The sequence below is a fragment of the Kwoniella shandongensis genome, chromosome 8 (assembly GCF_008629635.2).
Source record: "Kwoniella shandongensis chromosome 8, complete sequence".
Lineage (NCBI taxonomy): Eukaryota > Fungi > Basidiomycota > Tremellomycetes > Tremellales > Cryptococcaceae > Kwoniella > Kwoniella shandongensis.
This window is the reverse complement of record NC_089294.1, coordinates 1,054,785-1,291,412: the sequence shown is the minus strand read 5'-3', so window position 1 is coordinate 1,291,412 and position 236,628 is coordinate 1,054,785. Positions and strand designations below refer to the sequence as shown.

Sequence of the window (236,628 nt, the reverse complement as noted above, 5' to 3'; positions counted from 1 at the left end):
TTGTGAGTAAGTCATGCAGGATGAGTAGCATAAAATAGGTGTCAGGTTTTGTGTCGGCTGCATGTACATTGGACTTGATACCTTCGTGTGGCTCTTGGCAGCTGTGGCTCCTCCAACAATGATCACAACTCATTTGCTAGATAACTTGGTGAACAATCATCGTTCTTCACAGTAGATGTTGTTGCATTTGGCTAATAGATTTCACACTTGTATAGCATTGCAAGTTCCTGGCTAAGCGTTGAAGCACTAAAGCGGTAAAACTCAGATTTGCCACCGATTCTTGACCTTGTTATCTTGCTTCTTGTTCAGCATTTCTTGACCTCGTGATGTTTCTTGTAGGCAGTGATTACTATTGTATTACGTCCACCCTTCCCATGGCATAATCGGAATCTGACCATCTTGGTTAGTAATCAGCTTAGATCATCACTTGGCATTTTGATAACAAAGTTGTCGCCCACAGTTCTGCGAAACGGCTACTCATCCTGCTCAAGACTCCCCTTTCACAACCAATTGAGGTGCAATCTAGGTCCTACTACTAAAATATTGAATTCTAAGGGTACGTGTTGGCCTCAAACCTGATAATGTCTTGCTCTAGCTCTAATTTACTGTTTAAGTCTCACTCAATTTACATTTATGTGTCATCACACCCACCAGAGACTTATACTTGCTATAGATGACCCCTCAGATGTGATCTGCATCACTTAAGCCCCTTTGGTGATCATGTAATGCTACCCTGACATGTGGCAAGTCTGTAAAAATGAGACAACACAGAATGTGGGTTGGTGACATCTGGGCTAATACTGTAAAGGTTTGTAGACCTCCATGTACCATTCCAGTGTCATTACCATCCCATACCCTATCCACAGGAGGTAAAAGCTACAAGTAGCTACAATCCACTTTGGTATTGATGCTGGAAGACAAATCTAGGCAGTTGCCCCCTAAGTCTGGCAGATTGTACACTGCTGACTATTGGCTCCCTGCAGCCCATACATGACCTTCAACATCTGTTTGAATGTGCTTCCCTTGAGACATTTTCAGGGATACTGTGTCAGATTGAGACATCCTTTGTATGGGGCAAAAGTAGCAAGGTGCTTCTCATGCACTTATATACCAAGTAATGTCCCCCAGGATCAGATTTCTTTCTTTCCCCCTAACATATCTTCCAATCAATTCCACATATCCACATACATCAAAACCTTTTTGCCACATTCAACCCCCTCCTTTTTTGACACTACTCTTAACAATGTCATCTCACCACCCAAAGAAACCATCCTCCCATCATTACACCTCGGGAACAAGTGTGGAAGCAGGATCATCTGCTTCACAAGAGGATGGTAACTCCCGGAAGCATCTCCCTCAGCCTTCCAAGGACAACAATTGGAAATGGGATAGTGAGTCTCTGATGTATATGCTGTGTCATGTGTACTGATTTGTTACCCAATCTGTTCTTTGAAAGGATCTGATCCTGCATTGTACAAGTACAACGCAAACAAGGCCCTATCACAGTCCTCTGTTACTGAAACTGCTAGGAATGAATCTGATCTCAAACTTGTTCCAATGGGTGGGCAAGCAAGCAACTCCCATTTACAACCTACCTACCAGGACACTGCTTTGCCCTCTGTTACTCATTTGTTAGGGACACCCACAAATTGGCCGCAGCCATACCCAGATTCCCAGCCAACCTCTATGTGCACCATTCCAGCTTGGAACAGTTCCACACTGCCATCAACAGAAGCTAGAGAAGGCATACATCTTAGGCGTGAAGGTGAAGAAGTAGCTAAACTGTGGGCAAAGGCAATCAACGGTGCCAAACAAGGGGATATACCTTTTGATGTTACGACTGTTCAAAAATCCTTCCTCATTCCCCTTCGTCGTCAGCATGGCAAAGTGACCATAGGAGATCAGGAGGGACAGTTTTCCTGGATAGAAAGTGGCAAAGAATATAACAGAGATGCTCTTTGGACAACACACTTTGAGATGGACTTTACTAAAGCCATAGTCTCGACCAAGTCCCGATCAAACGTTGACTTAACACTGAGTGATCAAAGTCAATTCAAAATCATCAGGATAACTACATCATTGACATCAACAGCTTCGGACAAAAAAAGAGAGAAAGCCAAAAAGGTGTTCACCACCAGCTTGATCCGTCAGTTCAAGAATGATCATTACATCCCTATTCATAGTCGCACAGTGCTGAAGCCCAGAAACGATGATGTGTACTCACTTGGACCCATCCCGTGTAGCATAGTTGGCTCAGTCCAAGGTCGAGCACTGAATGTGGATGGGACTGTGAAAATTACCCTTTCACTCAATCCTACTGCTGCACAGCAGAATCCCGGCAATGTCAGCAGAATTTGAAAGCAGGCATTCTACTTGTCTTCTTGTATACCATGCTATGAATGGAAGTTTTTGTAGTCTCAAATAGCAAAAAGGGTGTGCGACGACAACCAGTATATATGTGAGAAAGAATGGGTAAAGCTGAATATGTGGTGGGCGTGATCACAGGCTGCAATTTCGGACTCTCTTCGAGTTGTGACACACTCAAATAGGCATTTGTGGGGATGATAATGATCCTCTTTTAGTTGGTTTCATAGGTGGTCGCCCACTGGAGCGTCTATTGCTAGATATGGCCTTAGGTCCCTTCAGACCGGTAGATTCTCTGTGGTGTAGATCACATCAGCATTTCCTTTTGCATTTGAGACAAATGTGACTCTTCTGTCTAGTTCCTTCACAATACTACACAGGAGCATACCTCAACAGAAATCTTACTCTTCCACACAGGTATTCCATCTGGTCCCACCAACAAGTCCACACACATCTATTGCATAAGACAATGTGCAAGCTAGAAACCTCCTACCGTCAGACCAACTATGATAGACACAGATTTGGCGGGAATAGTGCATCAGCTCTTGCAAGTGGAAACATGGTTTGGCTTGTGATTGAACCCTTTCCAGGTCTGAGTTATTGTGGGTCTTTTTTGATATAGGGTGTTGAGGTGATATGATAAGACAGTATCAGTCAGCCTGTTTGACGTGCAGAGGCTGCTGGAGGGCAACACATCAGCCAATTTCTTTGAGAGCTAGCTATTTGACGTTGTATGAACTTGCCAGTTTTCTGGATACAACACAATTCTGCAAACCATTCAAAACAGCTCACAAGCCTTCTGGCCGATTTCAGCAGATCAATCTGATGTCCATCATCCGGAGATATAGCTTCACAGATGTAGAGTGATACTTCAGACGGAGGGAAACAAACTGAGAATATGGTCAGCACATTTCTGTACCATTTTGTTCCCCTGTATTAGTACCACAACATCACTATGTCCAGGCCTTGCACAATAACTGTTCCCATCACAGACTAATGCTCTTCAGCGATATATTTGAGAAGAACAACTCAGCATTCCGAGTACAATACTGCAAAGTTACATGACATTGGTTGATAGACATTTGGAATCATATCATCGAGAAATATGGCTACTCACGTATTTGGTGTAACTCAATGTCACAGTTTGTCACATGACATCATTTGGGTCCCTTCATGTCAATCAGTATTACTTTGTGTTGTCCGATGAAGCCTGATGTCATCTGATGTAAGAGTGATGTCATCCAAGGCTGCTTGATGTCTGTGATGGTATCTGAAGTCATCTGCAGATTGGTTGATGTCATCTTGGCATCATTCTAAGCTGCTGCAATATTGTCGCATCCCGTTGTGATGTCATCCAAGGTCAACTGCAGGTTGTTCAGTGTCATTTGAGATCATTTGATAAACGCTATGTTGTCATGTGATGTCATTTGATGTCATCTGGTATCTGTTTGGCTGTTATCAGGGGCGAGGGCTGGAGAATGGTTTTCAAGGGGAAGGCAAGGGTCTTAAGTGCAATCGATATCTGAAGACAGCACTTCAAATGGTGAATGGTGCTCCTTCCAGAAAATACCCCTATCAATAACAAAGGGTAACACTACAATGGGCTTGGCACAAAGCTTTCCTTCCAAGGGGCTGCTGGCTAGATTGACTGGTTTTGTGCAGTCTCACTCTCCCCAGACCTATAAAAGCATGCTCTTGGACTGACCAATGCAATCAACTATTCATATAACAAGAGCTACTCCTCCCCTTTAAGCTTTCTTCCTCCCATTAACACAATATGCCGTCTAATTGGTACACCAAGGATAATGAGATTGATGCAGCATTCTGGGAGACTGGGATGATGGCCCCTTCTGGGGAGACCAGCAATGGTGCTTCTGGCCTGGATTCTGGAAATGGTGTTCGCCATCCACTGACCCGCTTTGATTCTACCCATATTCCACTCCAACAGATTGAGAATGCATTGATGCTCTCAGGTGAGCATCCAAATGATAGTCAAAGTGCTTCACTAACAAGGCCTCTCCAGGCAACAAAACAAGTGGCCAAAGTGTCAAAGATCAGAGGCCTCATGCTGCATTGTACATGCCTAGCAGAGCCCAACATGCCCCACACTTTGATAACAGCTACCTTTCCAGTCCTTCATCCTTGCAATATGGTACTCTTGTGTCTCCAATTTCACACAATGCCCCAATGGATCCACCCCAAAGCCACACTCATCATCAATATGTGGCTCAACAAAGTCAACATCGGATGCTGTTTGGAACCCCTCGGGTACCAGCAGCACGGATGCCAATGTCAGACTTTGCAAATACCACAGACACTTGGCCATCGAGTCGCAGAATGGATGGTTCCTTGAATGTCAACCACAACCAGGTGTATCCAGCCTCAAATCCTGCAGTCAGCATGCAGGGTATTCCACCAGGACGGCTTGCACAGATGTCAGCACCAGTTGCTCCCTTTGAGCAGTCTTACGGGAACTAGCTGCTGTTTCCTGGAGCAGGATCTGCCACTCTAAGTGCGCCATTTGGTCCTGCACCTAGATACAACTCCAATCATGGCATGAAATCTCCAAACTCAGCAGTGTCCAACTCTCAGCACACGGAGATTGGGTATCAGACCTGGGCAGCCAATCCAGTTGCCCAGTCTTTCAATACATCCCACTCTGATCAAATCACAGGTGATGGGGTGAGTGGGATGTCAAATGAGAAACGTATGTGCCAGAGTCCTACGAAGCTACCACAAGCACATCACATGGGTGGTGGCTCCAGCTCACATGCATATCTCAGGGAGACATGCTGGTTTCTGAAAGGCAATGCCTGGGATAGATTTGGGGAACATGTTGCAAAAGCACGAAACAGGCCTATCTGCAATTGGGAGGGCAAATACCTCTCTGAAGTGCCAAATGACTTCCAAGTTGAGATACAGGACTGTGAGGTAGTTGGCAGAGAAGGACACTACCATGTAAAGTCCATTGGAGAAACCAAACACTCCCTTGTTACTCTGACAGTAACATTCAAACTCAAAGCTGGACAATACTCTACAAAGAGTGGTTATACTCCCAAAGCTGGACATGATGTTGTCATGGAGACTGTAAGCATCCAGAAATCAGAAGACAAGCAAACAGGCAAACGCAATCTCAGAAAGGACCTGATGTCTGAGTTGCGCAAGAGCAGGAACATCCTCCAAACGGACCGAGGTCCAGCGTTCAGATATACCAGTACTGAAACCTCCACTGATGAGCTTGAGTGTATTGTATCTGCATCAATCCCATCAACAGGAGAGAGTTTGAAGTCAGCAGGAACGGTGAAAGCTACACTCTCTCTCAAGAAGTTCGAGGCTAGCTCGCTTGTTCCAGACATCAGTCAGGCTTCATCATCCATTCTGTCTGATCTATCTACAGGTTCTGATGGTGATGCAGATCCAGGTGAAGGTGAAAAGCAGAGAGTCAATGCTGCCTCCACTTTAGGGGAGACCGCCTGTGACAACACTGGCTCAAGGTTTGGAAGTGGTGCATTGATGTCTTCAGGTGAGACTCCGGATGTCAACCACATGTGCTTGACTAACAAAACCTGTGTAGGAACTAGCAAGTCAGCTAGGTCACTCACAGATAGCCAGACAACACCGGCTGCTTTGTACATGCCCAGGAAGCACCAGTCTACCTCTCATTGGGCCAAGACCGATTAAGATCCCTCCTTCCCTCCTTCTGACATGATGGGAACCCAAACCCATCATGAATGTTGTTGTTTGTATGCCATCTTGTGACAACTTAGTGACAGATCATTGCATTTGAGATGACATGTGTGGTACTTCTGGACAAGTTTGACAAAGACCTAACTGCATAACTCTTACAGTCTTGGAAGTATTGTGTGCTGGGTAATCTATGACTACAAAGCACTTTCATCTGGGGCTCAGTCACCAATATTTATCCCTCTGATCAGCCCACTGTTATTGTACAGTGAAGTGTACACAGTCTATTTGCCTTAAGCCTGAATCAATCTTTGGGACATGTTGTACATTTACAGGCTAACTGTTCCCATCCCATCTGTCTGAGATATGGGAGTCAAGGAACGGTGCTAGTACAAGGGTGTCATATAATAGGGACAAGCCTCTGGTGTCATGTCCGTACCGATAATCATGAAGACATTGCGAACATGCCACAAAACTTGTCGTAATTCACAAAACCTCAACGTGTTTTGACGAACTTAGAACTATCACATCGTCGTACCATGAACCTTGGATCTTTACCAATACATGTGAGTCCAGAATGTGGCCTTTTAGTGATTGGCAACCGGGAACATGAACACAACCGAGAACAATCAAGAATTGTGAAGGGATATATGAAGGAATAACCATAGTCAAGAGAACAAATCCGCAGCGATTGTCGATTGTAGTCTTCACCGCAGTATGTGAACTTAGCCACCTAAACCACGACCTTAGCAGTCACCCGATCAGTCTCAGCTTAGCTGTATAATGTTATAACCTTGAGTCCTTAATATACGTGAACTTCATATCTACGCTTCTGTTTTGGGTCGAACTACGATCATTGGCTGGTCGGTGTGACGCCCCTGACATCTGGCTTTCAATAAGTCTAGTGGAATTGTAGCCCCCTGAGGGTATCGAAACTGACATCGGGCTATATGTCATTAGGATTTGTAGATCATCCCACTGTCATTATCATAACATGCCCTATCCGCAGGAGTAAAACCTGCCAGTGACTACATTCTGATCAGATTTTGATGCAGGATGATTGTATTAAGGCCATTATGCCTGACTCTAGCAGAATGTATACCACTGACTTATCAGCTCCATCCCGGCTCCCTCCTCCATATAAAACTCTCACTGACTGTTTGAAAGAGCTTCCCTTGAGACACTTTCAGGTATATTGTGTCAGATTCAGACATCCTTTGTATGGGGCAAAAGGCGCAAGGTGCTTCTCATGCACTTATATACCAAGTGATGTCCCCCAGGATCAGATTTCTTTCTTCCCCCCAACATATCTTCCAATCAGTTCCACATATCCACATACATCAAAACATTTTTTGCAACATTCATCGCTTGTTCTTTCCAACTCTTTACAATGCCATCTCACCACTCAAAGAAACCATCCTCCCATCATTACACCTCTGGAACAAGTCTGCAAGCAGGATCATCTGCTTCACAAGAGGGAGATAAATCCATGAAGCGACTTCCTCCACCCAGCAAGAACACCTATCCCAAATGGGAGGGTAAGCGCTTTGTATCAATGTCATACCACATGTACTGATTTGTCACCCAATTTCTTCTCTTTTGAGGGTCTGAACCTGCCTTGTATCAGAAGAAAAAGGCAGGCAATGCAGCATCACAGCCTTACTTCCCTGGATATGCTCAAATTGGGGAATCTCAGTTTACCCCTCCTCAGGTGGATCGACCAGCAAGCAGTTCCCAGCCCTACCCATCCTACCAGAACACCTCTTTGCCATCTGTTGCGGAAATGCTAGGCTCGCTTTATCATGAGCAGTATTCACTTCAATCTGCTCAGCCATCCTCTGGGCAGGGGGGATTCTCTGCACCATCAACAACAGGAGATGTCAAAGGAATATGTCTCAAATGTAAATCTGAAGAGGTAGCCAAACTGTGGGCCAAAGCAATCAATGGTGCTAAAGACAAGAATTTACCTATTGGTACACCAATCATTGAGACATCCTTCCGTGTTCCTTTGCTCAGCCAGCATGGCATAGTGACAAAAGGAGGCAAAACGGGCAGCACTGTAGTTTGGAAGGGCAGTAGGAAGGACAGTGAAATAGATGCTGTCTGGAAAACTAGCTTTAACTTGAATTTCTCCACTGTCTCAGTGTATCAACACACTGGGCCAACAACCATGTTCAATGGTGACTTTCCGTCGCAAAGCCATTTCCAAATCATCAGGGGTGCTATATTACAATTCTCAACAACATCAGATCAAACAGTTACACAGTCTGACAAGGCGTTCACTCCTGATTTGATCCGTCGATTCAGGCAAGACCATTACATGTCTGTTCACGGTCGCACAGTGCTTCGACAAAGCAGCACTGGTCTGTACTCAACAGGCCCCATTCCTTGTAGGATGACTGGTACTTTGTTACCAAGGGGTGTATCAGGAGTGAAAGTGGATGGGAGTGTCTACCTCACCCTTTCACTCAAACCTACTCCTGCAGAGCTACAAGCCACTGAAGGGACAGTTCCTTGAAAGTTGGAAGTCCGCTTGCCTTTTGGTACATTGCAGTGTGAGCAGACAGGTTGATGACTCTGGCAGATTAGCCAGGATGCAGTGTAGTGTTAGGCAGTGTCTGTGGATATGTTAGAAAGAATGTGTGATCATGCATATGTGTAGACATTTTGACAGACAGCAACGAAAGACTTCATCTATGTTGTGGCACACCAAGATGAACTTTTGCACCATTTGATGAGGATCTTTACTTTTCCGCTCCCAGGTGGCTTCAGTGGTTGTTATCAATCATGGCAGGTTTTGTTGGGCCTGGCCTTCAGCTCCTTCAACTTGGAGAGTTTAAATGATCTAAGTAGCAAGTGTTTCTTTTCTTGAGACAGACGTAACACTTCCGTCTGATCTCTTCATACCAGCATTGACCTCTTCAGAAATTCAAGTCTCACACGCAGGTGTTCCCATTGGTCCCATTGAGAGATTCTCACAAGCATTTGCTGCATAACAATTTGTGCTGGCAAATCCCAAATTAATCCCTAGAAATGCATATGGAGGGAATGGTAAAGAAAGCACTCTCTGATGTGACAACTATCAAGATCAACACCTGTGGGTATACATAGTCAGAATCAGGAGTTCTAGCAAGGTGTCAATTATCATAACCTTTTAGTGTAATGTGGAGCTTGGACAGCGTAGTTGGTCACTGGCTGGACAATGTGTTGCTACAAAGATCATGATCACATTGGTAGAATAAGTACTGGCCGCCCAGGCTGTTGTATGCCAATTTTGACCTGATACCTCACAGAAGATGGACGTCAACACAAAATATCACATCAAAGTCACCTGACTACAGACACAAAACTAGGCACTTCAGTGTACTTTAGCCCAGTCAAGTGGCAATGTTTGACACCCCATTCAAATCAGACGTTCAAGAAACAAAGTCTGTCTTATGAAACAATGTGTTGTCATCTCATATACTGGGTCCTTTGATGTTTGTGAGTGTTACTACATAGTGTGTCATTTTGTGTGATGTCACTATGGTGCCATTCATGGCCATTGATTGCTAGTGATGTCATCTGAAGTCATCTGCTACTTGTTTTTCCGTTTCACCTCATCTGCTCTACTGTCATTTGTTGTTGGTTTCCTGTCATGGATGACGACTACCAAGACCAACATTCTTGGGTATATATAACCAGAATCAAGAGGTTCAGCAGAATCCTGATTATTGTGACCTTTTACAGAGTGATGCAATGCTTGGATAGCATAGCTGGCCACTGGCTAGGCACTGCGTCATTACCTTTTCCTGGTGACATTTGTAGGGACATTGGTGGTCATAGTGAGTATGCATGGGGCATGACATCACCATCGGGATGGTGTCATTAGTATGGTCATTCCTTGCAGTTTAGACCCCTCTCTTGTACAAAGGTCTATCATGTTTTGTGGTCAGCACAAGGGTGCCCATTCTAGGAGCTGCCAGCTAGAAAAATTCAATTTGGTGGTAATACTTTCCACCATATCTAGAAGACCAACACTCTTAACCTGAGTCTTCTTGATCAATACAACCAACATCCTATACAGCAACAGATACTCTTACCTTCCAAGCTTCTTGCTTTCAACCACCATCTACTGGATCTCAATTGGCCCTCATCCACTATGTCACATGATTCATACACTCCAGAAGAAATCAATGCAGCTATCCTTGAGCTTGAGATAGGGACAATCAACTTTGAAGCAAAGTCTGGGCAGACCGCTAGTGGCATCATTGGCTCAGATTTTGGAAGTGAAGCTTCCCAACCACAACCCCAAGCAGATCCATTCTCTGACATTCCCTTCCAGCAGACTGAGAACGCATCGGTTCTTTCAGGTGAGCTTTCAATTGTCCAACAATTGTGCTCTTCTGACATGGCCTCCTCAGGAACCAGCAACAGAACAGCTTGGCCAAATCACAGGCATAAACAGGTCAATGCAGCCTTGTACATGCCCAGGAAGGCCCAGCCTGCACTGTACTTTGCCAACAGCAATCCTTCCGATCTCTCATCCTTGCAACAGGAGGATCTTGTGTATCGAAATTTCAACAATGCCCAAGTTGGGTCCTACCAAGGCCACAACCAGTCTCAGTATCTCAGTACACAGCTTGCCAAGGTTATGATCGGAAGCCAAATGACACTCTTGGTGCTACTTTGCCTTCAAAGGTGGTTTCTAGCCTTACACATTCCAGCCACGTGCAACCTCTGAGGCATGACAAATTTGATCTCACCGGTGCCTTCTGTGATCAAGCATCAACTGCCCCGGATCTTGCATATGATATGCAGAATACTGAATCAGAACAACTTGCACATATGCCAGGATCAAGTGTTCCCTTTGAGCAAATCGATGCCAATCAGAAGCCCCTTCTGGGAGGTAACTCTACCACTCCAACCCCACTGTCCAGCTTCCCACACAGGCAGGCTACCAGGCATCATGCGGGCAATTCCAAGTCAGTAGTGTCTCAGACCCTTCACAACACAGGTATCAGGAAGCATACACAGAAGACTAGTCATGTTCCAAAGTCCTGGGACTCCACTCAAGTTCATCATAGCGTGAATGAAAGATTGACTGGTACACCAAACAAAAAGCCATCACTTCAGCATTCTAAAAAGCCACAAGAAGCATGTCATGTCAGCGATCATTCCAGCTCACATGCCAATGTCAGTGGGTCATGTTGGTTTTTCAAGGGCGGTGTCTGGGATGAGTTTAAAACCCAGGTCTGCGAAGCACGGGAAGAGCCTCTCCATTCTGACGCTTTGGGAAATTACATCTCCAGAGTGTCAAGAGTTTTTGAACCTGAAATACAGGCTTGTGATGTTATTGGAACAGACAGACACTACCAATTGAAACTAGTTGGGAATCCAAGGAAGTCTTCTGTAACTTTAACAGCAGAATTTCGACTCGATGGTGACAATTGGCCAGGGGAAGCGGGAGCTGAGATTTTCATGAAAAGTGTGCATTTACAGATCCCCAAAAGCAAAAGTGACATCCGACATGATTTGATACATGAGCTGCGTTACAGCAAGAACTCCATCAAAACTAAAGATGGGACTGTCTTCAGATACACCACCACTGAATACTCCACTGGTTGGGTTGATACGCAGGTGGTTGTTGAATCTCTGTCAACAGATCCTGTGTACTCTAAAGGAAAGGTGAAAGCCACCCTTAAACTGAAAGGTGTGACTGGCGATTATGATTTGTGAAGGTGACATTGTCCTTCTGTGTTTGACCTTCAACATTGGTGATGGCATTAACATTGGGAAGACTATTCCAAAGTCAGTGTATATAATTTGATGTAATGATATTTACAAAGAGATCTAAAATGATAAAGAGCACTGCACCTTGCATTACAGACAGCAAAGTTTGTCTTATCACCGCACATCATCCTGTGCTTCAATCTACTTATTTGCTCTTTAGTTTAGGGCTGTGGTATTTCACAGGTGATGGTCATTTGGCTAGACAAGTGTTTTTTTCATACATGAGGCAAACACATGATAATTTGCCACCTGCAGATCTACTAGTCTTTGTGCATGTCCTGTTTATAGCACCCCCTTCACTCTGTGTCCATGTAAGCATATCTGGCTTGAAGGCATGCCACCTTCTAATCTTCCTCTGGGGTTGTTGTCACCAACACCACACTGTACATTTGGAGTGTTCAGTGTCATTCTTTGGTGTTTTTCAAGTGTCATACTTTGGCTTAGCAGACTGCCCTTCGTGAAGCTTGATTCTTACATATCTGTAACCCTGAATCCCCTACATTGGCTTAGGGGTGCGAGCATGCTTTGTTAGTAGTGCCAGTACTCATATGGTGGAGAAAGACACAATTGTCACACTGTTGGCCGTTGCTGCATTCTCACTCCACAAATCTCCATTGCTGGGTGTCCACTCTCCTCAAAAAGTCTTCAGGAGAAGCATCCCTCCCCACAAGAGGAGGCTTGCCCTAACCTATGATATACAATTTTGAGTCAAGCAAAAGGACTGCAATCACTTATGGCGCAATTGTGCCTACATTGTATATTGGGCCAGTCAAAGATGGTCACATTGCACATTTAGCTAGTCAAAGATGATCAATAACCACTCAGTAATGGCTCCCCTGCCACACTGCATTTATTCACTAACTCCCAGACTATCACTACTCCTGAACACTCAAAACCCCACTTGTATACCCGTGAACCATACACTAAATATGCCTCAGTACCAGCTATGCCGACATAGTAAAGACGTCTTCAGACCGGACACTGATACGGACCGTCTTCAATGCATAACACACACTGAGTCCATACACTGCAGTAATCAAGTACTGCACTTGGACGGGGTGCAAATGAAACTATAGGTGAGATACAGATCTGTTTCCAGATCAAGTACACAACGAACTATCTGTACTCTGTCCATGTCACCTTTGCTCAAAGAACACATCCTTCTTGTACTTCTTCCATGTCCTGCTGTTTTGTTTTACACTCCTATCACTTCCATGCTTATCTCTCCCTTTGCATGTCTAATAAGAGGAGCAGACAGAACAAGCAAGAGTTCTTTTCTTCATCCTCTTTCACTCACTTTCATCCTCTTTCATCTCAGTTCACTCCTATACTTTTTGCTCATACCTCTTTCACTAAAACCTCATTCACACCTTGTACATCTTCCACCTCCACTTTTCACTTGCTCCTCTTTCTCTAGCTTGCTGTGCTCTGCTCTATTTACTACTTGACGTAACTTACTCTACCAATCTCTGCATTCACTCTCAAAGACTCCACTGGACCGTGTGAAGAGCCAGGATGAAAGTCGGCAAACCCTCCTGGATCTCTTGTTGAGGGATAAGGTCAGTCATGCTTGAGTCAAAAAAGTGTCTGATTCAGTTACCAACTCGGCGGTATCTGTTTCCTGCCTCAGCGGTCTTCTGACAGACACTCTATTGACCTTTGGTCTACTCTTTTGGCAGTATTAGTAGCGCTCACAGAGGTTCTCCATCAACCCAACCAAAGCTAATCCTTCCAGTAGTTTAGTAGTTAGTATGGACCTAGATAGAGAGTAATATAGTACCTCAACACAGTCATAAGACAAGTATGCATACACTAACTCTATTCTACCTTGACTCAGATACATATAAACCTCGAACGAAGTGACAACAAGAGTACGTTTGAACAGGAAGCAGATAATTATCCCCCTTATCTGAGCCTTGTCTGCTGAATCCCTGTCAGAAGTGGGTTCAATGACAAGCCTATCTGAGGCAATGGGAGACGTGAATTGGTCTGAGTCCTATAATAAGCAGCACCAGTTGAGTACCAAATGTACAAGATTGGGGTTGACTAGGAGAATGCTTCACTTGTATGATAATAATGAACTTGATAGAGCAATATGCCTGCATGACAGGACTAACTATGTATGGGTCCTGTGCATGTATAAAAGCACTAGCAACTGTCACGACCCAGTACAACTGAGCGAACGACTCATGTCGTGACATCTCGACTCGGCCGCCGAATAGTTCGACTCGCCAGCCAACGGGAACCAGTTCGACATCGGCCCGGCGAATGCCGTCGTAGGAGATGACCGATTCGACTGACTAATCGTTCCCATGGTTCTTGTGGCATCATTGGTACTTATATACATGAGCACAGGACTCGTACATAGTTATTCCTGTGACGAATGTATATTCCTCTGTCTAGTTCACTACTGTGGAACCCGTACAACGATCTGTCAGTCAACCCCAAGTCTCGTACACTCGGTATTCGACTTGTACAATTCGGTACAAGACTTAGTGCTATTCGTAACCCGTATTCCTCGCTCAGGCCCGTCAACGGACCCGCCTCTGACAGTATATACATTCGTCCCATCCTTGCGGTTGACTTATCAACATGTCGCTATCAGAACTACCTCCTAGCGATGATGATGTACCAGTAGGTACCACTTCGGGTACCACGGGCAGACGGCCCACTCGATACAACCAGAACTACGAATCACGACTTACGGAAATCATGGCCCGTCTCGAACATTCCGAGGCGCGAGCAGAAGAATTCGATAGAGCTCGACGGGAATTCGCCGACCGAGAGGCTCGCCAACAGCGAGAACTTGACGACCTTCGACTCCAACTAGCATCGGTTGAGGAGGGGCGTCATCGACTGGATGCAGAACGATCCGAGCGAGCCGAATCAATGTTAGCGGACCCCAGGGGGGCCCGTAGAGATGATGTGGTTGCGAGAGACCTTCCCCCACATTTGTCAAGCCCTTCGCCTAACGAACGACGACAATCGGTCGACGTACAGTCCAACCCGGCGACCGAAAGGCGACCAACACCACCCGTATCGAGGGACGCGGCTTCCGGAGTGAAGTTTGAGAAGCCCGAAAAGTTCGACGGGACACGCGCAAAGCTCAGTGCGTTCAAGGTACAGATGGACAACTATCTGAGGTATAATTTCCCGTCAGCGGACGAGGAATTCAAGGTCGCGAATGTCGGACAACGTCTCACAGGAGACCCGTTGGAATGGTTCGGAGACGAAGGCGAAATCTCACCTAAGAGCTACTACATGTACTCTTACCACTCCTTGATGGAGGAATTGACCAAGCGATACGGGGACCCAGATCCAACGAACACCTCGCTTCTTGCAATTCGGTCGCTTCGACAGACCAAATCGGCTTCCGATTACTACTCGAAATTCCGCGCGCTGGCTCGACACCTGGCGTGGGGAGACAAAGCCTTAAGGGATCAGTTCGAATGGGGTCTAAAACGAGACCTCAGGAGGAATTTGGCCCATTATAGGACCAAAGACTATACCTTGAGACAATTCGCTGACCTGGCTATCGAACAGGATAACGCCTTGTTCCGACTTGACAAGGAGGAGAGACAACATGAACCGACCAGACCCCAAACTAGGTTGTATAGATCGGAGCCTTCGATGGCGAATTCGAACGTCCGAATTCGCAATTCGCCAAACTATACAAGCAAACCGCCAGGCGGATACCGCAATTCGATGCCCGTAAATCAACAAGATAGGAAACCGGCTAACTACAATCCTATCAGCAAGGACGAGTTCGAAAAGAGAAGAAAAGAAGGCTTATGCTTCCATTGTGGAAAAGCAGGCCACCAAGGAAAAGATTGTCGGCAGCGAAATGATAACGTGAACCCGGCAATGAAGAAGCCCAGGTTCAACATGTCGACAACCGAATCGACCGACCCGGAGACCGATCGCGTCAGTCCGGAGCACGAAGAACAAGAAACAGTTACCTTCAACTTTATGGTTACAGAAAACATCAAAAACATAAGCGAAGATCAGACAGCTTCCGCAGTTACGATACAGACAACAGAAAACCAGAAAAACATCAGAAACAAGGATCGATTATTCACTATACCTATTAGTATTCCGGATTACCCTGATCGGCACCCGCGTGCCTTCTTGGATTGCGGCGCTTCGTGCAACTTCGTAGACGAGGGGCTTATTGCCCAGCTCGGAATCAAGCCTCGCCCAAGATCAACTGTTGAAGTCATGCGGTTAGCGGACGGCTCCCTGTCTAGGACCGGGGTGCTGACGCTCGAAGTTACTTTGACTTTGTTGATAGGCGAAGGCTTTAACCCATATAAAGCTGTATTCGTCATAACGAAGACGCCAATAGCGCAACTCGTGTTGGGAATGCCCTTCTTCAACAGCGAGAACCCAGACGTCGATTGGACGACTCACACTATTCGGGCGACGAATAGATCAACTTCGTCCCCGAATATCTCTACAGTATCCGCAGAAACATACAACGCGGATGAAGAAACACCACTCACTGGAGGCGTTATATTTGCACGCTCGGTGATGGAAGAAGTGGAACCACACTCTTTGGAGAGTCTGATTCCAGAGGATTATCAAGATTTCCTCGATGTATTCTCAGAGAGGGAGGCAGAGCACTTGCCCCCGCACAGACCATTCGACCACCGAATTCCACTAATCGATGGCGGAACCCCGACATTCGGGCCGATTTACTCGCTATCCGCGGTGGAACAAGACGCACTACGAAGATACCTTGAGGAGATGCAGGCGAAAGGGTTCATAACACCTTCCCAATCACCTGCAGCATCCCCCATCCTCTTCGTAAAGAAGAAAGACGGATCGCTACGTCTCTGTGTCGATTATCGCAAGTTGAATTCGATTACTGTCAAGAATCGTTACCCCTTGCCACTAATCCCAGACCTACTTGATCAATTACGCTCCGCAATGATCTATTCGAAGATCGACTTGCGCGGCGCGTACAACTTACTACGCATTGCAAAAGGGGAAGAATGGAAGACAGCATTCCGGACCCGATTTGGGCTATTCGAGTACAAGGTAATGCCATTCGGCCTCACTAATGCTCCTGCTTCTTTTCAGCATCTGATGAATCACCTATTTCGAGATATCCTGGATATCTATGTGATCATCTACTTGGACGACATCCTGGTATACTCACGGAGTCTACAGGAACATCGTCAGCATGTCAGAGAAGTACTACGAAGACTGCGGGCGAATTTACTCTACGCGAAGCCCGAGAAGTGCATGTTCCACGTCGCATCGGTCGATTTCTTGGGATATATCATCAAACCAAACGGCGTATTGATGGATCCAAACAAAATAAAAGCGATAGTCGAATGGCCCCCACCAAAGAGCCTACGAGACGTTCAGTCATTCATAGGATTTGTCAATTTCTACCGCCGTTTCATCCAAGACTTCGCGAAGATTGCACTACCCTTACACAAACTTACTCGAAAGGATGTCCCGTTCGAATGGGACAAATCGGCGACCGATTCGTTCGAGTCGCTAAAGCGGGCAGTGGTGTCCGCACCAGTACTTCGTCACTTTGACCCAAAAGACCCTATTACCGTAGAAACAGATGCTTCGGACTACGCAATAGGTGCGATACTCTCGCAGACCGACGAACAGGGAGCGTTTCGACCAGTAGCCTTCCTCTCTAGGAAGATGACGGCTCCCGAATTGAACTATCTGGTACACGACAAGGAATTCTTAGCAATATATGATTGTTTTGTAGAATGGAGACAACATCTAGAGGGAGCTCAGGTAAAGATCTTGGTCTTATCAGACCATAAGAGCTTAGAATACCACTTGGAATCAAAGTTATTGAATAGGAGACAGGCAAGATGGTTGGAGTACATGTCGGAGTTCGATTTCACCATTTCGTACCGCGCAGGGAAGAAAGCGGGTAAACCGGATGCCCTATCCCGGCGCGCGGATCACTCACCTACCGACACGACCTCCACCAGTCTAAGTCAACAGCTTAACGATTTCAATTTCCGCCCATTATTGACAAGAGAACAATTACTTGCGACACTCACAATTGACCGACTAGAAGATAGGATCAGGAAAGGATTAACGGCAGAAGATAGGCAAATCATTTCGGACAACGAATTGAAGGACGACGGAACGGGATTGTATAAGAAGGACAACGGATTATATGTCCCCGAGAAACTACGAGGGGAAGTCCTGGCAGTACAACATGATTCAAAGGCTGCAGGACATCCTGGAAGGAAGAAGACTTTGGAAAATGTGAGAAGGTGGTATTGGTGGCCCGGAATGAGGAAACAGGTAGAGGACTACGTGGATTCCTGCATAGATTGTCAACGAACGAAGCCTAGCCGCCAAAAGCCGTACGGATTGCTCAAATCGCTACCCGCACCGGACAACGCGTGGGCCGAAATCACCATGGATCACATCGGAGAGCTACCGCCGTCCAACGAATTCAATGCAATCCTAGTCGTAGTAGACCGACTCACCAAAATGGCAGTGTTCGTACCCACCACGACCAAGGCGACAGCAGAAGATTTCGCACAACTGTTCTTCAATGCTGTGTACACTAGATACGGCCTACCAGATTCGATTGTGACGGATAGAGGCACTCTATTCACCTCCACATTCTGGAAATCGCTGGCATCCTTGTGCGACGTCGACCAGCGCTATTCGACAGCCTATCACCCTCAAACCGACGGTCAAACTGAAGTAGTCAACCAGTGGGTAGAACAGTACCTGCGACTCTACTCGAACTTCGAACAGGACAACTGGGCTACGTTGCTGCCGCAAGCTGAATTCTGCTACAATTCGTCTTATCATTCGACAATTGGCATGCCACCCATAGTAGCCTATACTGGACGCATACCTAGGAAGTCGTTCCTCGAACCAAGGAGAGCAGGGACCGGGCAGGCGCCAGCGGCTGCTGAATGGAGCAATACGATGACCGAATTGACGCAATATCTACAGAACTCAATAAAGTCAGCGCAACAGCGACACGCAGGACAGTACGACAAGCACAGAAGACCAATCAGTATGGATGTTGGAAACAAGGTCATGCTGAATGCCTCCAACATAAGAACGCTTAGACCAACGAAGAAGTTAGACTACAAGAATTTGGGACCGTACGAGATAACCCAGCGAATTAATGAAAACGCTTACCGACTGAATATCCCGACGTCTTTCCGAATTCACAACGTATTTCCCATTTCGCTTCTACGCGAGTACCGACCTGCGCAATTCGAGTTCCGCAATTGTGCAAGTCCATCTTCCGTCCCCACACACCTAGCAGACGACACTGAGTATGAGGTTGAAGACGTACTCGACAAGAGGACGATAAAAAGTGGAAAAGAAGTCAAGTTCGAATACTTGGTCAAATGGCGCGGATACCCCGACTCGTACAACACCTGGGAGCCCGAATCGAACGTCTCTCACCTCGAGAAGGTTCAATCCCACAAGGGGGGGAAAAAGACGCGCGCGAAACGCATCTAATCCTCCACCGAATTGATCCACTCTACTTACAAACGACCAACTCGTTAGACGTATTACACTCATTTAGGTACAAGTAATAACCCACTTGGGCGTTACATTAGTATTAACTACAGTCATTCATTCAAAGCATGGAATTCATTTCATTTCGCTGGCTCATTTTGTATATACTATTACAACTTTGGACTACGATTCCCCTGTTCCTTCGCCGTCCTGACCACTTCCTGGCTCATTACCTCCATTCCCTGCACCGGCTTGCGAACCTTCATCATTATCGGTATCAGAGCCGTCATCAGAACCACCAGGCTCATTACCAGTACCCTCGTCGCCCGAGCCGAGCTGAGAAGAGACGGCGGGGTCGGTAACTTGTTCCATCAGAGCTCGAATATCGTCGAGCTCGATGTCCGTAGGGGGTTGGGCGTCGGCGAAGAGCTTGTTGCGCGACTCGGGAGCCGTATTCCTATGGACGAAGTATCGAAATTCCGGGGAACCGTTGTGGAGTCGAAGGCGAAATTCCGGGGTGGAATCGGGCCTAAGCTCACGAGTGAGAGCAATAGCAGCGCCATCCTTGAGCTTGACTTGACGAGCTTTACCCCAATCCTATTCCGATACATCAGCAATTCACTCCACGAATTGGTCAAATCCTACGAGAACGAGACTCACGCGCCTGGCCGAGTGGACATACTCCCTGACCCTCCTGATGTTGGACTGCACCGCGGGAGTGGCGTTATCATAGTCAAGGGACTCCAACAACACTTCTATGTCTTGGCAGCCATGGAGATGTGAAGCGACAGTCTCGACGGGGGCGCAGACCGAGCCTCGGGAGCCATACTGGGAGTTCGCACAAAGAGAACAGGCCTCTTGGCTGATTTGGCAGCGCATACAACTATCCAAAGAGCTATCAGCACAATTCGGCAGACGAATCGATCAAGAAGGATTACTCACCGACCGATCACCGACGCGGAGTGGAAGTTACCGGTGTCAGATAACACCACCTCGACCTCAACCACACAGCTCCATCCTCTTTCAGTACAGAAACGACAACGGTCATTGATAGCGTCGAGCTGGTCAAGAGCGGGACCGAAAGGGAGAGATCCCGAGACGACCAAATAGTCACGCTCAGTATCAATCAATTGAAGAGAAGCTTCGATGATGTGGGATCGGGTATTCGCCTTAGTCGAGTCAAGACTGAGCAATTCGGCCAAGTAATTGAAGTGAGCCTATAGCGTGACTCTATCAGTACAGAACAACTCGGCAAGCGAATAGACCAAAACGGAGAACGGAACGCACCACTCGGTCACCGTACGACAAGAGAGTACCCATCAAGGGGTAGTACTGATAAGTCCTCGAATTCGATCTGACCACGCTGCCAGGCTCCATGGAGAGCATCGACGCGACTTCGAGCCCCTCGTGATCGACAACACAATTACGAATTCGTCGATATGTAAAGTTGCCGCTGTGGTTCGGGGTACCGACAACTACAAGGGAGCGATGGAGGGTAATCGCGGCGGGAGTTGCTGAAGTCGTAGCAGGAGCTGGTCTTTCCGGGGAAGGAGGTACAATAGGAGGGATATTCTGAAGACGGTTAGAGGACCTTGACGCCGGGGTAGGCGCAGTGGGAGGTGCTTTTCGCTTTCGAGGAGCCATGATGGTTACTACGGTGTACGAATTGAGAGGAATGGAAGTGAAGAGAGGAAAACGATTTATTCATCAATCAACGTGCGACAATATAACCACTACCATCCGCGACAACTCCTACTGCGAGTTGGATACAGGAGCGCACAGATCACCACAATCTGATGAAGGACTTCCTCTGCTCCAGCGCCGTTCTCGTCAACACCGACACATCGTACGACTGCTCACAAGCGAAATTCTACCTAATCGGGACGAATCAACTGCGATTGATGGCGAAAGGAGTCTCTTTTCTGGCCTCGACATACCTTTCGTCAGCGCTCGGACACATCAATTCGGAGGTCGTGTTCCCGAGTATTGCACAGCGATCAAACAACGGCCGGAACCACAATTCGTCACCGGAACTTGTCAACAGTACTATTTCGCATCGAGGACGCTGCGAACTACGAGGGGGACACTGTCACGACCCAGTACAACTGAGCGAACGACTCATGTCGTGACATCTCGACTCGGCCGCCGAATAGTTCGACTCGCCAGCCAACGGGAACCAGTTCGACATCGGCCCGGCGAATGCCGTCGTAGGAGATGACCGATTCGACTGACTAATCGTTCCCATGGTTCTTGTGGCATCATTGGTACTTATATACATGAGCACAGGACTCGTACATAGTTATTCCTGTGACGAATGTATATTCCTCTGTCTAGTTCACTACTGTGGAACCCGTACAACGATCTGTCAGTCAACCCCAAGTCTCGTACACTCGGTATTCGACTTGTACAATTCGGTACAAGACTTAGTGCTATTCGTAACCCGTATTCCTCGCTCAGGCCCGTCAACGGACCCGCCTCTGACAGCAACACTATCAGGACAATAGGGCCTATCCAGGAGTCCCGATGGTCACGTCCATAGGCGACTTCCTCTAGTCCAGACTTTGATTGGAAAGGTAAGAATGAATAACAAGACAACCTCTTTGGGTGCTGGGTTGATGTGTCCCAGCATGGATCAGATGTAGCATTTGTGTTAGGTTGGAACAGTCTTGGTGTTGACGTGCAGGACACTCTATAAAACCTACTGTGCAGTGCTACAACAGTCGATATTTGTTTGAACTGACAAACATCCTATGAAGTCGTTTCATGTCACCCAGCCTCTCTTTTGCAGCTGATAGGAGTGGCAACAATCAATATGATATTGGATGGGTATTGTGAGTGACATCATTGCACACAGACTGCGCTTATTGGAGTCTTCTTTTGCAAAACTAACCCCTGTCTAGTACAAAGGGCAACACTATTTGGCGTTACATTTCAATTTCCTATGGAGGAATAGTCTGCTAGACTTGCTGAGACTAATCATTAGGTTGTTGCAGCAGACCTTTAAGAATCAGACTGTTGCCACAACCTACTTGCCTCAGTCTTTTTCATTGTCCAAACGCAATAACACACCAAAACAGACCCCACCTTGATACTTTGAGCTTCCAGCAGCAATACCACCTTGTTTCATGATGGAGGTCCTGGGTGATTCCTCTGAGACTGATCAAGCATTTCAAAATTTCCTCCAAGAGCGCCCTGTGTCCACCTTTGGGACCACTGGTGGCAACAGTGGTGTAAGACCTGGAAGCGGTGCCTCCCAAAGACAGCCACACATTGATTCCGCCTGTGTCCCATTCCAGCAGATTGAGGGTACAAGCATTTCTTCTGGTAAGGTTTCAGCCGGATCAGACTTATCATGTACTGACCATGTATGTCCAGTCCCCGGCAACAAGACACTTGGGCTGAAGTCCAACAATCAACAAGCTCAGACTGCATTGTTTATGCCTAAAAAACGCCAACCTGGTTTATTCATGGCCAACAGTGGTTTTGCCACTTCCTCATCTAGACAACTTGGTGCTCAAGTGTCTCCAAATCCACCTGGTGCCAACCTTGGCTACAGTCTTGGCTACGCTCAACCTCCCTTGTTCTCTCATCAGACTGATGATTGGACACAACTTGGTTCTTTTGGTGCAGAAACACCTGGAATGGGTGTTGCAAATGCTGCTAACACTGAACATTTGCATTCTGATATGCCTGGTGGAAATCCATATCTGGACTCAAGCCAGCATCAGACATCTAGGGCTTTGAAGCCCTCATATGGTATGTCTCACAATACTCCACCACAGGGTTTGAACAAACTAGGACGAGGTACTCCTTTTCAGGGGCATTATGCAACTCAGATGTTCTCAAACAGGAATGGCAGTTTCCCACAGCCCCCATTCTCAAACCTTGCTGTTTCCTCTATGATCACTGCGCCTTTTGTGCCTGCAAATGCAGATATCCCATATCTGCCATTTGAAGAACCAGCAACTATCAATTCACAGCTGGCAGATCATGGTGCAGGGGGAATATCTCAACCCATGTTCAATGAAGCCAGCTTTCCTGGTCAAGATATGGCACAGCCATTGCACTATGAGGCATTCCTGCGACAAGCAACGAGATTCCCCGCGCCTCAGCCTTGTTCAGCTGATCCTGGAATGTTCAGTTCCTACACAAATGTGCTCCCCATTGTTCCAGATAAGGCAAAGCAATCCACTAATTCTGGTGACACACAAGATCTGCCGACTCAGAATCGAGATGGGGATGATGCACAGTCACAGCTTGTGATCAACCCAACCAAGGATCCAAGCTTTTATACACATTTGCACACAAAATTGTTGAATGCCAGTGTGTTCACAGTTTTTGATGACACAATGAGAGAGGTGTGGTGGGGTGAGCTCAGATGCATGAATCCAGAGGAAGCAAAGTTTACCATTTCCAAGAGTCGCACGAAATCCACAAACAGCGCCTGTGGGAAGTTTGTATACCAGTGTGGTCAAACCAAATGGGAACCCCGGAAGGAACGCCAGACTCTGCAAGCTAGATGGACAGCCAAATTTTCCATCACATTTGATCCAGAAGATGTGAAACATGATTTGGATCAAGTCCCGTTACACATCGTCTCTGTTAACGGTGAGCGCCTCACCGTTTTCACAGATCAGGTGCGCTCCTATTTCAAGACTCAACATTGCCTCGCCTACTATCGCGGGACAGTCTTTAGGGGGGCAGAGCCCTCCTATAGGTTGGGCCCTTTGGAATACGGCCAATCGACCTGTTCTTACGGCAACGTGGGAAACGAAACGTTCATCAGACCGCTTTCAGCCACCCTTGAGCTGGAATTAGACCTCACACCTGTCGGGTAATGTCAGAGAACGGCTGGCTAAAGCTGGTAAGGATTGTGAATAAGGCTTTCAACGGAGGTGTGAAGGATTGAGGGTTCGGTGGTTGTGTGGCAGTGGTCGTATTGGGCAGTGCACAAAATTTGGGACCAGTAGTGTAAATAGGAGTGGATGAATTGTTTGGATGGTGTGTGCAACGTGTCTCAGTCTTCCAGGTGTTCCGTGCAACGGTTCACGCGATAAGGAACTGAAGCATGGCAGTTCTGGTCTCTATATGACCTTCGCATACAACACAAATCGTAACTGTGACCATAGATGTTCTGCTCCCTGAACCGTCAGTCGCCACATAAAATCGACCGACCCGTCCTATCTACCGCCTCGACTGGGTCCCATCCCTCTATAACCCTGCGACTGACCCCCGCCTCCGCCATTATTTCTACTCTTCCTCGCCAGATCCTCCTTCATCAATCTCTCCGCCTCGCTAACAAATTGCTTTCCTCCATGACCATGAAGACTGGACGAATCTTCTCGATCTGTCTTTGCAGATTTCGCACTGGCTGTTTTGAAGACGTTGACGGGGGCTGGTCTTTTGAGTGGATTAACAAGGGGTTTGGGAGCCGATGATGATGGTGTAGAAAATGATCCAAATGAGAATGTAGGCTTGGCCGCTGCGGACGCTGGTGCGGTCGAAGTGTTTGAAGGTCCGGCCTCTGTCGCTAAATTGGCGCTGTCGTCCGCTGGAAGGTCGGGTTTCTTCTCCACTTCAGCGTCGGACGGTGTACCGAATAGATTCAGTGTGATTTTCTCCCCTTCTTTCTTCTGTAATCCGACGTTCTGGTCCTCTTGGTCGCCTAGTTGAGCTTTCGCTCGCGCAATTTGGTCCTCCAACATCCGTCGTTCGCGCTCTTCGCCGTCCATCTCTGCTCGATCTCGTTTTTGCAGTGCGGCCTGGTGGAAGTAGGAACAAAATCAGTGCTTGTCCTGATGGAACAGCTCTTGCATTCGCAAAGACCCAAAATGCAAGATCCCGTTCCGAAAGCGCCACTCACCTGCTTTGACAACGTCTCTGGCCGATTATCAATCCACTGTACCCAAATCCCCTTCTCGTCCTCATCCACTCTCACAATACCCGCTTTCCCAAGCGTCTGCACGAACCCACTCAACGTGACCCATTTCGTCGAATTCATATGAACATGATGTTTGTCCTGGATATACTCGTTGTACACTGCGTTTGCACGCACTCGGTTCGTCTGATGTCGCGTTCGGAGAAGGAGGACGAAATCGTATTGGAATTGACGGGAGAATTCAGAGATTGCATTGCCGGCTTTGGGTCCGACGAGCATGATTTTACGCATGTGTGGCTCGGATCGACAGTGGGCCTAGAGCAGGGTTGAATCAGCACGATTGCAGCATACCGCTGACAATGTAAAGGGAAACGCTAGAAAGCACGAGGCAGTCTTTGCTGAGGGATGCAGAAGGAGGACAGGTGTAGAGTCGAGCAGACCGCACTCACCTGGAAACCATTCTCATCACGACATTGCTTCTCACAGACCTGACAATACCATCGCAGTCTTCCCAAACCTACCAAGAACAAGTCAGCTTGTCTCTTTCACGTGGTCATAAGAAAACGGAAGCTCACCCTTCGCCTTGATAGCGTTCGCTATCGCCTTTGTACTTCCCGCTTCTGCTTTTCCCATCTTGCGAAGTTATGCGTGCGATGCGTGTTCTGAGATCTCGCGAGGTCGTGGACCGTTTCAGATTGACAGTGTAGGTGCAGCAAAGAATAGCGGAGTCGTCGAGAAAGTTGTAAGATCAATGATGAAATGATGTTTAAAGTCGGTGGCAACACTTGATTTCAACGACGAACGACGGAAGCAAATCCCGTTCTCGCTCACTCCGGTTGTTCGTCGCGTTTCTCGACTTCTTGACTTGTTCATGTTCATGTTCATGGTGACTTTGGCTGCACATTCAACAACGAGTCAAACACTGCAAAGGTTTCGATTTTGAAATAGTCAGCAAGATGTCCAACCTCTCAGACGATACGCTGCGGAAGGTGAGCTAAGTTGTCCGATTCACCCTGTTGTAGCTTTCGCTGACTTTGCCTTACTTTAGATCCTGGTTCAAATACAAAATCAGGTTAGTACACCTGTGCAATCTACTCGGCCAAAGCTGACCATGTCATGAACCTAAACACTTACCCGCTCACTCTGTCACTACAACACTCACTCCCACGAACCAATCTTGACCCGTCTCCAGGCCATTTCAGCTCAGAAGCAATTATCGCTCGTCCGAGCTCAGATCGCCTCGAAGGAGAAGGAGAAGAAGATCCTCACTTTGACAGTGAGAGAATTGGGCACTGTACCGGAAGCAAAGGAGAACAAGATGTACAAGGGCGTCGGCAAGATGTGAGTCTTGCTATTCTTCTCCCGCTTTCTTTTATGTCAGATTAGCAAGTCCAACGGCGATCGCGTATTCGTATGGCGCTCTGTGCTCTGTGTTTCCTTACCCGTTGTGCAGATATGCCACCATTTGCTAAAGCTGTCCCTGCACGGTAATTGAGCTTGCCAGCTGACATGGCTCCCTGCGTATAGGTTCATCGAGCAACCGCGAGAAGAGATCAACAGAGAACATTCAACATTAGACAAATCACTGACTGAGGAAATATCAAACTTGACCAAGAAGGTGGGTGTAACTCCTCGCTCAGAGCGTGCTTGAAATTCGCAAAGAAAGGTGCTGATGGACTGTGCTGTTGTATAGGCCAAATACCTCGAGAAGCAGTTCGATGAGGCGAATGGACAGTTGAAAGATATTGTGAGTCGCGTGTTTCTCCCTTCTCTTGCTCTGCTCCTCAGTTCGACAGTCCTTTACGGCTCGCCTTACTGGCGCGGACGAGACGAACGAGATATCTGTCTCTGCTACTAGGACTTGTCATGCTGATAGTGCTCTCGCTCCAGTTCCACAGCCAACAAAGACAAGAAGCAGCCGCATAGATCGCCTCGCCTGGCGGATGAACCCTATACCAAACACATCATTTATGTATCATCTTATACCCCGTCTGCAACCGGCTGTTATCGACAGCACAGTGAGTGACAGATATACTCGTCACTGTGACATCCGTAAATGGTCCAGATTCTCAAGCGTAGGGATGATCCTGGACTTGATCTTCCTACTGTTCACTTTCGATTGATCTTTGACAGCACCTTAACAGCCCCGACAACGGTTGGGACAATCGATGTTCTACAGATTGCGAAAGTGACAGTGACAACAGTGTGCCCCCCAGATCGCCTGCCTATCGAGAAAGCAAATTCATGCGTTTTAGCTCTTTCTACAAACATGCCTCATTTTCGTCCTCTTCCCTCCATGAGGTTACAGTTCTGCAATCGGACTAGAAGTCAGCTATTCACTCTATGAGGCGGACCATGAAGTCAAACAACTTACCCTCTTGTCGCTCAATCACTCTCGCTCTACTCTATCGAGTGATTTATCCGAGTCTCATGACTAACGATCGAACCCATATCAGTCAAGATCTGGAACGAGGTCAGATGGTAGGAGGTGGACTCACTAGCATTGATCAGATCACCGTTCTCAGCCTTGAGAGCCTCCCTAGCCTTGTCCTCGGAAACACCAGTCTGAGCAACGACGAGGTTGACGTCCTCTTCGGAGATCTTGACGTCGGAGCCGGATTCGGCGGTAGCGGGCTTCTCGGCACCGTCGGCGGACTCCTCGAGGGCGGGAGCGCTGCGCGGTAGGGATACGTGGTAAAGCGGTGGAGATGGTTAAGGTCGACCAGTGCGATCGAGCAGAGGACAAAGAGTGAGTGGAGGATGAAGAAAAGGTGTAAGTGGAGTCAAAGGAAGAAAGGGAAGCGATATCAGATTGTCAGCAAATCGTCTTCGTGTTTCCAACCTCCGACGCTCAAAGACTCGCTGTCGCTCGTCTCCTCGCGACTGCTAGTCTTCTCGCTCGTTTTTCACTCACTCATCACCACCCATCAAGTCCTCCAAAGACTTGGGAGCACCCTCCTTGAAACCGCCTTGCGCATGAGCCTTCTGGGCAGCCTGCGAGCTAGCAGCGAGCTGAGCCTGAGCCTGAAGTTGAGCGGCAGAGTTGGGGTCCTCGAGCTTTGCCTCTCCGAAAACGATGTAACAATCTGATCCGGGAGCCTTGTAAACCTCGGGGTTGGCGACGACGAGAAGGACGTTCTTGGGTCGTCGGAGGGTGACTCGTTGAATACCTTGGACACGCTTGAGACCGAGACCTTCGAGAGCCTTTCGGGCTTTTCGTTCAGGTCGAGATTGGATGTCGACGGTAGCGCCGGCAGGGATCTCCTCGTCGTTGATGGTGAGGTTTTCGATGGACATGTTGGGTGGGTAGGTGTGTGTGTGTGAGGTAGTAGAATGTGGATGTGAATCTGATATGTATATGAGGTGTGATGATGAGTGACCCCCTGAGGGTAGTGAGCGAGCAGGCGAGGTAGTGAGCGAGTGAGAAGCGGGGCACAGTGGAAAGTGATCTGTTCGTGACATTTGTGGCAGTTTGGGATGATGTGGCAATGTATCACAATGACAGTGTGTATATTGCTTATCAACGGGATCAAATCTCGGCCCACGGCTCCCCCTCGTCATAATTGCTTGTCATGCTTTTTCCACTGCACGCTGAGACCTGAGAACGATGACCGAGTGAGGAGGAGGAGTGGAGAGTGGGAATGCATGCCGAGATAACTTTGCTCGGTCAAGGAGGTCTATATCTGCTCTGATGGATGGTCAATTGATTGATAATAGACTTCGTCACTCATTGCGCTCTCTGGCTCTGATCCTGAAAAAGAATTTATATAAGATATATACATACAGTCACCTTGGGTAGTCTCACAACCAAAAGGACAGAGATAGATTCCTCGTTTCATTCTTCTCTATTGTTACTAGATCATCAACACCACTAGCAACCACCATGTCATTCTTCTCTCGCTCCACCAAATCGGCCTCATCTTCCACCTCTTCCCTCAACAAGATCAAAGGTGCAGATGGACCCGTCGCGAATGGAGGTGAAAAGAACAGCAATATCTTCACTATCCCCTCATCAGAATCTTCCGTCAAGAAGAAGTGGAACTATGATGAACATCAGTTGAAGCAGGTATGTTGATGTCGCTTATCGCGTTTCTCCCTACGCGGGGTGAGCACTAAGCTAACCATTTGATCACGCGATTCTTGGAACAGATCGAGCAACTCAAAGAGGTACGTTTAGTTGTACTCCTTCTTCGCATCGACGCGAGCTAATGCTACGCACGCGTAGTACACCAAAACCCTCGCTTTGCCAGAATCCGACCCATATTACCCATGGGAACAACGGTTCCTCGCTGATCCCGGAACTCACCCTCGATATATGCGAGCGGCCAAATGGAAGTTTGAAGACGCGAAGAAGAGGATCAAGGGGACCTTGGAATGGAGAAGAGAGTACAAGCCAGAGCTTATCGAGCCTGGAGATGTCGCTGTCGAAGCTGAGACCGGCAAGATGTAAGTGACATGTTAGGGTTCTCTTGTCAATGTTATCAATCCCAAGACTCGACTCTGGTGCTGTGCAAGGTATAGATAGCTGACCGTTGGTGTATTTTCATGTATCGTAGCATCCTCAACGGATTCGATCTCGACGGAAGGCCAGTCTTGTACTTGCGTCCTGGAAGGGAGAACACCGAAGTCAGCCCGAGACAGATCAGACATTTGATCTACCATCTGTGAGTTTGATGACTTACAGCTCTGTAAATGTCGGCGCGTGAAGCTCATACCGTTGCGATCGCAGCGAACGAGCTCTCGACTTCATGCCCCCTGGACAGGAGCAGGTTGCCATCATCGTTGATGTGAGCTGATGATCTTGACTAAATCGTCCAAGTCCAAGCTGACGTATCGGTGCAGTATAAATCTGCTACCTCTCAAACTACCCCGTCCGTCGGAACAGCTCGAAAGGTGCTCCATGTCTTGCAGAATCACTATGTCGAGCGTCTCGGTCGAGGTCTTGTTGTGAACATGCCGTGAGTTAGCAGAGTCCGTTTGGTTCCAGGCGACGTAGCTGATGTCAACCTGCTCGTCGGCTCAGATGGTGGATCAACGCGTTCTTCACCGGTATCTCTCCCTTCCTGGATCCTATCACTCGAGACAAGGTATGTGTGACGGCGCCCTTGTCCAGTCATAGGTGGTACCCGTGCTGACGTCGCACTCGTGTTCAGATCCGATTCAACCCTAAATTGGTGGAACTTTGCCCTGCATCTCAACTCGATGCCGAGTTTGGTGGTGACAACAACTTTGAATTCAACCACAAGGTGTACTGGCAAACACTTACCGAGTGAGTAGATGCTTAGACTTCCGCTATAGCTATAGCAAACGGTAATGCTGACGTGTCAATCACCCTACCTAGGTTCTGTCACATTGCTCCCGACGGTTCTCGAGTCAACGACAAGGGCGAGAAATGGGTCCCACCTGCTGGAAACGGTATCAAGGCTGCTGTTGACGGTCTCGTTCCCGCACCCGGAGCTGTGGCTACCGGTCACGTCGTTGAATCCGGCAAGAACACTCCTCAAGGTGATGAAGAGAAATCGTCCAGTGTTGGTGGAGGTGCTGCTGCAGCCGTCGCTACAGGTGCAGCGGCCGCGGGTGCGACTGAGACTCAGACTCTGACGACAGGTGTGGAGAACCACACCGACAAGGCGGCTGTCACGAACGAACAAAATGGGATCGAGGAGGGATTGAAGAGGATGAGCCTCAATCGAGCTCTGACAACAGCTCCAGGTGCACCAGAAGGTGATGTCGTATTTGACCACCCTCCTTCGGCTGGCGAGAAGGCAGTAGCGAGGGAGTCTTTGGACCAATAAGATTTAGGAGGTGCGGTAGAATGTGTAGAGGAAGGAGCGAGGAGGAGTATGTACAGATCGTTTTCCCGTAATTATAGAGCGCGTTTCCTTTGCGCATTCCCCTCGTCTAGTTTCAGTATATGTGGTATATGGTAAAAGGACTGGTTAAAGATCAAAGTATGCACTGCAATGCTATCACTGAGTGTACAGCCGACAACCAATGTCAGTTCTGCTGAGTTGCACCGACTCGCATCAAGACAGTGTCGAGAACGTTTGGATGACCATCGTCCTGGTAGCTGCAGGCACTTAGTTGTATTGCCACTTTACTAGGCTAAGTTACCGGTTGTCACGATGACGACTTCCCGACCATCATTTCACAACGAAACGTTAATTCCTATGGTGCTACCTATATTCATTCACACTTTCAGCAATTGATTCACTCGATCTCGATCTCATATATCTTCTTCCCTATCATCATTATACGACTAGTTGTCAAAGCTGATCGAAAAGTTTGGAAGAAGAAAGACGCGTATCCTCAAAAACGGGGATGTTATCCCCATACCCCCTTGTACTGGTTACACTCGCCACCCTCACACTCTCCACTAGCGGTATCGTCCTACCAACGCCTACAATCGTCTTCTCTCCAACAACAGAAGTACTCAAAGAGCATTCCGATCGACCTATTTACGATAAAGAGGAGGTGGCGACAAGATATTCAGCGGAACAAATTGGTTTTTACGATGATTTCGGTATAAGACAGGTGGATTATGGGAATGTCCCGAGGACGTCGGCAGAACAAGGATGGTTAGCACGATGGTTAGCTATGGGTGGTGAAGGGAATGTCGTAGTCTACGTGAGCTCGCTTCAGCACGAAGTTCATGAAATGTTGACACTGATATATACATACTTGCGCTTGTGTGTTGTGATGCTTCAGATCAACGATGATCCATCTTCGAATCCTACAAACTATACTTTACCCCATCGACCTGCTGCTTTCCCCTCCCATCTCTCTATCCCCCTCTTACCTCTCTCAGGCTACTTGACACCCTTTCATTCCCTCCCTGTCCCTTCATCTCCAACTTCTACACCATCTCCACCCCCACCCCCACCTAACGACAAAGCATGTCTTCCGCCTCTCTCGCCTCTAAATAGGAGAGGCAGACCGCCTACTCCGCCATATACGATAGCACTTGTAGAGAGAGGAGGGTGCGATTTCGCGACGAAAGTCAGAGCAGCGCAGGATAGAGGTGCGGCGGGGGTGATTGTTGGTGATTCGCAACTAAGATTGGGGGAGACGGATGAGGAAGGACGAAGGAGGGAGAGCTTGATAACGATGTTTTCACCAGGTGAGTATACGCAGGCGGCTGTCACATCCTGTGTCACTTCACGCTAGTCGGAGATCGGTGGAGGACTAGTTCATTGCGGTGCTTCTGTCTCGAAGTTGAGATGGCTCGTGACTCTAAAGTTGTAGTAGCTTCAAAGGGGACGAGATCCTTGGTCATACGAGACATTTATGGACGCTGCTGACGCTCTACCACAGAAGACACCGAAGAGATCTTCATCCCGTCAGTGTTCGTCTCCCGGGCTTCGTACCTCTTCTTGAAGGACTTGATAGCGAACGGGACAGATTCTGGTCGACCAGAAGGTCGAGGTATATGGGTCGATATCAGTCAGGGTTCAGACGAGAGCAGGTGAGCGACTGTCATCCAACTGGTCAAGGCAAAGTGCCGCAGAATTATGGCTGATAGGTCTTACCATACTTGTACAGCGCTCTGACAAGCCTGCTCTCGTTCGCACTTCTCATGCCATCGTTATTCTTGCTTGCCACCATCGCGGTCCATCGATTCCGTGTAGCACGGTGAGCACAATCACCGGTCTGACTGGCTTCTCTGAATTTCGCTGACAATCCAGCTTCTGGGCGTCCTTTAGCCAACGTGAAGCCGATCGAGCACCACCGCTTGTCGTGCTTTCACTACCCGAGCGAATCTGGACACCGGATATCGTTTGGGAGAAAGACGATTCGTCCTCTGATCGATCAATACTCCTTAGCCCGGTCGTCGAACCCACTTCTCCGAACGCCGGTGTACACGATCACGATGATCCTCCTCGTACAAGCTCAAGCATCGCCGACAACTTACCACCTCCACCACCAATTTCGCCAGACGAAGTTCGGACCCCGCCAGCATTATCGATTGACGTCCCGGACCCACTCGCTGCTCCACCTTCCGATGCCGCTTCGGGACCCTCGAAGAAGAGGAAAACGAGGGTGAAGAGACAGTATTTCTCAAAAGATGAATGTGCGATTTGTATGGATTCGTTCGCGAAAGGTGATGTGGTCAGGATACTGCCTTGTGGGCATGTCTTTCACAAGGATGAGTGCGATGAGTGGTTATTGAAATGGAGGAAGCTGGTGAGTTGGCGTGGAAATATTCAGAGAGGTTCTTTGTCCTCGTGTCATAGCGCAAGCACTGATGAGGTTTCGACTGTTTTTGCAGTGCCCTACATGTCGTGCAGACGTGACTCTCCCGCCTGGCGGTAGTCTTCAAGGATCGAAACTCACCCCCGTCTCGGCTCCCACCATTCCGACCGAAGGTGGCGAGGACGATGACAACACAAACGAAAACGAAGGTGGTGGTCATTCAGTTCGAGATTATATGAATAGTTGGGGGATGGCATTCCGATCTGCTACAGCCAGATTGTTCATGCGCAGAGTGAGACTCGAGGACGAGGAAGATGAGGAGGAACAGCGACTGCCCGGGGAGAGAACGCCTCTTGTTGCTCGTTCGCCAGGAGGAGGCAGTGTTTAGCGATGTCACCTCCAGCGTGTGTACTAGGCAAGGTGCACAAGCTTGCTTTGTTTGTATGATATTATGTTTTTATCTGTTGATATGTCTTCTGTAGATGGTTGTAGCTATGACGAATGTGATGATATCTTCCACTGCTGTTATGTGGTAGTATATATCTAAAACGCGACACGCTGCTCCAAGTCGACGTGTATCATAAATTGTGCTTTTGCTATGCATTCCGAAGTTGTATTCTAAGACACAAGACCTTTCTACTCGCAATCAACAACATCCCAATCGGTAACGAGATACTCGTCCAATCCGTCGAGCTACAACGAGCGCAACCAGCATTCAGTTTAGTTCGCATACCTCAAATATGTTTCGCAGCGACTCAACTTACCTCTTTCATCTCCTCGTCGTCGAGAGCAAAGTCGAAGATCTGCGAGTTGGAAACGACTCGTTTTTGAGAAACAGTCTTGGGAATGACGATGAAGCCCTACATGTGCCACAGCATTGGCGTTAGTATCAGTACAAACTTATTCGAGTAGCTTTGGGCGAGGATGACGGTCGAGTAGGGGTAGTAGAGGCGATAAGGAAGTGAAGCTACTATACGCACATGCTGAAGACCCCATCTCAACATGATTTGAGCAACGTCTTTACCCTTCTTCTGCGCAATCTTCTTGAGTGAAGGATGATCGAATCGCATCGCTCTAGCGAGAGGTCCCCAAGCCTACGCAAGACGAGACGCGAAGAAAGATCATGTCAGTATCACATTTAGATTGAGTCAAACAAAGTTTGAATCTGTTGTATACGGTAGGAAGAGATGAACCTACCTCAAGGATGATCTTGTTGTCCTCGCAGATCTTGACGATCTCGGGATGTCGCATGAATGGATGAAGGTCGACTTGGTTGACGACGGGAAGAGGGACTTTTTGATCGATCATCTCTTGGATGTGTTTGTCTCCGAAGTTGGAGACCTGTGTGGTCAGAGCACTATATCAGCATCATCTTCCTTGCTCATCACATTCTCACTCTCAACGTGATGGCTCAAGAGGACTGAGATACCACCCTCAGGTTGAGGTGGAGAAGTCCCACTCACCCCGATAGACTTGACGAGTCCCTGCTCCTTCGCATCGCAACACGCCTTCCAGACCTGTTTCCTGATCTCAGGACCTCCAATCGCAGAGTGCATCAAATAAAGATCAAAGTAATCAACACCTGCTCTCTTGAGCGACTTTTTCAAGTCGGAGAGAGTTCGGTCGTACGATTCGTTGTGCTTGAGTTTGGAGGTGAGGAAGATCTCAGATCGAGGGGTCGAGGTGGATTCTGAACACGTATGTTAGCGCAAGAATCCCAGAACGGTGACATCTCAGTACGAGAAGGATCGCAATTCGAGATTTGGCGGTATGAAGGGGAGGATCGACAGACAAGGTCGACCAGTGCGCTGTGCGGCACATCGGCCATGGTGCGAGTCATGGAGGAATGCAACTGACTGATAAAATCGGCAATGGCCTTTCCACAAGGCTTCTCGTTCTCGTACCTATTCCGAATTCGGCTCGTCAGCAAAAAGGCCAATCCATGCCGTCACACGTAGCTGAACATCGCAATGCTGCCTCGACCGCAACGCACCACTCGGCAGTATCGATATGCCTGTATCCAGCTTCGAGAGCCCACTTGACAGCGTTATAGGTCTCCTCGTCGCTCATCTCGTAGACACTGAAAGAAAATCACAGGAATCAGCTTGCTACTCGCTCGCTATGGCGAAAGGGATAGCTCACCCAAGTCCAAATTGGGGGATAGTGTTCCCGTCAAGCAACTACCCTCATGAGGTCGATCAGCTATCGAGCATAATTGCTGAACTCCATTTTAGCTGTGTCTATGACTTACGGTGAGACGAGCATCGAGGGATTTGACAGCAGTAGGTGCAGGCATTTTTAGTAACTATTTGATGATGATGGTATTCGTGGAAGATGACCTTAGATAGATGAAATAAGAAACAGAAGATATCATCTAGTTTTATCTTTCTGGACACCGTGCGATCCATCGTCACCACGTCCTGGGGCTCCTTCCGACAAGGCTCGAGTCCCGTATTACGTAAACGATTTCGAATGGTCACTCGACCCCAACCACACATCCACAGACCGTTCTTTTCGTCGATACAACATTGATATCGTTCCTTCTCCTCTTGCATGAATTAGGATAGACAATAGAACAATGCCACAGCAACTCGTGACGCCAGAGGAGGTAAGTCAGCTTCAAGGCACCGAGTCATGATCTCGACGCGAAGCTGATGTTGCACCATAATCGCAGTTCCTCACAAAACTGGGACAATGTTTCTCCGACCCTTCCTCTTCCAACTCCGTCTGGCTCACCCACAAACGACGTACGTGACATACATATCAGCTAAACCCTCATCATGCAAACGTGAGATAGCTGATCTCACATGTGTGACCTGGACATACAGTGACACATTCGGACGATGGTGATGTGGCTATGACAAATGACGAGAAGGACGGAGAAGACGAGCAAGAGTATGAGGTGTTGATTCGATGTACTCACGGCGACGACAAGTTCTCAGCGAGGGTGCGTCTCCTCTACTTCACAGCACAACTTCTATGCGTCTCCCCTCACCGTCTCCCTCTACTCCATCCTTGTTATACAACGATCTACGAATAGTTGTGCGCCTGCCCGACCCCTGGGACCTCATTATTCTGACCTCGACAAACCCCAACCTCAACCTGTGCTAATCGTTTTCATTATCCCCTCACTTAGATCCCCGCCACATCCCTCCCTTCATTCCACACACTCTACGGTAACCTTCTCAAATCATCTTTCGCGCCTTTGATGCGGAAACGAGATAAGAAGAAGGAGAAGGCACGAGCAGAGGCGTTGGCGAAGAAGAGGAAGGAGGTGTATACGGATGTGGTTTTGGGTAATGAGGGGAAGCGAGGAAAGGGTAGAAGACAGAGGGTGAGTTTTCGTACAGTCATATTGATTGCTGGTATGGAGAAGCTGGACGCAAGGACAGTCCACATCGCTTGGCGGTTCGGAATGAGGGATCCGGTCATGGGCCAAGTAGCAGAGGCTCTTGAGCTGTGGAGCTGGAAAGGGACTTTCGCGTCGTGATGCCCTCGTGTCCAGTGCAATGCTAACAACCTGCCTCGCTCCACTTGTAGATGCGAAAGATCGCGGCGCAGAAGAAGAAGGAGTCAGAGAGAGAAAGACTGGAGAACTTGGCGGCGAAGCAAAAAGCAGGAGGGGAGATATGATACCGGTTAGTGTCGGTCTATACTTGGTCTTCTTCGCTTGTGTCAGCAGCTGCTGACTTTTGAACGATTACAGGCATGCTTGAGAAATGCATTGGTTTTTTCTGACACTTCTTTTCCTTCTTTGCGATTACAGATTATTGCTACTACCATTTGACTTTTACTAAACGCTGCAATCTCTTCCTTCAAGACTGACTTTTCTGCGGTATTTCTCTGGCCTACACACGGATACTCTCTGGTGGACCTAGATAACTGTAGCCTCGCTCTTTGATACCTCCCAGATCCACCCAAATCCTCTCTATCACGATCCCCGCTGACATACCCCAAATACTGACCGTATGTTTACCTGCCTCTTTCCACGTATCTTCATCTTTCACGGGGATAGAAAGGGTCACGTTCCTAATTTCATTCATGACGACGTCGAACCAATCTTTAGGGACAGCTCCAACTTCGCCTTTACGTTGATCGTCGCCTAGATCTCCAAGTGGGATCGGGTGAACTTCGGTTGGGGGGAGAGAATCGAGTTGAACACCGAGAGTGAGTTGTTTGCCCAAGATAAAGTTGTTCGAAGGTCCAATTTGGACGATCACCTCAACTGTTGCTTCTCCTTCATCTTCGTCGTTGAGATTGACCAGACTGTCAGAAGTATCGTGAGACCAGAAATCGTATTCGAGTTTAGGACCTTGTCCAAGTGTGAAATTCTTCGTTGAGACCGGGAACATCTCCAATCCTGAGATTGTCCTACCGTACCATTCGATCTCTTCGTAGGCATATCCTTCCACCGAGGTATTTCGACTGAAATGTCTCGCTTCCATAACGACGTAACCATCACCTTGGACATGGCCGTGGAAATCTCCCGGTGGAGAAGGAGGGATGATGATCGGTACAGTCACCGTAACGTTGGTATGGTCGTCCGCTTGGAACAACAAATGTCCTTCCGTTTTGGACACACCGTCTTCGCCCTTGATCACCTTTGCAGAGGAAGAGGTGTCGACTTTATCCCAATCTACCGAGATGTAAATCCTAACATCTTCACTTCCATCCCATTTCACTTTACCTCTATCCTGACTGACTTTCAGCCATTTCTCATCCGACTTGATTTTGAAACTGGTATTTCTCGGTCCTCCAGCACCCACGTCAACCCATCTGGTCTGAGCACCGTATGGGTCTAGGGGGAAGACTGTCGGATCAGGACATTTGTAGCCCAATTCACAATTGAATCCCGTATCTCCGGGCCAAGCCCCATAGAGATTCTCAACGGTAAGTCGGATATAGGCGACGTGACCTGCGACAGCGTGCTCTTTGATTGGGATACCGGGACGAGAAGGTTGATAAGGGTTGACAAATCGGACAGGCGGCAAAGAATCACGAATAGGTTCAAGGGTCGCAAAGTAGTTGATGTGAGTTTGATCCCACATACTGTGAGGAGCGAAAGGAACGACGAGTCACCTTGTCAGCTTCGTTCTGTCACGTAGAGAAGTTTGGTCACTCACTGATCCCACTTTCGATTGAGCAGCGAATGGAACGTCTCCGTCAAGTTCGCATCCTGATAGAAAGCTTCAATCGCTTGTTGCGCAAAGACGTTGGCAGCAGTCCTCGCTTGGAAAGCATAGAGGTTCGATCGTCCAACTACGAAGTCAAGGTAGATCGTCAGCTACCAGAAGAGAAAAAACTTGATTCTCGGTCCGAGGGTACTGTACATACCCGCCATGTGCAGTCTGTTCAAGTTTGCCTGTGCCGCGCAGAGCATGTAGACCGATTGGAAGAAAGCGGGTTTCGTGTCTTTTGGTAATTGATCGTATACTTTTCCAGCTCGATGGGTCAGGTCGTCCCATTCCGCTAGCACTCGTTCAGCCCTAAAAGACTTAAAGCAATTAGCTAAATACATTTTGCGAGGGACATTACATTGGATAAAATGGATCGTAGACTCACTCTCCATAGTTGATCAGTGAAAAGGTGTTCGAGTCAACAATTTCTGCCTTTCGTCGAGACGCATAGACCTGTTGAATGTTCCATATCAGCGTCTGACCGACATAGTGAATTTGCGTGTGAGCGAGTACTCACTGAGTACCTCGCCATGATGTCCCCCACTTCATCTTTCCACTCTTCGCCAAACTCCCTCCCCGCCCACTCCCTCAAGAATCGCCCAACCGAATTTCTCGACCACGCATCACTATCGTACGCCAGGTTCAAGAACCACTCTGAAGGCATTTCCAGGGGTTTCAAAGAACCGACGTTGAGGATCCAGATTTGGGTGGTATTGAAGGCTCGAGCGACGTTCATCTGTTCCCATGCTAAAGATGAACACGTTCACTATCAGTAGACTATCGGATCACCGAAGAAGTATTGGTGACAAGCGACTCACTCTTGGCCAAATTGATGGTGTTGATCCACTTGTAATCTCTCGGAGCACCAACGTCTATAACCATACCGACGACAATGAGTCCTAAAGTTCTGAGAAAGAAAGAAATTATTCTACGACGACACTCACAATCGACATGGTAGTATATACCTGCACCAGCCTTGTGGCCTTGTCGCTCAGGTGGTAGGACCGAATTGATGTTTCCCCAGTTATCGTCGGCAAACAACACCGTCACTAATATCAAGAAAGTGTGTAAGCTGAAGGTCCTTCTTCATTCTAGTGAAGAGCAGAGTGGCTCACCATCCTCCGGGACCTCAAGCTGGATAAAGGGCATATGTTAGCGAGTCAATTTGTTGTACATCAGAACAGGGGGTGTCACTCACCCCATTGACATAATACCCGCCTACTTCCTTGTACATACACCAGACTTGGCCAATCTTGCTGAGGTCGTCTGTATCGTACACGTCTTTCAGGATTTCCTGTTGCGCATGTGTGATGTCTAATCGTTGGAACAAGTACAGTATCGCACTTCAGCACACATTCTCGTCGACCTTATGAAGATATCCATCTTTTTGGTAAGAACAAGTTCTATACTCACTCTGGACCAGCTCGTTACTTGCTCCTGTTAACGGACTATCACCATCACCTCTCATCCCCATCGTAAAGAGCGTTTCCATCCCCTTCGCCCTCTCCGCACCATACTCCCAGAACTTTGTCAAAGTCGAATTGTTCGTCCAATCCCATGCTCCGGAGCCATAAGCATCCCATTCGGGCTTATTTCGCGACATCGGTTCGTGATGTGATGTTCCCATGACGATTCCCATTCTGTTGGCAAGGACTTGGTTAGGTCCTGGCGTTGGGGATTTAGGTAGACCGGAGGAGACGTCGAGGCCGTCAACGTCGAACATGCTTGCCCACACTGGGTGGGAAATGGGAAAATGGTGTCAGCGACTATCGGTCGATACATTTGTGTTTCGAGCCAAGCGACGAGTACATGATTCTTCATGTCATGGTTCAAGTAGGAAGGGGAAGCGGTGGTAAAATGAAACGAAGGTGGGCATGGTTTTGATCGAGCCAAATGCAACAAAAGAGCTCGAGCCGCACTCACTCGCAGGCCAATGATAGTTCGATTTCAATCTCAACATCATCTCGAACCATTCCTCATACATCTCAACCTGTAAAGCCGGTTCCCAAGGTTTTCTCCCCCATCGCTGTTGTGCCCATCCCCACATTGCGGGATGTTCGTCATTGATGAACAGACCACGATATTTGACCGTAGGTTCGCCATGCGTTAGGGATTTGGTGCGCGAGTAGGCGACGGCGGAATGGGGTCGTATGGGGGTGTCGGTCCAGAAATGGAATGGGGATACACCCGTTTGTTCGGACAAGGTGTAGAGGGCGTAGATTGTTCCGCGCTAAGGCAAAGTCGAATTAGGAGTCAGCACCACCACAAAATAGGTATTAGGTAGCAGATGTCCAGAGGTTTTGACAAGAAGGGGGAGAAATGGTCATTGATATTGATCAGTGACAACGGACAGGGGTGACATGATGAAAATGTTCTTTGACCGCTCAAACATTACCAGTCGAGATAGGTTCGAGAACGTATGCTACTCACTCGATCAGACCCAGTGACCACCAGACCCTCTTTCAACCCCTTGACCGGCTCTTCCTCCCATCTGACATCATAGCTCTCCCACTTGCCTTCCAATCCCTCTCTAGCCGTCTGTTGCGGACTCTGTTCTCTAACACCCTTGATAAGTCTACTGGTCACTGACCCAACGACGAGAGCTCTCTCGACTCCCTTTGGGAGTGTATCGTTATACAATTTCGGTCGTTGACCCGTCACTTTGTATACGTCTCGGGCGAAAGTTTGAGCAGCAACATGGATCGCTTGATCGTCTCTTGAGTCGAGAAGTAGTGGAGTAGCATGTCCGTGAGAGGAAGAAGCAAGTATGAACAAGTCGTGCTCCGTCTCCTTCTTCTCGTCAGTCGTAGTGGTGGTGGTGGTGGTGTCGAAGATAATTTGATCGTTGACTTGACCTATATGTTGTGATGCGACCGCAGTCTGACCGAGCCATGCGAAAGCAGGATGATCAAGATCGCTCTCCGTAGGGAACGTAATCACTCTCTCTTCGCCTAGAGCCGAAACACCTCCAAAGAAGGAGAAGAGCGATAATATTGTCAGACTTGCCAAGAAGGCAGGTCTGTTGACGACGTACATCGTGTCAGTGTTGTGCTTTCAACCGAGTACTTTAATTGATCTAGACCGAGGCAAGCAAGTCGGTAACAAGTCGGTTTGTGCAACAAGCATATATGAGACGGCTGCTCATGTGCACCTTGCATCCACTTGGGCTTCTTTATACATCTCAACAATACGCTGACCGGCGATCGGCCCCGGTGGAGGTCTCGGCGTGTAGTCGGACCGAAAACAAAATAGCTCAAGAATGGATACTCGTATTGCTTGTCATGTGCAGGCAACAGCGACGCAGCTGACTTTGGTCGGATCACACTTGCATCACACGGCTCAACCTCCACTCCTATTGATATCACATGCACATCCTGATCATACTCACTCATCGCGACATGCACGCCGCATATTGGTCGCTCGCAATTACGGTGCCCTGCTACATCGCTGCCCACTCCACTCCTGGGAACCGGCTCCGAAATCTGACCTGATCTTGATCCGAACATATGTCATGGCATACTCATCTAGACGGGTCTGATACTGATACTGGGCACACATATATCTATTACAAGATTACAACTGAACACTGGACCATAAACAACACACATGAGGAGAAGTGAATGAGGGACTTTGACTGAAAATGTATACAAACAGGGGAAATTGTATCTGCTGAGAAACGCTATGCGATATGTGGAGAAATGTGAAAGTGAACGTAAAAAGTGAGAGGGACCTCTATTGAGTGTAGTGACGTAGTAGTGCGATGGAAAGCGCGGTGGGATAGTGAAATGGATGAGAACCACGATGTTCGCTTGAATCGAACAACGGATGGTGGGGAGGGTGGAAGTGGTTGAGACTGACCGGAATGTTGAATCGGAATTGGACCGAATGGGCTTGAGGCAGAGCACATGAAAAGGCCTCAAAATGATGAAACAGCTGGACGTTGATATCTTCCAAAGGGTACCACTGAACACGGTATGGGTTGTCGTCCGGTATTTTTGCCGCTCGCGAGCGATTGGCACGCGACGATACTATCCCGAGCAATGGCGAAGGTCCGGTCTAGCGTTGCTGTGATTGAAGAATTCGAATAGCCCACACGATTACGAGACTTCGGACTTGACAGGTGCTGCGGCATTGGAATCGGCCAGCTTCTTCTTGAGAGCCTCAAGACGAGTCTTAATAGGCGTCATGACTGTATCGACAATTGATCAGTTACATTTCGAGCGAACCGCATAACAGGAGATGATCAACTCACGTCTCTCGTATGTCGCTCTATCATCATCCCTGATCCTGCCGTTTTCGTATACACTCTCATCTAGGAGCGCTTGCAATAACCAGACAGACGTCTCGTACCCTTGCTCGGCAGTGACCAGGTCACCTTGAAGTTCTGCCACAGCAGCTTGACGAGACTATGGATCGAGCAGAAGTCAGCTTTAGCGGTACCCATTACTAGGGTCGGTAGCAAAATTACTCACCATGTCTCGCGCCTTGTCGTGGACCAGCCAATCAGGGAAGAGCATGCTATCGCTCGACCTCGTCTTCGCCCATTCAGCCTTCTCGTAGACCTCATTGAAACGGGCACGAAGCCATTGCCCCACTGATCAGAGCACTCGTCAGCAAACTATGCTCGAAGCTGCTAGGATTCGCTCATTTCAACTCACTCTCGTTGAGTTCCTGACTCGCCACATACTCGTCATACTGATCTCGCCTATCTTTCCAATATCTCTTGACCTTGTCCATAGCCTGTGCTATAAAGGCGAGAGCTCTCACATACAGCACCACGGCGTCGGTCGCTGCTGCCTCCTGTTGACGAAGGATCCAGACCTCATTGTTCAAGGACGATGAAGAGGACTTGCGACGAGTCGTCGCAACCGCTGCTTGCGCGCTAAATGGCGGTGTCGTGCCAGTAAGACCAGCAGGCGGAGTGGCAGTCCGAGCGGTATGTGCAAGATGTTCTTGAGCAGTAAGTCTCTCATCGGCTAGCTCAAAGAGGACGAAGGCCTTTCGGGCAATCTCTTCCACACTGCGAAGCAATTCGTCCTCTTTGGGATCGATATCTCCCGTTCGCACAATTGTTGGCCGTCGTTTCGCGGCTGCACGAGCGATGGCTGTTGCTGCAGAGTTGGCGGACGTCCCGATCAACCGGATCGCTGTGGTGGTGAGGACCCGAGCGAGCGCACCAGTCTGAAGAGAGGAAGGGGAGATGCCAAATCTGGCCGCCGCATCTTGCCCATACGATGCAGGTACGGTAGTCGGAGGGAAAATGGTGTTCAAGCTCTGAGGTATGGAAGGTGGTCTGGTGATCGCCGAGTTGGACGATCTGCGAGCTGCTTGGGGGATGGCAAATGGAGGGGTGCTTGACAGAGCGAAGGGAGGAGAGTATGAGACGGGAACAACAGCGTTATCCGAAGGTTGCGGGCTTCCACTGATGGGCTTGAAGGCGGACACCGGGCGAGTGACAACACTAGCTCGAGAACTTCTTCGGCGGACCAACATCTTTGGCTTGGTTGCGGCTTGGTCAAGTTCTGTGAAGACGTCAGTACCGTCACCGTCAGTCATATCAGTAGGTAACTCACCATCTGCCAAGGCGTTGATCTCCACAGTTTGCTTCTCGACCACAACGTAATCAGTCCCGACAATTGATTCGCTACCTTCCAATGCACTTTCATCCTTCGCATCGTGTCTCATTGTGATCGGCGGAGCAGCCGCTAGTGGAGACCCCTCGCCAACGCCCCTAGTGGTTGTGCGAGGTAAGCTTGGAGTTGGACCATTGTATGGAGGAGTAAGAGGCTCGGTCTCGTCCAGACTACCTTGATCCTTCTCTCGCGATGAGACACGCCGCTGTGCGCTGGTGATGATGGGTCGAGGATTGGCGCGGACCGTGGTCTGGGGGGCTGACGTAGGCGGTGGCGTGGGTGTGGGATCAGGAGTGGGCGGTTTCTCATCACCGACGTAGTATTTAGGTTCAGACCGACGAGTCGGTGCTTGACGAATCGGTTGCGGAGGCTGCGGAGCTCTGATTTGAGAAGGTTGTGGGGATGACTGGCCAACTGGCCTAGGCGCAGGTTGAGGGTTGAGAGCCGCGTCAGTGGCTATAGGTTGTGGGGCTCGAGTGGGACGGAGCCTCTCCTTCGATCGCTCCACACTGGCGACCATCCTCCTGATTCTACCATCACTCGCATCGAGGTTAGCAGAGCTGTTGGTTGACGCTTCCAGGCTCAACGTCCCTTCTTCCTCTGTGCTCTCCACCATATGTCCATCCCATACTCCGCAATTGAAGAACTCCTCGAAACCCATTCGATCGATCGCTTTGCGCTTAAGCAGAGCCCTGATCAGAGCTTTGATGTCCGGGGATACCGGAACTACCGGGATAGGTGTAGATCGGCCTGAATCGGTATGAGCGTCTTTTGACGATTCGTCGGGGAATTTGATCACGTCTTGACCTTTCTCGATCCTTCGAAGAAGCTCAACGTGATTGTTGGCTCGGAAAGGAGGTCTACCGACAGCCATCTCGAAGAGAACAGCACCGACAGACCAGAGGTCAGCCTTGGCGTCGTATTTCTCGTAGTGTAGGATCTCCGGAGCCATATATAATCTGGTATCAGATTCAGCTTTCGTCCCTTTTTGGATGTACGATTACACTTACGGTGAACCACATAGAGTTTCGGCCATCGCTGCAGCAGGTAAGATTCTGGCAAAACCGAAGTCCGCTACCTTGAGGACCGGTATACCGTATGGATGACCTTCCGCGACCTCTGCTTCAGTGGCGGGTTGTAGGAGAAGGTTCTGTGGCTTGATATCTCGGTGCATCAGATTTTCTGCTCGAAGGAACTGGATGGCCAAGGCTGTGAGAAAGAGTGTTAGTTCGCTTATACGAGCATGCGACAGTTGCGCTTACCTAGCTGACCGAGGAAGGACCGTATAACCTTCTCGTCAAGACCACCGGACGCGGGATGAGGCCAGAAGATCTTGCCTTCGTCATTGGGCTTGATCTTAGCCAAGCTTGAACCTGGTCTCGGAACGAAATCCAGTGTGGGTAGTTTCCCTCGCTGCTTGATATATATTGACAAGTCTGATCCCGAGCAAAACTCCATCACTAGGTAGATATGTGTGTCGTTTTTCTGAGCAAAGGTTCCCAATTAGCTCAATGCAGAACGCACCATGACCTGGCAGAGGATAGAAGGAATCTTTGTGACTAGAAAAGGGCGGTCATACTCACAAAACAATCTTCGAGGGCAACGATGTTCCGATGATGAATCACTTTGAGGATATTGATCTCGCTCTCAAGGTTCTCGAGCAGCTTGGTGGTGAGCTTCTGGCGGGAGACGGCTTTGATCGCGATGGGTGCTTTGGTCTTCTACGAGTCGCGAGGCGAGATACAGAAATACGATAGGTGTGAATGCACGGTTCACAGAGGGTACGATGGATTTAGAGATAGGTGGGGAAGTGATTCGGTGAACGGGCAACAAGAGGATGACGCGATCGATGATGATACGTATGAACCACGAAGAGGGAGGAAAGGTAAGAGGCGATATCAGCGCTGAACTATCTCACTACCCCAAAAGTTACCAAGATGGAGGGCCAGAGGGAGATGCGACAGAGTCGATACCTCGCGTTGATGATTACAGGACATCACTCACCGATCGATAACCTTTGTACACTGTTGCAAAGCTCCCTCTCCCTATCTCTGCTCCGACCACATAGTTCCCTATTCTCTCTTTGTGGTGTCTCGACGACGAGGAGTGTCCGGTTTCTCTTTCTCTATCCCGCTCCTTATCCCCTCTGGGTGGTTGTGAGTTGGAATCTGGCATGATTGATGAATGAAAGCGTGATAGAGGACGAAGTGAAAAGGAAGTGAAGTGGTAATGAAAGTGGAGGTCGGTTCACAGGGCGGTCCAAACAGGGTAGGGTGTCTATCCGAAGTGGTGGTTTGTATTGTCCTCTCGTCTACGATCGGGTACTCAATCACTGTACAAAATCACGAATCACAAAACAAAGGTCCTGATGAATGAACAAATGTCTTGGCCTGACGGCCTCAAGGGGCCCTACTTCAGGTATGATTGTGTCGATCCGATCTATCACGACGTGTGGCGACAGGTTTGAAGTGCCCACAGGTAGGTCGGTGATCCGTGCTGAGGGTTACCAAGGATGACTGTATTACTGTCCGTCCGACGTGACGCTTTGTCAGAAAGACGGTGCTTTGATCCCTCGTTCCAGTTCAAGTTGACTTCACTCCGCCGAAGGGTAGGTATGTGTGTGATGTTGATGACCGGCAGCGTATACCCGAGTTCACCGATGATGAGTCGATGAAAGGACGGGACGACTCTTTGGAAGTGCGCGCGTGATGGAGTTGTATGAATACGTGACACAGAGTGAAAGGAGCGGTGGCGTGATCGAAAGTATGGATACCGATCAGACGTTGATGTGTGGAAGTAGTGTAGATATTGATACTGATGCTGACCAATCTCTTTGAGCGATGCGATTTATCGTGTGTATGCACGCGCGTCACGCAAAGAGTTCGAGTCGAAATGAAGATGAAATAGATGTTGGTCTAGTGAACAGATGAAGGTTTGTGATGTGATCGACCTCTGTGGACGGGGAGCGCGACTGATCGGGTACAAGGGTGGGTGGCACAACACGAGTGGTATGAGTCAATATGACGATTTACCGGTTATGGGGGTTGGAGAGATAGCTGGAATCGGTTCTCGGTTCACGGTCCAGCAAATGACGAATACTCGTATGTTCGTGTGCAAGTGATGTATAAGATTGGGTCTAGAAGTGTAGGTAGTGGGGAAGTATGTAGTTGTTCAGTGAGTGAGTGCGTGTAAAGAACGGAGATGTGAGGGTTGATGGGATGGTGGATGGCGAGAGGTGACGTGCGAGTAGGGTGGAGGGAGGGAGGGAGGAAGGGAGGGGTGCGTATGTCTTTACTAGGAAGGATGATTGATTCCCCGCTATGATTGTGTTACTACTACTTGTTGTTTGTGTTACTGTATTCGGTTAATCTCCGATGTGTTAGCATCAGTTTTATACTTAATACGGGCAGAGGGGGAGATAAGCAAATAATAACATATCACTCCTGCGATCCCCATCCGTAGATCGGTTCCCACTCCTACAACTGTCAACTCATATAACCCATCGATCGTCAGCTCTCTATAGTGATGATCGACGCACAATACAAGAGCTAATCAGATGCAAATCAAATCATGCGACGCGTAGATCAACTAGTGGTAAAGTCTGAGCATAAACGTAAAACATCACCGTGCAGCCTCCCTGCTCAATAACACATACACACTGTGTGTGCAAGTACAACGCCTCCGCCCCCAAGTACACCGCTTTAACAGCCTTTCTCAAGGCATTCCGACGCGTCCCCAATCGTAAGATAGCACTATCTACGCAAGACCTCGATCCTCAGGGAGAACGACAAATCTCTTATCCCAACCAATCACCTAATCAGTTGCTGGACCTACCTTACGTTATCGTCGCGGCCTATCGCCAATTTCCAGTGCCTTGTACCAAATGTTGACAGGTGGCAACCACAACCTAAAATCCCCATTCCTCTAGTGCGAGCATATATCGTAATCCAATTCATCCCATCAGGCAATACACGATTCCATTTCGTGCTCAAGTCTTCTTAAGGACAGCTGTGTGATAACACTATTGTCTAGCTCTCTTATCGCAAAATCACGGTCTACTTCAAGGCTGAGAGCATTTACTCGAATAGACCTCCTGAAGGAAAGGCCAAAAAGGCCGAACCTGTGTGTGGGGGATTGAACAACCCAACCTACTCCCTCTACCAGCCAGATCCCCTCACTTCCCCTTTGCCCGCTAATCTCCAACCCCATCGCTCCGCCCCTAGCTCCCATTCGTCCTCCTCGGTGCTCGCCGATTTTTCACCATTTGTCTCCAGCTTGAAGAACGGTGCCACGCTTATCCGAATAACGCCCTTGAACATTTCCAGTAGCTGAGGTCGTAATCTATTTCCAGATTGGTGGAAGTCGGGTGAAGCGTTGAACTCGAGCAAGGTGACGGTGGGGATGGGCAGCATTGACGAAGAGTCGGTGGAAGAGGGAGGTGGGAAGGATAGTAGCAAGTCCACGCCGAAGATCTGCGGTTTTTCGTATATCAGTGTCCGCTGTTGTTCAAGAGCGAATAAGCAAAGGTGGCTCACCTCAAAGGCATTGGGCATGAGCTGTAGTCCGAAACTACCACATTCTGCTCCAGCTTTTATGCTCTCTGCAACGACATCGCCCACTTTCCCAAACACCTCTTCTAACCATTGTTTAGTCACCACTCCTCGCTCTTCGTACTTCCCAGAGGAAGACTCCGCTAACCCAGATAAACCCTCAAGCTCCCAGAATAGCTTGACCAGTTCTTCCGGTGGTGTCGGGGCGCCGTAAGCGTCGGTCTACAAGTGATTTTCAATCAGTCTTGATAGCCAAAAAATGATGATATTCTGAACGTACTTGTAAGCATGTATTCGTCAAATGCGGTCTCAGATCCATCTCGCCGTCGTCAGCAATAGGTGGGACAAAAGGTGATCCCGAGAACAGCGCAAGCATGGTACGAGCAACGTGGACGGTGTAGCCACCAGTCAAGAGGACGTAGGATCGAAGGTGAAACTAGGAATTGTCAGTGGTCTTGTACAAAAGCGTGCAGTAGTGATGCTCACCTTGTAACCTGTCAAAGGATGTGATGATGGTTCGTTGGCTACTTGTGCTATGTCGAAGAGGACGGGTCTGGGCATGTACTCCTATGAAGCGACGTCGTCAGCCTTGAAGCGTCTGCCATGCCGTTGAATGATGAGTAAACTAACCTGGATGACAAAATGTCTTAATTGCGAAGTCATCACTCCCGTCCCATCTTCATCCTCGTCGTTTTCGTCCGGTCCGGGTTTATCATCGTCACCGAATCCCATCTCTGCCGCTTTCTTAGCAAGCGCTTGAAGACTATCGTCGACCGTGTCCTTCAACGATGTGACGTTTCCTTCGTTATCTTCGTCCTCGTTTTCATCAACATCTTCCTCTTCGTCCTCGTCTTCTTCATCTGACGAAGGCGGTTCGAATTCCTCGAACACAGCTCGACTATGAGTATCTTGTCAGCAAGTCGTCAGTAGGCAGCACCTGTGCAGCTCACAGCTCATCTTCTGTTGAGAACATTCTGATTCCTTGAGCTCTATCTGCGAAACCGGGTTTGAGAATCCACCACCTATGACACCGTCAACGTCAGCTTTGTGTTCCTCCCGATTCAGCACTGGCTTTTGAAGCGAGCGCACTCACCTCCTATCCCTCTCCTCTTTATCCTCGTTCTCCCTCATCCCGTCAGCCAGCTCATACAGATCATCCATCAGGATCTCATCCAGCTCATCTGCAAACTGTATATCCACCGTCCACCCTTTCGGTACACCTCCATCTGCCAACACACTCTTCACACCGCGATGTTGACATTTCGCAAGGTACGAGGTGATCGTGCTATGAAGCTGGTGTTTTCGTATCAGGGCTTTACGATAGATATATGAGGAGATAAGGTATTCGGTGGGGTTGGAATGGGGGAGATCGAAGGATAGGAGATCGTAATCTGCCCTGAGAGCGAGGGTTAAAAATTAGCTCCCGATGGCATATATCTTATCTGCCAGACCGGACGGATGGCAACGAGTTGTATTTGTATGCCTTTACTCACCACTGTAGAGCTGGAGGTTGGTCTTCTGGGAAAGGAGCAAGCGATAAATTCAAGGCTGGAAGTGTCGAAACGAGCGCCTGGACAATTAACGACTGGGTATAAGGCGATGGGAAAGACACGAACGCCGTGAGGGGTTTATTCTGTTGAGTGTCTGACATGCTGCTTGTGCAGATACTCCACGATGGCACAATCGCGACGAGGTTGATTGCGATGTCTGATACCGCAACGGAGGAAAGGAATCAGAGCTGGCTGCAGCAAAAAGCCAACATTTGGTCAAAAAATGGTGATGTCCGCAACAAGGGGCTCCGAAGTTCAGCCTCCACTTCTGATTTTCACCACCAATAAATATATAACACACAGGCAGCAGTCTACGACAAGGAGTTGAGTTGACATTGATATACTCTCTATATGAAAAAGAGCCTCAATAGCTGGCTTCCCCGGTGTATACTGTATGCACCTTTATAGTCTCGCTCAGCATGTGGGCTCCTACATGGACTGGCATGGCGAAATGTCCTGTCTCGCTTCCTAGTTGCAAGGCGTTTTGACATAAATAATGGATTTTACCTTGCTCTGCACTGGCGGCTGAAGCCGAAGCCGGAGTATATTCATGCTCTTACTTGCGTGTATTGGATCATACTAAGCTACCTCTTCCTTATTAGGTCAAAAGCAAGAGGGCTACGGCCGTGGAACGGATCTCTGACTTTTGCATTACCGCAAAATACTCCCGGACCTGATCGACGAGCTGACGTGCGCAGTATGTACAACACAGACAAGACCTCCCTTCCGTTCCTACAATTACATCCGAGCTCGTCTGCTAGCATATGAACAAGGTTGTGGATACGTTGTTCTAGATCTGCGGAGACAGGGCTGAATGGATGGTCTTGGCACCATGTAAGCGAAGCCGACGGCAAAAAGATGTCGGAGTGTTCATTGTGGAGAGGTTGTCCGTCTACCGGATGGGTTTACAATGCACGGGTTTGCTTGTCTGCGAACCGGCCCAGTAGGCGCTCAGGTCACTTAGGCAGTACCAGCTCCCTTACAGCTAAAACTTTGGCGCGCGAGATATGGTGAATGAATGTTGTACTGGTCGTCTGGTCTTGTAACTTTGACCAAATTGACTGTGAAAAATCGTCCCAACTACCTCGTAATCAGATAAAACCTTTATGTGGCATGTGTATACATACACATTATACTCTGCCAAGAGGTTGGAGCGCATACATGCCCAAGTATCGGCCGTCCAATAGGCGCCTTCATATGTAGATGTAAATAAGTTAAGAATAGGCGCCGTCTGGTCTCGCAGCAATAGTCGGAACCATCTCTTCTGGAAGGCTATTATGATGGTCCGCTAAAGTGGAAGTGGATCGCATCTGATTGCGTATGGGCATACATACACTGCGATGTTCGCTCAACGACACCTGGTGATGTGATGTAAGACATCTTCCTAGTACAAGTCGAAATAGTCGTAATGGCTCCACAAAGTAATCTGATTAGATCAAATTTTGTCGCGTCGTCAGACCCGGCCCCTTGCGCTTTGCGTCCGGACGTCGATCGTCGCAAACGTAGCCCTTTGACTGAGGCAACTGTAATGCTTCTGCGTCCCTTGGCATGTGCCCTTGTCATCACATCAGGGCAAGGCTGTATTCCCCCACTCGTTCGTTGCGCGTTCATCCGAAAATCACCAACATGTCTGTGTGTATCTTCAAGAGGCTAGCTGCGTGAACGGAATCTGATTGAATACGGCGCCTATTTGGTGCGATGTGTTGATGTGGAGTTTGTGCGTCTCTCAGGCTAATTACGAGAATGGGTATTGTATATCGTGCCTTGACTTGCGTCTTGGCATTATTATTCTCGACGAAACAAGCGAGGATGATGCAAGACGAAATTTTAATTTTCACGCAAAGCCGGTTTGGTTATCTGATATGGGAATTTTGACGCCCAAGGAACTATCTGATAGATGGAGCATGAGGTGGGCGGTATTCGGCCGATTCATAAATCCGTCAGTACGCCTGTTTTCCAGGAGTAAAAGAGACCAACCCAAGCACAACAGACCGACACAGGGTCGGATAGAGTGGAGCGCGAGCGCGAGCACACTTGGTCTCTGCTGTTGCCTTTGCTTTTGGTGCAGTCATTCGCTAATCAGATATTGAGCAGCTTCCTCTTGGCTCTTGTGAAATTTTGGGTATTCGTGTGGAGTTATAGATATAAGAAAAGAGCAGAAAGAGTGTTTTAGTTAGTTGATTTGATCTTTCCACGTTGCTTCACTTCACTTTTCTCTCTCGACAAGATCAACCAAAATGTCGACATCATCACACGATAATACGATCAACGATATCCCCGCTCACGAGCGGGTTAACGGCGACAAGAAGGAGATTCACCCCGATGAGGAGGCTATCCCTTATTTGAACGATGAGTCGCCCAACGCTGCTATCGAGCAGGATATGGGTGTCACAAAGATCGAGGCCTTGTATCTCGTCTTTGGAAACGGTTGGAAGCTTTGGGCTCTTTGGGGGTGAGTACGCGCAGTCGCAGGGGAGATATCTATGTAGGGTGATACAGTAACTGACAGTGTTTGACCATAGTTCCATCGCTCTCATCTCTTGTGCTTATGCTTTGAGTCAGAACACCACCTACAACTGTGAGTGTGGAGCGTACTGTTCTAAGAGATTGCACCTCAGCAAAGTCGCTGACGCTCAACTTGTTCATAGACGAACCCTTCGCTACCTCTTCTTATGGTGAACACACCATCCTCGGTACAATCAGTGTCATCACCAGTATCATGGCCGGTGTTGCTAAACCTTTCATTGCCAAATTGGCCGATCTTGCTTCTCGACCTTGGGCTTTGACCTTCTCCGTTCTCTTCTACACTATCGGTTACATTATCGTCGCTGCGTCACGAAGTGTCAACGACGTCGCAGGTGGTGAGTTACGCCTCGTCAGGTGATGTCCAAGGCTAAGAAGCTGAACCTTCCCTACTCCCACAGGTCAGGTCATCTACACACTTGGTAACACCGGTATCGACTTTGTTGTCACCATCTTGCTTGCCGATATCACATCGTTGCAATGGCGAGGTCTCGTTACCGGTCTCTACTCATTGCCTTTTATCCCCTTCGCCTTCGTTGCGGGTGAGATCGCGAGCGGTATCAGTGCGTACTCTGCCAACGGTTGGAGATGGGGTGTAAGTGGCTTTCTTCGTACTCATTCGTGCACCTCGGGGACCCTAGCTGATCAATGAGTGAACTGATTAGTACGGCATGTTCACCATCATGATCCCCATCCTCATTGCCCCTTGTATCGGTATCCTGTTCTGGGCCGGTCACCGTGCCAAGAAGGTTGGAGGTGAGTTGCAAGAATTTTGGCTTCCTTGAATGTCGTACAACCCGGCTGACTCTCAACAGCTCTTTCTCTCGCATCTTCCACATACGCTCGTGAGCGAGCTTTGACCGGTTCGGCTCCCGTTGCTCGAACTATGACCGGTACCTGTCTTTACTACGCTCGTCGAATCGACGCCGTCGGTCTTCTTCTCATGGGTTTCGCATTCGGCTGTATTCTTACACCTTTCACTTTGAGCTCCACCGCCATTGGAGGTTACAAGAACCGTGAGCCTCATTCACGCAATAGACATCGAGGTCTGTCAGTGCTAATGCGACCGCAATCTTATTCAGCTTCGCTCATCGCCCTTCTCGTTGTCGGTGGTATTCTCTTCATCGCCTTCTGCATGTGGGAGTGGAAGATGGCCTCTCACCCAATCATGCCTGCTCGAGTTTTCAACAGGTCTTTGGTGAGTTCTGCTTCACTTCCTTACTGCGCGCTGAGGCACTCCCGCTAACAAACTTGGTGTGACTCAGATCTGCGCTGTTGGAATCAACTTCATGTATTACTTCTGCTACTACATCTCCGACACCTACTGGTCATCTTGGCTCTACGTTGTCAAGGACTACAGCGTGAGTTGTCAACGACCCATCAGCAGGATAGTCATAGCAGCACCTTACTGATCCTTGGTTGGTATTCACGTTTATTTAGGACAAAGACTATACGTACATCCTCAACATCTTGACGGTCGGTCTCTGCTTCTTCAGTGTGGTCGGTGGAGTGATCCAGCGATATACCCATCGATACAAGTATCTCCAATTGGTCGGTCTCGGTTTCCGAGTCATGTGAGTTGAGAATCAGTAGCGGTTTTCGTCATTTCATCGTACGAAAACTGACTTGGATTGAATTGAACTTCCAGCGGTTGCGGTATCAACTATGCTATTGTGAACGGACACTTTACCGACGCGGCCATTGTCACCTCGAAGGTCTTCCAGTCCCTTGGTGGAGGTATCACCGTCATCTCGTCCCAAGTTGCCGTCCAGGGATCCGTCCCTCACGCCGATATGGCTCTCGCTATGGCTATCCTATCCCTCTGGACCTCGGTCGGTGGTGCTATCGGCAGTGCCATCTCTGCTTCAGTGTGGAACCGACGAGTCCCCGAGGCACTCACCGCTCGTATTGGACACCTCTACAATGAGACGGAGATTGCAGAGATCTTCGGTTCGATCAACGTCGCGAAGCTCACAGAGCCTCGAGCCGAAGTCATTGCCGGTGAGTTGGGATTGTACCACAGTTTCCTTGCCCTAAGTTTCAGGTGTGCTGATGTCAAACTGTCATTGTTCTAGCCTATAACGAAGCTGTGAAGCCTCTCTTCCTCGCTGCTTTACTCACCTCTTTCATCGCCGTAATCTTCGGTTGTTTCACCTCCAACTTCTACCTCGGTGAGAACCACAACGATATCGAACAGAAGAAGGCTATCCGAGTTCGAAAGGAGGAAGAGGTCAGACCTGAGATCCTCGCTGCCAAGGCGAAGGAGCTTGAGGAGAAACTTGCCGCGGAGGCTAGGGCTGGTCAGTTGTAAAGCGATCAATCGATCGATCGCATCACACCGCACCGCATCATGTCGGTGCTTGAATGAAATAAGGTATACTACATATACGCTTGTTCGTTACGCTCCATCGAATGGAGGAGTGGGTTTTACACTATTTAGATGATTTCGGTTCTGGACATTTATAATGATGGATTACAGACGTATGCAATACAGTGAATGCGTGTGTTTTGAGCGAGTTTTACATCCACTCAGGATCGCAGCTGATTGCCTCAGCTTAGTTAAGGTCTTCCATTGAGTTTCGTAGGACGCAGAACAGGACGCGAAGCCCAGTTGACAGTTGTAGCGCTAATACAGGTATGTACAGTAAATGTTGCATAAATGAAAGTGTTCCCTTCTTGTCTACCTCGAAATAATGATCACAGCCCTTCTCATCTCCCTATTGCCATTTCATTCCATTTCACGACAGAACAAACGTCTTCTCTTGATCTGGAGATTCCAGATCTCCTTTCTCTGCCAAAGTATGTGTGTTCGCAAATGGAGCGTGAGAATCAAACGCTTCTTTTCCAGCAGTACTTCCTCCATCAGACTGTGATTGAGATTCAAATCCAATCAGCTCTGGTCGTTCAGTGATGAGATATACATATCCACAGTCGGTATCACTCACGTGGACATAGGTTTCGGTGGTTATTGATACACCACCTCCTTTTGTCAAACGACTACTGCTACAGCCTGAACCGCCACTTCCCTATAATACCCAAACGACGACGAAGTCAGCACAAGGTGTAGCTCAACGGACTGGTACAGAGGTGATGGGCACGTACCGAAGCAACTACATAAGTAGTCTTGTTCTCTCGCATACTTTCTCTCGAGTTGAGAATGGCGAGACAACCCGTCAAGTAGACTTTGGGGTGGATGATGCTGAATCGAGAGAGTCAGTTCGCAAGTCAGAGAGATACAAAGATAGACAGGGACACTTACGCAATGAATTGGACTATACTGGTCATGGAAGAACTAGCGAATTGAGTGAAGAAGAGAAGTGCTCTGCGAGGGATATAGTCTATCAGTATACGGTGCTATCTTCCAGACCAGACCATTCATCACTCACACTATCGTTGGTGGGACTTGAGCCTCGAGGGAGATCCTGAAGCGTAACAAGACGTCAATATCTGTCTACAAGGTATAGTTCCAACCGACGCCACACAAACTTACCTCATGAGCTTACGAACAAGTACGTCGGTATGCTCGTAGCCCGATCGAGAGCGATAGAGACCGAACATGATAGAGGAGGTGATGAGGATATCGGCGCAAATACAGGCTCCAGGCTGCAGGGCAGAGACACGAGTTTAGTTAGGCCTCGATCATCACAGAAGCAATCGATGACTCACCCATAGGTAGAAGAAGATCTTGGTAATCTGCGAAGTCGAGCATGATCAGGACTTTCCTCATATGAAGTGACGGAACCAGGAAGGAAACGTACCTGGTCGAACTCGGCCATGTGTTTCGTACGAGCTAAGATGGTGTACCCCACTGATCCGGTTACGGAGCAGCAACTGCAAGTCATGACATTGATCAGTGTTCTGCTCGATGTCCTTGTTGCGGCTGACTCCACTCACAGACATATACCGATGGCGACGAGGATGAAATAGTTTCGCTTATTGATCCTCCATGCTCTCTCAGCGTAGAATGCCTAGTATCAACGGAGTGGGTTTGGTAAGCCAGACTGTTCACCACGATGAAACAAAGCGAAACCGGTGTACTCACCTGCACACTGATCTTGGTCAATGGATCCAATACACCGTACCATGCGATCCAGTCGCATGATGTGAATTGTTCGTACAAACCATAGTTGTAAACGAACATATGCATCGATGTCGCCCATGTACTATGAGTGCATCATACGTCAGTATTGGTCGCTTGCACATGCATGAGATTGATGGTGTGGTAGTGAAACACTTACAAGATTGTACCAGCTACTGCACCCAGACATGCGAGGTACTAATTGCGACACCCCAGTAAATTAGCCACAAAGTTCACAAGAAGTGAAACACGACTTTGACTCACCAGTAGAAATCTGACATGGGTAGCTTCTTTCGCGTGATGTCCACAATAATGGATGAATTGATGGACACATACGCCCAGTAATAGCGAATCGACCGCGAGTCTGTACATGTATATGTGACCTATCAGCTTCTACTTTTGCTGTCTGCGTTTAGATGCCTCGCAACGCAACCTACCCGAGTAACAATGGACCGAGATGAGAACCCAAATTCGATGTCACTTCAATCATTGCCATCTGCTCAACAGTTGACATAGTGCCGTGGTCCATCTTGTTTAGTATAGCGTATATCGTTTGTGTGTACGAAAAGGAAAGTGTGTAGTTCACAATCTACCCCGAAGGACTAGTCAGGAGAATGGGAAAAGATGTACCATCCAACCATTTCTTGATCTGCCTAGGTATATAAGTACGATCTGTGGAGTGTGGAGAAGCTCTTTCGGACTGGACTGAATTGGAGCATAAAGGATAAACCGGTCCTCTCATTAGCTTCCAGCTTCCAGACACAGACAGGCCCATGAACGATTCAAGGTTTCACACTCATTCTGTTTTTCCAGGCAGGTTACTGACCGCAGGCAGGTACAATAACCAGGAAAGATGTAAGTTGTCAATCAGGCACCGAGAAACAAAAGGATCTGGGAAAGCTTAATCTCATTACGGGGCAAGAGCCGCAGCCCGTGCAATAATAGGATAGTCAGAGATTTTGTCCAGTGGCTGAGCATGCTCATTATTGTGAGAAAGAAATATCGATTGATTGATACTCAAGTAGGAAGTAATACGTATTATCAGACGCCTTGGTGGCGTCCACACGGGCAACTTCTCGAAGATCCATAAGCATAAGTAGTCTTGACAGCTGACTTTTCATATCAATGACCTCTTTCGTCTTTGTTTCTGCTGGCAGGTGGAGCGAAACAGACCATATTTGGCCTGACATTCTTCCAATACGAAACACGAAAGTATACAGTACAGCCGAGAATCCAATCCTCGTAATGATGATATCGTACCGGTACAGGTACCGCACATAATAGGTGAAGCAATGTAATTTGTACCTTGGCTTTTACCAGATCATCAGATTGTAGAGGAACGAGGGGGTTGGGGATTGGTTTAGGGAGACGTTTCATCACTGGTGGAATCTGGAAATCGATTTTGATGGTATGCCTTTCATCGTTATCAGGAAGCGGTAAATTCGAGAACAGGAACCATGTACTGCACCGAGAGTTACTCGGTACTCGGAAAGTGGGGATTTAGAGTGGTGAGTGTGATATCATAAAGGAAGAGGGGGAATAAGGCCCCGACCGGGACGAGATCAAGACTGGATGAAAATGTCAGGCCGGGATACTCGTACACTCGCATGCTTCTGCCATGCGTCCATGTTGCTCTGCCATCTCACCAATCATCCTAATAGTATGCATCGTTCTTCATTCATACTGCCGGGGGTTAGGGACATCAAGAGTTCTCTAAGAAGCAGCTTACGTAATCGCTCAGATCAAACGTCACTCGTTTGAAGCCGTACGTTGCACATAACAACAGCTATTCTTGCAACTTCTGCCTACCTACAACTTTATATTGTAAAACGCAGCGACTTCAATCAATCAGCACTATGTCATCTTCCGGGGTCGTGTCAAAAAAGCTCAAGTTCAAGGGTGAGAAGTCGAAGAAGAAGAAGAGGTCTCACCATCATTCGAGTGGTGGTGGAGCTGGTGCTGGTGGAGACGAAGATGAGTTGGCTGCGATGGTAGCTGCTGATCCGAGAGGTGAGTGAGGTCGTGCCTCAATATAGCTGAAGGAGAAGGGGCGCCCTCTAGGCCAGGGATAGAGAATCTGTGTCGTGCTGATACTTCGTTTCGTTCCTTCACATCCAGGATGGATGTTTCCCGAAGATGTGATGGAGATTTCAGGACCGGCATTTATCCTTCTCCCAACGGAACCGCTCACCTGCTTGGCTGTGAGTATGGCATTTTCCCAAACCTCATGTTGGAGCAGCCGTGGATATAGGAAGCTGACTCACGCTCACTGTACACAGTGGGATCCGCAAAGAGAACGAGTTTATGCAGCCCCGGTGGACCTCCCCCAAGTCCCCGAAGGGATGAACGACCTTTCCGAAGCTGAGATCCTGCAGACGATCGAACCGTCAGACGTTCACCATGTTTGGGTGATATCGAGATTATCAGGAAGTGAAGATGTGATGAGTCTAAGGACTAGCACGTGAGTCCAGTGTCTCGGACAAGTCGTGTGTCAGAGGTAATGTGCTAAGAATCTGTATGTATGGGTGTAGCGGCACATTCTTGACTGCTTCACCATCTGGTACTTTAACAGCGACCACACCATCTAGAGGACCACTCGAAGCGTTCATCCCACTTGCGTCTTCTTCAACATCATCATCACCGTCGCTCTTCCCAACTTACGCTATCAAGATCCAACATAACGAGAAATACATCTCAGCCGCTCCACCTTCCGGACCCTCCATCGCTAAAGTGAAAGCAGAACTGAGAGGAGACGCAGATACCGTAGGAGAGTACGAGACGATCAAGATTAAATGTCAGAGAGAGTTCGTGTTCAAAGCTCGATTGGCGAATAGTGAGGCGAAAGGTGGAGATGAGGGGGAAAGCAAGTCGAAGAGAAGGTTGTTGGATGGTGGACCCGCTGAAGGGTCCGTAGAAGATGAATTGAGGAGAAAGTGAGTTCTGAGCAATGCTGCACTATATCGCACGATGTGACGGTGTACTGGTGCTTGGCGTTGATCGCTCGTTCATACTTAGTCGAGAGGCGCAAACGTGGGGAGCAGGACGAGCCGTCGTCTCAGAAAGAGATAGGAAGGATTTAAAGAAAGCTAGAAAAGAGGGAAAACTCGCCGAAGCGATGTTGGATCGACGAGCAGCGCTCAAGAGGTGAGTAGAGGGTCTGTGTGTCTGTGGACTCCCGCTGATGCTGTGACACGTGCAGCGACCGATATGCCAAATAAAGTGACAAAACATGCATGTATACAAATGCGATCAAAATGGTGGCTCCCCCTTTTGCAAGTCCTTATGCGTGTATCCCTTCCCTGCTTTCTCGTGATCTGCAATCACACTGCCGTCCGCCTTGGTACTTCTCATCATATACTTGTAGATCACCAAGCCGTCCAGCCCGACAGGTCCACGAGCGTGTGTCTTGCCCGTACTGATTCCTACTTCTGTTCCTAAACCGTACCTCGTTCCGTCGGCGAATCTCGTTGACGCGTTGACAAAGCAGTTCGCACTATCGAGACCTCTACACCAAGCCGACATGGCAGCTTCGTCCTCTGTCACGATGGAATCGGTGTGATGCGAAGAATGAGAGTTGATATGTCGGATCGCCTCAGCAACAGATGAGACGGTCTTCACGGCGAGAGTAGGACCGAGGAATTCTGTAGAGTAGTCCGATTCCGAGGAGGCTGTGACGAACTGTGCCGCCTGAGGGAGGTTTTGTAAAGGGGCCAGAGTGGCGGTATCGCACCGGAGACAGACGTTGACGTCCATGAGGGCGGAGGCGACTTTTGGCCAAAGAGTGTTGATAAGAGATTCGTGGACAAGGAGTGTTTCAGCGGAGTTACAAGCTGCCATGTAGTCGGTCTGCGATGTAAATGGGTCAGCATATTCAGCCTCAGCCCAGACGCAACAAACTAGCGCACCTTCGACTCTACGACTACTCTCACGGCCTTTTCTTCCACCGCGCTCTCGTCGAGATAGACAGCACAGATACCATCCGCATGACCCATCACCGGTATTCTTGTTGAGTTTTGGATACTCTTCACTAGCTCATTCCCACCTCGAGGCATCACGAGGTCGATATATCTATCTTGGGCGAGGAGGGACGATATTTCCGAACGGGTAGAAACGGATTGGATGAACGTGCTGGGAATAGATGTTTTGGACAAGGCTGTAGCGATGAGGGAGGAGAGGAGAGTAGCGGTGTGTATTGATTCTTTGCCGCCCTTCAAGATCGCAGCGTTACCTGATAGCGAAGTTTGGTCATAAGCACTGGCGTAGCCTGAAGACAGGGAGTGGAATATGATGCTGTACTCACCTGACTTGATTGCCAACGCAGCGATGTTCACTACGACCTCGGGTCTCGCCTCGAAGATGACCAATAACACACCAATAGGACATGTCACTCGATGGAGTTCCAATCCAGGTCCAATCTCCTTGGCGAAAGTGACCAAACCCGTTGGCGCAGGCAGCGCCGCAACGTCCGAGATACCTTGGAGCATAGCTTCGAATTTCCCAGGTCGAGAGAGGTCTAATCGTGATACGAGAGAAGTAGATAATTGTCCAGTTGCAGCGAGCGATTCAGCAGCCTACCACCCTGTCGTCAGCACTGATTACAAACAGTCTTGAGTGTTCACACACCTCCATGTCCTTCTTGTTCGCAACTATGACCTCTTCCTTGGCCGCCTCCAACGTATCTCGAATCGCTTTCAACGCAACATCCCGCTCAGAGGTAGCGACGAGTTGTGATTCTTCGAACGCTCGTCGAGCTGCACGAGCGATTGACTCGGCATTGCCAATCGAACTGGAGCTTGATGGGTCGGACATCTTACGGTACGGTATGGTGTAGCGAGATTGTAGCAGTAGGAAGTAAGATGTAGATTACAAGGTAACTTGGGTGCCGAGTCGGTGACTTTTCCGCTCGTGATTGATTCCGTTCACAGGTAGGCGTGCCTGTCCTCCACCTCTTGCTGAACCGTCAATATATCTTGGTCACTCCTGGTGGCATCGAGCGATATCATGCAGTCCTTGTCCAGGGCCCGAAAATCAATGAGACTGTGTAGCTGTTCATGAGAGGGCTGAGCAGCATCCTCAGCCGCTGATGAGCTCTGGATACCAATCATTATCCGTGATTTTGGAGTATTTGGACTGACCCCTCGAAAGGCCAGCGTTGGGCGTGTGTCAATTGCAATGAAGCGGTACATCGCTTCCAGTTGATTGCACCTAGTGACAGCTCTGTTATACTGCACTCGGATTCTTTCACTCAAATGGGCCACAACATCGATCTGATGACGACTACTACTACCACTGCTGTCAAAAGCATGTTATGCCTCCGCTTTGCATCATTACCGACTTGGATAACATATCATGTCATGTCAGACCGAATGTGTCGTGCAAGGCGGCCGAAACTGTAATTGACGGAACGAATCGAAATAAACTACCGAATCGGGTAAAAGATATATTTCAACTGAAAAACATTCCTCGGTCAGTGACAAAGTTCGGTGATGGGTGATGGGGGGTTGGGGTTGGTAGATTGACGCACGGGGATTGCGCGGGCTCGAGTGGCGTCCGCCGTCGGTACACCGTAGAGAGACAGCTTTGTTATTGCTAATTGCCTAATTGCTGCCGATGCGACATTCACACTCACCATCCGATGCTAGCATAATCGAGGTACAGTAGCTTGCTTACTCATGGGGACGGCATTGAATTGAACAGACCTGCCTTTGACAATACATCCACGATAACAGACTCCTTTTAGTATAGTTCACTCGCAATACATCACAAGACCTGCGGCGATCATTGAATCCGGGCATTACGACGAAAACAAAATCACCTGTGCACATACCGGCAGAGAGACAACATCATCCCATCTCGGCATACGCGGTCATCATCCATCATTCAACTTTCAACTATTTTCGTGAATCGCAGCTTCCATTCCAACATGCCTCCTTCCACTCCAGGCACCAGCGGTAGCAGTACATGGAAGACCGTAATGTCCACGTCGCCGGTGCAAAGCGGTCTGTTTGAAGGGTGAGTGTCAGTGCTTCTCGGCTACGAGGCGCCTTGACATTTTTGTGATGATCAGGGCGTAATGTCGGCTGTTGAAGGACTGCTGTCAGATTGGTATCGCTAATCAAGTTTGTTCTCCCTTCCTTTAACACTTCGGTCTTGACACACGACCTATCCCCGTCGTCCTCTTTGACCGTCTACACACCACCACTCCTTTGTCCTAACCCCTTCGTCGCCTCGACCACCCATCGGCATGTCTCTCTTTGGTTTGGAACGATAACCAGCAGCACCCAACCCTCGGCAGCATCATCATCGGCCGCTTCTTCATCATCGCCAATCACTACCCCTACTCCATCGAATCGACCCCGACGTCTTATGCGATCCCGTACTTCCACCTTCACCTCCAACTACACCCCTCCCCTCGCTCCTGTCATGTCTCGTGAGAACTCCGAGGAGGATCTGCATCATACCACGACCAGCGACCGTAGACCGATGGGAGATGCTGCGGATGTTGTAGCGCAACTATCGCAATCCCTCCAAGCTGGACCTTCACGAATGCAAGGGTTGCAACAACCTACTCACCCTACTCGACGTGCCTCCAAGTCGATTTCGGGTAGTAGACCGTCCCTCCTGACTCCGTCCACCAAACGCACACAGTCATACTACACTCCTCAGATCAAACCTCAAGCTACACTTCCATTACCACCATCTCCTGTCTCTCCAGAGGTCGACACGAGTAACATGCTGAAACGGCGGACATCTACCCCAGCGATCTATCGGCGTTTCACCGTTTCAGAGGAGAAGAAGGAGGACGAACCGCAATCTGAACTACTCTCTACAAACGGAAAGGGTAAAGGCAAGGCGGTCGAGTCTCGTGCGCGATCAACATCCACAAGTGTGGTCATCCCTCAAGATTCCCAGCTGACCGAAAACTCTACCTACACATTTCCACCACGTCCAATACCCCAATCGGCTCCCCTCCGATCCACTCCTTCCTTCCAACAATCGTCCATCGAGATCCGTCAAGAACCCTGGAACGGCATGGTGGTGACGCCGGCGTCTCCTGACCTCCTTGCTGAACCAGACCTCAAACCTTCGTCCATGCTCACATCCGCATACAATGTGGGAGAATCCTCCATCCTACGCTTGGTCAACTGGGCACGACCGCGTCGACATCAACAATACGTCTCGTTGAGGAGAGGTTCGGACGAGGACTCGGAGAAGGGTCTCAATGGTTCTGACGAAGATGAGACGAGCGACACTCGGGATAGCGAAGAGAGCTTGAGGAAGGGAGGGAAGTATTGGGGGATTTGGGGATCAGCCGGAGATCCAGAGGAAGAAGCGAACAATTACTTTTCTCTCCCATCTACACCGCCCGAAGATCGTGGCTATACCGAGTACGAACTCGCGCTGGACTCTGATGGCTCATTCCCAACAAGTTTGCCTACGCCAGCTCTTTCTACCAAATCCCTTTCCCGAGGCAATTCGAAGAGGGATAAAATTCGGCGTGCTCTTCGGAGGTCTGCGGCACGGGAGGATAGTCAGAATGGATGGTTGTCCACTGTGGTGAATCTCTGGAGTGGATCAGGCTCAGGCAAAACCGGAGAGGTTTTGCGAGAACTCGGCTGGACTGTTGGAGCGTTGGTCATTACCTTTTTCGTCTCTGCCGCTTTGGTCTTGTGGCTTATCCAAGGCATGCCAATGTGAGTTGCGTCTTCTGTACTTACACATGAACCCCGCTGACTCCCACCCAGTACAACTCTCAAACACTTCCCGCAATCCACCACAGACCTCCAGCTTCTTTCCGCCGAAATCCGGTCGTACATGGCTGCAAGCGATTATGGATGGTGGCATACAATCGTTGTACTTACATTCGTTGGATGCTGGAAGCATGCCTGGAGTGTGCCTGGCGCGGTCATTCTCGTGAGTACGAAATAATCCAGAGAAAGTTTCATTCGATTGTGATGCTGACAGACTCTTCAGAACATCCTCGTTGGCTCGCTACTTGACCCCATGCCCGCGCTCGCTCTGCTCACCATCATCACTGCGTCCGGGTCGCTTGGCGCATATTCCCTTTCACGACCTCTCGCCCCACTTATCGCCGTGCTCTTCCCCAAACCTCTGGCCCTCGTACGAGCTGCCCTTGTCCCTGACTCCGTGCCAGCGCCCGAATTAGCTCGCCAGATAGACGGGGAAACCATCACCCCGATCCAGGCATCATCTGACCCTTCCGCCGAGACCATTGGCGGTCCAACAGAGGCAGCTACTGTTTGGAGACGACTTCTCATCATGCGAGCGATGGGTTTCGTGCCATGGAGCGGTATGAATGTAGCTTGTGGGGTCGTAGGAGTGGACTGGAGGACTTTCTGGCTTACGACTGCGGCTGGAAGCGCCAGTTGGAGTTATGTCACTGCATCGGTCGGACACATCCTCGCTCGACTCAAGGTACCTACGGCAGCTCTCGCCGCAGCTTCAGTCACCGATGACGCTTCTCAACTTCACGGAGAAAGTCTTACCAGTCTGCTTCGAGACCCTGTCCTCATCTTCAAGCTCGTCTTCTTGTCCGCTCTCACCCTTATCCCGGTGATTCTCAAACGCCGATCATCACCACGTTCTTCAGCCGAACCCCTTGTCGCTCCCCTCGCAAACTCCTCTTACGAATTGCACGAAATTTCTCATCCGGGCAACCCTACGGTCTCGGCATTACGGCTATCGGGCATCGACTCGAGTGCCCCTCCCATGTCTCCTCTCAGTCAGAGTCTGGCGCAATTCACACCCACTCCCAGGGCGTTTGATCTGCTCAGCTTTGGAAGAGTTGCAATGAGACAGAGTAGTAGAGCAGTGTTCAGTGGTTTGAAAAGCGCAGTAGGCAGTGTGAGCCGAGTCGCGCGGAGTGTAGCATAAACCCTCTTAGGGGTTGTTCATGATCACGATTATAATGAAAGCCATAGACTGCATTGTATGTATCTGTGCTTGCTTCTGTGTCCGGTACATTGCTCGTAGTAAATATCTCTTGTAGTCACCATGTAAACCGTATGGAAATGCATCTCGAGTGCCACATTCGGAGTTTGACTGTATTCCGGGCATTGCCAGGGGTCACTGCGCGCTTCATCATCATCAGCTCACTGTAATGCTCTAATGACCGGTCAAGTACTCGCTCATTACATCCACTTTGTTCTTTGTCTGTAAACCTCTTTTCGATCCGTCACTACGACTAATATATCGATCAACAACAGACTACAACATGGAAGACGACAGGGAAATGCGAGTCGACGAAGCTGTCATTCCTGAGAACGGGAATGGAGATAGAAGTGGGTGTTTTTTGGATTGTTGGATTGTTGGATTGGATTAGATTGGTAGCCCGAGTTGTTGGGCAGGCAGGACAAAGGAGTTGAGACCCCCACCCACCCACCCAATGTCCTTTGTTTGGTGTGATGGTCGGTCATCACGCCGGATGCTTAGTGCTGGACGGCGACCGCGATGCTATCGCGATGCGATGCGATGCGATGTTCTTCGACGGTTGGATGAGATGAGATACAGAAAGAGATTATGGATGGAGGAGCTGATTAATGGATAACTCTGGAATAGACTCTAGGAGGGACGATGGAAGAGAGAGAAGCAGAAGCAGAGATAGGTATCGACGTGATCGAGACGATGATAGGTATCGAAGTGTGAGTGTTGTCGATGTACCCATAACCGCTGTGAATGAATGACAGCTGATGTCATGTTACGCGCGTGTGTGTGACGTTTTAGTCTCGACGACGATCTCATTCTCGATCACCATCTAGATCTAGATCACCTCACCGACATAGACGACACCATTCGTCTTCGCGATCACGTTCTCGTTCTAGGGACAGACATCACCATCGATCTTCTCACCGAGACGACCGGGATCGGGACAGCAGACGAGATGATCGCCGAGACGATCGTTACCCCGTTCCTCGAGGAGGTGGTGGTTTCAGAGGAGGTAGAGGTGGTCCTCCAGGTCTCTATGGATCGAGAGGAGGAGGAAGATTCGGTTCGGGAGCACCCAGAGCGGACGGGGAGAAATCCGTTGGAGGTCCAATGAACGCTAGTCCGGAAGAAGCAGAAGCTCATGCAAAAGTCAGCAAGAGAGAGAACAGACTTTATGTGGGAAATTTGGCCTACGATGTCAACTATAAGGATTTGGAGAAGTTCATGAGCGGAGGTGAGTGGCATTTGTGCTTCGTCGTGGGATCTGGATCAGATGGAGCAATCGGTTCGGGATGGAGGAACCCTTGAGTCAGCTGTGTCGGACAGAGGCCAGCCAGGCTGGATTAAGGAGGTTGACTGGCACGTCAACCGGCCTCCGGACCTGTCTCGGTAGTTGCAGCCGAGGAATTCAGAGTTGCCGGCCATGGTCCACTCCCCCACGATCTGATACTACCTCTAATCACACCCACGTCGCTTGTATATGGGTCGGAGCAACACTGACGATGAACAACCAGGTGGCGGTCACGTCGTCTTCTCAGAGGTCCTTACTACCCCCGCTGGACAGTCTAAGGGTTGCGGGTGAGTCGCCAGACTACAGTCTTTGTCGTTACAAACTAATTCGCCATAATCAGTATCGTGGAGTTCGGATCTCAAGAGGAGGCTCAAACTGCCAAGGCTAGTTTGTCCGACAAGACTTTCTTCGGTCGACCCGTCTTCATCCGAGAGGTGAGTCATGCCTTCGAACAATCTGCAAGACAGTTCTCACTCTTGATTCCAGGACCGAGAAGAGACCGCTAGGTTCGGTGCTCCTCCCATTCCCGGCAAGATCGGCATGGCTATGGGTGAAGCTCGATCTTTCCTTGGAAACCAGGCCCCTGTTCCTCCTGTGAACAACAGGAACATCTTTGTCGGAAACGTGAGTCGATCGTTGAGAAACACAGGGCTGCCTGCTAATTGACCGTATAGCTCCCCCTCCAAGCCTCCTGGCAAGACCTGAAAGACCTGATGCGTCAATCTGGAGAAGTTATCCGGGCTGACATCGGAATGCACATGGACGGCACGCCGAAGGGTAACGGAACTGTGGTGTTTGTGAACCCGGACGATGCCCGGGCTGCTATCGGTGAGTATCTCCCGACCTTTGGTAAGGACAGTCGCTAAACCCTCCGCAGAGATGTTCAACGGCTTCGACTGGTTCGGCAGCATTCTTGAGGTCCGAGAGGTGAGCTGGTTGTGCAGTTTTGACCTACGAGGCAAATACTGATTGACCACAGGATCGTTTCGCGACTGGTGGCTTCCGCGGCCGAGGTGGTTTCGCGCGAGGTGGATTTGCTCCTCGAGGCGCATTCGGCTTCCGAGGCGGTTTCCGAGGTGGATTTATGGGCGCTCCCGGATTCGGTGGCGGTATGGGTCTCGGCCGAGGTGGATTTGCCGGTGGTATCGCCCGAGGTGGTATGCATGGCGGCGCGATGGGTGCTCCAGGTGGACGAAACTTCACCAACGACCTGTACGCCGACTACAACGGTCCTGAAGGTTCCGCCGAGGGTGCCATGGCTGTGGATGGTGGCGTTTCGTCAGGTCTCCAACCGGAGCCTGCGGAGCCCAACCAGCAAATCCTCGTCCGAAATGTGAGCCGCTGGTCCAATCTCTGTTTGTGTGTATCGCTGACATTTTGGCTTAGCTTCCCTGGTCTACATCCAACGAAGATCTCGTTGAGCTCTTTGAGACCGTCGGCAACGTCGTTCTCGCCGAGATTCTGTTCGAAGCTGGTCGATCAAAGGGTGAAGGTATCGTCCAATTCACTGAGACCGCAGAGGGTCAAGTAGCCAGCGAGAAGTTCATGGGTTACGTTTACGGTGGCCGACCCCTTGGTGAGTATGCCGCCTCATTTACAAACGGTCACATACTGATGGTTGTGTCGTAGACGTCCAATTCAACCCCCGATGGCACGAGTTCTCTCCCTCGGCTATCAAGGGTGGCCAGGTGCCTCCTGCTTAGGAACGAGGTGTAAGGTGCAGAATGTTATGTAGTGGTAGAGACTATCAAAAAGAAATATGCAGATATGTGATCGTCTTGAGAATTGGAATCATTGCTGAATTCGTCTTGAGCACAGAAGCGGGATGCAGATCATCCTCCAATGTATTCTCGGGGGTGTGGTGACGGTATCATTCTCTCTCGAAGCGTTCTCGGATCTCTCGGTGATGATCGGTGTACTGTGGATAGAGCTCGGTGTTCGGTTCAAGTGGAGGTGGAGGAAAGTCAGAGAGCGACGACTCGCAAGTTGACATTTACTTGTATCATCGTTGTGTATAAATCATCTCAGTTGTATCGTTTTGGTCATAATACCTGATCGTCAGCAACAAGCAAACATGATCCCTCGTCCAGCCAGTCTTCGACTAGGCCTTCGCCTCCGACCCCAATGTCAAAGGCTCCCTCATTCCTCCCTCTCACATCGTCTTCTCTCCTCTTCGACTTCACCACCTCCTCTCAAACTTGCGATCATAGGTTCTGGTCCTTCAGGCTTCTATACAGCTTCTCGAATCTTATCGACGCTACCTGCTGATACGCCGAATGGTCAGAATGTCGAAGTTCACATGTACGAGAGATTGCCGACGCCGTATGGACTTGTGAGATATGGAGTGGCGCCGGATCATCCAGAGGTCAAGGTGGGTTAGCAGGGGTGATTCGGTATCCTCGTCTGCGTGCTGTAGCGAAGTGGCTACATCCAAAATCCGGTTGTTCCCATAGTCCACCTATCTACTCTCCTGTGGCCAGGGAACGATTCCTGCTCGTCAAACGTGATGAATTGACGTCTGCCCATGAATCATGCTGAACTATCCGTGCTTCTTATAGAACTGCCAACACAAGTTCGACGAACTATCTTCCGACCCCCGCTTCAAATACTTTGGGAACGTCCTTCTCTCCTCCCAACCTTCCACTTCACCGTTTTCCCCTTCACCTTCCACCTCACTATCGCCGTACACCTATCCTCACGCGCTTCGAGTGAGCTTCGACGAAATCTTGCCCTATTACTCAACACTAGTCCTAACGTACGGAGCGTCTTTATCGAATCCCCTTTCTTCAGTCCCGGGATCATCGTCATCCTCCACGCCGCTGGAGGGTGTGTTCCCAGCATTGGCTCTTGTGAGCTGGTACAATTCCCATCCGGCATTTGTGGATCTACCTATCGATCTTAGTCAAGTGGAGGAAGTCTCAGTCATCGGACAAGGTAATGTCGCTTTGGACGTGGCTCGAATACTCCTCAAACCAGTTGAGTCATTACGACATACCGATCTCTCGGAACAAGTCTTGGACACTCTATCGAAGAGCAGAGTGAAGAATGTCAGAGTTGTGGGTAGAAGAGGACCTGGTCAAGTTGCTTTTACCACCAAAGAATTTAGAGAGATGTTATCTATCCCAGGAGTGAGGTATGGAGGGATCGGAGACAAAGGTCTGTTGGATGAAGCCAAGGCTCAAGTGGGAAACGAGAGGATGAGGAAGAGATTGTTGGGTCTGATGGATACTACGAGAGAAGAAGGAGATAAGAGTTTCATATTGGATTTCTTGAAAAGTCCAAAAGCGTTCTTACCCTCTCTTACATCCAATGAGAGAGTGGGCGAAGTCGAGTGGAACTTGAATCAATTGCTCAACTCGACACCGATCGATCCGACGGCGATAACACCAACACCGCCTGCGAGTCAAGCACCGTCTACTCCGTCAGGTGGACAGGTGATTGCTCGTCCTACAGGTGAGACGGTACGAGATAGGGCCGAACTTGTGGTGGAAAGTGTGGGGTATAGATCAGAGCCCTTGACAGGGGAAGAAGGGATGACAGAGGGAAGTTGGAAATTGCCCTTTGATAGTGAGAGAGGGAGAGTGAGGAATATCAGTGGACGAGTGGTAGACGAGGATGGTGTGGCGGTGAGTGGCCTTGACTTTCTCCCACAGGTTAGAACTGAGCTGACGGCCATACTGTTCTCCCTGTGTAGGTACCAGGGGTATATGCCGCTGGATGGGCAGCAAGAGGACCTGTTGGCGTCATCGCTTCAACAATGCACGACGCATATTCCCTCTCGTCTTTGATCCTTGACGATCATTTCGCCTCCACGTCCTCCCCATCTTCGACCGCCGCATCGTCCACCTCAGCGTCAATCGCTCTCACGCCAGGACCGATGAACTCGAGCCCCCAACCAGGGGTACCAGATGCCATTCTAAATGCGAAGAGAGATGGTAAGATCGTAGTCGATCTAGAAGGGTGGAGTAGGATTGATGGGGCGGAGAGGGAACGTGCCAAGAGGTTGGGATCAGGTAAGGAGAGGGAGAAGTTTAGAAGAGTAGAAGAGATGTTGAGTGTCTTGGGATAGATCGGACGGGCGGAGCGTGTGATATCATGCTGTGTCGTTGGAACTACAGCCTGGGTGGTCGAGGAACATTATGATAGATTGCAGAACATACAACTCATACTGCGCATCTTGCAGCGCCTCATCTTATAACAACATCATGCATGCGTATATACTCGTATCGATCGTCTAATCTCCAAGGCTAAGTCGTTGGTCATACATTGGTGTCGGCACTTCCCTCAAGAAGTATATATGGTCCGTGATTTGTGTTTGTGCCGCTCTCTCTTTTGCAGTTTTGTGAAACCGATCACCTAAAACGTCTAGACGATTCTGGCGCATCGGCATACCTCTGATCAGGCATCAACAACACCTCGCTATCCGCTTGAGCCATGTTCGAAGTGGGCTTGTCCGAATCGCTCCATCCACTAGTGGAATCGCGACGCATGTTGGGTGGAACTAAGCCTCCATCTGTAGCAGACGACCAGCCGGCATCGTTGTCTCGATATAGTGATTGTCGAGCAAAGTCGGGGGACTAACGAATCGAAAAGATGTCAGTCTAGTATTGTATCTTCCTCGGCAATCAGCTCACAGTATTGGGCGGCAAGGAGAGAAGAGAGTTCTTGGCGTGAGACATAGACATGATCGATTGTCGATAGGCGATCTACATTGAAATTATTAGGTCAGCAATTAGTATGTCAAGGGCGACACCGAAGTCCTCGACCCACCTGTTCGTTGTAATACTGTTCCAACTTGATTTGGTTCTCCTTTCTTGATCGACGATGCATGAGCCATAAACCAGTCATGACACCTCCGATCACTGCGCATGGAGACTCATCAGCGGTGTTGGCACCTGGACAAGGAAGATGGACACTCACGGATCAGAATACCGAGACCGATCAGGACGTATTGCCAAGAGGGAGGATGGACAACCGCATCTGCGGCTTTACCACACTTCGAGTTATCGCAGTTGTACGAAAGACATCTGCGAATGTTTGGTCAGCTCATCGGATCGCGTAGACCAGTCGTAACAGCTGCGACGTACTCCTTGTTACCGCTACACACAGCACCAACCAACTTGCTCTTCATACACTTCAATTCTGTACCGTCACAGTAGAGTCCATTCGCGCAGCTGTGCAGAAGACGAGGCGTCAGCCGACGTCAATCGTCCGACACTTCGAAGGAAGGAGAACTCACTTGTCACGAGACACGATGAAAGCGTATGCGGCACCTTCGTCGTTGTAAGCAGTGTAGGGGGTGTTATCGTTGACACAAGTCTGGCCGAGAGTGACATCCGCCAAGCTGTAGAATGAAGGTTAAGGAAGCGGTCAGCGACTTTTGACTCATCTGGCGAAATTGTCTATTCGACTCACTAGCAAGTGAAGTTGAGACACGCTGTGCCGTTGGTGTTCAAATAACCAGCTAGGTCTTTGTAGTTTGGCGGTCTTTGACACTCGTCTATGAATAGGGTGGAAAGTCAGCAAAGCCTGACATGCGTGTGAGAGCATTGACACGTACCATCTCGATCTTTCTGACATCCTTCGCCGATGGCTACTTGTGGTTTACACTGATCGGCTTCGTCGGGACAGCTACAGGGAGAAAAACTGCGTCAGGATCCTAGTCCGTGAAGCAAGATGATGAGATCGAGATCACTGACAATTGACCTTCGGGACACAAAGGCGGTAATTGATCGTAGAGGTAGTCATTATAGCCAAAGGGGTACTGGGTGACATCGTCAGCCTCAGTCGGGAAGGAGAGTGCTCACTCGCGCTCTGTTACTCACCGTATCTTTTCGACAGCCCTTATACGCGCATGTGGAGTTGTCTGCGCAGTACAACGTCGGATCACAGTCCGTTAGAAGTTGGAAACTGCCCGCATCGAGATGGGCGTTGGATTGGCTGATAAGGTGAAGGTGGTTAGCATGGAGTGGGAATAAAGATATAGTGGTGGTGCTACTGGAAAGTATGAGGATGATGGGATGATGAGAGGTATATAACATACGAGCAGGCTTCGCCGAATTGTGATTTTGCAGAAACCAGTGCTGCGAGACCAAGTGCCGCGACGAGGAACATCGGTCTTGAGGATCCGAGAACCATACTGAGTGGCTAGCGCAGGGAACCAAACTGACAGAGGCGTTGGAGAGTTCGATAGGAGATAGTGTTTGCTAGCAAGTTGTTGTTTGTATGAAGTTTTGCGATATATGTGAAGAATGAACGAGCAGAAGAGGAATATGGATGAATGAACGAATACACAGCCACGTCCAAAAGTAATGCAAAGGATCGACGGAATCAATTTTGGGTAGCAGCGCGTGATCCAATGTGTGAGCTTAGGACGTGAATAGATTGAATCAGAGTGGGGCGACATTCCAACAACAATAATAAAGAACCCTTCTTGCCATTCTCCCTCCCCTATTCAACTTCCACTCTCCTCATCATCATCATCAAAATCCAGCGATACCTGATTGTACAAGGTATATGCCATGAGCGCGAGTCCAGACCGCTCAAGAGTGCAAAACGCTACGCCGGTTGCTATCAATGGCATTGTACGCTTTCTTCCGCTCTTTACGTATCAGGAAACGCAGTGACAGTAGCTAATATGTGCTCGTTGTCCATCACAGAACCGCTCTGCTTCCAGATCCCCACTCCAAACAATCTCACCCACTGCCGCGCTTCATCTCGGATCACCGGTGATCTCTCCGGCGAAAGATGGTCACAAAATATCCGTCAGTCAATCATCACACGCTTCCAAAGAGGAGCCGGCGGTCTTGGCGGAAACGAGAAGGAAGCGTGAAGAACATGTCATCTCTCGGGAGAATGGCGTAGTGGAGAGCGAAGAGGTCACGGAGGAGACTGAAGTGGCCGAGGTGGTGCAGGCTGTTGAGGGAGATGTGGAGATGAATGGCGATGAGGACGACGGCGATGATGGCGATGGAGATGAAGAGGATGAGGAAGGTGAGGAAGGGTCTGGCAGTGAAGATGAGGAGGAGGAAGAAGAGGAGGAAGAGGAGGACGATGATGATGAGAGCGACGGTGACGAGAGCGAAGATTTGGAGGGTTCACCAGTGAGTTGCATTAGTATATATGTGCAAAGGCCTGCCACTCAGCACGAGTACATCCAGGAAATCATCGCCATAGATGGGCCCGGTGGTCCACCTCGACTCTCTTTGCCTCCAACTATCAAGGCCGAGCCCGGCTCTCCTGGTCCAACCTCCGAAGCTCCTGGAGCCGACGTGATCGGCTCAGAGGGTGCTGCCCCAGCAGCAACAGCTGAAGGAGAAACCAACATCCTGATACCAACTAAGAAGAAACGTGTGCGACCTCGTTCTCCGGAAGAAGAAGATCTCCCTCCTCCACCGCCACCCGTCAAGACTATCCGTCTCGAAAGAGCTATGGGTCCGGACAATGAGACACTGGAGTGGAACATCCTGGAAGATGCGAGGGAGAAGGGGATGGTCGAAGCCTGGGGCGTGGGAGTCAGTGCTGAAGAAGTTGCAAAGGAAGCAGCCGCGGGAGAACTGGCAGAGAGCATGCAAGCTGGGGTGGCTGATGCGAGTATGGAAGTGGATGAGAATGGAGCAGGTCCATCTACAGCTCCTCAACCCGTGTTCGGTCTAGGACTGGGGACGAGCTTCGCGGATGAAGACCCGGAGGAAATTGCGAGGCGATTGGAGGAGAAATATGGGGATGAGAATAAGAAGAAAAAGGTCGCTGTGAGTTGCACCTTATTGTTGCTCGTCCAATAAACTTTGACTGATCTGACGTCCGCACCCAGATCAAGAGAAAGAAGGTCGAGTATGATCTCGACGACCCATTCATTGACGACTCTGATATTCTCATCGATGCCCCGACCCACTTTGCCCGCCCCAAGAAGGAAGGCTACTTCGTTCATGCCGGTCCTCTGGAACTACTGGAAGAGTAGGTGGCTCCCTGACGTACATCCAAGTGGCTGTACTGATACTCCACGTGCCTCCTTTCAGATCGCCCGTAAAGGCGAAACCTCGTACTCAGAAGGCGAAAGCGCGCACCTCCATAGCCGCCCCTGTTGCCAAACCTCGAAGGTCACTGTCTTCCGCTTTGACTTCGCGTCGAAGAGTCTCCACAGGTGCCAAGGGCTCTCAGGTTGAGCCTATCAGTATTGATGACTCGGATGGGGAAGGGGGAGGTGCAGGCCCGTCGAGATTAGCCGATGACGCTTGTAAGTGCATTGGAACAAGCTCGTATCAGTATTCGACTAGAGGAAGCTGACGGTGCTATCCGCTGCACAGCTGGATCATTGAGCCCACCACCAGACGACCAATCGAAGCCAGATATGGAGACGCTTCCAATCGATAGAGTAACCTTTAAGAACGCCTCTCGAGATCCAAGAGTAAGTGATCTTCGCTTTTTATGGTGCAAACTTCCCAATTATCCGTGCTGACCCCTCTGTAGTACCTCCCTCCATTCCCATCGTTCCCGGCCGAAGTACGATCAAGAATTATGGAACTTCGCGCGAAAGCTCTGGAGCGTGAGTAATTTTGATTTCGCCGCTTGGAATCAAGCTCATTTAGCGATGTTCGTACAGAGGATTGGACAACCACGAATAAGGGCAAGTTCCCTGAACACCTCAGACCCGCACTGCAACATGCTGGCGAAGCGGCATACCAGCACGGAATGTTTGGCCTGTCTGATCGAGAGGGGGTCGACAAGGCATTCTTACTGTCTCTACCGAGTGTGTTGCCATATAACGAGTTCACGCTGAAGGTGAGCACATGTCGCCTCTACGTGTACAAGCCTTGGAACTAATATGATTGCCCAAATTCAGAAACTTGTTACAAAACTATGCTATTTGGGCTACTTCCAATGGATGCAGGATTGCGAAGAAGAGGGCTTGAGACAGTTTAGGCAGATGATTGCGAAGGACGAGAAAGAAGTGATTGAGAAGCACGAAGCGAGCCATAAGGCGTGGGAGGAGGAAGTGAAGGAGTGGGGTAAGTCATCAGATCGGCTCTGGACGCATCTGCGGTGCTGACTGCTATTCGCAGATGAGAAACATCCGAACGTCAATGTTAGTGGATTTTAATGTCCTCTCGGTAGCAGGAGCTGACATATGTGTTGCAGGGAGCTGGCGCAACTGATGTCGCCGATGGTGAAGCGATGCATGTGGACGTCGACAATGCTCCTCTCGGTATACACCATACTCCCTCTAATACCCCTAAGCCTAATGACACTCGTCCGATCGAGCCCGTCAGCCGATTCATTTGGACCCCTGACATGCGAGAAGTGTTTGGTCAACTTCTGGATAACCTGGCGGACATGGTTGATCTGATCAAGAAATCACAGTGAGTCAACTCCTGGATGACTGTTCTTTACTATGACTGAAATTCTGCTTTGTTCCAGGGATTGGAGTATACCTGGCGCCAAGGCGGGGAAGGAATGGTCAGAACAGGCCATGAAGATCAGGCTGTACAAGAAGGTTAGTCGCTCAGTCTTCAATATATCGCAAAGGGCGAACAACTGACGCGATCATACGACAGATCAACGATTCCTTCCCAGAAGGATACATGAACACCACAATTATCTCCAGAGAGAGTGAGTTCATAACCTCTCCTTTCTGCTTTGTAACATGACCGAAGTTTACTTTGCTGACGTATCTCTCTCAGTGACGAAACTGACAAGAGTGAAGAAGCGACAGCAGGCAGATCAAGATGGGGAGTGAAAACGGTCCACAATTCCCCTCGAAGGATTAGAGGTTTGTGGCGATCGAAGATTGACGGGCCGAGAGCCGTTCCAGTGGTGAAACCGTTGCATAACACCTGAACATGTGCGTCCGGGGACACTGCAGGAAGTGTCTCATATATGTCTTACAGTCGTAGCAACAACGGCGTCATGCATATCAATGTAACATTGAGCATCTCGCCATGACGAGAGCCCATACATCGAACATGCTGACCACGACCATGTCCTTTTCGGGTACACAGCAGAGGGCTTCACTGGACAGTGGCTGGTTGTATTGACTGATTGTTATCTGGAGCAGGCATCCTTGAGCGGTCGGCCCGGTTTGAGATGGGCCTGATTGAATAGGGAGTTTGTTTGTTGTCGAGTCAAGTGTTTTGGGCCATGCAACAAATGGGTGATCAACAACAGTACCTCTGGGGTCGTCTCTGATCGTTCTGTTCCCTCACCTGCATTATCCCCACCTTCGCTCACCTTGCGGACTGACTGATATTCCTTGACACGATCAAGCTACTGTCGAAGCGCTACCAGATAGCGAGCAAACGAGATACCACTAATTCCCCAGGCTATTAACTATCACGCACATTATGCCCTCATCACTCTTCTCTCGACCGCAAGTCGAGCCATTGTCCAACTCGCACTATCGCAATCAGAGCGATACCTGCGACTATGCAGGCGCGGGGACGCAACGACAATCGAAACTGAAATCCATTACTTCCCTATTCCACCACCCATTCTCGAACACAGCCGTTCACTCGTCCAACAATCCCCACTCTTCATCTTCGCCTTCACACGTGATAGCATATCGACAACCGATCGATAGTCCTTCAACAACAAGTGCGAGATCGTACAACCTCACCGAGGCGTTCAATCGTCCTGGAAGAGGAGGAAGTACGACATCTCTCCCACTTCGATCGAATACAACCACCTCAATTCGAAGTATCGGTACCGGTACTGGTGTTGGTACACCATCTTCCATCATTGCCGGTCTACCCCTTACAGGTACGAACATCGCCATTGGCGGTGTGACACATACGAGTCACACGCTCCAAGCTCAGATCAGGCAAGACCACTTATCTGGGGGTATACCAACGCTAGCTTCTGCGATCCATATTCCTGACGCAGTGCCTATTGCGCCGAGCGTAAGTCCCCAAACGGTCAGTCGAGCGACTTTCCATTCGCATGCGCGAGAACACGCAAACGCAAGTATGATATCGCTCTTTGAAGCGCAATATGCCCCGGCCAACAATAGCACTACCTCCACAAAGAAGAATCCGATCGGACGAAGTGCGAGAGACCGATCCAACTCAAGAACAAGTGTTGAAACTACCAAGCACACTAAGTCGAATCCGACGTCGAAACGAAGGATGTCAAGAAGACTTTCGTTGGATAACATCTTGCCCAAATTATATCTGGGTGGATCATTGCGAAAGAAAGATAAATCGACGACGGCAGGCGGGGACGGTGCAACGGATAGGAGATGGTCAGTCATCTCGACTTCGGAGCTGAAGGGTGTTGTTGTTCAAAGTGGGGCTACTGTTGCTGCTGCTGCTGGACACACAACGAACCAGACCCAGTCGAAAGCTGCTGTCGCCGCGCCTGCCAATAACCCTGTGGTAATGGCAATGCCGGGTATGAGAACGTGGCGCAACAAGTTCACCGTCAACAGAGATAAAGACAGAACCAACGCAGCCGGCCCAATCAAAACGGAAGGAACAGCACGAGTGACACAAACAAGGGAGAATGTACGAACAGAGGTGGGACATAATGGTGCTGATGTGATCGAGGGGTCAGGCAAGAGGTATGAAGAGCGGACGATCAGGAGAGTAGGAGGGAGGGGCAGTATGAGCAGTAGTAGGAATAGGCCGTTCGGTAAGTCACCGCGTCATTTCTCCCGCAACGAGCAGACAGCTGTCGCTGCAAAGTGCACCAGCTGACTCATCTACCTCAGCCCACCGCCCGTCCTCCATTACAAGCTCGTTATCATACCCCGACCCAGCGGCAACACCTCGTTCAGCACCCTCTCCCTCGCTCCAAATGCATCTCACCTCTGCATCCGTGACAACTCTAGATTCACCAAGTCCCTTACCTCGTCCTCTCCATACTCCACTAGGTCGAGGGAGAAAATTGCGAGCAGCACAAGATTCGCTGCCGCAGCAACAGCAACAGCAACGGGGAGAACCAACTGCCGCTCCGTCATTCTTGTTCTCCCCAGCACAGGACGACAAGTCGATTGTTGATCCTGAGAGATCACCACTCCCGCTCTCCCTGAGTCCAGGCGTACCCGTCCCGTCCTTGCCAGAGCAGTATCTAACCCAAGTCCAACATCTGGAACAACTGCACTCTCAAGCTGAGAGTGGACGCTACACTATCGGAATTTCACAGGCCTATGGCCAAGAACGGATGGGAATGTCACGACACCAGTCACTATCAGAGCTGAAAGAGGCATACCATCGAATGAGAGATCTCAGTGGCGTAGAGTGCATTTCGGGCGACACTTCGCGAAGTGTTAGTGGGACAACCGGAGAACAAGTAAATGTTGGGATGGATCTCGGTAAATTGGACAAGACGCTACAGGCTGTACTGGAAACTAGACCAACCCTTCAGTCTTCGGTCTCTTCAACGAGTGATCGGGGGGACGCACCTGGTCAACCGATATCGTTGGGCATCTCCCATTCCAGCCAGTCGTGGCACACTGCGCATTCCTGCTCATCGATCACCACAACCCCTCTTCCGCCCCTTCCTATGCCTTTGTCAACTTCAAGCTCGAACCGATCTATCGATCTCATCGGTGGCGGTGGTAGTGGTACACTACCCCGATCAAGATCCAAATCGCACACAGATTTATCTACCTATTCGTCTTCCAAGAACTTGTTAGAGCACGTCGAGAAGACCCAAGGACCAGGCTGGTGGTCTGGCGATAAGTCGTTCCTGGAGGACGAGCAAGGGGAAAGGCAGCTCAGTACCAGGAGGAGGAGTGAGTTCGAAGTCAGATTGGAAAAACTCGAAAGGTTAGCGCAGAGCAGTACGCTCCCTCATCGTGCGAGATTCGAAGATGCAGACGAGGACGAGATTGTTGAAGACTCGACAACCACAACGACGATGGTAAAAGATGTAGCGGCAGAGCGGTCGCCTAATCCTACGCCTATCAGAAGATCTTTCGCTTCCACCGAACGATTCGGATCTGACGAAATCAAATCGATGAGACCGAGAAGTTCTTTCGATCTGCGTTCAAGCACAATTTCGAATTCCAACTCTAAATTCACGAAGAGCCCATCTGTTGATCGACCGAACAGACCTTCAAGCGGGTTTCCACACTCGAAGACTTTCCCTTCGACTCTGCCAGCCTTTGCGAGTCCTGGTCATAATGGACAAGGAGCAAGATTATCGCTAGTAGCAGGATCGACGTGGGGTAAATCCGAATTTGGATATTCACCTCGTCGTACTGTTCTTGAGAAGAGGTCGTCTCTCGCCCCCGTCGACACTGGCACCTTTACTTCTAATAACTCGACGACGACCGACGATGCCACGCCGATTCGACCAAGAAACCTTGTCGCGTCGTCAGTCAGTGGTGGTGGTGGCGGAGGAAGTATGGTTGGACCATTCGTTTCGTCTCGGATTAGCCCCGATATTGCACGAAGAGCAAGTTGGATGGTGAATCCCCCTCGTTCAGGCTCAGGTGCTCCTTCTTCGCTTTCAAACACCACGCCTACTCCTACTCGGCGATTCAATTCTTCGTCTACTACGGATCTTGTAGATCCCGAATCGAAGAACACTTCGCCAACAAGAAGCGATTCTCGACAAACAAGCTCGACAGCTCCAACTTCCCTTCCATCAGATTCGGACCACGACGACTCCACTTTGTCGTCGAACGGTGTCCTCCAAAGAGAAAGGGAAAGGGAGTTGGAACAGAAATTGATCATGATGAAATCACGTCATGCTTTAGAGCTCGATGCGGTCCTGACAGCTTTGTCATTAGCTAAAGGAGAGGTGAAAGGACTCAAGGAGGAGATTGGGAGTCTGCACAGACTCTTAGGTGAAGGTGTAGAAGAGAGAGAAAAGCTTAGAGAAAAGGTGAGATGTCTCGAAGAGAGCCTGGACACGCAATCAGAACTGCCATCGCGCAACGAGAAGGAGAACAGTCTGGGGATCCGAGGAGAAGAAGTTTATTGTTTGGATGTGAAGATTGGAGGAGGGGGGATGGTAAGGAGTGAAAGTGTAGCAAGTTCTTTGTTACCGGAATTGTCGATAGCGGCGGAATCGCCACTCCGAGACGCACAACTACCGACGACCACGGAGACAACGTCAGATGAGATTGACGAGTTCGGAAGACGTACAACCTCTTTCGCAACCTGTCGGCCAAACGAGGGAGGAACAATCAAGGACGGACGACGGAGACCTATGGGCAGTATGATGCCTACCAAGGCGAGAGTCGTTTCAAATACTAGCGATACGACTTGTGAGAGTAATGTGCTCTATGAAGAGACTGCTCACACGGAAGAGGAGACGGAAGGATGGACATTGAAGTTGAGAGAGGATGACGAGGCGTATCTGGATGATCTGTGACGTGCCACATCGAATAGCAAATCACAACCAGAGCTTCTAAGTCGTGCGACGTGTGGCGGCTAGCGGTGTAAGAAAGGATTGGCGGGAGTTGTATTCCTATCGGTATCTGCGATTCAAATAAGTTAGGCAAAGATTCAAGTTGTAGTTAGTATATGAGTTGGCAACCAGATGTACTAAGATAAGACCTAGCTTTAGCTGTTGCGATATGATTTCACTACCAAGAGACTCTCCTAAAACCGCGGCTCTGCTGCTCGAGGGCGACTGACCGAGGCCAGCTTTGCTTGCTTGCTTGCAATACCCCATAAAGTCTGTTTCTGAGTTGTTTGCATGACAATGCATAATGTCCCATTCTGGGGTTACAATCTCTTCTTTATCTTCTTCTTCTTCTCTTTCTTCTTCTGACAACGCACAACTCCCCCAAATACAACGAAAATGGATGATGATGATAAGAAACTATATACAACGAAGCACTACGTTATTATTATAGACACTTTATTGACAATAGCGAAAGAATTGATATAATGCAATGATGATGTTGATTGTCGCTCTTGCTTATGAAATGCAATGTATACAAATGACCAATGATGTTGAGTGTCAATACAACTTTGAATGCGTCGGTAGGTGGGTAGGTATCTCGATGAAGTAGCAATGATGACAAGGGTATTGTCGTTGTTCCACTACTGGAAGTAGAACAAACCAGACTTGTTCCTGTCGAGCTTGAACTTCGGCGCGTCGGGAATCTCGTACGTCTTCATACCCTTCTTCTCACTCTCTTTCCAGTCAAAACCGGATCGAGGGATACTGTGAGGGGTGAGCGACCTGGCGTGCTGAACGGCACAGCCACCCGCCTCGAGTCGCAGACCAGAAATGTCGGGAAGAGCCGAAGTGGCGAGTTGACGACTCGGAACGGTAGAAGGAGGGGGCATGTGACCCCGGGATTGAGGGGTGTGGGAATTGGCAGTGCCATTGGAGGGCGACGATTGCATGCCACTCGACCGAGGAATGAGCATGCCCTGAGGATGAGATTCGTGATTGAACGAAGTGGCGGAACTGTTGCTATCGGCACTGGATCGAGACTGGCTTCGGAGTGTCGAGTGTCGGTCGACCGAACCGGGAGCAAAATATTTGATCTTCCATCCACCCGCTTCCCTCTCGAGACTCTGCTTTGGTGTGTTGTCCGGCATGCCAAAGGAAGCACGACCTCTGGATTCGGGTCGCGCAGGAGCGGCGGGAGGAGTGATCTCAGACCCAACACGTCTTAGGTGTGAACGCTGGTTCTGCATCTCAACCGCTTCCCTACCAAGGCTGTCCCAAGTCGTTTCGGATTTCCTCGCCTTGATAGTGCCGGAAACAGGTCGAGACATGCTGCCTCGTCGGTTCTCGGATGGCGCGGGGGACATGGCAGTAGAGCCAGGGAAGACGAATCCACGCTGGCTGAAACTGCTCGAGGTGCCAGAGGGACTTCGCATAGGGAAAGCGTTGGCGTAAGACTGCAAAAGACCAAGGGTGTGGTTGGGAGTCGAACCAAGTTCGGGAATAGGGACACCGTGGACGGAGCCGGGAGAGGAAGCAAGCGAGGTGTGGCTGAGGTTCGATCGGTGGAGCGGTCGAGTGGGGATAGGAGCTGCGTGGTCGCTACTGCCGGAGACCGTTCGAACGCCCGCGCCATAGACTTCGCGTTCCGGAGCGTGCAAGGGCGTCATCGCTCGCATCTTTCCGGACCCGCTGACCGATCGACCAAAGGAGGAGTCAGCGTCCTGTTGCCATAGGCTCGACAACGAATCGGTGCTCGCAAGCGCTGAAGGTCGGCGAACAGCCGGTTGCATCGAAGACCTCCTCTGTCGCTGAAGGTCGTGCCATGCCTGATCAGGACCTTCCTTTGACATTCGGAAGTAGTCCATGATTTTGGGAGCGGAGCATGCGACTTCGTCATGGGCACCGATGTTGGAAGCGGCCGATGACTCGGTGTCAGAACCAGAAACACACAGCGGAGATGGGGGGCCATATGGGCTCTTGACTTGGTCGGTGACCGGGAGCCCGGTTGTGATGATGTTGTCTAGTGAGTGAGGGAAGCCACTGGAGAACTCGTAAGATAGTGTTCGAGCAAGATCCTTGTAGGCGTCGGAAGATCGACCGGCATCAGCATCCATGCACGATTTCGAGCAGTAGATAGCGGAGCGGAAAAGCGGTTGGGCGGGCTTCTTCGGCGTGACAACTTTCTGAGATTGCGGTGAAAGCTCGTCCATCTTCGCTCCGTCGTCACACGCGGCTGTCGGTGGGGTGCCGTTGGAGGTCTTTGATCGAGTGAGAGGTTGCATCTTCGACACGACGTTGGCTGCGGCGAGACGTGCTGCAGAATTCGGGTTACGTTTTAATGCCGGTCGTGTTACTTTTTGACCGTTTGCAGTACGCGTTGTCGTTGTGCCGTCGGCGTTCTTCACCTAAGCAGGGTTGTTAGATTGTTGTGGCTATATGCAGAACTGCTGTCGCCGCTCACCCTGATAGTACCACCACCGACCTTCTTCTTCACTGTCTTCGTTCCTTCCGGAGAATCGACCTCCTTTGGTGGGACGATGAGTCGATCGCAAACGATGCAATACGAATCGAAAGCGGCCTCCTCCTCGTCGTCGCCCGTCATCTTCGAGTAGGTTGTGGGAGGGTGTGCTAGTAATAACGGGTCCATGATGGATGAGAGGAAGTGAATTAAGGGTTATCTAGTAGGTAGTGATGGGAATGACGTATGGTGGTCTGTGCGAAAGGTTGGATGTTGTCAGCAAGGTATCCTCCAGGGCAGTGGTGCATCTCCAATTCGGGGTAGATTCACTCACCAAAGCAGAGGCTCGCCACACAGATGCACGTCTCCAAACGTATTGTTACTTCTTTCAACTTGGATGATAAGTGACAGAGGGAACAACGCCAGTCCAGTTTCTGAGCTGGACTTTGGATGTTCAAGTTGATATAGATCCGCTTGATTCGCGAATTGATTGACAAATTGGAACAATTCTCGAGACGGATGAAAAGTAGGCTGATGCGAAACAAAAGAGCGACGGCGTTGTCTCGTAGTTGTATCGCGTCGATAATTGTTGACGTTGATGCTCGATGATGTCTCTCTTTTTCTACGCGACGCAGACGTGGGTTTTGTCGGTTTCAACTGACTGTATGCGCGGATAAATGATAGTTTCGATAGAATGAAACAGACTTTGGGTACCGGATACCGGGTACGATGAGATGGATGGAAGGAGTCTCTCGACAAAGGAGTTTCGTTTCAACCAGCGTTCAAAGTGTGGGACAGCGAGCGATGATTGATGAAAAATTGATTGACTTGAGTCGAGACTTTCGATAGACCGCGCGGTAACTATCCTTCTTGCTCTTCTTCTTCGTATCTCTCCCTTGAAAGCCGTCCTTTCGAAATCGAAACCGGATCGCGAGACGAACGAAACGAACAACGGAACGCGAACGAGAACGTGTTGCTATTATGTTGGTGAGAAGTAATGAGAACAAGTAGCTATAGTAGATGGTAATCAACGGGTGGGTTTTGGGGAAGTGTGGTTGTTAATCGGTGGGTGGGTGAGAGCGTCGCGGTTATTATTGCGTTGTATCGGGATTATTGACGGGTTACATCCGACCGTACCATTTACAGTGATATCTCTCGTACTCTCGTGTAAAATCGGGATTTATTACTGGCTACTGGCTGGCCCAGAGTTATTTGATGGCGTCGCAGTCTAGACTTTCTTCTCCGCGCAGTTGTGTTGTCCTTTCCTTTCCTCTCTAGTGCGGTGCAATGCCGCCGGTTGGTTGAGTGGTTGATGCACAACGTGGGTTGATATAAACGAGCACAGTATAACAATGCGATGAGATGCGATGCGTGTATCGTGTGATGTTAACATGCAACATGCAACATGCAAACGAAACAAGGACAACAACAGAAGACACATGCATGCATTCATCAAGACTATGGACGGGTTTGCCATCCCCACAAGATACCGTTTCACTCCACAGCCATTTCGCCATTACCGCACTTTGCTCGAGTCGAGTTACCGACCGAAACCCGATACTGGACCCACTTGCTTGGTACATGACAACGGCGGTACAACGGAAGACAAACGGATGTGTTAAAGTGCACCTTTCCAGGTAATAAAGTACGTACAGGTTGCCTGCAGGTACTGTATATGAAAGCTCTGATGGATGGCCCGAAAAGTCCGGTATTATTATATGAAAAAAGTAGAATTCACTTTGTCTTGCTTTGGTATCACTCCTTTGCTCCAAGAACCAAGGCAGGCACAGAGATTCCACACTCTTTACTCTAATGGGTTTCCCACCGGGTGGCAACGGGGCAGGTGTATGTGATCGACGCAGACTACTTTGGGAAACCATAAATATCCCAAAAGTGCTAGAGTGATCGTCGCGCGTGTCCCCCTTCCTCGCCCTCATCCACCTATACCTACCTCTCCTACCGGACCGTTTCGTTTTCATCTCACCGGACCGAAACCTCACCGAAAGACTCCACCGTTTGTTACCGTGGATCCAAAAAGGGCCGATGTTGAGAGATGAGAAGTTGTTTCCGTCTTTTGCAATACCTCCCCTAATACTGCATATTACTGCATGTGGGGCCGCTACGGCTGGATCCTCTCATACTCCACTGTACCCCGAAGCGGCAGTTGACAAGGCGGAATTTGTTTATCCCTTTCTTCCTTTCGGTATGATTCGGTCCGAGGAGGATATGTTCGGATTTCATCGGTCTAGTCATTCCAAGCCCACCTTCGTACTGAATATCCCACTTGCACATGACATGCACGTGAGTGCTATTATCATGTGGGATGCACGCGTCGCTCTGAATCATAGCAGTCTCTTCAGTTTGCGTCTTGAATGGTGGATTGTGTACGAGCCGTCCTGCTTTCCGGACTTGCTGACACTACACATATCCACCCCATGTCGAGGGATGTTTCGTGAGGGGCACAACGTCGATTGTAACTCCTGTGCACCTGCTGACCAACGCTGTCTACATGAAGCAGACCTTTCATTTTCTTACATCTAGCAACATGTTGAACCCCACATTGACACGTCGATAAGGGTTTAGCCCTCCCCCTTTATTAGCCTACGACTCTATTGCAAAGACCTGCTACATCTTCATATCACGCTCAAAACACCGTCCACATCAGCCTACTAACCGCCGAATGCATAGCTACGTTGCCTCCCCCTCTCGCGACTGACTTAAACAGGGTTCCCATACATCAGAGGTCGCTGTGCCATGTCTCTCTGAGCTGGCGAGATGTTCTCTCGATTCATAACGGACTGGAACTGGACTTTGTCCATCGGCCGTTCGGTTCTACGATAACACACAAACTCATTAGCATGAATATGACAATTTCATCCCCAGCAGTAGGGCGCGAATTGGCAAATCACTTCCACGACGATGTGGCGGACGAGGCACGAGATTGATTATACAAAGCCCTCACACTCACCTCAGAAGCCAAAAGAACCACTCTTCAATAGGACGTAAATTCAGCAACAGCTTGTTCGCTCGATATGCCAAGATCGTCACAAAGAATCCCCCGACGGCATCCAGGAGATAGTGATTCGCAGTTGCCATAATCACGAGGAGGATTAAAAGCGGATAGAACAGGGAGACAGCTCGTATGACTCTGTGCGGTGAGTAGAAGAAGAGGGATAGTCCACTGTGACAGGAGATTTGGCAAGACCAGTACAGTATGTCAGCTAAGTGACATGTCACGGTACTGTGGCGCAAAACTGGCAAAAAGTTCTGACGCACATGACGAAGCTGTATCCAAAGTGAAGAGAAGGGAATGCTGCTAGCTGATTTTGAAACTGTTCCACCATACAATGTTAGCTTGCTCCTTCGTGGACGTTCTACAAGCAGCTGACCTTGTTGGTGGTCCAGACTGCCGAAAAGTGTTGATCAGCACTCATCTTCTTCATGATTCGCAAAGTACTCACTGCTCGCTGCTTTGCCAGTGTGCAAAGTATCTACATATCCAAAGTCTTCAAAAGGCAATAATCTCGGAGGCATACAAGGCCAGCTGGAGAAGACCACGAACGCGATACAATTGCAAAGCACGAGTGTTCGTCGAGTCGATTGGAAGATATGCGGTGAAAAATATCGATAAGAATAGCCAAAGAAAGCGATTGTGGCGGGGATATGAACCATTGCGTAGGTCCTGCAAGTCAAACAATAAAAAAACAAGGATCGATCAGCACAACTACCTCCATAGCGCCAAAGAAGTCATACGCAACTCACTTGTTGAAAAAGACGAGAAGCCAGTCATGTCTCATCACCAGGTGCTGGAGACCTAGCTCGATATCGATGTGAAGCCATTCTTCAAAAGCGATGATTTGTCGAGCATGTTTCTCGGCAAGAGAGCGGAAATCAGCTCCCATGGTCAAAGCTTGTACAGCTCGAGCGATTTGGTAAGTCCAGTATCTGCGCAAGCAGAAGAAATTTGACATGAGCACTCGGTTGAATTTCACTTATGACGACAGGAAGGGAAGGTGATGAACGACGGCGAGGAGAAGGACACTCACGTCAACAACCAATACCAAACCTCTAACAAGAATGGGAACATTGCCAGAAACCGACTTGACAAATTCATCCTAAACCTCGCATTACTAGGAATCTTCATCTTCCAAGCCAGGAAACGCATCTCTTTCCAGTCCCATGGGATCGGTTCGGAAGGGTCGGCGGCTGGGACGTGATTGTCGTCGAGTGCGAGGTGAGCTTGGACAACATCGGCTGGCCGACGACGGTTGATAAGGCATCCTGCTGTCAGAAGAGCGGCAACGACTGGTGGTTGGGGGAATAGTGTGGCGTTGGCAGGAGGCGGATGGGAAACGAGGCGGAAGGATTTGATTGACGAACGAGTCGATCAGCACAGACCACGTTTGGTCAGCCAGCTGTGAAGATTTCACTCACACGCCGGTTCCAGGATGTATGACAAAGCGGGAATCTCATCAGGCTTCGACATGTTGCGGGGTATGAATGATGATGAATACTGTAGAACTGTGAAGAGTTGTAGCAAGTCAAGTTAAAAGAAGCGATGAAGGCAGATGTCAAGTGTCATAGAGCGCATTGACCACATGAATCAAGTGCGCCTCATGTTGTGTTCGTGATTGCATGGCTATCAAAGGAGGTATACCGCTCGACCGAAAGTGAAGTGAGGAAGAGCGGTCTGTCCCCTTCGGTCTAGAGTAATGTTCGGTCAAGGGGTCTGCGTCCTGATGAATAGTCACGCACGGTAGATGATGTTTCAGCTCTGTCCTCCTCTAGGGACAGGATGTAGGAAGTTCCAGACCAGAACGATGCAAGCCGAAGGTGGGGTATCATTCCTTCTTCGGGCATCTGCCCATCTTGTGTCAACGTTAAAGTCAAGCATCCCAAAGATAGATCCCCGAAGTCCTTTGGGGTTATCTATACAGGTGCCATGCCTGTGAGAGAATATGACAAGCATTGATCGACCGTGATCGAGGTTGCTGCTGCGGAAACACATACAAGCACACGCAGGCAACCCAAAGTCATCAAGCACACATTGCGTAGACTGCTTGTACCGCTCCGCTTTCGTCAGGTGAAAGTTGTCATTTACGGCAGCTCCTACGAGTGCTCTGCCTCAACCTACAACAATCGGCCACCGACACTGCCCAGTGGATAATGTACTCGTAATGTCCTTTTACATCATCTGGCCGCCGCCGGTATTAGGAAGGAACAACATTGTGGTTCCTATCTCTTGTGATAGACTGAACACACAAAGTGGAGGCGGAATACTGTAGAACCCACGTCACCTCACTAGCTCTAGCGAATGTACGGTACTCGAGTACTCGTACTCGTACCTGAATACCATTCTTTGAACTCAGGGTACTCATAGTGTGTTATGCTTCAAAACACACAGAGGTCCAGACCGACAGCGCACGGTTACTCACAAGCGGGAAGAGATTGATAGATAGTTGGATGACAGATGACCATCGAGCTTCCAGAAGGTCTGACACATTGATGCTTCACTATGGTACCAGTCTTACGGCAAGCATGCAGTCTAAGGTTGATGTCCTTTCAGCTTTAGAAAGGTAACGTCTCCCAAGCAGGTCTTATCTGAGGTACTCCTATTTAAAGCCTGCTCCCTTTCTCACTCGATCGCTTCTAACATCCGTCGTCTCTCCCATGGCTGTATGCTATCCACCGAATTGTATCCATACATCATACAATCGAATCTTGAACCACAACGGCAAAGGCAACAAAGCCAACGATGTCGATATCCCGCCGCATCATGCGATCAGATCTTGTTACATTCTCTCAACCGCTCCAACCGTACAGACAAGGGGGTCCAAACGCCACCGCTCAGATGGTCTGGCAAGATATCTTGTCCAGCATCTATCGACATGCTGGGCGGAAGATACAGTAGGCTCGCGAGTTAGTTGATTTGGCCATAAATAGACCTAATGCCACGGGGTCGATCGACGATGTCGTACTTCGTTCCTTTGAAGGGTAGCATTATAGCCGCACCACCACGAACCACAGAGACAAAGACAATGAGAAAGTTTCTTTTCATCAAAATGCTAAACTCCTTTTTGTCTTTCGAGTAGCGTGGTCGTTCGTGTTGGACCATGTTATAGATATATAGAAGACACTTCTAGAGTCGTTCGACATCACGGCCAAATCAACGTCGACCTGGCAGGATGCAGGAAACGAACACTGCGCAGCGCTCATCCTTACACTCGCCTTCAGCACGAGATTGCTCGCTCTCCCAATCACCACGTCAATCTATACTCGAATTCAATACTTTACCATCGTCAACTTTATCACCATCACCTCTGCGCTCGTCCACTAACCTTCCCCACTCCCTGACTATTGCATCCCTCAAAACGAAGCATAGCTTATCATTTCCACTTCCAAAAACACCAAAGACGAGTAGACCGCTACCCAATGTCATTGACGTTGATACACCGTTGCTTGGCGCGTATACCCATTTCTCAGATGGTACAGAGAGAAGTAGACGGAGAAGGCGGAAAGTAGGAAGATATGTGGGATGGATAGCTGCAGGAGTTGGCTGTCTTACCATCACGCTCGTGTTCTACGTGTGGATTGGAATCTGGCATGGCTCAATGAACGGAACAGCTCAGCCTGTGAGTTGGCATCAGCATACATAAATGCAGATCTGTTCTAACATGACCATTTCCACGTGCTCTCTCTTTGAGACTGGTTATGGAGTGCTGATGCACATACCTTAGACATTTGCCAGTTTCACCTCGCTAGGTATGTCCGCTCTTCGTCATTGCAAGATGACAAGTGCATAACCCGCTGATCACTTCGCACAGCTGTGAATGACTCCAATGCGAAGGCAACGACCGGCATCAAGAGGATTTGGGCCTCAAGTCACAATGATGAGATGCAAGGGCAGGATGCCTTAGTGCGTGTTGGACAGCTTTTCAACAGTGCCTTCGCTCAAATACTGATGTCTCGCTCTTGTAGGTCCTAGCCCTGAGCCTTGGATATGGCTTCATCGAGATTGATACTCATCTTGGTCTTGCCGCGCCTTCTGCGAGGAGTCTCATCGACCAAATGAACAACTCAAGTCGTTTGAATTCTTCCCTCACCCTTCTCGCTGGACATACCGATAAAGACCTCAATTATCATCGAACGGTCAAGCAGCTCTACTTTGACCCTCTGATGGCGGTCTTAGACAGGAATAGTGCGGCTGTCAACTCGTCTCTCATGCGAGATAGGAAATGGGTGGGATTGTACGAAGATGATCCTGATGCCAATGTAGGCATCTTGATTGACATGGTGAGCGTAACGCGGAGCTTGCGCGAGAGAAAGTGACGATGCTGACCATTGTATTGCCTGGACGTGGCAGAAGAACGACGGTGATTGTATATGGCCATACCTCATTGCCGAACTGCAGCCCTTTCTCGACAAGGGTTATCTGACGACATACAACGTATCTACTGGTATTTGGACCCGAGGTCCACTCACGATCATCGGAACAGGATCTACTCCCATCCCTCGAGTATACTATTCTGCTCTTCGATATATTTTCTATGACGCGCCACTTCTCGAACTTAGTGAGCCGTACACTATCCCAACTACATCATTCGGACCATCTACCACCTTCAATTGGGACAAGACAATCTCCCCTATGGCATCTTCGAAATTCCCATTATTGGATTATCTCGCTCTCGGACCAGGCTCCGATAAGGGCGGATCAAATCCATTCTGGTGTAACTTGAAATTGTTTTCTGCAATAGCGAGAGGAAAGGGGATACAAAGTAGATGGTGGGGTGTCGCGAGACAACCTAGATGGTTGAGAAGAAAAATGTGGGAAGTGCTTTGGAAGTCGGGTGCAGCGGTGATAAATAGCGATGATCTGAGAGAATTTAAATTGTGGTTGGACACGAAGGATGATAAGGAAAGAGGATACATGGGTTGCTGAATTCGGTCATCATAACGGACGAGTTGTGGTAGTATTATATATATACCTGTTGTGCACAGACCACCGCGATATACACAAATGTAAACATTGATACACACACAATCCCTGATTGTATAGTTTGAGAACCGTGCACCGTGTTTACTGCTCAAAACAACATCGCCTGCATTCCCTTCTTCCAATACCATTACTCACCACTTTGCTTTTCATTCGAAAAATAGTCTATTGGCAACGATCAAATCATCATGCCGACAATGGACGACCAGTCCGGTATCGACCCTTTCCTGATCCCACTCCCTCAATCTCCCGAGCCCTCAATACCCGCCAATGGAGTAGAGCCTCTTTTAGACAGTGAGAGAAGCAATAGTAAGGAGAAGCAGGACCCCAAGCAGGAGAAGAAGAGGAGTTACATGACGTTGAGGAGGGTAGATCGGGAAGCCGGTAAAGGTAGAACAGATGTGGCGACGGCGAACAACGAGATTGTGAGTGTCCTATGGTCACTCATCTGATCCAACGTTTTCGCTGTTGTAGCGATTGGCCACTTATTTGTGCTGACACGATGTCGACCCCGGAAGATTGTACAGCGCTCGGCCCCTACCGTTCCCGCAGATGCGGATCCTCATGATCGTGACAGTGGTAACGAAAAACAAGAAAGTTCGATCAAAGCGACCACGGGTGGTTTGAAAGACACCACTTTCGACGCACGCATGATCCCACTTCCTACCACTCCTCCTGGTCCTCACAGTGCAAAAGTGCTACCCGCGTCTTCGTCTCCAGGACCCGTTGCGAAACACACGATCCCGAATCGACGTCCCAAGGGCTGGATCTCGTCACTCACGAACCCCAGGATCCTATCTGATCATGAGGCCAACATACCTCCTCAATCTGGTGTCGACTACACCCAACGCTCTGTCAGTGCACGTTCAGGTCCTCGCGCTCGTGTTAGTTCCGTTCATGCTCACAGTCAAGGCAGAAGGATCTCAGGCGCTATGCAATATGCGTTCGTATCTGCTCCCTCCCAAGCCTCTCCCGCCGCGGCGTTAGTCAACGAGAACGAACATGATTCGCGACAGAACGAAGATCCAACTTCAGAAGGAGGGGGATTCTTGTCGATGGAGGAAGAACAGCAAGTCAGGTATGATGTGGGAATAGCACAAGATCAAGATGAAGTTTGGATGGCGTATGTGCGACAACAGCTAGGCGCGCTGTTCCCCGATTTCTTCTCGGCAGAGCCAACAGAGCTGGGAGGTGCACCGCAGATCGTCGATGCTGGTTCGGAATCGGAGATAGATCAAGAAATGGGGGACCACACCGGGGTATCTCCTGGGACAGGGACCGATTTCCAGAACCTGGAAACGCCGACTCGAGGTACCAACAATCGTCGACTTGATGCCCTCGGCTCGTCTACCACCAGCACGACCTCAACTGAAGATTCACCTCTCATCACTCCGCCTCCTCGACAAACTATACTCAGGTCCGGGTTGCCGACTGTACCCAACGTAAGGGATGAGATTGGAGGATTGAGAGAGGAGATTGAGAGGTTGAGGAGTGTTGTGAGTGGTATCGCGGAAGGGATGAGGGGGGTATCGACCGAGAATCCAGTGGATGAGGTTGTGGAAGATGAAACGCGAGACGATGCGAGTCCAAACACGAATACTGTATTCATCGATGCAAGTGAGGTTCACGAGAAACTACTTGACGACCAAGTAGACGATGAGCTGCCAGAAGCGTTCCTCAAGGTGAGTCAAGTCGAGATGGTCCTTGACACAACAAGCACGATCAATTTCACTAACTGGTCGCTTCGTGCAAACAGACCGCCAAGATATCCATGTCAATCATCCGCGCCCTCGATCAGAAGATCAACATCGAACCACGGAATGACGAGGTAGTGTTCGATGGGAATAACCTGTCTTATCTCCTGAACCACATCGAACGACTCTCTGTCTCACCCGATAGACAAGAACCGGAGACGAAGAAGCACGATGTGTGAAAATATCTATAGGACGGTCGAAGTCGATACGTAACCTGCTCGGAGGAGAACCGAGTCCTGTCTCCGAGTGGGCAACTCTTATTGTCATAGTAGAAACATGTACATGTACACATGACATGTTGTGCGTGAGAAACACTGACTATTTGTGTCGTATACAAAGGAGTGACAGACCTCTGATGTCCGAAAGCGTACAGATTTATACCGTAATAGATAACCCAAAATCACCTGAAAAACATCCCTATCGGATGTCAGATTTAGATCAGGGATAATTGATTTAGGTTTATTAAACATGTCTCTTCCGGCGGTCTGGTCGTATCGTCACCGCAGAGACAAGCCTCTCCTTAGTCTCTCCCTACTCTACAATGGCGGTGCTCATTGGAGAGAGAGAAAGCAGCTGGAAGCGGGAGATCGTCTCTTGTCATTTCAGGATAAGCCAATTAATGGGACCCTGGTTCCAATGGAAAATTGGACCTACCGTACAATTGTCCAATGTTCGTACGTTCGTTAGTGCGAGTTAGTATGCAATTGGAGCGATTCTGTCCGTCTTGCACAAAGCACAAGCACTAAGTCTGTGCTAAAAAGTCGTCCTACCACTCTAGCATTGTTGAACGTTTGTTCACAATACTCATAGTGTTTTGTCTGACAACACACACATCTATCTATACGAAAAAGACGAGATCATTCAACTTACCAGTCGGCTTTGACAATCATATCAACTCGCTCGTGCTGAAAGAGACGAGAAGAGTACGAACGAAAGTGCACCTCGTCATCTTCATCTGGCTGAAGAGTGAGTACTTGTCTCAGCAAATGTCGGATATCAGCCGATCTTACGCTGACTTATGTGTTTTTCGTAGGTCGTTCAATCACCGATCATCAACTTTGTCGAACGATCACACCATCTCTCTCGGTCAAAGGCCCCGTAGCTTAGCAGAACACTTGTCTTGATCTTGTTCTTCTCGACCTCGTCACATCAACACACCATGCCTCTCATCCTCGCTTCTCTCGTATTCGCCGCTGCTTTGGCAGCATTACCATCTACCGAACCTCCTGACGAGGTAGAGTACGAGCGGTATTTGGAGTATCTCCGAGAACAGAAGGAGAAGAAAGAGAAGAGGAAGTTGCAGATTGGAGCGAAGCAGGAGCATATCGAAACAGAAACGAGCAGAGGACAAGAAGGAAGGGGGTCGACGAGCTCGACGTCGGATATGGGATTGGGACTGGACTTGCCGCCGATACCTGTGAGTAGCTACTCTCGTCACTCCCATCTCCTCACACAGACATCCTCTGCTGCTATACTCATCGTCCAACACTGCGGGCTCCTGTAACACTCCAATACTAATCCACTCTGAACAGCAGTCATCCCACCTTTCAACACCACCAACATCCACGCTATCACCCAGCCCCATCTCCACCTCTCATAACAATCCCTTCTTCACACCAAAATCTCGAGGCAGATCTCATCTCCCCCGTACGACGCGAATTGCTTCCATCGCCACTCCGCTCATCTCGTCCTATACCGGACAGACACAAACACATGTGCGACGATCGAGCTCTGTCCCTTCTGCGAGTTCTGCTTGTAGTTCGGCTGGATCATCGCCTGTCGGTTCGCCGAAAGGGTTTAGCACGCCGCTGGCATAGTAGTCCTGTCGAATCTGTCTTTAGGGAGGGAAGAGCGAACTGGATGAAGTCATAACATTTATCAAAGGGAATGAGAAGAAGAAGAAGACGATGGCGATTTCGAAGATGGCGACGAAGAAAGAAGAAGAAGAAGCAGAAGTAATGGTCAGAAGCCTCTTTGAAGGAATTGTATCGACAAAGTTCCCGTGTGTTGCAACAACAATAGAATGTAGTAGATAGATCTGTTTGTCATGCCATAAGAGATATATGTCTTGCCCAGTCCCAAATCATTATGTTCAGCGCTATCATGGCTCAGTTGTAATGTCTTTACTATCTGTTCAATGCCCTTTCAATGTTGTCTGGACATTCTCCTCTTCTCCACTAAGACTTTTGTAGTAATGTATTACTTCAAGAACGCCTCGAATCGTTGCTTGTCCAGAATCTCATCTTCGACCAGTCGAGCCGTCTCCTTACCCTACGAGCGTGTGGTAGCAGCCTATCAGCACACCGACCGGTCGTCGGACTTGGTTGTCTAGATGGCCGGGGAAACGGTAGCAGTGTGGTGAAGCCCATCTCGTACTCACGTTTTCGATTCTGATGATCGTAGGAATGCCTACGACGTTGTAATCTACTCGAGCTTTGTTGTTCGGTTTTCTCCATCTGTTCAAAGATGCAGAGTCAGCAGTGCGTTCAAAGATGCAGAGTCAGCAGTGCGAATGCATCATAGGAGCGAGAACGACGACTAGCTGCTACGATTGGAAGGAAGCTGGGTATTACTCACTCTTCCTTGATACCAACCCAATTGATGATGCCCTCTGTTCCATGCACAACCCAATACCCGTCAGTACACAAAGTAAAGCTTCGAACGGAGTGTCAAACGTACTAGGCTTCTCAGGTCCATCAAAGGCTTCTTTGACAGTACTTTCAACCGCTCGACAATCCTAAGTTCGGTTCAGGAATAAGTCAGCTCCGTCTCGGTACATATGATATGAGATGTATCGCTGTATACGCACAGGACACCACATTTGACCGTCTACGTAATCAGAGTAGAAGATAAGGAACGTCGCAGCAGGTGCTGTAGGTCCATTGATCGAGTTGGCAACGTGGGGAAAGCTACGAGCAACCATAAGTCAAAATCAGCTTTATGAACCTCGCCTCAAGCGCAGAAGAATCTATGACATACGGGGTGGATATCAGGGGCATCTTGGGAGAATGAATATCTGATCACGACGATATCACTAGCAAATGCTGAAGAAGTGTGGTTGAATGAATGTCGATGTCGATGGATGAGAGTGAGCTTGCTGAACTATCAAGACCGGCGAACGAACTGTGAAACCGACTTTGATTTGTTTTGATTTCCGTCGTTCATTTCGGCCCACTTACTAAACTCGTCATCCCTTTCTCCTCACCTCGGTGTCTACATTGCCGCACCTTGGGTCAAAGAGTGATTCTAGCTCGCTGAGCCTCTCGTTCCCAGCGACGCGGTATCTGGCGTCCAGAGCAGCAGCTCCAACAATGTCACCTATCAAACCGAAACCATCACCATCCCCTTCTACACGACGTTCTACACCTCTTACAACTTCGACACCTTTGTCAAAGTACAAGACTAACCCTCCACCGGGTCTGAAGCTCGGAACGATCATACATGATTCTGCGCCCGGTTCATCTGACTATACGAGCATACATAGTCCAGACCCATTAGCTCTTAGCTCGTCCGAAATGGAAGCTGGTCCATCGTCGTCATCACCCACTTCCATGTTCATGTCCAGCACCGACATCGGCACCGACACACAATACGCAGGGCCGTCTTCAAAGCCCATGATGACTCTAGAACGGAACGCTGCTCCTGGCGATGCTGGTTCGGGCAAACTTAATGCAGATACGAAGGGCAAGGGAAAAGCAGTGGAAAGACGCGTTTTACCTGCTAGAATTAGGAGAACAGCAGGTGGGGGCGCAGAAGGGATGAGGGAGGTAGAGGAGATGGTAGTGGATTGGTTAGAGCGGTGGGGTACGTTCACATCAAAATTCCTTTGCATATACAGTCCAAGCTGACATTGTAATCCATTGACACACAGGCGAACCTTCATCGACACCACCAGACAGCCTTCCCATCCATCTCACTTCCATCCCCCTTAACCTCGTCACTCCCCCTCCGACTCAGACCCAACTCCTCAATCAACCTACCACACCCTCCATCACCCTCACACCGTCTCGCCATAAAGGCGAGAGGATAGACACGGACGGTGAGAACAAGTTGACTAAAGAGGAAAGGATCGAGACTCCAAGCTGGGTGATGGTGAAGCCCGGGGAAGATGATGAAGAGGAAGCCAAGGAGGAGTTGGAGGTATTTGGTTTGGGCAAAGGGAAGGGGGTGACAAGTCCTGTGAAGAGGTTGAGGAGGGCTGCGATAGGAGAAGAGGTGAGTGTATACAGTGCATTGATATGTAAACAATATAGGAGACTTGCTGATCCTTCCGTTCAAATGTGCTCTCCCTCACTTTACCTGTCCCGTGTTGTCTGTGCTATCCAATCCCACAGGTCCTCGAAGACACCTCTGACGCATACTATCATCTCCTACATCGAAAATACGAAGTGTTCGAGAGACGTCAACGGATCCGCGAGAAGGAGAAACTCCAATTCGAGCGATACAAAATGCGTTCGAGAATCGATCTCCTCCGCAACATGTCAAAATTCTCTTGGGCTACTATTGTCGGTACGATCTTGTCTCGTAGTCCGGACGAATGGGCAAAAGGGAGGGAGAAGATCAAAGAGGTTGGAGTGGATTGGTTGAGAGATAGGTTGGTGAGGGAGGGAGAGGAAGTCATGAAGCGTTATGAAGAGCTGCTACCAGCCGAGCAGAAGAAGTGAGCTCTCTTGACTCCTTTCATTTCATGGCGAGCAAGGACGTACTGACTGACCGACTATGATATGTTAGACCGAAACAGTCGCAGAATACTCCCAGTGGAGCGGAAAGCAGACTATCAACACCGTCACGAGCATCGCAGTCCATGTCGCTCACACCACCACCAATCATCCTACCTGCACGAGTCGCAGCGCTGCGAGATACTTCGACAGCTTCTGCCAAGAGAAAGCGCAGATCCACAGGTGGTATAGCCGGCGACGCTGCAGAAGAAGACAGTCCAAGCCGAAAGACGAGGACAGTGGAGATGAGTCGTGCTTCGCCAAAGGCGTTGGGGAAAGAAGTGAAGACTTACGGGAAGCGAAAGAGGAGTGAATCGAGAGTTGTTGAGGAGGAAGAGCAGGAAGAGGACGAATCTCAAGAAGAGCAAGATTCAGAAGAAACGCAGAATCGACGAGGTCGATCAAGACCGCCCGCTGGGGCACAAGCACCACCCGCCTCGTCACCTCAAGATTCATCATCCCGCCTTCGTTTGTCAGCACAACAACAATCAACCCTTATCCAAACGACTCTCAATTTCGCTCCTACTCCGGTCACAGCCATTTCTCAGTCGCGACCGCTACCACCACCGCCACCTACGATCACGTCCACCGCCGTCCCATGTCTGATCGAAGCCGCTGCCCGACGTGAGACATCTCAAGATGAGACGGCGATCTCAAAACAACGCGCTGAGAGTCCTCGGAATGGGAGGCTGATAGCGAGGGAGAAGACGAGAGCGAGTAGGAGGTTGGAAGTCGTTCATCCATTCGGATTACCAGTACCCAGTGTGGTGGAGTACAAGTCTGAGGTGGGTTGGTCATTGTATCTCAGTGGGTTTCAGCTAATGCCGATCGGACGTGTTGCGTTGGTAGTTTACGTTGAGTGACGAAGAGGATTTTTGGCCAATCATAGCTGGACGAGAGGAGAATGCGAATCGAGAGAGAAGAGCGAGTCTCATGCGTTTGGCCGAGACCACCGCTATAACGTCAGTTCCCAATGGCATTCCGCATAGCGGTACAGCCGTGACATCTGCACCGACGGTGACTTTGGCGATGACACCGGAAGAAGTGGCGGAGATGGAAGGTGTGGAGGAGGCGGTTGTACTTTAATAGCTACGGACTTGCCGCTTGGTTGCTGGAATTGCTATGTTGTACATCAACACCATGTACAGTGATAGATGAAAAGGCACTCGTGCTTCTACTATGATACTATCGAATTGACTCCAAGTTTGTTGTCCCTTTGAACCCTTCTTTGGTCTTATTTTCCACGTACACGGCGTTCACTTCTTTCCCTTGTCGATACATTTCTATTCCATCTTCACATTCTTCCCATCTACAACCTGCTTCTGATCCGCCCAATCTCTCGCCGTCTCCAAAATATGGATGATAGACGGCACACATACCCCCGCACCCAGGGCGAAAAGGACAATCAACCCAATTGCCGGTATAGCAGTCTGGGGAATGACGCCCAGATGGAGCGGTTCAAGTGTAACTTGTAACAGAGTTTCAAAATCGTCTGAACCCCTCACCTTCCTCTTTCCCCTCGTCGAAGAAGGAAAGTAAGGTTTGAGATATGAGGGTATATGTTGGAGTAATGGATGAGGGAAAGGTGGAGAGAGGGAAGAAGAGTGGATTATGAAATAACCAGGGGAGAATGGTTCGATGAATTTGATTCGAGTAGGGGACTAAATGGCGAACCAAATGTTAGCGCTGGAGACACCGAGGTTCTGAGTTCATTCGCTGACGGTATAGAATGGAGCGAATGATAGTGTTGGTAAGGGGTGATGTTAGACTTACAGAACCAGGCCATGATGCTCTGATTGTCCAGCTTGTGTATGTTGAATCGCCAAAATCGAGCATGAACCATCTTTCAGGCGATGAAGAAGTCAGGTTTATCGTGATTGTCTCGGAGGGGGATAATCTATACGATACATAGGAGATATCAATCGATTGCGCGGACTTTTGCTCTATGGGAAGATAGTATGAGCTGAGGACTTACATCAAGAGAGGGACATCGGGAGGGGTGATATGTCTCGTGGTCGTGGTAGATAATGGGAGATGGAAGTTTACAATTTCCGTATCGCCCAGAACAGAGCTGAGGAAAGATAATACAGCTAGTACCAGGCAGAGAGGCGGGAATAGCAACGTCATCGTACAGATCTGCTTGCCATGTCTCGAGTCGTCGATCCGTCCTGGTGGTAGCTCGGAGGTGCAGTAAAGCAGGCAGCAAAACACAAGATGAATATTAGTCGCGAAAGACACCTCAGGACTATGCTGGTGGTCGTCAAGTGTGGAGGATCACAGAGTCAACGGAACCAAATAGAAGTATTCCCCGCGTAGCGAAGGACAACCAAGTGACTCTCTTTCATCAACCTCATCAACATTTGGTCGTCTTCTGCATTTCCCGTTCCCCAGTCATCTACCTATCCCAACCTCGACAGAACGATGGACGCACGATCCTTACTCCGAGCCAAAAAGGCAGAGGCGAGAATATCGCATCCGTACGCCGCGTACAATGCAGCTGGAGTATTGAGATGTTCCATCTGTGCTGTCCCAGGTGAGTATGACAGCGTCTTACAGCCAAAGGTGTATTCCCCGTTTTACAATGCTGATATCTTCGTTGGATTGGATTTTGTAGTCAAACAGTGGGATGCACATTTGTTGACAAAACAACACCGTACCTCTGTCGCGAGAGAAAAGGCCGAACAAGAAAAAGCGAGATCGAAACGAGCTGCAGAGGACAGTGCAGGTGGAGGAGGGAAGAGAGCGAGAACGGCGCAGACTGCTGTTCCTCAAGAAGAGGAAGAGGAGGAAGATGGACCAGCTGGACTACCAGCTGGTTTCTTCTCAAGTGGGAATCGACCGACCGTCGCTGTTACATCTGACGAACCAGGCCCATCCTCTGCTCCGGCTCCAAGTGTAGCTGCAGCGGCGGCCCCTGTTCCGGCTCAAACGGGCGATGCAGAACTTGACGATTTCCTCTCTTCTCTCAATTCCGACGTCGACACACCTTCTACTTCAACTATCGCTGTCCCTCCGACCGCCGCGAGCAAGAGGAAAATCGCGACGTATAAAGAGGTCATACCCGGTCAAGCGTCATACGAAGCAGCGCCAGTGAGGATCATACCGGCAGAAGAGAATCCGGATGGACAAGGAGGAGGAGCCGAGGCAGAGACAGAACCTGAGGAGACGGAAGCGGAACGAAGAGCGAGATTGGAGAGAGAAGAGAGGGAAGATATTGTTGCTAGATTAGAAGAGGAAGAGAGAGCACAGTGAGTCGTCTTTCTTTTCAACTGGGATTGCATTGAGGTGGTGAGGGGGTTCTGGAGCTTGTGCTGACTTGATCACTGTGATATAGGGAGGACGCAGACTCGAGAGTCACAATGCTGAAACAACGGATGGAGATGTTAAAGAAGAGAAGAGAAGCGAAAGGCGTAAAGGGCAAGAGTGCTGCATCTTGATAACGAACATCACGAGATTGACAATGCATGGCGTGGCTACATCGGCAGTGTCCACTTGTTGCTCCTGCTGCTCAATGCTGCTCATCATGTCAGTGTGGTACTTTGTTACAGACTGCAGCGGGCAGAGAACAGATCAGGAGTTGACAAGCATTGTGACGGAAGCAAATTGTTTGGTTCTAGAGCATTTCGTCGATGACCAGCATAGCCGGAAAGTCAACACATTCCTCTTTCATTTTGCATCTCGGTCGCTGTCATTATTCCTGTCCTCGACCTCGACGCATATGATCCCAACGAAATACAATATCACAATATAGAGAAGAAATACGATGTGCATGTCAAGATAGCAACAAATTGCCCCGCGTAAGCGCTGTGAGACTCATCGATCACCCCAACAACACACGCTGTATCGTCAAGATGGGAAATACACTATCTAGTGCTTTGGATCCATCAGGGGGTCGTGGGGTGAGTCGATTCGACGTCAAGCATGCTCAGTTGAGAGCCAAACCTCTGTTCTCTTCCCTAATCGAGTTCATACTCATATGATTCTCTCCACAATGCTGCTAGGTCATCTCCATTCCTGATGGATATCAGACGCCATCTTTCCCATCATTATATATACCTACGATCGATTCGACAATAGAACAGAGAGGGGTGTTCTTGTACGAGGCAGAGGGTGAGTGGTTTGTGTTTGCGTGTTGGGCTTCGGCAGTGCTTCGCTCGGTGATAGCTACTCCGGTATTTTGATTTGCCCCGCTTTCCATCTTGTCGGAGAACTGTTGCTGTTGACCTTTCACTTCTGATTAACGGGTTGGATCATATTTGGGGACAGGTTGACTGGTGAAAAGCAGATAACAAGAACCTGTGCTGACATCATTCTGATAACCCTCGCACAGCGATATGGCATTTCACATTATACTGGACGATCCTCCTCCTCGGTGCTCTCTTCCTCATCTGCTCCTTATTCGCCTCATTCACCCTCCTCTTATCTCTTACCGTCTCCCGACCATCTTCTCAACAACGTAGTAGGAAACCCAGTCTAGCTTTCGTACCCCTCGGAACCGATGCGATTTCTTCTGGCGGTATTCCTCCTCCGCCCCTTCAACCGTTTCAAAGCAAAACTGGCGATTCTCCTTTGACGAAGAATTTGGAAAGAAGAAAGGGGAAGAGACCGCCATTATGGCCGATATTGGTCTTACCAGTTGTTGCGGTCAGCGTAGCAGCTTTGATTTCTATCGTCACAGGGACGGTGGTAGGGTTCGCTTTGGCCGCCGTGTATTCAGCAGGAGGATTTAGCATGTCAACGTGAGTCAATGCGCAATTGTTCAATCTGGCGTAGCAGGGACTGATACGACGCTCGAGCAGATGGGTACCGTTCTTGTGGGCTTTGATCCAGGTTCTTGTTCTAATCATATCGTGGGTCGCTCTCTCCTCACTCGGTATCGTAATTGAGCTGATCGTGTTATGCCTGATGATGTTCGCAGGAGTTACTCGACTCTCACATCAATTTTGTAGTCTATCTCGTCACTCAATCACGAGCTGCAGATATCAATCGTTGTACAGTATACCTTGTGTCTTTTGATGACATCATTAATGACTATTACCAATCTTCTCAGTGTATGAGGGGAGGAGGGCGCCACGGGGCGAAGAGACGCCACCTTGTTTACTCTCGTTCCGCTTCGATAACTCGGACCTCGCAAGAAAGGTCTCGATGTCGAGTGGGCCCAGCGCAGACACTGATTACCTCTCCAAGAGATCCTTCCGCTGTTTTTCTACTTACACACACAACCTGTTACGTTCCTTGTGCACTGGTCTGATCTAACCAATCATCACGGCAATGCCGGTCGTCAAGCATCAAATGTGCTCGAGCTCATTGTATCCTCGAGTCTGAAAAGGGTGTGTCAGTGCGTAGTCTAGGTTTGCAAAAGGGACGAAGGACAGAGGACAGAGCGCTGATTATGATGGTAACGTTGAGTGAGTGATTGAAGTAACGTCAAGAAAGGACAGATGATCCTTCCTTTTCCCTCTTTTCCCAAGTCTGGCAACACAAACAGAGTAGAGCACAGACGTAACCTTGGTCCCTCCAATGCTCCGAGTACTGTGCCCCACTCCGCGTTGGGGGGGACTAGCCCGCAAACACGCCGAGGGGAGGGGCCTTGCTCGGCTCAGCACAAAGGAAAGGGGTCAAGGCCATTTTCTCCTCTGCTCTTGTTCTTCCCTCTTCAGCTATGATACATTTATGTAAGTTTAGGCGAAGAAAAACACCAAAATAGGCGAAAGGAGGCACGGAGGAGGATGTGTACGTATGTCGTCAGCTTGCAGCCACACTGTAAGCAAAATAGACGAAAAAAGAGGGACTGGCGGTAGGATAATAAACTTAATTAGATGAGGATGGTAGTGTTATTGCCTTGACCAAGGAAGGTGACGGTGCGGGATAGTGCCAGACGAATGGTACAGACTAGCCTGTCGAAGACGGTGATCAAAGTGAGTTTGCCAAGTCATTGTCTGCTGGTGGCTGAAACTCCACTGATGGTGTTTGTTCTCCAGCGATCAGAGGAGAAAACACACGGACAAGGGGAACAAAGCCACTTACCCAACACGTCCAAAGGCAACAGTAACGACAGATCATCCTCCCCAGTCAATCAACCTCACGTATTCAAGCCATCCCCAAAAAGTATCCCACGACCATAGCAGTACACTAGACTACGAACCCTTCTTCACTTCAAGTCGGATCATCAAAAGAACGAATGGGCGATAACTATCGGTCCTAACTTTCGACAACAACAAACGGGGCCTCTCCCGTAGTGGTATGAGCAGCAACAACACCACGACCTACAACTCACCACTGTACATAGCTACTCCACAACCTCATGACTCGTCTCACCTCAATATCAATGACCATTTGGCCACCTCTGCAACGCCATATACAGTCCCACCTGATCATTCCGACCTTGCCTCTGCGCCCGCGCCCTTCCACGCCGATTACAACTTGCCACCTAGTGACACCGCACTGTCAGCGCCCTCGCCCGTTTTATGGAACAGCGGACTAACCTCCTGGTCCTGGGGCAACGACCCTTACGCCCTTCCATCCGCCACTCCTGGATTCCACTTTGGTTTCGGGTTCGGTAGAGACCTTGCCGACAGTGGGAACCAAGACGTGGCATCGACCTTGTATACTCATAATAACAATGCGAGTAATGCTCAACAGACGGCCTTCGACGTTGGAATGAGAAGTTTCGAGTCGTTCGCTGCTGAGCACCAGCGAAGATGGAACCAGAACTCTGAACCGCATTGTGCTCCAACCCCGACAATTGCTACCTCTCAAGTATCTAGCTACATTCATTCTCATTATCCCTATACCTCCGTGCCTTCCAGTAACACGACCACACCACAGACTTTACCGCTGAGTTATCACCCCGGAGGACCATGGAAATCAACATACAGTCTCCAAGAGGTTCTGCCAGATCGAGAGACGGCGATGACACAATCGTCCCGACGATTTGTGTCTTCCAATGTAGCATTTGCACCATCTTTAGCAACGACCGCATCTAGCACTCGACCTCCTACGTCCAACCCTGTCGGCAACACAATCGATAATGACTCATCTCGCGGTCCTCTCCCTGCGAACTTACGTTCCGACTTCAGGAAGTGTGTTGATCCGGTTGCGTCAAATTGCCGCTCGATGGAGGGAACTATCAGCTCGACCTCGATCACTTCAAACTCTTCGTCACTCCCCTTGTCCCAGTCGACCCCTCCACCCTTCTGTCTCACGGTGTCGACACCCAGAAACGGAGTCCCTCGAACGCTTCCCGTCCAGATCCCTTCCCTTTCGGTACAGCCGCCACCGCCAACCCCATCAGCTCTACCATCGTACCTGACTACCGGTACGTTGAACAGCAAGTCGTTTCGACCGTCTCTAGCATTCCTCACTACACCCTCTGACCATCCCGTGAGACCGCTACCTTCTCCACCAAGAATCACCGGTTGGATTCCCCCAGAACAAAGACCCAACCCCTTGCCATTGGCTCACATGGATCAAAGGCCTAGGATGTTACCTGCTGCAGGTGGGGACATACCCACGTACGACGCGCCGCAAGGACAAGCGCTGATGGAGTGGCAAGTGGAACGGAGACCTGGAGTATATGCGAGTTCGGGCTGCGGGTCGGAAAGCGATTCGACACCTGTGCTGGGCATCGCTCGACGGGTGTCTTGTCCCAGCGGGCTGAGCAGTCTGATTGATTATGGCAATGGGATGATTCAAACCCGGTCGAGTACCGAGATCAGTCCGTACACTCGGATAGTCTCTCAACCGTCACTTCATCAATCCGACAGTACAGCTCACGTCACCAGCCCAATCCAGTTCTGCCAAATCGCCAGCCCTCAAAATCTTCCCGCCTCTCCCGCTTTCAATACCACTACAACAGCTACTTTTCACAATCTCTTCCCACAATTACCACTACCGCCGCCGTCATCATCATCACGACCGACATCGAACACCTTGTCGCAACAGTTGTCGTCACCGCCCTCGCCTCTGAGCGGGTCCATCTGGAAGAGAGAAAGTAGTCAAGGGAATGACAATCCCTTGAGACGAAGTGCGAGACAAAGTGTTGCCAGGGTAGAAGGTGGGATCGGTTCAGGCTTGGGAAAGAGACCTGCCTCCTCGAATGGGCTAGGGGAATCAAATTCAGTCAAGATGGTCAAAGTTGACACAAACAAAGCGGAAAGCACCGCTTCCTCCCCAGTAAGTCAGCTTTCCGCCAACGTTGAGTAATTAGGCCAGTTACAGCGTGAAAGACACATTTGACTGATCCATATCTTTGTGACAACAGAGCAAACAGAATCACCAATGTCTCAAGTGTGACGAGCGGTTCACGCGTCGGAACGATCTTGAGGTGAGTTCAGGAATGCGATTCAGTTATTTTGCCTTGCCCGCGGTCATCGGACCTCCCACTACTTTGCTGATCGATGATTTGTATTCTCTCACAGCGTCATATAAGATGTAAACATAGTGAGTGGTGCTATCAGTGCTCCAGTTTTGGTACTCCAATCTGAATTAATCACTTTACGCTACTAGCCGATGTCAAGCCGTATGCCTGTCCCGCATGCCACAAGCGATGGGTGAGTGTAATGATTGGCCAAGCACATTTCCCTGTCGTCTACGATACTGATCATGTGGTTAAGTAGGGCCGTAAGGACAAGCTCAACGATCACATTGAGAAAGAACCGTCTTGTAAACAACTCGCACCTCCGCGAGAAAGTGAGTCCGCTGTTCGTGCCAGATCGTTGGAGCAAAGCTGACAGAGTGCATTCTTCTTTTTACCTACTGTGGTCAGCAAGAGTACGTCCCCGAGCTGTCAAGATGACAAAAGAACGGATGGCGACGTTCGTGGCTTGTTTTCCCAACTAAGTATCTCTCTTTTCGTCTGCCGGTTGGGCGTATAGTCCAATATCGAGTGTGCATCTCTGATTGCGCGTTTTCCTTGGACTTCTTGTGACGAATCTTGCCAGATCAGATGACGAATTCTCCGCCTATACTGTAAAATATTTTCTTGGTTGTGATTGTAGATTGATTCTAACGGTTTCTGCTCGGATAATTTGGCAAGCAATGTAGACACAGATACTGTAGATGACCAACAAAAGGGAAGAGTAGCACTCATCAGGTGGGATATGTATCATAACATGCAAATCATCATTATCGTCTCACTATAAGTCATATTACTCTCATAGTAATGTGCGCTCTGGCTCGAATCCAACCAAACTGTATCGCTGACCCCGTCACCCATCACTCCACCCTCCCCATATATCCTTTCACTTCAACTTAACCCTGTCCCTTCCCAATCCTTCCCCTCCACACCCTGCTTCTCCAACAACGTCCTCAACTCATCCTCTAACAGAGTCCCTAGTGTCACCTCACTCTTCCTATGATGTGTCCATTTCCCATCGACATATTCGAATCGAGATGGACCAGATAGTGGAGAAGACATCCATATTTGGAGGTTGGGAGGTTGCTTGTTGATCACGTAGGTACCGTGAGGAGGGAGGATGAGTGTCATTACGCCGGACTGTGGTGCAGGCGGTACGTTGAGGCATAGGAAAGGGCAGTTCATAAGAGCGATGGATTAGGTAATGTGATCCGAGGAACAAATATCGATTGTCAGACCAGGAGGATATCAGTCAGCGTGATACACAGCATAGATGAGATGGGATGGGATGAGAGTGGTCGATTCAATCATCAGCGGCAGCACTTCAACCAGAACCACGATCTCCACTCACACTATATTCGACCTCCCAATCATCCGGTCCATATTGTTCACACAGAATTTCCAAGTTCTCATGCAGTTTGTCCATATCCTCTTCGGAGACTTCTTCGTATTCTTCGTGAGTGATAGTCTGCTCACTAGACTCATTCAATACAGGACAAGTAAGGTCAGCGCACTGCTTACGAGTAATTCGAACACAGCGTCTACTGTACTGGTAGTCAAGAAGCAGGCGATTAACTCACGAAGTAGGTGGTAGCGGCGCTGCACAAACTCGAGAAGACGAGGCAAAGCTTCTGTGCAAAGTTCTTGTCATAGGTCGTGCAGCACTGACGTTACCGCTTGCCTGATCTCGCACATGGGTTCTTGATCGGTACGTCCCAGATGTGGGACGAGTCGCAGCGGCAGTCGTGGTCATCGTTCGCAAACCCTTGCCATTGAGCAGAATCGCTTGTGCCGGCGATGCTGTGATACCTTTGGCGAGGTAACGAGCAGTAGAACTTGCAAGCATCTTGACAGCGATCTCTTGTTCTGAGTAGCTGCTGGGATAGAGTCGATGTGGAAGAACAAAGTTGGCAAGGACTGTGTTACAAAGAAGTAGTTGAGCGGAGCACCTCATCGGTCGTTATGACACAACTCGCTCGAGCGACCAGCGAATCACGTGGTTTGAACTTGACCTCCACCATACAGAAATATATAGACCGTCTACCGCAACCGTTGATCAGTTGTATGTATGTTTGATATTCTTTGCGATAACACCTGTCGTACAATACCAACTATCCTCCTGGGACAATTCATACCGAATGAGTGCTCTCACTCGGTCAGGTCGACTGTGTCTGTACTGTACACGACGACTTGGACTTTCCCGATCGCTCGTCAATCCATCAACAGCAGTCGCAAAGCGCGCCGTATCTTCTTTCTCGACAACTATTAGGCATGATGTCGGATCTTCCACAGCGAGGCGAAGTATCCCAGCTATCCGACATTTCTCTTCCAGTGATTATGCGAGAGCGAGGGCCGGCAAAGATGTGGAGACGATAAAGAGAAGGATCGACATGAGCGAATTTCCACCGGAAAGAATACGGTGGGTCTAGTCACTTTGTGTACCTCTGATTTTCGCGGCTCTGCTGATTTGTTTTGAGAATAGGAATCTATCAATCATAGCACATATCGACCATGGAAAATCAACACTAGCAGATAGATTACTACAGGTCAGTCCAATCAACCTTTTTTCGACTATGAGGTTGAAGCTCTCAAGCTGACTTACCCCTTAGATGACCGGCACCGTCCCCGCATCTTCATCACCCCAATTCCTTGACAAACTCAAAGTCGAGCGAGAGCGAGGAATCACCGTCAAAGCTCAAACTGTATCATTGATACATACACATACTGATGGGAATCGATATTTGATCAATATCATCGATACACCCGGACACGTCGATTTCAGTTATGAAGTGTCGAGAAGTCTGGGTGCTTGTGAAGGTGGTTTGTTATTGGTAGATTGTTCTCGTAAGTTGCAGCAGCGTAGAACATACTATCAAGGCTATCGGTCTTTATGCTGATACACAAGGTCTTCTTTAGAGGGCATACAAGCACAAACACTCTCTGTCTTTCACCACGCTTTAGAAGCCGACCTTTCCTTACTTGCCGTTGTCAACAAAGTCGACTTACCTCACGCTTCTCCCGTCGAAACTTCCGAAGAGATAGAAAGTTCGCTAGGATTACCAAAAGATAAACACATGCGAATCAGTGCGAAGAGCGGATTGGGCGTGAAAGAAGTCTTGACGCAGATCGTAGAGGGACTGCCTTCGCCAAAGAAGTGGGAGAGTGAAGATGGCAAGTTGAGGGGTTTGATCTTTGATACTTTGTGAGTCATCTACTTCATTTGGCTTAACGTTATCGTTGCTGACTTGTACTGTTTCTAGCTACGATCAATTCCGAGGAGTCGTGTCGCTTGTCCGGATCTTCTCGGGCACGTTGAAGAAGGGCGATAAGATCAGGTTCATTCAGGCCAATAGCAAATATGAGATCTTGGAGGTGGGAATACATAACCCAGAGGAAGTTCCCGTCGACGAGCTGAAAGATGGCCAAGTCGGGTGAGTCGCATCCTTACTGGTGTCAGCCGTCGTACCTTGCTGACTGACATCATCTGTGAAATCTTCTGTTAGGTACATGGTCTGCAACATGAAGAACTCGGAAGAAGGTACGCCTCTGTCGAATGCTTTGAATTTATAGGAATAGGAATGCTGATACAACGATCAGCTTTCATCGGCGACACCATTTGCTGGGCGGACAAACCTGTCGAGGCTTTGCCCGGATTCAAGCCCATGAAAGCGATGGTAAATTCAGTTACCTAGATCAGTAGCCCGGAGTGAAATGCTTATGCTGTTTTCAGGTATACGCCGGTGTCTTTCCCATGGACAGTTCAGAATTCCCGAAGCTGGAAGAGTCTATAGAGAGGGTAAGTAACACAGCAGAGTGACCTATCTTGTCATGATCGCGCTAATTCATACCCTAGCTGACTCTGAATGACCGGAGTGGTGAGCGAACTGATGGAACAACTCATGGAGTGGTAGAGCTGACCATGCCCCAGTCTCCGTACAACGGGAGTCATCAGCTGCACTGAGTCAAGGTTTCCGATTGGGTTTCTTGGGAACACTACATATGGACGTCTTGTGAGTGGTCCCTTTCCGCCGCCGTTTCACGACATCGCTCAATTTGGTGTACTGCAGCCGTCAACGGTTAGAAGACGAATATGCTTCAGAAGTGATTGTCACAGCTCCAACTGTACCTTACAAAGGTGAGTGATTTGTTCAATCGTACACGTTCGGCAACGGCTGACCACTTTCTCAGTTGTATATCTTAACGGAAGCGAGACATTTGTTTCAAATCCTGTGGACTTCCCAGAGGTGACAGACTCGAAGCAACGAGTTGCCCATGTGGAGGAACCAATGAGTGAGTTCCACACTGCATCCAAGCGGGGTCAAACTAAGCGCGATCATTCAGTCAACTCGACCATCTTTGTACCCAATGGTGAGCATCGCCTGATCTCCATGGTCTGAAACTTCGAGCTGACGAAGACCGTTCTAGAATATATCGGGGAGATGATGGATCTTTGTTCGAGATATCGTGGCGTACAGCAAGAGTATCGGATACTGGAGAACAGCGATCGAGCTATCCTACGATACTCCCTACCTCTTTCCGAGATTGTGACGGACTTCTTCTCCGAGCTAAAGAGTTCAAGTTCTGGTTTTGCGTCTTTCGATTATGAAGAGGCGGGGTATCAGCAGTCCGATCTTGTCAAGGTATGTCCACCTACTTCTGGTATATCATTACCCTCACTGTGCTATATGGGACCAAGGCTGACTGGTCTGTGCAGTTGAACATCCTCATCAATGCCAAACCGGTTGATGCTCTGGCGATGATCGTCCATCGTACAGCGGCTCAATCCATCGGCAAAGCGTGGGTCAAAAAGCTTAGTAAGCTAGCTTCCGTTCCGTAGATTGAGACAGCGCTGATATCGCTTGCAATCGCAGAGGAGGTAGTCCCACGACAACAGTTTGAGCTGTCCATCCAAGCAGCAGTTGGTGCTCGAGTGATTGCGCGGGAGAATGTGTCCGCATTCAGAAAAGATGTCACGGCTGGTCTCTACGGAGGTGGGCTGATCAATTAGTCATGTTCAAGACTTCAGTTGACCGTCATCGTTTTAGGACATTATGACCGAAAGCTCAAGCATCTTAACAAGCAGAAAGCGGGTAAGAAGCGTCTGAAGATGTTGGCGGGCAACATTGCAATCCCCCAAACGGCGTTCTTCAAAGTGCTTTCATCTCGACCAAAGTCCTTCTCCACCTCAGCAAGGAGTATGCTTCCGTTAACCCTAGCAGGCACTGGAGAGCCATTCATTTCTATTCCACCGCCGAACCGACTCGCCTTTGATATGTCGCTTGGATCCCCATTATCGACGTATCCAACAGCGCAACAAGGCATACATGACCCGGTGACTCGAAATCTTCCCGATAATGCTCCTGTCTCCTCCTCTGTGCCCGAGACAGAATCACCGAAACCAAACCCCATAGCTCGACATACGGTCCCGCCACCTGAACGATCAACGAAGCTCGCCACTCTCGCTCGACTCAACTCAATCCCTTCCTCTGCACAGATCACCTCGACGGACCTGCATCAGAAGTACACCGATCTATATCTTTCCTCTCCTCAAGCCCATCTTTTCACGGTAGCTGAGGTGCAGGATGTCATCCGAGCTTTACACACCTTACAGCAGCGTGAAGGCGGCAGTCGCGCGTTGGCCAATGAACAGCTTACTCCGTTATTCGAGGAACTACGCGAACTCGTTGGTGACGATACGAAAGCTCTTCGAGGCTTAGAACTTCTCATTCTCAGCTCGAAGAGTTTATATAATCGCAAAGTCAAGACGAAAGATATCCTGCGAGCAGAAGCGCAATTCAAATCCCTCTTCAAAGGCGGGCTTCCTCCATCGGACAATATCAAGCGATTGGAGACGTATAAAGCCTCAATCAACCAATTGATGTATCTATGCGCTTTGGCGGGGCACGAAACGAGATTGAACGATTGGTGGGATAAGATGACGAGGGAAGGTCTCAAGCACGACACTTATTCTTTTCTCACGCGACTAGTCTTGCTTGACAGACTAGAGCGAGTGGAAGAGATTCCTCATGTATTGGAAGAAGCTTCTGCGTACAAGGATGAAGAAGAAGTACCCACTAACGAATTGGGGGGAGAAGAAATATTGGTCAATTTTGCTCTTTGGGCATTTGCCCGGATCGGAAGATGGGACGCTGTCGTTCCCGTCTATGCGAAGATCAGACCTCGACCTACCGATCCGGCAGACGAAGCGATCTTGCTTTCCTCTCTTCCTCAGGGGTCGACTAGGACGAGAAGGATTCCGATACCTGAGGGTCTACGAGCGACCCGCCGAACGTATTCACCCCTCTTGAGAGCAATGTGCGACCGAGCCAATTTCTCGGGAGCGCTCACGATCCTCAAACATATTTTCGAAGATGGACATTCGCCTAGCGTGATCGACTATGTGACACTCTTCAGAGCCTTCAGCGACTATGGCGAGATACCTTCCGACAATGGAGAATTGGGCGAAGTAGCACGGTTATTGGAAGTGGACGTGAGGAGGAATACGACAAACCTGATTCGACGAAGGGGGAGTTTCGAAGAAAGGATCAGTGAGATTTGGCAAAGTGGTTCTGGAGCAGCAGGCGAGAGTATGCTCAGTGCAGAACCACCGAGGTCGATCGATCACTCACAAGGACAAGGACAAGGAGGATGGACGTTGGATGCTCTTGAAGAGCTCTTCGAATCTTTCCTCACTTTACATCCTTCCACCAGTGAAGGAGGAAAAGGGATCAAAGCACCTAATCGAAAAGCGATCTGGATCATACTCAAGGCTTTTGCAAGGACGACAGGGGGTGATGATCTTGCTGTGAAGAGAGTATGGGAAGCGTTAGAAACCAAATTTGGGGAAGGGAACGGGGAAGGATGGATAGGATGGAGAGAAGATAATAGACTGGTGTGGTTGAAGAGGGTTTTGTACACAAGTGAAGGAGGCGACGCGGACTCAAGGGCATAGACTGTTCTGCCGATAGAAGTGAAGAACGGAATGAGAAGATTGATACAGAGACCAGGTCGATACCGTGCATCTTGATACCCTTTTGAGTGCAACATATGCATATATACATGTATGTCACGGAATGCTAATATGAAGTCCACCTTTCTGCTGTGTTTCGCAACACAACATCTAAAGCTCTACGTCTTCGTCATCGTACGCCTCCTTGATCAGTCGATAAATGTAGGATGGCGAGTGATCGCCTCTGTGTGATTGGCATGAGGTGTATCAGCGAGTGTCCTTGAACTGAATACAGTTGGTGTTTGGTCACTCACTCATTCGTCACGAACAGCTGAACGAGCTCCGGTCTTATATAGTCGTAATATGGATCAACGACTTCCACCCCTTCCACACCACCTCCGCCACCATTCCCATCCATACCAATCACAGCACCTGGACCTTGGAAGTCCACCGCTCCGTACTCATGATACAAATTCCACGCTGGGGCGAATTTGAATTGTCCCGTCGTGACGACCACAGGTTTAGAATGTGTTTTTGCCGCTAGAGCACAGGCCAGTGATCCGGAAAGGGCGAAAAGACCTCCGTTGGCTAGGACAGCGTGTGCCCCAAGAAGGACTTTGGTGACTCGTGGTAAGATAGCGTGGATCGATGAGTCGGGAATGAGTAAAGTGGGAATACCGGAGGATGAAAGAGACGTGGCGAGGGAGTGACCGAGGTATCTGTCAGAGGGTGATGACTTTCGTTAGTTTTTGCTAGAGTGACGACTTGATGAGTCTGGTTCGAGACTCACGAAGGCGCCGATTCCGCAACTACCACTGTAAACTTTCTGTCTTTGTACGCTTGCTTCAAGAACGTCTCGACGGTTTTCGAATGACCCATAGTAAGGATCAGCTCGCTAAACAAGATCAATTCAATCCAGCCAGAATGAGCATTAAATCCTCTCTTGTGCTAAGCTATCGATGCCACTCACGACGAATGAATATGTTCTTTCGCTCCTCTCGCCACGTCCTCATGTGTCGTTTCCAGCTCTCCCACCACCTCATCAATCGCCTGTACCAAAATCGGCTTCAACCTCGCACTATGTTTCATAAACTCTTCGCTGTCCACTCGATTCAATGACATTGTCGACACACCCGGAGTCTCCGGTGTGATCCCTCTCACTGGACTGAAAAGACTTGACGTGCTTGCAGATAGGGACATGTCGACGAGTGAACCCGAACGTTCAAGTTGAGCTCTTGAATGTCGCATCGCCACGAAATTCGATAACGAAGTCTGACGAGTCAATCCTGAGTTTCCTCCCACACCACCACCGGACGAAGGGAAAAATTGAAATTCGTTGATATTAGTTGCCGCGGTGGATGTTTGACTGAGATAATGGTTCGACGGAGCGTGTAAGCCGGGTGTGGTAGGTCCGAGATAGGGTGTTTCAGGAGCTGAGGGGGGTCCAGAGACGATATGGGCTGCGGCAGCGGCTCGATATTCTTCTCGGATCATACGCAAGATTCGTCGGATAATGTTGGTTGATGCGAGTTCTATAGCAGTCCAGCAAACCATAGACCAATTAGCTTCCAGCTCAAAGATATCCTGAAGCAGTGTCGAAATGAGGAGATGTACGCCCACTCACCCTTCGGGTTCGCATCGATCAATTTCCGCCCCACCGCCTTGATCAACGACAGCAGCTCATCAATTGTACTATATCTCGCACTCCTGACGATGTTCTGTACCAAAGCAGCGGTAGCGAGCGCGACATTGAGAGATCCAACAATTTGTCTGCGAAGAGATAAACGATTGTGAGCTCATTTCCTCCGGAGCGTCTCCCTGTCGAAGGAGCTCACCGCCGTCTGAGGGAAGTGCATAGCGCTTCGGTTAGTCTGATATTTGGGTCGGTGGGTTTCTGGAGAAGTCGCATTGGACATATCAGCTTCAACTGCGCGTCCCGAAGAGAAGGCAAATGCAAAGCTCACCAGTGATGTCTGAGCAGCCATGTTGGGCAGGATTCTCCGCTGAGTTAGGGCAAGATGCAGCGTAGGTATGTGGTGAAGTGAGAAAGTTGAACGGAAGATGGTTGAACAAAGAAGGCCCAAATGACATTTTAGTGATTCCAGTACTGGACGCACGAGTCAAGCAATTGTCACGTGACTTTGCGATGTCCGCATCGTGCTGTATGACAACATCACCCAGCAACCTGCTGCATATGACTTTGATCTGTATCGTCTTCTACATACCTGAACAACGCACGCACACATACCTGAATCAAGAGAGCAAGATGGTCTCGTCTGCTGAACTGGGTGTGTCTCAATGGTTCCTGTCCGTTAGCTGTGCCATCGCTGATACAGCTCTTCTACCTGACAGGTCCGGTATCGCAACAATATGGTGCCGCCGCAACTGTCCCCCTGATCAAATCGCCATCATTATGGCTTCCCAAGCCGGTAAGTGTGACGAGCTGTGGTTTCCATCATCAGCTCTATGTTGTACGGGAGCTTGTGGATGAAAGCCGTATTGACCTTTGTGGTTAGGTGGAACTGCCTAATGATATACATCCATTACCAGAGGACATTACAGCCTACGTGAGTGATCTGCATCTCCCAACCAGACTGTGCCTGCGCACCCCATCCTCCATAATGAGATGTACTCTCCAGGAACCAAGCTGACCTAAATATGCAACGATATAGTTCGTATACCCATTCACTCTCGAAGAACATGTCCTTTCAATCCACCCTTCGCCCCACGAAGCAATCTCTCAACGTCGAGCTCGGAATGCTGAGATACTACATCAGCGCGAAGTGGAAGAGGAGCAACGAGAGTGAGTAGTGGACTATACTCCACTCCTATTCACCCTTTCGCCTATTATATGTCAGGAGTAAGAATGGGTGGGACTGTACTGATTGATCTGGACTCGACTTGATTTGTAGACGAGATACATTACGACGGATAGCACCGGGCTATAACCCATCTTCACTCCTCGTTCCCAAATCAGCTTCCACACCCACACCCGTACTTGCGACCACTATTCTAACACCGTCCTCCCAAGCTCAAAAGGCAGAGCCACAATCACAATCCGATTTACTAGAACAACACTTTGGTGGAGGGGCGCAATCCACCACGAGCGCTGATTCAGCTGTTTCAACGAGTGGCAAGAATGGGTCAGATCCGCTGGATGACTTGGTAGCGCAGTTGGAAGAGATGGAGTCGAGATGACACAGATCTCAAAACATAAGATCTCACGCATTCGTTTAGTCAGACTGGAGAGGGCAGCAGTCGGACGGACTGTGACAGAAGTTGTAGTACTAATATATCCTCGTTGTACTATTATTAGACGCACATCCTCCACACCAGGAGATGCATTCCAACGACTAACTCATAGAATCGCACTGCGTTGCGCTAAGTGCGTGTCCTCACCGAGAGATGTCAATGCATGCAAGATGTCTGTTTATGGGAGAACAATGTACTTTTGGAGGTTTTCGGGAATATGAGAGATGAGACCCTTTGATTCGAGCCAGACTCGTGAGAAGAGACGGGCTTGGTATCTGCGGAGCAGCACAAGCGCAGTGTTTTAGCAAGTATTCATTAACAAGTTTTGGAGAGTTGTCACACTCACCGATAAGCACCATCACAAAGCACGGTAACAATGGTACTACCCTTTCCTTTCCTCTTGGCCAACTCTGCAGCGGCCCAGACATTCAACGCACTGGAAGCACCGACGTAAAGACCCTCCTCGTCGAGAAGTCGGTACACCATGTTGATGGATGCGGAGTCAGGGACGTGGAGTGCGCCGGTCAAGAGGGAGAGATCAGGTTGCAGGTTGGAGGTAACTCGACCCTGTCCAATACCTACAGGCGTGGAAAGCGTCAGCAAACGTACAAAGCAAGATACATGAGCGTGATAAAGGCCAAGTAGACAAATTTGAAGCATGTCTCGCCGCCAGCTTTTTATGTTAAATGAACAATCTACTCACCCTCTGTGATTGATCCGTTACCGACTCTCTCCGCCTTTCCATTCTCCACCAAGTTATACAACACACTTCCTGGTGGGTCGGCCAACCAACCTTCCACTCTCCCATTCGACTTTTCTGTCAAATACCTCGTCACGCCCGCCAATGTACCTCCTGTACCTGTAGAACAGATGAATGCGTCGAGTTTACCGCCGTTGGTCTGTTCCCAGATCTCAGGACCGGTGGTGAGGATGTGAGCGTTACGGTTGGCTGTGTTGTCGAATTGGTTGGTCCAGACGGCGTTGTCGAGTGATGCGGCGTATCGTTTGGCTTGGTGGTTGTAGTTCTGGGGGTTGTCGAATGCGACGGCTGCGTCAAGCGAAGGGGAGCGATGACGATATCAGCAAGAGTGACACGGACATGCAAACTCGACCAAGTCATGGGGGAGGAAGGCAGGGCCACACAGTCACAGCATGGACCGCGAAAGTCAAGCAAAAGGATGGTCTCCTAATGACAGAACCTGAATGACAGGAACGGGTTGAAGATAAGACTCCCCTACTCACCGGGAACAGGTCTAACATCTGCACCCAACATTCTCAACAGATCAATCTTCTCCTGACTCTGAGTATCCGGCATATAAATCACACATTGATAGCCCTTTGATCTACAAACGTGAGCCAATCCGATCCCCGTGTTACCAGCAGTACCTTCGACGACGGTACCACCGGGTCTGATCAAGCCCTTCTCTTCGGCATCTTTGACGAGGTAGAGAGCTGCTCGGTCTTTGATAGAACCTCCGGGTGACATGAATTCGGCTTTAGCGAGGACGTTGCAGCCTGTTTCTTGGGATAGACGGTTCAGTCGGATCTAACGAAATCAGCCAGATAGATGTCAGCTTTTGGTCATTCACATGCATATCTCTGCACACATTCACTGGAATGGGATGAGATTTCGAAGGTGGCGAGACAGCACGATTTGTGTGTGCGCAGGACCATCCTTGCGCTGTGCTCCCCGGCCACTCACCAAAGGTGTATTACCAACAGCGCCGACAAACCCGTCCACCTCCTTGCCATACCCAGTGACGGCAGTAGCGTAACCCCTCCTGGCGAGCGGTCGAATGGCTGCTCTCAAAATAGCTACCATCGTTTGTCCCTTTTCTTTGTTCAGTGATTGACGATGATGATGTGTAAGAGAGAAACACCAAGTTGTAGATGGAAATAATAGGTGCAGCCAGTCCCAAGTTATCTGGAATTATCAGTGTCATAGCCGGTAATACAATTGAGATGGTTTAGATGGCGTGATTCAGGCACAGCAGCAAAAGTATTCCCAAAATTGTTTATCTGGAATCAACTCCAAAGAGTATGTCACCGCAAGTCACCCTACACTATATGCATGATCCATCTAGGAGAAAGATGCCTTGATCAACCCTCCAAGTCCCTTCGCTCTACCCCACAATGTCCTAGCATACGCTAGACCGACCAGGCCTTCCAAGAATGCCCATGATATGCTCGGTTCCGGTAATGGGAAATCTGTCAATGCATGGAAAACGTCGTCAACAACATGCACAGTCTGCGTTCTCGTCATACACGTCCACTCACCAACAGGACCCGGGATGGAGGTTTTGATCCATGAGAAGAATCTATCTTCCGATATTGATTTCGCAGAGCACAAAGATCGAAGACCTTCTTCGCCGCCTGCAGTAGCGCAAGATAGATGAGCGGCATGATCGCGACGGCAAGTGGCGGGGAACTCACCAAATCGACCATGGCCACTGGCTTTGACGCCGCCAAATGGCATCGCTTGATTAAGGTAGAACACACCCTGCTTGATCGTCAGCTACGTTCCTTGTTTGTCGGAGCCAGGTTGTGATAGCTTACAAAGCTAATGGGCCGAGTCACAATGGTCAGCCAAGTCCATCCATCCCAGGGTAAGTCAACAACAAACGATACTCACTCGTTGATAGCAACCATGCCACATTCCAACTTCTCCGCCACTCTCCTACATTCTGCCTGACTCTTCCCGTACACTCCAGCACCCAGACCGAACCTGCTCTTGTTCAACCACCCGATCGCTTCATCCACATCGTCATACGGTACCACCGTCATCACGGGTGCGAACAGCTCTTCCTGCGCAATGTCCATGTCCATGGTCACGTCGACCACCAGAGTGGGCTCGAAATATGCGCCCTGGGCATAGGTCGGGTGATGATGAGCTTTTCCACCTGAAAGGATCCGTGCACCGGAAGATTGGGCAGAAGATAAGATGGACTCGAGCCTCTGGATCGGAGTGTGAGAGATCAACGAACCGACGTCGTAGCCTGGTCGAAGGGCAGATACTCGAGGTGTCATGATCTCAATGAAGCGGGAGTACTGTGAGCGATGAACGAGGAAGAGTTCGATACCAATGCAATTTTGGCCGGACTACGGAGTGACAATATCAGTATTCTTCCATATTCACGTCGTTACGCCTGCGCACGTACAGATTGACTGGAGAATGGATGTCAGCTACTGTCCTATCACCTGAAGAGGAATCAGCTCACAATGCTCCTCTCATCCATGTACTCGCAGAAAAGTCCAAATCAGTCCCAGGTAGGATGAAAGCAGGATCCTTGCCTCCAAGCTCGATACATGTGGGCACCATGATTTCAGCTGCTGCAGCGGCGACCTGTGTGTGTGTGTGTGACGGGATCAGTCTCAAGATATTGCTTACAGCGCCATTTCACGAACCTTTTTGCCAACAGGCTCGCTTCCAATGACTAGAAAAGTCGAGCTTGTCAGCTGCATCTCTTCGAAAGGTGGGGAGGTTTGCATAGCTCACAGGTGATATGCTTGACCAGCTCGTTCCTAGTAATTGTCTCCGCCACTTCCGGCAAACAGACCACGAGCTGTACGACATCCTCATCCAATCCACAAGCCCTCAAACAAGCTTTGATTCCGCCTACGAACCACATGGAAGACCAAGCGACTTGTTCAGAACATTTGACAACAATCGTGTCGCCCGCAAAGAGGGCTGCGAGGATGGGAGAGATGACGTTGTGGAACGAGTAGTTCCATGATACGAGGGCCAGGACGGTTCCGAGAGGTTGGTAGTGGACCTAGGCGAGTTGTGTCAGTGGGATGAAAGGGAGTTGCGAAGATAGTCTTGGCCGAGTTCTACCAACCTTGGACACTTTGTGTGCAAGAAGGAGGTTCCCAGGTCTGGCCTGAGGACTCAGAGTTCTCTCGCCATAGTTGATCAACCTATTGTAGCAGTCAGCACATGATTTAAAGAGTCGTGGAACCAACTCACCAATCGAGCTTGGAGAGCGTTGTCAAGATCTCTCCAAAGACAGCGTCCACCTCTGCGTTCTCAAAACCGAGATCAGCCACGGCGATCTTGTATATCAATTGGAAGACAGAAAACTAAAGCCCGACACAAAGGCACTTCCACGATCCTCATCTCACTCACCAGTCTTTCCCGTATCTCTACAAGCGACCCTTGCGATCCCTGCCATATCTCTCAAGACCCACGCTTTGATACTCCTCAAAAAGCTAATACGTTGAGCGAATGTCGTCTTTGCCCACTGGGGTTGAGCGGCGTGTGCTTTGGATATTTGGGCCGAGACTTCCTCTGCGCTGAGAAGGGGAAGGGTGAGGAGGTGGTACTGTGGTTTTGGGGAGGTTGGTGGAAAGTCAGATCGGACAGAAGGGAGGTGGGTGAGTGGATCGAAGCGAATATCAGTGTTAGGCTCTAGACCACGATATCGCTGGAGCGCAGAGTGCGGTGAGGCATGACTCACCCCCGTAGCAGGGTCATAGCATGTTATGTGATACCTCTCGTCACCTCCCGTCTTCCCATTTTCAGGGGGTACGAGACTCTCATCGTCCTTGTGCGAGAACAAGTTGGGTCGCTCGATGATTCGTCCTTGCCACGATTTGAATGCTTCCTGATGAGGTACGAAACGTCACAGTGTCAATTATACTAATCACCACACCTCCATAATCCTTCCAATCACTCATCACACGTCTGGTTCTAGTTCTGCCCATGTTGTGTTTTGGCGCCCCGTGAGGCAGAGGGAATATATTCGTGTTGGACATACCTTTGGAACAGGCCATTTAAAGTCTACGACCCTCTTACTAGCCCTCCAAGTCTGCCACCTCTTCAAATACTCTGGCATTTTGATAGATAGTGAGATGAGTAAGATAGCTACTGAGAGCTTGTTGGGAGGATTATATATCGCGAGCCATATTTGACCGAGGGTGAGGGTGGATAGCCAATTGAGAAGGGATTCGAGGGACGAAGATAAAGTGGTCGACATTGTGATGTGGTCTTCTTCTTCTTCTTCCTGAGGTTTTGCCGATCGCGCTGACGATGGCGAGCGCTACCTCTTAGATGGATACAAGATAGCACAACGAGAACAGACTTTGCAAGCTATAAAGCAAAAGTAGTGGTACGAGAAATCACTCTTGTGATGATCATCTGGAGCTTTTGATCTTCCTCCACTCGCGCGACGTGGGGCGTGGCCGAAAATCATCCACCATTCGGTATCCGTTTCATCACTTGTAAGTTGACTACATCATCATCTTCCAGACCTGCCATAACACCAGGACCCCCACAACCTTCTTCGCTGTGTACGACTATCACATCATTTCGTCCCTCTATATTTCTGAAAGCGTTCTAATCATGACTTTGGATGTTTCTAAACACCCAAGAATGACTCAAATTGCTCTGTATTGAGAATACCAGGTTTCTCAACTCGTGCGGTCTCTTTGCCCTAAATTATACAACCTGTCAACCTCTATTCCAACGGAATTCATGTAGATGGAACAAGACTTACATTCTCAAGTTTGATGATGGTGGGGACGAATTTGACGCCGTATTTCAGACGAGCAGGATGAGAAGGGACGTTTTTCCATCTACCAATGTGCAAAATTGTAGATCAGCTACCATACGATAGTGTTGCTCCTCAGGTGGAGAAGAGCTTTCGTTCAGGCGGAGTTGACTCACTGTGCGAAGCTTCCAATGTACGTGATCACGCCCTCTGCCACAACTCTTGTCAGTCAATGACATCAAAATGAAGTTGGTCGGACTGTGCAACGTACTGGGTTTTGATCGTCCTTCAAATGCTGAATTTACAATCCCCTTGACATCTCTACAATGCTATATACAAACATAAGTACTGTTATCTCTCGACCAAACGAGTGATAGGCTACACTATACTCACAGGACACCACATCTGACCATTCTCGACGTTGGAGAAGAATATGAGGAAAACGGGTTCACCATCTTTTGAGGCGATAGCCTCGTCAGGAGGGGGGTAGCTAGCCAACCACACAAGTTAGTCATTATCGATCTGTGCCTCGACACTGGTACCCAGTTCATTGCTTACTTGGTCTCTGTGATGGTCATTCTGTCTCTGTGCTCTTCCTAACAAGTGTATGTAATTCACTGCATGTCTCGTTGAACACCACATTATTTTGCTTCAACACCCCAACTCACACTCGGCTACTAGACCTTGTTACTTGTTATCGATAACGCCATCGCTCGAACCTCAATTTGCAACTACCACAAAATATCCCTAGCATTTGACCAGTTTGATCACTGTGCATAATAAAGTCATAATCTTATCTCGTACTTAGACAAGCTACAAGATGATTAATTTCTCTCTCTACATACTGTATGTACAAAATGAATGCTTTGTACAAACTCCTTCTCCAACGTGGCGCCATGTTATCTTGCTCATTCATAATCTCAATACCCCTCTTGCCTTCTTCGACTTTCTTTCTCCTTCTTCATCCAAACCTCTCTTCAATCCTGTACCCCCGCCACCAAATAACAGTCCCCTCCTACTTGGCAATGCTTCTTCTCCGTCATCGTCCTCATCCTCATCTTCATGTCTATGTCCAATGATCACTTCCTCATCTGTGAACACATCCTTTGGCCCCGCGATATCGCCCGCTGTACCCGTCGAGTCCATTCTAGCAAATCGTCTCCTTGTCGTCGTCATCGTCATCATGGTCGGTGTCGAAACGGGTGAAGAAGGAGGTGACATATCCGGATCAGGTGAAGGTGTACGATGTTGCTCAAGCCTAATTCGTTTGCTCGGTGTCGAAGGTCCGCTAGGCCATAAAAGTTTGGGTTTTGGTAAAGGATGCGGTTCAAAATCGTCGTCTTCCGGGTCAAGCTCAGCTTGCGGGAAAGGCGCTCTTGAAGGATACAAGGGATTCGCAAAGACCTTCTTCGCTCCTCGGAATACGTAGGTGACTGTCGCTTGGTCCTCGTCAACGATAGGTCCAGGATGTCGGGTAGACGGTTCACCAGCTTTCACCAGGAAAGGGTTCTCCGTGGCATCCAACATCCGTCGACGGTCTTCTGCTTCCCTGCGATCTCGATCTCGTTGTTCCTTCCGAGCTCGCGTTAGACCTTGTGTCTTACCGCCTGTAATTACGCCGATTCGAGGTGCATGGAATGTCGGTGGCGGTGAGAGCAGGCCGGTGCTTGTCGTTGAGGCAAGCAAAACTTTGGTGAAGTTGGAAGATGGTGATGGGGAGGCAAGACGAGGGCTTCTTCTCAATCGAGATGGTGAACGTAAGGGTTGACCATCTTCCTCATCGTCTGAATCGACCACTCGAGGTTGATGCACCGTGATAGCACCAGGTGAAGCTAGTCCGACTGGCGCACCCAGTGTTTGTCCTATGTTCAAACCAGGCGCTACAATAAAGGGGTTCTCCTCAGTCTTCGTTATCGGTCCTCCTATTTGATCCACCTTTCCATGAGCCATGTTCTTATGTCCTCCTATACCGACACCAACACCTCGGAGACTTGTAGGATTTGATAACAAGCCCATCTGTTGCGCGAAAGTCAAACCAGGTCTCCGTCTAATCTTATCGGGTCTCGATGCTGATGCGGTCGAAGAAGAGAGGAAGAAAGTAGTGTGGCCTGATGGTGAAGGAGGGGAAGGAGGATCGGCGTGAGAGGATGATGCAGAAGCATTTCTACATCGTCGTCGTTGCGTTTGAGGGGTGGGAGGTTGGTGAGAAGAAGTCGAAGAAGATGCTTGAGGCTCAAGATGAGATGGTTTGAGCTGTTTGGCAGGTCGTCGGACAGTCTCCGGTGTAGGGAGATGAGACTGAGGTGGTGTTGGCATACTAAAGGATAACGTCAGCCCGCTCCCGCCGATGCAGATGTCGGTCCGCTATGCACCCACCTTGACCCGATGACATCCACATTTCTCCCCTTTCTTCTTCTCTTTTCGACTGTCGAAGGTGCTGCTGATGATTCAACCACACCGGTCCAGCCGGTGTATGATCCCTTCAAGGGTGACTGCATCGGAAGTGAAAAACAAGAAAAAGGTTGATTGATCGATCTCTGATCTTGATGTTTTGCTTATTGCCGCCCAACTCTTCCGTTCCCGTTCCTTGAATTCTCTCCTAATTCAAAATTCGAAGGCGGAATACTGTCGCTCGTAGCTGCTTCGTCAAGAAGCCGGACAGGATCTAAAGGGAAACAAGTGGACAAAGCAAGAAGTGGGGTTGAGAGATAGAGGAAGGATGAGAAGACAAGGGATGGATTGAAGAATCAAGTTGAAACACGCGTCACCCAGCGTAGAGTGGCTTGATCTATTCAACATGAAGGAATCAGGACAAAAGACAAAAGGCACTCGCCCTGGTCGGAGTTATATTCGGGGTTATTGTAGTGTGGCACAGTTACAGCACAGGTCCCGGTTCATCAATCCCGGTGCATGTCCACGTCAAAGATGTACGTTTATGTTGACAATTCGACATCTCATGCATAAACGCGTGCAAATCAGACTCGAGACACAACACTGCTGACACAGTATTTGGCCAAACGAGATGGCGTCTCCATCAGAGAGTGAGGGGGATATTGCTGCAGCAATAGAGGTAAGCCGCTCAACGTTATCCAGAGCATGAAGCCTCATTGACACTACCCCAACAGTCCAGCTCACCGAGCACTCCCCCACGCGCCGGCTCACCATCACCGCATCCGAACGGCTACGAAATACCTCTCGAGACATCACTGTCCAACATCTCACTGGGATCAGGATCCCGCTCGCCGCCACCAACTTGGAACGGTTATTTATCGCCACATCTCGCTTCGGAGCGCGAACACGAGCATCACCTTGACGAAGGTGATATCGGCGTTGGACCGTCTTCCCCTCCTCGTTCCCCCTCTCCCGGACCTTCGACCATTTATCCCATTCCTCGGAGAAGTAGTTCTCGAAAGTCAACCAGAACTTTAACGGGCTCCCCCTCGCCATCCCGATATGTGGTCTCCCCTCGGCGCGAATCATCCCCTTCAAAGATTCCTCTACCCTCGCCGACATCATTGTCCTCACCACCTACACCTTCGCACTCATCGCTCCCATCCCGACAATCTAGATCTCCAACCCCCCCTCCTCAACCTCGTTTCTTTCATTCCAAACCGACCTTGCCCACATCCACCACCGTCATCCTGGGTAACACGGCACAAGATGCTGATGACGCCGGAGATATGTCCGCACCGTTCGAATCAATACCTCTACATTCAACAACGCCCCCTCCACCGCCTATCAGTGTACCTCTCCCTTCGTCGCCTAGAGGACTGGTCAATGGGAAGGACCACAAGCGACAATCATGGGGAGGCTTTGGGATGACCCAAGATGGCCAACGATATGCAGTGGGACAAGTACCGGATCATCCACAGCCTCTCGCGTCCTCGTCGAAAGTTTCCGTCGACCTCGCAGCAGAGAATGGCGAAGCTGGCGGTATCGCTACCGGAGAAGGAGGACCTTCTGGCTCAGGCTCAAATACACCCAATGGCAACAATGGTGCGACACCTCGTATGCACGCACCTCCTGCCCATCCTTTCCCATGGCCAATACCGACCTCCCCTCAACGAGCAGAATCGAAGCGACTTTCAGTCATCTCAAACTCCTCTTCAGCTCACTCTTCATCTCAGGCAACACCTGCGCCGCAAGCACAACATCCCCAAGGTCTCGGTGTCAAAGGCGTTTCCACCTTCGAAAAGGTATACTCGCATACCCGGCCTTCGTGGTTACCGCCGAAAGATAAAGTGGAAGACGCAACGCATCTACATCAATGGGAAGAGATGATGGCCCAGTCTAGAGAACATGAGAAGGAGAGACAAAAGGCAGAAGAAGCGAGACGATTGGAGAAAGAGAAGAGATTGGCGATGAGCACGCCGAGATGGGAGACGGTGTTGAACGATAAGGAGTTTAGCGTCGCGAAGATCAGGTCGGATTTGGGATTGAGAAAATTGTGGTTCGAGGGTATACCGAGTCATCTTAGAGGGAAAGCATGGGGTCTGGCAATTGGTAATCCGCTAGCAGCGTCGAAGGGTGAGCTTGGTACTAAGCTGTTGAACAAGTCTCCCTCTTTGTCATGCCAATGGCGCTGACATGATGTGCGCCTTCATAGATGCTTATCGGATGTATGCGTCGAGGGCGAAGAAAGCGATCGAGAGTGGACGATTCCCACAAGAGACATTAGAACGGATAGAGAAAGATTTGGATGAGACACTGGTTACGCTTAAACTGTTTGGACGAGGGAGTCCAGTAAGGGATGACCTTAAAGAAATGTTATGTGCATGGGTGGTGTATCGTTCCGACGAAGGTCTAGGATATGTGAGTGTGGTTCCACTTCAACCCTGCTCAGTGACTATTACACCCTTGTTCATGGTGCCCCTTCTCCTGTTCATTCTATGTTGGTGAATAAGTATCTGACTCGCCGTACTGTGCAGGCCCCATATATCAACCTCGTCGCTGCTATGTTCCTCCTCGTCTCACCTCCTTCTCAAGCCTTTATATCACTCATCAATCTCCTCTCTCGACCCTGTCTCCGAGCCTTCTTCACCGAGACGACCGACGAGATCGACGCGTACTATCGAGTCTTGGAGAATTTGCAAGCGGATCAATTCCCAAAGATATATGCGAATTGTAAGAGTTTGGGATTGAGAGTACCGGATAGTTGGTTCAGGAGTTTGTTGGTAGAGCAATTGCCTTTCGAGGCGAGTTGTCGATTATGGGACCAGGTGAGTGCGGGTTGGTTGCAAGAAGATACTGGCCAGTGCCGGGTATGCTAAACGGAGTAACATCGTTGCAGATCGTCTTGGATGGAGATGGGTATATCTTTAGGGCTACTCTCGCCATATTCGGTTTTCTTGAACCGAGGTGAGTCCACCCTGCATCACCTAAATCAGATCTAACTGTTGCTGATATACTTCTCTCCTCGTAAAGATTATACTATCCCGACCACGACGAGATCCTCTCCATTCTCGAAGGTCACAACCCCGCCGCACTAGCTATCAGAGCTCGTGAACGCGAACGAGCTCGACTTCGTGGCGAGCCATTCGACGAAGGGATTGATGGTAAACTCAGTTCGTTCGGACTCAATGAGAGTGCGTTATTTGGATGGTTGGAAGAGGACGGATGGAAAGAGAGAGGGTTCGAGAGGTTGGTAGTGAGGGAGATGCCGGATTAGCTGTGGGCTAGGCGGAGGGAGAGTAGAAACAGCATCGCATATATATCACATCTGTACAATACTCCATGGATGATTCTCACTTTGCATTTGTTCGATCACTTTCCGTAGGACATGCCACTTCGAACATTCCCTCCCTCCCGGCAGGCCGGGTCAACTCAGCCAAAAACAGTTCTACGTTTCCTTTGCACATCACCCTCGTCGGATGACACGTACAGTGACATATCCCAAAACCGTTATGCCATCACCAACCTTTGTCAAGTGCGATATGAATTATGGAGTTGAAATACCAAAGGAAGTCATCTTCGCCCCCGACGAGGCCTGAGACAAGCGCAGAGTGCATTTATAAGCAATACTCGAGGGGTGTTTTGTCTGCGCTCCAGCTTCACAGATCTCAAGTTACAGTTCGCTCTTGACCTAGACCACCAATAGGATCATTCTCATTGAATACAATTACAGAAAACAGGAGCAACAAAGATGGACCAAACTCGTTCTTTCACTTCTCGTCTGTCTCCTTTTCCACTATCACTCTTCAACTCCTCTCCGCGAGCTATACCTTCCATCCCGACTTTGGCAGAGTTGCAAAAGCGTGCGGAGGCAATATCTTCCAGCTCCACTGTTCCTATCCCTGTGCCTGCGGTAGCTTATTCTACCACTTCGCTTGGTCATTATGATTCACAAGGACCGCGACAACCACGACCGCATCTCACTTCCGCCCTTCCGACACAAGGTGGAATCCCAATCCCACAGCCCATCCCAATCCCGCACACTGATGCCCAAAGCTATCCTTCCCCTCCTGCGTATGATGAGAAGTCCCCTTTGGTCAATGATAGTTCGAATTCGAAAGTGGGTAGGAAATTGAAAAAACCCAGACCGGGATGGAAGAAGGTCCAAGATTGTATACCTGGTGAAGAAGGACCTAACGGGCATACGATGAGAGGTAGTAAGGTCTATGTTGCGGACAGTGTAAGGAGTGAGTACGCTCGTCATACCTCTGCCTTTTCAGTCCAGCTGACGTAAATTGGTAGGTCGAGAACAGCCGAGTATTCAGCAATTTGTAGGATACGAAGAACCGAAGCGTACTTGGTTAGAATGGTCAGTGATCTTTTCCTCTCATCCTCATCGACAGCGTCAGCAATGGTATCGAGTGACATCAGCTCAGCCGTCGTTTAACCCCGTTTGAAAAAAGCTGATCGGTCTCGTTGCGTTAAATCAGGTTGACATGTCGGGATTGAGCTTTCGCACGAATCGGCCCGTTGTCGCATTATACCCATGATATATCCATGAAATGCATATGCCTTCCATACTATCCCACTCTCTATCCCCTCCCGCACACACTGTCGATCAAATATGCTCGACAAGCATTTATCGGTAAAACTGCAAAGCGTAAAAACCAAGTCAGCCACTGTCTTCCTTACCAGTCTTCTACCTTTATCCTCGGGTTGCATGTGTTTGGTGCGACGACTTACGTGCTCAGATTGCAAGTTGGCAGCGATCTCCGCCTCTGCCTTGTCACCGTTGGACAAGAGCTTCTCCTTGTTGTACAACAACTCTTCTCGAGTCTCGGTAGAGTATTCAGCGTTTTGGGCTGTGCACGCAAACGAGAAGAATTAGCTTTTTACTCAGCTCTTGGTATGCTGAGGAAATCGAGATTGCGACTCACTCTCGACGATGGCATCGACGGGACATGCCTCTTGGCAGAAACCACAATAAATACATTTAGTCATGTCAATGTCTGCAGAAGACCATCAGCTCAATTTCCGTCATTGTATTTGTGCACTCACCATATCGAGTGGTCCTTCTCGATCCGTCCTCACGAGCTTCAGACTCGATGGTGATCGCCTGAGCGGGGCAGATAGCCTCACAGAGCTTGCACGCTAGTATGACGAACAAAATAAGTCAGCTCCGATCGATCTGTCAGTCAATCGCCACCCATAAACCCAAAAAGAAACAAGGAGGTTGCCGATCGCGTATACGGCCATTCTCATTGTCGAAGGGAAAAGCAGGAGGTCGGGTTTTAGAAGTCACGGCCCCGCCACTCACCAATACATCTCTCCTCTCCGTTGGGGTACCGTCTCAAGGCGTGTTCTCCTCTGAAACGAGCTGACAATGGTCCCTTTTCGAAAGGGTACATGATAGTGTAGGGCGGTCTGAAGAATTGTTCGAGGACGATCCACATTCCTATATAGAGTAAGGACAGATGAGATCAGCATCGCCATTCCGACTTCCGATTGACTTTCCAAACGATCTGAGTATCGGCGTTGTCTATCGTTCCAGCGTTCCAGCTTCAGAACCGATCAGGGGCCCCCTCGCCGACTTAAGTCATTACACCCAGCCTCATAATAGAGGGTGAAGGAGCACACAACGGCAACACAAACCCAAGTGAAAACGCCAACTCACCTCTCACAATCTCTGTAAAGAACAAGACCTGACTAGCCTTATCCAACGCGCTCGGTCCTTTTGAATAATCCGGCCATTGTTCTTCACTTTGCGCCGTCGCTGTCGTCGTCTCTTTTGGGTTGGGTGTCTTCGTAGGTCCAGATTTAATGGTTTGAGGTCCGGTAGAAGCTGGTGTAGCTAAGAGAAGACGGGGTGTGAGGTGGATTGATCGTCGTGCGAGTGTTGGGGCGGTCAAGGGGGTGGTGAGGGGACGCAGTAATGAGAGGGGTCGGACCATTTTGTGACACTGTCTACTACGTGATTGAGGATCGGAGAGGTGGTGAGGAGATTGGTTTATGCTGAAGTAACAAGTGTCAAAGCAACGATGGATATACAACCCTTCTAATTAGATCGTAGCTGTCTGGTAGTGGTGGTAGTGATGGGTGGACCAACGAGGTTGATCCGATGTCAGCAATACAATCGGCATTTCACCAATGTGGCACTTTTGATCCACCCAATGAGGCTTAAGCCGTTTGCTGCAACCACGCTCACGTGGCACCCATTCTATTGACATCTCTGGATTGAAGGTACTTATTGCATAGATTGACCATACAACAGCAATGTGTCCACGTCTGAATGCACGCACTCCGCTTATAACTTCGCCTTGACGTCCTCAACTCCTGCAGCTACTTCACATACCCGCCTCATATCCCGCAATGCTTGTGCAATGTTATGCTTGAATCGTTGGGTGGAAGTCTTGTCGCAAGAGTATTTACTTTCGATGCCAAACTTGACCAAATGAGGACCAGCAAGGTCTACCAGGACTTGTCAGCATTCGCTATGCTGTTTTATTGCCACGACTACTCACAGTTAATACCATATCCATCCGGCCACGCCGCCCCGAATCCTGTACCCATGAATTTCCCACCAGCACTCAGACCAGAAGTTGACAACTTCCATTCCTGTGATTTAGCATACAGCTCATCCTCAAACAACGCATGCGTCTCTCCAGGTCTGAGTTGGACTTTCAGGCCCATAAGATGTCTGTCGTAACCTTGCCCCGCGGACGAGTTGCGAGTAAGGGTGTTGTGTGCTGTGCATGCTTTGGTGAGCAGCGCATAACGGGTGTTATCCTGTACCAAAGCATTTCGTTAACCTCCACTGTATAATCTGATTTGTGTGTAGCCTAACTCACGTCTGCTTTTGAGTCAAGCATTGCTTTGACAAAGTTCCTGCTGTCGCTACTTAGCGATCGTATGACATCTGTACGTCCATGTAACATCATCCTCGTTGAAGCTGTCTCGTAAGTGGCTGAGGCGTAGCCTTGATCCTTGTACCAGGCGAGCTGGAGGACTTGCTGGATATAGGCATCCGGTGACTGCTTGGCTGTGGATCATATCGCACCGCGTCAGCTGACATTCAACTCTCCGTGACGAAACGACCGCCTCACCATTCTTCTTGATCCACTCTGCACCGTACTCTGCCCACCAAAGTGGGCTGGCGTCGGAATCGTTGATCAACTTCTGATTCTTGACCTTGCACTCCGCGATCTCGCTTCGGATAGACTCGTCCACCACCCAATCCAACTTCTCCCAACCCTTGCCTTCCCCTTGTGACGGAACAGCGGCACCAGAGAATTGACTCTCGTCGACAGGTTCGCCCAGTACGTATTCCGTAGCGATGGACGGGATCAACGCGTCGACTGGGCTGTGTTCGCCCATTAAGCCTGTTCGTCCGTTCGTCTCAACCAACAAGCTGATGGCTTTGTCAAACCACCTGTTTCTGCCGCCTTCGATACCTGATGCAGAATTTCGGACTTGAGCGTCCACGGCCGGAAGTCGCAGTGGATCATCGCTGGGGACGCTAGGTAACGTATAAGGGTCGAGAGATAGGACAATGAGTGAGGATGATATGGAATTGAGAGTTGACCGATTTGTTGGTGATAGGAGTATGAGATGTTCGCGATTCTGGAAAAAATCCTGTCAGCTTGGATGCGGTCATTCAATGAAGGCTAAGCTCACCTTCACCCAGTTATCCCGCTCGTCTGCTGTCAGAACGCCAATCTGGTCGGCCTGCTCCCCTTTGTCTTTGCGACTCTTCGCATCCGCGACAGCTGATTTGAACCGCCTTTCGATCTCGGCGACGGGCAAGGGTTCAGGGATGCCGTCTGTGCCCATAGAGAAGACGTCTATCGAGTAGACAAAGTCATCGATGAGCAAAGTGAGGTGAAGAGCTTTGTTGTCTATGACTGAAAAGGCGTCGCAGTTCGGAAGCGGAATACGGGATAGATTAAACATCCTGGACATGCTCCGTCAGCACGGCACTTCGCGAGAGGAAGTCTTCATTCAATACTTACTTTGCGTATTGAGCCATGTCGAACGGACCAGCTCGTGATGAGTCGGGCAAAATCTCCTCCCTACCATACATCGATAAGACCTATTCTCATTTCGCTTAAAGGTGGGAACATACCTTAACAGTTTCGTTCTAAATTCCGAGAATCGTCTCGCTATCCAAGCCGCTCTTCTCACTTGCCAATCACTCATCCATTCTCTCTTCGTCACTTTCTCGTACAATATCGGCGGGTCCAATCTACCTCCATTCGCATCTATCCATTCCTGACCCCCGCTCTGACTACCCGCGGGAACGTCTTTTGATGGATGATGGGGCGGTACAGAAATAGGTGATGCGAGTGAGGAGCTGTTACTAGAATATGTTGGAGGTTGGGGATCTTGAGGGTCTGGCGCGAAGAGTAACCACCAGTTGGAGTTGATGAGCAAAGGTGCTCGCCATGTGTGGTAAGCCAGCGCGAGCCAAAGCGTGTCGTTGAGCCAATTGTTGGGCGAAACATGGTCGAGGTCTGTACACAATGAGTAGCATCTAATCAGGTCCAGAAGTCCCCTCAGGAAAGTGTTGCAGCTGGACTCACCTTTCAGACGTTCTTGTAAAGCTCGGCCTAGACCACCTGGACCTGCGAAATCCTTTGCGTATAGCTTTCTCTTCTCGAGCTCGTTAGACAAGGAAGCGGCATCATACTGAGCGAAGTGTCAGTCTAGAGTTAACTTTCCCCAATACACAGGACCGAGTGGCTCACCGTTTGTTCCAATAGCGGAATCAAGCTCTTTACATACCCTTCGAGACTCTTCTCGAGGTCCGGGACAGGTAATCTGGGTAATTTGGATTGGTTCGAAAATGTTTTGGGCTGATCTCGACGATGAGCAGAGAGTGAGAACATTCTGATTTGTGACTGAGCGATTGATGCCGCGTGAGATTGAGTGACAGTGGTGGTTGTCGATGATAAGCAAGTGGGATGAAGGAGGCGCTGGTGTGTCAGTGAAGGATATGGACGGATGAGATGTCGAGTCGCAGTAGAGGTAAGTGACATAATGTGATCACCACTCAAACGAGATCTAGACACTGAAGCTAGTCATGAGGAGGAAGGTAAGCAGAGTAGAGCCGTAGCGAGTCGATGAAGACAATGGTCGTTATTTCAAGAGGAGAGAAGAGGAGAGGAAACGGAACAGCTTCGCTTGAGTTTATGTGATCATGTCACAGCACACGAAATGGAACAACAAGCTTAAAGCTATTTCCCGGGTAAGCGATGCAGCCCATCATAACCGGTCAATTAGGCGTGCGTAAGCTTTGTTGTTGCTTGTACGGTGCTTTGACCTCCACCGGAGACATCCAGCTGAAATACAGTCAATTACCACTACAGCCAGTAATATCGATCATCTTCCTTTCTCTCTCAACATTAGGTAGATCAGCTGCCTGGTATCCACTCGCTGCTGTCCTTCGTAGTGACGACTGGGCTCCATCGTCACAATGTCGGATGACGCGGCTTTCGCTCAACTCCTCGATATGGGGATACCCGGCGGTCGGGCCAAAGCCGCTCTGCAGAGGTCCAAGGGGGATGTCATGTCAGCTGCCGTGAGTGGTCTCGCACACAGTGACTTGATAGAGTTTCAAGCAGAAATCAGGGAGCCTATTAGAACCTCCGTGCTGACGATACCGGTTAGGAACGTGTCTTCGCCGGAGAATTCGATGATATACCCTCGGACGATGAAGGAGAGGAAGGTGCAGATTTAGCCCGAGCTGGGACAGGCAATCTGAACGGGAAGCGACTGCACGTGAGTCAACATGGCTGAGTGACCATATGAGCATATTGTGCTGAAGTTCCGTTCTAGGACGCCGACAAGGCGTCGGGCAGCTCATCTGGTTCACGACAAAGGAGAAAAAGCACATCGCTCGTTGAGGATGACGTGATCAATGGCTCGGATGATGATGGTATCAGCGAGGACGGGGATGGGTTCGATATCGGTTTCGAAGAAGATGGTATGTCTGTCAAGCTTGTAAAGCTTTTCTCTCCTGGCTTACACTAAAATTTCACCGACGACATACCAGGAGATCGACTTCTCTCCGACCCATACGCTGGCGAATTCTTTTCGAAAGACCGCGTGGAGAAGATCGTACAACCTGTGGAAAAGGAGCGATTCGCTGAAGTCCCTTTGCTGAGCGATCACAAGATCGACAGTGTCAAAGGTGGTAAAACACGTGTGAAGCTGCTGGGACGAGGGGAGTGGATGAGTGGTTGCCCTGAAGGAAGTGAGTGGTCATCTTCAATCATAATCAGCTTCATGAGCTCGCCCTGACAGCGTTGTTAGATGAGCAGAGTTATCTCTTCCAGCTGTACTCGATGCTAGAAGAGGGACAAGTCGCTTGTCCTTCCGGATGCGGACAGTCCTTTGCCAGAAATAAAGAACAGTTCTTCGCTCTTTTTGTGAGCGACTGGATCACCCGTCATCATGCAGACACTGACGTGACACATCAGCCCGACTTTGCATCATATTTGGCTTATATAACGAACAACATCCGTGCAAGATGTCCTAAATGTCAACATGTCGTCTGTCTAGCATGCGGCGAACGTGCCGGCACGGTTACGATGTTGAATGGAACCGCACATAATCAGAATCGTTTGGGGAATTGGAAAGGCATCTCGGACGGTAGTAATTTTGTCAACGGCGACCTTCTTCACTGCCCGAACATCCAAGTAAGTAAACAATCGTGACAAAGCTACTTGATCGTGCGACTCACCGATCTACTTCCTAGGGCGTCATCCTGGGAGTTGGTCTGCACATGATCGAGCGTACGTTCTCAGACGAAATCGCGGTTATCGGCAGCAAACAGGCTTCAAGCAAAGCACCACCATCCAAAAAGATCAAGACCAGCCTCGCCGCTCAATCAAAAATCCTGGTTGGTCCTCATGACGATGACGATGACTTCGATTCAGATTACGACAATCGCGGATCAGGCGCTACTGGGAGCAAGGGCACCGGTTACGCAGGTCGTGCGACTGAAGACGTAAGCAACTTTGCTCTCCTGACTCTAATTGCTGCTCATCGTTTCCGCAGCGGAGTGGTCAATTAGAGGCAGAGAAAGCTCAAGCAGTAGCAGATGAAAAAATCAGAGCACTCTTATCTCACGTCAGCATTTACCTCCCCAATCTACACCGAGAAGGTGGAGCTCGATCATCCGATCTCTTGGTCCATCCTACGGCTCTTGCGCATCTCCGACGAAGGAGCAGTTTCGTTAACGATCTTTTGCGGAACGACTCTCTTTTCGACATGTCGCAACGAGGTGGACTGTACAGAGCACTTTTCGACTGGCTAGAGGTGCGTCTAGGAACTGACTCTCGATTGCTCTAGGCGTGGCTGACGATCGTCGGCAGATTGTGTCTGGTCACGAGGCTCTCGCTAGCATGCTCGCCATGCCACAGATGCGACCGGCCAAGACTGAACATCTGCCAAACGAGCCCGGTTCAGTCTTGGTCACATACGAAGGCTCCTCGAGTCCTCGAGAGCTCTTAGAGAACTGTGTCATCCAAGCTCAAGCCGCTCTCAAAGGACTTCAAGGTATCGTCCAGGAAGAGGAGGCACAAGAAGTGACAGAGGAAGACTTACGAATGAGCAAAAATGAGGTAGCCGTTATAGAGAGAGCGAAGGCGGATCATGCGAAGAAAGACGAGAATGTTCTCTTGCGAGAATTCTGGTTAGTCATTCAACTAACCGTCTATCCACTACGAGCAGGTCCGTGCTAATGTCTCTGAAGCCAACGGATCATCTCATCCGCTGAGACGATCGATAAGTCGTTGATGGAAACGAAGGGCAAATCGTTCGTGAAGAGGATGCAGGAACAGTTACCGAGACTACCTGGTGCTGGAGTCTTGGTCAAAGACTCTGGTAGTAGAGGAGTCACAGATGAGACGGTAATCAAGATATGTGAGCTCTGCCGCTCTTGCGAAACCGCGGTAGCTGACTCATTTCATTCAGATGAGGAATGGGCTGGTAGAGCAAGGTTCCAGTATTGCGATTTGACTACACCATCGGAAAGCAGTAAAAAGACCGCCTACAAGCATGCCTATAGCGGATTACTTCAAAGTATTGACGGATTGGTAAGCCCCCGACTAGTCATTACACCACTGCCGATGGTTCTAATATCACTCCCAGGATCTGCCAAAACGCTCGCTGGCCATAGCGAAAGAGCTCGCCGTCCTTACAACAAGTCTCCCTGTTGCTTGGCATTCAACTATTTTCCTCCGAGTTGACGAAGCCAGAGTTGACGCGATTAAAGCGATGATCATTGGTCCGGAAGGGACGCCCTATGAGAACGGATGTTTTGTCTTTGACATCTTCCTGCCATCAGACTATAATCGAGTCTGTCCGCAGGTCAAATCGATGACTACGAATGGTGGTCAATACAGGTATAATCCGAACCTGTACGCGGATGGAGTGAGCCCAATTACATTGTCAGAAGAAAGGGAAGCTAACCCATGTTTTCCCACCCGGTGTACAGAAAGTCTGCCTTAGTCTGCTGGGAACATGGCAAGGTCCAGGGTGGATCTCGGGTCAATCGACCTTGCTCCAGGTTTTGATATCGATTCAGAGCTTGATCCTGTGTGAAGAGCCATACCTCAATGAACCAGGTCAGTCAAATTGCCCTCCCAAACACTCGATCCATCGATAAGTATTGACAGAGGTTTATCATCAGGTTGGTCGGGTCGGGGTGGAGTGAGCGTCTCCTAATGCAACATCTACAGCTGAGCCGTGACTGACGGCTGTATTTTCCTGACAGTCCACTGAAAGCAAAGCCTACTCTGCCAACGTGAGACGAATGGTCATGGTTGACGCCATGGCCAATAACATCAAGTCGCCACCACACCCGTGTGAGTGAGATGATTCCAACCAGCAGGAATCGAACGTGCTAACAAATAGGACACGATCAGTCGAGAACGATATCAAGACTCACTTCCGTCTGAAAGCGAAAAGTCTCCGCGAGCAGATCATTAAGTACGGTTGCAATTGGGCACTGTGATTCTGTGCTAGCTGACAGCCGTGAGATTTAGGTGGAAAGCGCTGGATGACGGGAAAGCTATTGAACCGGACAGAATGTCATTCTCGCTGTCCGGTAATCGATCGAACTCATCCGACAAGATGACATTTGATAAGGCTGCGGCGGAGGTTCGAAAGCTGCTGGATGATTTGGAAGCAAAGCAAGAGGAGAACTGAGGGCAATTAGCGTGTGCGAGAGGCTTAGAGGCTTTGCATTGAATGGAAGTCATAGCTGCATTCTGGAAGACGACGTCTACGAAGTGTCATGTCACATAACGAAGAGAGTTGAAAGAAAGATAACCATGCATATGTATACATATATACCTTCATAAAACCATGTGATAGCAGTGAGTGGAAAGTCAAAAGAAGGGACGGAAGTATAATTGCCACTTTGCCTCCTCGCCACCGAGGTTTGCCACCCAGCTAAGCCGAAAGACGCCGCGCTGTATTACATTGATTGTCGGTGACAACGTCCTCACTTTACAATCTCCTCCTCTTTCAATAACGATAACAGTCCATCTCGTTCATTAGTCATCATCCCTTCAACGTTATAGCATATACACAAAATAGGATCGACCAATAACACCTGGAACGTACACTCCTTTCCACGACTTATCATCCACCATCCTTTGATCGAATCGTGCGAGCTTTTCTGTCAGACAAGTCTTCCTACCGATCGACATAGCAATTGAAGCGTTAACAAACGATCAACATCTTGGCTTTAGCAATTCTGTCCGGGACTTAGTAGTGAGTTATTTAGACTTCATTCTCACGAGCTCGCTCGTCTTGATCTTCACAAAGCTGATTGGTCATGTTACATCATTAGGTCCAAACCACTTCCTTACCTCGCACTGCCAAGCCCACCTGTCCTTCAGAATGGTATCAACAAAATCACCCCAGCCCAAATCCCCGCCAATCACACAAAAAGTCCGGTCTCCTCGCTCACCACGGTCTCCTCGCTCCCCTCGACATAAGCCAGTCCCCACGGAAGGTTTCACACCTTTATCATCCGTTCTTGCCGATGAACCGATGTCGGTTTCGTCTAGTGACTATCCTTCGGCAACGTCGCCTCCTCTCGATCTCAGGTTACGGAGAGTCCTCTCAGGTGGGACGGACGGCTCTACGTCAGTCGGTACAAGTCTCGCAACACCAACGACAGGCAGCGTCCCCATGTCACCTAGCTCTACCGGAGTGAGGACTCCCCGAGCGAGGAAAGCTCCATTAAAGATCGATGCGGAGAGTATGGATGTAGACGTCAAGAAGGACAAGGACGGAGGACATCAACTAGCCTCAGATATGGATGGACTCAAGGTCCAATCTCCAAGTAATGGGAGTGGGGCGTTACCAATATCGTCAGCGTTGGGAATCAGTCACACTGGAAGCGAGAGACCTCGAATACAGCCCCAAATACAACATCCACCTTCATCATCGTTATCCACCCATTCAACAACAGCACATGACCGGTCATACTCCAGCTCAACAGATTCGACCTCCACTTCCTCTGTACATCCCGTTGTACCTGCCCACCTCGGCTCGAGCTATGGAGCGGAAGGATTCCCTACGATATTCAGTCGATCGCCAGAAGACAGCCCAATGGCTTTCGGAGCTCAGAATGGTGGGCCGCAATTAGGCTTCTCAAACGGCAGTAGTAATGGGGTAGGAAATGGGAATGGACACGCCCTGTCAAATGGCAGTGATTCGATCGATCCTGATCTGGCTGCGAGACAAGCAGCGGTATTGGCCAAAGCGGATGAAGCGGTACGGCAACTCAACAATACAGCTACTCTGTTCCAGGGTCCATCAACACCTGGATTACCCTCTTTCGATCACTCCTTCCAAATACCAAGAAACTACGCCAATTTCGTCACCCCTCATCAACCCAATCCTGCTGTTACCAGACAGTCATCCACCAGCTCAAGTGCGACCGATGCGGCGAGTACTAGCTCTGAGGAGTCGGATTGGTGTATACCTACGATAGAATGGGTGCCAACGAATCCGGCTTCTCCGGGATTGCCGCATTCACCATATCCGCATGGTCCGGGATCAGTGTTCGCTCAGAGGGAAAGAGATCGAGCAGCCTCGGCTTCAGCCGGAAAGATGCCACCCCCATCACTGACTGGAAAAGGCGTGTCATCGCCCCGAAGACATAGCGGTGTAGGAACGAATGGTCATCTCGAACCTCCAACACTACAACATCAACACTCCGCTGGTTTACCTGTCGGTGCATCAGCAGCTACTCCTTCCGGTTTGCGGCAGTCCAGTGCGTTACCTCCTGGCGTAGCATCTGACACTGCAGACGATGATGACGACGATGCGACGGTCGGTCATGGCCGCGAGAGATCACCGTCGACTTCTTCACAATCTGCACAAAGTGGCTTGGACCTTCTTTGGCGAGCTGCGCATGGTATCGCTCAACCAGCACCATTCGATGCCAACTTTGAGCACAAGGGTAAACGAAAAGCTGGCGCGGAAGCGGTCGACAAATGGAGAAGTAGTGGAATCCCTACTGGTGTTGGAGCTCCTCCTTCTACAGGTGAATCACGAGAAGTGAAAGATGAAAAACCTAGTAGCGGTAGTGGTGGGCCTCCTAGGAAGAGACGGAGAAGCGAAGTGCAGATGGAAGTTATCGATCCGTCTCTCCGTACTCAGGGACTGGCAGATGAAGATGGTCAAGGGGAGAGGGATGAAGACGCGGATATGGATGCAGACGGAAGAGGGAGAGAAAGTACGGCAAGCGAGTACCAATCCGTTTCGCCAAGCGAAGAGACGGGTAGTGGAGACGAAAGCGAATACAACAATGGTAAATTGCGAGGTAGACCAAGTGGTGGAGTCTCAAGAGGTCGATCGACGAAGAAGGTGGGCGCGGCTGGTGGCAGTAACGGTGCTGTGAGAGGGAAAGGAGGTGCGGTGATCAACTCTGCTTCTGCCCCAGGGGGTGTCACGAGAGGAGGAACGATCAAGAAGGTCAGGAAAGTGGGAGATTCGCCTTCGGGTGGTAGTAAAGGTGGAAGGAAGGGAAGTGCGAGCGCTAGTGTCCCTGCTGGTGGAGTACAGTGTGAATACGTAAACCCATTACCGGTGAGTGTCGTTCTCGGCTCAAAGCCAATTGGTGCTTGCGTATGGAATATGGAGGCTGATGTTTGTGCGGTGGGATAGCCATACAATCGATGTACCGATGTCTTTACGAGAAAATACGATCTACCGAGACATATGGCCCGTCACGCTCGAAGAGAGGGAGAATTGGTATATGAGGGTAAACTTGCGGAAGACAAGGCGATCCTCTGGAAGACGATAAAGGATAAACCGAAAGTCACATGTCAACATTGTGGAGAAAGCTTCACGAGGTGAGTTGGACCCTTCTCACTACGGAGTCAGGATCAAGCTGATTTTGATCTGGTTGATTCACTGTAGGATGGACGCACTGAAACGACACCAAGCGAAACAGCATCATCATTGAACGCGGCTTATGAGAATAGGGAATGGTAGTCATACACGATCGCACGAATAGCATGATAGGTCAAGGCATGTAATCAAAAGGCAAGAGGAAAGTGCGGCGTCAAGGAATTCCGCTGGGAGTGGAATAGGAAAAGAAGGAAAGGGAATCACTTGTATTGTCGTCATATTGAAAACGTTGTGTTGACACGTCAATCATAATCATGTTATGCATGTCTATGTATGTGAAGAGGAGTCAAATCGTATCCTGTCCTGGGATCCTTCTGACAGGGTATCACGAGGAAAACGTTTGATACACTACCGACCCATTTTGGCTAATTTTCATCTACGGCCATAGAGCCCAGAAAACGCCGCATCCCGTCCGATCTGAGAGTGCCGCGTCCCGTCCGATCCGCGAAGAAGTACCACCATTCGAAAGCTCTTACTCCGCTGATCACGCCGATACTCTCCGCTTCGCTGGGGACGGCCTCCGTCGCCGTCGCCGACGCCGAGAAGGCCCTCGGACTTCCTCAACTCTCGGAATCACTCTTCCCCCCATAACTGACCAACAACCTCACCTCTCCTTCCGACACGCCGCTGGCAGCTTCCAGGCCAGTACGGGCACGTCTCCGACAAGTTTCAGCCCTCCCCCGTCACCACAGCAGGCTTCATCGCCATCACAAGATCCGCCGACACCACGCTTCTCATACCGCCCCTATCTCAACAACCGACGCGCCGCTCCACCCCATTCTTTCACCCATCCCCAGCTACATCCCCCAACACTCTACGCACCCTACTTCCAGTAGCCTAGAGTCCTCTCTACAGTCACGCCTCTCGAGTCCGCTGCCTATCGCGCTGCTGCTAGTGCACAGGCCTTGTTTACAGAGTAAACAAAGGGCCCGAGTTGTGTTGCTCGTTGAGCGAACTTCTACGGTCAACCTCCACTTTCCCACGATCGAAAACGACTCAAACCGCGGTTTGATATCCCGAAACCGCGGTTCTGGGCCACGCCTGCCTCCACTCTCCCACGCTCGATTATAAGCGGATCCTCTCGTCCCGCGCCACTAATTCTTAGCCCGCTACTCCCCATCACGTGATCATGCCTCGACAGTCGTCAAAACCACCGTCATACTTGGCCTCTACTGCAGCGAGCCGTGCTAAGAACCCACGACCAACGGCAAGCCAGCTGTTCGACGCTCCCCCTGGCCCGAGCCAGGCCAAGAAAGCCACCTCGGCGGTCCTAGACCCGACCAAGGCGTCTATCCCATGCCCGGTTTGCCCAGATTTCACAGGGGTGAATGTCCTCGACCACTGCCGCAACAAGAGCAACCACCCTGGGATCCCCTTTGTCCAGTCGGACTTTGGACGATGCCAAAGCCTTGTTCAAACCTGTGAGGATTGTGGGACGGTTGTAAAGCCAGGCAAAGCTGCGCTGAGCAGTCACTTGACAGCATGTAAAGGGAGGACGGAGGAGATGGTCTGGAGGATGCTAGGAGGAACGGAGTATGTCATCAAGGACAAGGAAAGTGTTAGGACCTACAGGCTACCGACGATCCCGAACCTCTCCTCTACCGGTTCGATGCGTATGAAGGTCTTTGCGGCTGCCCCACCATCGGCAGCAGCTCCTCCTGCTCGAGCTCACCCGACACCACCCTCCCTCATGCTTTCGCGTGACGAGCCACGATCAGACCCTATGGGCCCCCTAAGCCCTTCATCGCCTTCACCTTCTCCCCCACCAGGTGCGGCAACCCAAGCCCCGAGCCCACCGCCTCTCCCCAATCCAGCTCGAGAGCCCACGCCTCCGCCACAGGCTCGACCACCGACTCGACACACAGCCACACAGCCCGAACAAGGACCGACAAGCTTCGGCACACCGACACCTAGACCCAGGCTCCAGACTCGTGCAACACCTCAGTCCACTCCCCGTCAAGTCTCACGAGTGCATCAGCCACCGATACCATCACAACGCCTAGATGCCGAGACCCCCCAGCATACAATGACGGACCTCCTTCCTCTCCCAGGGTCCATTAAGCACCTTCATCCAAACTTGGTCCGTCCGTTCGTCACTTGCGTCAACCGCCTGGCGGCTAGGTATAATGAAGAACCGTCGGAAAGGGCACTATTTGACATCCTGTCAGTTGTGAAAGTAGGGCTGGCGCCGGAGATGAGGAATGGACACACAGCGGTTGTGGATAGGCTTGCACAATTCCCCCAAGTATCGTGGCCAGCTGCGCGTGAAGCTTGCAAAGGCCCTACGCGCAGCTCGACGTCGAAGGCGAAGCAGATGGTGGAAGCGGGTCTTATCAGCAAGGCAGCGAGGCTACTCACGGCAGACTCGAAGGTGGCGACGCTCGACGATAAAACCATCCAATCTCTCAAGGACAAACACCCAATTGGTCAACCCAGGCCCTTTCCAGACTCTGTCCGAGCCGACTCAGCGGTCCCCACCATACCCGAATCCAACGACGTCCTCCTAGCCCTTAGGAGCTTCCGCCCCGACACCTCACCAGGCCCGTCTGGTTGGACGGTGAAGCTTATGACTCTGGCCAGCACGGAGGAACCATTCCGACGCTTCATCACGACCATGACTGCTAGGATAGCGACCGGGATCATGGAGGGCAAGGACATGCTACGGGTGGCCAGGCTTACACCACTGCTCAAGCCAGATGGGGGGGTCCGACCGATTGCTGTGGGGGAGATGTTTTACAGGCTAGCTATGAAGGCGATCTTCACCTCTAACTTTGACTCAGACAGCCTGTCGCCGAATCAGTTCGGTGTTGGATCCAAGGGGGGAGTTGAGACTGCAATTCATGCGGTACAGAAGACAATTGATCAACACCCAGCGTTCAGGCGCTTCAAGTACCTGACCTCGCTGGACGCCTCAAACGCCTTCAACGCTCTCTATCGTCACCTCCTGGCACTCGCCATTCGCCGACACGCCCCGGGTTTCTACAAGGCAGTCTCTTGGTCATACGGCACACCCTCACAGCTCCTAGTACACGCCGACGGAGCAACTGTCGAGATTGAATCTTCGGAAGGGGTTAAGCAGGGCGATCCGCTGGGCCCGCTCCTGTTCTCCCTAGCAGTCAAGGACGCTGTCAACGAACTTCAGGCTCTACTTGGCGAGAAGTACTTGGTTCTCGCCTACCTTGACGACATATTCATTCTGGGGGAGGACGACGGAGCGTTGCAAATAGCCACGGAGTATTTCGGAAGGGAGGATTCGCCACTACGGCTCAACCGCACTAAATGCAAGCAAGTTGCGATCGAGGACGTGAGGACGAGCGCTGGAGGATTTAGACTACTCGGTTCCTGTGTGGGGTCGTTGGAGGCTAGGCGGACGTTTCTGCAAGGCAAGATAGACGAGGTCAGGGAGAGCTTACAGCATCTTAATCAACTGCCGAAACAGCATGCTCTCCTTATCCTCCGATTCTCCTGCCAACAGAAGCTCCGACACCTCCAGCGCACACTATACTCGACCGATCTAGGAGACCTATGGGACCAACTCGACGAAATGCTCTGGGTGTCACTCGACGGCATCAGGGGTTTTGGGCCCGACGCTTCAAGACCAGCACTCGATCGACAACTTCTTTCCCTCCCGCCAACTCTCGGGGGCCTGGGCCTAGCGTCCCATCACGAATACGCTCCGCTAGCATATAAGGCGTCGACTTCGACAGCGATAACCTCGCTACTCGTCTTGGTGGAAGGGCTGGATGAGCCAGTCGACCCTCTATCCCAACAGGAGCTATGTAAGGAGGCCAACAACATCAAATATAAGAAAATCATGGCCTCTCTACCCCTCCCCGACAGGATTTCGATGGTCGAATCGAGCTCACAACTAGGCAGGAAGTGGTTGTCCGCTGTCCCTTCGGCACCCCGCTTTGTCATCCCCGACGCAGCGATACAATCGGCCTTGCTGTACCGCACACTGCAGTCAGGCTATCGAGGGAGCTGCAGGAAGTGTGCATCGACCAACACGCTGGGTCATGACGAGAACTGCGCTGGTCGAAGCCGCCACACCAAAGCTCGACACGACGCAGTCAAACACCGCCTCGCCTCAGCCCTTAAGTCAATCCCGGGATCGTCAGTGGTGGTAGAACCGTACATGATCGATCGCCTGGACAGGCTCAATGATATCCGGATAACCATGGATGACGCGGACAACCGACAAGTGATATCAGAAGAGTACGACCTGAAGATCGTTTCTCTGTTCGCCACGACATATCAAGAAGCGTTATGGTCGAATGGGAAGACTAGGGAGGAGAAGATGGAGTATGAGCGACTGGAGAGAGAAGGACTGTGGGAAGAGGATACGACTAGGAGGGTAATGAAAGTGCTTGCGCAGCAGGCTAGGAGGAAGGTTACAGGCCTACCGGCTGAGGAGAGACAGCGAGTTGAAGGGACGGGGTTGTTTACCCCTTTAGTCCTGTCGACTGGGGGGTTGCAGGACGAGGAGACAGCGATCAAGATCAACGAGTGGAAGAAATGGAACCTGCCTGGAGCAGCATACAGCTGGATGCTAATGTCAATCTCGGTAGCTTTAGTTAGAGCGAGGGCAAGGACTTTCCTTGCTCGAGCAGTAGTGTAGACGATTCTCTATTCCTCCATCCAGTAGATAGCTTCCCATAGCCTTTATACCCAGACCATGCATCTAAAATCTGCGAAGCTAAGCTGGGCATCGCTCGGTTAGTACCAAGGTGGGGGACCACTTGGGAATCCCGGGTGCTGTAGTTTTTGCTTTTTAGCGTTCCATGCATGCACGCATTAGATGAAGAAAGAAATGATTTAAACGAGAGCAGAAAAGAAACGATTTTTTGACAAGCGAAAGGTACCAATAGTGGAAGCGGGAAATACAGAAAGTGGAGGTGGAGGTTTACTTTCTCACGATCGTCTTTGATAGCGGGGTAGGGGTATAATGCTCGAAGCCGAGTTGGAAGAAGTTGGGTCAAGTGTTCTCTTTCCCCTACTCCGACACTCATTACCACCCTCAAAGACAAAGTACACGCACCTATATACACCCTTTCAGCAATAAAACTCAGGTCAAGATGCCTCCTCCACCACAGACCACAGCAGGCGGATCGACTTTCGATAAGAGTGAGTGCGGAGGCGACTCATACTACCACCCCGGCTTGCCGTTTGTACTTGCCGCTTTGGACGATGATGGGTGTCGTCGAGATACGTGTACTGATAATTGATGCTTTGTGCTACAGTGAAGATGGGAGCTATCATGGGTAGTGAGTACCTCTTTCTTTCCTACACCGGTGTGCCATGCGCCGCCTTTGAAGCTTGTCCGCTACGGGCGTGGTTGTCAGCGGAACTGGAGTCGTCTTCCATGATCAGCAACTGATTTACTGCACCGTTTCAGGTTGTGTCGGTCTTACGATCGGTTTCATCTTCGGTTCATTCTCCGTCCTTCGGTGAGTGAGATCAGGGCCCATCATCATTCATGGCGATCCCACCTGCATCGTATGAACAAGCATAACAGGTAACTAATTGAAATCCCGCTTCGCTTCGCTTCGCAGTGCCGGTCCTGGTCCAAGAGGTCTCGTAGCTACGCTTTCGCAATACATGCTCTCATCAGCTGCTACATTCGGTTTCTTCATGTCTATCGGATCGGTAAGTCCGACTCTCATCTATCCGCCGACTTGCCTGCCCCCCCTTCCCCGTTGTTCTTTCCAATTTGGACTGCTGCACACGACACGACCGCTCGACCGACCTCTTTCGTTATATGTCATGATTGGAAGGACGACTTCGACATGTGCTGATGCTTTTTTTCAATATTCTAGGTGATTCGAACGGAATCGCAATTCGCCTATGCTCTCCCACCTACTTCTCAAGGTGTTGCCACTGAGCCATTGAGAATGGCCTGGCGACGAGCGGAGGAGAGACGGCGGATGGAGAGGCTATGAGCGGATGGTAGAGAGCAGCGTACGGAAGTAGATGATCGCCGTGTGAAGAGCGTGAGGAGGTAAGAAAAGTTGGACAGAGGTCGATTGATATGAGGAGACGAGAATGGAGGAATCAGCGAGTCGGAGTTTGCGAGAGGGAGGCAAGGAAAGGACAGAGCCGTGTTTCTTGAGCTCAGTCGTTTGAAGCTCTGGAGTCCCGATAGCTAGCTAGCTGTCCGTGAGAGGAAGGAATGCGTAAGGTTCATATACCCGATGCAACTCATTTTTCCATTCCGAAGAGCAATTACAGAAAACGGGAACAGTGATCTGTGTGATGCATGCCTTCTTCTTCTCTATTCTACTTCATCTTACAGCTTCGCCAAGACCTGTAACGGTTCAGCGGGTACAGCCGCTTTACCTGGTCTGAGACCAGCTTTGAAAGCATGTATATCCTCAATGAACACATTCCCTTCCTTGACCTTGACTTCTTCCCCTTGACCGGCGCCTTCACCAGAGGCGATACCTTTCAAACCGTCCACCGTCTCCTTCAAGCCCTTCTTAACTTCCTCGCTTACATTCTCCGCAGCATCAATAACGCCCACTGCGAAAGATTTGACAGCTTCCAGATCGGGGTTGCTCGATAAGAGCTTTTGGATAGCAGCTTGGTCCACTGTAATTCCAGCTTTGACAAAGCTTTCGACAAGAGGTTGAGCGGCCGCAGAGTCGAACTTGATACCGGAGTATTGAGATTTGAGTTGGACAGACAATTTGGATCGTTTGGGCGATGAAGGGTGAATGTAGGTCATAAGAACGTTCAAGATATCTTGTTTGGTCGTCTTTCGTAACTCGGCAACATCAATCTCACCTATCAGAATCAAGTTTTGGTATCAGCACGATTCGGCCTTTCGACACCGCGCAAACCACACTCACGCTTGCCAAACTCGTAGTACCTGTCACAGATCCTACCCCAATACCTCTTGGTCTCCTCGCCCAGGTTCTTCGGCTTCTCCTCCTTCTTGGCTATCAATCCAACCTTGTGTTTCTCGAAATCCTCCTCGCTCATACTTTCGATAGTCTCCTTCAAATCTTCCAAGAACGCTTCGATCCTCGTCTCGACAAACACTGGTGACTTTTCACTCTGCACCAAGACGGTGTATCCCATAGCACCCTGTGATGCGGAAGCGTGTCCGTCGACGATGTAGCCCAGTTGCTGTTTCGTTCGAAGAACGTTGAAGCATGGTTCGGAAGCGATTTGCGAGAAGAGCGAGAGCTGGTTTCGGAGTTTGACGTCTGTGGGATCGCCAACGTGGAGATGGTAGATCACGGCGCCGTTAACTTCGGATTTGTTGGGAACGTCGATAGCCCAGATATGTTGAGAAGCTACAGTAAAGCATGTCAGATGCAAGCAGATGCTATGCTGTCTTCATTACTCACCCTCAGGAAGGATCAACGACCTTGGTGCCTTCAATTCAGACTGCGTGAGTTGATGAGGCTTCAGAACCCGCTCAAGCATATCTTGGATCTCCTTGGCACCTTCTGGTGAAGTGTTACCGTGGACAAGTGTCTCGATATGTAATCGAGTGAGCATTTCCCGGCCGAACGCTTGGACGTCCTTAGCGGTAATATCTAACGAGGTCTCTTGTCAGCTCAATGTACAAAATGTTCATTCCGTTACGTATCGACTCACACTCAAGCTCTCGCAGCTTCTCTTCCGTGGTCCAAGTAGTCTCCTGCGTGGCGTAATGCTCCCAGAATCTAGCAATCTTCCAAGGATCGCTCAAATTGAAATTCTTCCAATGTAACCTGGTCTACAAGCAACATGACAACGTCAGTTGGTAAACTCTGAAGAGATATCAGTGGTAGAATTAGCAAACTCACTGCCTCCGCAATCTCCTGGAATCGGCCCTCATCCACCTCGAATTTCACAAACTTGTCCAACATGGTCTCAGTCAGAACCGCAAGTTTATCACTGAATCCTCCGGCGGAGATACTGATCCAGTCATGTTCGTTCCACAAGTTGAAGCTGAGTTCAGCGAGATCGGCATCGTACACGTCTTCGGTGATAGAATCGGTGAAGAGGTCGCAGAATAACCGGGAGAGAACAGAGTTTCTGGGAGTGACATTGAGAATGGGTCTAAAAAGGGACGGTATCAGCTGTTTACCCACAATTAAACCCGGAGTGACGGGGTAGGCTTACGTGTGCAAGATCACGTCGAGATTGGCTTTTGGCAGCCAGAAAGTGTCGTCTCGCTTGTACCATAATCTCGAAAGAGGTGTGTCCTTGAGGATCACAGGGCGCTTGGCGGGCTGGAGAATCTGTCAGAAAGACATCCGCCAGTCGCTTCGCAAACATACCTCTTTGACCTCGAACTTCTCTACGTCGAGCTTCTCTGGGATGAACAAGTTTGGTCCGGGTAATGCGAGGTCCTCCAATCGGGATCCAGACATCGCCTAATAGCGGCTGTGAGCCAATACCATAATACCCAACCTGATTCCACTCACCTCCTTCAAGAAGTCCTCTGAAAACTTCACACGCTTGTATTCTGTTCCATAGATAGGTTCCGTCTGATCAAAAGTACCTTCGACATCCTTTGGCAACTCTTGGCAGGTAATGCCGATATTCGCTCGTCTCGGGTCGAGCAGCTGAAGGGCTGCAGAAAGTTCGTCTGCTTTGAAATCCTCCACAAGCCATTTCGAGCTGATAAGTTTCTCCCTAGGAACAGGCGATTGTAACCATGATGACATGTTGGAGCAGTAAGACGAGGTCCTTCCTCGTTCGGCGAAACGGAACGAAATTTCGGAGATGGCTTTGATCTCGTTGAAGGCCTCTGATGAGGGGGGTTGGGATCGAAGGAGAGAGATGTATTTGAAGATTGTCAGGGCGACGTCTCGGTAGTGGACTAAGACAGCGATAGATCAGCTTCGCTCATCCGGCAGACCAAATGATTTGCGACAGATCTCACCAAGACCATCGGGACTGAGATCAACTGTGATCTTGAACAAGCCGAATCCTGCCGCATCTTGGAAGTTGCCCGCTCGCAGAGAGTTGACCCAGCCCTGCTTCTTCAAATAAGAGAGGATAGATCCCCGACCCTCGTGTCCAAGGAAATGAGCAAGGAAGTGAGTCGGCTACAGATCAAGGTCAGTGCTGGTACAGTGTCGCAAGTACCAGAAGGCGACTCACTCTTGATTGGTACAGATGTTCAGTGTCCGGGAACGGAATGAGAATCTCCAAGCCTCTCATGTCTCTCACGGGTTTGGCAAAGGTGAAGTTCTGCGATACCGTCAGTCAGTTCAATTATCGTACTGATGAAGTGAATCATGTTCCAACTCACTCCGAGATCCTCAACACCGTATGGACTGTCCTCAAAGACGACCCTCACACCATCTGTCCCGACTTCAGGCTTCCCTTCCGTTCTGACGGGGACACTCTCGAACCTCTCCTTGACCCATTTCTCAAGTGTCTCCACATCCTCCTTGCCAACGATAGCAAGCTTCATCCTCCTCGCGCAGTACTCTTTCTCCCACCATTCGATGAGTTGTCGTCGGGGATCTCGTCCAGCCTCCTTGGGCTTGCTCCAGAGGGTCTCGTAGTTACCCGTACCGAATTTACGATATGGGTGTCCTTGCTTGGCGAGATGTTTCTCAAGTTGGAAGAAACGCTAGAACAAAGAGAACAAGATCAGCAACGCGAAAGAGCTCCTGATATCATGATACTAACCCAGGCATCGTTCTGCAGATTCTTCTTGTTCTCCGAATCGACGGCCTTGATCTCTCGCTCGGTACAGTCCTGAGAGGAGTAGTGGACGTCAGCTTCATTCATTCGTACGGAGGAAGTAGCTGACCTCGTTGAACAGTGGTTCGGTGAAGAACCCGGCGAATCGATCCAAAGCGCCTTCCAGAGCATCAGGAGCGACGTCGAAAAAGTAGTTGGTGGAAGTCATAGCGGTCCAAGCGTTGGAGTGACCGTTATGAGCGGACAAGTATTGAGAGTAGGCGTTCTCGCTGGGGTGTGTCTTGGTACCCATGAAGAGAAGGTGTTCACTGCAGCGCAACACGTGTCAGCACGGCGACCCAGGCCAGAACGGTATGACAGCTCTGCGTTGTGGTCGACCCATTATGAGGAAAGGCTTGATTCGAACGACTTACCAAAAGTGAGCACAACCTGGCAAATCATCTGGATCACTCAAATGTCCCACTCCCACATCCATACTGGCCGCGCTCTTATCCGCTTTCACATCGCTGACCACCACGACCTCGAGCCCGTTTTTCAATGTGAAGTATTTATGGGGTCGATCTTCTGTAGGAGGAAGGATGAGGTTGACTTGTTCATTTGGGGAAGGGATGGGAAGAGGAGGACAAGGGGGGAAAGGGTTTTGCATGATGGGTGATTTGGGGAGGTTCGTTTGGGGTCTACAATAGGATGTGAATGTATTAGCTTCCACAAGCAAGAATGTACGATGCAATGCAATGCAGGGATTACATTGCTGGTTCAGACGCTGACGTTGACTCACTCTACTGAAGCGACAGAAGCGTAACCTCTTCTATTTCCAATAATTTTCGCTGATGATCTTCTCAGCACAGCTAGTTCTCTACTAGTACTGGGACTTATACTCGATGATAATCTACTATTGTTGTTGAGAGTGTTTGATAATGTCGAAGAGATATGTCGTCTAGATCTAATCGATATTGGTGATGGAGATGACGAAATCGTTCTCGTGTTGCTTGCTATTCTGGAGATTGGGTTTCTACCAGTACCAATGATCCTATTTCTTATAATCGGTAACATGCGTGAAGCGTGATGGATCAAACACACACTGCAGGATAGGGAAGGAAGGCAGGACAAGAGAGATTGTGATGTACTGTTTAGAACAATGGAGAGCAGGGGATTCCAAAAGACCAAAAGATCGAACAAATGTCAAATGCGATCGAACAACAGGAAATGTATCGCTAATGACACGCGGTTCAAGACACTTTCAGTTTCAGAATAACGAGTGGCAAAAAAGTCCTTCACAAAGTCACTTTGCATCTATATTCTATGCAATGATGCTGGTCGTACAACATAGGTCTCCATCCTGATGGAACTTGACTGCAAGGAACTGCGGTTCTTCTTTCGACGATCCTACTGCTGATCATCATACCTCGTCCCTCACCTCTCGCACAACATCAGCTTAGATCGCCTCTTCCTGGTCCTTTCCCATCTGATTATATTCGTCCGTCGTAGCCTGCCTATACCTATCCGCCCTAGTAGCCTGAAGCGATCCCACGGCGTATCTCTGCCCGAAAGCCCGTAACGCTTGCACGATCACTTCTATATCGACCTCGATGTCTGCTGCACCTATGCAAGTCACAAACTGATGTCAGAGACGATGACACGTAGACATAGATAGGTGGTGGGAATTATCGCTTACCAATTATATCGCCTATCGAGTGTAACCTCTTCATTTCCCTAATCAAGATCTTAGACGCAAATGACCATCTACGTACATGCAATTTCAGCGACCAAGCAACAATTTGTCCGAAATACCAAGCGGTACTCACGTCATGGCAATGAAAACGTCTAAATCCGATGTAGTGACCTCCGACGAGACATATCGGACCGTCGCCGTTAATCTCCTTGCGATGTTCACGGATATCGTGTTCTCTGCGTTGAATGCAAACACATCCTCCATGAACATCCACGCGCAGCCCAGGACAAAGTGCTACGGTGTTTCAAATCGTTTGTCAATTCAAGACCGTCAAAGGGGACCCGAGCGGACGAGCGGACGTCACTCACCAAGGTTATGTTGTCCTGTCTACCACCCGTGAAGTGCCAGTCTTGCAATTTTCCGTCCCAAACGAGCCAGTCAGTCCTCCATTGCAAGGGTAGATCCTCCTCAACCCGCAACAAAGCGCTCTTCACCGCTTCGTACGCCTTCGGTGTCCGGATCTTGGCACACTTGGTCCACGTCCTATCCAAAGCGTCTGCACTGTCTCTCCTTGACCTGTCGAAACCATTGATACCGCCGGTCGGTGAATCAAATGCGGATGCCACGAAGGCTTGTGAGAAGAGGTAATCGTCGATCCCTCCAGATGGCGAAACGGAAGAACTGATTGAACATGATTTCTCCCACCCCTCTTCAGGGTCAAGGTACATTAACTTCGAGGCTTTCTCGAGAATAGCCATAGCGCGGATACGAATGTTGTACATGGACGATGCGGTGAAGTGTGCGAGAGGCTGACGGTTGGGAGGGGGGTCGAAGGTCCAGTTCAAAAACGTATCATCCTCTTCGCGTACGAATCCCTGTGAGGTCGTGAGCGGGGGTACATGAGGACAACGACACAACGTACTAGCTCATACTCATAGAGGGGTCTAGGGAATGGTGTCATTATAACATCATCGGAAATGCCCGGCGGCCACTGCGTTGCTATCGCACCGGCTCGATCGGTGATGTAGATTGACCAGCTGAAGGCGTTAGAGGTGATCAGCGATGTCAACATCACCTGTATTCACTTCTAGCTTTTGAAAGGTACTTACAATGCCCATATACGCTCGGCATGTTCGATAGCATCCTTTGCAGGTGGTATGACATAAGACCGATGCCGCATCATGCCTACGAGGTCCGCATGTGGCGATGGCGTTACAGGTTTGAATACCGACGATGAAATCTGGTGCAAACCGCATGACAGGGCGAGTCTAACGGATGAAAGTGATATCATCAGATGTAGTCACGCAGCGATTCTGAACACATCACTTACCTTGCCGCTTGACCGGTCATCATCCACCCTTCATGATATCTTGCCTTCGAATACTTATAGACCGCCAGGATGGTCGAAGCACGACAGGCATCCAGCAGCCTATCGGCATTATTGATCGCTTCGTCTAGTTGACGACCCGCGATGGAATAAAAGTGAAGCTCGAGTTGCGAGATCGCGGGAGAGCTAGAAATACGGGATGCCATGGTGTACATCGAGTAGAGCAGGCAGGGATGTGGGCGTTTGGAAGGGGGCAGTGTAAGACTAAGATGGGTTATTTTCGATCAGCGTAAGCCTCCCCCGAGGTTCACTTAGTGTTACTGGAGCTCGACTCACCTGGCCATGAATCGGGGAACATGGAATTCTTGACCGAAAAGCCTCATGCCAGAGAAGAACAAGTCGAGTCTGGAGTCACATTGTATTTTCAATAAAGGGTATATGTAGAGGGTATGAAGGATCTACGACTCACAAGTGATCTCTTGCGATTTTCGGCAGATCAGCTGCATCAAACCATCCTCCCACTAAAGCGGATGCATCCCGCTCTCCTTTTGGCAGATCGAACGACTTTGGGTCTGAAGCAGGTTGTTCCGAAGGCGAGCTATCCGTAACTCCTATCACCCATTGCCTATCATCCTCTTCCGGATCCCGATTGACCTTCGGACTTGTTTTCGGGAACGTTGCAATACCTGTCATGGGTCGCGTATCGCATTCTGGGGTGAAGTGAGGAGGCATTGGTCCCGCATCGGCCGGATACTGAACGCTCGCAGCCTCGATGAGGGTCTTATAGTCCTTGTCTTGTGGTATAGGTATACCAGTACCAAATGTAATGGGGGTGTCTTCGATCGATGTCACGTAAGCGTGATAGAGAGGACGAGTGTCTGGCGAAGGTACAGAGCTCGATTCAACGGAAGTAGCCCCGACTGATGGCTGAGCATACTTTGTGTTCGAATCAGAGGACGAGAGACCACTAGTCTGACTTGTCGTCGGAGATGCGGTTTGATGTGACCGCGAGAAGGTGAATGCGGAGGGGACTTTCAAGTGAGGCTGTGCTTGTGGAAGGGGTACCGAGTTCTGTGGTGTCGGCCCAGTGGAAGCGGCCTGCATCGAGTTGACCAAACTCATGAATGTCGGATCTAGTGTGGAGAAGTCAAACAAGCTCTCTGCTTGTTGTCCATCATCCGTTCCCACGTTGGGTATAGTTCCGCCCACATTCATGCCTCCAAATAACGATGAGCCGAAACTAGGAAACATATTCGGGTTGTAGCTATCGCTCGAATCAGTGAGTGCATCAAGCATATTGATGTCGATACTCTCTGACCCGGTATACTCGAACGAAGTGGATGATTCTTCGACGTTTTGATGTTGTTGTTGATGATGAGGGAAACCTGAAGATCCGACGCTAGTATCCCCGCTTGAAGAATGATGAATCAATGGCGGTGGATGTACCGATGTCGATGTCGATGATTCCCCTGCACCACCCTCCGCACTGCCGCCTGATAGCAATCTTTCCAACAACTCCACCTTATCTTCCAACTGTTTCACCCTACTAACCGGTTTTCCGTTATCGTAAACACATTCCCTTCCGAGCTTTTGACAATGTTGACAAGTCGGTTTAGTCGCGGAACATCGTATTCTTCTCTTCCTACAATACAAACAAGCGTCTCCTCTCCTGAGGGGTGGCGGGTGAGCTGTGTCTTCCTTGGGCATGGTGTGTGAGTGTGGATGTAGTAATTGATGATGGTCAGAACGACTCGTAATTGATTGTGTTTGTAAGTGATCAGTGCCGAGATCGATAACGGCGAAAAGTGGTTAGTGACTTGGACACAATCTCACACCCATTGATCGGGGTCCCGCAATCTATGCCCGGAACATCGGGCGCTTAACGGACATCACCCAAAATGACGTGGCAAACAATCAAGCTGCTCTCTTCTGTGTATAGCTCTGCTTTTCTACACTATGCACTGCTGTACACTACGTTGATTTCTCTCATGCTTACCGGTTTCTTACTTCTCATAGGTCCATCTAACATCTGTCACTTGGCGTGAACAACGAAATTAATAGTGTCGCTGCTAAACTCATATCTCGTTTCGCTCATTAAGCTTGATTGTGATGATCGGCCACGTGTATCACGATCGCCACGTGGTTTTGAACTATCTTGCCATCTTCGTTGGCGCCGCGTCGAGGGTGAATAACGTTCAATTGAGCACAGAACCACACATCGCTACTTCATACTGCACAGTTATCTCCATCACCATCTCTTCTTCGCTTATTAGAACTTGCACCCATAAATCCTGGCAATCGAGATGTCCGAAAACTATCAGAAGAAAGAGCTGTTGACAATCATGAACACCGGAGCTAACAAGCGTAAGTCTGAGTAGTACCGTTATTCCACCTACACTACCTTGCGCTGACACGGAACGAGATAGTCTGCGTCGATTGTAATGCCCCTTCACCGCAATGGGCGAGTGTCAGTTATGGTATCTTCATCTGTCTCGAATGTTCAGGTGTCCATCGAGGTAAGTGCTTGTTCACCACAGCAATCTGTCTTCAAGCATGTAACTGAACAGCAAAGCTGATCGTGTTCATCTTGTCATCGGCAACAGGTTTTGGCGTTCACATCTCTTTTGTGAGAAGTATCACGATGGACAAATGGTCCGATGACCAGCTCAAGAAGATGAAGGTGAGTCTACATAGTCCCTCTCATCGTCGTAAATCGTGGTCATTGATCGCAAACGTGTGTTTGTTTTACAGCTCGGCGGGAATGAAGCTTTCAAGGCTTTTATCGAAAGCTACGGTCCAGAAGGGGGCTACACAAAAGGCATGGGAATGAATGAGAAATATAACTCATGGGCTGCGACGCAGTATCGCGAGAAGGTGTGTTCTCAGTTCTGCCATCATGACAGAGCTATTGTTGACCAGACTTTTATTTCTCCCTTCGCAGCTCGCAGCAGCTTGTGCTGAGCCTCCTCAACCTTGGTCACCCTCTTCCCCTCCTCCGGCTTCTCAAGCTCCTTCCCGACCTTCGTCCGCTCAAGGTGTTGCCCAAACTCGTAAATCACGAGCTGGAGGCTCCGGTCTGAACCCTTCATCGCGAACTGGTAGTCCCGCTATCTCGCAAGATGGTTCCCAAACCCAAGGATCGGGCCACGAGGCATTCTTCGAACGAATGGGAAACGCCAATTCTAGTCGACCTGATCATATTCCTCCTTCTCAAGGTGGTAAATACCAAGGATTCGGTTCAGCTCCTCAACCGTCCTCCGATTATAACGGGTTCTCCACCTCGTCCTCATCATCTTCATCGCATCCATCATACGCTTTGTCCAGTCATGCTGCGCCAACATTGGACGAATTCCAACGTAATCCCCTCGGAGCTCTATCGAAAGGATGGGGTCTGTTCTCTTCTGCCGTAGCTGTCGCTTCGAGGGAGATCAACGAATCTGTAGTGAAACCAGGTTTCGATAGAGCACAACAACTCGCTGCAGCAGCCGCTGCCAACGAAAATGGTGTGGCAGGATCGGAGGATTGGAAGAGATATTTGACCACTGCCACTTCTCAAGCTAAGGAAGCGGGAGTATGGGCAACTCAAAGAGCTGGAGAAGGATGGGAAAATTTCAACGATGTCGCCAAGACAAAGGGAGGCTTAGATCTCAATGAACAGTTGGGTAAATTGGGTTTGGGTGTGGGAGGTTCGTCTTCCTTGACTCCAGGTCAGAGGGGATATGATCAATTGGAAAGAGCAGAAGATGGTGTGATCACACCTCATGGTGCTGGAGATGACGATCTCTTCGAAGCATGGGATGAGCCGACCAACGTTGGTGCGGGGGCGAGTAAAGCGCCAAGTAAAACCGCGGCGAAGAAGAATGATGGGTGGAACGAGGATGATGGATGGAAGGACTTTTAGACGGCGCATCTGAGATCAAGGTTACATTACAAATTAGATATAGTACGAAATACAACAATGATGGTCTATCTGATATACCCCTGAACATTCTTGCGCTTTGACAGAATACAAGCTGATCTAACTGTCTACCAAAGCTTCAGCAAGATCCACCTCCAATTCATGCTCCCTCTCCTCCAGCTCTTGCTGTGTCGGGCTCTCGCTCTGTGGAAAAATAACCTCCTTATCCGCTTGCGTTGATAGTTCGCCGTCCTCGGCTTCGGAGTTTGGAGACGATACGATAGGGTTGTCTATCGCTAGATCCGGGATGAGCGTGACTATTACACTATCGAGGATCATGCCGATAAGGTGGGCATTGCAACTTGGGTTCGAGAGCGGTCCTAGCACATTCACGACGTCCTTCTGAGATGGACAAAACACAATTCGGATCGGACCTGTTATCATCCCACAACAAGATAAGCGGGTCGAAATCTTCGATTGGGATTTGTTCACTTACGCGGTATGATCTCGCCGAGCCTTCGCTCCGCTCTTCGTTTCAGGTCTGCAGCTTCGGCAGGAGTAGGATCGATGGGTGATGGACCTGGATATCCATCAAGAGGGAAGAGGAGTTTTTCGAGGAGGTCGATCAGGCGTAGGGAAGTACGAGGGGTGAGGATATGTGTATGTATGAGGTGTGGTATCAACCTGAGTATCATGAACAGGGCGTCAGCGGGTGGAAGACCGACTACGAAGCGCGTAGATGATTGGTACTCACCTATCCAGTATTGGTCCAAATAAACCCACTACCATCTCCAATACACTCCAGCTCAATCTCGCCCTCCACGACCTGATACCCAACCCTCCTCTACCATCGACTCCTAGAATTTCCCTTCCCACACCCAAGACTGGCTCCATACACATCTCATACCGCTTTGTATACCCTTGCGGTGCAGCAGTATACGTCGCCATAATAGAAATCATCAAACTCCAAAATCCCCAGAACACACTCAAGATCGAAGCGACTCTTTCCCAGACCAATTGATCGATCTTCTTCCCTCCTCCTTCCCCTTCATCCCTCGATCTACTCGGGTTCCTCTCGTCACCCGTTTCTCCTACAAATTTGAGAAAGAGGGAATACCAGAACCATGGTTCGTACAACCGTCTCGCGACGCTGGCGAGCACAGATCTCGCAAGGACTTCACGAACCATGAGTCTCTGGACATCCGGCGCTTTTGGCTCGGGAGGGAGTAAGGCCGAAGAAAGCGTGGCGAGATATAGTGGTGACAGAGTATATTGTCCGTCTTCACATGCTACAGAGAGGAGCGGTATTCTGGCATGATAAGCTTCTCCAATGTCGTCCTCCAATCCGACAGACACTGCAGCTCGAGCTTCCCAGTATGTCCGTATATGCGTCGAGAGTAATGTTGGCAAGTCTAGTAGGATGAATTCGCATAGTCTATCAGGGTCGGAGTAGACGTCGGTGAGGATAGGAGAAAGCACGGGATGGACGATGGTGCTGTGGATAGAAGGGAGGAGGGATCGATCTCGCGTGAAGCGGGTGTACCATGATAAGATGTAGGCACGGAGTGTCAAAGCGATGAGGTTGTGTAGGCTGGGCAGGAGATCGATGTTTTAGCTATGTTTATCTTTGACATAGAAGAGAAGACATCAGGTGAAGTGATTGTCCTCCTCAAAGGTGGATGCGAGGGTTGAGCTTGAATATGGGATGATGGAGGAGGTAAAACACACCGCTCATTGATCGTTTCAATCTCCTCTCCATCTCCTATCACAATCTTTGGGATCTTCTCCACCGGATCAAGAGGGAACAACAACCTCCTATACAGCGGTAGATGGGCAGGTGATTTGGTTCTCAATAAAGGAGGGGGTTGGGGAGGGAGAGGGATTGTGGAGGTTCCGCTGCTGCTATTGGCTCGTTTGGGTACGTCACCTGCTGGAAAGGTAGATTTGCGCGTCGGAAGTGCGGGCAGGGGAGGAGGGACCGACATGGATTATGGAGGCATGGTTGTGGTATGAGATCTGACTGTAATGATGAGTGATACAAGACAAGAGGGAGAAGAAAGAGATATTGCAACTGGATCGAGGAAGGCAAAGTGGCATTGGTCGACTACGCACTGATCGCCGAGCGTCAAGCACGAATACTTTTGCGATGCATTGTTAATCTGTTCAGAGACACTGCTACGCTACCATACTACGTCTGCAAGTCGACTTATACACCTGAGCGTTAAAAGCTGTACTGTTGAGTCTCGCTGAGGGAACTCGGACAACGAGGTCGACAAGCAAGTTTATTTGGTTCCATGATCACGCTGGACATCGTCGCACATTGTGTCACGTACAAGTACTGAAGATTATAACGATCAAGTCGCGTCGCTTTGGCATCGCCGCCATGACGATTGCATACTTGTGGACTTTATCGATCAGGGAACTGCTTCATACCATCCCCCTCACCTCGATACATGTCACATAAAGTGACGCTCCTTGCACGTCCTGAACACAGATGAATCACACTTTGTATTGCCGAGGTGCATTACAATCTCGATAACAATGGGAATCAATCACGTGATATACCCCTTTAAGCGGTTGTATATCTCCGAAACGCCGTGATCTGCTCTGTTGTTGTTTGTGCGTCTCGCTACTCCCCCTTTCACAATGACGCCGTATCCCCGTCCAGAGCATGCATCTCAAGGTATATAAGTAATCACCTTCACGCTCCGTAATCTCTTCATTTCTTATCCACACAAATCAACCAAAGCCAACCAACCAAACACACTACAACTCTCTCACCTCACACCCTACCCACAACACACTACATCACATACAATGTCTGGACGAGGAAAAGGCGGTAAAGGTCTCGGCAAGGGTGGTGCCAAGCGACACAGGAAAGTCCTTCGTGACAACATCCAGTGAGTACATCCTCTTCGTACAGACTTGGAAATATATTCTGACTCGTTTGGTCCTTGCAGGGGTATTACCAAGCCTGCTATCCGACGATTAGCTCGACGAGGTGGTGTCAAGCGAATCTCGGGTCTCATCTACGAGGAGACCCGAGGTGTCCTCAAGATCTTCCTCGAGTCGGTCATCCGAGACTCTGTCACTTACACCGAGCACGCCAAGAGAAAGACCGTCACTTCTCTCGATGTCGTCTACGCTCTCAAGAGACAAGGTCGAACCTTGTACGGTTTCGGTGCTTAATCGCGTCGTTACTCAAGCACATAGGAGGAGGATCTAACATTGGATCGGGGGAATTTGGGGCTGTCTTTTCGTATTCGCTATTTTTACTTTTATATCTTACCGCCATTTCATTGGTGATGCATTCATACAAAACAACATTTGGGCTGCTCATATTGCACTGGTCGTTCCACCAAATATTGTCACACAGTGCTTTGATGAGTGATACGGCCACAGTGGTTGTTTCGAGAATAGTGATCTAGCGTTGAATGTCTGGCATAACAGGGAGAACATCAGAATGGTGCTAATGCTGAGAGCGCCGCGTCCGTCTACATTGCGTGAAGGAGTCTTATCAAGAATGCGAGTCCTCGGAACTGTGTAACATGTCAGTTCACAACCGAACTGTGAGTCTGGTACTAGTCAGTACAGTTGATATTCATTATGAATAGGAGCAATCAGTACGGGTTTTCAGAACGCTATCCTGCTATTCGTCCTCTCCGTTGATGAATGTTCTGATTTACAACGAATCACCCCAGCGTACCTCATCAGCACCGTCACCGTCAACGAAACCTCTTGCAACTCGTCCAGTTGATCGCGCGCTCCTCTTTGCTAATGCAATGCTGATACATCTCTTCAACTGTCGAGTCTTCAATCCTACACCGTCCCTGGCCCGCCACTCGTCCCCGCCTAAAGAACAACAATGGTGTTTGGTGTATATCGTGAAGAGTTGTAGGAGCTCTTGCCGACCTGTAGACGATAGAAACGTCAGTATCGCTATATCACTGTTACAGATCTGAACGTGTACTCCGAGCGAAAAAATCGGAAACATCGAGGAACTCGTGTAACTTCCCTCAAGCCATCGATCATGGAAGGGGTTCAGATTCGAGCGTAGACACAAACTCACCTCCCATCCTGGATAATCACTCATAATCTCCTTCTCTCTAGCCAAAGCAGCTTGTGTTCGTCTATACGCATCTCGGTCTTGTTCGGCAAGGATAAGAGGGACCAAGTGGATTCGTGACCAAGCCTTTTCACGCTTGAGTTCTCTGCGGCAATTATATCTAGAATTAGCACAATTCCATCACGGTGTACTGGAGTATTTTCGGCAGACAAACCAAGCAAGTTAGAAGATGGTAACGGATGCTCCAACTCTCTGAGATACTGGCTCTGCCCAAACGACCAACTGCCCAACACACACTCACCTCTTCTCAGCGTTGGCAGCTCCCAGTCTCCAGAAACCAAAAGCACAGACCGCAGCGACACCTCCAAAGATGATAGCTCCTGATGGTCCTCGAAGGGGGAGGTTACGCTTATATCGAATCGTCTCGTAACCCCCTGCTGGGGGCATATCCCTGTTGAGCGATTGAAATCAGCTCCTTCACTTGGGAAAGCATACGGGTACAGATCGCCCACTCACTGCTTGAACCCGTGAGACATTTTGTATGCTTGTTGTGTTGGTTGGTTGTAAGGTGTATATGTATATCGCAGTTGTATCAAGTTGTTATAGGTGGACTGTGGACCAGTCAGAGCAAGCAAGGAGGTCAGCTCCCGCCAAAGCAGGTCAATGATTTTTCCGACCATGACTTTTCACCAATTTATCCCGGCGCATCGACCGCGATTGATTTCATGATTTGTTGGTTTGTTTCATCGCAACTCGTCGTCGGAGACAAATGGTAATTGCGCAGAGACCACCCCAATAATGTTGGATGATTATCTACATGTTCACCGCCCACATTCACAAACGGCCACCGGAGAAGGGTCCTCCGTGACCACAACACAGGATGCATTCATGTTGAACGAGGTGTGTTGCTAAGGCTTTGTTTCTGATCATCATTTATTCGCATTCTTTACCTCAGATTCCATTGTCAATGCGCTAGTCAAGTATACCATGCCAATAGCTGTACCCGATATACTGCGTGATCACCCGCTCGCCGCTCGGTATGCGGCAATGCAGCAGAACGAGATACAGACGCCGATTTCGGATGCCGACCTGGTGGACGTGGAAGGATTCTGCGTTATGCTGTCCAAATACGAACCACTGGCAATTAGCGCAGCGGCGGTCAGGTTCAGACGCAATTGTTGGCTTGATGGTCAGTGACGTAGTGGTGGACTTTAGTTCATAGTAGTAGCGTCTGATGCTTGAAGCTCAACAGGTCTATATACTGGAGCTCAGATCGTAAGAGGACTTCGGGAGGCCCAGAACGAAGTGGATCTGATGAGGGACGAAATTGATGCTATTCAGCAGCGCGTGGATGACGACAGGACCACTATTCTCACCTTGGTAAGTGCCATATCGGTAGATGTTTATGAAGTGTAGCACTGATCATTCGGTAATACGAAGAATGCCAATCGAGCAAGGGGTGCCATCCAAACAACTCTCACCATCGTGCCAATTGCCGGCGCCCAGCCAGCTCCAGCTCCTGTGAGTCCAGCCCGTCATGTCGACTTGTGGAAGCTAAACTTGACGTACGTTGAAGGCCGGCACTACCTTGACGACATGGGTGGGGATTCAAAGGATGGTAAGGCCAACCTTAGTCGGTTATCTCACCTTCTATGGCATTGCATTCGATCCCAACTGGGCCGTCGGACATTTGAGGCAATTACTCTGGTTGGCGCTGGGAGGAAACGCTACTGCGTTTATAGTTGTATAACAGCTGAGACAGTATTAAGCGTACTTCGGTGAACTCTGGTACCTAGAATGATGGTGCAGTGAGTGAAGTGTGAAGAATATCAGATCGCATATGTTCAATGCAAGATATGAGAACAACCGTACACGACTGCAAAATAGACAAGATATGTACAACGAAGTGAGAAGTGAGGATTCTCTAGAAGGATGACAATGAGTAAACGTACTTATACAATTAAAAGGGCGAAAACCAGAAGGTGGCTGAGATGCACCTTAGCACGGCTTGACTGTGGATCATGGAAACAAATCGAGCTCTAAGTCATCGCCCTTCTTCGTTTCTCCGCTGTCATGCCTGTCTTCACCCGCCAATTCCTCTTCTTACGGGTCACGATGCTCGCCTTGTCGTGTTCGCGGCGCTGCAATGCTGGGTTGCGGGATGCAAGGGTATCCTTCCTCTCATTACCATTGCTGACTGTCAACATGTAGTCCGCGTGATACTCTGGCGACGCGCCGCCGATGGACGACCAGATGGTCCTCACTTTCTGTTCGTGAGTCGTGTCCTCTGTGAAAGCTTGATTGTAGAAGCGAAGCCAGGAATTGAGGTACTCGTCCGGAATCGCGCGAAATTGGTCGATCGTACCGGGCCGTCGGTGATTCTACATAACCCACGAGTCAGTCGCTGAAGTGTATCCTTAAAGGGAGCAAAATGCCATTATCTGGCCAACCTTCCACGCCGGCGCCTGTTGACACAACCGGCTTCCAACACATTCGAAACTCACCTTTGGCATATCGTCCGGATAAGTCTTGCCGTCTATGGCAACTGGAAGTATAGGGTGTCCCAGTGCTTGCATGCGAGCGTTGAGTTCCTAACAGCCATAAGATCAGATTTTGATCACTGACGGGATGTCTGACAATGATTCCGCCGCCGCCGATGGGCTTAGCGACTCACAATTGACCTGAGGGTCTGAGCTCTGTTGTCCGACCTTTTCCTATTCTCTACCATCAACTCGCGAGTCCCTCGCAGATCTCGATTGAGGCGTTTGAGCATGACCACCGCGAGCTCCCAATTTTCTTCATCCGAGTGTGTGTCCGTCCATCGGGTGACTGCGTCTCTATCAGATAAGTCGAGTGAGTTGACTGTAAATGACGCATAGGGGTCAACATAACGAGTCGGCATCAGCTCTGCGCTACATTCATGGATCATCTACTGGTGGAGAACCTCTGATTATATTCGCAGAGGCATAGATGACCTGTACTTACTGTCGATCATGTTGGCGTTTCTTGGTAATGAAAAAGGTTGAAAGAAGGTGAAGTTGAATTCATTCAACCAACTTCACGGCTACTCAATGCACAAAGCCAGCGATCACAACATGCCCTTGTTACGTAACGATATTTCCCGCAGACGCTCTCCGGAGGGACACCGACTGATTAGAATAATGTTGCGTTTCTTGTAGACATGATCGTTTACGACAAAGCTTACAGCTCTAAATGGCTGGAAGCGAGTGGTCTTGACGATGATCCGATGCCTTATTCGGATACCATGAACCGTCTGACGAACGCATTCTCCTCGTACGTTTGGCACCTCCTTCATATCTTCTTGTCTGCTCACCTCCACCGGCTAATTGACATCTTGTCCTATGTATCAGAGCCATCCCAAGCTCCGGGTCCGATGCATCTTCAGTACACGCTCGCGATTCCCCCAGAGTATCCTCGCCTCTCGAACCATCTTTCTCATCTTCGACACATCTACCTACACGACAAACGACCAATATCGATCGTCGAATTATCACTCAGAATCTAATATACGATGATCCGAGATCAATATACCACCCTACCGCTTCGTCTTCATCAGTGGGAACCGGAGGAGGAAGCTCAGGATTCTCAGAATCGCGATTACTGTCCAGTCTCAGTAGACCAGGCTTGTTAAGACATCGAACCGATGATGGGACAGGCGGACGAGGAGGTAGTCAAGCGCCTACACCGCGGGTGAGAAGTCAAAGTAGGGAGAGAGATAAGGGCGTTAGAGTCAATTTGATGGCGGCTGCAAATAACACATCTAGAAGAGGATGGGGGATGAACTCGGCTACAGGAACAACGAGGCTCAATGGTATGGCTCAAGGACCGGATGGGAAATATGCTATCGGTGGAGGTCAATGTGCGTGAACGTTCGAAAGCTATATGTTTTGATTATAGCTTGGTACTGATCTCTCACTCTGTAGACTTGCGAGTATTTCAGGTCTACGATCCTTCGAGTGGTTCCGCTACACCCATTTTCAGCCAGGACGAAACTTCGAGAGACAGAACAACGATAGCAAGGGGTTCAGGAGGTGTCACCATTTCCGAGGTTGTCAATCTGTGGAAGGGATCATGGCCTGTGGGGAAAGGTGTCAATGATCTAGACTGGGGAATTGGAGGTGAGTTATACTCGCTATACAAATGAAGTTGATGTCTTCCTCCCGCTGATGTATTGAGTCGCTCTCTGAAGCTTTCGAGAATAAGGTGGTGACGGCGACGCCGAGCGGAAACATCATGCTCTTCGATGTCGAGAGGGGAAAGCTTGGTGAGTGACACTTGCGTGCTATCCCAAAAAGGCTTCATCATTTTAGCGACACTGACCACGTCCACGGGTTCAGATAAGGACATATCAAGTGGAACATTCCGTCCAATGAATTGCGTCCGATTATGTCGTGTGCCAGCGTTTGGACATTCTGCATTGACGGGTGGTACAGAAGGATCTGTTCGGTACTGGGTAGGTCCTATCATCTCTAGAGGGCAACTGTCTGGTTCTGACAGAATCCCTTCTAGGACTTACGGGAGCGAGACCCTTCAAATAGGAAACAGATCAAACACTCATCACCAGTTACGTCGCTCTGCTTCTCACCAGAGGAGCCATACCACTTCGTAGTAGGTCTAGAGGATGGGTCGATCCGGAGATACGATTTCCGAATGCCCGCAAAGAGTATTGGGAAGGCGTATGGAGCACATGGGAGCAAAGCGGTCATGGACCTCAAGTGGAAGGACGGAGATGAACGTGAAGGTGGAAGTGGCGGTTGGTTGGCCAGTGCCGGAGCGGACAAGACTGTTCAGGTGAGATCATCTCAATTCATGTGAACATCTAGAACTGATCGTTATCTTAACAGATTTGGGATATGAGTCAACAGTGGGACAAGTCTCCAACACCCGTACACACGCTACACACCGCCCACCCGGTCAGAAGGGTAGCTTGGCGACCCGATCATCCGACCGAACTCATTGTCGTCCCCCTCACCCAACCACTCTCGTCCACCGGAACAGTTGACTCATCTTCTCCTCATCCCAACAATGCTCAAGCAGACTCCGACCCTACTTGCTCGCATACGGATGAGGAGGCGCATCTTGAGATTTGGCATGTTCGACGGCATTACCTTGCTAAGTACGTTTTGCAGAGTCAAGACGGAGTGGCTGTGGACGTCGCTTGGTCGGAAGGCGAGCAGTCCCTCGTAGCTTGTTTCCAGAACGGTGGATTTGCAAAAATGGACGTTAAGGGCAAGATAGCGAATAGGAGTTTGGCTTTGCCGATGGACGCTGTGCCAAGACAAGTGGTGGCCTGGAGCCCAAAAGGCGAGCTCGTGTACGCTCTGGACCGGTTCAGACCCGGAGAGATTCCTTTCGATGATCTGTGAGTGACGATGATAATAGGAGGTCCCGCGACGTAAGTGTGACATCGTTAGCTAACACTTTGTTTTAGTAAACCTGAGTACGCCGGTCATTGGGACAAAGTGGGCCGACACACGTCATCAGTGTCCGATCCACCATACGAACCGCTTCAAACGATCGGATTCCTGCCTTTCCCAGAAACTGACGAAGCGGAATTTGCATACCTCGCCAAATGGTACAAACTCGAAGGGGAAGCACCTGAGACCTTGTGTCAATGGAACAGAGATATCGCTCAGTGGTGTGGACGAGAGGATGACGCTCGTCTGTGGTCGTTCTTGAAGCTCTTGATCGAAGAGTTCGCGCCGTCGGCGGACGGTTTCAACGAGGACGTTTTCAGTCAACCACTTCCTTCTACTGCACGATTGCAATCACCGTTGAACCTGTCCCCCACAAGGGGAGCTGAATCTCCAGTCTCGCATCAAGCAACGAAAAGAGGTAGCTACGATCGAGCGATCGCTCCTATCCCTTTGGAGAGGGTCGATCAAGCATTATTCGATGTATCCACTGATGCCGTCGAAGAACTGCTATCAACCGCTTCTTCGTCTTCTCGATCGACTAGATCATACTCTGATTCGGACGAGGACGAGGACGGCACTCCCCCTTCACGATCCCGATTCCTCGCTTTTGCCCCGCCTGAGGTTGCAGCCCCTCCAGCCAGTGAAGGCAGGCACGGATCGGTTGTGACGATTACACCGCGAGCAGTGTCAGGAAAATCGGATCAAGCAAGAGATTTATCTCCGGGTTCCTCAGATGGCAGTCCGCCTGAACCATCCGTCATCACCTCCAGTCCTACTGCTGGCGTCAATAACAATAGTGCCGGTGTGAGTGGCGGGATATCCGCGATAAATAGCAAGAAAAGCAGTCTGTCGAAGATGACCGCTTCAAGGATATTGGCTGCGTCTGATTTCCCAGACCCATATGGGATCGTACCTGACACATCTGGCTGGACCTCGCGAACCAGTACAAGATCATCACCCACCCCCGTGATTTTAAACCACTCTACTCGAGCTTCACCATCGCCTATGTCGACTGCCAATCAAGGCGAATCGACACAGACCGCATCTATGTCGAGAGGCGAGTCCCAGAACAACACTCCGATTGTTGGGAGTGGTACAAACAAGCAGACAGTCGGAGTGCCTCCGGGGATAGAAGGTGCCCCGGTTCGAGCTCCCGTGAGGGGTAAGTCAGATAGATTTGACACAAAGGATTGGGAAGAATACAAGAAGAGGAGAGTAGAAGGTCTCATGGTATGGTGGCAGGGGTGTGTGGATGATGTGAGTCGACTCTGTAAGGCGTAAGGCGGAGCGGATGACTGACAAGAAAATGTGATTCAGGGAGAGATGCAGCTCGCAACTGCGGTGTATGTGATTGGATCCTGCGTTGCGAAGTTCCCAAAGCATCAATGCGAACGACTCGTCCATGCTTACGTTGGTGAGTGTGCAAAACCCAAACGGTGTCGCTCCTTTGCTGACGTATATCGTTTTGGTAGATATGCTTGAACGACATCGCCTTCCTATACCGGCTGCGTATATCCGACAGCACGGCCTCACCCCTTCTCTGGAAATAACGGCGCAAGATGAGGGTATGACCCATACCTTCCACTGTCAGCGATGTGGAAAATCGACAGGGAGTTTGGAGGATATTGGTGTCGAAGGCAAGGTGTTTTGGTGGTGCAAGAAATGTCGGATGGGAGCGAAGATTTGCGCTGTTTGGTGAGTCTATGTCATCTGTTGTATCAGGTGTCATTGTTCGTGTGATTTCGGTGTGGGAGCTGACAATTACCCTGCACAGCCGAAAGCGCATTAAAGGACTTTGGATGGGCTGCAGAAAGTGCAATCACGGTGGCCATCAAAATTGCATGCGACTGTATCTTAGTGAGTGTTCAAAGCTTCGTTGTATCTGAATATGGCTGCTGAACTTTGCTCCTTCCCAGGTCACGCATCGCTTATGCCAGACACTTCTTCAAACCAAGCCATTAACCCATCTTCCGCCGCGAGCAGCGCTGGCAATGCCTCTGGATTCGTCACGACAGCGAGTCTGACAACAACAGAACATTCAGACCACCATGGTGATGGGGCGGATAATGATACGCATGTTGGAGGGGGATGGAGTGCGTGTCCAACAGGGTGTGGGTGTAGGTGTAGGAGAGTTCCCGGAGGTACGATGGACGATGGTGTTGTATGATTATTCAGAGGAATTGCATATTATTGCTATGTACAGAGAACGACAATAATAACATCGATTGAACGGCAGTACCAACGTCAAGCTGGGTAGAAGGTACTACATGTAGGTGGGGGATCCCTCAGTGAGATCGGTCAACGAACACACTGTACTGAGCAGCTCTCTATCCTTATCGTTGCTTCTCACTGACCAGGAGCCGACTCTACTTGGTCTTGGACCTCCTCTTCTTGTTCCTACTGAATGTCTCTGTTGACTTCGGACGGACCATCCGATTGATCTACCATTGTGTTCGGTTGGACTTGGGCCTGTGGCAGAGTTCCGCCGATAGCTGTCCAAATCGACCAAGCCTTCTCCTGCTGCAAGGGTGTCGGTCCGCAAGGTAGGGAATATAACTTGACCCATTGGTCAAGATGTTCAATGGGCATAGAAACGTAATCGATGAACACTTGCGGCTTTTGATATGCCTATCAAATAACGTCAACTTTGTCAATGGGTTGATGAGGTGACTATGTGATTTAACTCGACTTAAAAGTTGCATCCCATCTGGAAACGATTTACCGTCCAACGTTTCAGGATCTATCTCATCGCTGAATCCCATCGCATATGTCTCTCCCATCCACAAATATGAATACAATTTCAATTAGCTAACCAGCCTTCGTTTCGTCCCTCTTCGTTTGTGGTTGTGGTCGGGGGAAAACGTCATATGCCTTGACTCACCCTTCGGAAATGGTCTGTAGCCATTCGGTCTATCGAATCGATAGTCCTTTGCACAGTGGTACAACAGTTATCCAAACTTTCAGCGGTCAATTCCCACATTTTCTTCAAATCGACTTTGTCAATGAATTTTTGTGCAGCGTCAAGTTGTAAAATCGGCATTGTATTGAGGACTGAGATCAACGTTCACGCGTTGGCATGGCATTGGACTAATGTGTACGCAAGTTGTTCTTTACTCACGGGACCTTGATGGTGTGAATGATGACATGCTGTTGGGAAAGGATCAGTCCAAGTCACAGTATGAGTACTCGGATAGGATGTCGTACTGAGGAGATGACGCTCTAGAAGTCATGTATATGTAAGTTAATCATGGAGAAGTCCAAGCTTACGACGTATGTCATTTCGCTGATCGAAGTCTGAACAGAGAAGCAAAGCGGGGCTGTCAAGGCGATCAATCATTCTGGGTTTCCGTGTGTGTGCGAGGTGGGGCTTCTTGTGGAGTGATCGAACAGTCGGGTGCAAAGGGATGGAGTGCCGCAATCGTGATCCAACCCCGTCTTTCTCATCCCAATCTTGCCTCCCTGTCTCCGAGCAGGACATATCTGATGTGTTGGACTTTGTCACAGCAATGGTTTTCGATAACACCTCGTTACTGCAGCGATTAGATTTGCAGCAGCCACGTCGAAGACCAGTTGACGATATTGGTGTATGGTACGTTATTTATAGGGCCTTTTCGGGACAATGCTGCTGAAAGCTTACTTGAACTTATCAGGCCCTTACGAATTCGCACAGCGACAATATGGCCGCCCAAGTGCTGTCGAACATTGCTGAGCTCAACGACAAGCTCGATGTTGAGATTGCTACGACTCGCGCTGAGTATGAAACGACCATTAACATAGTGAGTTACGTGTTTCCCTTGAAATATACTCTCACAATATCATGCTTTGAGATGAATGCTGAACAGAAGGGATTTGGACACTGGTGTACTGTAGGAACGGAATAGGGCTCTTAGTCATCTTCGACTCGATATGCTACCTGTCCCAGTCCATGGCGTCCCGCCGGCCGATGCCCACCGTGAAGATTTCTGCTTATCAGAGTCTTAGCCACTCACTAGATGGGATAGCATCGATGTCCTTACAAGCATTCAACTTGACCAATGACTGGCGCATTATGGTCTTGGTGATCAGAGCGCTTTATCAGTCAATAAGAGAAATGAAGGTGTTGTGGGTCATGCTAGGCGGAGATCCTACCGTCCCACCTCCTTGAGGCAATGACTGTATGTAAGTGCCGCCGCACCTTTTACCCTTCTATACTCGTCGACTGTAAAACTGACAATCTTACAAGGCCGTCTCCGTTCTCTCTGTTCTTCCATATATATGGAATTACGTCGCATTCATAACGCCTCCCTTTAATATAATGATGCAGGTCGTACATCACAGCCTTTCCACGTACTGAACACACAAGAATCAAGCCTCGACGGCCTTCTTCTTCTTCCTCCTCTTCTTCTTACTCTCCCCATCCGCGTCGCCTGCTCCGTCAACGGCTGATTCTACGACTTCCGCCTTTCTTTTCCCCTCTGCCTGTGGCTGCTCCTGCGTACCGTTCCCAGCCTCTGACGATTGACCTTCCTTTCCGTTTGCCTTGGCGTCTCTCTGTCTCTCCTTCCTTCCCTTTCTCTTAGTCGACCTCTTCTCCTGCTCCCTATCTCCATACCCATTATCTCTCTCCCTGTTTGACGACTCGCCGCCTTGTTGTTCCCAAGATTTGTTCTCCTCACCCCATCTTCTGTTCCTCAACTCATCCTTCAAATCTCTCACTCTCTTGCCTAGGCCCATACCAGCCATTCCAATTCCGCCTTTCTTGTACGGTGCGATGGACTTGACGCCCACAACCTTGTTCAACTCTTCGTCCGTCGCTAGCAAGATCTCGACAGGAGACAAACCGAACGATGTTGGCGGGGCTTTAGTGTATTTGAATTTCGTGGGCAGGTCGCCAATCATATCTTCGTGGTCAAGCGCTCGGTACTCTTCCATGGCCTCTTTCACTTTCTTAGCCTTGTCCGCGACGGTGAGATCAGCTTCTTCGGAAGGAAGTTGGACGTCAGGAGTCGGAGCTCGATGCTTGTTACGTTTTCGCTGCTTCTTCTTCGATGGCTCAGCGTCAATGAAGTCGGCGTCCTGTGAGGTCCACTATCAATAATCGTCCAATGTGGAAGACATAAATGGCGGTAGACTTACCATGTTGATCGGCCCCTCGTCGTCCTCATTGTATGTCTGATCCACCTCCATGTCGTTCCCGCCATCATTCTCCTCATCATCAAACTCATCATACTCCGCATCGCCTAAATCATCATTCCAGATAGGTTTTCCATCCTCATCTTCTGCCTCATCGACCTTGCTCAACATGCCTCCAACGACCTTCTCCCACTCTCCTTCGTCCCATTCACCGTCCAACACCTTCTCCAATTGGTCCCAGTCCACCTCGCCTTCCACTCCCTCTGCCGCTAGATCCTGTTTGAGACTCGTCATCCTCTTCTCCATCTCTCTTCGCTTGGATCCCTTCTTCTTCTTGAGATCCTCTTCCAATGCCGCCTTCTCAGCAGCTTTTCGTTCGGCACGTCGTGCTCGTTTCGACTTTCGAGCATCATCCGGTCGTCGGACAAGAGAAGGGATATCTCGAGGATGGGCAGCTATAGTGGAAGCGCCACTAAGGTCATTATATGTCAGTTGACCATTCGCAAGTGAAATATAAATTCCACTTACGGCTCTTCGAATCGGAAGTTGTATTCCGTTTCGAACTGTTCTGCCTTTTCGTCAAAGTCGTCTTCGGCCTCTAGTGCTCCCCATGGATGGCTTGAAGACGAAGCTTTTGGCTTGGCGACAGCAACCTCTGCAACTTCCTCCTTCTCCACACCGACGACTTCGTCATAAGTGGGTACGTGATCGTCCGTTCGGTCAATCCATCCTCGGTTCAAAATATAACTGTGATGCAGAGTTTAAGTATCCTCCCTGTGACAAAATTGCGACTGGAAATAGCCACACCACTCACTTCATCAAGAAATCGTCATCCGCTTTTGCCTTCTTAGCCTTCTTCTCCAACTTTCTCGCAGCTAACTCCTCTTTCTCAACTTTCGAAAGCACTTTCTCCTCTTCCTGTTCTTCCTCATCTTCGCTGTCCACTTCTAGATGCTTCGCAACAGGAGCGTCACCCATTCCCAAAATCTTCCTCACTTCTTCCTCGCCGCCTCCCATCTCCAATAGGAACTGTCTGTACTCCTCTTCATCCTGATCGACCTCTTCGTCGTCCTTATCTCGCTTGACAGGCCCGAACTCGTCATCTTCTTCTTCGTCGTCTTCGGGAACAAGGGACTTGAATGCTGAGACTGCTTCTTGTCGAAGTATATATTGCGATTGAACATATGGAAGCGGCTCGGGTTGGTCTTCTTCCTCATCGTCTGCGTTGTTGCCTGACAAGAGCTTGCTTCGATGGTAGTCGGACAGCAAATAAGGCTGGAGAGCGAATGATATGTATCAGCCTTCGTGTTAATAGAAGTTGAGAACTGCTCAGATTGCACTGCTCACCTTTGCTGCAGCCTTCTTTACGATACCCGCTTTTAAACCCTTCTCCTGAGCTTTCTCTTGAGCCCTTTTCAACTCCTCTTGCAAGATATTCTCTGATCCATACACTTTTGGATCCTTGCTCTTGATCTTGCTCAGCGTTCTCAAAATAGCAGCGTCAAGAGCCGGAGTGAGTTCTTGACCATCTTCATCTTCCGTGACGTCGGATGAGGAGTAGTCTGATTCAGAGTCGAATCCGGTATCTGACCCTGAAGCAGAGCCAGCAGACCGAGTCCGCTGTGCGTTTGGTCTGGATGTCGAGGCTTTGGGGAGCGTCAGCACTGCCCGCTCACGCATACGTGTAGTGGCTTACCTTGCATGATGTCAAGCTCGGTCTTGTTGTGTGTATGATGGAAGAGGACAAGATTTGTTGTGGATCAGAAATCAAAGTGGACCAACTTTTCAAAGTGGAGGCTGGTGCGAATGACTTGATGACGTGGGAATACTTTGCTACGGAAAGTCAAGTGATAAGGATATCTCCGCTGTATGCTGATCGGGCGTGTACGGGTTGGTTGCTTGAGAGGTGACGATTTCAAAAGGTCAATTGCATCCCGGAAATTTCGTACAACCAGAGCAAAGAGAGAGAGAGAGAGCATACGAACGCCCTCTGTACACCTCAACTCTTTTGCATTGACAACAAACCCTCCATCCTTGTTGTCAGCATCCCCTTGACTTTCCTAACACCACTTCCCCGGAAGTCCCTCAGCTTTCGCTCCCACGATGCTTTCCCGATGTGCTCGATCAGCTTCTCGGTCTTTCTCAAAAACAGCTCGTAAACCTCGTCGAGCTTTAACCACCTCCTCTTCCCTGTCTTCACCATCGGCCTCCACCCCTCGTCAACAATCTGCGTGGGCAGCAGCTACTGAATCAGCACATTCTGTCCTGACACCACCCTCCGCTCCTTCTTCCTCTACAGCTACATCGCTCGACGACCCGTTATCAGCTATCAACGCAGAGATCGGTAATCTGAAATCGTCATTATGGCGAATGTTGGGTTCCTCCAATGCTTCCCTGGATACCGTTGCGAAGTACTATTTCCAAGCGGAGGGGAAACATCTCAGGCCTCTGTTGGTGCTCTTGATGAGTCAAGCGACGAACGGATTAGGAGGGAGAGGATGGGAACAGGTTCAATTGGAAGGAAGAGGGAGAAGTATGGATGATAGTTTGACAGTAGAAGGAGGAGTGTTGAACGATTGGAATCCGGAGGTTTATGGATCAGAACCGACAACCAACTCTATGGTCTTTGCCGATCCATTTAGAATACCAAACCCTTCATCATCCAGCCAACAACGACCACCGCCACCTCCACCGATCCTACCTTCACCCTTCGATTCGACCATCTCTTCACCTGGCGAACCTTCGATCTTGCCGACTCAGAGAAGATTAGCAAGTATAACAGAGATGATTCACGTCGCTTCTCTGCTTCATGACGATGTCATTGACGCTTCAGATCTCCGTCGAGGAACGCCTTCCGCTCCCTCAGCATTTGGAAACAAACTCTCGATCCTGTCTGGTGATTTCCTGCTGGGCAGAGCTTCCGTCGCTCTTGCTCGACTGGGATCTAGCGAAGTGGTGGAGTTACTGGCAACGGTCATTGCGAACCTGATAGAAGGCGAGGTCATGCAATTACGAGCGACGAGTGAGCCCGAGAAGGCACCAACGCAGAAGGGATTCGAGGATTACATGAGAAAAACGTACTTGAAGACGGCGAGTCTGATGGCGAAGAGTGCGAGGGCAGCGGTTATCCTGGGAGGATGTGGCGGTGGAGTGACCAAGGAGGGAGACTGGGTCAAGGATGTCGCATATGGATATGGACGAAACCTTGGTATTGCGTTCCAGGTGAGTGGCACTTCAGTCCCCCAATGGTCGAGTCTTCAGTGACATCTTACTGACTCCCTACGCGTATTCAGCTTATTGACGACGCACTCGACTTCCTCCCTCCTGATCCTACACTTGGCAAACCCTCTCTGGGTGCAGACCTCCGATTAGGCCTGGCGACCGCTCCTGCCCTCTTCGCATGGGAGAAATACCCCGATCTCGGACCATTGATCCTTCGGAAATTCTCAGAACCGGGAGATGTGGAGATCGCACGAGAAATAGTGGGCAAGAGTGATGGATTGGCGAGAACAGTGGATCTTGCGAGGCAGTTTGCGGGCGAGGCGCGGAGTTTGGTGGAGATGTTACCGCCAAGCGGAGCGAGGGACGCGTTGGTGCAACTGACCGTGAAGGTTGTAGAGAGGGTCAAGTAGATGTGACATGACGACGGAGTTATCGACAACAACAGAATCACGCCATAGACACACGATAGACATACCGGAGATTGGAAAAGAAGCGTTTAAAGGAAGCGCTCCACCGATGAGAATAGATGAACCATTCATGCATTTGCATATGCAGTACTACACAACAACTTTACAACCTTCTGAGAGCGGGATTTCGAGCTTTCAATGAGGGATAACGCTACTAAGCGGCCCACCGGTAATGATCGACACGATCTTGTTCATCATCATGGTAGCCCACCCTGCCTGATTAGGGATGTTGTAAAACGCAAGCAAATTACTGGCCTGCTGTTCGGTCGACCGGGCCAAGGCGTTGAAGTTGGTCAACCTTGCAGCATACTACCGGCGTTCGCTATTCCGTCAGTGCAGGGCCTGAAAATTACCAAGGTAGGGGAACATAACTTACAGGGGGTTGTGCACCATCCATTGGCACCAACTCGTGGGCTAAACCGAGCTTGCTGAACGCTTTGTTTTTGAGCTGTGGTTAAAAAATCTTTGATCAGCCGAGGCGGCTCAGGGTTTAGTGACACAATACAGTAAACAGCTCACAATCGTCCAAATGGTCACGAATTTATTACCGATTTCTCCTTCCAGCCTCCCAATGTCTGCAGTCAGTCGAGCATTGACAATCTGAAAATGTGCCAGCTGAGGCCCTATGGGCAATTGCCCTACAGCAATACCTGACGGCGGTTTCAGAATACCTCAGATCCATTGTTATATTCAACAAAGCCATCCACTCACGAGTCAAGAGCACTTCCTCACGAAAATGGATCGCCGCGATTAGTTCGGGGCGCGTACTGTTTCCGTAGACTTTCAGAGTGTCGACAAACTGTTCGACATCGAGGGCATCGTCGTCAGATGCTGGTACAGGAACGATTCCACCTTGTATCAGTGGGAACTGCGCAGACAGCGCATGATTGACAAGAATAGGGGGTATGACTATATTTGGAAGAGGGAGTGGTGCTGGTGCCGCCATTGTCGCTGATTTTAGCCAAGTGAAGAAGTTGTGGATGAAGAGAATAGGAATGTTAGACCATCGAAAAGACTTGGACGGAGAGAAGTAACTGACAGTTTTGCCACATTCACTCAACGTTGTCTGTCCAGTAGGATGACCGAGCGCTGTATGGCCTGTGAACCGAACCATGGATATGTTTCATGTTGATTAAATCTGCTCCTGTGTACTGGGCACTGTCCTTGTTTGTTCATGAGGCAGAGTATTGACAAGTCGAGACTCTTGCCGTCTTCTACATGTACGCATACAGTACAAGTGCCACAGCGTGTCTGTTCTTATGTAACACAACTCACAGTGACAGAGTCGCGTCACTGTCTCGTTCACAGCTATCATATGTCTGTCTCTTCAACAACCCAATCATCAGAATCAAAGCGATAGCTAGATCTCAAGTACCGCTGTGCCCCTCACAATGGCACTGACTGGTGAGTCCATCTTTCTGCTGTTTTGGATTTTCTGCTGATATCACCTGGAAAAACCTGGATCAAATTAGTCGATCTCAAACGACTCGCGCTCGAGCTGGATCTTCGAGATGTAAATCAAATCATCCAGTATTACCGTACCCATACAAAGGAAGAGGTCGAAGCTTTGGAGGTAGCGTTGCTTAAGGACTGCAACAGGATGATGACAGAGATGTCGTCTTCGATAGACAAGACAATTGTCAAGCTGAGAGCTGATCAGGCATCTTTTTTCCAACATGTGAGTCACGACTTCTCCCCTTATGCTCCCTTTTTCGGATCCGTCGACGAACCTCATGTACCAATGATTTGTGAGCTGACGTACTGCATAATCTGTAGATTGGAAACGCTTTTGCGTCTTCTCTAGGTGAAGAAAGTCTCCCCCCACCGTCTATTGGTGGCAAGTTCTACCCTGACGGCATGCCAACGGTTTGTCGATTTCTTACTGTTCACCTCGATGTTTCACGGAACAAGCTGACGTGGATTGATGTCTCTATTCATTAGGAGTACCAAAACCCACAAACGTTCGACGACTGGATTTCCCTTCCAGAAACCTTCCTTAACGCATGGTATCTCTTCTACAAGTCAGACTATGCTCCGAACCCCGTTACCTTGACACCGTTCGACAAATCGTGTGCGATCTGGGCCGCGATTGGAGGTCATCCTGACCTGATGGTGGAACCTGGTTCTGTGCGCACAGCTGCAGCTTCGCTTCAGACCAATCGAGAGATACCAACCGCAAGAAGGGTTTCGAAGAAGAGCTCAGATTTGATCATCAAGGGGAAGAAGAAGAAGGGGAGAAAGGCAAGGACTGTGAACAGTCACGCGGCCCGAACATGAACGCTGTATGAAGTGATAGTTCGTTCGTTCGCTCCTGCGAGATCATGGCGTACTTGTAATGATATCCAAGTTGTATATAATGACCGAACTGTTTATAAAGACATAGCTGTATATAACGCCAGAACTGTGTATAACGACCGAACTGTATATAAGCGACATGACTGTATAGGCACATAGCGTAATGCATATTATTGCACTCTGCATAGCTGAAGCATTCAACACAGAGTGGCATCGATCATTCCGATCGCAATAACTCAGTCTGGACAAGACAATATATTTGACAGTCTTCCTTAGCTTGATCGGACCTTTTCGCTCAGAGGATAAGGTCGCATAATTGATCAAGAAGCAGAAATCAAAAGTATTTGTAAACGGAACAGCAGAAGGAAGTACTGTATCGAGGGAGAAGACAAATGTTCTGGATTCATTGTACCTCAAACCCTGTACGTACGGTTTCTCTCAAATCCAAGGCAGTTCAGCTGGACAATCTGATCTTCCATTTGCTTTATAGCGGAGCGATCATCAAACACTCGTTCTCGTGCTCAAGAGGATACCCGCTCATCAAGTCGGCAGAGGGTAAGGAGGGGTGCGACTGCTGTTCGAGGAAGAAGGTGAAGAAGGTGCATGGTGGAAGCACGATTACTTGACACTCGACCACCTGACCGGTTTGATGAAACATCAACAACTGTCCGACCAAGCACACCCATGCGATATCACACGGGGCAAAGCCAAGCTGTGCCAATCATCCCCGTTGCAAAGGCACTCCAAGCAACAAACTATTCGTAAGCATTCAGAGATCTTCATAGCCTAGTCTGTTACCATAGATATCAGATGATCGCATTGCGACCTCACTCGAGTGCATCGTCATGTCGCCAAGACTGGATGGGTGCCACATCGGACAGCATGCAGATCTTTGGTCGCCAGCCATCTCCTTGAGTCTCGGGTCAATTAGTCGATTTATTATTGCTTATTAGTCTCTTTTGTAATGTTCGATCACCCGATTTTGTAATGTAGATCCGAGCGGCACTAATTACCCTGAAAGTAAAGACAATAAGACATATCAAAACGGGAGGAACGCAAAGCAACAACAGGAAAAGCACAGACGCGTTTCAGTTTCAGTTTTCGCCTCTTGGGGAAGGGAAGGACATACATCCCATCATCAATCATTCAATCATTCATTCAACTCTTCATCATCCTTTTCCTCCTCTCAAACCCTTCATCCCTTCAACCTATCAATCCACCGTGCAGCTCTGTGAGCCTCGTTCTCTACCCCTACCCAACTACGTATCCTGGCGATACAACAAACAACTTCCATCCGACCTCTTTTCTCGTCAATCTTTAAACCTCCTGTCAACTCCACAATATGCACGCTTCGACACTCCTATACGCCCTTCCCCTTCTCTCGCTCTCCTTCTCCGCAACAGCGGCCGCTACTCCCAATGCTGCGTCAGTCGAGGCCCGAGCATTGTACGAAGCAGCTTCACGCAACGTGCATCATGGTCGGAATGCCCACGTCGCTTCAGTTGGAAATATAAGACGGATGATCCCCGGCGCAAACGGTCACGACGGTCAGAAACTCGTCAGAAGAAAGAAATCGAAGAGAGCTTGTAAAGTTGATTCTGGATCTGGATCCGGATCCGCTGCTACCTCGACATCTTCAGCTTCCGAAACGACGGAAACACCTCAAGCAACCACCGCTATTAGCGCTGTAAACAACGTTGCCGTCGGTGCGGGTAAACACTCGTCCACTGCAGCTTCCGAGTCCGCGGTCGCCACTTCATCATCATCTACTTCCGCCGCCGAAGATGAGTACCCGACCAGCTCAGCAGTCACCTCTACCGAGTCTGCACCAGCTACCGCAACCAGTACAAGTTCCGCCGTTGCTGAGACTTCGGCCGCAAGCTCGGGCTCATCATATTCGAGCAATTTCTTCCCCTGGGGAACGGGTTCTGCCAGCTGGACCACTTCCGACAACTCTTTGTCCTGTGAGTAGTGGTTGTATTTACCCTTTGATAACATGTACTGATTGCTGTATACCATCGAAGTCACCGGCGCTCTCAAGCCTCTGACCGCCGGTAAACTCCCTCCTACGTCGAACGCGCCCGACGGATCATCCGGTCTCACCGCCTCGTACCCAAGTGGAACTGTCGGTCTCTCCGCTGCCGGATTCTCATTCTACACCGAAGGTGCCCACAATGGCGTCGCCGTCGATTCCGCCAAGGAAGTCTCCATGTCATACTCTGTCTACTTGCAAGACGGTTTCCAATTCCAAAAAGGAGGAAAGATGCCTGGTCTCTACGGTGGAACGAGTTTGGCGCAGGCTAAGAGCTGTAGTGGTGGACGACAAGATTCGCGGGACAGCTGTTTCTCCGCGAGATTGATGTGGAGAACCAACGGTGCAGGAGAGGTCTACGATTATCTTCCCGTCCCTTACACCGAGACCGACACTGGTTATGGCGAGTCCATCGAGCGAGGTGCATACACTTGGGCAACAGGCAGATGGCAGACCGTCGCCATCCGAGTCAAGCTCAACGATGTCGGACAAGCCAACGGTGAACAGGAGTTGGTGGTTGATGGACAGAGCGTCATCAACCTTACCGGTCTCACCTTTGCCACCACCGAAGGTACTCGTATTTACGGTATCATGGCCCAAACTTTCTTCGTGAGTCGAGCCGCAGTTCTTTTACTCAACGCGACCATTGTGCTGATGTCGTGTTTCTTTCGCAGGGAGGTCACACCGATGATTGGGCTTCACCTCAAGACCAGAAGATCTGGTTCAAGGACTGGTCACTTGCCACCCTTGCCTAAACTACTCGTAGTTCTCAAACCCTTTATTCGCAGACACGCTGACGACCTGAGACGGATTCCGGTAATTTCGTCTTGTATCCCCACTTCGACGTCTATGCTTCTTATCTTTCCGCGCTTTGCTTCACGGGAGAATCTTGTTTGTAGTGTACACAACATCCCAATGCATATGTTTGCGGAAATTATTCCTACGAGAATGGATCTATCTCACTATGTCTCCTTGCAATCAGGCTCAGACACGCACACCTTGTCCAGAGTTTGGGGGAGTCTATTCTTGAATGATGAGTTCCTCGACTTTCCAATCTTCGAACGAGTTGTCTATGCAGCGGTCCCCGGAGATAAAGTCAGTAATGTACTTGGACATGACTGCTTGAACCGTGTTGCATTTCACTCACCAGGAAGATATCGCCGTATGACCAGAGGGATCTTCTTCGCTGCCAGTTCTTTCAGAGCAATCTCAAGTGGGTCTGTCTCTCCTTCCACCGGTACCAAGACGGGTGCATTCATACTGCGATGCGCGAAGGAACATCATTTGTCAGCGTCGTGTGAGGACAACATGGTTTCGTCACTCCTGTCTCCCCGTCTACCATCCTCTCGACAACAACCTCAAGGAAGTTGATCGGAAAACGAGAATGTCATGTATGGGCCACCCAACCTAGCGCCTGGCACTACCAAGCGACCGAACACGACCTTGACGTCCCAGAAGAACTGGACAACTCACCTAATTTGCAACGCTCTTGTACCCAACACTCTTGCTCTTTCATATTTCGTCATATACGGCGTTGTCACTCGTACCTCGTTCGGTTTCGCAGCTTTTCCAGTACGTTGTTTCTCTCCGTCGGTGGGTGCGTTTGATTCCTGCGAAAGGCGGATCGTACCAAATGGACCTTGTCAGCGCACGACGAAGTTGTTGAAAGGACACGAGGGAGAAGAAACTTACGACGATCATGGTCTCGTCGATCTCACCGCCGTTCATACCGTCTTCTTCGTTGTCGGCGTTCTCTCCCTCTGCCTCGTAGCTGATTATGAACAGAGAAACATCAGTAAACCACTTGGCTGGAAGGCTGAAATGGTCGGAAGGGTTGACGATTGACGGTTGTGATGTGAACGAGCGACTACCGCTTGTCTTAGGCCTTCGTGGCCTTAGAGGAACAGAAAGAACTCTGACTCACTTGATCATATCAGGGTCGAGGTAGTCTTCAGCATAATCACCACCCTCGAATCCAGCTTCGTCCATTCTCTCGTCGTCCGACATATTGAGTGTTGTTGTGATGGGGGTGGTAAAGGGAGGAGGCTAGGTCTTTGCAGGTCGGTATCAGGCGAAGGGTTTCGCTGCGATATCTATATATGTGATGGAGTAGAAGACGAGTGTGATATCGTGCGTGCAGTCTTTGTTATTGTGATGTGTTGTGATGTAGAGATCTGAGTGAAGTCGAAGTGAATTGTTATTGCGAGTTGCGAAGCTTGAAAGTGAGAGTTGGGTTGAAATGGAAAAGCACCAATCAAACCGGAAATCACGTGACATCGATCGCCCTTGACCTCAACTGTACGTAGAGCAGCTAGCTGTCTTGCCACCCATCACCTATTCAACCACAATACATCTAGACCTCCCAATCGTCATCAGACAAAACACTTATCGTACAGCTCAGTCTCCTCGCGACAGGATCTATAACTAAATACGCTCATAATCAGAATGTCTCCATGACTTTGACCTGAGGAGGACGAGCCACAATGCAGCTTGGTCGATATACCGTATCGACACTCCGACCACCACCAATCCACTCCATTACATTCTCTCAAGATGGCAAGTTGTTCACAGTAGCTGGAGAGAACGGGTATGAAGTTTGGAAAACCTCACCGTTGGGACTCGTACGGAGGAAGGGTATGTCCGAGTTCATCTCATCGGCTCACCTCTCGTATGATTGCCACCACCAACGTCCGTTCCTCACGCACTCCGGAGACTTGCCGAGTTCGTCCATGATCTTATCTGAGCTAATTCGGTGACACAGTCTTACCTGGCACTTTAGCCCTCGCTCTTATCCTTCCCAATTCGCCGCTTCTCGTCTTACAAGGAGGCGGTACATCACCGCTATACGCACCTAACAAAGCTGTGATATACAACGACAAGCTCGGACAGGCTGTCGCCGAGATCGAATTTGGGTACGTCCAACATACAGCTGTCTGTTGTGTACTGCAAGTCATTCGAGCTGACGGTCTACCTTTATATTCTCAGAGAGACAATACGAGGCATTGCAGCGAGACGCGGCACGATCTGCGTAGCATTACTACGCAAAGTTGTCGCGTTTGAATATGGTGTAGGCCTTGTGAAGGGAGTCGCAGCCAAAGGCAAGGGTAAAGGTAAAGCCAGAGAGAGCGGCGACGCTGGCGGTGATGGGTTCTGGTTGAAAAAGGTCGGTGAATGGGAGACTGTCGAGAATGAGCTTGGTACGTATCTTACTCCCCCCCCAACGATCCTCTGTCGCTTGATTGGGTATTGACTGTTCGTCTTAGGTCTGATCGCGCTGTCAACAGCCCCTTCGTCGACTTTACTAGCTTTACCAGGTCGTCAAGCTGGTCATGTCCAGCTTGTCCACTTACCACCTTGTCCGCCCCTTCCGCCATCTGCTACACCGATAGCAACACCTACTTTCCGCTCACCAATTATCTTGGCTCATAATCACCCTTTATCCACACTATCATGCACCGCGACAGGATCACATATCCTCACCACATCGGAGAGAGGGACTTTGTTAAGGGTGTGGGATACGAGTCGTGGTAGACTCGAGAAGGAGTTGAGAAGAGGGGTAGATCGCGCAGAGATGTGGGGTGTGGAGTTTGAAGAGGCAACCACGGGCTCTGGTAATGGTGCAGCGAAAGGCGGGAGGGTGGTAGGATGGAGCGATAAAGGCACTGTGCACGTCTGGGGAGAAGACGAGTCGTCTTCGGTGTCAAGCAAGGACGGTTCGAGACCGTACGTCGTTTTTACTACTAACCGAGTTATATGTGACGACCCGCTAAGAGAGTTATTCCTGTGCAATAGAGCCACACCGTCGGCGAGCAACACACCAACTCTCACGAATTTACTATCGCGCAACCTCCCTCTACCGAAATACTTCTCCTCTCAAGCCTCTAGTGCGCAATATCATCTTCCACGCAAGAATCCACATGCCTTCTCAGCAGCGCTTGGAGCGGCGGGAGTCAACGTCCCGTCAATGCGAGCAGATGAGGATGATGGTGGCGTACTAGCAGAGAGGTTTGTCGTCACTTGGGTAGAGGTGGACGTCGAGGCCAAATCCACCACAACATATATCGAAGATGACTCGAACGACTCACCAGGGAATGTCACTATACAAAGTGGTAAAGGTGGACTCTATGGACAACGGAATACGATGATGGGTAGTCTCTCCATGGGATCAAGGGACGAACGTCGTTCTTTCGGATCAGAAGGGACAAGTCGGACTGCTACTCCACCTTTATCGAGAAGGGTCGAGACTCCAACACCAACACCTGGTTCAGTAAGAGGTAGAAAAGGATCGATCCTCCATACCCCGAGGAACGTATTGACGCCAACCATTGGACACAACGTACCATCAGCACCATCGGTGACTGGTCATGTGAAGTTGCGCACGACTACGACACATCGGACTGCGTCCGCACAGTCGTCCAAGAGTAAAGGGATGGGAGGGACGCAGGTTCAGACCAGGAAGGAAAAACAGTTGGTTGCAATCACTTATTCGGGAGATTGGTATCGACTCAGAATACCAGATAAGAGGGAAGAGGAAACGACGGAGTGTGAATTGGTGGAATACAGGAGAGTGGGCGTGGGAGGTGGAGGATGGTAGTCGGCTCAGGGCTACGGGATACGCTTTCTGTTGTCACGACGTTTCCGTTTTGCTCTCTTCCACCTTGTGACACAACTCGTTGAAAGTATTTTGTAACATTGTATTGATTTGTAAGGCTGTTCGTTCAGATATATCCTCACGAAGACTCATGTTGTACCACCAGTTCAAGTCTGATCTCTCAGAGTATACGAAACGCGGATATCAACCCCATGCATTATTATCACGATAGAACACGACTATTCAACTACTCTAAATACTCTTTCAAGCTCCCTGTAACTTTCTCAATCCTATCCAACACTTTCCTAGCGGCAGCTTCGACATCTCCACTCTCATCTTCCAACAATTCTGCCAAGAACTCGGACACCGTCTCAGGGACGAAAGTTAACATCTCCTCAGTCTGTCTTTCCCATACGCCGTCCAGAGCTCTGAGCGCCGCTAGACGAGTCTTGATCTCGTCAGAACGAGTTGCGAGACAGATCGAAGTGTTGAGTGTTCTCAGGACTTTCTCGGAAGTCGTACTTCCTGCCAGGGAAGATAAAGTTCGAGTGATCGCGGATGAGGATCCACCCTCAGAAGTAGTGGCGGTGGGGAAGAGAGGTAATTGAGCGATCAATAACGGGATAAGAGTTAAGAGATGAGAATCGGTGTAGAAAGCGCCTTCATCCACTTCGAAAGATTTGCCAAGTACTTCGAGGAGCAATTTCCATAAGGCAAAGTCGGCAATCTCGCCAGAAGCGTAGGCAGGGAGGAGTTCTTGGATGTGTGGGAGTAGAGTGGCAATGTATGGAGAGAGCAGGTTCTGCATTCCACAAATTAGGTCAGCGTGACGTGACTTTATGGAAAGTGTGTAAAGGGATTCGGACCCACCTTGAATTTCACCAACAAGCCCATCATGACGTGGAGCAAGACGATCTTCCTCTCGACGAGACGACCATCGTCGATGGCTTTGAGCAGAACTTATCAGCACATTGCGCGAACGACAGTCGAATAGTAATCTCCAACTCACCTTTACCCTCCGCCAAGTCGATCACTGCCCAGTCATACAATCTGATGAACAAGGGCTTGAAAGTCGCTTCGTTCAGCTTTGTGACCAATTCGAGGAAGGATCCAATCGCTGATTCCTCAATATCGTTGATGGTCTGAACACCGACACCAGATTTAAAGTCAGCTCCTCGAACTTTCCTCTTGAGTCTTGACATCCTTACTCACCTCTGCGTCGAATCCTCTTCCTTGCAATCTATGTCTGAGATCGAAAACGTCCAGGAAGAACGCGAAAACAGGTTTGATCATACCTGGCAGATCCTCTCTCGTCGCGTTCTTCAATGTCAATCTCAAGAGATCGAAGAATCCCTTCATCGAACCTTCATCCTCCATCTGAACAATCTTCCACAATTCCATCAATACTGGGAAAAGAGTCTTCGTCCTTATCCTCTTGGCGATGGTAGTGAACACTCCAAGGGAGATGGAAGCGTCTTTCGATCGATAGTCGATCGTATGTCTGATCATAGAGGTGAGCTGTTTCGACGAAATGAAAGTCGAGACGGTCTCAAGGATGGACGCGAGGGTAGTGAAGGCTTGTTTTGAGACCGATGACGTGGTCTTGGGTGACTTGATCAATGTCAAGGAGACATCAACGATCGATTGGATGTAAGGGATCACTCGAGAACCAAGGTGTCGTCTACGACAGCAAAAGTAAGCCCATGTTTTCGCTAGCAGTACCACAAATACTTACACAAGCAGCTCGATGAGCGAGAATGCACCAACAGTGTTGGCCGTGTCGTGGAATTTGCTAACAGCACCAACGACAGCGGGAACGATCTGCGCCAGAACGCCATCCTCCACGGGTAGAGCTGTCTTGGTAACGATCTTGATCGCAATTAGCGCCGCTGAGATGGTAGACGTCGAGGTTCCCAGTAAGCCCGCAGCGGACTTGAGGATCTCCCCGATCGTCTTTGTGTTCTTCGATCGAATCTCGCTTTTGATGAGCGGTACTCTCTCGGTGAATACGGTGAGCGACATGACCTTGTCCTATTGCACAAACCATATGTATCAGCTTCTGTTGACACTCTCGCAAGTACAGAACTAGCTGAACTTACCTGCTGAGACCCTTCGCCGAGCAATTGCAAAGTAATACCCAAGAAGTTCTCAGCAGAGAGCAATTGCATTGCACCTTCCAAAGCCGCATGCATGTTTGTGGGGATGTCCGTCGAAGCCATTGTCGGCTGTGACGTCGCAGCGGCAAGGATGATGAGCTGTCGAACGATGGACTGAACAGCCACCTGAGCACAAGATTTGCCTCGGAGCTGATTAATAAGAGCGGTCGCAAGATTGAGAAGGTAGGTGATCTGGCGGAGAGGTCGGTCTGACGAGTCATTCTCGGTGATACTGTGATTGGTCAATTAGCATGTACGCCTTCAGCCACTCCTGCTAATCCGACTTACGTTCGGCTCAAGAAAGCTTCTTTGTCGACTCTGGTGAGATCACCGACCAATCGACCCAACTCATTAACGATCTCGAGCAGAACCTATGAAGAATAATTCGGTGAGTTTGCATTCCTTCTTGAGGATCACTGATCAGCTCACCTCAGTTCTGACCGAGACATCAAAGGTCGCCGCCAACGCCGCAGGCAACTCCAACACTGTTCCTACGTCCTTTCCAGCTCGACCGCCCTTGGTAGTGGCTCTGTCCACTAACAACATGCAGACTGGTGCCAAGAAATCGACGGGGTCCAGGGACTTGACGAGATGCACGAAGAAAGGCAGAGTGCGGTGTTTCGGTAATCGAGACGACATGTCGGTGAAGATGCTGAGGAAGGTGAGGGACTCGTTGTACAAATCGAGGGTGGATGTGGCCTTGTCTTTCAGCGACTTGGTCATGACAGGTACAATTCGAGTGACAGTCTGTGGTAGATAGTCAGATAGTCAGCATGATTCTCAGTGAGCTACGTGTCGAGTACATCGAGGCACAGACTTGCGCTGCATCGCTGCATCGAAAAGAGACAATCAACTTACCTTCTCAACCACGCCAAAGCTGTATGCATCGTCTCTCTGGAAATCGCTTGCACCCATGAACGTGAAAATGGGCATGACGTTGTGTAGCACAGCATCGGGGATGAGTCTCGCGAGCTCGGCAGCGACCAAAAGAGCTCTTTGTGAGGTTCGAGGGTTGGTTGAGGCTATGGTAGAAAATTAGCCCATGCCATCGGAGAATGAAGTGACAATAGTAAACATACCACGAATAACCTTGATGACGACCTCTATTCCGACGTGAGCCCTGTTCACCTCTGCTGGATCTTCGATCTTCTCTACCAAAGCCAAGATCGCCGCCAACACTTCCTGTTCGAGATAGTCCACTCCTTCTTTGATCACCAACCGCTTTGTCAACAACGACGAAAGGATCGACATGAGCGAAGCGACCAGTCCCGCGTCGCCTGGGAGTGATTTCCAATCCCGACTCTCGATGAGAACCGTGAGATCATGAACGGCGGCGGTGGGTCCATCTTCCTCGGCAGTAGTATCGTCATGTCTCTGCTTCTTTCGATGGAATGTTGTTTCGAGCGGTTCGGAGAGGTTGTCGATTAACTCAGTGATAGTAGCAGAGTCGAGCTCGAACTTTCCAAGGATCTCTTTGGTGGACAAGAAGTCTTCGGAAGAAAGTGTGTGAAGGGACTGGATGAGCGCAAGAACATATTCGATCTTCTCTGGGACAGGAAGAGCAGCGAAGACGCCGTCAGCCAATTTTCGAAGCGAGAGCTTTCGCAATTGCTCTTGGATAGGAGAAGCAGATTTCTCAGCCAGCATCGAAAGCAGGAACGTCCAAGCTGGACTTTGCTCTTCCGCAAGGACAGTCGCGGCCTGAGGCTTGAAGACGCCAAAGAGGACTTCAAGGTAGTTCGTTCTCGCCTCAAATGACAAATCGCTTAGCCAGATGAACTCATCGTCCTGGCCGTTCTCCAAGGACGTAAGAAGAGGAAGTACGCCACGCAGCAAAGTCGAATCCTGAACCTCGGAGAGAAGATCCAGGAGGACGAGTCGCTCGCGAAGAGATCGGAAAGCGACGATGTGAGAAGTGAGACATCCAATGACAGCTCGACGATGGCTGTTGAATGCCGAAGAGGAACATGTCAGACACCTTCGAGTGGAAATGGTTGCGTAGAAATGGTCACTCACGACAGCGACTTCTTGTTTTGACCGCGGTGGACTTCCAGAGCGACTGAGTGAAGCACTTTCACGCGCCCGGCATCAATGATGATCTCATCCGCAACCTCGAGCAAAGTATCGAGGTATCTTCGTCGATCAGTACTTTTGAGCAGTTGTACAACGTCTGGCAGAGATGTCTGTCAGCTGTTGATCGCCTCGTCAATGACCGGCCAGCTCACCAGATCGATCACCGTAAATGGCGTCCAAAGCATAGATAGTTGCAGTCCCCTCTGTCTCTCCGGAAAGAGCCTTCAAGAGCTCTACACCTGCTTGCCTGATCACCTTTTCTCCATCCTGCAAAGCAATGAGCAAAGCAGGAATGACGATCTGGAAGTCGATGCCCTGTTGAGTCTTGAGTCCAGAATAGGCGGATACAAAGGCAGTAGCATGTCGAAGGGATGCTGTTCGAAGTGCGATGGGCGAGCTGCTAGTCCACAGCGAAGCGAAGAAGAGGAGGGCTTCCTCACCAAGTTGGGTGAGGAGCGATCGGAGTAGCGAGGAAGAGACCGCCGCAGGAAGGAGACCAGAGTTGGCCCAAATGTAGACTTGCTCCGAGTAGACCTTGAAAGGTGCAATTTCGGAGTTGGTAGCCTGAGAAGGGTGTTCATCGTTAGCACCCGTGATATAATGACCGGAATGAATACTTACATCACTCGATAACCAAGTGACGTTGGTTGTAGCTGGCTTGACGACCCTGACAAGGGAGCTCAACAACTCAACCACAGCTCTCTGTGTTGTCCTGCCATCGTCCGCTTTACGGTGGATCGCTTCAAGCAACGCAGGTGAAGGAGCTTGTTCAGCAATCTGGATATCTCGCAAGACCGGTCCATTCTGCTTCAATCGTAGGTGCTCGAGTGCTTTCACAGCCAGATTGAGCTGTAAGTCTCCCTGCAACGAAGTGATAAGCTTGGTAAGGACCATGTAGGCGAGAAGTCTCGCGGACGAGTTGGCTGAGTCGAGTTGACCGATGAAGTAAGAGACGTCTTCTTCGAATTGCGTTGAGGTAGCGGTTGCCTCTGTGACGATTGTTAGCCTGATGCTGATTAGAATTGGAACCTTCCACTCACCCGACAAAGCCGTTGCGACAAGTAAATTGGACTTTTGTACTCCGCCCTTCGTGTTCTCCGCCCTTGCCTTGGCAATTTCCGGCACGATCCCGCCCAAAATGTCCACGTTCTTCAATCCACCACTGAGCAACTTCAAAGCTTCGACCTTGGTTAAAGGTTGTCTCTTCTCCGTCGACAGTAAGACGGGGAACAAGAGTTCTCGGAAGATCTTCTTGCCGGCTTTGGGTCGGTCGACCAGGAGATGGTTGGAGATGTAATCAAGATGGTGACCGATTATCGCAGGCTTGGGGGAAACGCTCCAAAAGGTGGGCTTGACACCAGCGATATACTTCTCGACAGAGAGGAGAGTGGAGAGTTGCTGTGAGTTCTGGTACAATGCCTCGATGACAACCTCATCGTCGTCGCCAAGTCGAGCGATGATCGCTGTGACCGCACTTTCCTGATCGGTCCCAGAATTGGCGAGATCAAAGACCTCTCGCACACCTTGGACACGACTTGAGACATCAGCAGCGTATATGTTGAGGAAAGCGACTTCATCCACTGGTTTCTGCACGAGGGCGTGATCGATCGGCGCTCGACTCGAAGCTTCGACAAAGGCAGAATCGACGACACTAGGGTGTCTTTCTCGTAGATTCGCAAGGAGGGTCTTGCAGGCAGTCTTCACTTCATCGGAAGAAGTGGCCGCTGAACCAAGCTGTAGAAGCTCTTTTGCGGCGAGTTGAGCAACAGAATTAGGCACTTGACCGTGCTCGAGCACGGCTGCGAGACTCTTGTTGTGCAAATCGGGTCGCTCGAGCAAGACGGAGACAACGGTCTTCAAAGCAGTTTCGAAACCATACTTCTCCATCGCTGCCACGAGTATCTCCCCAAGCTGTTTAATCTTGGCAAGGTGAACCGGTGCATCGACACCGAGACCACTGTTCCAGGTTGGTCGGTCGTTGAGGATTACGAGGAGGGTGAGCATGCGTTGAGAGGGATTAGCAAGGCTGGAAGGGGTGAGGAGGGAAGATACGATTGCTTGGAAGGGGCCGTCGGCAATTGTAATGGAACGGGTGAGGAGGACGAGCGGAGGGTACACGGCGGCCTGTCAAACAGATTTGGTTAAGTATAAGAAAACAGTGTCGACCGGGCACAAACGACTCACGTTGACGTCCTCGCCTCCTTTTGGGGTTTCGAGGATGACCACAAAGGTCTCCACCAACAGCTTGATCAGACCCTCTTCCAAGCCTTTGCCCTGTTTCCCCGTCTCCATAAGATCCACCATTGTAGCGGTCCAAAACGTCAAAAGAGCACGGTGTACAACATCCTCCTTGATGGCCTGCTTGACCAGACCCGCGACATCCCCGAGCAGATGGAGTGACTTGTCTCTAGACGGTGAGATCGATGAGGTAATATATGATCGAGGGACAGGTTGAGCTTTGGCGATCAGCGCGGAGAAAGGGGCGAAGTATGGTGATGTTTTAGGCAAGGTGAGGATGGCGAGAATCCGAGCGAAATTTGGTGAAGAATGGTATGGCAAGAATGTAAGGAGTAATGTTTCCGCATTCATCTCGTGGATCCTGTATACATTTCGTATTAGCTCGCAAGCTCCAAGTGGCGTAGAGGAGAGGATGGAAAGCTCACCTGAATCTTCGCACGAGCCATTCGATACATTTTCCACCTGCCATGACGCCCACCCACTTGCCTAATCTTCTCAGACATCGACCCAAAGTTGTGTTTAGAGCATCATTCTCCTCTTGAGACAACATCATCCTATCCGTCCTCTTCGCTCGTTCGCTGAACAGCTCATCTTCAAAAACCTCCATACCCGGATCAAGGGAGAGAAGCTCATCGAAGCCTGATTGAGCGAGGGTGAAAATCGAATCGAGATCATGTTCGGCAGCTACTTTCGGTGGGAAGAGGTATGATTTGGAGGAAGGGGTACCGTATTTTGAGGTAAGACGAGAAGCGTCAAGTGACGCTATTTGTTGTAATTGAGAGGCGAGAGAGGACGACATCTTGCACGAATATATGCGTGTCGTTGCCTTGGGTATAATTCGCCTCGTAATTGATTATGGATTCTGAGAGAGTATGAAGAGTGTAAAGAGGATGATGGATGCAGGTTTTGGACTCTTGCTTCGTCCTAAACGTCCGTCAACTTTTGACTTTTGCTCGGAGTTGTCCGTCAATCTCCGTTCGCCACCGTGTGTACCTCAACCTACCAACTCGTCGCCCATTCCAACTTATTTGAAAGTCGATTTGCATACTTCCATCCATCTCACGGGAAGATAGCGCACCACAAAATGGTCACCAAGCCCTCACCAACACCTTCAGAGGGTGACGAAACGAGCGTTGTTACCAATGAGGAGCCAGGATTCTTCGGTCTGTTGGTCAAGTCGGTCTTCGAGGTGAGTACACCACTCACGGTGTGCTTTGTCACTTCGGCTCTGGAACGCTGAAGTTATCCTGTACAGCCCGGAGTCAACCCGGCGGTCGTACTGGGTGAGCACACTCTTTGCATTCGCATACGCAAGCTGATAGCTGACACTGCATATTTTCCCTCAGCTATGAACCTCTGTTTCTTCCTTCTTGTCCTTACCCTCTTCGCCCTTGCTTTCCTGACAGGATGGAACAAGCATGTCTTGCTCTTATTCGGCGTAACAATATGTCTCTGGGCATCAATGGTGTGGTACGTGATAACCGAATTCATGATGAACAAACCTCGGTACTGATTACTGCACCCGTACAGGTTTGTTATGGAAATAACAAAAGTTCAAACGCGACCGGACAATATGCCTCCGACATTCGATCTTGATGCTGACGACACGACCGGCACAAGCACGAATACAAACGGATCACAGACGATACCAACTCAGGAATCAAAGAAAGATCAATAATATGCATTCATGTCGGGCGGTCTGAAGCTCCGGAATGTGATGTCATGAGTGCAGTTGCATTTGTATGAGTACAGTCGTTTATCGTGATTCCACAATTGCCGCCCATGATCCCCAAGATCCTGGTGCTCCACCTTCTGTCCCCGCAACTCTAAGCTCGACGTTCTCGCACGCTGGTGACCCGAAAAATCCAGAACTTCGCCATCCTCGAAGCTGTAGTAATGAGAAAGGACCTGGACAGGGGTAGATTGGATTAGCCGTTATGCCCATAGACGTATAGCAAAAAGGACGACTCACCGAAGACTTCCCTCTCAATAGGTCTCTGAGCCTCGGGTAAATTTCTCACATAAGCCATCGAGAACCTATATTCGAACTGTCTGTTATCGATTGGTGGAGGAGCTGGCGCAGCAGCTGCAGGTCGTGATGATCCATTCGAAGCGTTTTGCGGCAGCATTCGCTGTATCGATTCTCTGGATAGCGAGTACACGTCGAGATGGCCTATCGTTGTGAGGCCGGAGACGATGTTGGACAGATTCGTGAATGGGTTGGAGGTGTGTATGGGATCGCTAAGGAGTCTGAGGATTAGCTTCAGAAATATAACCCATCCAACAACAGTTCACTCACGATTGCTCCTCTTGTGCCGCCATGAGTGCCTTTCTCTCGCGTTGCTTTTCTGCCCATGACTTCTTCTTATTTCCCTGTTCATCCTTCTTCCTCTTTTCTTCCACTTCTTTGCCTAATCTTTGCAGCGCTTCCAAAACCGTCTCGCCTCTTTGCATCAAATCCACAGCTTCTCTTAACAACTTCTCTTCCTCTCGCTTCTTCTCCTCCCCTCCAGCCGCTTCCTTCTCCTCTTTCTCCTTTTCAGCCTTTTCTCGTTCTCGATGTGCTCTTCGTGCTTTCTTGATCTCGTCTTTGTCAAGGTTGGCCAACCACATGTCGTGTTTCTCATTTGGATCTTTATCGTTTTCCTCGTATGCTTCTCCATCCGCTGTAAATCTTCCTTCTTGCATTTCATTTTTCATGTTAAATGGCGTGATATCGATACCCATATCGCCATCCAGTCCTGTCCCCGTATTCTTCCTCTTCTCCTCATCATCGCTGTCCGAGTCATCTCCTTCTCCTTTGGCAGCAGCATTTGTTTGATCAAATTCCTGTCCCTCAATTTCTGATAAATCCAGAAACTCTTTCCCCTTCCCCTTATCCTTCTTATCCTTGTCCTCGTCGACATCGTCCGCAAACATGTCCACATCATCATCCTCATCCTTGGTTCCCGGTCTTCGTGAAGGAACGACACCTTCTTCGTCATTTGAGGAATCGGATCCATACCCTTCTTGATCTTTCAAACTCCGTCTCACCTTTTGACGAGCTTTCGCACCGCCCTCGGGCAAGTCTTCTTCGAGATAGGCGTCATCGACATCGGCGGAAGGTGAGTCGGCAGGAGAAGCTGAGGCAGCAAAACGAGTACGCTTTTGAGCGACGGATGGACCGCCCGCGGAACGTTTGGCTGGCATGGTAGTAGGAAGGAAAAGGAGGTTACCGTCTGAGACGCGATAGACGAGAGGTGTAGCTTAGTTCCCTCGCGGATGTGGATTTTGACGTGAATCAGTGAAGGGTTGGTGCTTGCGTGATAGGGAAGGGGGGAGAATCTCTGTTTTGCTTAGAGGTATCACGAGATGTACAATATGAATAGAAGCAAGTCAGCAAAAGTCAACATAACTTACGAGTGATTCGGTGGCAGATCATTATCATCAATCGAGGCAAACCCACGTGGCACGGTGTGATCGAGTTGACTGTGGCACTCGCGTTCGCACCGTAGTGACTCGCGTACTGCTCACCCTTATGTTTCAACACCCAGCCTTAACAAAGGCCTGAACGACCAACTCGACAATCGATCGTGCATAGACCAAAGGACGTAAAGGATATATCAGTCAACTTACATGCACAACACATGGTCAATTCATTGTCACAATATAACGGACATATACGGGCCATTAGTATTTAGTCGTCGCGTACTAGCAAACAGTTCATACTTGTCAACTCTCGTCTAACAGGCTTTTGCAATCAAAAGCAATACCCCCTCCCCCCCCCCGCCTCTGGCCACGTCATGGCTGTCGTAACTCCTCTCTCCGCCATCGTCATTCCTCCTGCATTGGTGATTCACCCTCAGGCCCAGCATTATCCACTCATACAAGGTGTTGTCAAACCTTGCCCCACCTTGAACGCCGAAGCACCGGGTTTAAACCCCCTCTACGCTTTGATGTTGGACGTTTTGGGAAATGAATGCTGTATGTCTACATGAGGACCGGCCAAGCGTGCCTGGCATCTACATATGACTGACTGCCATGGCCTATCTACAAATCACACACACACATTACTCGTACGCTAACATTGTCAAGGAGGCTGAATACCACACAACCTTTTTAGGTCGGGCCGAGGATGGTGCTTCGAGGCCCGGTCGGAACCTCGGCATCGATGCTTTGGGTTTCCCTTCTCTGTCGTCTAATCGTTCTTGGGCGTCTCGTTCCCTTGACGATTCCAACGTATGATGGCTGAGATGAGGATGATCGGGATCGGCGACCAGAACGCAGATCGCCAGGATTGATGATCCGATTCGGATGACCACAAATGATCTGCCAAACAGCCTTTGCTTTCTCGAAAGGCGTTTTGACGTTGATATCGGTCGTGCACTCGGGCTTGTAAAAGAGGAACCAAGCGTTCAGATGGGAAATTGGCAGGGAAATATACGCGTCGAAAGTGTCTGATCGTTGATATGGAAAAGGTCAGCCTGTGTCCCATCGTATGGCTCAAGGGGTGAAGAATATGAACGGAGGATCGAGCAAGGTGAACACATTGCTCATTAACATACCTTTGGCATGCCTTCGGAGAACTGTCTACCTCTCATCTAAGGAGGAGGAATGGGTCCGGCCCCATAATGAGAAGCACATGCATTTGCGAACTAAGCAGACGCAAGACGCAAGACACATTAGTCCAAACACAATATTTCGACCAGGCACATCACTCAAACCGTTCATCAACATCCACGATTCGCCCTACTTACAGTTTGGATCCAGGTCTTCTGTTCTGTCCTAGGTTTTACTGTACTCCTGCAAGTCGATACTCATTCGGGTCAACTCTCTCATAGCGGCTTCTCATGACGCTCTTTCGAGAGCTTCCCCCTCTTCCTTGGTGTGTGTTCACGTAATGATCGGTTTGGTCTCGATCACAAATGTCGATATCCAGGTCGCGAAGGTTGACTGATCGCGCAGATCAGTCAGAGAGGCAACAAGTCAGTCATACAAAACCGACCGAAGCGCACTAGAGACTGGTATGGCGAACAAATTTTTTGATAGTGTCGTTAATCGTCGGTGATACGAGATAATTTGCACTGTGAGGAAGAAGGCGGTCAATTGATTGACTTGGTTGACTGATGTCGTTGAACGAGAACTGTGCATGGTTTCGTGGACTAGCGGCGCCGGGGAAAAGGCACTCACGTGGTTTCAATGCGGTTGACATGTTTCAGGATACGGTAGGGAGACGAGAGTGTGTGGCCGGGAGATCCCCGTTAGTTACCAGCAATTGTATTACTGTCTCACCGGTCAACGAGCAAAATGCACAGCCCATCACAGACCACACAGACCTAAGGGGGCGACAGAAGATGTGAGCTGAGGTCCCTTCAATAAACAGGTCACACACATGCACAGTGCGACGGTACACACCACAAGGGGCGTGTGCACGAGTCGCTAACTTGCAGACATCCATACCAACAAACATACTTCAAAGGTGGAAAGAGAGGGTTCTGCTCCCCATGGATCATTGACTATCATTCGACCTACGGAATTTCTAGGCTCTCAAGTTTTTCAGCCAGAGGAACACCTTTACGACTACTACTACATCATGGCCGCTCATCAACCTCCAGCTGGCGCTGCAGGGCCCGCCCAGCCGCCTCACATCGTTGTTCCGCCTATTCTAGTGGGCCATCCTGTCACTCAACAGCTTTTCCCCCTTATCCAGGGAGGGATCATACTCTCTCCTGCCTCCGATCAAGATGCAATTATAGTCGTCCAGTTCACCAAAACATTGAGGTCATGGACTGCCACGACACCAGCTGAGGAAGTCGCGTCCTATGACCTCCTGCATGTCGTGATGAGCTCTCGTGAGTTCAGATCACCTTGTCGACGTTCCTCTGCAGAATGGTCAAGGAGGGTTGACGATCTGTGACAGGTGTCGCTGCTCAACCTGGAAACAATCAACCACCATTACTTGGCATTGCGAATCTCCAAAATCAAGTTGCACAAATCCAAGCGAGGATTGGACACCTTCAAGCTGATTTGACGAACAAGTTTGAACATATACGAGCCCGTGTCAGTTCATTTTCCAGCATCAAACGAGCAACAATTGACTGATTTTCATCTTCTCTCAACTCTGTATAGCTTCTGAACATGGCTTCGAGTGCGTTGAGTCTCCCTTTGATAATCGTGCCCATGAACGGCGTTCCACCACCAGTCAGTTGATGATCTCCATTTTTTCCAACATGTTCAGACAGACGACATACTCACCATGTCTGTCTGTCAGAATGCCAACAATCTGTTGAGTTTCAGACGGTTGCGCCGGTTGACACGAGCCCAGTTATCGCAAATCTTACAACATTATGGCATACCTTTTGCTGGGTTGACCGTCGCCATGCAGCAACGACTCTGCTGGTTGGTTGTTGGGGGACCGAGGCGCGAGGTCCTTGCACGGTAATTAGATCACTTGTCCGGTGCTTGTGTTTCGTGACAAACTCTGCTTCTCAGTTGTTGTCTATTGCTACATGCTATATACAAAATGGACCCTCTACACTACACGTTCAATAATTCGTCTTTTCGCCGTGGTGGAAGTCGTTGGTAAAGCTTCAGCGAAAGCGGTCACACCTTGCGCTTCGTTAACTTCCTAGAATGTCCTGTACCACTACCGTTGATTGCTTCCCTTTTCGGCCCCGCGATTCGTCTTTCACATCCTGAGCTCACGATCTGATCCGGATGGCCGCCGATAAACTCCCAAATAGCCTTCGCTTTCTGGAAAGACGAGAAGGTGTCGATATCCGCTTCATGTTCCGGTTTGTAGAAGAGAAACCAGGCATTGAGATGCTTGGTGGGGAGGGAGATGTATTGCTGGAACGTTCGCGGGTTGCGATACTTCTACAATTAGATGTACAGCGTAAGCTGAAGCGGAGGGAGATAGAACATGAGGAGTGGAATGATACCCTACGTACCTTTGGCATACCGTCGGGGAACTTTTTCCCTCGTTTCGATGGGGGAGAAATAGCTTTACCACCCATCGATGATATATACACGTTTGCGAGCTGTCAAGTCCGGATTCAGCAACCGAACCAGCACAAAAGTCACATGCTTGTAGCGGCGAGTGCAAGGGAGCACGGTGTCTTCGTCCTCGTCCTCGTCTTCCGACTCACATGTTGCATGAAAGACACCTCGCTAGCCTTACTGTCCTCTATCATCTTATCAATCGTTTGTACAATCTCGCTTGACATTCTTATCGCATCTTCGCAGAGCGCAACCTCGAGAGCTTGCACCTCTTCTTGTGAGTGTGTGTTCATGTATTGTATGACCTGGTCTTGATCGCCGAAATCGATATTGAGGTCTTGAAGGTTGACTTGATCGGACCAAGGTGTCAGTGAGGGCGGGGCTACGAAACGGACAATTCGCAGAAGGTTCAAACTTACTAGTGAGTGTCATAATGACACGAGCGTTCGTTGTTAGATATCGTTGTGCAGAACAGATAGGTAGCTTGTAAAGTGAAGGAGAAGAAGGAAAAAGGAGAAGGAAGCGAATTGACTGACTTGATATTTGTTCAACGAGAATGATGGGTTGAAACGTTGAAACGCTGAAACAACAACACAAAGCACACTCGCGATCAGTGCCAAACATCAGTTTTACGTAACATCGTGCGCTCCTCGACAGGATGATCGAAGGGTCTTTCGGCGGTTGATAATGGATACAAGATACATGGTAGACTGATCCTTCATTATCGTGAACTCTATACCCCGTTCTACAGCTGCACTCCTCTCGGATATCTCCTATGCACAGCCATCTGCGGGAGTGGGACAGGGAATGAAAACATCAGCACACGTCCTTCCAGCTTCCATCTTCCTCCGACCACTCTCGCAAAATGGCCGCTCCTTCGAGTGATCAAAAGTAAAGACGATGATTTCCAACTCACTTGAAGACCACAGAACACAACGAAGATACCGTAGATCAAGGCAGCCGCGTAACAGGTCGCAGCGGCAACGCTAGGGTCTTTCGGATCGTTCTTTGATCCAGTGAGAACTTCGACATGTCTTGAGAAAGCCGAAGCGAGGGCTGTAAGGGGGAGAAGATCAGTATTGACTCCTCCGCGAATAGCTCCTGTTTATTCCGTTCCATTCTCGACGAATTGTCCGGATCGAAGCTCAACGTACCAAGGAGGATGACAACGGCGATGACGGAGAAGATGGTACAACACCCGGCTGGAAAGCGGTCTCGTCAGCTTGTTTTTTCTAAAGGAAAGGCAAGGTTCAGCTTACCAAGCCCTGGCGATACTACTGGTCTGATACTGATGGCCATCGTGCTCGATTTGCGTTAGGTATGAGTTATATTGCAGATGGAAGTGGTTCCATTCATATCCTCAAGATGTCTATAAAGAGACGAGTTACACCAAGTCGAAGAGGCCCCGCACTGAGCTGAATTTATTTTTACCACATTTCATGTTTTTATCCCTTCCTCTCTCACCAAGATTTCAACGGATTCATCGTCCACTTTACATGTCCACCACCATTATCATAAACACTATTTTCCCTCACATCTCTGCATTGACTGATCTCAGCATCAGATTCACTCGATTGACAAGATGGCAAAAGGAAGAGGTAGCAAATCTACCAAACTTCAGAAAGCCGCTGCTTCAGGCTCAGCCTTAGCTAGCACGAGCGAACCCAAATCTGCTGGACCGTCAACTACCACCGCTAAACCTAGCAAGATCAGCGATGAACTTCGACAAGTCGTGAAAGATTTAGGAGGAGACGAGGAAGATCTGAAACTGATAGAAGGGATAGATGAGGATGATGAGGAGCCAGCTGCCAAATCTGACAAAGCTCCAGTCGACGAGGTGGGTTCCGCAATGTAGTTCCGTGATTTACTGTCCAGGTTGGTGCTAATGTACGATGTACGGATCGCAGAAGAAGCTGAGGAGAGAGCTGGGCGATTTCATGAAAGGCTTGGACTTTTCAGGATTCAAGGACTCGGCCGATGTAGAGGTAGAGGAGGTGGACAGTGCTAGTAGCGAAGACGCAGAAAGTGACGAGGAGGAAGAAGAGTCGGCAGAAGAGGAAGAGGAAGAGGATGAAGAGGAAGAGGATGAAGAGGAAGACGAGGACGAAGAAGAGGAAGCAGCAGAAGAACAACAGGTCGCACCCACCTCAAGGGCAGACAAAGCTGAGGCTGCCACTGTTGAACCGGAACAAACGAAAGCCTCTGGTGCAGTAGATGCTGATCGCGCAAGCGGAACAGTGAGTTCAAACATGCTAAACCCAAGGCTTCCGCTGACAATTGGTTACAGAACGTTCCCGCTGCGCCCTCATGGCCTTCACTTCTTCCCGAGCTACCACCTCTCACCTCCGCCCCTGTACCACCGATGGGCCACCGTTTGAATGAAATGCGTCAACGGGGACTTCGACTACTCGAAACACTTCCACCCCTTCCTCGCGCAGGCTCATCTTCCGACGCAGCGTTCATCAACCAAATCTTGACTTCCGGTACATACCAAGACAAGCTTTCAGCGCTCGTATTGCTCGTCAGAGAAAGTCCTATACACGCTGTGAAGGAGTTGAACAGATTACGCACAATGGCTGGATGGAAAGAGGACGGTATTGGTGGTGGTGGAAATAAGGATCAGAGAGTTGCAGTGATGAAGGCGCTGGCGGATTGGTGGGTATCTGGAGGAGGCAAGGAGAAGGGAAAGTTGAGGTGAGCTACATTCCCTTCGCGAAGCCAGAACTGTTGCAGCTGACATAACCTGTACTATTAAAGATACTTTGCCGATCAACCACTACTCGCACACCCTCAAGTCACTGACCGACATCTTCTCGTATTTGCTTTCGAAGATTACATGAAGAAATGGTTCTTCAATATCTTGCAAGTTCTCGAGGTGAGCTGAGATAGCGGGCTACACCAAACAGCAGCTGACAGTGCTGTCACAGACGTTATCGCACGACACATTACCTTTCGTCAGGACACAATCGTTGCATCTGATTTTCCAACTGTTGGCTGGCAATGCTGAGCAGGAGCAAAATCTGCTTCGACTAGGTGTTAACAAGCTTGTAGGTGCCGCAGCTCTGCTTCACGCGCTACATAAAGTTGACAGATCAATCATAGGGTGATACCGACCGACCTGTTGCTTCAAAAGCTTCTCACCACATCTTGCAGCTCCTCCAGGCTCATCCTGCCATGAAAGCGGTTGTCGCCCGAGAGGTATCCGCTTTGGTCTTGAAGCCTGCTGCCACAGCCGCTGCTCAGGCCTCTTCCAGCTCACATGTTCGATTCGATGACGACAAGGGCAAAAAGCCTGCCGCTGCTCCCAAATCTGAGACCTCTGGTCATGCTCGATACTACGGTCTTATCACTCTTAACCAAGTCACCCTGACAAGGAAAGACCAAGAAGTCGCCGGCAAGATGGTCGACCTTTATTTCGAGGTGTTCAGAGAGATCCTTGGAAACAGTATGAACGAGAAGGATGAGGGACCCGCAGCTGCGGAGGATGTTGAGGAAGTCGACCAAGAGAAGATAGAGAAGGTTGCTGGTCGAGTCGATAAATGGCGAGGAAGAAGAAAGGGGACTCGAACCAAGAACGGCAAGAAGTCAGCCTTGGAGGAGGAAGAGCTCGTCGAGACCGGTGAAGCGAAATTGGTAGCTGCCATTCTGACAGGTATCAATCGAGCACTTCCCTTCGCCAAGCTCGACGAAACCATGTTCGATACCTACATGGACACACTGTTCAAGATCACCCACGCTGGAACTTTCAACACGTCCATCCAGGCTCTTAACCTCATCTTCCAGGTCTCTACGACTGCCTCCGAGTCGAGGCAAGCTGTTTCAGATCGATTTTATCGAACGTTATACGACTCGCTTTTCGATGGACGACTGATCACATCCTCCAAGCAGGCCATGTACTTGAACTTGCTTTTCAAGGCTATGAAGGCGGATGACAAGATCTCCAGAGTCATGGCGTTTGTGAAGAGACTGTTACAGATGTTGGGAATGCACCAGCCATCCTTCATCTGCGGTGCCCTGTATCTGCTCGGCGAGGTGAGTACCTGTGTATTCGACACTTGGAAGATCATAGCTGACTATATGACCTCGCAGCTGTTCTCGGTCACACCTGGCCTCAAGAGAATGCTCATCGAGCCCGAGGACGATGGAGAGGAGCACTTCGAGGATGCGGACAATAAGAAGGAGAAGGTGGAAAGTCTAGCTGCGAAGAACGCTCTCGCCGCCAAGGAGTACGATGGTCGAAAGCGAGAGCCGCTATATGCAAACGCCGACACATCATGTCTCTGGGACTTGGTAAGCTCGCCCATGTTCGGGAGGAGGAAGTGTAGAGCTGACGAGCCATCATTCTCAGATACCTTTCCTGAACCACTTCCACCCTTCCGTCTCACTCCAAGCCAACCAATTACTCCTCTCTCAACCTCTCACTGGTTCGTCTGACATCTCGCTCAACACTCTCGTCTCTTTCCTGGACCGATTCGTCTACCGAAACCCCAAGAAGACCCTGCAACCGAAAGGAGCATCTATTATGCAGCCTGCTGCCGCTTCCGATAAATCTGGTATGGTCGTCAAGAACCACGGACCTCAAAGTGGAACTCAGGGTGTCATGGTGAACAGTGAACAGTTCTGGAGGAAGAAGATTGAAGACGTTCCCGTGGAGATGATGTTCTTCCACAGGTACTTCTCGGAGAAGTTGAAGAGGAAGGAAGCAGTCAAGGGTAAGGGAAGGAAGGATAACGACGACGATGATGATTTGGAGATGGATGCTAGTGAGGATGACGGCGAGGCGGTCGCGGAAGACGAGGATGATGACGAGGCGGAGGGTAGCGAGGCAGAGGAGGAAGAAGGCAGTGAGGCTGGTGATGATGAGGACGAGGACAGTGATCCTGAAGAAGCGGAAATCTGGAAGGTGAGCTTACTGCTGCTGCATGTAAATAAAGTGGTTCGCAGGCTAATTCAGTTGTGTGTTTTCAGGCTATGAAAGCCAGCTTGCCAGATGCTGGTGACAATATGGGTCTCAGCGAGGACGAGGATGAAAGCGACGACATGTCCGATTACGATGACGACGACGACGATGAAGAGGCAGAAGCTAGCGAAGCCGAATCTGAAGTTGAAGCTCCCAAGAAGGGTGGAAAGGGCAAACGTGCCGAACGATCACCCTCAATCGCTTCTTCACAATCTTCCTTTCCCGATTTCGCCGATGAAGACGAGGATATCATCTCTGAATCAGATATGGAGATGCCAGATATCGTCCTTGACGGTGCGGTCGACTCTGAAAATGACGAGGAGGAAGATGCTGCCAAGGCAGGGAAGAGGAAGAGGAATGATGAGAGGAAGGAGAGGAGAAAGAAGAGAAAGGAGTTGCCAACGTTCGGTAGTTATGAGGATTACCAGAAGTTGATCGAGGAAGGACCCAGTGAGGAGGATTAGTAGATGGTTTCATAGGGCTTTCATTCACTGCATTATATATGTCATAGCAATCATTCATTCGTTGTTTCTCAGCCTGTCAAACTGGGCAGAAGTTTGTAAGAGAAACCCACGCCAACCACGTGCATGACGTAATAAAATTCGTGACAACATTAGCAGCTTTCCCTCCAATCTTTGCCATCCACTCCGCTGTCTGTCTCTCGTTTCCTCTCCTCTCTCATCTCTCCTCTAACTGACAACATCAATAAACACATATACTTGAACCTCGGACCACTGTCATATGCGTCCACCACGCAACTCCAAATTATTCTGCTTGGTCGTCACCCTCTCTACTATCCCACCTTTCATCCTCATCTTCTCGTTATTGGCTTATCTCAACGAGTCTATGAGACCTTGTGTTCCGTTCTCCCTCGCACGAATATCAACTTCCGCACATCAGAGATTGGTCTGTCCATCGGTTTTATCACAGAAATCACACCCGTTCACCTCGAGCGTAGTCAACATGTCGAGTACCAATGGTAATGGTGACAGCGTGAAGGAAGGGAGGTTGGCGGGATTTTTGATCAGTCAGAAGGAGACATTTTTGCAGGATTTGAAAGAGGGCAGGGGGAAGGGATGGACCGTGGTAATGGGAAACGAGGCAGGAGGTGAGTCAAATCCCTTTTTTGCCGTAGAGGATCTGAGGCATGCGAAAGGCACCTATACATGTTTGACAACGGTTTTCGTTCGGTCAGGCTGACACTGCTTCGCAGACCTCGACTCTATCGCATCGTCTGTCGCCTACGCCCAATTGTCCTCCTCCCTTCTCGCAGAACGTACCATCCCTCTTACCCTCACCCCGTCCTCGTTAATGAACCTTCGCCCGGAGAACCTCCTCGCCTTCCAACTGTCCCAGTTCCCCCCTTCCGCCTTACTACACCCCGAACAACTCCCCATCCCAACCTCGGACCTAGCATCGCAAGGCGTCAAATTCGCTCTTGTCGACCATAATCGTCTCTTACCTTCTTTCGGAGCTGGAGAGGTCATCGCTATCATTGATCATCACGATGACGAAGGTGCACACCCTGACGCGGGCGTCCGAGAAATCACCGTCCCGACGGGAAGTTGTTCTTCTCTCGTCGTGAGACATTTCTTGCCTCAATGGCAAGCATCTCTAAAAGCTGGTGCTGGAGGACCTGTCCCTCAAGAACTGGCGACGTTGTTGTTGAGTTCGATGTTGATTGATACGGGTGGATTGAAAGCTGGTGGAAAGGCTACAGAAGCAGACTATGAAGCGGCTGCTTTCCTATATCCAATCTCGACCTTGGCTAATGATTCACAAACAACACTCACGACAACAAGTACCAATGGAGGAACAGCTTTGTCAAGTGCTTCACTTCAAGCTGAGGTCCCGACGACACTTACGGAGACAGCTGATAAGTTGCTGGAAACGAAAATGGACGTTTCGGGTTTATCGACCTATGATCTCCTTCTTCGGGATTACAAGGAGTACGCCCTCCCGACTTTATCATCCGCTTTTCCCACTCTCAAAGTGGGATTATCGACCGTCCCTCTGGGTTTGAAGAAATGGTTGGAGAAAGAGGAAGATGGTTGGACTACTTTACTTGGAGAAGTGGACGATTATATGGCTGAAAAGACACTTGATATCGAAGGGATCTTGACGACCTACCGATCGGAGAACAAAGGTAGAGGCAAGAGAGAACTTGTCCTCGTCGTAAGATCAGGAGGGGTCATTCGTGATTCACAAGATGCGAAGAGGGTCTTGGATCAATTGAGTGCTGGTCTGGAAGGAAGTGGGGAACTGTTAGCGTTGGAAACGTGGGATAAGGGGAAATGGTTGAAGAAATTGGCAAAGAGACAAGGGGAACAAGGTGGAGAAGAACAAACTAGATGGTTCAAAGTTTGGCAACAGGGCAATGCGAGATCGACGAGAAAACAAGTCGCTCCGTTATTGGTGAGTGGGGTCTGGTCGTCCTTCTCTCACTTTAAGCTTCGGGCGAAAGAGGTGCTGACGAGTCTTGTGATGCTATGATTGTAGCGTGACCTGATTGCCAAGTTGGAGTAACGAAGTGCATACGATTAACGAGCTGGTATATATAGATGAATGCAAGGTAATTTTCTAATTTCGGGCGTTCTGAACTCCTCTATGTCTGTATCAAATCTCCGCATCTGACTACCCAGCGAGTACGACTGCCTACTTCAAGTCACACTCTGTTTGATGCCCACCTTCACATAGCCAGTCGGCTCGTTGACATTCTCGAGAGCAATATTTTGCCCAATCGCAATGCGAGCAGTCGATCGTCGGTGGGGCCAAGCGGAAGTTCATGCACCTGTATAAATAAGAGAAGTAAGCAATTCATCTTCAATGGATCAGATCGCAGATGGCAGATTGCGGTCCGCATTTGCTTCCTAACCTCGTAGAGATGGAAGTGATGGGCAGCGCAACTTACCACCTGCACACTTCCTTCCCACCCCACCTATCTTCAACAGCTTTACCGGGTCGATTCCTAACCCACCACTCTTCTCTTGTGATCTCATGATATAGTTGTGGCCTGTTGAACGAGTTGTTCTCAGTCTTGGTGTATTTCATTCCGTTCTTGAGACAGAGTTTGATAGAAGCTTCGTTGATTGTTGTCGGGTCGGACTGAGGACAAGTACAGCGTATTAGCATTCTATTGCCGATCGCTTCGCTCCTCCTGCCCCATCTCCTGAGTCGTCCACCGCCGCCTCTCTTCTTCTCACAGCTCACTCCTAAGACTCCTTCACCGTCGATCCACGCTCGCACTCACCTGCACCACAGCACATCCCACTTCCTCAATCGCGAACCTCAAAACTTCGATAAACGCCTCGCTCATTATACCTTGTCCCCAAAGCTGAGGATGGATCTCGTAGAACATTTTTGCAGTCCAGCCTGCTTTGCTATACTGTGCATGGGTAGGTTGGGTGTACACTTCTCTTTTCTTGGGCAAGAATGAGCCAGTTGGCAGGTTCTCGAACGATAGCGCCAGGGCGATATTGCCTATTACAAAGGGGAATCACTTATCAATCAGCTTCAACTACTCAGATTCGACCACAACTAGACAAGATCACACTTACCCAGATATCCCTCGGCTGTACTGATTCGATTAGGAATCTTCAGATTCCCAGGAGGCTTTACCGTTATTGTACTCGGGTCAATGGCGGTGATAGCGAACACATATTCTCCTCTCCCTTTCCCACCGTGCATCACGTTGATTCGAGGAATACTGCGTACCTTGTGTGTCAGCTCTTTACAAGTATTTGGCTCAACTTGACGAGCTCACCTCGAACGGATATATCGATTTTGAAACGATTCCTTGATATCAGATATCGAAGGTGATCCATACCTAAAGCCCATTTCGAAGATCAGCTCAGTCTCCATTGATCTCCATTGCAAGCGACTAAGCTAAGTCGTTCGTTCCCTCGCTCACAGTTGCGTTCTTTGGACTATCGGTTCCATTTTTATCCGTCTTATACCCGTCGTATCTCCCACTTCTACTTGTCTCAACCTCAATCGTGGTGTTTTCAACTCTACCTTCTTACATGAAGGCGTCAGAAAGGTGTTCAGGAGGTATCGAGCCTATGACCAGTCGTCATCAGCTCTTGAAATCAATCACCAATGCTTAGGCATCGAGAAGACATCGTGAGCTAATTCACCCTTTCGTCGATGAGACCCCATACGGGCAGTTGATAAGTCTTACATCCTTTCTGTAGCTCTTTCTCCCACTTTGCTTTCTCCTCGTCCGTCTCTGCCGGAGGAGCCGGTTCCTCGTCTGGTATACTACCCAAAAGCCCTCCATTCACCGTAGATTTCTGCACAAAGCACAAATCCCTATTGTCAGTGCTGGACGAGAATGGCGCCAATTGACGCATAGCTCACTTTTGATTTCCCCTTACTCTTCTTCTTTTTCTTCTTCTTGTTCTTTCCCCCTCCACCACCATCACCTCCGGGAGCATCACCTCCTACCTCGCTCTCAACGTCGGATTCTTCGAGAGTGGCGTCCGCCACCTTCGCTGTGAGGTTTCCGACACCGTCAGTATCGATGTGGTCTTGCACCTCCATGTCTCGGTGTGCCTGTTGTGTACGTTGATTGTCGGGGAAAGAAGAAAGGAAGGAAGAAGGAAAGGAGATTGCTAGAGGGATAGTTGGTAAATGTTGTTTTCAACCAACTTCGAAGAAAATAGTGGAGACCCCAATCAATTCGCAGATGCGATTACGTGAGTCAATTCTCTTCTGAATATTTGACCGTCTTTTTGATAGTCTTGAGAGAGAACTCATCTATGTCTTGGACCCAGACCTAGAGCATATAAGTCCGGGCCTTCCATATTACTACTTTGCTATTGTACCACAGAAGCATCACTGGTACTTATATACATGAGTGCAGCACTTGTACATAGTTATTCCTGTGACAAATGTATGTTCCTCTGTTTAGTTCACTATTATAGTACAAGTGGAACATTCTACTAATCAACCCCGAGGCTCATACATTCAATACTCAACTCATACAGTTCATGGTAGGACTTCACCCTATTCGTGTCCTGTATTCTTCCTAAGGCTCATCAATGGGCCTGCCTCTGACACCTGTCTGATCCCAACCCACTTGCTGCTCTACTCACTATCCCCGTTGAACCTGTAGAACTTCATCCAACAAACTCATCTATTCCTTGGTCTAATATGACAAACTTGCCAAAGTAGTAGAATATCACTCAACATAGATGGACTGATGGATGGATGGATTTATAAGAGAATGGCTATTCTCATCTTTGTATTCTTTTCCGTAGTGATTTCCAGATCGGAAGTGATACCTTGTACCTTCATCATTGCTCTTGATGATATCCCTTAGCCTTGAGTCAGCCAAAATGCCTCCCAGCTATAGCCAGCTGGCAAAGTCTTCCATTCTTGTGAGAAGCTTGAAAGAAAGATCAAATTGGTTTATGTACTGGTTCCAAATACTGAATAACAGGCCCTGTTGCTGCAAAGACTATATGGTGGTCAATCTTTCACCCATTTATTAACCTTTCTTTATGATGACATGTCCCAACACTCTACTGATTGCGCCTATGACCCCACAACCATCATTGCCAGGTGATGATTCTCTTTACAACCAAATGATTCACTATAGACCGCACAAAGCCCCTATGATATGCCAGGACATCACGACAATGTCAGTTGACCGGACCATATTACTGTGTCTTCTGAAGACATCATATGTGGCTATATATAACATCACCCTTTCCGAGGTTGTTGTGCATGCCAAACTTGTGATGCCATATGTACCTCTTTCATGCTAACATGCCAAGGACTTGAGTGGGCGTACCGTGAAGGAATTGTAAATGTGTGGTCAGCTAGCAGATACACGGTGTTTACCAGAGAAGACTGGAAAACTTATAATCCCAATGCGTCAAGGGGCTTCAACATGACATCATTTCACATCACCAAGGCAGATTCCACTAAGCTAACAGACAATATTGGCTACATAGGAGAATGACCGTTTCACACTTGCATCCCTAGCACACTTTTGCAACATGTTACCTTTGTTCAGAAGCAAGTCAGCTCCCTCAATCAAGAGCAAAGGCGCATTATTTCTTGCTGTTCTATAAATGTATACATAATTAGCAAATCTTGCCACTGCCTCACCTTTTGAATCTACACACAGCAATCCATACTTAACACTCTGAACACCATACTCCACCAGATTAGTGGACAAAGCGATCATCATCCTTCTAAGCTGAGTCTGATTGAACATGCCATTGGCTAATCCTACACCGGAAGATTACTACTACCCATTTACATATCGTCATGATTCCTCTTCCGCAAGCAACCCTGGTAGTGGTTCTTCTGTCCAGAGAGCAGATTCAATTCAGAATCGACTAAGAAGCACTTCTCTACATCCACAAGGCACTTCTCAGCAAGAAGCAGGTATTGCTCCTTCTCAGCAATGCAGTCAAGGTCCGTCCCACCAAGATACTGACAATGGTGGATTGGCTTGGGACCCAGCTGCAGCATTGTCTCCCAATCTGAGCCGACATCCTGCTGTCAAGCGACTAGAGATTCACACTACTGGGCTGAACAGCATTACCTTCCGGAACTATGTGTTGCCGTTGTTGGTTGGTCAATCCCAGTGTCAGGCAGTGAAGGAGGGTAGTTGGACAGAGCATGAGCTTACATTGACACTTGGATGGAAAAAGGACCGACGTTGTTTTGTGGCTGATGCTTCAGTGAATTCATATGCTTTCTTGTGTGAAAATGTCAAATCGTGGTCAAGCAAGCGCTCTCTTCCAGGCACCAACAACTCTTCCTTTGGCTTTGAAGCACAGGTCACAGCAGGTCTGGGCAGTACAATGAATGCATGGTTACAGAAAGAACAGTCTTGGTGGCCCGAGGGCCAATTGAAACTGACTGGACTACGTGTTCGGAGCTCAAATCCCAGTTTACCTTGGAGTCAGCAGATTTGGGAAAGATTCATAGACCGATGGGGTGCACGGGAGGAATCAGGGCAACTCATATTCAAGGATCGAGCAACCCAATATTCTATCCCTTGTGAGGGATATCACAAGCAGCGCACTGTAGAATTTTGGATAGCTCTCTCTGTCAGCTTTGATGGTGCTGTTGAAGATACATGGTAGGCGTGTTGGCTCTGCAACTGTCAAGAGCATCATTCTCCTATTTGCACTCATTTCAAGTCCCAGCCTGTCATTTTCAGCAACACAGGAGCTAGACTATACCTATCACTCTCACTGTTCCCCTACCTTTTGTCAACCCATACATAGAAACAAGCAGTCCAAGCTTGTTCCCATATGTCTTGATCTGGTCACACTGTTTTTGTTTCTTGTTTGTCTATTTCTCTTCTCTCCACTGATAGTCTTATGAAATGCACAAACTTCAAGGACCATGGTTGTGACCCAAACATTTGGCACTTGATCAGTAAGACCTAGAGTGCAGCCTTTTCTATTTGAGGCAGCAAGTGGCCGAGGTCGGAACGAGACTTACCTGACTGGATGATCAGATCGTTCCCATAGTTCAGACAATGTCATTGGTTCTTATATACATCAGCACAGGACATGTAAACAGCTATCTTTGCAACAGACATACATCCCTGTGTCTTTTTCCACAACTACTGTACAGTGGAAGCAATCTCCTACGCAGGCCAAAATACTCACATTTGGTACTACACTCTCAATCCTCATTAGGACTCGACCTATTCCTATCCTGTATCATCTTAGTACAGGCCTGTTGCTCAGCCTTACCTCTGATAGATAGTATTGACAGTCAGTGTCACTTCTCAAGTCATTGCAATGCCACAACCATCCCCTCTGTAGTCACCAGTCTCTTAGTCAAGCATGTTGCTGTTGTTACAGATCCTTAGCAACAAGTTTAAGTGAACGGCTACTAGTCTTCACAATTTCTACTTCAACTTCATGCCTGTTTTATGATCCAAAATACCTCACTGATCATCTGATACTTTTGACGACCACACCTGTCTTGTGTGTCAGACACATTCATTCCCACTTCAAAACATCAAATGCACAACCCTCTTCAGCAATGACAATGTTGACTCACATTCACATCTGAACCAACCACTCTTTGTGATATACATCACCTGCACATTGTCTGCACTTGTGCATGGCAAGTATTGTATTCCTGAAGTCATGGCAAGGAGCTGAAGGGCTGAAGATCCCTTCTTTGCAATCATCATTCTCCACACTTTTGTGTCACAGGCCATACCTGGCAGAAGCAGCAAAGACTAAACTGATTCTTCAGCAAAGTTTACTGATCAGAGATTGAAGTATGATCTAAAGCCTGGTAGACATCCCAGCCAATCTCCCCAGCAAGAGCAGTAGTCAGCTGTACAACCATGCTTGGTTGGCAGTGCCAATTGGTGTATAGGTGATGGCTGTGACACCGAAGTCCCCAGTTCCCTCTCTGCAAATTCAAGCTCACCATTGACTTGTCAAAAATACCAGAGGGATTCAACTCCTTGTGCATTGGTCATTGTGTCTGGCCTTCTGTTTCCAGAGCTTGAAGGATTTTGACCAAGATCAGCACAATTGTCTAAGCCATGACTAAGGTGGTATCGATACTTGGCATACCCCTAAGCACAACAACATCTTGTAAGTGATTCATCGCAATTATGTGACTCTTCATTCCACTTTGCCACCCACTTTCTCCTCCTGAGCGACTCATGACACATCATTCAACTAAACCCAGATCATTGGTGACATTATGATGAGATATTTGTCATTACCCATCTGACATTATGTAGGCAGATCTATGGACCTTGAGGTTGAAGCTGTCGATGTGACCCATTGTGTGCCCAATATGGCCACAATGGCATGCAATACCCTTTATGACATGCATGACGTCATTGCTGAACACGAAGTGACATCACATCAGCAGTGACCATTACATCATCACACCTACAATAACATTGCACAATGTGGATGCTAGGGAATGACATCAATGGCAAAATCATTGGTCAATATAGCACGGATTATGTGACCTGCAAGATATGATACCACTCGGTCCCTGACAGCTAGGGCATTGTATCTGAAATAGTATGGCCACAAGATGGCGATCCCTTGCGAAGACTGTAGTTCCTTTTTGGTGACATTGATCGCCATTCATGTCCCCCTTTCGGGCTCACAAATTGGTGTTGAGGACTCATGCCTGTTTGTCATGCACCATGCCATCAAATGACATAAATGCCATATATTGTGTGATATGTCATAATCTGTGTCATCTTTGCTGGCTGCAAGTCATTAGTGTTACCAAAGTGACATCACAGTCACTTCTAACACAGTGAGATGAGCCTTTGTTACATCCTGAAGCCACCTTTGTTCACCTTTGTGGTCTCTGTTATTGAGCTTTGAGGGCACCAGGTAATGATGTAACTGTGTGAGTGATGTCATCCCTCGAGAAGCACCTATTCTATCCTTTCTGTAATGGGATAGCTGTTTCAAAATTCACATAGTCTGATTACAGGGGACGGCCCTTCTTGTCTATATAACAAGTAAACCTTCCCCAATTCCCATTGCATATTCTCTTCCCTTTTCCAACCCACAAGCCCCACCTATACTACACGACTTTGCTTCTGTCCAGATTTCACCAGAACTTACAAGGACAATGCCAGAAGAGATACAACAGGGACAATCATCTCGCAGCAATGCAACTACAGAGTCTCACTATGAGTGTTCTGGTCTGATAACGCGTACTGCAGATGAACAAGCTGCACTCACCTCTGGAAGCACTTCTAGAGGTTCCCTCCTGCCCGGAGTCAGGGAACAGTTCCCTGAGTACTTCCCATCTTCAGCTGATGACAATTCAAGTAATCTGCCCAGCATAGATCAGCCTGTCTCACAGAGTGAATGCAAACCTGCACCCTTTCGGCCTACCCACACTTTTGTGCTACATGAATATGCACCAGGGCAGCAGGTAATAGGGCAGCCTGTCTCTTGGCCTCGGCCAACTTGTACATGCAACGGGCACACAATCTGTGGAGATCACAAGGACCAAAATGGTGAATTTTGTGGGAGATCAATTGCTGATAGTGCTCGCTCACGTGAAACCAATACTTGTAATCGATGTGTAGGTGGTGTTTCTCTTTCATATCATTCTGCGATTGTCATAGACAGATCTCCTCCTTCACTGACCTCCACTTCATACTCAACGCAGCGTTCAACCAAAAAAAGGATCAATGGAAACACCAATCTCAAAGGTGAACAGGAGCAGCTAGCACTAGACTTCTTGACAAAGAAAGTACAAAATAGGGACAGCCGGAGTAACCAAAAAAGGAAGAACAAGCATTAATATGGTGAATCTAGTATATGTCAAGTGAGTGGAACTCATTCTTACTTTCAGGGATCACAAGCCTGTATCATTGCCATTGAAGGGCTTCCATGCCTTGCTGATTGACTGACATTGTTTTCGAGGTGTGCAGCCCCTGCTCGTCTCCATATGTCTCTCAGAATTGTCCCTCCTTCCTCTGCTCTGCCCCCGATTACCCTTGTCAATGCTTCTGGCTCTCAGTGCTATCCATATGCAGTAAGGATCACTGTCTTTCCCTTATCGTCTCCTTGTTTTGATTATTACTTTAATTTTTATTATTTGTCAACCTGAGTCGCTCATTGCAGTTCCTTTGCTTGTCCCAATACTATACCCGTTCACACCATGGTGATGGTAGCTTCTGCCTGTTTCATCAGTCTTTGTCTATTAGCAGACAACAAAGAACCAATACCCTCTTTCACTGTTCATAGTTGTGTCGTCCATAACACAAGTCACTTCGATGGCTAGATTTTGTTCTCATCACCCTCTGCCAACAAACAGTTGATGCTTTCCTCTGTCCTTTGCCATTGCCTTTATTATATACATTCACATGCAAGTTTGTCCTACAGATAGCTACCAGTCTCACTGATGTCGTCCCACACCCCGATTGCTTGGGCAATCATGTGCTTGTTGACAGAAACAGCCTTTGTTCCCACTCACTTAAGTTTCAAACTTTATGGCTGCTGAACCACCAAGCAGATGTGTTGTGATAGTCACTGCCACATACATCATGTGACTTAATGCACTTGCCACTTCAACCACTATTCTTATCAAACTCATGGAACATGATGCAATAAACCCATCTATCCCTCGGGTTAATTTAATTAACTTGCCAAAGTAAAAGATTATTGCTCAACATAGATGAATGGATGGATTGATGGAAGATATAGGAGAATGGCTATCCTCATTCTTACACTCTTTGCTCAAATGATTTCCCGGATGAAAGTCATGCCTCGTACATTTCCTATCACTCTTGACAATATCACTCAGCCTTCAGTCAGTCCAAGGCCACATGCTCATCTGGAGGTTGTTCCCCTTATATTCTTGTCATGCTTGTCATAGTCAATTTTGTGGAAGTCATTCTTGTCATTCTTGTTAATCTCACTGAGTAACTCGTCCATTGTGTCATTCTTGCTGACTATGTTGTCCATCTTGTTGTTGTAGTTGACTTGCTTTGCTGATATTGCTCAACCTCGTCCACATGGTGTGACAGGGCCTCATTAATTGAAGCCTCTGTTGATCATCGTGACAGAAGCCAATAAGGGATCAGACAGCATTTTCTAAGAGAACCTTGTGTCCTTCGTGGTGACATCAACACCCTTTCATGCTCACCCTTTGGTTTTATACACCGTGGCAAGGAGCTATGCATTCTTGGTATTAGGTTGTAGCACTCCACCATAGGTCTCATCATAGGCCATGCATGGTACCACCAAGATTCGACGGAGAAGGGGATAACTGTCCGGTTCTTGTCCGACCATCCTGCCACTATTACTTTGATTGAGGGTCGCTTGCATCTAGGTCGAAGTAGGATAGATGACCATATGCATACATGTCTCATGGTGCCGTCAAAGTATGTATATGCTATTATCTAACCTTGTTCTAACTAACTACACAACTACCGAGGTGGGTGGGAATAAGGCGAGCTGTGTGCGAACCTCTATTGACCCTACAGTGGTCCTCTTCCTGACGCCAGGTCAAAGGTCGATAGAGCGTCTGTTGAAGTTGTGTTGTTGTTGTCCTAAGGTTTGCAGAGTGTGTCAATCTCCTTCTGTTCTTCGTCTTACAGAAGCTATTTTATCCCTCAATGAAGCTTCTCAGAGCATCTGTTGACTTTCGTTCAGATTATTCACGTGACTCAATAGAGTTCCCGTTGATGTCCGTTCTTATCCTATACGGACCTTGTTGTACCACAATGTCAGCAAATGACATCTTTGACATCATTTGTGTGATTTGACATCACCTATGACGTCTTTGCTGGATGTATGACAACAGTGTTGCAAGACGATAATTACAGTTGAATAGAAAGATATGGTGATGACTGTCATTGCCATACATAAAGAACCTTTGTTCACCTTTGTGATCTCTGTGGCTGGAGCATCAAAGCCACTGTGGATGACATAAATGTGTCAATGAGGTCATTGCAAATGAGCTTCAACCACATCCTTTCAGTGGCAGTGATGCTTGCTCATGAGGCCCTCCCTACCCTACACACTGCGCAGTGGAAAACTCCTCTGTCTTGTCTATATGTACCACAGCATCTTCCTAATCCCAATCACACATTCCCATTCCTTTTCCATCCCACAAGCAACTACTATACAACAGAATCCTGCCATCACATAAATCCCACCAAAACCTACCAGAATACCCAATTACTCAGAATGCCAAAAGAAATCCGACCAAAGCAATCTTCCCACAGCAATTGCAGCACAAACGATGCTAGGCAACACCCCTATGGCAATTTGTCCTACCTGCGTGGGCAACCATCCAATCAAAACCAACCATTTGGTCATGCTCTCCCTGAGGATTGGACTGCATTTGATACACAGGCACAACATGGCTCACAGTCCACTGATTTTGATAGGCAAACTCCCGGTCTTCAGTCAAACACCCCTTTTGTGCCTCAAGATGATCAAGCCCAATATGGCCCAAGCTTGACTTCTTCAATGGGATCGTTTACTACTGGTCAGCCTCCCAACTATGACATAATGCCCCTTCCCGCACAGCAAGCTGATCAAACACATCAAGGCCCAAGCTCCATATATGCCTTGGGTCTTCCTTCTACCGGTCAACATACTGGTCTTCCCACAAGGCTCCCTCCTGCTCAGCATCACAATGAAATACAGTCTGGCCCAAATTCCCTGTCTGCCTTTGGTCCCACGCCTGCCTTTGGTCCCGCGTCTGCCTTTGATCTGCATCCCCCCAATCAACCTTCTGGTTGTAATCAGAATGCATTTCCCATACCATGTCATGATCAAGCAGAACATCACTCAAAGTCCATGTATGCCTTTGGCCGTGCTTCTGATGACCAACATCCTGCTTATGCTACAAGTTCCCATTCCGAACCCCACAAGAATCACAAGCAGGCACAAGATTATTCAAGCTTCATGTCTGCCTCAGGCAGGCATACCTCTGACCAACAACTTGGTTATGATCCAAACACCCTTATCATGTCACAGCATGGTCAAGGACAAGGTGGCCCAAGCAATGTGTCTTCCATCAGAACTTCTTTCACCAACCAATACCCTCATCAATGCGGGAATTTCGCTTTGGCTTCACAAAACACTCATGCTCTTTTGTCTTCAGCGCCCCCAATTTTCAATCCTCCAAGTCCCTACAACGACCTTCGGAGCAGCAACCAAACACAGACTGGTAAGCCGGCAGGTCATGGAAGTATTTCTACAAGGACATCCACAGTCAATTATGATCCATCTAAAAGGGTTTTCACTAAAGGTATTGCTGGGCCGATTTTTGAGAGGGAAATCATACCTATACTGACCACAAAAGCCCAAGGAACGTATGGGAGGCATTCTATTGAGTTCATGATCACGGTAGTTGATGGAGCAGACAAACTTCTCAGCAAGCCTGGAGCGGCTTCTCTGGGTGTGGAGATTTGGAGCACCAAAGATGAGTCCGCATCAACAGGGGTAAACACAACAGGCCTGAGGATGAAAGACAAGGATGGTACATGCCACTTCAAAACACAGGCCACAATCACATCGCGTATTACTCACCTGGACCGAGACCAGAGCATAATCCTGACAGATCTGAAAGTATCAGCAGAAACCCAACCAGAGTCCGGAAAGCAAAAGAGGGCATTTCCCAGGGAGATTTATCACCAGTGGTCAAGTGGTCCGGAAATCCTTCGAGATAAGGTTGACAAAGTTCTGGTGCATCAAGACAAATCAACAACAACAGAAATACAGTGTGACGGTATTGTGGCAGGGAGCTAGCGACCCATATACTCCCTACTTTTGAAAGAGCGCACACCATTTGTGGTTACAATCAGTACTGAGATTGAGCCCAAACAGTAGTATGTACTTCTGGGGGAACCTTGCCTATGAAGATCGAACCTCACTTCTTCATTCTGCTTTGCAACTTCCCTTGCTTTTCCCAGCATTTCTTCCTGTTGGAACATGTCCCCATCACTCTTGGTTGTCACAAAACCCACCTTTATCATTACCTAGGCCACCACAATCTTCCACTTGCTCTTATCTGTCATGTTCCTTATCTCCTTCTGGTTTTGTACATATACCAACTGTTCTCCACTTTAAAACCATATACAGTGCTCTCTCTGTCTCAAAACACCATCAGTATACTTGTTTCAACTCACTGGGTTCCCAAACAATCAGTCGTCACGCTCTTCCCCTGTCGACAGATTTGCTGTCCATCACATCAATCTCCCATACGTTCCATTTCTATTGCTAGATTTCGTGCTCATCACCCTCTTCACTAATAGCTGTTGATATGTTCTTCCGTCCTTCGCAAATAGCCGTTCATGATATATACATCCACATGCAACCTGTTGATAACCGTCCAATCTATATCATTCATATTCACTTCTTCTCCGAAGTCGTCTTCACAACTTCTGCTTCTTCCCTCTGGGGATCAGCCGCCGTCGCTTGTGTACTTTCGGTCAATTGGGCTTGCCACAATCTGTAATATACGCCTCCTTCGATCTTCATGAGCTCTTCGTGAGATCCTTGTTCGGCAACTTTACCGTCTCGAAGGACGATGATGAGATCCGCGTCGGAGATGGTTCGCAGTCTACACGAGGGTTCAAGGTGATTAGCTTATTTGACACTGCAAGGAATGGGAGTGAGTGCGCAAAAATGGACTTACCGATGGGCGATGAAGACACTCGTCTTGATCTGGTCGACCAACAAAGAGTTGATGTTCCTCATCAATTCCGTCTCCGTGTAGACGTCCAAAGCCGATGTCGCCTCGTCAAAGAACAGGATTGGTGGATCCTTCAACAACAATCTCGCAACTGCCAATCTCTGTTTCTCTCCTCCTGAGATCATCAATCCCCTCTCTCCCACCTTCGTCTTGTACTTCTCCGGTAACCTTTGTATCGTCTCCTCCACATGCGCCTTCTTCGCAGCCGCGATGACCTCTTCGTCACTCGCTTCTAGGTTTCCGTATCTGATATTATGTAGGATGTCTGCGTGGAAGAGTGGTGTATCTTGCGGGACTACTCCAATCGCTTTTCTAAGTGATTCGAGGGAAACGTCTTTGATATCTTGTCCATCTATAAGGATTCGACCAGATTGGGAGTCGTAGAATCGGAAGAGGAGTCGGAATACAGTAGACTTTCCGCAACCGGAAGGTCCGACGATGGCGACCTTCTTACCTGCAGGAATGGTGAACGAGATATCCTTGAAGATCGGTCGATCAGGGTGGTATCCAAAATTGACATTATCAAAACGGATTTCGCCGCCCTTGAGTGCCAAGGGTTTAGTATTGGGTTTGTCCTGCGCAGGTTGTCAGTAAAGCCACCACATAGACCTTAGGCTCGCTCACTTTGATGGCTGAATCGAGAGACTGTAGGTTGAACATGACGTCCATGTCGATCAAACTCTGACGCAGTTCTCGGTAAACGGTTCCAAGGAAGTTGAGTGGAAGGGAAAGCTGGAAAACAAGCTGGTTGATCATGACCAGGTCTCCGACCGTCATTGTGCCTAACATCATCGTTAGCTTCGTTCGCAAGCATGACCTATCGGTAATTGGCATCTCACCCTTTACTATGCCCTGAGCACCGAGCAGCATCATCATCGTAAGAGCACTAGAGAAGATGAGGTTTTGTCCAGAGTTGAGCGCAGCCAATGAAGTTGCGATCTTGACGGAAGCCTTTTCATACGTCTTGAGGGTCGCATCGTACTGGGCCACCTCGAATCGTTCGTTGTTGAAGGCCTGCAGTAAAACCAGATAAGCCAACAATTCAACATCCTTGTCTTTGACGACAACAACCCACCTTGACTGCCTCGTAGTTGATCAACGAGTCCACTGCAACAGTTGCACCCTTGTTGTCCGCCGAGTTCGCATCTTTCCTAAACTTTGTTCTCCACGCGGTCGTCTGCACAGTGAACCAAGTATACAGGACCATCGTGATACCGGTGACAGCTGCAAAGTCCCATCCGAATTTGTATGAGAGGATACCGCAAACCATGCTGATTTCGAGGGCTGTGGGAATGACATGGAACACAATGGAGGAAAGAATGAATGATATGCCTCTGTGACAGTGATGTCAGCAATAGTGTTAATCATGAGGATGTGCTAGCGACACTCACTTGGTTCCTCGATCGATTGCTCTTGTCAAACCACCTGTCTGCCTTTCCAGGTGAAACTTCATGTCCATGCTAAGGAGATGCTCAAACGTCTCCCTAGCGACTTTTCGGATCGCACTCTGTGATACCGAAGCGAAGACCGCATTTCTCAACTCGCCGAAGAGTGTGGTCAGGATTCTAGCAGCACCATCTGTATCGAGCTTATCAGATAAGAACGGCTCAATATGAAAAGCGCAACTCACAACCGGCTATACTTGCTCCCGCCAGCACCCATACAGTGGTCGAGTCCGTGATAGGTACATTAAGACCATCTATGATGGCTTTGAAGAAGAATGGTACTTGAACGTTCAAAACCTTTCCAGCAACTAAGAGGGTGAGAGCTCCTATTACTCTTAGCTTGACTTTTGGGTTATCTTTCGGCCAGATATTGCCGGCTAGCTTGACAATGATACTCCAATCTGTCTTGTCTTGCGACTTGTCGACTTTCGGGCCGGCGGGTACAGCTGCTTTGTCGGGTGTGGTGACAGCGACAGCTTGAGGGGGTGGCGTCGATGTGGAGGAAGGTGGAGGAACGGATCGCCGTGATGAGGTGGAGAAGGCAGATGCTAGCACTGACGGTACCCCGCGATGCCGTATGGAGCCTTGCAGGTCGGCGTTTGCGACAGTAGCTCGTGGGGGTTTCTGTATCATTTGTCGACCTCTTGCCTGCGGCAGCTTGTCGACCAACGACGGCGCACGCGCCCTCGAAGACCATGACGTGTGCACATTTCTCGATGGACCAGCTACGGAGAAGATCGCTTGCGGCCGTTGAAGAACGTGTCGGCTGCAGGAGCCGAAGCTCATAGTGGAGAGGAGTGGATGAGGATCACTGTGTACCTCGTCAAGTGCAAGTGAGTTTGATGTGCAAGATCAAGTTGATGTTCGCTTTGTCAGACTACTATAAGTGAGGACCTCAGTGTCCGGATGTCCGTGAAATCTCGTTCATCGTCAACAAAATGATGCCATCCATCGTGCCTAGCTTTGCTATAAGAATAAGTAGCCGGTCAGTGCCACATCTCGTGGTTTGGGGATAACTCCGATACACAATGAGGGATAACGCCGGTTGAGGGATTCTCGCTTGGAACCGGACGATGTGTTATTGGGTGTGTAGTATCTTGCATTGTTACCGGCAAATGAAGCCACCGAGCAATCCACCGTCTCTCTTCATACATCCTCACCAAGGATACAGCTAAATATATACATAACAACCTTCCTTGCTTGCCTCAAATCTAACCATCACGACACCTCGAGGTTGACATCTTTCTTACAAGGGATCATACGAGAAGGCAAGCCATTGCATAGAAAGGCGAAGAAAAAAGAAGCCGGCTTTTCCGCTTTTGTGCGGAGTGGTTCCCGAGGTTGAAGCTTTTCATACCGTCGCTTAGTCGACAGCAACAACAATAAACAAAAACAACAACAACATCCATTCGTGATAGAACGTCCGTCCGATGAAGCGATCGTGGGAGAACAGTGGTGGAGCTCCAAACTATGGCAATGCTCAACCACCCCCGCAACAAGGTGACGAAGCGGTCTGGGTTCAGATGCCTTCGCATCCTTATGCTTCAGCATATCAATCCATGCCGAACCCTTTCACCCCTTCACCATTACACAATTCGACTACCTACGAACCTCAAACGTTGAACGCAGCTGGAGTGCACCAAGACAAGAAGCCGAGATTATCAGATGCAGGAGAAGCAATGATGCGGGATGGAGGATCATCACAGGGGAAGGATGGGGATAGTGATGGAGACGACGACGATGACGATGATGATGATGATGGAGATGACGATGCAGGCGGAAGTGGGAAGGGTACACCGGTCGGACGAGGAAAAGGAGGCAAGGGTAAAGGTCAGGAAGGAAAGCCCAAAGTCAAATTGACAAGAGGGTCGAGGTGAGTGGAATATTTCATTCAGACCAACATTGCGGTCACTCATATCCCAACAGAGCTTGTATCGCTTGTCGAAAAATCAAGATGCGATGTATACCGGACGATAATGGTCCACCTGGTGGGCCCTGCAAGGTGTGTCTTGTACTTATCTTCCGTGTCTATCAACTAACCTCTCTTGCAGCGTTGCAAATCAGGAGGGCACGAGTGTATTTTCGAGGAGTCGAACAGAGGGAAGCGGAGTACAAGGAAGAACGAAGCTTTGGCAGCGAAAGTTGCCAAGATGGAAGCTGCATTAAAGGGCATAGGATCAGTGAGTTGTCATCAATCATACTTGATAATCGTGTCGCAGAGCTGAACGTACCATGTGTCCAGGCTCTCAGTAATATCGACCAATCCTCGCTCAATTCCTTTTCCACCGCTCTTCATTCTACTACGAACGACCAGGACGTCATCAATCTCATCACCTCACATACCGCACCCTCCGTGGTTCCGACTCTGGCTGTTGCCATGAATCGTCAAGCTTATAGCGCACCTACGGACAACTATGCCGGCTCATTCGATCTGCAGAACCAGGTTAGGGGGGAAGATTCCGCCCATGGACAAGCGGGACATTCGCATCAACCACCAATGTCACCACGTCTGCATTCTCTGCCCGATAACGTTCTTTCTCCTCTCGGTCTACTGGCAGAAGCGAGTCTACAAAATACAGATGTATCAAATAAGAAGCATCTGGTGTCACAGGCATACACAAACCACAACGGGAAATCGTCCCACTCTCATCGACCCTCTCCGCTTGCGATGGATGGGCGGACGAACGCCGGTCGAAGTAGTAGCGCGATGAGCATGAGCTCAAGTAGCTATAGAATGGCAACGAGTGACGTGCGAGGTGGAGATGCAGGTGACGAAGAGGAAGGGGCGGCGTATGGACACAGCGGCAGAGGAGTGGCATCGCACAACTACTTCAAACCTGGTATGTATTTATTAGTGACTTTCCGAAAGTCCGACCTGACGTATTTATTACAGGCGCTTCTGCGACTCTGACCCTCCCTGGAACAGACGATCGACTTCCCGAGCTTCTTACAATGGTCACTCGCGAAGAGATCGGCGAATTATTCGACATATTCTTTGATAACAGTCAGTTCTTTGAACCCTTTGTATCAACCGCCCGCTGATTTGTCAGATTCAGTGTCGTTCCAGGTACCCCTGGTTTACAAAGAATTTCACACTCCCGATTTGGTCCTGCAACGGAGTCAATTCCTATGCACAGTGTGAGTGAGGAGCATTTCTGACACCAACGATCACTACTGACGAAGATGTCCAGAATCTGTGCCATTGCCGCTCGATATCACCACAAACGGCCGGATCTGCATCATCAGCTTTCAGCGTACGCTAAGCGTCTTGCATTCGAGGTTCCATCACGAGGGTAGGTCGCTGTGCAGTATCACCGATAGGAATGGAGCTGACTTATGTCATAGATATAAGAGTGTAGAGGTCGTTCAAGCATATTTGCTACTCTCGTTGTGGACGCTGGGTCCCGAGAAGACTTTCGAGCAAGATAGAACATGGTTGATGTTAGGTATGGCTATTCGGTGAGCTATTCTATGCTGTACTCAAAGCCTCGCTAATCGAGATACCAGAATGGCAACCGACCTAAACTTGCATCGAAAGAGCATCATGTCTGGCTTAGATACTGAAGAGGGAAGAGCTAGAGATCTAGAGGTAAGCTAACTGTACCACCAAGTCTGCTCCGAGCTGACCTTCGATCAGATAATCAACCGAGAACGATGTTGGTTGCATTGCTTTGTCTTGGACCGATCACTCAGCGCTCAGATGGGAAAACCCTACACTCTTCGCGAAGACTACATAATCCGTAACGCTTGCGAAGCATCTTGGCATCAGCAACGGTTCTCCTTGCCATCGGACCAAGCTCTGTCTGCATATGTCGTGCTACAGCAGATCATGTCACGGGCCATCGATTCTATCTACTCGTCGACGACTACGATCTCGGGATTAAGACACGACTGCGATTGTGAGCTATTTCAAGCAGTTTCGCTGACGTACAAGCTGACACGACGAATAGACATGTTGATAGTACGCTCTGCGCATGAGGAGCTGAGAAGGTGGTTGACAGAGGTGAGTCCGAACAGCCTATATGTCTGTAATCGCAAGACTGATATATCGCACTTTGCAGTGGAATAAGCCTGAAAAGTCCGTCAGCGCTTGGGGCAATGGCGGACCCACAGCTGATTTGTCCAACGACAGATTCTCCGCGACCGTCGACAGCAAGCTGGAGTACGACAGTCGAGCTCAGTTCTATTTTGCGTATTCGTCGTTGGTGCTGTACTCGTTCGGCTTGGAGAATGCGTTAGAGGTGCGTCTGGCGATACGCAGCGGTGGACAGGAGCTGATAATCTTATACAGAGGGCCAAGATGGATATTTCATTCTTCCTCACCAACGTGTATGAGGCTGCAACGGTAAGCTTGCATGTAGTACGGGATGATGACACAGGCTGATTTCGGTCGTGTTCAGCGGGTGTGCACCGTTGTTAAGGAGGAGTTCTTGCCTAAGGGATATCTGCCTTATCTCCCCGACACCAATTTCGTCATGTGCAGTTATGCTGTAAGTGCATGCCAACTGGATGAAAATGTAGGCCATGCTGACCTTCTGTACAGCTGCTCTCCTTGCTGAAGCTGCTCAAGCCTGAGCTGCGACCATATCACGACTCTGAAGAACCTATCTTCAAGCTCGTCTCGTGAGTTCGCGGAAGCCCTACATCAACAGGCGTTTGCTGATATCTAACGTGGCACCTAACAGCGAAATGGCCGACATCCTCGAAGACTGCGCTGTTGATCCATCTCATCAACCAGCGATCTATGCCGCTTTCATCCGGGAAATCGTGCGAAAAACTCGAGAACTTCGTTATGGTCCCGGCACCGCGCCCGCTTCTCCGGGTGGACCCTTAGCCGCTCAAGCGCACCCTCACCATGCTCATGCTCATTCCTTGCATCATCACATGAGCGTGATCGACCAACTCAATGCGAGTGCGAATGCTGCGGCTATGGCAGGCGGTCCGACAGGCAACGGAGCGACGCAAAGTCAACAGCAACAAGCTACTGCAGCTGCTGGTACGGGCGTATATGACCCGCAGCTGATGGATCAGACGGCGAATTGGCAACCGGGTGAGATGTTGCCAGGTCATTCAGGAGAGACGCAGTTCACATTCATTCCACAAGGTGGTGATATGATGTAAGTGGGACTTCGCTGGTACTGTAATCCCCATAGCTAATGAGTGTGCTTTGACGTGACAGGATCCTCCCTTCCCAAGCTGGCCCGTCAATAGCCCCCTCACCGACAGCCGCGTTCCTCCAAAACCCCGCTACGGGCAACTCGTACTCCACCCCTCAAGCTTCTGCTGGCTGGGCAGAGTATCTGCCCACTTTCATGTCGTCAGATGGGTTTGATGGGTGGGACGGTAGTATGTTGTTACCTGGTTTCGGCCGGAATCAAATAACGTTGAGTGGAGGACTGCTGCACAGTCAATATGGGAGTGGTATCATGTGAGTGGCGTGGTTCTGAGGAGGTCTGGTCCTGCGATATTGATGTAACTCTCGTCGCGTTACAGAACACCGGCACAACATACACCGGCACAAAGTAGGATGGGTAGTCGAACAGGAAGTAGAGCGCAAACACCCGCTTTGCACCATTCGTCGCCTGGAATGGGTCCATAATTCATGGTCGGAGTGTGAGATTGGTCCATACAGGCATAATCTGTGAACCAGGAGAGGGGAGGAGTGCTTCTTTTTGGTGATGGAAGGAGGATGAGGATGAAATCTGATGTTGTACATCGTTTTTGGTTATTTGTACAATTTTATAAAATGAAAGGGTCGCTTCCGACCCAGTATATTGCTTTCAAAAAACGCTGCGCCTGCCACGCAGGCCATCATGCATCTGGAGGGCAGTAAGCGCACGAAGGCCATTATGCATGATACAGCCATCTACATTGCACCACCCATATCTCGCAGCCAAGGTTCTACTCCTATTCCTGCGTTGTGGAAGTCTTCGATGTGGACAACGGTCGGAAAGCGATTTCCCTTGGTAGGCGGAATTCGAGGCAGTACATATCCTTGTTGGGAGCCACTGATCGGACGTGATGCAAATTGTAATCCTCGACTTGGGGTGTGAGGTCGTATGACAGGTACTCGCTTGCACGCTGTACCAAATGCCGAAGAGTCAGCACTGTTACCACCACAGCAATTGCTGGTTTGCTGATGTTGATGGAGAACCGAGGCGACAGACTCACTTTCAGAATATCGGGCTCTGCCTTCTCCCGTTCAATCTCCCTCGTGAAGCAATAACAATGTACGATAGGCATCTCCACTCCTTCTCCCTTTGCGCCATACACCTCAGTGAATGATGGAATCGATAAAAGCGGTGTATAAGATCCGGAGTATGAGCCGAGGAAAGTGAGTGCGGAATCGGGGAGGTTCATGATGAAGTGGGAGATGGTACGTGGTGGTGTTGACTGTGTCTCGGTTGCCGTTGCAGGGTTGGAAGTAGAAGCGGTAGTTGTCTCCTGCGAAGTAGTAGACGTCGATGGTAAGATTGCGGAAGCAAGAGAGGCTAACGACGATGTGATATTCTCGACAATTGAAGAAGGGGCCGAAGTTTCCTCCGCAGCCTTCAGTCGTTCTCGCTCTTTTCGAGCTTCTTTTTGTCGCTTTCGCTGTTCGTTCTTCGAGATGATCGTGCTCGGGGTGAAAGATTTTTCCCATGCTTCGAGGACTGCAAAAGAGATGAAGTCGTGTCCGTCCATTTCGAATACTCGAAGGGTCTCTTCCACCTGTTCTCGAATCACGGTTGTCAGTGACTGCTCTTTCGTGTCTATTTCTACGCGCTGTTTCTCCCCCTGGAGATCCTCGTCTTCGGCGGGCGAGGGATGTATCTGCAGCCTGTCGTCATTCCACCACTCACATGATTCTTCACCCTGTTCTCCCTCATCCACTTCACTCCTTCCGGATTCAGATCGTTCCCCAAAACATACGCCCCCCTCTTAGCAGCAGGGACTACGAACGGTCCCACACCTGCCATCACGTCCGCCACAATTGACCCGGGAGGGAAGAGCGAGATCAGACGATCGTGTTCGCCGTGTAATCGGGAGTTCCAATATACGCGCGAGAAATCGAAGGTGAATATACAGTTGGATTCATTCTGCGCGAAAAGCGTCAGTCAAGTCTCAAGCTATTATGTGGACGTAGAATAGCTAGATTCCAGGGTGCAGTGGAGGAAGGTGAGGAACTTACAACGCTCGTGATGTAGTCTTTCTCTCCCGCAATCACTTCCATGTCAAAGTACCTATATTGCGCATGGATCGTGTCCAGCTTGTTGACAATGGTTCGCAATCCGGGGTTTTTCTACGCTCACGAGTCAATAAGCAGCTTGAAAGGTACGAATCGTACGGCCACTCACATCAAGAATGACCTGACCAATGACGAATCGGTATGGTAACCACTCTTCTCTCAGGTTCATATGTCCGATATGTCCAGTCGAAGTGAATGACGAAGGAATATCATCGCTTTGCGTAGTTGGCAAAACCGCTGCAAGAATCTCCGCTACATCCAAATCCAACATCAGCTATCGTGCTAAGGGTGAAGCAATCCTCACACAGATGTAGACTCACAAGGAGACCAATTATCGTATCCCATAGAAATGAGCTCTTGTCTGAAGCCCTTCCCCTCAGCTTTCAGGACTTCCAATGCGTCGGAAGGTAATTCAGACTCGTCTTGCGCTCGTAGTCGGAGGAGCTTGAGACCTCTCTCGCCTTCTTGCTTGGAATCGACGATGAACTTGACTTTTGGCAAGTCCAATAACAAACTATATCACAGTAGACATATGATCAGCCATCATTCCATAAGAGGCCCAAGAGAGAAGCCCTGTCTCCATATGACAAGATAGGACGATCGCTTGTTCACCATCACTCGCTCGCCCAACTCACTCTTTGATAGCAGGATTTGATCTCAACGTCCCAATTTTGGACGCTTCCACCACAGCTGATAACACTTTGACCTGTACGTCGAACGCAGCTCTATCAAGTTTCTGCATACCAATAAGTCTAGGAGGTCGATGACTTTCTTTCAGATCAACGAGCGGTTTGGACGAAGAGGAAGAGGCCGAAGAAGCGGGAGTTTGGGTAGAGACGGACATGGTGGAGAGAGGTCCAGGGCGAGCTCGGACGATGGCAGGACGAAGGCGAGGCAGAGAGTGAGCTGTGCGACGTAGTTGTGGGAGCAGCGATCTCAGCATGAGCTGGGCGATCAGAGGTGTGCGAAATTTGTAGCTGTGTGTACTAGTGATGCACAGGCAAGGTACAAAGAAGTATGGGATTTGAAAGTGAAATTTCAAAAACAAATGTTGAGCGACGAGTGAACGAGCGGTGGAGGACGATCAATTTATCCGGCAATCAAGTCATCCAGTCATCCTGCTGAATCGATTCCAGACTCCTTCACATCTCACATTGCACAAATCAATTGCCCACTGATATATGTGTTAGTGTTCGAGCATACTAGACTGAGAGGAGCCAGACGGATACCACGATAACCGAATAATGGCATCATGAGCCATAGGAGTGATGGATCAGCCCTCCTCCGCGGCCGACCGATGAAACGTCGAATGTAGACCTCCTTTCACAGATCGACAGAAAGGATATTCGCAGCCCAAACCGGATAGTGGCTATACTGACACTGTCCATTCTCTATATCCTTTGAGCAGCCCCTCTTTTGGGTATACTGAGATTTTCGGCGTTGTTTGGACAGCGATGATACACGACTGCCTCGTTAATCCACTTATACTGGTATGGATACTATAAGATCTCATATTTGTCCATCGCAGAGCGCAAGCATACCATAGCCTGCAGCTGATCATGTCCTCACTGACCCTTCAGGATCCGACGACAAGCTTACTAGCGCCTGGTGCGCCGGTTGCCCCGTCAAACACCCCCATCACAGCGGTATCTAGCGAAAGTGTTATTGCCGACGGTAGCCCTTTAGTAACCACCACTCCAGACGCCGCGACCAAGCCTACCGCTATTGCTACACCTGCTTCTAACCCGCCGACGCCGATAACGACCGGCTCTCCGATCGAAGAGCTCGATGTGCCATACGTCACGAAGGAGGCGGACGGATCGATTAGCTGGTTACCCCAGGTCGTCGATTCGAGCGGACAGGCTTCCGTCTCTTCCTCCTCCGGACCGTCGCTGTCCAACTCCCAAGCAACGAGTGGCCCTCCAGCATCAAGGCAAGTCTTGTTTCTGCCTCTTTATGATGGTCTGTGCTTATTCGGCTTTCCGTATTATAGCTCTCCAATCACTTTAAGTGCAGCCGGTTCAATAAGTTCATCACAAGCGCATCCGTCCAGCAGCACAAGAGTCGTTGTGATCACCGATAGCGGCTCGGCAACTGTAACTTCGAGTCTTCAAGACATCTCTCTTGCCAACGAGTACTCCTCGACCGGGACCATCTCATCGACGTCGGCAACGATATCACGTCTTCTCCCGACTGCTATCGCTTCTGCTTCGAGTGGTATCCTCAACGGCAAGCTGACACCAACCGCGACACCTCTAACCTTGGCTTTGAATACGACTTCATCGTCGACCACTCGAATTACCACCGACCGCGGGTTAGGCGTAGTGGCTGAAGATATCTCTACTTCAAGTTTGGCCTCTCTGTATCACAACTCAAGTGCATCGAGTTGTAAGTCCCGTTCTCATCGCGAGATATATATACCTTCGAACCGAGCTGATCTTTTTACACATCAGCCGCTACAAGGTCGAGTGTGAACAGCGTCTCGCTGACTGACATCTCAAACGCTGCTACCATCACCTCAACCGCCACCGCTTCGTCACACTCGACCGCTGAGACCACCTTCGTATCTAATGGTGTCACGTTGTCAGGCCAAGCCGCCGTAGCGGCCCTCGCTGCTGCTCAGAGTTCTTCGGTATCCGATGCGAGCTCTGCGGCAGCGTCTTCTGGATCTACCAGCGAGGAACAGAAAAGCGGATTAAGTTCAATCGCTATTGTCGGTGAGTCCGCTCCATCAATACTAGGTTGTGATCAGTCTGACATGGGCCGCAGGAATCGTCGGAGGCGTGTTAGTAGCTCTGATCATGCTTTACTTGATTTGGTCACAATGGGTGAGTCCCCACACTAATACAGTCAGCAAGCGCTAACGCGACTCCATCGTCAGCGCAAGAAGCGAGCACGCAAGACTCTAGGCGAAGAGATTCCAGATGGGGACAATGACGAAAAACGCATTCGAGACTCGTTCGACGACTACGACAATCGCATGACCCGTTCTAGCTTCGGTGCCGAGATTCCGATCACTCCTCTCTCGCAACGTCGTCGACGACCTCGCGATACTTATGTTGACGAATACGGGAATACGATGTACGACCCGACTCAGACGTATTATAGTGATAATCGCGCACAGACGGGATATTACACTGAGGGAGATTACGATGAGGGTAGGACGGAGTATGGTCTGACCCAATATGGGGATGGGATGACAGCAGCTTTGGCAGATGGGATGGCCACTGGAATAGCAGGTCAGGATGAAAACCCCTTCGTTCCCGTTCCACCTGTACCCCGAGTCCCGTCGACATACGCTATCAACAAACACGACACGATGCGAGCGTCAGCCCCTGTACCGGTACAATCCCAATATGGTGGTGATGGTCGGGAGACTGGCTATGGGGGAAGTATTTACGACGTCTACGGTGGAAGTGGCGGTGAATCGCGTCCCCAAACACAATTCAGCGAAACCGAACCGAGCACCTCAAACCTCCTGCCATGGCTCAACAGGGGTGGTCAGATGCCTCCGCCACCCGTTCCACCACTTCCGGAGGGTCAGGATCACCTGCGAGCTCTTGAGCCAGCAAGAGCACCCCCGAGAGCTGTGATGGCGCAGACACCGATGGGAGCGGTACCGATGGGATATGGTGGAGAATTGGATGAGGCACCTATACCCGCCTTTCGGTAGACATCGTACCAGTAATGGATAACTATAAGTGTCAATTGTATACCCGGGTTCTAGTGCTATTCGACTGTCATCGGCTCTTATACCCTTAGCTTGTGCAGTATGCAAATATGCATTCGCACCAATATCATCCATTTGTCACCTTCGCACTGTCACAAATACAGCAAAGTGATACCATGTCCGCTTACATCGATTTACACAACTCGTTCCCCAGCGGGACGTACGGTAGTTGTCTATAGGCTATGCCGAAAGCTTGACTTAGGAGCTTGCGTGTGCTTTCTGTGAGATCATTCAATCATAGTTGTATGCATATGTGCTGAGACAGAGACAGATATACATGGTGGTGTGCTTGGGACACTGTTTATGGTGCATTCCTTTTGTCATCCTCGACTGTCATATGCTGAGTACTTGACTCATAAGATTCACATTGGCTCTTTCATTCATGTCTATCGCACATCGTCCAAGTGCAGGCTTGTCGTATACACCCGTGAAAGGAAAGATAATGGACCAATGAGACGTAGAGGTTTTGTAACAACAAGGGTCATGATTGTGAGGTCATTGCTCTTGATATGGGATGGGCATGAAAATGACATCAAATGACTTATTTGGGGAGCAGTGTGTATTATGATGTCATACATGATGTTTTTGTAGGCTGTCAGCCAGCAGTGCTGCAAGAATGACATTACAGCTGTATGTTACACTTCTGAAACACAGTATTGTGACCTTTGTTGTGGTGTGTCACACAACCTTTGTTTCCCTTTATAGTGTTGTTTCAACACCAGAAACACCATATACATCCAGTACTTGTGTGAATCCTTGATGAGCACCCAGTCTATCCTTTCAACGGCAACATCGCGCTTTCATGATTCACAGGGGACAGATTCAGAAATCTGCCTTTTCTTGTCTATATGAAGCATGATACTTTCCGAATCCTACTTCCACCTCAACATTGTTTTCCCATTCAGAACACACACAAGTACTTCAAACCTCTGCTCTCACATACAGCTGTCCCAGATCCACCCTTACAATGCCGAAGCCAAACCAAGGAAGCTCCCATATATCATCAAATTCTGGTGGCAACTCAAACTTTGCTGGGTATAGTCCCTATACACACACATCCCACAGTCATCAGCAATCTGCCCGTCCAATCCAAGGCACCGGTCTTGGGTCAGCCAACAGTCAGATTGTATTTGGACCAAATCCCCAAAATGAACCAAATACCACTTATCCTACCAACCAATATGTTGAGTTTGACCGCATGCTCTTCCCCGACCCACAATACGATCAAGGTTCACTGCTATTAAAGCCAGCAAAGTTTGATCCTCCAAGCCCTTATGACGAACTCCTAATGTATAAAGGACCTAATCCAGGGGGTCTTGAGAATGAGCAGACAGCCATGATTGATCAGATGGCATCTGAGATGGGGATTGGGCAATCTGACCCTACCTATATCTATACAAAGGCAATCAGTCTTGGTGATTTTGAGGAGGCAGTCATGGCCACACTGACAAAACAAAGTGGTGGAAAAAGGACTCTACATCAAATCTGATTCCAAGTGAGTAACCCAGCAAATAGAGTGTACAAGCATGAGCAAGAGGTTTCTATCCCTGTTACAATTTCGGATGGGATATGGGAAGGGGATATGAACAACAATGGTACATACAATTTCAAAACAGTGGCACTCATGACTTTACCAGACACCGGCAAAAATCTTGGTGAAAGTGTGTCCTTGGGAGATTTGACATTACAGAAAGATGTCCACCCAGACATACTTGATCATCGTCGCTTCCCAGGGAAAGTCTCGCGCCAGTGGAGATCCAGTATACTTCATGATCTAGGTGTAGACCGTGGCAGATATGGTCCTGGAAAGGGCTTCTTCAGACACGCATCCAATTCGACAGAAGCCACCATCCACTGTCAAGGCGCTGTGAAAGAGCCCTTTGAACATCATGAGGGAAGAGGTTCAAAGAGCCCGCTGTCCCGTGTTCCATTCACAATCAATATCAAAGCCTACCTGAAACTCAATGAACCTGAAGAAGTCCTCAGTCAGCATAGTTAGTCTGATTTCTTTTGAAGAGATCTATACCTGCGAGTAATTTGTGAGCCAAGATCTTTCATCTTGCAGGTGTGCTTGAGCTGAACAGAATTCTGTGTGCTGTTTGAGCAGTCCAAAATCATGTGACATATACACTCTGGCATTTTCTGCTCCAACAACAACTAGGAAACTTTGATACAACCCTCAAGTGCAACTATGTGAATGTCACCTTTTCTCATTACCTTTCCCCTTCTTTACACCCCTCTTTGAAGGATCAGTCCTCAACACACGTATCTGTCTAAATCACCCTCCTTGCTATCATATCAGCCATACTGCTGTCCTTCCCATCATTTCTGTTACACAAATCATCTCTACTTATTGCCTTGACCTCTACATGATTTAGTTGTCAGCATGTCTACAGTCCTGACAGTCTTGGTAGCTCTTGCCTCCTTCACAGGACTGATACTCTGTTCCTCCTGCTTTTCTGTTCATTGTTATGTCCATCACCACCCTCCAATTCTGTTTATATTACTACCTTTCATCACATTACACTTGTCTTTCTTTCAAATGCAAATCTGCATCCACCAACCTCTACCCCTATGGTCCTGTTTACAGATATTTGGTCCACCGCACCAGAATACGTACATCATCATCTGAATACAAAGTGTCCATATTCATTTGTTGGGAAATTCTTCTCCTTTTCTGCTGTTATGGCTGACTGGAAGGCAATAAAAGGCTATATTGGATCACGTGATTGTCCCTTCCTCTAGCCGCTCGCTCAACAGTCCACTTTGTCTTACTCAACCTTCATGTACATATTATGCATACGGCTTCTCATTTGTCATGTGGCAAGCTATATCGGAGAAGAGATGTCAGAGGCAAGTCCAATGACAAGCCTGTATGGTGACACAAGATACAAATAGGTTCAAGTTCTATAGCAAATAGAACTAGTTGAGTACCAAGTGTACAAGACTTGGTGTCCTAAACGCCAAAGTGGCAAAACCTATGTGTGCCACCCATGTCCGGCCTTACTTCCTTTCTCCTAATTCAGCAACAACTCTTGCTCAGTAATCTTTCTCAAACTTTTTCAAGCTTTCGTGTAGCTTTGTCAGCTCTTGGCCAGGTTTTCCCAGGCATTCAGGCTAGTCATTGCTATATCTCTTGGCAACGGGTGTGGTACAACAAGCTCCGTTGTAGCACTACACCGTAGGTCTCTTAGCAGGCCTAGCGTGGTACCACCGAGATTCGACGGAGAAGGGCTAACCGTCCGGTTCTCGTTCAACCGCTCTTGCATTATTACTTCGTTCGAGATTCGTTTGCGTCTAAGTCGAGGAAGGGTAGCGTGTCGTACTCGTACATGTCTCATAGTGCTGTAGAATTAGGTGTGTACTATTATCTAACTACGGTCTAACTAACTAAATGACTACGGAAAGGGGAAAGGAAATTGTGGGTTAAATGCTAACTTCCGTCGACCCCAAGGCGTTCCTTCTGAGGAAGCCAAGTCGAAGGTCAGCGGAGCTACTGTCGAGGGTGTACGAGGTTGTCGATCGAAGTTACTATAAAGCGTATTAGAACACCGTCCTTTATTCCTCTCATAGAAGCTATCTTATCCCTCAACGAAGCTACGCCGAGCCTCCGTCAACTTTCATCCTAAATATTCACGTGACTCAGCGGAGTGTCCGTCGATGTCCGCTCCTATCCTCGACGGACCTTGTTGTACCACACTGTAGAAGATAAAATCGGACATTGATGGAGACTCCGTAGGGGCACATGAATAGCCTGAGCAAAAGTCAACCTATGCTCTGAGAAGCTTTGGTGAGAGATAAGATAGCTGCTGTAAGAGAAGGATCAGAGGAACACACTCACTTCCAGCTAGTCTACTAATGACAACAACACAAATTTGACAGACGCTCTATTTACCTTCGGCCCTCAGTGTTTGGAGGTGTGTTTGAAATTGACATAGGGGATTTATGACCTGCAGAAAATGCAAAAGAGCTGGACAACAACAAGAAGTTGAGGCTTTGCCACTGCAGTGAACATGACACAAGAAGATGTTGCCCCTAACAAGATATGACAATGATTTAGTCTTTACCAACAATAATAGTTGCTTGTCACCATGCTGTAGACACTTGCATCATTGCATCAGATATTAGATAAGTCATGCACGACACTTACCAAAACCAGCATGCTTGGGTATATATAGCCAGATTAGGGATTTAGCTGGAAGTCTCACTCATTATAACTGTATAGTGTGATGTGGAGCCCAGATAACACAGTTGGTTGCTTCCTAAACGTTGTGTCATACCATGGTCAGGCTGCTGTTGTGGTGCCACCACCACCACCTATATAAGCCTATGATATCTGATGTAAGTAGTGAAGTGGATGTCCCTTGAGAAGGCATCTCCCTGTTTATGAAACAAACCACCCCTTTCATCACTTCTTCTTTGCCTTATAGGTGCTTCAATGAGCAATGCTTTCTCCTGCATAGAAGCCCTAAGAAGTTCCTGTTCAAACCAACATACCTATCCCATTTTCACTCCACATGGTACACAAGTAAAATAGACTTGTGCATTCACACATATCACACCACAAAACCCACAAGACATGGTAGACATGATAAACAACAGCAGATCAGACAACAGCTGGTCAGAACAGTCACCGCTCACCAATCAGAATCTTCATGCTGGACAATTTGACCAGGGAAGTAAGTATGACCTGTTTCCTTCTTCTGCTGTCCTTGGGTCATACAGATCTAGTCCCAATCTAGCACTTACGAGTATGGCCGGGCACAAAGGTCAGCCTTGGAGATATTCACTTCAAACCTGTGATTGTCTCCTGGATGCAAAGACATGCCAAGACCACTTTGCAGATAAGGACAATCTGCCTCGAGAAACCACAAAGTGTGAGAGATTTTTGACAGGTGCTGTTGTAGGATTAGGTTTGTGCTACAAATGTGTAGGTTCTCCTTATGATGGTTCTACCTCAAACACTGCTGAACAATACCTAATGCTGATCACCATGCTGTCTGCATTCACAGTCTGAAGTCCACTATCAAATCAGCGGGGAGAAGCATGTCAGCACATCTTTGGCCACAGAAACACCTTTTGGCTGGCCTGCTCCTCTCATTCACCCACAATACAAGACAAACAATAGCAGTCAGTCTGGCAGCCTCATTTTTGGACAAGTTGACCTGGCCAGCAACTTTCACTCATCTTTTCTCCAACACACATTGGTCAGCTCAAGCAATCATCCTAGCTCCAGCTATGCTTCACCACAGGAACCTGTGGCTGAGGAAGAGTGCCTGTCTTGGGCACATCCACATCAAACATGTAGTTGTCAATTGAATAAAGATGCTTGTCCAGACCACTATGCAAGTAGGGATCCCAAACGTCTTGGAAATACAATGTGTGGGAGATGGTTAGGTACAGCTCATACCAGGCAAGATGGACTTTGTAGCAAATGTGTACGTCCTAAATCATCATTCTCCTCCGCCTGTCAATAAGTCATGTTGCTCATTTGTGCTATCTTTGCATCCCCAGTCTCGTGTCCACAAGCGCATACTCACATATATAGAGAAGGAAAACTTGAAAAATGAGGTAC

The 236,628-nt window shown here is 49.3% G+C and overlaps 78 protein-coding genes across 78 annotated transcripts; 41 read left to right on the top strand and 37 right to left on the bottom strand.

The window, feature by feature from the left end:
• Positions 1-24,482: 24,482 nt before the first annotated feature.
• CI109_104913 (uncharacterized protein) lies at positions 24,483-25,813 on the bottom strand (the record flags this gene model as incomplete). The annotated part of the gene is made up of 4 exons (XM_032007751.1): positions 24,483-25,064; positions 25,166-25,495; positions 25,630-25,697; positions 25,756-25,813. The coding sequence occupies 4 exons, from the start codon at positions 25,811-25,813 to the stop codon at positions 24,483-24,485; spliced, it is 1,038 nt and encodes a 345-aa protein (XP_031858008.1).
• Positions 25,814-26,136: 323 nt separating this feature from the next.
• CI109_104912 (uncharacterized protein) lies at positions 26,137-27,106 on the top strand (the record flags this gene model as incomplete). The annotated part of the gene is made up of 6 exons (XM_032007750.1): positions 26,137-26,169; positions 26,229-26,252; positions 26,373-26,521; positions 26,708-26,798; positions 26,874-26,927; positions 27,071-27,106. The coding sequence occupies 6 exons, from the start codon at positions 26,137-26,139 to the stop codon at positions 27,104-27,106; spliced, it is 387 nt and encodes a 128-aa protein (XP_031858007.1).
• A 491-nt stretch (positions 27,107-27,597) lies between these two features.
• Positions 27,598-28,477, bottom strand: CI109_104911 (nascent polypeptide-associated complex subunit alpha; the record flags this gene model as incomplete). The annotated part of the gene is made up of 3 exons (XM_032007749.1): positions 27,598-27,614; positions 27,679-27,854; positions 28,095-28,477. The coding sequence occupies 3 exons, from the start codon at positions 28,475-28,477 to the stop codon at positions 27,598-27,600; spliced, it is 576 nt and encodes a 191-aa protein (XP_031858006.1).
• A 586-nt stretch (positions 28,478-29,063) lies between these two features.
• CI109_104910 (uncharacterized protein) lies at positions 29,064-30,975 on the top strand (the record flags this gene model as incomplete). Its single annotated transcript, XM_065967577.1, has 8 exons — positions 29,064-29,246; positions 29,406-29,626; positions 29,737-29,844; positions 29,910-29,967; positions 30,023-30,138; positions 30,204-30,267; positions 30,334-30,449; positions 30,522-30,975. The coding sequence occupies 8 exons, from the start codon at positions 29,064-29,066 to the stop codon at positions 30,973-30,975; spliced, it is 1,320 nt and encodes a 439-aa protein (XP_065823649.1).
• A 526-nt stretch (positions 30,976-31,501) lies between these two features.
• CI109_104909 (uncharacterized protein) lies at positions 31,502-33,761 on the top strand (the record flags this gene model as incomplete). The annotated part of the gene is made up of 6 exons (XM_032007747.1): positions 31,502-31,807; positions 31,889-32,300; positions 32,495-32,645; positions 32,723-32,812; positions 32,884-33,364; positions 33,450-33,761. The coding sequence occupies 6 exons, from the start codon at positions 31,502-31,504 to the stop codon at positions 33,759-33,761; spliced, it is 1,752 nt and encodes a 583-aa protein (XP_031858004.1).
• A 248-nt stretch (positions 33,762-34,009) lies between these two features.
• CI109_104908 (uncharacterized protein) lies at positions 34,010-35,669 on the bottom strand (the record flags this gene model as incomplete). Its single annotated transcript, XM_032007746.1, has 9 exons — positions 34,010-34,066; positions 34,138-34,233; positions 34,354-34,467; positions 34,571-34,714; positions 34,837-35,063; positions 35,231-35,277; positions 35,367-35,453; positions 35,516-35,553; positions 35,625-35,669. 9 exons carry the CDS (start codon positions 35,667-35,669, stop codon positions 34,010-34,012), a joined length of 855 nt encoding a protein of 284 aa, XP_031858003.1.
• Positions 35,670-35,951: 282 nt separating this feature from the next.
• CI109_104907 (uncharacterized protein) lies at positions 35,952-37,006 on the top strand (the record flags this gene model as incomplete). The annotated part of the gene is made up of 5 exons (XM_032007745.1): positions 35,952-35,981; positions 36,048-36,120; positions 36,202-36,320; positions 36,510-36,707; positions 36,914-37,006. 5 exons carry the CDS (start codon positions 35,952-35,954, stop codon positions 37,004-37,006), a joined length of 513 nt encoding a protein of 170 aa, XP_031858002.1.
• Positions 37,007-37,221: 215 nt separating this feature from the next.
• CI109_104906 (uncharacterized protein) lies at positions 37,222-41,586 on the bottom strand (the record flags this gene model as incomplete). The annotated part of the gene is made up of 12 exons (XM_032007744.1): positions 37,222-38,422; positions 38,497-38,632; positions 38,708-38,859; positions 38,936-39,003; positions 39,068-39,297; positions 39,369-39,422; positions 39,495-39,599; positions 39,666-39,684; positions 39,749-39,864; positions 39,964-40,284; positions 40,474-40,780; positions 40,981-41,586. 12 exons carry the CDS (start codon positions 41,584-41,586, stop codon positions 37,222-37,224), a joined length of 3,315 nt encoding a protein of 1,104 aa, XP_031858001.1.
• Positions 41,587-42,647: 1,061 nt separating this feature from the next.
• Positions 42,648-46,358, bottom strand: CI109_104905 (serine/threonine-protein kinase ATG1; the record flags this gene model as incomplete). The annotated part of the gene is made up of 9 exons (XM_032007743.1): positions 42,648-42,739; positions 42,803-42,956; positions 43,023-43,144; positions 43,209-44,072; positions 44,124-45,142; positions 45,194-45,392; positions 45,446-45,668; positions 45,767-45,904; positions 46,188-46,358. The coding sequence occupies 9 exons, from the start codon at positions 46,356-46,358 to the stop codon at positions 42,648-42,650; spliced, it is 2,982 nt and encodes a 993-aa protein (XP_031858000.1).
• A 1,982-nt stretch (positions 46,359-48,340) lies between these two features.
• CI109_104904 (uncharacterized protein) lies at positions 48,341-50,384 on the bottom strand (the record flags this gene model as incomplete). Its single annotated transcript, XM_032007742.1, has 8 exons — positions 48,341-48,655; positions 48,719-48,955; positions 49,014-49,169; positions 49,220-49,300; positions 49,364-49,631; positions 49,684-49,755; positions 49,827-50,129; positions 50,227-50,384. 8 exons carry the CDS (start codon positions 50,382-50,384, stop codon positions 48,341-48,343), a joined length of 1,590 nt encoding a protein of 529 aa, XP_031857999.1.
• Positions 50,385-52,520: 2,136 nt separating this feature from the next.
• On the top strand, positions 52,521-55,117 carry CI109_104903 (uncharacterized protein; the record flags this gene model as incomplete). The annotated part of the gene is made up of 11 exons (XM_032007741.1): positions 52,521-52,735; positions 52,806-52,861; positions 52,932-53,144; positions 53,208-53,401; positions 53,472-53,562; positions 53,622-53,822; positions 53,889-54,004; positions 54,072-54,167; positions 54,247-54,380; positions 54,455-54,807; positions 54,882-55,117. The coding sequence occupies 11 exons, from the start codon at positions 52,521-52,523 to the stop codon at positions 55,115-55,117; spliced, it is 1,905 nt and encodes a 634-aa protein (XP_031857998.1).
• Positions 55,118-55,544: 427 nt separating this feature from the next.
• Positions 55,545-57,398, bottom strand: CI109_104902 (uncharacterized protein; the record flags this gene model as incomplete). The annotated part of the gene is made up of 13 exons (XM_032007740.1): positions 55,545-55,673; positions 55,752-55,832; positions 55,909-56,005; positions 56,066-56,128; positions 56,193-56,228; positions 56,297-56,409; positions 56,473-56,499; positions 56,565-56,637; positions 56,701-56,774; positions 56,849-56,969; positions 57,045-57,082; positions 57,149-57,248; positions 57,322-57,398. 13 exons carry the CDS (start codon positions 57,396-57,398, stop codon positions 55,545-55,547), a joined length of 1,029 nt encoding a protein of 342 aa, XP_031857997.1.
• A 1,342-nt stretch (positions 57,399-58,740) lies between these two features.
• CI109_104901 (uncharacterized protein) lies at positions 58,741-60,102 on the top strand (the record flags this gene model as incomplete). The annotated part of the gene is made up of 6 exons (XM_032007739.1): positions 58,741-58,894; positions 59,003-59,085; positions 59,164-59,345; positions 59,416-59,817; positions 59,900-60,028; positions 60,084-60,102. The coding sequence occupies 6 exons, from the start codon at positions 58,741-58,743 to the stop codon at positions 60,100-60,102; spliced, it is 969 nt and encodes a 322-aa protein (XP_031857996.1).
• A 31-nt stretch (positions 60,103-60,133) lies between these two features.
• Positions 60,134-61,693, bottom strand: CI109_104900 (glutamate-5-semialdehyde dehydrogenase; the record flags this gene model as incomplete). Its single annotated transcript, XM_032007738.1, has 4 exons — positions 60,134-60,730; positions 60,790-61,112; positions 61,185-61,455; positions 61,508-61,693. 4 exons carry the CDS (start codon positions 61,691-61,693, stop codon positions 60,134-60,136), a joined length of 1,377 nt encoding a protein of 458 aa, XP_031857995.1.
• A 1,114-nt stretch (positions 61,694-62,807) lies between these two features.
• On the top strand, positions 62,808-65,779 carry CI109_104899 (uncharacterized protein; the record flags this gene model as incomplete). Its single annotated transcript, XM_065967576.1, has 4 exons — positions 62,808-62,896; positions 62,986-64,578; positions 64,630-64,798; positions 64,859-65,779. The coding sequence occupies 4 exons, from the start codon at positions 62,808-62,810 to the stop codon at positions 65,777-65,779; spliced, it is 2,772 nt and encodes a 923-aa protein (XP_065823648.1).
• Positions 65,780-66,119: 340 nt separating this feature from the next.
• On the top strand, positions 66,120-68,824 carry CI109_104898 (uncharacterized protein; the record flags this gene model as incomplete). Its single annotated transcript, XM_065967575.1, has 12 exons — positions 66,120-66,186; positions 66,464-66,546; positions 66,629-66,842; positions 66,903-67,064; positions 67,345-67,408; positions 67,462-67,555; positions 67,608-67,745; positions 67,796-67,949; positions 67,999-68,048; positions 68,101-68,454; positions 68,508-68,697; positions 68,751-68,824. 12 exons carry the CDS (start codon positions 66,120-66,122, stop codon positions 68,822-68,824), a joined length of 1,644 nt encoding a protein of 547 aa, XP_065823647.1.
• A 371-nt stretch (positions 68,825-69,195) lies between these two features.
• On the top strand, positions 69,196-71,190 carry CI109_104897 (uncharacterized protein; the record flags this gene model as incomplete). The annotated part of the gene is made up of 3 exons (XM_032007736.1): positions 69,196-69,492; positions 69,680-70,747; positions 70,816-71,190. 3 exons carry the CDS (start codon positions 69,196-69,198, stop codon positions 71,188-71,190), a joined length of 1,740 nt encoding a protein of 579 aa, XP_031857993.1.
• A 283-nt stretch (positions 71,191-71,473) lies between these two features.
• Positions 71,474-73,259, bottom strand: CI109_104896 (uncharacterized protein; the record flags this gene model as incomplete). The annotated part of the gene is made up of 11 exons (XM_032007735.1): positions 71,474-71,698; positions 71,756-71,827; positions 71,892-71,983; positions 72,042-72,148; positions 72,209-72,295; positions 72,361-72,465; positions 72,537-72,621; positions 72,682-72,752; positions 72,821-72,885; positions 72,947-73,061; positions 73,165-73,259. 11 exons carry the CDS (start codon positions 73,257-73,259, stop codon positions 71,474-71,476), a joined length of 1,119 nt encoding a protein of 372 aa, XP_031857992.1.
• A 383-nt stretch (positions 73,260-73,642) lies between these two features.
• Positions 73,643-76,857, top strand: CI109_104895 (uncharacterized protein; the record flags this gene model as incomplete). Its single annotated transcript, XM_032007734.1, has 14 exons — positions 73,643-73,705; positions 73,781-74,224; positions 74,282-74,872; positions 74,935-75,077; positions 75,140-75,357; positions 75,428-75,528; positions 75,591-75,666; positions 75,724-75,902; positions 75,964-76,129; positions 76,184-76,206; positions 76,260-76,480; positions 76,539-76,614; positions 76,676-76,730; positions 76,802-76,857. 14 exons carry the CDS (start codon positions 73,643-73,645, stop codon positions 76,855-76,857), a joined length of 2,412 nt encoding a protein of 803 aa, XP_031857991.1.
• A 604-nt stretch (positions 76,858-77,461) lies between these two features.
• On the top strand, positions 77,462-81,440 carry CI109_104894 (uncharacterized protein; the record flags this gene model as incomplete). The annotated part of the gene is made up of 2 exons (XM_032007733.1): positions 77,462-78,746; positions 78,826-81,440. The coding sequence occupies 2 exons, from the start codon at positions 77,462-77,464 to the stop codon at positions 81,438-81,440; spliced, it is 3,900 nt and encodes a 1,299-aa protein (XP_031857990.1).
• Positions 81,441-82,117: 677 nt separating this feature from the next.
• Positions 82,118-84,123, bottom strand: CI109_104893 (uncharacterized protein; the record flags this gene model as incomplete). The annotated part of the gene is made up of 2 exons (XM_032007732.1): positions 82,118-83,881; positions 83,938-84,123. 2 exons carry the CDS (start codon positions 84,121-84,123, stop codon positions 82,118-82,120), a joined length of 1,950 nt encoding a protein of 649 aa, XP_031857989.1.
• A 2,528-nt stretch (positions 84,124-86,651) lies between these two features.
• Positions 86,652-88,420, bottom strand: CI109_104892 (uncharacterized protein; the record flags this gene model as incomplete). Its single annotated transcript, XM_032007731.1, has 8 exons — positions 86,652-86,766; positions 86,903-87,115; positions 87,211-87,266; positions 87,324-87,340; positions 87,396-87,616; positions 87,697-87,879; positions 87,981-88,239; positions 88,369-88,420. The coding sequence occupies 8 exons, from the start codon at positions 88,418-88,420 to the stop codon at positions 86,652-86,654; spliced, it is 1,116 nt and encodes a 371-aa protein (XP_031857988.1).
• A 1,699-nt stretch (positions 88,421-90,119) lies between these two features.
• Positions 90,120-91,873, top strand: CI109_104891 (uncharacterized protein; the record flags this gene model as incomplete). Its single annotated transcript, XM_032007730.2, has 5 exons — positions 90,120-90,566; positions 90,672-90,696; positions 90,759-90,850; positions 90,913-91,227; positions 91,298-91,873. 5 exons carry the CDS (start codon positions 90,120-90,122, stop codon positions 91,871-91,873), a joined length of 1,455 nt encoding a protein of 484 aa, XP_031857987.2.
• A 242-nt stretch (positions 91,874-92,115) lies between these two features.
• CI109_104890 (uncharacterized protein) lies at positions 92,116-93,860 on the top strand (the record flags this gene model as incomplete). The annotated part of the gene is made up of 3 exons (XM_065967574.1): positions 92,116-92,352; positions 92,446-93,609; positions 93,684-93,860. The coding sequence occupies 3 exons, from the start codon at positions 92,116-92,118 to the stop codon at positions 93,858-93,860; spliced, it is 1,578 nt and encodes a 525-aa protein (XP_065823646.1).
• Positions 93,861-94,840: 980 nt separating this feature from the next.
• On the top strand, positions 94,841-95,498 carry CI109_104889 (uncharacterized protein; the record flags this gene model as incomplete). The annotated part of the gene is made up of 2 exons (XM_065967573.1): positions 94,841-95,098; positions 95,214-95,498. 2 exons carry the CDS (start codon positions 94,841-94,843, stop codon positions 95,496-95,498), a joined length of 543 nt encoding a protein of 180 aa, XP_065823645.1.
• A 382-nt stretch (positions 95,499-95,880) lies between these two features.
• On the bottom strand, positions 95,881-96,680 carry CI109_104888 (uncharacterized protein; the record flags this gene model as incomplete). The annotated part of the gene is made up of 6 exons (XM_032007727.1): positions 95,881-95,952; positions 96,062-96,137; positions 96,259-96,292; positions 96,361-96,418; positions 96,491-96,590; positions 96,661-96,680. The coding sequence occupies 6 exons, from the start codon at positions 96,678-96,680 to the stop codon at positions 95,881-95,883; spliced, it is 360 nt and encodes a 119-aa protein (XP_031857984.1).
• A 312-nt stretch (positions 96,681-96,992) lies between these two features.
• On the top strand, positions 96,993-99,485 carry CI109_104887 (uncharacterized protein; the record flags this gene model as incomplete). Its single annotated transcript, XM_032007726.1, has 5 exons — positions 96,993-97,485; positions 97,553-97,896; positions 98,016-98,341; positions 98,413-99,184; positions 99,249-99,485. The coding sequence occupies 5 exons, from the start codon at positions 96,993-96,995 to the stop codon at positions 99,483-99,485; spliced, it is 2,172 nt and encodes a 723-aa protein (XP_031857983.1).
• A 197-nt stretch (positions 99,486-99,682) lies between these two features.
• CI109_104886 (uncharacterized protein) lies at positions 99,683-100,759 on the bottom strand (the record flags this gene model as incomplete). Its single annotated transcript, XM_032007725.2, has 4 exons — positions 99,683-100,060; positions 100,173-100,296; positions 100,375-100,644; positions 100,692-100,759. The coding sequence occupies 4 exons, from the start codon at positions 100,757-100,759 to the stop codon at positions 99,683-99,685; spliced, it is 840 nt and encodes a 279-aa protein (XP_031857982.2).
• Positions 100,760-100,820: 61 nt separating this feature from the next.
• Positions 100,821-101,836, top strand: CI109_104885 (uncharacterized protein; the record flags this gene model as incomplete). The annotated part of the gene is made up of 3 exons (XM_032007724.1): positions 100,821-100,932; positions 101,014-101,647; positions 101,734-101,836. 3 exons carry the CDS (start codon positions 100,821-100,823, stop codon positions 101,834-101,836), a joined length of 849 nt encoding a protein of 282 aa, XP_031857981.1.
• A 414-nt stretch (positions 101,837-102,250) lies between these two features.
• CI109_104884 (uncharacterized protein) lies at positions 102,251-103,348 on the top strand (the record flags this gene model as incomplete). Its single annotated transcript, XM_032007723.1, has 5 exons — positions 102,251-102,298; positions 102,401-102,509; positions 102,730-103,138; positions 103,199-103,249; positions 103,318-103,348. 5 exons carry the CDS (start codon positions 102,251-102,253, stop codon positions 103,346-103,348), a joined length of 648 nt encoding a protein of 215 aa, XP_031857980.1.
• Positions 103,349-104,642: 1,294 nt separating this feature from the next.
• CI109_104883 (uncharacterized protein) lies at positions 104,643-107,240 on the top strand (the record flags this gene model as incomplete). Its single annotated transcript, XM_032007722.1, has 6 exons — positions 104,643-106,574; positions 106,663-106,725; positions 106,820-106,841; positions 106,908-106,951; positions 107,018-107,090; positions 107,167-107,240. 6 exons carry the CDS (start codon positions 104,643-104,645, stop codon positions 107,238-107,240), a joined length of 2,208 nt encoding a protein of 735 aa, XP_031857979.1.
• A 406-nt stretch (positions 107,241-107,646) lies between these two features.
• Positions 107,647-108,709, bottom strand: CI109_104882 (iron donor protein CyaY; the record flags this gene model as incomplete). Its single annotated transcript, XM_032007721.2, has 3 exons — positions 107,647-107,895; positions 108,107-108,230; positions 108,336-108,709. 3 exons carry the CDS (start codon positions 108,707-108,709, stop codon positions 107,647-107,649), a joined length of 747 nt encoding a protein of 248 aa, XP_031857978.2.
• A 184-nt stretch (positions 108,710-108,893) lies between these two features.
• CI109_104881 (GTP-binding protein LepA) lies at positions 108,894-113,707 on the top strand (the record flags this gene model as incomplete). Its single annotated transcript, XM_032007720.1, has 17 exons — positions 108,894-109,174; positions 109,238-109,301; positions 109,365-109,599; positions 109,672-109,957; positions 110,016-110,186; positions 110,259-110,293; positions 110,353-110,429; positions 110,486-110,551; positions 110,609-110,630; positions 110,684-110,765; positions 110,823-110,890; positions 110,944-111,045; positions 111,097-111,123; positions 111,181-111,395; positions 111,470-111,569; positions 111,627-111,746; positions 111,801-113,707. The coding sequence occupies 17 exons, from the start codon at positions 108,894-108,896 to the stop codon at positions 113,705-113,707; spliced, it is 3,858 nt and encodes a 1,285-aa protein (XP_031857977.1).
• Positions 113,708-113,875: 168 nt separating this feature from the next.
• CI109_104880 (uncharacterized protein) lies at positions 113,876-115,689 on the bottom strand (the record flags this gene model as incomplete). The annotated part of the gene is made up of 7 exons (XM_032007719.1): positions 113,876-113,948; positions 114,019-114,423; positions 114,495-114,599; positions 114,675-115,236; positions 115,329-115,474; positions 115,540-115,598; positions 115,669-115,689. The coding sequence occupies 7 exons, from the start codon at positions 115,687-115,689 to the stop codon at positions 113,876-113,878; spliced, it is 1,371 nt and encodes a 456-aa protein (XP_031857976.1).
• A 281-nt stretch (positions 115,690-115,970) lies between these two features.
• On the top strand, positions 115,971-116,902 carry CI109_104879 (uncharacterized protein; the record flags this gene model as incomplete). The annotated part of the gene is made up of 5 exons (XM_032007718.1): positions 115,971-115,992; positions 116,057-116,133; positions 116,221-116,271; positions 116,377-116,507; positions 116,617-116,902. The coding sequence occupies 5 exons, from the start codon at positions 115,971-115,973 to the stop codon at positions 116,900-116,902; spliced, it is 567 nt and encodes a 188-aa protein (XP_031857975.1).
• Positions 116,903-117,134: 232 nt separating this feature from the next.
• On the bottom strand, positions 117,135-118,778 carry CI109_104878 (cysteine synthase; the record flags this gene model as incomplete). The annotated part of the gene is made up of 5 exons (XM_032007717.1): positions 117,135-117,231; positions 117,303-117,534; positions 117,660-118,004; positions 118,199-118,502; positions 118,659-118,778. The coding sequence occupies 5 exons, from the start codon at positions 118,776-118,778 to the stop codon at positions 117,135-117,137; spliced, it is 1,098 nt and encodes a 365-aa protein (XP_031857974.1).
• Positions 118,779-119,036: 258 nt separating this feature from the next.
• CI109_104877 (uncharacterized protein) lies at positions 119,037-119,432 on the bottom strand (the record flags this gene model as incomplete). The annotated part of the gene is made up of 3 exons (XM_032007716.1): positions 119,037-119,164; positions 119,234-119,329; positions 119,390-119,432. 3 exons carry the CDS (start codon positions 119,430-119,432, stop codon positions 119,037-119,039), a joined length of 267 nt encoding a protein of 88 aa, XP_031857973.1.
• Positions 119,433-119,584: 152 nt separating this feature from the next.
• CI109_104876 (uncharacterized protein) lies at positions 119,585-121,932 on the bottom strand (the record flags this gene model as incomplete). The annotated part of the gene is made up of 10 exons (XM_032007715.1): positions 119,585-120,055; positions 120,115-120,121; positions 120,175-120,299; positions 120,362-120,390; positions 120,453-120,729; positions 120,796-120,874; positions 120,924-120,975; positions 121,083-121,278; positions 121,414-121,560; positions 121,714-121,932. 10 exons carry the CDS (start codon positions 121,930-121,932, stop codon positions 119,585-119,587), a joined length of 1,602 nt encoding a protein of 533 aa, XP_031857972.1.
• A 381-nt stretch (positions 121,933-122,313) lies between these two features.
• On the bottom strand, positions 122,314-123,155 carry CI109_104875 (uncharacterized protein; the record flags this gene model as incomplete). Its single annotated transcript, XM_032007714.2, has 7 exons — positions 122,314-122,388; positions 122,452-122,530; positions 122,622-122,655; positions 122,717-122,774; positions 122,839-122,935; positions 123,004-123,041; positions 123,129-123,155. The coding sequence occupies 7 exons, from the start codon at positions 123,153-123,155 to the stop codon at positions 122,314-122,316; spliced, it is 408 nt and encodes a 135-aa protein (XP_031857971.2).
• Positions 123,156-123,357: 202 nt separating this feature from the next.
• Positions 123,358-124,943, bottom strand: CI109_104874 (uncharacterized protein; the record flags this gene model as incomplete). The annotated part of the gene is made up of 2 exons (XM_032007713.1): positions 123,358-124,762; positions 124,822-124,943. The coding sequence occupies 2 exons, from the start codon at positions 124,941-124,943 to the stop codon at positions 123,358-123,360; spliced, it is 1,527 nt and encodes a 508-aa protein (XP_031857970.1).
• Positions 124,944-125,467: 524 nt separating this feature from the next.
• Positions 125,468-128,113, top strand: CI109_104873 (uncharacterized protein; the record flags this gene model as incomplete). The annotated part of the gene is made up of 6 exons (XM_032007712.1): positions 125,468-125,515; positions 125,571-126,972; positions 127,052-127,257; positions 127,374-127,664; positions 127,736-127,803; positions 127,870-128,113. 6 exons carry the CDS (start codon positions 125,468-125,470, stop codon positions 128,111-128,113), a joined length of 2,259 nt encoding a protein of 752 aa, XP_031857969.1.
• Positions 128,114-128,587: 474 nt separating this feature from the next.
• Positions 128,588-129,293, top strand: CI109_104872 (uncharacterized protein; the record flags this gene model as incomplete). Its single annotated transcript, XM_032007711.2, has 2 exons — positions 128,588-129,083; positions 129,139-129,293. The coding sequence occupies 2 exons, from the start codon at positions 128,588-128,590 to the stop codon at positions 129,291-129,293; spliced, it is 651 nt and encodes a 216-aa protein (XP_031857968.2).
• A 182-nt stretch (positions 129,294-129,475) lies between these two features.
• Positions 129,476-130,787, bottom strand: CI109_104871 (NADH dehydrogenase [ubiquinone] iron-sulfur protein 8, mitochondrial; the record flags this gene model as incomplete). Its single annotated transcript, XM_032007710.1, has 6 exons — positions 129,476-129,487; positions 129,580-129,698; positions 129,774-129,845; positions 129,895-129,987; positions 130,154-130,291; positions 130,511-130,787. 6 exons carry the CDS (start codon positions 130,785-130,787, stop codon positions 129,476-129,478), a joined length of 711 nt encoding a protein of 236 aa, XP_031857967.1.
• Positions 130,788-131,140: 353 nt separating this feature from the next.
• On the bottom strand, positions 131,141-133,721 carry CI109_104870 (uncharacterized protein; the record flags this gene model as incomplete). The annotated part of the gene is made up of 9 exons (XM_032007709.1): positions 131,141-131,304; positions 131,358-131,622; positions 131,685-131,875; positions 131,940-132,456; positions 132,511-132,787; positions 132,846-132,905; positions 132,959-133,346; positions 133,416-133,521; positions 133,581-133,721. 9 exons carry the CDS (start codon positions 133,719-133,721, stop codon positions 131,141-131,143), a joined length of 2,109 nt encoding a protein of 702 aa, XP_031857966.1.
• Positions 133,722-134,308: 587 nt separating this feature from the next.
• Positions 134,309-138,048, top strand: CI109_104869 (uncharacterized protein; the record flags this gene model as incomplete). Its single annotated transcript, XM_032007708.1, has 17 exons — positions 134,309-134,413; positions 134,503-134,613; positions 134,671-134,818; positions 134,888-135,088; positions 135,148-135,263; positions 135,315-135,533; positions 135,593-135,844; positions 135,895-136,155; positions 136,212-136,531; positions 136,592-136,761; positions 136,813-136,934; positions 136,990-137,271; positions 137,336-137,465; positions 137,531-137,550; positions 137,615-137,705; positions 137,766-137,829; positions 137,886-138,048. The coding sequence occupies 17 exons, from the start codon at positions 134,309-134,311 to the stop codon at positions 138,046-138,048; spliced, it is 2,775 nt and encodes a 924-aa protein (XP_031857965.1).
• A 699-nt stretch (positions 138,049-138,747) lies between these two features.
• On the top strand, positions 138,748-141,328 carry CI109_104868 (uncharacterized protein; the record flags this gene model as incomplete). Its single annotated transcript, XM_032007707.1, has 3 exons — positions 138,748-140,949; positions 141,028-141,215; positions 141,283-141,328. The coding sequence occupies 3 exons, from the start codon at positions 138,748-138,750 to the stop codon at positions 141,326-141,328; spliced, it is 2,436 nt and encodes an 811-aa protein (XP_031857964.1).
• A 1,074-nt stretch (positions 141,329-142,402) lies between these two features.
• CI109_104867 (uncharacterized protein) lies at positions 142,403-143,664 on the top strand (the record flags this gene model as incomplete). The annotated part of the gene is made up of 3 exons (XM_065967572.1): positions 142,403-143,042; positions 143,088-143,242; positions 143,566-143,664. 3 exons carry the CDS (start codon positions 142,403-142,405, stop codon positions 143,662-143,664), a joined length of 894 nt encoding a protein of 297 aa, XP_065823644.1.
• Positions 143,665-146,348: 2,684 nt separating this feature from the next.
• CI109_104866 (protein mgr2) lies at positions 146,349-147,212 on the top strand (the record flags this gene model as incomplete). The annotated part of the gene is made up of 5 exons (XM_032007272.1): positions 146,349-146,397; positions 146,514-146,537; positions 146,669-146,720; positions 146,826-146,919; positions 147,090-147,212. The coding sequence occupies 5 exons, from the start codon at positions 146,349-146,351 to the stop codon at positions 147,210-147,212; spliced, it is 342 nt and encodes a 113-aa protein (XP_031858386.1).
• Positions 147,213-147,559: 347 nt separating this feature from the next.
• CI109_104865 (uncharacterized protein) lies at positions 147,560-151,980 on the bottom strand (the record flags this gene model as incomplete). The annotated part of the gene is made up of 15 exons (XM_032007273.1): positions 147,560-148,056; positions 148,122-148,571; positions 148,626-148,817; positions 148,879-148,999; positions 149,070-149,325; positions 149,389-149,498; positions 149,547-149,642; positions 149,694-150,091; positions 150,155-150,320; positions 150,376-150,465; positions 150,527-150,853; positions 150,913-150,981; positions 151,037-151,235; positions 151,341-151,604; positions 151,706-151,980. 15 exons carry the CDS (start codon positions 151,978-151,980, stop codon positions 147,560-147,562), a joined length of 3,510 nt encoding a protein of 1,169 aa, XP_031858387.1.
• Positions 151,981-152,362: 382 nt separating this feature from the next.
• CI109_104864 (uncharacterized protein) lies at positions 152,363-155,633 on the bottom strand (the record flags this gene model as incomplete). The annotated part of the gene is made up of 9 exons (XM_032007274.1): positions 152,363-152,529; positions 152,603-152,670; positions 152,733-152,893; positions 152,968-153,474; positions 153,522-153,636; positions 153,709-153,867; positions 153,930-154,190; positions 154,263-154,331; positions 154,396-155,633. 9 exons carry the CDS (start codon positions 155,631-155,633, stop codon positions 152,363-152,365), a joined length of 2,745 nt encoding a protein of 914 aa, XP_031858388.1.
• A 596-nt stretch (positions 155,634-156,229) lies between these two features.
• On the top strand, positions 156,230-157,827 carry CI109_104863 (uncharacterized protein; the record flags this gene model as incomplete). Its single annotated transcript, XM_032007275.1, has 5 exons — positions 156,230-156,290; positions 156,353-156,442; positions 156,530-156,606; positions 156,678-156,800; positions 156,868-157,827. 5 exons carry the CDS (start codon positions 156,230-156,232, stop codon positions 157,825-157,827), a joined length of 1,311 nt encoding a protein of 436 aa, XP_031858389.1.
• Positions 157,828-157,944: 117 nt separating this feature from the next.
• On the bottom strand, positions 157,945-159,809 carry CI109_104862 (uncharacterized protein; the record flags this gene model as incomplete). Its single annotated transcript, XM_032007276.1, has 4 exons — positions 157,945-158,258; positions 158,321-158,508; positions 158,579-159,415; positions 159,553-159,809. 4 exons carry the CDS (start codon positions 159,807-159,809, stop codon positions 157,945-157,947), a joined length of 1,596 nt encoding a protein of 531 aa, XP_031858390.1.
• Positions 159,810-160,641: 832 nt separating this feature from the next.
• CI109_104861 (histone H4) lies at positions 160,642-161,013 on the top strand (the record flags this gene model as incomplete). Its single annotated transcript, XM_032007277.1, has 2 exons — positions 160,642-160,724; positions 160,785-161,013. 2 exons carry the CDS (start codon positions 160,642-160,644, stop codon positions 161,011-161,013), a joined length of 312 nt encoding a protein of 103 aa, XP_031858391.1.
• Positions 161,014-161,676: 663 nt separating this feature from the next.
• CI109_104860 (uncharacterized protein) lies at positions 161,677-162,426 on the bottom strand (the record flags this gene model as incomplete). The annotated part of the gene is made up of 4 exons (XM_032007278.1): positions 161,677-161,736; positions 161,894-162,035; positions 162,192-162,341; positions 162,407-162,426. 4 exons carry the CDS (start codon positions 162,424-162,426, stop codon positions 161,677-161,679), a joined length of 372 nt encoding a protein of 123 aa, XP_031858392.1.
• A 344-nt stretch (positions 162,427-162,770) lies between these two features.
• On the top strand, positions 162,771-163,640 carry CI109_104859 (uncharacterized protein; the record flags this gene model as incomplete). Its single annotated transcript, XM_032007279.2, has 5 exons — positions 162,771-162,780; positions 162,846-163,079; positions 163,143-163,270; positions 163,331-163,411; positions 163,467-163,640. The coding sequence occupies 5 exons, from the start codon at positions 162,771-162,773 to the stop codon at positions 163,638-163,640; spliced, it is 627 nt and encodes a 208-aa protein (XP_031858393.2).
• A 289-nt stretch (positions 163,641-163,929) lies between these two features.
• On the bottom strand, positions 163,930-164,885 carry CI109_104858 (uncharacterized protein; the record flags this gene model as incomplete). The annotated part of the gene is made up of 4 exons (XM_032007280.1): positions 163,930-164,271; positions 164,395-164,481; positions 164,565-164,752; positions 164,876-164,885. The coding sequence occupies 4 exons, from the start codon at positions 164,883-164,885 to the stop codon at positions 163,930-163,932; spliced, it is 627 nt and encodes a 208-aa protein (XP_031858394.1).
• A 270-nt stretch (positions 164,886-165,155) lies between these two features.
• Positions 165,156-171,105, top strand: CI109_104857 (uncharacterized protein; the record flags this gene model as incomplete). The annotated part of the gene is made up of 14 exons (XM_032007281.2): positions 165,156-165,184; positions 165,262-165,770; positions 165,835-166,029; positions 166,101-166,175; positions 166,249-166,364; positions 166,421-166,702; positions 166,756-167,273; positions 167,343-168,585; positions 168,646-168,742; positions 168,801-169,023; positions 169,103-169,185; positions 169,245-169,421; positions 170,833-170,917; positions 170,979-171,105. The coding sequence occupies 14 exons, from the start codon at positions 165,156-165,158 to the stop codon at positions 171,103-171,105; spliced, it is 3,759 nt and encodes a 1,252-aa protein (XP_031858395.2).
• A 567-nt stretch (positions 171,106-171,672) lies between these two features.
• Positions 171,673-174,120, bottom strand: CI109_104856 (uncharacterized protein; the record flags this gene model as incomplete). Its single annotated transcript, XM_032007282.2, has 5 exons — positions 171,673-172,383; positions 172,444-172,912; positions 172,969-173,187; positions 173,255-173,715; positions 173,788-174,120. The coding sequence occupies 5 exons, from the start codon at positions 174,118-174,120 to the stop codon at positions 171,673-171,675; spliced, it is 2,193 nt and encodes a 730-aa protein (XP_031858396.2).
• Positions 174,121-174,543: 423 nt separating this feature from the next.
• CI109_104855 (uncharacterized protein) lies at positions 174,544-176,072 on the top strand (the record flags this gene model as incomplete). Its single annotated transcript, XM_032007283.1, has 2 exons — positions 174,544-175,662; positions 175,734-176,072. The coding sequence occupies 2 exons, from the start codon at positions 174,544-174,546 to the stop codon at positions 176,070-176,072; spliced, it is 1,458 nt and encodes a 485-aa protein (XP_031858397.1).
• A 192-nt stretch (positions 176,073-176,264) lies between these two features.
• On the bottom strand, positions 176,265-177,243 carry CI109_104854 (uncharacterized protein; the record flags this gene model as incomplete). The annotated part of the gene is made up of 4 exons (XM_032007284.2): positions 176,265-176,438; positions 176,506-176,577; positions 176,649-176,779; positions 176,841-177,243. The coding sequence occupies 4 exons, from the start codon at positions 177,241-177,243 to the stop codon at positions 176,265-176,267; spliced, it is 780 nt and encodes a 259-aa protein (XP_031858398.2).
• A 277-nt stretch (positions 177,244-177,520) lies between these two features.
• CI109_104853 (uncharacterized protein) lies at positions 177,521-178,406 on the top strand (the record flags this gene model as incomplete). Its single annotated transcript, XM_032007285.1, has 4 exons — positions 177,521-177,533; positions 177,602-177,807; positions 177,906-177,995; positions 178,071-178,406. 4 exons carry the CDS (start codon positions 177,521-177,523, stop codon positions 178,404-178,406), a joined length of 645 nt encoding a protein of 214 aa, XP_031858399.1.
• Positions 178,407-179,766: 1,360 nt separating this feature from the next.
• Positions 179,767-181,211, top strand: CI109_104852 (uncharacterized protein; the record flags this gene model as incomplete). The annotated part of the gene is made up of 3 exons (XM_032007286.1): positions 179,767-180,388; positions 180,449-181,065; positions 181,131-181,211. 3 exons carry the CDS (start codon positions 179,767-179,769, stop codon positions 181,209-181,211), a joined length of 1,320 nt encoding a protein of 439 aa, XP_031858400.1.
• Positions 181,212-181,476: 265 nt separating this feature from the next.
• CI109_104851 (uncharacterized protein) lies at positions 181,477-182,463 on the bottom strand (the record flags this gene model as incomplete). The annotated part of the gene is made up of 5 exons (XM_032007287.1): positions 181,477-181,526; positions 181,604-181,716; positions 181,930-182,066; positions 182,149-182,227; positions 182,381-182,463. The coding sequence occupies 5 exons, from the start codon at positions 182,461-182,463 to the stop codon at positions 181,477-181,479; spliced, it is 462 nt and encodes a 153-aa protein (XP_031858401.1).
• A 476-nt stretch (positions 182,464-182,939) lies between these two features.
• On the top strand, positions 182,940-185,050 carry CI109_104850 (uncharacterized protein; the record flags this gene model as incomplete). Its single annotated transcript, XM_032007288.1, has 5 exons — positions 182,940-183,090; positions 183,218-183,368; positions 183,442-183,653; positions 183,720-184,179; positions 184,249-185,050. 5 exons carry the CDS (start codon positions 182,940-182,942, stop codon positions 185,048-185,050), a joined length of 1,776 nt encoding a protein of 591 aa, XP_031858402.1.
• A 244-nt stretch (positions 185,051-185,294) lies between these two features.
• Positions 185,295-192,313, bottom strand: CI109_104849 (uncharacterized protein; the record flags this gene model as incomplete). The annotated part of the gene is made up of 16 exons (XM_032007289.1): positions 185,295-185,849; positions 185,918-185,994; positions 186,057-186,189; positions 186,260-186,728; positions 186,783-187,078; positions 187,147-187,435; positions 187,492-187,574; positions 187,633-187,950; positions 188,062-188,225; positions 188,283-189,148; positions 189,220-189,373; positions 189,429-189,840; positions 189,898-190,265; positions 190,317-191,400; positions 191,461-191,875; positions 191,940-192,313. The coding sequence occupies 16 exons, from the start codon at positions 192,311-192,313 to the stop codon at positions 185,295-185,297; spliced, it is 6,057 nt and encodes a 2,018-aa protein (XP_031858403.1).
• A 285-nt stretch (positions 192,314-192,598) lies between these two features.
• On the top strand, positions 192,599-193,192 carry CI109_104848 (uncharacterized protein; the record flags this gene model as incomplete). The annotated part of the gene is made up of 4 exons (XM_032007290.1): positions 192,599-192,703; positions 192,770-192,797; positions 192,861-192,984; positions 193,045-193,192. The coding sequence occupies 4 exons, from the start codon at positions 192,599-192,601 to the stop codon at positions 193,190-193,192; spliced, it is 405 nt and encodes a 134-aa protein (XP_031858404.1).
• Positions 193,193-193,270: 78 nt separating this feature from the next.
• On the bottom strand, positions 193,271-194,703 carry CI109_104847 (uncharacterized protein; the record flags this gene model as incomplete). The annotated part of the gene is made up of 3 exons (XM_032007291.1): positions 193,271-193,422; positions 193,487-193,755; positions 193,814-194,703. The coding sequence occupies 3 exons, from the start codon at positions 194,701-194,703 to the stop codon at positions 193,271-193,273; spliced, it is 1,311 nt and encodes a 436-aa protein (XP_031858405.1).
• A 593-nt stretch (positions 194,704-195,296) lies between these two features.
• Positions 195,297-195,738, top strand: CI109_104846 (uncharacterized protein; the record flags this gene model as incomplete). The annotated part of the gene is made up of 2 exons (XM_065967571.1): positions 195,297-195,477; positions 195,617-195,738. The coding sequence occupies 2 exons, from the start codon at positions 195,297-195,299 to the stop codon at positions 195,736-195,738; spliced, it is 303 nt and encodes a 100-aa protein (XP_065823643.1).
• Positions 195,739-196,885: 1,147 nt separating this feature from the next.
• On the top strand, positions 196,886-197,703 carry CI109_104845 (uncharacterized protein; the record flags this gene model as incomplete). The annotated part of the gene is made up of 4 exons (XM_032007292.2): positions 196,886-196,892; positions 196,944-197,345; positions 197,414-197,553; positions 197,623-197,703. The coding sequence occupies 4 exons, from the start codon at positions 196,886-196,888 to the stop codon at positions 197,701-197,703; spliced, it is 630 nt and encodes a 209-aa protein (XP_031858406.2).
• Positions 197,704-198,025: 322 nt separating this feature from the next.
• On the bottom strand, positions 198,026-198,924 carry CI109_104844 (uncharacterized protein; the record flags this gene model as incomplete). Its single annotated transcript, XM_065967570.1, has 5 exons — positions 198,026-198,121; positions 198,199-198,369; positions 198,444-198,533; positions 198,642-198,841; positions 198,912-198,924. The coding sequence occupies 5 exons, from the start codon at positions 198,922-198,924 to the stop codon at positions 198,026-198,028; spliced, it is 570 nt and encodes a 189-aa protein (XP_065823642.1).
• Positions 198,925-199,237: 313 nt separating this feature from the next.
• Positions 199,238-199,791, bottom strand: CI109_104843 (uncharacterized protein; the record flags this gene model as incomplete). The annotated part of the gene is made up of 4 exons (XM_032007294.1): positions 199,238-199,279; positions 199,409-199,548; positions 199,647-199,694; positions 199,752-199,791. 4 exons carry the CDS (start codon positions 199,789-199,791, stop codon positions 199,238-199,240), a joined length of 270 nt encoding a protein of 89 aa, XP_031858408.1.
• A 283-nt stretch (positions 199,792-200,074) lies between these two features.
• Positions 200,075-203,916, top strand: CI109_104842 (uncharacterized protein; the record flags this gene model as incomplete). The annotated part of the gene is made up of 9 exons (XM_032007295.1): positions 200,075-200,329; positions 200,400-200,729; positions 200,780-201,186; positions 201,250-201,367; positions 201,420-201,539; positions 201,595-202,524; positions 202,582-202,782; positions 202,841-203,395; positions 203,461-203,916. 9 exons carry the CDS (start codon positions 200,075-200,077, stop codon positions 203,914-203,916), a joined length of 3,372 nt encoding a protein of 1,123 aa, XP_031858409.1.
• A 277-nt stretch (positions 203,917-204,193) lies between these two features.
• CI109_104841 (uncharacterized protein) lies at positions 204,194-205,978 on the top strand (the record flags this gene model as incomplete). The annotated part of the gene is made up of 3 exons (XM_032007296.2): positions 204,194-204,560; positions 204,666-205,867; positions 205,952-205,978. 3 exons carry the CDS (start codon positions 204,194-204,196, stop codon positions 205,976-205,978), a joined length of 1,596 nt encoding a protein of 531 aa, XP_031858410.2.
• Positions 205,979-206,107: 129 nt separating this feature from the next.
• On the bottom strand, positions 206,108-207,994 carry CI109_104840 (uncharacterized protein; the record flags this gene model as incomplete). Its single annotated transcript, XM_065967569.1, has 8 exons — positions 206,108-206,243; positions 206,364-206,557; positions 206,703-206,932; positions 207,010-207,119; positions 207,216-207,278; positions 207,363-207,511; positions 207,589-207,744; positions 207,812-207,994. The coding sequence occupies 8 exons, from the start codon at positions 207,992-207,994 to the stop codon at positions 206,108-206,110; spliced, it is 1,221 nt and encodes a 406-aa protein (XP_065823641.1).
• Positions 207,995-218,307: 10,313 nt separating this feature from the next.
• On the bottom strand, positions 218,308-220,881 carry CI109_104839 (iron-sulfur clusters transporter ATM1, mitochondrial; the record flags this gene model as incomplete). Its single annotated transcript, XM_032007299.1, has 7 exons — positions 218,308-218,518; positions 218,594-219,225; positions 219,275-219,432; positions 219,490-219,664; positions 219,726-219,984; positions 220,042-220,228; positions 220,281-220,881. 7 exons carry the CDS (start codon positions 220,879-220,881, stop codon positions 218,308-218,310), a joined length of 2,223 nt encoding a protein of 740 aa, XP_031858413.1.
• Positions 220,882-221,525: 644 nt separating this feature from the next.
• Positions 221,526-225,694, top strand: CI109_104838 (uncharacterized protein; the record flags this gene model as incomplete). Its single annotated transcript, XM_032007300.1, has 18 exons — positions 221,526-221,968; positions 222,022-222,097; positions 222,147-222,275; positions 222,338-222,935; positions 222,989-223,099; positions 223,152-223,233; positions 223,287-223,388; positions 223,441-223,554; positions 223,603-223,684; positions 223,733-223,994; positions 224,046-224,098; positions 224,157-224,336; positions 224,387-224,440; positions 224,496-224,585; positions 224,639-224,718; positions 224,781-225,212; positions 225,275-225,523; positions 225,589-225,694. The coding sequence occupies 18 exons, from the start codon at positions 221,526-221,528 to the stop codon at positions 225,692-225,694; spliced, it is 3,243 nt and encodes a 1,080-aa protein (XP_031858414.1).
• A 308-nt stretch (positions 225,695-226,002) lies between these two features.
• Positions 226,003-228,266, bottom strand: CI109_104837 (uncharacterized protein; the record flags this gene model as incomplete). The annotated part of the gene is made up of 7 exons (XM_032007301.2): positions 226,003-226,176; positions 226,267-226,806; positions 226,938-227,174; positions 227,267-227,377; positions 227,433-227,575; positions 227,644-227,837; positions 227,959-228,266. 7 exons carry the CDS (start codon positions 228,264-228,266, stop codon positions 226,003-226,005), a joined length of 1,707 nt encoding a protein of 568 aa, XP_031858415.2.
• A 616-nt stretch (positions 228,267-228,882) lies between these two features.
• CI109_104836 (uncharacterized protein) lies at positions 228,883-230,996 on the top strand (the record flags this gene model as incomplete). Its single annotated transcript, XM_032007302.1, has 4 exons — positions 228,883-229,711; positions 229,777-230,040; positions 230,093-230,151; positions 230,205-230,996. 4 exons carry the CDS (start codon positions 228,883-228,885, stop codon positions 230,994-230,996), a joined length of 1,944 nt encoding a protein of 647 aa, XP_031858416.1.
• Between the last annotated feature and the right edge of the window lie 5,632 nt (positions 230,997-236,628).